Source organism: Notamacropus eugenii, chromosome 1 (genome assembly GCF_028372415.1).
Source record: "Notamacropus eugenii isolate mMacEug1 chromosome 1, mMacEug1.pri_v2, whole genome shotgun sequence".
Classification (NCBI taxonomy): Eukaryota; Metazoa; Chordata; class Mammalia; order Diprotodontia; family Macropodidae; genus Notamacropus; species Notamacropus eugenii.
Window position 1 is genome coordinate 662,264,437 of NC_092872.1, and position 288,358 is coordinate 662,552,794.

At 39.1% G+C, this 288,358-nt stretch overlaps 4 protein-coding genes and 2 long non-coding RNA genes across 17 annotated transcripts; 2 read left to right on the forward strand and 4 right to left on the reverse strand.

Moving 5' to 3' along the window:
- Positions 1-13,322: 13,322 nt before the first annotated feature.
- On the reverse strand, positions 13,323-30,913 carry CRIPT (CXXC repeat containing interactor of PDZ3 domain). Of its 2 annotated transcripts, none has more exons than XM_072635701.1 (5): positions 30,779-30,913; positions 17,696-17,761; positions 16,532-16,586; positions 14,892-14,995; positions 13,323-14,606 (listed from the first exon to the last, which is right to left on the reverse strand). In XM_072635701.1, the coding sequence occupies exons 1-5, from the start codon at positions 30,792-30,794 to the stop codon at positions 14,542-14,544; spliced, it is 306 nt and encodes a 101-aa protein (XP_072491802.1). In that variant the 5' UTR covers positions 30,795-30,913; the 3' UTR covers positions 13,323-14,541. The 2 variants fall into 2 exon arrangements, with proteins under 2 accessions (XP_072491802.1, XP_072491801.1); XM_072635700.1 differs by lacking the exon at positions 30,779-30,913 and adding an exon at positions 29,191-29,289.
- A 57-nt stretch (positions 30,914-30,970) lies between these two features.
- PIGF (phosphatidylinositol glycan anchor biosynthesis class F) lies at positions 30,971-75,391 on the forward strand. Of its 7 annotated transcripts, none has more exons than XM_072635694.1 (6): positions 30,971-31,156; positions 34,195-34,443; positions 36,984-37,075; positions 38,925-39,041; positions 56,768-56,876; positions 74,579-75,391. In XM_072635694.1, exons 2-6 carry the CDS (start codon positions 34,216-34,218, stop codon positions 74,690-74,692), a joined length of 660 nt encoding a protein of 219 aa, XP_072491795.1. In that variant the 5' UTR covers positions 30,971-31,156; positions 34,195-34,215; the 3' UTR covers positions 74,693-75,391. The 7 variants fall into 7 exon arrangements, with proteins under 7 accessions (XP_072491795.1, XP_072491799.1, XP_072491792.1 ...); XM_072635698.1 differs by having other exon boundaries at positions 31,008-31,156; positions 34,192-34,443; XM_072635691.1 differs by having other exon boundaries at positions 31,154-31,425; positions 34,192-34,443.
- On the reverse strand, positions 74,265-119,701 carry RHOQ (ras homolog family member Q). Its single transcript, XM_072635699.1, has 5 exons — positions 119,259-119,701; positions 118,492-118,550; positions 76,868-77,032; positions 75,935-76,030; positions 74,265-75,264 (listed from the first exon to the last, which is right to left on the reverse strand). The coding sequence occupies exons 1-5, from the start codon at positions 119,398-119,400 to the stop codon at positions 75,109-75,111; spliced, it is 618 nt and encodes a 205-aa protein (XP_072491800.1). The 5' UTR covers positions 119,401-119,701; the 3' UTR covers positions 74,265-75,108.
- Positions 119,702-120,510: 809 nt separating this feature from the next.
- Positions 120,511-174,828, reverse strand: LOC140521054 (uncharacterized). 4 transcript variants are annotated; one of them, XR_011972768.1, is made up of 4 exons: positions 174,583-174,808; positions 158,151-158,282; positions 136,207-136,341; positions 120,511-121,125 (listed from the first exon to the last, which is right to left on the reverse strand). It is a non-coding gene; the product is annotated as an uncharacterized lncRNA (long non-coding RNA). The 4 variants fall into 4 exon arrangements; XR_011972766.1 differs by lacking the exon at positions 158,151-158,282; XR_011972767.1 differs by lacking the exons at positions 120,511-121,125; positions 158,151-158,282 and adding an exon at positions 132,224-133,456 and having other exon boundaries at positions 174,583-174,828.
- LOC140521055 (uncharacterized) lies at positions 121,535-206,445 on the forward strand. Its single transcript, XR_011972770.1, has 3 exons — positions 121,535-122,285; positions 191,203-191,285; positions 191,643-206,445. It is a non-coding gene; the product is annotated as an uncharacterized lncRNA (long non-coding RNA).
- Positions 206,446-234,491: 28,046 nt separating this feature from the next.
- TMEM247 (transmembrane protein 247) lies at positions 234,492-243,841 on the reverse strand. Of its 2 annotated transcripts, XM_072635702.1 has the most exons (4): positions 243,713-243,841; positions 243,087-243,203; positions 239,816-240,157; positions 234,492-237,101 (listed from the first exon to the last, which is right to left on the reverse strand). In XM_072635702.1, the coding sequence occupies exons 2-4, from the start codon at positions 243,201-243,203 to the stop codon at positions 236,856-236,858; spliced, it is 705 nt and encodes a 234-aa protein (XP_072491803.1). In that variant the 5' UTR covers positions 243,713-243,841; the 3' UTR covers positions 234,492-236,855. The 2 variants fall into 2 exon arrangements, with proteins under 2 accessions (XP_072491803.1, XP_072491804.1); XM_072635703.1 differs by lacking the exons at positions 243,087-243,203; positions 243,713-243,841 and adding an exon at positions 240,779-240,864.
- Positions 243,842-288,358: the final 44,517 nt, after the last annotated feature.

A 288,358-nucleotide genomic window follows, 5' to 3' on the forward strand; every position in this document is an offset into this window, starting at 1 on the left:
AAAGAGCTTCCTCACTGACCTTTGAAGCTGTCTTTGGAGTTTGTGGGTTGATAAATCTGGGAACCACAGCTGCTACCCATGATTCTGCACCCTGAAGCCTGCTCCAGTCCTGTCTGTGCTATGTGGAGTGGCCAAGGCTAGTCTGTACTCCACTCTGAGCCCAGTGCAATAGACCTTTCCTGTTGGCCTTCCAGAGTATCTTGGGCTGGAACTCTCTTTCACTCTGTAGTTTTGTGGCTTCTGTTGCTCTAGAATTTGTTTAGAGTCATTTTTTACAGGTATTTTATGGACTATGGGGGTAGAGCTGGAGTAGGTCTTTCCTTCTACTCTGCCATCTTGGCTCTGTACTCTACACTGAGTTTTTTAAAAGATTGGTTGAAAAAATTTGGCATACCTCTGGACCTATGCATATCAGAGGAGGTTTCAGCAAGAAAATTCTAGCAACTACTTCCAGAGTTAAGTTCTGGGTATGCTTTGAGGAGCCAGGCCCTTGTACTTGTAACTAAGGGCAATGCTGAGGGGTGAGGAAAGAAAGCATACTATTCTTCCAACTCCTCACTGGGGAGACTGGACCAATAATAAGTAATATATCCAGAAAGGGATCTGAGAGAAGACAAATTAAATACACTGAGAAAGTAACATGATCTCTTTGGGTCAGAGAGAAGTGCTGATTTAGGATGCTAGAGGACTCTCAGGGCAGAGGCTCTCAGGGCCTCATCTCAGAGGAACATCATCAAGATTCCACAAAGGGAAAAAAGAACTTCCACTCAGCCAGAAACAGTGAGTTACCACTTTGCCACATATTCTAAGTTTGAGTGCACTTTCCCCTTGACTGCACATATTCGTGAGTACAAATCCCACTTTAAATACAGACTGTGTGTGTGCATGTGTGTTGGGGAGTGCTTTGAACCAACTATTCTTACTATAGACTCCATTAATAAATAACCCTAACTAAAAGTTCATTAAGTCTGGATGGTTGGTATTCATTGGAATGTACATGGCACGAGGGCTTGTGAGTCATAATCCTAGAAATTCCCCACCGCCTTGTGGGAACCCCTACCACCAGGAAGACACCATGCCACCATCATCAGTGCCTATGCTTTCCACCATGACAAATGAAGTCAAAGACAAATTTTATGAAGACCTAGAGACCCTTATCATCAATGTGCCAAAATAGGACAAGCTTATTATTCTGGGTGACTTTAATGCTAGAGTAGGCTCAGACTACCAGACTTATTAGGGAGTCCTAGGGAGGAATGGAGTTGGAAACAGCAATAGCAATGGTCATTTGCTGCTGAAGACTTGTGTATCACATGACCTTCTCATCACCAACACTGTCTTCTGTTTACCTAAATGCAATAAAACTTCATAGATGCACCCTCACAGCAAACACTGGCATCTAATAGATTATGTGATTGTAAGGAAAAGAGACAGACAAGATGTGAGAGTGACAAAGGCAATGTGTGGTGCAGAGTGCTGGACTGATCATAGACTTATCCTTTCCAAAGTAAATATTTGCATTCATCAAAAGTGCTGCCCCCAAGGCAAAATGACTACAAGAAAAATTAATGTCAACAAATTAGAGCTCTTCTCTGAGTGTGAACAGTTTGCTGCTGACTTGGCGGGAAAGTTGAGCTAACACACAGTTGGCAACATTGGAGCAGAAAAGGAGTGGGCAACTTTCAGGGATTTGATGTACAGCACTGCATTTGCTCATCTGGGTCAGAACACTCACAAACACCAAGACTGGTTTGATGAAAATGATGGGAAAATTCAGAAGCTGCTAAATGAAAAACTAGAACTCCACAGGATTTACCAGTAGGATAGTTCATCAACCTCTAAGAAGGCAGCATTTAATTCCATCAAAAGCAAAGTACAAGCAAAGCTTAGTGAGATGCGGGATTCCTGACTCAGTAAGAAGGCAGATGAAATTCAGTTTTATGTTGATAGTAACAATCCAAAGTGCTTCTATGATTCCCTGAAAGCTATTAATGGACCAAAAACCTATGGTGCATCACAACTACTCAGTGCTGATGGAGCCACATTGAATTGTGATAAGGACATGATCCTAGAGAGATGGGCTGAATACTTCCAGTGTTCTCAACAGACCATCATCAATCAATGCTGAGGCCATTGACCATTTACTTCAAGTTGAAGTCAATCCCTCCTTAGCTGAACTTCCAACTCAAGAAAAGGTTTTGAGGGCCATTAGACTCCTTTCATGTGGCAAAGCACCTGGTACTGATTCTATTCCACCTGAGATTTACCAGGTAGGGGGACCATTGCTCATACAAAAGCTGACTGAAATTTTCCAGGTTATATGGCAAGAAGAGGTCATCCCCCAGGAATTCAAGGATGCCTCCATTGTCCATTTCTATAAGGGTAAAGGGAATAGATTGTCCTGCTACAATCTCAGGGGGATTTCTCTCTTAGTCATTGCTGGCAAAATTCTTGCTAGAGTCCTTCTTAATAGACTGATCCTTTACCTGGAAGATGAGCATATACCTGAGAGCCAGTGTGGCTTCAGAAAGGGCCTAGGAACAGGTGATATGGTGTTTGCTGCCCAACAACTCCAGGAGAAATGCTAGGAGCAGAATAGAGGTCTGTACACAATGTTTATAGATGTGACCAAGGCCTTTGACACTGTTAGTTGTGAGGGCTTATGGAAAATTATGCCAAAATTTGGTTGCCTGGAGAAATTCATCAATATTGTACATCAATTTCATGATGGCATGTTTGCCCAGGTTCTGGATAATGGACAAAGCTCTCATGCCTTCCCAATCACCAGTGGAATGAAACAGGGCTGTATGCTTGCTCTCATGCTTTTTAGCATGATGTTTTCAGCCATGTTGACAAATGCTTTCAATGAGAATGAACATGGCATCAGAGTCAACTACCGTACTGATGGTAAGTTCTTCAATTTGAAAAGGTTACAAGTCAAAATGAAAGTGGAGGGAGTGTTGGTGCATGATTTTCTGTTTGCAGATGATTGTGCACTCAATGCAGCCTCTGAAGCTGAGATGCAACAAAGCATGGATCAATTCTCTGCTGCCTGTGCTAATTTTGGCCTATTAACACCAAAAACACACAGGTGCTCCACCAGCCACCACCACACCATTCATATGTGGAACCATTGGTTACAACAAATGGAGAAGTTCTGAATGCTGTGGATAAGTTCACTTACCTAGGTAGTGTACTTTCCAGGGATGTACACATTGACAATGAGGTTGATGCATGCATTGCCAGAGCTAGCTCAGTATTTGGGAGGCTCTGAAGAAAAGTTTGGGAGAGAAGAGGTTTTAGACTGACTACCAAATTGAAGGTCTACAGAGTCATTGTGCTGACCACATTGTCCATATGAAACATGGACAGTCTACTAGCACCATGCCAGGAAACTGAATCCCTTCCATTTGAACTGTCTTAGGAAGATTCTGAGGATCACCTGGCAGGATAAGGTACCAGACACTAAAGTCCTTGCTCGAGCTGAACTGCCAAGTATTCAAACTATGCTTCAGAGAGTGCAACCCCAATGGGCTGGCCATGTTGTTCGAATGATAAATGTATGCTTGCCAAATAGACTATTTTATGGAGAACTTGCATGGGGCAGGCATTCACATGGTGGCCAGAAGAAATGATACAAGGACACTAATAAGGTCTCTCTCAAGAACTTTGGATTTCACTGTGCAACATGGGAGACACTGGCACAGGACTGCTCAGCATGTTGTGCCCACATCAGAAAGGTGCTGTGCTCTTTGAGCAAAGCAGAATTGAGACAGCACAAAGTAAATGCAGGATACACAAATGTGGGATATCCACCCCAAATATTCAAACAGACTATCTGTGCCCAACCTGGGCAGTATTCTGAGCTTGTATTGGTCTGATCAGCCACAGTTGGACACACTGAAATTTCACTTTACAATGGTGATGTCATTTTAGTCCTCTTCGAAGACGAAGGACAACAACAACCACTAGGAAGAAAGAAGTGGTTAACCATTCTTTGTTGGCCCAGTCTGACAAAGCAGGTAAGAGCTACGCGGTAGATCTGAAGATGGTGCTAGTTTAGAAAACTCTTCTGTTATTTTTTGATTCCTTTTATGGTGCCACATATGATGCAGCCTTGGAAATAGTCCTACCACTTTGTGGTTTGACTCATTAACAGGGATTTGGTAAGCAGAAACTTAGGACAGCTAAATGAGCCTATTTTACCTTTGTCAGAAACACTCTTCCTTTAAGGTAAACCAATTATGAGTTACATGGGTCTAAAGCAGGCCTGCACAACCCGCATCCTCTATATCCTCTACATATTTTAAGGACTGCCCAAAATCCTTTGGCGCAGGTTGTACAGGCCTGGTCTAAAGAGAGGCTAGTACCAGAAGAAATTAGGCAATGGGCAAGAGATCAGTCTTGAAATAATGTAAATGTCTCCAATTCTGGTACTACCCTTCTAAAGGGTCCTGAATTAAACAAGTGCCTCCCCTGCAGAAAACACTGCTAGAAGGCAGGGACTTTCTGTCTGAACCTAGGATTTCACTGGTGTGGAGAATTTCATGTGTGGAGATTTTCTTGTCATGCACATCTGTAACTTAATGGTCTTAAAGAGTTGCATTCAAGTCATACCTCAAATACTCACTAGCAGTGTAATCCTAGGTAAGTCATTTAACCTTTCCTGGCCTTACTTTTCTCTGTATAAAGCTGGACTTGATGATCTCCAAGGTCCTGCCTAGCTCTAAATCTACGGTGGGATAGGGATGGAAACTGGGGAGAGAGAGATAGAAATTATAATACAAGTCACCTGGGAGGATCAATACAAATACAATACAAAGTCTTATGTGTGCTGGCATTTAAAGCTGTTAACCAGCATAGTGCCTGGCATATAGTAGGTACTATATAAATGCTTGGTCTTCTTTAAAAACAAAGGACAAACACAACAACAATATAAATGCTTATTCCTTTCCCCTTCCTTGCCCCTCCCTCCTGGACATTAGGGAGAATGAAAGGAAGTAATGTATAATAAAGGTGGAAAGATGACTTGGAGCCAGTTAAGGTGCCAGGCACTATGCTAAGAGCTTTACAAATATCTCATTTGATCTTCACAACTATCCCTGGTGCTACTATGCTTATTTTACAGTTGAGGAAACTGAGGCAGAGGTTAAGTGGCTTTCCCAGGATCTCACTGTAAGTGTCTGAAGTTGAATTTGAACTCAGGTCTTCCAGCCTCCAGGTCCAGTGTTCTACCCACTGATCCCAACTACTGTTCCTTGAATGTAACATTTCACTTCTCTTCTAGCCTTGGCACAGGCTGTCTCCTATGCCTGAAACAAACTCGCTCTGCTGTTCTACTTCCTAGAATCCTTCAAGGTTCAGCTCAAAGTTAGCTCCAGTATGATGCCTTTCATGATCCCCTACATGCTAGTACTCTTTCCTCTCCCTGAAATTACCTTATTTTGCATAAACTTATGTGTATATATGTTGTCTCCCCCAATAGAGTTTAAGCTTCTTGAGGGCAGGGGACGTTTCATTTTTGTCTCTGTAGCCCTACAGTCTAGCATAGCACCTGGCATGTGACGGCTGCTTATAGATACTTGTTGTTTGATAAGGAAATACAAGAAAATTTGAGAAAGGAGAAGACATTAACAGCAGAGGAGATCAAGGAAAGCCCTTGACATAAAATTACCTTATGTAAGGTTTGCCACAACCCTGTGAGGTAGACATAGTTTACAAAGGAGAAGGCAGGTTTAGAGGTTGACATCCCTATGATCACATAGCTAATAAGCACTGGAGGGCAGATTCGAACTCAGGTCTTGATTCCAAGTCTAGCATTAATTCCCCCAAGTCTTGCTGCCTGAGCAGTCTAATGATGAATTCCAAGAAATGTGGGCCTGGCTGAGTGTGGAGAGGAGACTACTGAGCTACTACTGATAGGCTTTTGGATGCCAGCTGCCAAGCTGAAATAAACTGAACTTTTCTCTGGATGGTGTGAACACTGAAAATCCTGACTGTGGAATCCTGCAGTTTTTAGCCAGATAGTGTATATCAAAACTGGAAATGGAAGGAAGTGGGGTGAGAAGGCGGGCAGCTGTCTTCTAGCTACACCTCTAGTTTCACTCCTTTGACTGGGATGACAGCTGCCATGATCTCCCCAGTCCTAGCTAGCTTCTTCAGCATCCCACACCTAGAACTTTTTTTTTAGAGCACGGTTTCTTCATGTTTTTTGTATCATCGACTCCTTTGGCTATCTAGGGAAGTCAATATTCTTCTCAGGATAATGTTTGCAAATGCATAAAATAAAATGAAATGAGATAGACAGGACTACAAAAAGAAACCAAATATATTGAAATATAGTTATCAAGTTATTTTAAAAGTTCAGTGGACCCCAGAAAAGAGGTAAAAAGAGCTCCCACAACAGAAGTGGGTGGGCTATGGTAGACTGCTTCCTCCTCACTTCTCTGAAACCTCTTGGGGTAAGAGAAGAATTCTGGGAGAGGCTGGAAACAAGAGCCCAGGTGGTAACCTTGGGTAATATCCAACCAGTGCCCTGAGAAAAACTAGAACAAAAAAATAAGCCTCATCAGGGGGAACAAAATGTAAGCTATCCATTCATAAGAGGGTGGTTGAAGGATAGTCTTGTTGGGATTGGAAGTTCAAATCCGTGTGGACGGTCTCAGGCGGGTAAAAGTGGGACTTCTAAATCTTAGAGCTCTCACGAGACCCTCCCAGGAAATGGCAGGGAATAGAGGTGAACCGAGCTATCTCGAGTAATTCTGCCTCTTCGCCGTGAGAAACGTGATGGGAGAGAGATCTCCCCGCCCTCGAGATGGTCCCGGATCTGGGCACACTATTGTTATCTAACAGCACGGTATTGAGATGCAAACTGTGTGGCTGAAGGTTAAGTAGGATTGAGGAAGCCTGAAAGCTCTCTTAGCACGTGAGGAGCCAAGAGGACAGTAGGCTCCGCTTCTTTTCTTTCCTCTCTCCCCTCCCCCTCTCTCCCCGCTTGTACTTCTACTTCCAATCCCTTAAGATCCTAGCCTCCTTAGGAAATCTCCCCCTCTTCCTCCTAAGGAAGACCCCCCTGCACTTGTAACTAGACCCTGAAATAAAGCTCAACCCTTGTTCGACTCTGGAATGTCCTTTCTCTCATATGTGCATCCGGCGTGGCCAGCCGAAGACCTCGGAGGTGAGGTAAGAAAGACTCGGGTAGCCCACACAGGCCTCCAGGCCTGGCATAGTCTGGCTGTGGCTCTGGTGGGTGATCCCTGAGATGAGCTGATCCCCAGCCAGCCTGGAATTTACAGCATTTCCAGTAGCTAGTGATTGCTATAAATTTGAGGGCTGATTTATTAACTTGGATCACTTATCATTAAGTGACTCCACGACTAACCAGGAAGGTCTTCCTTTGCCTGTTTCTCTGTATTCCTATATTCCTTTTTAATCATGAGCACAGTAAAGGAGACCCTAACAATGCAAGAAATACCCCTCACAAATCCCAAGGACCATGACCTGTCTAACCTATGTCTGACTACAAAGTCATATCTAGGATTGCAAAGGGCTATGGATTTTTGACAAAAACCTTCCGAGGCTGTATCAGAGTACTAAGAAGAAAAAAAATCACAGCTAACATGTACATGACATTTTATATTTCACATCTATTACTTCATTTGGTGCTCACAGCAATCCTGTGAGGTACATGCTATTATCATGATGCCCATATTCCAGACAGAGAAACTGAGATAGGATTTGAACTCAGGTCTTCTCGTCTCTTAAAGAGTAGCACTTTAGGTGTCATGCCAACTAGTTGCTTCAAAAAGTAGAGCTTTTACAAATAATATATTTTATCATGGTATGCTTCTTGGGATTAAAGGGGAATGCCTTTACATGGGGGAACTGCTGGCAAAAGGACCACTGACTGTAGACTATTAATGAGTGAATAAAGACAGAGAATAAAAACCCTGAGTAAACACAATGAATAAAATAAGGGCAATTGATTTGAAAACCAACCATTTATGGCATACGCCAGACCTTTTGTGTCTATCATGGGAGCTTCTGGAAGTCTGGTGAGGCTTAAGGACCTCTTCTCAGAATGATATATATTTATTTTTTAGCAAGAAAGATAAGATTTAATTCATAGAGAGGGTAACTGCAAACCTCAGCCCCTAAATGGTTTCTTGGGTCAGTGGTCTGCCTCAGATGTCATCTTCTCATACTGGGGTCTTGGGAACAACTGTCCACCTCAGATGTCAGAAGCTGAGAACCCTGTTCAACCTTTAGGGTTAGGTCACTTGTTGGTTCCACAGCCTATGTGGGTGGTGCTGCCCTTTCAAGGTACGACAGGTGGATCAGGACTATACTCCCCGGAGTATGGATGCAGTGGGGGTGATGAGTAGCACTTCAAAGGGGCTTTCCACCATGGCTCCAAGGAGTGTTTTCAGAGAGAACCATTTCTAGTAGACCTAGTCACCAGGTTGGATCAGGGGCTGAGTCTCCATTGGAATTTGTAAAGTGGAGTCAGAAAGACTTGTTTTCTTGAGTTCCAATGACACCTCAGACTGATTATCATGTTCACCCTGGGCAAGTCATTCAATCTCCTTTGCCATAGTTTTTCATTTGTAAAATCAGATGAAATCCTGAAATGCAAAGGCCATGTTGAGGTTTGGGGTGCTGGGGACCCTGAAATACTGACACGCTGGGTCCTGCTCAAATGAATTCGACATAAGCCTTCTTAAAGTAAAAAAAAAACCAGTCTATTAAAGATTCGCCATACTGGGTTGACTCTTAAGGAGCCTAAGCATTTGTAACGCTCGTATTCACAAGCAGGCTAGATAGAATCTCAGCTAGACAGAGTCTGAGCTGCATGGAATCTGAGCCTCAGAATGATATTTTTAAAATATATATAAAATATATAAGATTACAAAGGTAACTAATTCTATGGAAATAAAGGGATCAGAATATTAAAAAGAACAAGTTTACCAGACTCCAGGTTAAGATCTCTTACTCTAGGCCAGGCTTAGAGAACTAGAAATGTTTTGGTTTCTGGCAGCAAGGTCATCTCTTCTATTTCCAAATTACTCCAGGGCCCTTTATTTCATCTATCCAGTGATAAGAGAATTTAGTTGTAATGAAAATAGCCATCTGGGTTGCACATTAATAGGTAATGTGCAGTCATTAACAGACTAAGAATGTCCAGAATGCTCTGGAGGGACTGTATTAAACACAAGGAGGAAGGGCACATTATCACTCCTCCCTGATTCTTCATCTCTCCCTTGTTCCCATTTTCACCATAACATGAAATCAAAGAAAGGTCCAGTGGCTTCCTTGTACACAATGAATAGTCTGCTTTTCAGCATTTCGATTTGCATACGGATTTGTAATAGATAATGAGGAGTTGGTAATCCATTGCCCAGCTTGCTGTGACCTGCTTTTATATACATAAAATCATCTTGCATGCATATGTGTATCTCTGAAACCATAGCAGTAGATCGACCGATTTGGCATATGTGACAACCGGAAACTGCAGTTCTACTTGAAGAAAGACTGAGGAAAATGGTTAGCTGAAGTAGAAATGCCAACATATATGGCTACTCTAGATCAGGACCATAGTCTATCCCAGGGGTCTCAAAAGTGGGGTAACTGTTTTGATGCCAAACGATATGTGATTAACCATAAGGTGGGAAAAGGGGTCACTCTCTTCCCTTGCTTCAATAGGCAAGTAAGGGGCTTATATATATCCCAGTCACACTTACCCTTATCCTCCCAGCAGTTCCCCACTTCCCTCTCTACCCTTCTGAGTTGGGCATCGCCACCTTCAGGACAATTATAAAACTGTCACATAGAGATTCATAATTGAACTATATGTGCCATTTGGAAAATACCCCTTTCTCCCAGCAAGCCATTCCCATGATCTCTAGATCACCCTGTGGCTGAGACAGGTGCTGCCCGGTAGGCAGATTCTGGGCTCTGAGGCAATGACCCTGAAGACCTCATTACATTATCTTTTCCCCCAAAGCCACCCCTCTTCCAGACTTTCCTATTACTGTCAAAGGCACCAGAATCTTCCCAGTTACCTAGTATCACCTTTGACTCACTTACCCCCAGATTACATACTCAACCTGCTGCCAAATCTTGCCATTTCTACCTCTATAATCGCTCTTGTATCTTTTTCTTTCTCTCTACTCTCTCTTACCCTAGTTCAGGCCTCCATCCCCTTATGCCTAGACTATTGCACAAGTTCTCTGTTTCATCTCTCCCTTCTCTGATCCATTTCCCACACACCACTTGCCCAGGATTTTCCTAATCCTGTCAGTCTGTCAGTCTGACCATGTTACTCTCCAACTTAATAAACTCGAGTGGCCCCTTATTGATTCTAGGGCCAAATATTTCATCTTAATCTAATCCCTTTTGAATTTCAACTTTTGTGTAAATTTCATAATGCACATAATTGTTAGAACAGGACCACATGCATGTAATTTGAAAATAAGTAATTATAAACATATTGGATGGGTCTGTGCTAATTTTTTTTTTTTTACTGATACTACTCAATCAAAAAACCTTGGAGTACTTGTCTATCCACTTTCTCTGATAGTGCTACCAACAATGGTTTATGAGAGTTCATGGTTACTTCTCTGATGTTAACCTCAAGAGAGTAGGATTGTACCACAAACATCCTTTAATAATGCATCATGCATTTATCATTCATGACTTTATACGTTCTTGTCTAAGTACTTTTAGCTTCTACAGCTGCTTGGAGGCAAGACATCCTAGTGCCTTTTCTTTTGCAATAGCCTTTGACACTGCTCTTTCCTTTCTACTCTCACTCCCCTTGTGCTAGGCCAAACCATCATCATCTCATACATGACACTTCTATCTTGCCTCTCCAGCCAATCAGTCCATTCTGTTATGTTGTTGCCAATTTTATTCCCCTAAAACTCTGAATTCATTAAGTCATTCTGCAGCTTAAAAAAAAGAAAAGAAAGAAAAGCTGTAATGGTTCCTCATTGCCTGACTAAAGAGTTTAAACTTCTGACCTGGCACTGAAGATCTTCTATATTTAATATAGCAGGTCTGACCAAGCTGGTTTAGTACCTCAGGTAGGAGACTGGAATGAAATGAAACAACAGAACTGAGAATTAACAAAAGGAGATTTACTTGGCCACAGTAAGGGAAGGACATTCAGAGTAAGGCAAGGTTCTCCACCCAGCATACATTCCTTGGCTAAGTGCTGCCCGTAACAATGCTTCAACCAAGCATAATGGAAGCCATAACTCCTCATGACTTTTTTTTTTAACTCAGGTAACCAGGAATCAATTTCAATTTTTTAGTCTTCTGCGTCAATTAAGTCTCAAGGATGATTTCAATAGCATTTAGGGAAAAGAACTAGTCTAGCATCTGTGTCTGAGGGACTCTGGCAGATACTTGGAACCCACATGACCTATCCCCCATTGCTCCCCAACTTAAATGATCTAGATTCCTCAATGTCATACCCCACTGTCTTTCTACCCTCCTCTTTATCTCTTTTCTCTTATATTTAAGTCAATATGGACTCAGGGTCCTTTGACATCCTGGCTGTCCTCCTGTGGAACCCTCCACTTTATTAATGTCCTAAAACTATGGTGCCCCCAAACTGAACATAGTATTACAGGTGTGATCTGACTAAGTATGAGTATATTTTGAGTATCAAAGGATTGTCCCCTCCTTATTTCTGGAAGCAATGTTTCTTTTAATGCAGCCTTATAAAATCTCATGAGCTTTTTTTGGCTATGGATGCATTGATCTTGCAATTAAAACTAGCAAATTAAAATGCCTTCTCTATCCTGTATTTGTGAAGGTGGTATTTTTGAATGCAAGTGAAAGAATTTAAATTTATGCCTAATGACCCTGGGAAGCTGCTAAGCATCCCCCTCCCCCAACCCCACTTTCAAAACCCAGAGGTTGGTGCCTTTCTCTCTGGTAACCGTGTATGTGGGCAATGGTCAGATAGCTGGATCTGTCTGTTGGTCTGTGATGTATGTATTGCTTATGGTCAGACAGTTGGAAGCCCTGTCTATTGGTCTTTATTTCTCTGTATTTTCTCTTAAGTTCAGGGTGCTGACATTTTCCCTGGAACTAAGTGAATGATATATATGCTTGATTAAAGTAGACTGCTAACCCCTCAACAGTTGCTTTCTTTTTCAAAAAGCGGATCTAAGAATGCATATAGCAGGCCCTCCTGTGTATGTGTGTATGTCGGGGTCCTTGCTGTTACACAAGGTTGGACCAGATGGCTTTTGAGGTCCATTCCAGTGCTAAGTCTATGACCCAAACCTAACTAGAGTTAATGGTATCATTACTCTCCCAAATCACCCACACATAAGTCCTCTTCATCTACATTATGGGCAGTCAATGGCAGTCCTGCCATTCTCAAACTTGGCATTTTATCACACCCACATCCATGCCTTTGGGCAGATGGGCTCCATGCCTGGAGCGCTTTTCTTCCTTACATCATCTTTTAGGCTCCTTTGTTTTTATCTCCTGCTGGAAGCCCTTCCTGAGTCTCTTATTTTTTAGGGCTCTCTCCTTCCTGAAATTATTATTATTTTTTTACAGGCAGATAGGTGGTGTAGTAGATAAAGCATAGGACTCGTAGTCAGGAGATGTGAGTTCAAATGCTGCCCCAGAAACTTACTTGGTTTTGTGACACTGGGCAAGTCATTTAACCTCAGTTTCTTTATCTGTAAAATGTGGATATAATTATAACCCTTAGCTTACTCTGTAAGTTACAAAGATCAAACGAGATAACAGATGTAAAGTATTGTGCAAATCTTAAAATGCTATATAAATACTAATATTATTTTTTAATTTACTTACTTGTATAAATAGTGATAGCATACCAGGAGAACATAAGCTCCTTTAGGGTCAGGTCTGTTTTTCATTTTGTCTTCGTATCTCAAGGACCTAACATGGCATCTTCAGATAGAAGGCACAATTTAAAAAAAAATGTTTGTTGAATTAAATAAGTCAAGTGATATAAATGTAATATTAAATATGACAAGAGCAGCAATAATAGCACTTTAAAGTTTGCAAAATATGAAAAAAAGGATTCTGATTTTTCTTCCTTTCCTTAGAAATAATTTAAGTCTTTATTTGTTGTAATCATGACTTTCAAATTGGTTTTCATTCATTTATTTGTTGTAATCATGACTTTCAAATTGGTTTTCATTATCAACCTGAAGTGATGACCTGGGAGAAATGTGTTTCTGACTTGCCTAACACACAACAAAGTCACCACTGGGAAATATTATAAATATAAATCCTGAAAAGAAAGTTATACAAAAGAAACTAGAGAACAATTAAATGTCAAATACAACTTTAATTACTTTTCATAATCATTTCCAAACTTAAATAAGAATGTAGAGTACTTATACCCCGCATTCTGCCTCCTGTAAGGACTCCATCACTTTCACATATTTCTCATACACCCCAACTTTTTAAAGGAAAAAAGATTTTTACCTTGCTGCGTAACTATCTTCCAATAAGCATCTGCTTTCAACAGCAGAGATCCCAAACCTACGAAGGTACAGCAAGAACATTCTTCCTTGACACCCAATACTGGATTTAGGGAACTTGATGTACAAAATTCTGGTAATGTTTATCCATTCATATCATTTACAGGATTCATGTTATTGCTGTTTTGGGTGGGGGAAGAGGGAGAAGAATTCTCTGCTTCTGGGGCTTTCACAAACAACAGTGATGTTTCCCCACGCTGGTCGATACAGACAAGTGCCACTCTCCTGGCTTTCCTAATACTGGCTGAATTCACAGAAATACTACTGCTTCTGAGCTACTTCTGGGGTTTGTGTGCCTGGGGGCTGGAGGAAACTCAGGCACAGGGAGAGGAGAAGTATTCATTCTATTTTTGCTACTCCCTAGAAGGACTCTTTCCTTTTTCTATGGGAATGAAAATCTTAAGATTAAAACTTTCAAACCCTCTCCAGTACAGTCTAACCAGTAGGTGGGTAAGTAGCATGGCTACTTTAGCGACCATGGTCTCTGATAAAGTCCTATTAAAATTTCAAGGGTTAGCTGCCCTTTTAAATTCTGATTAGCTAAAGGATTCTGGTGCTAAGAGCCATGTATCTTGTCACAGGAGACAAATAATGATCTTTGTTGCCAAGGTTCACTGCTATCAGGGCAGTATTAGCAAACTTCTAACATTTCCATCCCTTTGGCAAAAATAACCTCAGAAAAAAAGGGGGAAATGATTTTACTAAACACAGTAAGCACAAAGTGCATAAAGGATTGGAAAAACCTTCTCACTAAATCTGCCCTATTAAGCCGAGGAAAATGTTTGTAAAAACGTTATCAATTGTAGATATTAATTATGTTTTATACTATTCAGGGTTTCTTGAAAGAAGAGAGGAAGACTCTCAACATTGGTCTAATATTAGTCATTTGTCTGGAAATACTGTTTTAAAACCAGTATGTACAAGTTATACCTTGGAAATCATAGCAGAAAATAAAAATTACATAGAAATATGAAAGTGGAAGCCAGAAAGTCAATCAATGTAACTAAACAGATGTTTGCTTGTAATTCTTGGTATCCAAAACCTTCTTTCCACACATTGAGCAGATGCCTGAAATAAAAGAAAATAAAGCGGGCATCATGTAATCAATCTCTGTTGTAACAGCAGTTGCTTAGTTTCTTTAGGGAAATTCTGAAGATTATGAAGCTTTATTTTATCAGAAAGAATAAGAAAATCGAGAATTTTTGCTATGGTCAAATTCTAAGTTAGATTTTCTTGAAAAAATGAGGTATCAACGTTTATTAAGGGATATGCCCCTTTGTATATTCACCCAATAAGTACTGATTGTAGGATAAAGTTTTCTATAAATGCAAGACAAGAATGAAACAAACTTACCCTTTTTGTAAGCACAGCCTTGGCAGTAATGAGAACCCGGCTGATGCACAGAACTTTTACAAATTCTGCAAGTGGAGAACTTATTCTTGCCATATGGGTCAAATCTGGAAAGGAGAAAAAAAAGAGAAAATTAAGATACATTAAGCTACTGATATGCAAAAGAACTTCATGCTACACTTCCTGTATAATGCTTTGCTCTTGGTTTAAGACTTCTTATGAAAACGCAGAGTGAGAATCCACCATAATGGTTACTGAGAACCAGCACTGTCGGACCAGGTAGAGAAGACGTGGGATCAAATTCTGCTTTGGCCCTTACTAGTAGTGCGACCATGGACAAATCACTTAACATTTCTGAGCCCGTTTCCTTATCCATAAAATGGAGATAATAATTATCTATGGGATATGCCTCACAGGATTCTTGTAAGGCCCAAATAGGTAATGTAAGTGCTTTGCAAACTCTAAAATGATATATGTCAGTTATAAGCTTCTCTAAGTAGAGAGAGCAGAAGATAAGCTGGTAATGAAACTGTAGGCCTTGTTTTGTGAGTGTTTTTCCACAAACAGATGGCTTTACCAACATATAAAATATAAGAAACACACATGATCTTTGCCTTCAACAACCTTGATTTATTCAACTCCTAGGGATATTTTTTTCAGGGCTTATTTTATTTTCCTTGGTACAAACTTGGAAGCATGAATGAAATAACTTAAAACAGATACCATAATATGTTTTGTGTACATAATACATCTTTAAATTACATTTTTTTAAAAAGTGGGATCTCAAAAGAATTTTCCTAGCTTCAGAATATCATAGAATTAAAGATATAGAAAGCTGCACAATGTGGGAGTCAATGGTAATATAAGCAACAGAGGAAAGCAATGACTCAACAAAGATAATGTAGACCAGTAGTGTCAAATTCAAAGGGCTGCATATTGACTCAGAAAATATCAAATTAACAGTACTTATACTGTACTTTTATTTATTTTGTTAAACATTTTCCAGTTGCATTTTAATCTTGTTCAGGTAGCACTCAGCCCCAGCTACAATGTCGCCTTGTTCAGCATCTCTGATGTAAAACTGACATTCTTTGTATATTAAGATGAAGTCAATACAAGGGGTGAAATATAGGTCACACCTCTAAAATAGCAACTATTTGAAAGGAAAGAAAACATACATAGGTTAACACTAATTTTAGGCCTTGTGTATTTTATACAAGATTTTGAGGAAAACTTTGGTTTACATTTGGACCAATACAGTATTTTACAATTTAGTGGTTTGTATCCTAGAACCAAACTCGAAAAAGAATGCAATAATCACATCTTCTAGTAAAGTTACAAAAAGGATGTAGCATTAATTTTTCGTGTTTGGGAAAAGAGAACCCACATATATAGGAGTTGAGCAGGAATACAATGTATAAGTAGGGAGAGCATGTAGGTGATGATAGCTTACCCTTAGTTGGCACCAGTAACGCATGCCAACAAACAAGTAGGATTAAGTACTAGGGTTTTCATATTCCTACCATGGACTTGTATGCTAGAAATACCTTTGTCATAAGTGTTCATGAAATGTGCACTCAATGGCTTAACATTAGGAGTAATGAAAATGTCCCTTCTAACTCTAATACGGCTCTGCTGCTCACCTTGCTTTCTTTGAAGTCAAAGCCTTGTTTTCATTTAATTTCCTTCCACCACTTTCTATGCACAAAGAAAACAGAAATGTACTTCAGTTCGTTATATAACACCACCACAATTAGTTAAAGCGTTTATTCTTTGAAGCTTGCTTTGTATCAAATAACCTTCATGGAAAAACCCTCAAAAACTGATTTAAAAGTCAAATTTTAAGAGCCTACTTGAATGACTTTATTTATGAAGTAATAAAAATTTGTGGAAAAGAGCCAATTGTACCTTCTGGATGTTGGAGAGTACTTCAGGAATGACATCATATTTAACTAAATTAGTTCTGTGAGCACCAGGACAGTTAGCATGGTGCTGGGTACCTTGTGTGCTCCATAAATATATAATAACAATAAAAATTTTTTCATTCATTCAATAAACAACTACTTCAAGTGGTTTTCCAATAAAATCAAATTCCATGTTTTAATTGAGGTTACTTTTTCATTCAAACAATAAAACTGGGAAGCCAAGACTAACTCCAATTTCTATAGTTCTTTAAGTTTTACAAAATGCTTTCTTTGTTACACTCTCATAAATTCGAAAGTCTAAATGCTGCTCCACAACTTTAAGATGAAGAAACATGACGTTTAGAGCTTAAGTAACCTGCAGACAGATAATCATACAACTATGAAGTATCAGAGAGGCTTTCATTTCACTGAACTTTTTCCAATGATACCCACGGCCTCATAGGACGCCACATTCCTCTATTCATAATATCCTTTCCATGCAATAACAACCCATCTCTCTTGTCAGAGGACGCACTACTTTAAGTAAGTGAAACCAAGCCAAAAACCTGAGAGGAAATAAAATTCCTTAATAGCTTCCTGTCCTAACTTTTTACAAATCATTTATACTCTGCATTTCAAAGACATAGGGATAATACATATGAGACACAACATTTGACCTCCTAATAGATTGAATTCTACATTGTGATTTAGATGGCTGAATGAAAAACATCATGGAGTTGTCAAGGGTAACTATATTCAAATATTCAATGAATTTTAAAACAGATATTAATACTTTGCAAGATACTGTCAAAACTGTAAAAATGGAATTAATACATTATTGAAAATAGTTAAATTCATGTCAGCAGAATCAGCATTTAGGTTATTTTCTCAAAGATGAAGTACCTGTAGTGTTCCTTGCTCCATCCTTCCAAGTATCAGGAGTAATAACAGTACCAAGTTTCTTTTCACCTATTATGAAAACAAAGGAAATTGGGGAAGTGTGGGACTGTTATGTAGCATGAATTACTACCTTTGAGAGAATACAGTGAAGTAACAATATTCTTGGGTCTAGGACAGAAATGTTAAACACAGTTTCATGTGGCTCACAACACTCCTGAGGGCTGCCCAAAAGAGATTAAAATGTAATTGGGAAATACTTAACAAAATAAATAAGATACAATAAGACACAGATACTACATTTTTTAAAAGTCGTCATATGGTCCACAGGGATCTTTCTGTATGATCTACTGGCCCCCCCACTTCTACTTAAGTTTGACATCACTGTTCTAGGATTCACAATAATAAAGAATACCATACAGTAAAATGCAAAAGCACTGACTGAGACAGAATAACATGTTAATTATAAATATAGGCCTTCCACAACTCAGTTAGAAATTATTGTGTATAAACCTTGTAAGAGATATTGTTTGGCTTTCAGCATAATAATTTCTAGAAGAGCAAGAGATATTACAAGGAGATTCTCATATTCTATCCTCATTTACCTTCCCTTCCATTGTGCCCTCCAGAACATTGACTTTGTGATAAACTCTAGTACACTGCTTCCTCTCATACTTTATCTATCTTCTAGTGTTCACAGAAACCTTGCTCTCTCTAGAAGAGACTTTCCTAGTGCTCCCCCAAACTGGGAAGGACTACAGTCCCTGCCATATAAGCTAAGTTAGTTTATCCCTAAAAACAGTGAAGCTATCCCCAAGACTTGGTTGGCTGAGGAGACTATAGCTTGAGGATTTGATTCAGCTTCCTGGTGGCATAAGACCTTGCCGCAGTAGTTTGGACTAACTTTTCCCTTCATAGTCTTGATCTCATACTTAACCAGTTCAATAATATATTGCCCTTTGTCCTAGAATTCTTTGCTCCCTTACTTACTGCTATTTATGACCTGCCAAACCCCAATCCTCAGTTACTGTTTTCCCCCTCCCCATCAAATTCTCCTCTTCTGATCATATCCCTAAATTACTGGAAGACATCCCACCACCATGGTGACTAGGTCCATTATGCCTCCATATTACAGAATCTAAGATGGGACCTCACAGCTACAAGATAATCTTTTCCATTTAGCAGACAGTTCCAGTTGGTATCTGGGTCAGTAAGTATACAATGTACCTCAGGCTTGAGCTCTTACCTTCTTAATTCAGTCAATAAATGTTTATTGTCTATTATGTACTAGGCACTGTGGTAAGTGTTGGGGATACAAAAAGAGATAAAAGCCAGTCTCTGCCCTCAAGGAGCTCACAATCTAATGAGGGAGATTACAAACAAAACAAATATATACACACTATATATAGGATAAAAAAGAAATAATTAATAGAGAAATGGCACTAGAATTTGGAGCAGTTAGAAAAGGCTTCCCATAGAGAATGGACTTTTAGCTGGGACTTAAAGGAAGCCAGGAAAGTTAATAAGTAAATTTTTGGAAGATGTCCCATTGACATGTTAACTAAGTCCACTAGGTTTTTATATTATATATCTAAGGTGAGAAGCATTTTAGGTATGGGGGTGAGGGGCAGTTAGAGAAAATGTCCTGAACAGAGAGACAAATTATCTTATTCATGGTATATCAAGGAAGCCAGTGTCACTGGATCAAAGAGTATGTATAGGGGAAAAAGGTTTAGGACGGGCCTAGATTATGAAGGGCTTTGAACACCGGAGGTTTTTGTATTTGATCCCAGAGGCAACAGGGAGCCAGTGAGTTCATGGGGAAAAGAGGGGATGACATGGTCAGACCTTCACTTTAGGAAAATCACTTTAGTGGCTGAATGGCAGATGGATTAAAGAACAGGATTTGAGGCAGGCAGATCCACTAGCAGATTATTGTAACAGAAAAGGCATAAAGTGATGAGAGCCTGTACCAGGATGATAGTAGTGTAAGAAGAAGGGTGGGGGTATGGGTGGAATGTATTCAAGAGATGTTGCAAAAGTAAAATTGACAGACCTTGACAAACAGATTTGATATGGGAGATAAGAGAGAGTGAAAGGTAAAGGATGACTCCAAGGTTGTGAGCCTGGGGAACTACAATGAATAGTGTTGCCCTGTATGGTAAGAGGGAGGTAGGGTTTGGGGGAAAGAGAATGAGTTCCATTTTGGACATGTTTGGTTTAAGATGTCTACCGGACATCCATTTTGAGATGTATGAAAGGTGGTTGGAGATGTAAGATTGGAGGACAGCGGAGAGTTTGGGGAAGGAATGGTAGATTTGAGAATCATCAGCCTAGAGATGGTAATTAAATCCATGGGAGATGGTGAGATCACAAGTGAAGTAGTACAGCATGAGAAGAGAGAAGGAGCCAGGACAGAACCCTGAGAGACACCTATGGTTAGAGGAAGTGATCTGGAAGAGGGTCTTGCAGAGGAGACTGAGGAGTGGTCTGATAGGTAGGAGGAAAACCACGAGAGAGTGCTATCCTAAAAACTTACAGGGAAGAGAATGATCAACTGTGTCAAAGGCTTCTGAAAGGTCAAGGGGAAGGAGGATTGAGAAAAGGCCACTGGATTTGGCAATGGAGAGGTCACTGGTAACTTTGGAGAGAGTAATTTCTGGGGAATGTAAAGGCTGGAATTCAGATTGTAAGGCGTTAAGAAGAGAATGAGAGGACAGAAAGTGCAGGCTACTCTTTCCCCCTTGAAAGATGAAACTGCTGCCTAATTTATTTACTGAAGAAAAAACAAAACACCACAGCCATATGTCACATGGGCCCATGGGCCCAAGTTTTCTCCTACACAAATGTCCATTCACCAAAGCTTTCAGTCCAAAAATAGTTCAAGAGGTTTTAAATGGCCCTTGTTGTCAGCTATTCATTTAGACATTTCCACACCCAGCTTCACCTGACTGCTGAAACCACAGAACTAAAAATAACCAAAAGGGCAACAAAGAGTAGGCCCTTTTCTTAGTGCTATTATTTGGAGGAAGCACCAGAGATAGTCTGGACCATGTCTGGCACAGCCTTATAAAGACCTACTACCTCATGGTCCTGCCCCCTACTTTAGCCTCAGACTCTCTACTTCTCAAAGGCCTTGGAACCAAGCCCAGCCAACCCAAGCAATGACCTTACAGTGCTTCTGGTGCTGGCCCACTCTGCCTCACTACCACTGGTTAAAAGTCTTTATAATGAGCCACCTATCAAGGATGCAGCCTAGAGACAAATCAGTATGGTGTAAGTCCTGAAGAAGGCTGCTTCTAATAACAGTTCAATTAGTACACAATGTAACATCAAAACCAGCAGCACAGACAACAAAGGTTTATTTCTGACTCCACCAAAGACCAGCGGAGCATTCAGGCATTCCGCCTTACTTGTCCTTGTAGTTACAAAGCTGGGGTGATAATCCGTGGACACCGATCCCCATCTACAATGAAAAGTAAATTTTGATGACTATAACATGCCAGCAATAATTCACATATGAACAGTGCTTTAATGTCTGCCAAGGGCTTTCCTTACAAGCATCCTGTGAGGTAGAGAATACCAGCTTTAATGTCAGTTTTAGAGATAGGAAACTGAGGCACAGATTCTTTAAGGCACCTGCTAAGGATCATGCAGTGAGGAAGTATTAAAAACGGAACTTGAATTCAATCTTCTGATTACTTCTTCTACTACAAAACCGTTTCCATGGGTTGGGTTTGTACATAACCCATAAGCATGTACCAGTCATTATGCTAAGTGCTGGAGACAAGGATGTAAAAACTGAAACAATGTCTGTTTTCAAGGCAGAAGACAATAGGGACATATGTACGTAAAAGGTGAGGAAGAACAAAGTAGTTAAATACAAGGTAGTTTGTGAAGACAGGCACTAGCAGCTGGAGGGATCAGGGAAGACTCCATGCAGCCGGAATCAAGCTCTAAAAGGAGAGGTATGTGTCATGACAACTTTGTTCCTGGTGATCCTTAAAGCTCTGGATATGCCTGATCTTACCCTCACCTCTAGAGGCATCTGAACTGAAGCCTAGTAAGACAGTTTCTAGAAGATAAGAATTTTATAGCAAAAAGTCAACACTGCATTAAAATAATTCCAGTCACTGATCAGAAGGGAAGAGTCTAGAATCCTGTCTTATAATATCCAGAGTACCCAAATGTTAGGGAACAACCCCATAAAAAGCAGTGAACCTCAAAGTGGGGAGCATTAGATTTGTCACAGCTGATGCCTCATGGTATTAAAAGATTCATTTGGTACCAAGTGGCTAGTGTGTTTGCAAGTGAGAGAATGGTAGCGTAGAAGTTAGGTCTAACTTAGCTCTATAATTCTGGAAATTGACCTCATCTCCTTAATTCAATTATTACCTAAAATGAGGGATAATTTAGCTCACTCACAATTACAATGAGATTTAACTAAAGATTTTAAAGATAAAATGATTTATTTTAAACAAATTCATAGATAGAAATAATAGTTTAAGACTTCATAAATATTGCACACATATTTCAAAAAAGTTTTCTATTTTGCCTTTTTTTGGCGCCATCAAGTGACAAAACTGTGCAATGCTGGCAAATCAAATGAAAATATAGGTGTAACACTGTAAGTAAATTAATAAATACACTTTGAAAAGTAAAACTAAGACTTAAAGCAATCACATTTTTAAAAAATCATTTTTTTCTTTGGTTGTGTACAATACGTAAGGTGCTAGAGGTTTTATGTAGGAGTTCAATGTCTATTTATACATTTACTTGACCACAAGGAAATGTGAAAGAAAAAAAAATAAAAAAAATTTCTGAAGCATCAGGCTGTAATAAAAAGCAGTCAAAAACAGTTGCTTGCAGCCAAATTGGTAGTAAACGTTCACGGCAACAGCTAAATGCATTTATTCTTCCACTTATCATCCACTTCCTCAGCAAAGACATCTAATAATGCAAAGTGTGTAGGACCAGAATCAAACCACACCAATGGCAGCCCAAACTGACATGCAATACTTTATAGTTTGTAAGGGGCAGGGTGGGGTGGTTTACCTTATTTCTCATGAGATCATTTCACAGCATGTTTGGCTCAGAGTGAGTGTAAATAGCAATTGTTCTTGTTTTGGCCAGAAACCCTGAGGGTCTTCCCCTGCCAGACTAAATTTTTTTTTGCCCAGATAAAAGAGGCCATTTTTTGCCTTATTTCTTATCTAACCTTAATCACTGAATGGGCGTTGCCTCAGACAAACTGAGATCTGGAAAGACTAAAAATGTTAAGGTCTCTCACTGCATCCTGAATCATTTCCAGTGTTCTTGACCTATGTCATGCCACTGGACTCAGAAGATCCTGGAGGAAAAAGTAAGGCTGATGACTTTGCACAGCTCTGCCTCACTTAAATCTGATTCACTTGCAAGTAAAGACATCACCTTCCTGATGTCATTGGTCTTCTTCAAGAATGAAAAACAAACAACTTCCTCATATAATTCCGTTCTCCCTCTTCCCTTACCTGCTGGGCTCTCCTTGTAACAATTTTTAAAGAAAAACCCTTAAGATTTATAAAGCACGTCATTTACATTATTTCATCAGAGTCTCGTTGTTTCAAGCCTGAGAGATACGTTCAACAGCTTTTATTATTCCTCCTCTACAGATAAGAAAACAAAGTTCTGGCTAAAGAGTGAGGAAGTGTTGCTGCTTGAAAAGACCTGGCTCAACACAATCTAGTGGTGTGACCATGGGTCAGTCAGAACATCTCTGAACCTCAATTTCCTCATTTGTAAAATGGGAAAGTATTTGCTGTAACCACTTTAGAGGATTGTTGTGAGCAATGTACCTTCAAGTCATTGTATAAAGGAAAGGTGTTACTTCATGCAAGAAACTGTACTAGATGCAGCAATGTATACATAAAGATGAATGAGGTCAGCAAGGGATTTAAAATCTAGTATTGTAGTTAATCCATCTACATACAGCAGACTGTAGGACATGCCTTTACTCACTTCTTTATGTCCTGTCCTAAAGATGAAAGGCAGCCAATGGAGGGGAGAGCCTCGCTTTCACTTTATCATTATTTCCCTGTGTGCTGAAAAATGGAGGTGTTTAATAAAACCTTGTTAAATTGAACTCCAGTAGTCTCTTCTATTCTGTTACCCTATTATTTTTCTTTTAAAAACATTTTCAGCAATGCGTTTTTGCAGCATTATTATTTCCCTACATAATCTTCTTCACTCTTTTCTTCCTCCCTCAACTCTCTCTGGAATAATTAAAAGTTAAGCAAAAATAACCAATACAATAATTCTGTCTGCCACAGTCAGCATCCATAGTCCTCTAGCCTCTCACTTCAGTACTAGATTTTTGCATTTATTTCAGATTTAGTTGCCTTTCTGCCATGTTTTTATTTACATTATTGTCATCTCTCCTCAATCTGCTCTTTAGCACAGCTGACAAAATGATTTTCCCTAAGCACTGGTCTGACAGGCCATTCTACTCAATAATCTGCTACCCTATTCTGTGCTGATCTCGATCTCACCTACACTCAAACCTCATGCAGTTGTTATACTATAATTCGTATTGCTAATAAATTGATTCATGTGCTTGTCTTACCCAATCTCCCCTACTATGTTATAAACTCTATGAAGACAGAGGCCATGACTGATCTTTGAATATACTCCTGCTCAGCAGACTAGGCACTTAAGGACCAAACAGGCACTTTAAGTGTTTGTTTAATGAAGAAAAATTGATCTCCATTGTTCCTCTAGTCACTCATATTATTGCCTTCTTCTACTTAGAGTAAAATTTCTATAGTTACTGTCATTCCTTTCAGTGTACAGCTTGTACTATATAATGGTTTACAGTTAAAGCACAAGGGTAAGTGGGCACATGAGATAAGTCATATAACTATGATTTAAAGTAAGAAGCAAAAAGTGCAAAGAAAAACCCAAAGTACCATGAAAAATCTGAAGGAAGATTACTTTTACCTGGAGGGAATGGAGAAGAGAAAGGAAAAGCTTTAGGAAGGATCTGGCACCTGAAAGGTTACTTAGACAATAATGTAAAAGATGGACTGGTGTGAGACCATTTGGAAAACTATCACAGTTATCCAAGCAATAGCTGAAGGCCTGACCAGTGATACAGACAGTAAGAGTGGAAAGGAAAGAATGGATGCTAGTGAGAATGTAAAGGTAGAACTGACAGTTTCTGATTAAAAAAACAAAAAGCAGCTGATTAAATAATGGGTGTAAACGAGAAGGAAGAATCAAAGATAATACTGAAGTTTGCAGTTTGGAAAACAAGGAAGATGGTGGCGCCATCAACAAAAAGAGAAGTTAGCAGGAAGGTGGAACTTTTGAGGGGATGAAAATGAGTTGAGTCTTGAGCATGCTGAGTCTGAGGTGTGGGAGTGGAAGAGTTATTCTGTAGCCTTTCAAAAATGTTAAACAGGTTGCAACTTTTTCTCCAGAAGGTTACTGTTAAAATTTTATTTATATTAAATATACTTGGGGGATAGAAGAACACAAATTAGTTTATTGGATTAAGTTACTGTCCATAATAACTTACCCAGCCAACAGTGATCTCTTCCCCTAGCTACCATTTTTAGCACCTTCTATACCATATATACTGGAAACAGTTACATTTACTATAGAACTGTATTACATAAGGCCTTACGCTGTTCTCTGATCTTTTCAATTGTATTAGCACCTGAAATTGGAAGTCCCAGTTCTCTGCCAAGCACTGCATGACCTAGGGCAAATCACTTCACTAAATGTTAGTATTTTCATCTGTAAGAAAGGGTGATTAGACTGTAAGATCTCCAACATTCTGGAAATCAATCTTTGCAACAGGTAATTCAGGGAAAATATCTGATAATTGTTTTATATCTTTTATACCATCTCGTATAGCGTGTTCTAGTACAGCATTAGACATATATTGGTATTTAATAAATACTTGTGGAATTTAGTAAAGTTCTCTAGGGAGAACATAGGTAGACAAGAGGTGACATATCCTAGCAATGGAGGAAGAGAAAAAATGTTTAGATAAGAATGCCTCAAAGGGAGGGAGCATGGTGGGAGAAAGAAAGGAGAGAGAAATGGAGCTGAAGTCACAGACAACAACTGAATTTATCTCACAGTTTTGTTTATGGCAAGCCCCAATTCCATTTTCCTTGTACCTCATTTCTGTGGGAAACAAAATCATACCCTTACATGAAGTTGGATGAAACACAAATACAGTATTAAATCAACAAATGTTTGCTAAGTACCATTCCACTGCACTGAGGCTCCTGCCTTCTTCAGAAAGAAGTGAAAGGCCATTCCATAATGTACCATTCTCCTGCCTTGGCAGAAAACGGAGAAAATGCCATTCTAACCTACTAATTGCCAGGTCTTGGGGCAAAGGGGAGCACACCATTCCTTAAGCTCCCAGCACTTGTCCCCTTACCTTAACTGCTTAAGGCACCCACCTACCCAGGTTTTCACTATGAGTCCAAACCCCTAAAGAAAACTCACCTGAACTCATTCCTCAATTAACAAACTCCCACCAATCATACCCTCCCGTACCCAGTAATTCTGAACTCCACTCTGTAATCATTCCAATGCTATTCTGCATCTGGTACTGATAAATTAGTACTATTCTCCTCCACGAAAAGCCCCCAGTGTCTCACTCTAATGCTACCTACCCCTTCCATTGTGTTGTCTGGAATGCCTGCTCCATAGGTAACAAACCTGCTTTCATCTTAAATCTTTGTCTTTCCCACTTCTTCCATGTTCTGGCTCTTATTGAGAACTGGATCCCTCTGACTACAGCCTACCTTTCCACTTTCACCCATTTCCTCCATTTCCCCCCCTCTTTCCCCCTCCCCACACTGAGATGGGGAAGTTGAATATTCCTTGCTTCAGAGTGCCAATTTCAAGTTTTCCTGCTACCATCACTATGCAGTAGTCTCTCTTCCTTTAACATTCACTGAATCCCTTTCCACCACCCAATAAAAATTCTAGTAGCTGTTATCCTTCTTTTTTTAACTTCAAAAAAATTTTTATTTTTATTTTTCAATATTTACTTCCATAAAATTCTGAGTTTTAAATTTTCTCCCCTTCCCTCCCTCCTCACTCTCCAAGATGGCATGCAATCTTTATATACATTCATATTAAACCTATTTTCATATTAGTGAAAATTTCACATTAGTCATATCGTAAAGAAGAATTAGAACCAATGGGAGAAACACAAGAAAGAAGCCAAACAAAACAACAACAAAAAAGAGCAGACAGTATGTTTCAATCTGCATTTGTACTCCATAGTTCTTTCTTTAGATATGAGCAGCATTTTCCATCATGAGTCTTATGAAGCTGTCTTAGATCCTTGCATTGGTGAGAAGAGCTAAGTCTGTGAAAGCCGCAATGTGGATTCTGAAGTCTGCCTGCTCATCTCTTCTTACAGCACAACAGTATTCCATTACATTCATATACCACAACTTGTTCAGCCATTCCCCAACTGATGGGCATTTCTCTCAGTTTCCAACTCTTTGCCACCATAAAAGGAGCTGCTATAAATATTTTTGTATATGAGGGTCCTTTTCTTATTTTCACGATATCTTTGGAATACAGACCTAGAAGTGGTATTGCTGAATAGCTGTTAACTTTCTGCCTCCAGTACACTCCCCCTCTTTCCTCAATGAGTTCACAATAAGATCACAATTGTTCTCTCCTCCCCAACTCTTTCCCTCATACTAGGACTTCAACATACACACTGATACTCTCTTAAACACCTTAAATTCACAGTTCCTCTATGCCCAAAGGGCTATAAAACTGTGAATACCCTTTGATAAAGCAATTACCACTATGAGATCTATATCCTAAAGAGATCATAAAAAAGGGAAAAGGACTTACATTTACAAAAATATTTATTGCAGCTCTTTTTGTGGTTACAAAGAATTAGAAATTGAGGAGATGTCCATCAATTGGCTGACTATGAATGTAATGGATTGTGCTATAAGAAATGATGAGAAAACAGATTTCACAAAAACCTGGAAAGACTTACATAAACTGATGCTAAGTCAAGTGAGCAGAGCCAGGAGAACATTGCATACAGTAACAGCAACATTGTGTGATGATCAACTATGACTAGCTTAGCTCTTCTCATCAATACAATGATCCAAGACAATTCCAAAAGATTGATGAAGGAAAATGTTATCTATATCCAGAGAAAGAACTATGGAGTCTGAATGCAGATTGAAGCATTTACTATTTTCACTTATTTTTGTTTTTCTTTCTTGCGGTTTTCCCCTTTTGTATGGATTCTTCTTTTACAACATGTCTAATATGGAAATATGTTTAGCATGATTGTACAATGTATAACCCATACCAGATTGTTTACTGTCATGGGGAGAGAGGGGAAAAATCTGGAACTTAAAATCTTATTAAAAAAATGAATGTTGCAAACTATCTTTAAATGGAATTGGAAAAAAATAAAATATTACCTCTCTTACGCACAGATCTGAAAAATAAACCCAACTCATTTAATTTACTCATTTTATATGACCTATTCCACCACCCCACCTCAGCCATACACAAAGAAGCCATAACCTTGCCCTTGCCTTCACCGACAATGTATTACCTCCATGGTAACGACCTCTTGAAATTTCCTTATCTGATCACAATCTACTGTCATTCTCCCTCTCTCTCTATCCTGTTCTTCATCCAAATTGTGACCTCCAATTCCTTAAGCCTTCAGTTCTTTCCCTGGCCACCACTCCTGCACTAGCTGCATTCTCCTTTCTTTCTCATCGTGACCTCTTGGTGAACCAGTTCAACTCTACACTGTCCACTTCAACTGAGTCCCTGGCTCTGATCACGCTGCTGATCATGGCCTGTTAGCTTTGGCCTTGGATCATTCCCATTATCTGCTGCCTTAGTTTCTGCTCAGACGCTGATGAACAAAGCAAATTTGGATTCCATGGAAGGAAAAAATAAAATCCCAAAATTGGAGATAGCCAAAAATGTAATGGGTTGTCTTGGGCTCTGTCCTGGACCCTCTTCTCTTATTCCCCTATCCTATTTTTCACCTGGTGATCTTACTCAATCTCCCGGATACAATTACCGTCATTTCTATGCTAATGATTCTCAGATCTACTTTCCCAGCACTAACTTCTCTCCTGACCTCCAAATGCTTTAGACTTTAGAATCTCCAACTGCTTATTAGACATCTCAAAGCGGATGTCTTATAGATATCTTAAACTGAACATGTCCAAAACTGAATTCATCTTTCCCTCTTTCTAATTTTCCTATTACTATTAAAAAATAATTAATTACATTAATTCCTATTACTATTAATGGCACTTCTCAGTTCCCCAGGCTCACAAACCTAGATGTAGTCCTAAGCTCCTCACTTCCACTCTCCCCCAATACCCAATCTGTTGCCAAGTACAATTGATTTCATCTTTGTAACATTGCTCAAACATATTTTCTTCTTTTCTCTGACACTGCCACCACCCTGACGCAGGTTCTCATACCTGGAGTACTATAATAGCCCACTGGTTTCTTCACACTCCAGTTCATTCTCCATTCAGCTGAAAAATTATCTGTCTAAAAGGCAGGTCTGACCATTTCATCTACCATTCAATAAACCCCAGTAGTTTCTATGACCTCCAGGGTCAAATATAAAATACTTTAGTATTCAAAGCTCTTCACAAAATGGCCCCTTCCTACCTTTTCAGTCTTCTGACTTATTCACCCTCTACTCTGTGATTCAGTGACACTGGCCTCCAGGCACTTCCTCATACAAGACACTCCGTCTCCAGACTGTGCATTTTCAGTGGCTATCCTCCAAGCTCTCCCTCCTCATTTCTGACTTCTGGCTTCTTTCCAAGTCCTGGCTAAAAATCCACCTAAAATTCCAGCCTTTCCTGATCCCTTGAAGGCTGATGAATGCTAGCTGCCTGTTGATTATCTCTTTATCCTGTATATAACTTGTTTATATACAGTTTTACCTGTTGAGCTACTTGAGAGAAAGGATAGTCTTTTGCCCTTCTTTGTATTCCCAACGTTTTAGCAGATTGCCTGACACATAGAAGATGTTTTACAAGTACTTATGGAGAGACTGATTACCTTCCTACAATGGGTATAACGTGGAGGATAAAAAATGAAACCAAGTCCCTCTTCTTAAGGGGTTTGTAATCTCCTTAAAGAAACGATACACACACACATATTAATTACAAAGAGTGATTAAAATCAAATGAGTGTTAGAATCATACTGTTCTTTTGGATATTAGAGATATGTAAAGACCATGGTGGGCCTACATACCTGGGTGGAATTAAACTAGACCTTGAAAGATAGGCAGGATTTGACAGAGAGAATTGGGTGGGTGAAACTTAGTTATGACAAAGGCATATTTTTGGGCTCAGGAACGTTCAAATCTGGACTACAGAGACTGCAAGCTATGATGGAAATAGCACTCACTGAACATGAATGTGGATAGAGGATAGAGGATCCAGTTGATTTTATGCAGTTGGAGAAGGGGAAACCCTTCCCCCCCCTCCGTGAATTTCAAGTCAGAAAACCTTTCTTTAAATCCCTGTTCTATCACTTATCACTTTTCGGGTCTTGCACCAATTAACGATGTGGGCCTCAGTTTTCTTCTCTGCAATATTGGGGATATGACCAAATGTAGGGTCCTACTGATTAACGTGTACATATACATACACACATACACACACGCAGGGCTCACACGGTCCTGCTGCCGTGGGCCCTGGGGAGCAGGCTCGTGACCAAAGATAAGGGCAGCAGGGGGGATTTAGGGAGCAGGGTAGAGACGCGACGCCTGTTGAGACGCGACAATCGGCTCGGGCCTCAAGCGGGGGAACAGGGTGGAAACGGAGGGGAATGGGCGAGAAGCACCGGGAGAGGCTTTGGCGATGTCGGAAAGGAGAGGCAGAGGACTAGCTGAAGGGAGGGCGGTCAGGGCAGGGACCAGACCCCCTGAGGCTGAGAAGCACAGGGAGCCTCGGGAGTTTGGGCCAGGGGTCGCGCATTCATCTTTGTCCCCTCTTTCTCCTCTGCCCCCATCCCCATCCCCCGGAGCGATAGGTACCCTCACTCACATTTCTCGCAAACCATCCTGTTAGAGGGATCAAGTCGGTTTAACTACCTTCCCAAAGGCGCGGGATTCTTCTAAATGTAAACAATCCTCCGGCCGGGAACCTCCTTCCGGGTCATAAGGGATTTCTTTCCGCCTTACTAATTCACCTCCCCCACACCTGGAGCGCTGGTGGAGGAAAGAGGGCGGGGCTTGTCTCCTCTTTCCGGCCTTTCTCCCTCTCCGATTGGCTGCTGGAGCTTCCCAGCCATTGAGTGAGGAAGAACTCACGTGCGCACGTGTGTGTGCGCCTGCGCGTAATGCGAGACAACCAGTCGCACCTGAGAGCCGAGAGGGCGGGAGCTTTACCTCCCACCCACTTCTGCTCAGGCCCGAGGCTCAGGTAAGATCGAACGGAGAAGCCTGGGGGTCACCACGCCCCTCTCCGCTTGGGCCTTGCTCCGGCAGGTCCTGCTTCCCCGCCCCCCCACGTCCCTCCTCGGAGCCCCGGGCTCTGCGGTGGAGTGGCCCCGCTTCCTGCCCTTCTCTCCTCCGGTGTGCCTCTCACTGCTTCCGCTGCCCTCCCACCTCTGGGACGCCGAAGGGGCCCCGAGCCAGAATTCACCTTGGAGGTCACTCCTCCAGCCCTCTTTTACTAGAGGCCCTGGACAGGTAAAGCGACGTGCCCGCCTACCCGGTCCGCGAGGGGCGCGTTTCCTTCGGCAGAATGTTCTCTTTCCGAGGGGAATGAGATTTGTGAGAAACTTTTCCTGGTTTCTCCTGGCTCCTGTGGGATCGTAAGAGATCGTCTCTAGACCAGCCCCTCTGGTCGGTAGACGAGAAGAGCGAGGACCGAAGATGGGAAGTTTTAAGTCTAAGGTCCCTGAGCCGGCCGTCGAAAAGCCCTCTGGCTGCGTGTAGTCAGTCCTCTTCCTGTGACGCTTGGCTCCTCCGTCTGCGCCGTCCCCTTTCAGGTGCTTGGCTTTACCTGGAGCCACGGTAATAGATCGGAGACAGCTAGGTAGCACAGTGTATGGAATGCTATACCTGGAGTCTGAAAGACGTGGATTCACGTTTGGGCTCAACGTTTGTTAGCTGTGTGCACGTCACTAAACCTGGGCCTGTTTTCTCCTCTCTAAAACGGAGATAACTATTTCCCTTCTAGAGTTATTGTGGAGAAGAATAGATAAAATTTGTAAAGCGCTCTGCAAACTATTAATGTTAGCTATTATTATTTTTTAATAATAATAGAGGCTTTTTTTAGCCTCAAACTAAGTATGATTGGCATCTAGGGACAATCTATCTCTCAGTCTTTCTGGCTCTGTGCATGGGCACATAGCTAGAATTCTCTCCCCCCTAAGAGCCTCCTTGGATTCTCTGGCTTCCTTTGAGGCTCGACTAAAGTTCTACTTTCTGCAAGAAGCCTTTGCCTTTCTCTCTTCATGCTGTTGCTTTTTCTTTGAGATTATCTTCAGTTTATCCCGTATAGGTATTTTTTGTGCATAGTTAGGTGTTTGTTGTCTCTCCCTTGGGATTCTTGAAGGCAGAGACAGTTTTTGTCTTTCTTGGTATTCCTAGTGCTTAGCAAAGTGCTTGCCATGTAGGTACTTAATTAATGCTTGTTCGAAGTTGGTGTTCCTTGGTTCAGAATAGTATGATTAATCATTCTAGGTGATACCAGGCTAGTGCTTTGCTATGAAAGTCCGTATAATGTCACTTAGTATTTGACAGGAGGTGTAAATAAGATAGTGTAGTATTGGAGTGTTAGTCGAGGTAAGACATGGTAAAAAAGAAATGGCAGAAATTATATTTTTAAGGGGTTCCACAATGCATAGCTTTGATTCTAGCAGGGGCCAGTGCTACAGGTGGATGAATTTCTTTTTTTTTTAACCTCTTTTTAAAAAAATTTATTTACTAGTTTAAAACATTCAATTCCACAAGCTTTTGAGTTCCCAATTTTCTCCCTCTTTTTCCTCTCCCCTCTCCCTACGATGGCGTGCAGTCTGATATAGGCTGTATATATACATTACATTAAAACATTTTCACACTAGTTATGTTGCAAAGAGGAATTATAAGCCACGAAATGAACCACAAGAAAGAAGCAAAACAAAAAAGAGCAAATACTGTTTCGATCTGCATTCAGTCTCCATACTTCTTTTTATGTGGGTAGCATTTTCCATCTTGAACCTTTTGGAGTTGTCTTAGAACCTTGCATTGCTGAGAAGAGCCAAGTCTTTCAAAGTTAGTCATTGATCAGTGTAGCTGTAACTGTATACAATGTTCTCCTGGTTCTGCTCCCCTCACTCAGAATCAGTTCCTATAAGTCTTTCCAGGTTTTTCTGAAGTCCACCTGTTCATTATTTCTGATAGCACAATAGTATTCCATTACATCTATATACCACAACTTGTTCAGTCATTCCTCAATTGATGGGCATCCTCTCAATTTCCAGTTCATAGCCACCACAAAAAGAGCTGCTGTAAATATTTTTGTACATGTAGGTTCCTTTCCTATTTGTATGATCTCTTTGGGATACAGACCTAGAAGTGGTATTGCTGGGTCAAAGAGTGCACACATTTTTATAGCCCTTTGGGCATAGTTCCAAATTGCTCTCCAAAATGGTTCAATCAGTTCCTTTGCAAGTAAGCACCTTTTGTCTGTGGTACGTGACCAAAATGAAAATGGATGTGCTCAGTGCCTTGCATATAGTAGGCACTTAATAAATATTTACTACTATCACAGGACCTTTTTTGATTTTTCACAAAACAGGTATCAATTCTAGACTTGTAATATAATAAATTTGCCCCTCAATTGAGCATTGATTGAGCACTTAGGTGTGAGACCCTGTCCTTAACATTAAGAATACCAAAAAGAAGCAAAAATAAAAACAGCCTCTCCCCTCAAGGAGCTTACATTCTAATGAGGGAGACAAGTAAATAAAAAACAAGATACAGACAGAATAATTCTAAATTAACCTTAGAAGCCAAAGCCCTAAGAACTGAAGGTAACCTTGAATCCAGGAAGAGCATTCCAGAGATAGGAACAGCCAAAGCAAAGGCATAATAGTAGGCAGTGGCCAAAAGTGATGTCAAACTCAGAAAGGAAAAAGATCCCTGGCTATCATAGAAAATCACAAACTCACATTTTCTATATTGTATTGTATTATGTTAAACATTTCCCTACATTTTAATCTGATTTTAATTCTGAGTTTGACCTCTCTGGTGTCAAGAATAGCTGTAGAGGTGGAATGGAAGGGTGTGGGCAGGAGATGTAATGCTGTTTGAATCTATGATCAAATTTACTGATTATATTTGTGTTAAAAATGTATTTAATGTTGTCAATTTAAGCTCAGGTTCCTTGTTTTAGAATTTAAAATATTTAGGACAAATATGGCATCTTGATATGTGCTAGTCTTTCATAAAATTCAATTTGTTTTTCAGCAGATACACCTTCTAGGAAGCACCATGAAAGATTCTGATATCAAGAGACTGTTTTATGCTCACCTTTTCTGTGTATTTTCCATTATTCTAACTACCTTCATTCCATCTTTATTCTTGGAGGACTTCTCAGTCTTGGAAACACACTTGACATGGTTGTGCATCTGCTCTATATGTGTAACTATTGTCAATGTATTATTATATTTAGTAGTCAAACCAAATACATCTTCTAAGAGAAGCTCAGTTTCACACAAGGTAAGACTTACTTTACAAGAACTGATTTGGGGAAGTGGCTCTTGAGGAGAGATTTGTTGAGATACAGAATCAATACAGAGCTCTTTAGATTCTGTCAACAATGAGTTAGCAGCTCTTCTTAATCAAATTTAATTTTCAATTTAATGGAATTTGACTTGCCAGAGTGGACTCACAAATGTTGTATAAGGGGTTAGTACTTCACGAAGGCTGATGCTCCTTTCAGCGTACTATCCATATTTTTGATTTCATAAAAGCTTGCTCTTAGAGTGAGGAAGGCCTTGCTTCTGATATGTCCTTGCTTAGGGACTGTGGGCAAGTCACTTACCTCATCCATTCTCTAGGCAACTTGAAAACTACAAATTATAGACTGACCAATAACAAAGGAGTTTTCTACACCCAGATGAAATCCCAGGCTCAGATGAAAAAAAAATCTTCCAGAGGAGCTACCCAATGCACTGGAGGACTGTCTTTTTTATATATGTATTTTGTGTGGGGGGGTGCAGTATGAATTGGTTATGGAATTTATAAGCATAACCTTTTTTTAGTTGCTAAAAAGGTGACAAAAAAGTAGCTGGTTTGTAGACATTAAATGTCTTGCTGGAACACTGGTTAAATCACTATAGTATAAGAAATTGAATATTGCTGTAATAAGTTGATATGTCTTCAAATGCAATTTTTTGTACTTTGCCAGCTTAAAGGACATTTTAAATCGCTTTTATTTTAAAACCTAATGCATTTAAAAAATTTTTAAGCTTTATTTGGGCAGGTTTCATCTACCAGGTTGTAGACATGTTGGCCAGTATATGTAGACCAATTTTTGCATATGAAGTTTAACATGTATGTAAGATAAATTCTGTTCTCTTGATTATTTATTTGCCAAATTGCTGTTAGGTGCAGGTTTCTCCAGGTGTTTTGTTATTTTTCTTCTGATTTAGAAATAGTTGCATTTGTCTACTTCTCTAATTATTGGGAGGGAGTGCTGGTGGTCAGTGTGGTGGAGTTAAAAGCCACTTTTGTGAGGTTTTTTTTTTCATTTTCCACTAGTAGGACCTAGGGCAAGTCACTTCATATCTTGGGCCTCAGTTTCTTTGATTAAAAAATATGAGGTTTGGATCAGATCACAGGATTTAGAATTGGAAGGGCCCGTAGAAGCAATCTAATAGCATTTTCACAATTTCTTTTTTATACAAGTGTTTGGAGCCCTTTTCAGAGTGATCACAAATTCCAAAATCATAGAGATATAAATTAATGAATTTTCTCGTAGACTGCAATAAATTCATCTGAGGTTTCTTCCAGTTTCTAATACATAAACTTGAAATCTGTCTCTGATCTATCATCTTAGAATTGGTACCTGGAAGGGAATTTAGAGATAACTTAGTACAGCACCTTATTTTACAAATGAGGAAATCAAGGCTTGGAGAGTTGGAATGACTTGCCCACAGTCCCAGAAGAAGTAAGTAGCTGTGGCAGGATTTGACCCTAGGTCTTCTGACCCCATCATAAACTGGTGCTTTTTCCATGACATCATACTGCTTCCTCATCAAGATTTTATAAAATGGCAAACAGTATGGCATGGTGGATAGAGTGCTAGGCTTGGAATTATGAGTGTAAGCTGTGAAGCTTGCCTCGTACATTTAATAGCTGTGTGACAATGGGCAAATTATTTAACTTTTCTGAATCTTGGCTCCTCTTTTGTTCAAAAAGCTGTAGTTACTGTAAAATCTGCTTCTCAGGGTTGTTGTAGATCAGATGAAACATGTGTAAAGTGCTTTGCAAGCTTTAAACATAATGTAAATTTCAGTTATTATTTTTATCTCCTTTTCCTATTTAAATATAAGCTGCATAGCACTCACTGCATATTTGTTAATTTAAAAAACTTGTGGCTTTTAATATTGCTTTCATATAAACAGTGTTCTGGCACTATATTTACCCTGCAACCTAGGACTCCAGGGTTGGGAAACAAAATTGATGCCTGTTTTACATAGTGTTCTGTAATGTTTTATTGTGTATGGAACAGTGATTTGACCGTGAGTGTAATCTGCAGAAGGTCAAGGTATTTCACAGCTTTTTCCTCCTGTTATTTATTTTTAAGGGAAAGGGAGGAAATAAGCATTTATTAAGTACCAACTACATGCGAGGCACTATGCTAGACTCTTTACAAATATTATCTTATTTGATCCTCACAATAATAATACTAACTAACATTTATTTAGGGTTTACTGTGTGTCAGCCATTGTACTAATAAGTGCTTTACAATTATCTCATTTTTTTTATCCTCACAACAACCCTGGGAGGGTGGTGTTCTTATTATCGTCCCCATTTTACAGTCAAGGAAGCTGAGGCTGATAGGTGAAGTGGCTTGCCCAAGTTCACATACTTAGTACTCATCTGATTCCAGGCCCAGCACTCTATCCATTGCAAGACCTAGCTACCTGAAGTACTAAAGATATTAAGTATAAATAAAATGATGAATTTGACATCCTTGTTGTAATAATGCCTGCTTCAAAGTATTTGTTTTGTTTTGTTTTGTTTTTTTTTAGATATCTAGACTTCTGAAATCTTGTGTCTACTTTTTTATATCTTGCCTACTCTATCATGCAATTATTGTTCTATATGGAGCACCACTAATAGAGTAAGTCTGAATTTACCATCTTATGTCACATGAATATTTTTTGTGAATACTTTTTGGTAACTCATTTACAATCTGAATATTCTGAATTACAGAATACTTAAGGTTAAAGAAGATCTACAAGGATACTAGATATGTGGCATTTGTAGCCTAATAATCGTCTCTATTAATAAATCAAAGATCAGTGTTGTCATTTTACTTTTCTTTAAAGAAGCAGTAAGATAATTATATTCATTTGGTGCTTCTGAGTTCATTTACATGTGAGAATTTTTAAAATCTTGCCTTGTTGAGATACTTAGAGAGTATGCAAAAATAATATCAAATGTCAAAGAATGATTTATACTTAGCACATTGAATTTAAGTATAATAATGTACCTAAAGATACAGTAAACCATTTGTTATTTTAAGCATATCAAATAGACCTCATAAGTTTATTTATATATTCCTTTGGCTTAATGAACACTTTTTTCTTAGTTAAAAAACAGTAACATTGTCATAAACCCTTTTAAGAATAATTCCAATTTCTAAATTAGCAGAATATAAATTAGTGATTTGTTTTGTATTTTATGTTTACTGAAGTTTAGTTTTTGGTGATTTTTGTGATTAAATATGCACTAAACTTGGATAATACTTTGGTTATTTAGTAAATGAATGAATGAAGCATCTATTAAGATGATTTCTTGTGCAAAGAACTATGCCAAGAATCATGGAATAAATAGAAAAGAAAGACAGGCCCTACTCTCAACTGCCAACCAACTGCCCCTCACAGGGCAGGCAGGCCAGCCTAGCTGAAGCAGTAAGGTACCCTCAGGTTGAGACAAGAGGCAGCATGCACCAGACAAGACAAACCACCACCACTAACTACCCTGCCCTCAGAAACTGACAGAGACAGACAGCACAGGACCCAAGTCTCCTAAGAGACTTGGGAACAGCAGTGTCCCACAAACCATCAGCTCTAATTCCAGGCTTCTTCCCCCCTCAGCTGTCATTGAGGAGAAATCATTGAGAGGGGACCCAATTTCCTCCTCACCACCACCAGCAACAATGGCTGACCAACTGCTACCAACAGGCAGATAGGAACAGGAGCTCAGGGAGTAGTAGTGTTCCCTAGACCACCAGTCCTGCCTCCAGTTCAGCTCTCACAGTCATTATCTATTTAGTTATTGAAATTAATTAAATTAATTAATTGATTTAGTTATATGAAATTAATATTCATACTTTTGTTATAAGTAGAGGCCAAAGCATACCAAAGACTGTTTTATGGTGGTCACATATCTACATATTTTTACTCTTAGAAGTATCTCTCCAAAGTATACTTTTGCAATCTGCTGGTAATCTGATTAGAGTAGTAATCGTTTCTGTACACATACATTAGACAGTGTATGGGCATGATATACTAATCTTCTAAACTGCTATGGTAGATTGAATGAATGAATGAAAGGGATAGCTTTTGTTAAGTGCTCACTATATAGTAAACACTCTGAATACTAATAGAAAAAAAATTCCTTTTCTCAAGAAGTTCACACTCTAAATGGGGGAAAGCAGCACATGTAAGAGGTTCAGCTGGAGGGTATAAAGGTCACTAAATTCTAAGGTTTTAGTGTCAGGGTGAATGTCAAGGCCATTGATATATTTTATGTTTAGGGTCCAGTTTGTATGGCAGCATCTGGGGTTCTGGAAGGCTCAATGGAAAGGCTGGGATGGGGAACCAGAGGTGTTTCTTCAATTGCTGAAAAAAAAATTTTATTTTGTAAAGGTGGCCTATTTTAATTATTGCATTATTGCTGTTCTTACATAAAGGACTTAAAACTTCTGGAAATGATTTGTGATGGTTGCTTGATATTTTTTCTAGGTTGATGCTGGAAACATTTTTATTTGCTGTTATTTTATCAACTTTTACCACATTACCTTGCCTGTGTTTATTAGGACCAAATATTAAAGCGTGGCTACGAGTTTTCACTAAAAATGGGTAAGTTGTAATTATTTATTTGATTTATTTTCATTAGTTTTTATTTATATACACATAGTACCACTTGACTTGTATTTGAAGCTATAGCATATGCATCAACTTATAGTTCCTTTATCACAACATTTTATAATCTTAAAGTGGAATGAGTGAAATAAAATGTTTTGTGTAGAATAATGTAACTTCTTGTTTAGTGAAATAACTGGATTTGAATTTAAATCTTGATTCTATTGCTTACTTCTCTTGTGACATAGAGGGACACTTCCAGGGAAGTTGTGATCACCCAGTCTTTAAAATGTGGAGATTAGACCAGGGTATCTTCAAGTTTCCTTCTAATTCTGAATCATAACCTTTCACAGCAGGAGACTACAGTGTAACATTTGTCAGCTTCATATGTGGAAATGTATTCTTTAATCCCTAGTGAGGTTGGGGTAAACTATACAACAGTTTGGCATTGTTCACTTTCTTCAAAAGAAGTCTGCTGGTAAAGTATTCTTAGAAAAGAAAGGGAATATGAAGATTATTCTGTGTCTGCAAGTGTTTTACATCATCAGTCAGCAAACTTATTGAACACTTATGATATGCTCAGCTTGAGGGGGTGCAGGGAACAATTAAACATCCTTACTCACTAGAGGCTTAGAATCCATTTGGAAAGTGAAGATAATACTTGAAAAGATACTAACACACAGCCCCAAGGCTCTTAGTGAAATTTTAAGCTATTAAAATGTCACTGAGTTTAAAGTCTGAATTGCTTAAAACTGCATTCAAACTTTTGGGACACCCTGAATAGTTAATTGAAAGCTAAATTGTGTGATACAAGTTACGATTGGACTAAGTTCAGATAATTAGTAGATCACGGTAGATGATGGAAAACTTGAAGAAGGAAGTTGACCTGGAGCTAGACCTTAGTGTGGTGCAGTGGAAAGAGCACTGAGGTGGAGTTGGAGGACCTAGGTCACATTCTACCTCTGACATTCTGTAACTTTGGGCATGTCTCTTCATCTCCTGAGCCTTAGTTTCCTCATCTGTTATTAGGGTTGTGTCTGAAGCCCTTAGAGGTCCATTCCAGCTCTTAGTCTATGATCCAGAGTGAGGCAGTATTTGGTTTAAAAAGGTGGAAAGGGAAGGATAATTGGACTGAAGGCACATTAACGGGAATGACCCTGTCTTGTTCATGGGACAGTAAGGGGACCAGTCCAAATAGCATGGAGCATTCATGATATGGAGTAATGGGAAGTGTTTGATAAGTTAATTTAATACATTCTTCATATAAAATTAACTTTTCTGTTTATCACTAGTTTGAAAGTTCCTTGTGGGCAACCACTATGACTTCTTTATGTTTCTATCCCCCGGTGAGTCTCATATAGTAGTTGTTTAATGTTTGTTTAATTCATTTTTCCTAGTTTTCATGAATTCTTTAGTAAAATCAAAGTAAATTTCAAATTTTCCATTTCACATTAACTATTAACACAAAATAGCCATCAGTGGGGTTTTTTTTAGATTAAAAGAAATCTGCAACGTTTTTAAACATCTTGAACATAAATATTACGATGGCATCGATTGATTAATGCATCAGAACTCCAGCTTTCTGTTCTTCATATGATATGGTTATCTTCCATGTTAACTGCAGAAGTCTATTCTAGCTTTCCTAGCTTTTAAAATAACTTGCCATTCATGAATATATACAAATCCCTTTTGAAAGTATTACTGTTTTCAACCTGTATCATTTATAGACAAAGTAATGAGTTAGTAGATTACACAAGTTTTACTGCCTACTGTATGATTATCTTGAAATGTTCCTTTTAAACTTGAGAGATTAACTTCTTACTACTTCTGATTTTCTGAAGTTTGATGAACAAATCTGTATTCATTCTTTCCATACCAGCCAATTACTTTATTCACTCTTAGGAATGATAATGCAAGTATATGTCTAAAAACTGCATTCACATGAATACGCGATCTCACTGACTTGTGATTGTCTTCCAGTGATGCAGATCACAGCCCTTTCATGCCTGCTTTTACTGAACAGCATTGATATGTGTTTGCCCAAAAGTTTGCTGCATGGGATGAATGCACTCAGCATGTGGGGGACTCTCCTTGCGGAGGGAGGGTACCAGTAGAGTCTACTTTTCAAGGATCAGCCTAGCTAATCATAAAAAGGCATAGCACTGATAGACTGGGCACTCAGTGATAACATTTTTGGAGTCATGATACCTCATAAAACAAATAAAAAATAAAAATATTAAGCCTCTGTTTTCTAGGGTGTATGCTATTTCTTGATAGGCATGTATAAATTAGGACTGTACTTAGAAATTCTAACTCTTTGAGGCCATGTAAGCTTTAACTTACTGAAAATTACACTAGAAGAATATAGGCATTAATTTGTCTGCTAGAAATGTCTTAACTTTTAATCGTTTAGCAGTTTCCAGGGGTGGAGAACCTGTGGCTTCAAAGCCACAAGTGACCCTCTATGTCCTCAAGTGCTGTCCTTTAACTGAATCCAAATTTCACAGAACAAATCCCCTTAATAAAACTATTTGTTTTATAAAACTCGCACTCAGTCAAAAGGCTGCACCTAAACTTTAGGTGCTGAAGTATTACAGTGAAAGGTATAGCATAATGCAAGACTACATAGTATGTTAGGTTTCAGTGAACTACCCCAAATTTCATACTTGCATGGCTGATTACAGCTCGTCCCTGGTTTTGTTATGCAGGGCATAGACTGCCATTGAGGAAGAAGAAATTGTCTCTAGTACACAGTATTGTATTTTGAACTCTGAAAATGAAGAGTGTAGATGTCACTTTCTATCACTATATCTACTTCTTATCCTTTTAGTTCTACAAATTAAGAAACTTGTGTATTTCAGTAGCTGATAACTATTATTAATATAGTGTTTTAAGATCTGCAGAGCAGTTTGTTTATATTAGAATATTGAAAACAATTGTAGTGTTTCCAAAACAGAGTAAATAATCCATGCAGTTTGCTGTAGTCATTGGGAGGCAAACTTGCTATGTGGAAAAGTGCACAAGCTAGAGTACCCCAAAATGAAGTTAAAAATTTGAGGGTGTTAATGTGGATATTTGAAGTGTAATATATAGATCAGATCATATGACAAGATTGACCTTAGAGACAAACCTTGGTTCATATCCTGTCCTTGGCAAATACTGTGTGAAGACAGGCAAGTCACAGGCTTATATGATTGATCAAAGATACAGAACTAGAAGGGACCTGACAGATCATCCAGCCCCCTTCTTTTACAGATAAGGAAATTGAGACACAGAGATTAAGTGACTTGCTTAAGGTCACACAGCTAGTAAGTAGCAAAGTCAGGGTTCAAACCATGGATCAAGGCTTTGAGTTACAAGTTACAGATCTGCATCTGTGGATGGAGTTTTTATCTTAATTATTCCCCATGCTGATGAAATCATGGATCTGAATTAAAAAAACCTCAACAAAATTATTATAAATGTTATTTGAATATGTGCTAAGGCTAAAGATTGTTAGATTGATTTAGCATCCCTCTAATTTTTTAAATTTTTATTTAAACAAATTGATCTATTAATTTTTATAACTATATCATCTTTTGTCTTCTCAGAATAAGAGTTTAGGGTAGAAATTACATTTCTAAATGATATAAATTTGAAGATTGAAATTCTTAAACATTTCCTAAAAAACTTAAAATTCCTACACTGTTTATCTATTCTATTACTTGATAATTTTAGATTGGACTTGATGGTATGCAAAATATTTTTTAAAATTTCCTCATTGTTGAAATATATTTAGACAGTAAACTTCTTGTAAGTAGAGATTTTCATTCTTTGTATTTGTGTGTCCAGTGCCCAGTACAAAATAAATGTTGATAAATGCTTGTTAATTAATACAGTTAATATGTAATCTCACTGAGTTGAGTGGAGTACAGCTCAATACAGGGAGCCAGCAGCTTCCCTTGGCAGGGAGGGGAGGGAGACTGAATTGGCAGCAACAGCAGCTTCTGGAATTCTTAGCTTACGGGAATTCTTAGGCAACGGGGTTGGATGGCTGGTTAGAAGGGGATTATAGGGGACCTTTGCAGGCACTGGGAGCAAAATGCTGCCACTTTACTCATACATGGTTCTGGGTTGTAGTCCCAGGGTAAGGAAGAGCACCAGTAGAAGCGGGCACCCTGGTCACTTCCATGGCAGAAAAGAGTACTTGTGGTCACTCATAGACCAGGGAAGCAGTAACCACACCTCTCCTTGGATTGTGCCACCTTGGAAGAACCGAAAGCTTACAGATCCTCCAGAAATAGCTCTGAAAACAGTGGCAGTAAAAACCTGAAGTACAGTGCCCCCTTTACCCCAGAAGCAGAGCCCAACTTTCACATCAAGTTAAAAGTCAAGAAATAGGCTGGGAAAATGAACAAATGACAGAAAAAGAATCTGGCCATAGAAAGTTACTATAGTGACAGGGAAGATCAAAACACAAATTCAGAAAACAATGTCAAAGCAACAAGATTTAGCAGTTTTTACATTAGAGGACTGGAGTTCTTGCAATGTGATATTCTGGAGGGCAAAGGAGCCTAGGATTACAACCAAAAATCACCTGCCCAACAAAACTCATTCTAATTTTTCAGGGGGAAAAATGCACATTTAATAAAATAGAGAATTTTCAAGCATTCCTGATGAAAAGGTCAGAGCTGAATTTTTTTAAAAATGATTTTTGAGTTCAGGATTCAAGAGAAGCATTTGTGCAACTCTGCCTCACTTAGATCCAATTCACACACAAGACAGGATATCACCTCTTGATGTCATTGGTCCTCTTAGAAAATGAAGGATGAACAACAATCTGGAAATATGTTTTGCATGACTGCGCATGTATAACCTATAAACTGTGGATTGCTACCCCATATGGGGTCATGAAAAATTTGTCAACCATAAAAGGTTTCTGAATGCACAATGACCAAAAATTAATTAAAAATCAAATGCATAATGATCTTGAGACGTTTCTGGCAGCACTTGCTTGAGTGGCATAGTGCAACTTCACTGCAGTCTGGGCTCTGAACACTAATCATTCGCACTTTGCACTGCGCGTGCCCAATGAAGCAATAAGCCAAAGATTTACAGGTGTATCTTCATTATGAGAACCTTGAAAAGAAATAAAAACTAACATTAAGAATTCATAATAGAATTACAAGTCAATTAACAGAATTTAATTGATTTGAGGAATAAAATCTTCTGAACTTTATAGCAAAAAAGGACTTTTTCTTCACTGTATTTCTTTTACTTTGAGCATTGGTGTGAAGCTTGTAGTTCCTCACTAAATGCTGAGAAGCATAAAACTCTATTTGAAAACTTAGTCTTACAAATAAGAGTATTTTCTTAAAAGGATTTTCCTTTTCCAGTTCATGTTTTCAGTAAAAATAACTTCTGTAGTCTAATTTACTATAAAGCTGATGAAAGAAGTTTTCAGAATTGTGAGTGAAAAATTTTATTCAATTTAGGATGAAGGCTTTTGGTGACTTTACCACCTTCTTTCTTTTTCTTTTTTTTTTTTTTTCCGAAATTATCCTTGAAAATTCTTTTTTTTTTTTAATGTTTAACAATCACTGCCATACAATTGAGATTTTATCCCCCCCACACCTACCCCCCACTACCCCCCTCTCTCCCCCTCTCTCCCCACGACTGCATACAATTCTGTATAGGTTCTACATAAACTTTCCTATTGAGTACATTTTCACTATAGTCATGCTATGTAGTCGGACTAAAATAAATGGAAGAAATCATATAACAAATCAAAACATGATTCACAAAAACATACACATACACAGACATGATCTGCTACATTCTGCAAATGACTTCCATATTTCTTTCTCTGAGTGTGGAAGGCATTTTGCCTTAGAGAACCACCATTGGGATTTTTTAATTTTTTTTATTTTTAAGAAGTTCTTGCATTATTTCGGAATTCCAAGTCTACCAGAAAAAACTCTCGCACACTGCGGTCATTGCTGTGCACGAAGTTCTCCTGGTTCTGCTCCTTTCACTCAGCATCAGGTCATATAAGTCCTTCCAGGCCTCTCTGAAGTCTTCTTGTTCATCATTTCTTATGGCACAATAGTACTCCATTACATTCATATACCATAATTTATTCAGCCATTCCCCAATTGATGGATATCCCCTTGACTTCCAGTTTTTGGCAACTACAAAGAGTGCTGCTATAAATATTTTTGTACATGTGGGACCCTTTCCCATTTTTATGATCTCTTGGGGATATAGTCCTATTAGCGATATTGCTGGGTCAAAGGGTATGCACATTTTTGTAGCCCTTTGGGCATAGTTCCAAATTGCTCTCCAGAATGGTTGGATGCGCTCGCAGCTCCACCAACAATGAATTAGTGTTCCAACTCTCCCACATCCTCTCCAGCATTTATCATTTTCTTGTTCTGTCATGTTTGCCAATCTTATAGGTGTGATGTGGTACCTCAGAGTTGTTTTGATTTGCATCTCTCTAATCAATAGTGATTTAGAGCATTTTTTCATATGATTATAGATAGCTTTAATTTCTTCTTCTGAAAATTGCCTGTTCATATCCTTTGACCATTTATCAATTGGGGAATGACTTGTATGATTATACATTTGAGTCAGTTCTCTATATGTTCTAGAAATGAGGTCTTTATCCCCGAACTAAGCTGTAAAAATTCGTTCCCAATTTACTACCTTCTTTCTTTTTCAGTCTTTAAAAGAGAAACCATTATTAAACAATATTTTTTTCTGTAAGTCTGAGAGGGATTAAGACTATTTTTTCTTTAATGATACTTAGGATCTATTTTTTTTATGGGTTAATTTTAATTTTTCACCATCTAAAAGTGTAATGACATACAGTAAATATGTAATACAGAAAACCCATTTCAGTTTATAATCTATCTTTTTAATAACTTATCAACTTCTTAATAATCCATCAATCTATCACATGTAACCCAGAAAACTCATTTCAGTTTATAATCCATCTTTTCAGTAATCTATTAACATGAACCAGGATGCTCTGTTGTTTAAATAGGAAAAAATTGTAATTGGGAAAAATGATAGTTAGAATTATTACTAACAGTAAATCTCCTGAAGTGGAAATTCTGCAAGGTAATGTAAGGGAAGAATAAGAAATTTCATCACATAATCTTTTAATATATTTAATTTCATATGCCAGTAGAATTTTAGAACTGATAATAGCCCTCAGAGACCAGCTAATTAGACTTGTCACTTCATTTTATAGATGTGGAAATGGAAGTTTAGAAACTTTGTGACTGGTCCAGTCACTTGATGAGTTGGTGGCAGACCTGAGACTAGAACTCTGGCTCAGATTATTTTTTTTCTGTTGCATTGCATAACGTTCTGTTGGAAATGTATAAGGTCTGAAGTAAAATATAGTGTTTTAAATCCTGGCACTTACAGCTGCTGATTTTCTGTAGTTCTGAAAAATTGACTGCCATTGTAAGGGAGAACAGCCACCTAAGTTGCACAGAAACCTTGCTCTTGGGATAGATTTTGTTATTATATTGGCACATGGCATTAACATAGGAGGCAGTGGCAGAGAGGAATCACCTGAAGCAGAGTGGGTATACTGGTACAGTTGAGAAGGTGCTAAATGTGGAGATGGAGGATTTGTGTTCAAATCTTGATTCTGCCCCATGTTAATTTCCTGGGTGACCTTCTCTGGGCTTTGATTCCTCCCCTAGAAAAGGAAAAAATTGAATGAGACAGCGTCTGAAGTGCCTTGTAGATCTAGAGTTCTTTGATCCATTATTCCAGTGGCAGCAGTTAGAGGGGAAGAGGAGCAGTAAATACATGAAAACTGACAAGTATTGTTGAGGATTTTATTTATTTATCATTCTTTAGTCTAAAGAAAACTAGAATTTGTCAGTTTTTGTAGTGAAATATTTGTAGCCTTAAATACCACAAATGAGTTTTATGGTTTTATGTATAGTTACCTCATATTAAATTATTTGTGATCTTGTGATTAAAGGCTATTGTTATTTCTGTTATCAAGCACCCCACTTTAAGGAATTTTATATGAATTTAAGATTAATAAAACAATAAGCAATAAAACCCTAGCAACATGAAGCAAAAAGTCTGGGGGTAAAAATCATACAAACAGTTCAAGAAAGGTAAGTTATTTTGAGTTCATTTGAAAGGTAATAATTTGATTTTTAGTGTGTGTATTATCATGCAACAGTTGAAAATTAGTGTCGTGCTTGTACTGCAGAATAACAAAATTTTGACATAAAAATGCTGAGACTATATACCATTGCTTCTAAATCTCTTCAAAGTATTGCCATTTGCTGTAGTTAAGGTTATTCTTTTGGTAGATTGCAAACATTGATTCTAAGTATAACAATTACTTTTGCAGCCTGCGTTAGCAAAATAGAAAGAAATTAAATCATAGAACCTCAGAGTTGCAAGGAATTTGAGACTCCATCTAATACTTGGATAACAATTTCCTCTCCAGCGTCTTGCATTGGTTGTCATTTAACCTTTGCTTAAAGACCCATAGTAAGAGGGAACTTGAAGCCTTCTGACGCAGCCCATTCCACTTTGGGATAACTGTAATTGTGAATAATTTTCCTTTCAACAATATGTTTGCTTCATTTTTAAAAATGTTTTTGTCTGAAATAAAAACTTTATTTAGAAGTTAGTGAAGTCATCACGCACTTGTTATGAAGAAACTGGGAATGTTTAGTCTGGAAAAGAAATCATTCATGGAGGATATGATAGCTGTCTTTCAGTATTGTAGGGCCATTATATGGAAGAGGGATGAGACTTGTGCTGTTGAGCCCTATAGACGTGAACTAGGAACAGTGAGTGGAAGTTGCAACGTGGCAAGTTTAGACTAGCAGAATGGGAAAACTTCCTAAGAATCTGAGCTAGCTCAAAGTGCAGTGCCTGTATTGGGCTCTGTCCTGGGCTGTCTTCTTTTTTCCTTTTGACTGTTTCTATTGGTGATCTGGTCACCTCCCATGGATTCAATTATCATTTCTCTGTTGATGATTCTCAGACCTACTTATCCAGCCCTGACCCTTCTGCTGACCTTCAGTTTCACATTTCCAATTACCTATTTTATATCTCAAACTAGATGACTTATGAATGGATTTTAAACTCATTATGTCCAATACTAAATTCATTATCTTTCTCCCTAAACCCTTCCCCTTCTTAAATTGCCTATTATTGTCAAGAATGCCACCATCTCTCAGTCACCCAAGCTTGCAACCAAAGTATCATCCTCAACCTCAACCCCCATATCCAATCAAGGCCTGTCAGTTTTACCTTTATTATATTTCTTGCAGAGGCTCCCTTCTCTCCTCTGATACTCCCACCATTCTTATAGAGGACTCTCATCACCACCTGCTGGTTTGTTTCTGCTGTCACAAATTTCTCCCTACTCCAGTCCTACTCAGCTCAAACTACAGGTCTGATCATGCCATCCCTTCTCTACTCAGTAAACTACAGTGGTTTATTATCACCAGGATAAAATATAAAATCTTCTGGTGTTCAAAGCCCTTCGTAACCTGGCCCCTTCTTAACTTTCTAGTCTTTTTATATTTTATTCCCTCCACATACTCTGTGATCCAATGACACTGGCCTATTTCTTGCACAAGATATTTCATTTCTTAACTTTTGAATATTTTCATTGACTGTCTCCCATGCCTGAAATGTTTTGCCTCCTCATCTCTACCTTCTATCCTCCCTGGCTTCCTTTGCACTTTCCTTCAAGTCCCACTTTCTGCAAGCCTTTCTGATTCCTCTTAATAATAGTACCTTCCATGTTGATTATATCCAATTTGCCTTGTACACATGTTTGAATATTGTCTATCTATATTAGCCGGTGGGTTTCATGACAACAGGGACTGTTTGGGGCCTTCCTTTTATCCCCATTGCTTAGCAGAGTGCGTGACACAGTAAGTGCTTAATAAATTTTATTTCCTGATTTTGGAAGTTCTGAATTCTCCTACATTGGAATTTTTAAAGAAAAGGCTAGATGGTCTCTTGTGGAAATTCTTTTTCAGGTACGTATTGATGAAATTAAAATAGCCACTAAGGTTCCATGCAGCTCTGAAACGTGTGGGTTTATTTGCCATAAATATTTTTATTGGAACTTTGGTTACTTATTTAAATAATATTTTTCCTTGCTTTAACTAAATATTTGTATGATCAACCAGTCAACAAGCATTTATTCCCTGTTAGGTTCTGGAGATGAAAGCACCAAGGATAAAACAATCCCTACCTTCAAGGATTATATTCTAATAAGAGAGGCAAATACATAAAATAAGTAAACATCACAGATGTAAAGTAAACAAATACAAATGTCTGCAAAGTAGTTTGAGAGGGAAAGCACTAATAGTGGGGACATCAGAAAAGGCTTCATGTAGAAAATAATACATGAACTGTGTCTTGGACTCGTAAGAGATGGCATTAAGGAGGGTCTTATTTTCAAGCATGAAGTACAGCCAGTGTAAAAGTATAAATGAGTAGACTGTTATTGTAAGGAGAAGAGACAGGATGTGAAAGTGATGACAGAATTGTGTGACACAGACTGCTATACTACTCATTCTCTCTAAGCTCAATATTCACATTCAGCAAAATCAGCGGCCCCAAGGCAAGATGACTACCAGAAGACTTAATGTCAACAGATTAGAGCACTTGTCCTGAAGGGAATGGTTTATTGCTGACTTGGAGGGAAAGCTGAGCCAACACATGGTTGTTGCCAACTGCGGAGCAGAAAAGGAATGGGCAGCTTTCAGAGATTTAGTGTGTAGCGCTGCATTTACTCCTCTGGGTCAGAACAGGCATCAAAGACTGATTTGACAGAAATGATGAGGAAATTCAGAAGCTGCTAAATGAAAAATGAGACCTCCCTAGGATTTACCAGCAGGATAGTTGTCCATCTGTCTATAAGAAGGCAGCATTTAACTTCACCGAAAGTAAAGTACAAGCAAAGATCAGAGACATGTAGGATTCTTGGTTCAATAAGAAGCAGATGAAGTTCAATTTTATACAGATATTAACAATCCAAAGCATTTTATGATGCCTTGAAGGCTATTCGTGGACGAAAGACATAATTATGGTGCATCTCAACTATTCCGTGCTGATGGAGCCACATTGATGAGTGATAAGGACGTGATTCTGGAAAGGTGGGCCAGATACTCCTGTAGTGTTCTCAACAGACCATCGACCAATGCTGAAGTCATTATTTACCTCAGGTTCAAGTCAGGCTCTCTCTAGCCAGATTTCCAACTGAAGAATGCCATTAGGCTCTTTTCCTGTGGCAAAGTACCTGGTGCTGTTTCTATTCCATCTAAGATTTACAAGGTAGGGGTGGGGGGAGGGGCACAGCAGAAGGGAGGAGTTCATTGCTCATACAAAAGCTGGTTGAAATTTTCTAGATTATATGGCAAGAGGAGGATGTTATCCCCCCAGGAATTCAAGAATGCCTGCATTGTCCATCTCTATAATGGCGAAGGAAATAGGTTGTCCAACTGTCCTGTGACAATCACAGGGGAAATCTTTCTCTTAGTTATTGCTGGCAAGATTTTTGCCAGTCTTCCTTAATAGATTGATCCTTCATCTGGAAGATGGTCTTCTACCTGAGAGCCAGTGTGGCTGCAAAAGGGGCCAAGGAATAGTTGATATGGTGTTTACCACCAACAATTCCAGGAGAAATGCGAGGAGCAGAACAGAGGTCTGTACACAACCTTCATTGATCTAAGGCCTTTGATATTGTCAGTTGTGAGGGCTTACAGAAAATTATGTCAAAATTTGGTTACCTGGAGAAGTTCATCAGTATTGTACATCAGTTTCATGGAAGCATGTTTGCCCAGGTTCTGGATAATGCTCTCACAGTTTGCCAGTCACCAATGGAGTGAAGAAAGACTGTGTGCTTGCTCTCATGTTTTTTAGCATGATGTTTTCAGCTATGTTGTCAGATACTTACAAGGATAAACATGCATTTTTCATCATGGGTCCTTTGGTCTTAGATAATTTTATTGAGTAGAACAGCCAAATCTTTCTCTTTTTCTTCTTTTTTCCTCTCATTTCACTTGTTTTTCTAATTACATGTAAAAAAAATTTTAACATTTATTTTAAAAAATTTTAGTTCTAAATTCTCTCCCTCCTTTCTTTCCCTCTCCCCTCCTTGAGAGGGCAAGCAGTTTGATAGATTTGCGTGCAGCCATGAAAAGCATTTCCATATTAGTCATGTTGTGAAAGAAAACACAGACCAAATACCCCCCTCACCACCCCCAAAAAGGTTTAAAAAGTATACTTCAGTCTGCATTCAGACTCTATCACTTCTTTCTCTGAAAGTATCCTCTGGAGGTGGATAGCATTTTTCATCATAAATCCTTCAGAATTATCTTGAATCGTTGTATTAATCAGGACAGCTAAGTCATTCACAGCTGATCATCTTACAATATTGCTGTTACTGTGTACAGTGTTCTCATGGTAGGAGGCAGAGCCAAAGTGGCAGAGTAAAGGCAGGGACTTGCCTGAGTTTTTCCCCAAAGCCCTCCAAATATCTTTTAAAAATGACTCTAAACAAATTCTAGAGCAACAGAACCCACAAAAAGATGGAGTAAGACAAATTTCCAGCCCAAGACAACTTGGAAGGTCCCCAGGAAAAGTCTGTTGCACCAGGGTGAGAAAGGAGTGCAGGCCAACCCAACCAAACTTGGAGCAGGCCTTGGAAGTGACTGAAGCAACAGCAAAAACACCTGCTACTGTTTCCTAAGCTCTTAGCCCACAGACAGTAAAGGGTTCAGCAACTGGTCAGAAGGAGATTACAAGGGCATTTTTGCTAGCATGAAGTAGGACTCTGTTGCTTTGGCCATACTTGGATCTGGGTGACAGTCCCAGGGCAAGGAGGAGCACTACCATAGCAGAGCTTGCAGCCCTAGTGAAGGGGGGGAACCCTCCTCACAGTTCCAGGGCAGAAAAGAGTGCTTGTGGTCACTCATAGACCAGCTCACAGTCCACTCTCCTTAGTTCATACCACCTTAGAAGAACTGAAAACTTACAGGTCCCTAGAAGTATCTCTGAAAACAGCTGTATAAAACCCCTGAAGCCTGGAACAGCATGCCCTCCACCCTGGAAGCAGAACCCTGCTTTAACAGTTAAAAGTCAAGTAATGGACTGGGAAAATGAGCAAACAACAAAAATATCTCTGACTATAGAAAGTTATTATGGAGACAAGGAAGATCAAAAGATAGCACAGAAGAAGATAGCAAAGTCAAAGCTCCTACATCCAAAGCCTCTAAGAAAAATATAAATTGGTCTCAGACCATAAAAGAGCTCAAAAAGGATTTTGAAAATCAAGTAAGAGAGGTAGAGGAAGAATTGAGAAGAAAAATGAGAGTGATGCAAGAAAATCATGAGAAAAAAGTCAGCAGTTTGATAAAGGATACACAAAAGAATGGAGCAAATGGAAACTAATGACTATGAGAAATCAATTAGAAATAAAACAAGACCAAAAAAATGAAAAAATAAAAGACAATATGAAATATCTCATTGGAAAAACAACTGACCTGGGAAATAGATCCAGGAGAGAGAATCTGAAAATCATTGGGCTACTTGAAAGCCATGATCAGAAAAAGAGCCTAGACGTTATTTTTCAAGAAATTATCAAGGAAAACTGTCCTGATATTCTAGAACCAGAGGATAAGATAGAAATTGAAAAGAATCTACCAATCACCTCCTGAAAGAGATCCCATGATGAAAACTCCCAGGAATATTACAGCCAAATTCGAGAGTTCCCAGATCAAGGAGAAAATTTTGCAAGCAGCCAGAAAGAAACAATTCAAATATTGTGGAGCCACAGTTAGGATAACACTAGATTTAGCAATTTCTGCATTAACAGAGGGCTTGGAATATGAAAGGAGGAGCCAGGATTATAGCCAAGAATCACCTACCCAGCAAAGCTGTGTATAATCCCTCAGGGGGAAAATGAACATTCAGCGATGGAGGACTTTCAAGCATTCTTGATGACAAGACCAGAGCTGAATAGAAATTTTGACTTTCAAATACAAGATTCAAGAGAAGCATGAAAAAGTAAACAGGAAAGGGAAATCATAAGGGACTTAATGTGGTCAAACTGTTTATATTACCTGCATGGGAAGATATCTGTAACTCATAAGACCTTTCTCATTATCAGGGTAGTTAGAAGAAGTATATATATGACAGGGCACAGGTGTGAGTTGAATTTGAAGGGATGATATCTAAAAATAAAATTAAGGAGTGAGAGAGGAACATATTGGGAAAGGTAGAATGGGGTAAATCATCTCATAAAAGAGGCAAGAAAAAGCTTTTACAGTGAAGAAGAGGAGGGAGTTAAGGGGGAATGAGTGAACTCTCATCAGAATTGACTTAAAGAGAGAATAACATACACAATTGGGTATAGAAATCTATCTTATCCTACAGAAAAGGAGGAGGGGAAGGGGATTAGAAAAGGGGAGGTGATGGTGATAGAAGAGAGGGCAGATTGGGGGGGAGAGGGTAGTCAGAAGGAAAGTACTTTTGAGGGACAGAGTGAAATGAGAGAATAGAATAAATGGGGGTGACATGAATAGGATGGAGGGAAATACAATTAACAATAGTAACTGTGAAAAGAATTTGAAGCAAGTGTCTGGTAAAGTATCGCCAAGGCAATATTCATGGCACTAGTAGTGACTATGAATAAGCTGGCGTAGTTCTCAATCACAAAGTATAAAACACTCTCCATATTGAAGGCAGAAGAAAAACATTTATTTAAACACCAGAAAGCCAAATCCCTGAACCAGAAAGCAAAATCTGTCATGGTGACAAAGAAGTTAATAAACATGGTCACAGCAGGGGGCAGAGTCATTCTCAAACCTCCCTGCTCCCTCAGCCAGGATCTTCTCAACTGTCAACTGTCACAATGTGTCAGTCTCAAACCTCCCCTCCCCCAGCCAGGATCTTCTCAACTGTCAACTGTCACAATGTGTCAGTCTCAAACCTCCCCTCCCCCAGCCAGGATCTTCTCAACTGTCACAATGTGTCAGTCTCAAACCTCCCCTCCCCCAGCCAGGATCTTCTCAACTGTCACAATGTGTCAGTCTCAAACCTCCCCTCCCTCAGCCAGGATCTTCTCAATTGTCAACTGTCACAATGTGTCAGTTGACTTGTGTTCTTTCCCCTCTGACCTGACCCCACTCACTCATTTCCTCCTGGTTCTGCTCTACCCTTCCTGTTCTGCCTCTTCAGCAAACTCCTCCTACCACATGTGACCGAGGCTTCTAGGCGATTTAAGCAGATTGTTATGGACCTATTAATGAGGAAGATCTTTCTATTTTAAATTACTATTACATAAAAGCCTCATTTCTCAAACATATAGAAAACTGAGTCAAGTTTATAAAAATAAGTGCCATTCCCCAAATGATAAATGATCAAAAGATATAATCAGTTTTCAGATGAAGTAATCAAAGCTACAGCCATCTGAAAAAATATTCTCACTCACTGTTAAACTATTAAACTCACTATTAAAACAATTGTGAGGTACTACCTTCTACCTATTAGATTATTAAATAGGACAGAAAAGGTAAATGAAAAATGGTGAAGGGAATGTGGCAAAAATGAGACATTAATGCACTGTTGGTAGAGCTGTGGACTAATTCAACCATTCTGTAGAGTAAGGAACTACACCCAAAAGGTTATTAAAATCATGCATACCCTTTGACCTAACAATACCATTCATAAGTCTATCTCCCAAAAAGAGACAAAAAAAAAGGAAAAGGACCTATATGTACAAAAATACTTACAGCAGCTCTTTTCTGAGGGCAAAGAATTAGAAATTGAGGGGATGCCCATCAATTGGGAAATGGCTGAACAAATTATGGTATGTGATTGTTATGAAATGCTATTGCACCATAAGAAATGAAGAGCAGAATGCTCTCAGAAAGACCTAGAAAGACTTGCATGGGGCTGATGCAAAGTGAATGTACTGTGTGCAAAGTAACAGCAATATTGTGAGATGATCAGCTGTGAATGACTTAGCAAAACAATGATCCAAGACAACTCTGAAGGATTTATGATGAAAAATGCTATCCATCCTCAGAGAAAAAACTGATGGTGTCTTAATACAGATTGAAGATACTCTTTTTTTACTTTATTTTTGTTGAGGTTTTTTTTTGGCTATGCTTTCTTTCACAACATAACTGTTGTGGATATGCTTTGCATGACTACATGTATAAACTATATCAAATCACTTGCCTTCTCGATGGGGTAGGGACATGGAGAGGGAGGAAAGGAAAGAATCTGGAACTCAAAAGTTTTAAAAACATGTTACAAATTGTTTTTACGTGTAACCTGGGAACAATAAAATAATAAATTTTTAAAAAAATATTCTCATGGTTCTGCTGTCTTCTATACATTAGATCATATAAGTCTTACTTTTTTCTGAAAACATCATGTTCATCATTTCTTATTAAACAGAAGTATTCCATCACAATCATATGCAACAGCTTGTTCAGCCATTCCCTAATTGATGGACATCCCCTCACTTTCCAATTCTTTACCACCACAAAAAAAGAACTATAAATATTTTTGTACATGAAGGTCTTTTTCCTTTTTCTTTGATCTTTTTAGGATATAGATCTAATTAATAGTGGCTGGGTCAAAAGGTATGGCCAGTTTTCTAGTTCTTTGGCCATAAGTTCAAATTACTCTCCAAAATGATTAGTTAGATCAGTTCACAACTCCACCAAAAGTGCATAAATGTCCCAATTTTTCCACATTCTCTGCAACATTTGTCATTTTCCCTTTCTGTCACATTGGCCAATCTGATATGTGAGATGGCACCTCACAGTTGTTTTAATTTGCATTCCTCTAATCAATAGTGATTTAGAGCATTTATTTCATATGACTGTAGATAGGTTTTATTCTGAAATTTGCCTTTTCATATCCTTTGACCAGTTATCAATTGGGGAATGATTTGGATTTTTATATAGGTGACTTAGTCCTCTCTGTATTTGATAAATGAGACCTTCATTAGAGAAACTTGCTGTAAACATTTTTTCGTATTTTCTACTTTCCTCCTAATCTTGGCAGCTTTGGTTTTGTTTGTGCAATATTTTTTCATTTAATATAGTCAAAATTATTCATTTTGTATCCTGTAATGTTCGTAGTAAGTCACAATTGATCATTATTGCTGTTATTGTGTACAATGTTCTTTTTTGCATCAATTTATGTAAGTCTTTCAGAATATATGTATAACATTCCTAACTAGAATTTAACATCTAAAATAGGATGGAACCCATGAATAGATTTTGACAAGATCTTTGACCTTGAATGAGGGAAGAAAATTACATCTTTATTTTCATTGACCTCTAAATGAAATTTAGAATTCCCTTCAATTATTTAAAAATATTATTCATCTGTAGGCTTCACCAGGCTACCAGAGAGATCTGTGACCCTGATCTTTATGGTAAGACAGATTCATTAGTTAGGATGTGTGAATTCTGCTTTCATATTTTGCCCTAATTCTCTGTGGCCATGGATATATAATTTGAGGACTTTTTGCCTTAGCTCTCGTAAATTTATAAATAAAATTATAGATTTTTAACAATGGTAAAGCAGTTTGAGACCTTCATTTTAAAGAAATACTAAAAATAGCATTCATTCATGTTGTTTGCTAACTTGTTTCTCCAGTAGCTTACCTGTTTGCCCTAAATGTTAAATATATTTGTATTTTACAGAGCTTCATCTATTTGGGATAATAGTCTTCAGATCACCACATTGTCCAGTGTGGTAGGAGCATGGCTTGGAGCATTTCCTATTCCATTGGATTGGGAACGGCCGTGGCAGGTCAGTTTTCATTACCAAAATCATTAGATCATGTGACTACAGCATGTAGATAAGATTAAAGAATCAAAATAGTATTTACAAATTTAGATCTCAGCTAATCTTTTTTCTAGGTTGTAATTTATCTTTTTCTTTTTTCTCCCTATTTTTATGGTACTGTTTGTGACAGATACTTTTCTATAGTTAACATCTATAAATTTATAAAAATAATCATGTATCCTGGTTTAGTGGGATAATCTGAGATTTTTTTTTTAACTTATACTACATAGATGGACCTTTCAGTTAGATATTATTTAGTGGTACATAACTATATTTTGTAACTAACATATTTAAGCTAAACTACCATATTGCAGTATGTGTTCACAAAATAAAGTGCTTCAAATTTTACTTTATATTCTGAGCCAGGGTTCCTTTTTTGAATTGTTCCAGAAGAGTCATGAAAGTACTGATTGCCTTCACCTCTTTGCCTTAGTTTCAGCATCTGTGAAATAGGGGATTGAACTAAAATCATCTCAAACGTCCTTTGTAACCAATGTAAGTTTTGTGTGTTCCTTTGACTCCAACTGCCATTTCAAGGACCAGTTGAACTGGGATTCCCCCAGTGCCTATCCCCAATGACAGTGGACATTCAGGACTGCAGCCAAAACCTTGGGTATAACATTACTGTCCTCTGTGCTTTATTATACCCTGGGCATAACTCTACCAGTCACTTTGGTAGCTGTGAAGAAGTATGAGAAACTAGCCTTCTTCGTCGTCTCTTGGTTTTTCTAGTTTTGATTGGGCTCCCACCGTGTTCTCACTCCCTCACCCTCTCTGCTCCAGGTTGTTCAGAAATGTGATGACTTGACAGAAACTACCTAAACAAAACACGTTGGACAAAATTGATAAGGTTTAAAGATGATTGACTCTAGCAGCAAACTTGAAAATTGGAGGAATTGCCTAGCATTGATTCTGATATTAGCTACCATTGTGGGAACTGGATAAATCAGTTGTTTCATCTGCTTAAGTTTTATCATCTTTAAACTAAGTGGAAGAAAATCAGGACTAATATCAATGAAACCCTCAAGAATTAATTACAACTTAAGAACCAAATTTTCTTGGCTTCGTTGCAGACTGTCAACTTGTAAGCTCAGAAAAGCATATGATGAAGTTATTTTATTTTTACAGTGAAATAAATGATGGGGAGAGTATGATGTAGATGTCAGATCTATAGGAATAGCTAGAAAAGATTGTTCTTGTATTGGAAGAAGAAAGGTAGAGTGCTTTTTCCTGATATTTTCTCATTATTTCCTTTGTCAAAATGCATCATTATTGCATTTGAAAAGTTTTCTGATAATAGTTAATTTGTGGTATAAATTTGACCAAAATATATTACTGAGTACCTAAGTGATGTCATAAGATGAATGTGCCTTTTTTGTTGTTTGCTATCATTAGGAAAAGGATAAAATGTAATAAAATGCAGTAATTGAACACTGTGTTTTTATTATTTACTGGTGAAATGATTATTTTCTGAATGTCATCTCAATATGTGACTGTCCTAGACTGATGCCTGGTGATATTGATTTGAATGTCAGATTAACATACTTCCTAGTTAGGTAGGTACCTTAGTAGTAGAAGACCAAGTGGTAAGTGACAGATTCTTAATGTGTCTTAAGTTCTTTCCCTAATTATTTTTAATATTATAATGCTATAATGAAGTTAGATTAAGGAGATGTTTTAAAAGCATTTTTGAATTTGCATTTTTTTGAATTTCTTCATCCTAGCAATAGGTCCAAAAAAGATACTTTGTAACAAAAATGTTACTTTTGAGTGTGTTGGAGGTTTTTCTGTCAGTATTAAAGACTTTCATGTATCACCAAAAATATACATCCCTGCAGAAAAGAACCATAGGAAAGCAAAAGAAAGGTCATGGGCAAGGACGTTTAGACATGCTGTTAATTTTACAGGAGGTTTAATCTCATTTAATAAGGGTTTTGGGGGGTTCTCTTTAAAAAATGAAGCAAAACAGAAAATTGGGGTTACCTAGTAACTTTGTGGGAAAGTGACTGGGCCACTGAACCTCAGTTTCCTCTCTAAAGTGGATGTAACAACTTCATGAAACAGGCACTGTTGTTATGAATAGCCATTGAGAGAATTTTGCAGACCTTAAAGCATTATGTAAAAGTGACATCATAATCTTATGACACACCCTCTTCCAGTCTAAGAAAAGAAAAAGAATCATTTGATGAGCTAATTTTTTAAAGTAAAAGTCAGATTCCATTGTTTGAATAGTTATTTTATTTGACTTTATGCTTGTGTACATTAGATTTGAGTACAGGCAATACTGGTAGTAGTAAAGCATCTGATTTGTATTTGACTCACTACTAAACTGTGCCATGTGTTATTGAGGCCTAACACACTGTAGGGGGAGGGAAAAAAAGCACTGGCAGGCGTCTCAGAGATTGCACTGGACTAGAAACCAAGGTCTGATTCAAACTTAGTTTTACAACTACTGCCAGTCACCTTGGGTAAATCCACCTGAGCCTCATTTTCCTTATCTGTAAAGTGGTGATATTGAATGTATTGACTGATTAAATGGTGTAAAGTACTTTATAACCAAAGCAATATGTATATGTCGGATATTGTTACTTCAGTATTTATAATGATTGGCTCTCCATCTATCAGTGCAAGATTGCGAATCATCAGCTATCAGAAGGGCTGTCATGTGGAGGAAGAATGATTTAGGGGTATTCTGTGTGCCTCCAGAGGGAAGAATCGGGAGCAGTGCATGGAAGTTGCAAAGAGGCTTGACATCGAGAAAACCTTGCTAACATCTAGAGCCTATTCCAAAGTGGAAGGGGCTGCCCTTAGAGGCAGTGGGCTCATCCTCCTGGGAGGTCCCGAGGCACAGACTGGGCAAGTTTGTAATAGCTTGGACTCTTTTTATGTATAGGTCATATCATACTAGATGATCTGTGGAGTCCCTTCCAGCTCTCAAGTTTTAGCATTATTTGATTCACTCATACAGTAGTAAATAATCTCCGTGTCAGACTTTTATCAGAAATGATATATGATAAAGGAAATTTATGTTTGGGGAAAGAAGTGGACTGGTCATAGTAAGAGTAAGAGGCTAACAGATTGGTCAGCTCAAATATTGTACTGGTTCCCATGAAATGTAGGAAGTCTAAGGGGAACCTTTTAATACATTAGGTAGATCTTCCTTGGAAGATCTGTGAGAGAACATGAGCAGGAATTACGTAAATTAAGTATGGCTGGGTTGTGATGTGCATCAAAAGAAGAAGTAACCAGATCAGTGAGATCAGAGACTGGCTGAAAAATGGAAGTGTAAGTATGGTGTAAAATTCTGACCTGTTTATGTGCATGAGAGAGAGAGAGAGAGAGAGAGAGAGAGAGAGTGTGTGTGTGTGTGTGTGTGTGTGTGTCTTTGTGTCTTTCTCTCTCTCTCTTTTTTTTGCCACATTGCTCTCTAGTTTTCCCCAGCAGTTGGAACAGGACACTAACAAAACGACTGTCTTTGCTGTTATCATTTGTAGTCATCTTTGGGACATAGGAATATATTTTAAAATAAAATACTTTGGAACTTGGTGATAATTGTAAAGTGCTACAGTGATTGATATAAGCCTTGGTTCTGTGCTATTTAGCATTTTTATGATTTATGTGATGGCATAAATGACATGCTTGTCAGATTTTAAGATGACATGAGCCTAGGAAAGGTGACTAATAGGACAGATGACAATATCCAAAAGGATATTGATAGACTAGGGCCGGGGTGGGGGAGGGATCCTGTAGCCTTGAGGCCACTTGTGGCCCTCAAGTGTGGCCCTTTGACTGAATCCAAACTTGACAGAACAAATCCCCTTAATAAAAGGTTTAGTTCTGTAAAACTGGGACTCAGTCAAAAGGCCTCATCCAAGGACCTAGAAGGCCACATGTGGCCTTGAGGCTGCAGGTTCCCCACCCCTGGCCTAGAATGATGGGTTGAATTTAACAAGATGAATATTTTTCCTTGGCCTGGATCTATGATATTGTTAGACTAGGGAGTTCCTCATGTGAAATTCTCTTCACTGATGCAGATCAGCAACTTACAGTTTTAGAATTGGCTGGAACCCTAGTACACTTTAAGTGACTCGTCCTTAGTCTTATAACTATCATGTCAGAAGAAGGACTTGAATTTGAATTTCTTGTCTCAAAGACTGACCTCTGTCTACTATGTCATATCACACTGCCTCCCTAAGATCAATGTTTATGACAATTTATAATGTCATGTACTTTGGGTTAAAAAAACAACAACTTAGCTTCATATGTAAAGGATAAATGGCACGTGGCTAAATAACAGTTTGGATGTGAAAAAGATCCAGGGCTCTTAATGAATTGTTAGCTAAAACTGAATCAGTAGTATGACATGGCCCCTTAAATAGCTAATGCTGTGAGGCTGCATTGTGTCCAGAACAAGGGAAGAAATCGTCCTGTTGTGTTTATTCCTTCTCAGACCCCATCTCAAATATTATGCTCATTTTAAAGTAACACATTTTAGAAAGGTCATAGGCAATCTGGAGTATACAGAGGGAAGAGAACTAGGATGGTCGGGAGATTACCGACCATGTCGTAAAAAACTTGAAGGACTGGAGATATTCAATCTAGAAAGAAGACTTTGGGATGAGGGATGAAGGGGCAGGGCGCATGAGGGAGAAGACAACATAGCTGCTCCCATTTGAAGAGCTGTGATCTGGAAGAGGACTTAATTCTGCTTAGACCCAGAAGCCAAAACCATGAGTGGAAGTTATAGAACGGCTTTATGTAAGGAGAAATGTGACAATTTTGGCTATTGAGAACCTGAGTGGGCTACCTTTAGAGGCAATGGATACCCTTTACCACACTTATGATCAGCCGAGTTGATAACCTCAGATGGCCCTCAGTCAGTTGTCAAGTCGTGTCAATTTTACCTCCAGGATGTCTTTCATATTTTTCCCCATCTCTTAATGTTACCCAGCACTCTGGTTTGGTCCTTTCTAATTGTTCCCTGGAGTCCTTTAATAATTTGCTAATCCTGTCCTCCCTGACATGCAGGCTAGTAAACTTAGTCATTTTAAAACTCTTTCCTCTCTCTGCTCCTTATATCCAATCAGTTCCTAAGTCTTTTCAATTTTACCTACATGATATCTCTCATATCTGTGTTTTTTTCTCCATTTCCATGACCACTACCCTAGTTAAGATACTTCACCTCTCATCTCAACTATTGTGATAACTTCCTTATTGGTCTTCCTGCTCCTGAGCTCTGCTCTCCAGTCAGTCCTTCCTCCACAGAGATGCCAAAATAATCTTTGCAAAGCACAGGTTGGGCAATGTTATTCCCCTAATCAAAAAGAATTTCTGGCTCGATTTCTTCCAGCGTAAAATAAAAATTCCTTAGTTTGCCATTTAAAGTGTTCTACACTTGCCTTTTTTGTCCTGTTCATAATTTGTTCCCTTCCCACTCAGTGTTGCAGCTACAGTTCTTTGAATTTGCTATATGCCATCTCCTCCTTGGTAAAAATGTAAAGCCATAATCTTTGGAGGGTATAAATATTTGGAAAATATTGTTTCATTATAGGTGAATAGAATGTGCTCAAATCAGATATTTTTTGGGGCCTACTATAAGTGTGATATTATGTTAGACCTGTATTTTATATATAACTTTTAACATTTAATAGCATTTACTATAGCATTTTAATAACATTTAATATAACTTTTAACATTAAATAGCACATAATAACAACTAAGTTTTTTAAAAGTTTTGTGGAGATGGCATTGTGCCAACTTTAATATGAAAGAATTTTTTTCCTCTTAAATTTGATACTTTTTTTGCAGAATCTTGTGAGACTTTTATCTTTAAAAATTCAAGACTTTTTTTGTAACTTTCAGTTCATGGGCCAGGGCATCATGGATGGTGAAAACTGGATGGAAGGGATGACATTTTAGTTGAAAGAAACTGATCAAGTTTAAAAGATATGAATATTTGTATCTCTAGGTTCCTGGAACCTTCATAAAACTGAAGACATTTGGGATATGTTTAATGATTACATTTTTTGGTGTAAAAGTTGTAAATTCTATTATTTATGTATAGTTCTCTTCTGTGTCACACTTTTGTAGTAATTAAAAAATAGATAATAAGTGTGTCATTTAACTAGAAAAAAAATTGTCTTTCCATATGTAACTAAGTTGTCAACTAGATGGCACAGTGGATAGAGTGCTGGACCTGGAGTCAGGAAGACCTGAATTCAAATCTAGCCTCAGACACTAGCTGGGCAAGTCATTTGACCCTATCTGCCTCAGTTTCCTCATTTTTAAAGTGAGCAGGAGAAGGAAATGGCAAACCACCTCAGTGTTATTGCCAAAAAAAACTCTGTGGGGTCATGAAGAGTCAGACACGACTGAAAAGACTGAATAATTTGTAGCTAAAGAATCCAAATTGTATTTGAGTATAAAACTGTTACAGGAACAACCTCTGAATCTTGGACATTTTAGAAAGGTCTATCAAAAGTTGTTTAAAAAAAATAAAGCATTTGGAGGAGTAAACTTCCACTATTTGGTAGAGAAAAATCCCATGTGAAACAGCACTTCCCCCCAGGTGGGATTACATAAAGTTTTACCTTATTTATTTGAACATTTTATTGAATTGAGGCAGCTGAGTGGCAAGGTCGATAGTGTTGGACTTGAGGTCAGGAAAATTTGGATTCAAATCTGGGCTCAGACATGTATTAGCAGGTGACCCTGGGCCAATCACTTAACTTCTCTCAGCCTCAGTTTCTTCAGATGTAAAATGGGGGTGTTGTTGTGAGAGGTTCAGAGGAGATAACGTGCTAGCAAAATAAATAAAACATTATTGTCCCCATTTTCAGTCATTTTCATTTTTAGGAATTACGCTTTTTTTTCCTGGATAGGACCAGTGATTTCATTGGTTTGGTAAACTCTCAGTGAGGAAGCAACTACCAATATTCATCAGCCCTTGCTCTGTAACCTACAAATCCTACAGTAGCCTGAGGCTATACAAGAGAAGTAACTTGACTGGCTTCACACAGCAATTAATATTTGTTAAGCTTAAATGTTTCCCAAAACTTAGAAAAAGAGCAAAATTTAAGTGCCAGGTAGTATATAAAAATACTTTTATGTAAATCAAAATCAGGGTTATAGCATCTGAACACACTACTAAAAATTTATATTGACTGTAGTCAGGGATTAGTATCAGTTTTATGAACTTGGTTTGATATATTTTTTTAGGTAAAATGTTTTCCTGTACACATACTAAGACTTTTGGGGTACCCTACATGTAACTTAGCTGTTTTTCTGTTTTAAATATACCTTGTACTAAAACAAATCCCATCTTTGATTGGATACATTTAGTAAGAAGTTAAATGGTGTGTGGACGTTAGTGGTGGCTATGACAAGATAGCGATCATGTTGATAAACTAGCAATTTTATGTTGATGTAATTATTTATGCCTGCTAACATTGTCTGGCTTATTACTGCTCCATTTGATTGTGTTGTGTTCATCCTTTGTTTTTGAAGAAGACCATGACATCAGAGAAATGATGACATGACTTTGCACTTGACTTTGATTTGAGTGAGGGAGGGCTGTGTAGGTCATTAGCCTCACTTTCCTCCTGAGCCATCTGGATCCAGCGACCAGATATTCATCAGGATGACTGGAGACAGCCCAGGATGCAATTGGAGACCTTGACCTTTTTCAGCTAAGGCCTGTTCAGGTGCTCAGTCAGAGTGAGGTGACGCCCATTCAGTGAATAGGCCTCTTTAATAAGTAATCAGGGAATGGCCCCTTTAATGAGCAAAAGAAAAAACATATAAATAAATCAAGCCGGGAGGGGAAAGAGCAACAGTTACTATTGATAATCACTGTTAAGCCAGGAGAGTCCAGAAAACAGCCATTGAGTGGAGTTTGGGTAGGGACCTAATTGTTATCCAATCTGTGGGCTTTCGTAGTGCACTGGGTTTAAGGTTTTGGGAAAGACAAAGAAAGGAAAAAAGGAAGACAGAAATTAAAGTCTTATTTAAGGAGGGCAAGGTCTTGGGCTGCATCCCTATATAATTTATTTTATTTTACTCTCTTTCCCATGACTAAGGACTGATTCTTTTACTTCTTACCCCTCAATCAGCATTTCTCATATTTATGCCTTTTCATTACACATTTATTACATGATTTCTATATACACACAAAGTTCCTGAATGTATGAATGTTACTAGAGAAACTCTATCCATGAGAATACGTAGATCATTGTCGTTAGAGCCTAGTGGAGTGCCTAAGATATGTTAGTTGAATAAATGTTTGTAATATTGAATATAGCTCTGCCACAAGAAAAAGATAAGCTTGATCTATAGTTTCGTCTTTTTATACTTTCCCATATTCAGAAATCTGCCAGCTGATGGGCATTTCAGTGAATACTGGAAGGACATTAACATTCGGAACCAGTAGACATGTCATCAGAATTTAAAAGAGGGCCATTTGGAATGCAAATGTAAAGTTACTTGTATTTGTAACTGACACAATCTACATACAGAATAGTGAAACACATTAGAAAGTACATTGTGAGACCTTAAAGCTTCAAGAATTTCCCTTTGATAAGCTGTGATGGTAAGACCCAGTGGATAAATCAAATAGATGACTAGTTCCAACTTTAGGTTCATTTTGCTCATCTGAAGACAGTGGTTTTCAGTACCCACAGTGCTTTAATTTATGTGTCATACACCATTTCCCCCATAACACAACATTAACGAGAGCAATTTGGAAACATCAGTAATTTTCCTTATTGTTTGAATGTGGAAAATATATACTAATTGTAAGAATTAGTTTTACTTAGACTTCCAAATTAAAGTCTAAACTTAGTTTATAACTAAGCATAATATGTATGTTTTCATCTTTAAAGAAGCTAACTCACATGTATTAATTGCTGATTTCAAAAACAGTATTTGTGTTTCTGTCACTTATAACATAGGGATAACCACTAAGAACAAGGAGTTGGAAGTCTGGCTTCACTTCCATGTCTGTCAGTGGCCAATTGTCTAATTCTCCATGCAACATTGCTAAGCTCCTGAGAGTTCTCTCTCTTTGGTTTTTGTTCCCAGGATACATGATGAAGAATAATATTTATTAAATGTGGTTGCATGTAAAGGGCAAAGGGACATCATTTCGGGTGTTTTTTAGGTCATGGGCATGACATCATTTTAAAATCTTGTGTTGGCAGCTACCTATTCATTTTATTCTAATTCTAATCTGTCATAGACATAGACATGTAAATATACTTATGTATTTGTAGGCTGGAGATTGTAACATTTTCATTATAAGTGAATTTAATTTCTTTAATTCTTTAATTTCAAATTAAAATATGCCACATACATATTTCTAAAAAGAATACAGGAAATAGAATGTGAGATATAAGAAATTTGCAAACATACTGGAATATTTTTTAAATTTGAGTGCCAAACGGCATCTTTCCCCTGACCACCTCACCCAGAGGTTATTCATAAGCTGGCATATTTAGCTTAGTGGTGAAATACATGCAAAAAGCAAAAAATGATGACATTTTAAAATAGGTAATTGCAAATTTTAAAAAACTATGAGGCTATGAATAAGAGACCTAGAGGGCATGGCATAATAAAGCCCCTAATGCCCAGTAACTGCCACCTACATTATTTGTATTCTTAGATTGATTTTTAAAATCTTAAAGTACAAAATACATTTTAGTTCAAACATCAATTGTTGGCAAAACTGGGCCAAAAGACTATACAAAATCTTTAGTATTTGTTACATTAACATTATTTTATACATACAGAAACTGCTTTCATTTTCTGGGCCCTTAACTGTTGATTGTGTGTGTGTCCATAGATATGATTTTAATTCTTACCTGAATGCTTACTTGGGATTTTTTTTCTTAATGATTTAGAACTGAAATCAATAAGTGATTTTTTGACATTTAAAAAAAGTTTTTGGCAATCATTTTGATTTATGTTAAAAAAAAAAAAAGGTACCTGCAAAGTTTTATATCTCTTGTGGAACATATGTTTTATGATTACTGTAGTTAGGATTTTGAAATGTTTTTTCTCCTTTACTTTTCCTTCTATAGCTAAATTCTTGAATGCTTTTATGTATGAGAGAAAAATCAGTATTGCATGCTGATATAGACTAGATACTTTGAGAACCAAATTATGTCCTTGTGATGGTTTATTTTAAAGAAAATACAAGTAATTTTTGATTTTAATGAAAAACAATATGGAACTGATCTTTAAAGAAGCAAAATATGGGGAAAGGTTATATGCTTCCTAAGATAAAGTTTTAAAAATTTCATATACTGTAGTTAACTTCTTTTTGTAGTAGTGCCTTTGAATAGTAGTTTTAAAAATTGCTGGATTTTATACCAAAATTTTATTTTATAAATTTTTGCTGGGTTATATACTAAAATCCAATATTAGATTTTAACATTTCTTCCAAAATTCATTAGGGTACTTTGGCCAGTAGCATTATTATGTTTTCCACTTGACTAAAGAGATGTGCCTTTTATTTGGTAATTTTAAAAAATAATTCCTTGGACCAAGTGCCTTCTCCAAATCAATTATTCTAAACTAAAGCATAACTATGTTATTCCAGTAAATTTAGTCTGATCTTTTAAAGATGAAATTGTCTCCCTTCGTTTAACCCAACAAAATTAAATTCTAACTTAACTACTGAATTCTGTTCAATTCATCATTTATTAAACACCTCTGTAAAAGTTGAATATCTGAGATACAACTAGTAAGTTCTTTTAAACCAGGGTATTAGTTATTCTCTAGGTATGAAGTTGCTGAAACTCTCTCTCTTGTTTAAAGGCAGCAAGGTACAGCTGTTGGACCCGGAGTCAGGAAGACCTGACTTTGATTCCAGCCTCAGATACTGACCACCTGTATGACTCTGGAAAGTTCACTTAACCTCTCTTTGCCGCAGTTTCCTCAGCTTCCTCAGTGGAGATGACAATACCTGCCTCGAAGGGTTGTGAGGATACAATTAGATATTTGTGAAGTGTTTAGAACAGTAACAGACACATAGTAGTTGCTATGCAAGTACTTATTCTCTTTGTTACTAATGTAACAAGAGCAACGTGATACATCTGTGAGATCTTTCTGTGAGACAAAGGACACAGAAAGGAAAAAACGCAACAAAGTGAAATAGGAAAAAAATATCAAGGGCGAGTCATTTGGCTAAGGGAAGTGTTCATAGGAACCATGAACACATATAAATACATATTTAAATATGTGCATACAAATATGTATATGTACACAATGGGTTTTTTTTTAAGATTATTTTTAGCAAAAGTTTGGACATGTCTTCATGCAGTGCTTTATTCCACTATGTTGTGAAGAACAACGACTACTTGGCCAGCTTAGGCTGTCATGATAGAGTTGTATCTGATAGACCGTAAATCTCTCGAAAGTAAAGACTTTCATTTTTTTTTGCATTTATGTTATCATGCCTGGACCCCATCATAGTACTTGACAGGTAGTTGTCTCTTAATAAGTGCTTGTTGTTTACTTATATCCTACCTGGGAGTCACGTGCAGCAGGGAAGAGGGAAACTGTTCTTTCTATGAAGGAAATTTTAGTATAGAAAAGGACCCCTTTATCTCACAGGTGGAAACAGTGTGTATTATACAGATAAGAAAGAGCAGAGCTAGGGTTGGAATAATCTAGGTCCTGACTTCAAATTCTCTTTCCACTAAACCACAATGCCCATACAGTATTGTTGTTAGGTGATTTATTTGCCAAAAGGCATACATACAACTTGTGTCTTCCGGCTCCACATCCATCTCTCTTTACATTATACATCATGCCTCTTGAGCGAAAACCATGAAAACTTTTTTTGTGGTACCCTTCCTCTCTCTCACCCCAATACTCAGTATTTATTTTGATCTATCTTGTATATATCTCACTGTGTATATGTTTCTTCTGATCAAATATAAGCTTGCTGAGGGCAGCAGTTTCATTTTGTCTTTGTATCTTTCTGTGCCTAACATATAATAGGCAAATAATGTTTGTGGTTGAATATGTCATGTTAAATCTAGACTCTTTTTAAGACTGATGAAGAAATGGTACCCTTTGCATAAAAATATCATCATTGCTATCAAAACCATGGAAATAAGAGATTAAGTAACATTTGGAGAAAAGGTGGTTTTCATCACATTGGCATTTCTTAGTTTTTAATGGAGAGCAATAATAAAAATCTTGAGTGGGAGGTGGCTAGTAATAGCAACCTTTCACAAAGGCTGGGGCTTATGGAAATGTTGCTTTTGCCATCAATCCCTTCTGCTCCAAAGTCTTACTTGATAAACATATTCCCATACCGTAGTCCTGGCCCATTTATTTCAAACCCTATTTGATTTAATAAAGTCATGATGTAATAGAAGAAAATAACCTGTTAAATTGGAATATGGCCTCTCTCAGGAAGATGAAATAAGACTAAGCAGTCGTAATGTATAATCTTGTCTGGGATGGCTTTAGGATATGCACCAGAAGCTAGGCATTTTCTTTCCTCTATATTAGGGGGTAGTTTTAATTGCTGCTGGTAAGAAGGCAATGATAATTTTTCTAAATCTATGTAAAATACTTTGAAAAGCAGTATTTCAGAATCATAATTTATGGTTCTAACTCAATCATTTAAAAATAGTATTTTGGGTTTTTTTTTTTGTTATTTAACCACAAATTGGAAAAAATTTCAGCTATTTATATATAGATAATTCAATGAATGTTAGACAAATGTCAGCACAGGGGCATAGGCCTGAAATTAGATAGGAATTTACAGAGAGTGGATTCCTTTACCCAAATTGGAATTTGACTGGGCAGCTAAAAGGAAGATCCACCAAGCCTTTGAAAATATTTTTGGATTTTAATAGACTACAAGTGGTCTGAACATGTTGACTACAAATGGTTTGGACTTTTTGACCACATTAGGTAGATAAAAGGAAAAGTAAAAATAAGGGGAAGAAAGAAAACTAGTATAAATTCTCCTTTCTTAATAGAAAAAAGCTGTTGTTTAATTTTAAATACAGGCTGCTACTATACAAGATAAGAAATTTGATGCTTTACACACATGCTAAACTGCATATTCATTTATTTGTCATCTAGGAGTTAATATGGGACCAAAAAAAGCCACTTAGAAAAAAACAATTATTATTTTGTATTTAAGTTTAATAATGGTACTGTACACAGAAGCACTATTTTAAAACAAACGTTACTAAATATTCTATGATAAAGCTTCATTCAGGCACTACTAATCTGGAATTTTTGAAAGCTTAACCTACTCTGGGCTGAGGTTCACTTTGCTGTAAAAGGTAATGCACTAAGCCAAGAATATAAAACAATTTCAGAGAGAGAAAAATATTTTTGACTTCACCACATTTTTGCAAAAAATACTAATTATAAGTTTATTATTCATTAAAACGGACTTATATTAAGCAATAAAAGAACAATTTAAATTATTTCAATTTATTCCTGCATTTGTATAATCAAACTTAATTCTTTTGAAAATGTAATTTCAGACTGGTCTTCCAGGTTAGCTCATGTTACTATAATATGATTTTATTTTATTTCCAAGGAACTGCTTTCATTGCCTTTAAAAAAAAATCCTCAAACCCTGGAATTTTATTGAAAGGCCATTTCCAGTGACCTAATATTAACAAAAAAATAACAACAACAAAAAAAACCAAACCCAAATCTTTGGTTGAGTTAAAGTAGCGTAACTAGGCTTTTTCACAAGAAAATGCTCATTTTAAAAGCTCTGAACAGGGGACAAATCACCCCAAACTCATCAAGGTCAAAGGAGTACAACCTAAGGCACCTCAGAATCACAGATGACATTATCATCTTTGCTAAAGCTCTAAAGACCAATAACGAATGAATAATTTGTCTTTGGAATGTGAAGATGAAAGCTTGATGGTCTAAAAATGCTTATTGCAACCAAGGTAGAATTAGACTCCAGGATTTTAGAGTTGGAAGGAGCTCATTTTACAGGTAAGGAAAATATGCCTTAGAGAGGTGAGGTGACCTGCATAAGGTAATGGCAGAGCAGCAACAAGGTCTCCTGCCTCTCCGGCCAGGAGTGGTTACATATATTGGAATTTGCACTGTACATGTAACATATTGCAGCTGGTTTTAGCCCAGTGGAACTATGCAGTGCAAATTCAAATAATGCAATTACCTCAGGGATTCATTGTTCTAAATCTAACCAATTGAGACCCATCTGCATGGAAATTCTAAGCTTTGAAGTGTATCAGCTAATAAGCGTGGATATTCTAAATAAACTCAACTAGATTTCTGAAGATTCAATTCACACTGTAAAAAATTCTGTCTGTGGTTATGATCTAAAAGCAACTGTCTAGCAAACCTAATTGAAGATAGTAAATGATTACTCTTCTTGTTCTAGATGACAGGTTCATAAGACTTTAGAGCTAGACCACAGAGATTATCTCTTCAATCTCCTTCACTTTACAGGTGAGGAAATTAGTGCCCAGAGAGGCTGAGGGATTTGCCCAAGGTCACCCAGGTAAATATGTGGAAATAGCCAAGATTCAGACTCAGGCCTTCTGACTCCAAAGTCATGATTTCTCCAGTTAATATGAAGAACTTAGTTGATATAAAAATAACTCTTTTACTGGGTAAAATAATCCTGTAAAGTGGTACAGTGAAAAGAACACTGGACTTGGACTTGGACCACCTAGGTTCAAGTCCCAACTCTTATACTTCTTACTTGTGTGAATGTTGAGAGGAGGTAGGATCTTATTTTAGGAATCACTTAACCCATCAGAGCATTGTTTCCCTCATCTGTAAAATGGGAATAATGTGCTTTGCTTCACAGGCTAGTTGTAAGGAAAACACTTTATAAATTGAGAAGCATGATGTAAATATTTATTATTATTCTGCAGAAGCCTTTGTATTTGAAAAAAAACCATTTCCTATAGACTTAACATACAGTGAGCCATTGTATTATTAATTTAATGACTGACAGCACATTTAAGTACTGAAACATTTTTCAAGCAGGAACAGTCTAGTGTTCCATTACCCAGAAATATGCAAATTTAATTGTGGTAACTAATCAGCTTATGCCTACAACCTTATAGAAATCAAACTGAATATAACAAATCATGATTTGGGCTATAAAAACTAGATGTTCTACAGTATTCTTTAGCTACTTGAATCAGATGAGTTATCCTGACTCTGAAATATGGAAAGGTATAGTTAATGTTTTACAGTCAAGTAAAAAAAAATGGTGGTGGGGTAGTCTTAGTGATTAAATTTGTCTGATTATATGTTTATATAAGAGGTGCAGTCAATAAGGTGATTTGAGTACACTATATATTTAGACATAGTAATGACAGTATGTAGTGGTGTATATATTTAATAAATACTTGATAAAAATGAAAATTTGCTTAAATTACTGACTACCCTTTGAATAATTGAGCCTTCTCTGAATGATTACATAAAAGCGTTGTTATTCAGTACTAGATCGGTCTGTCATGACCTTTAGCAAAGAGGTACCTTTACCAAGGGGACTATGCTGTACAGACTAAGTATTACCTTAAAAGTCGTACCATGGTATGCATTTCAAGGACTAGAAGTTCCAGTATACTAAAATACATACAGATGAATACATGTAAAATAAAAAAGAATCCAACCAATCCTTTTCCTCAAGATTGTACAACCTACACAAGAAAATGGAAGAGATACTACAGGATTGGAGAAGGGCATATGTCTTCATTTTTTAAAATTATGAAGAAAATGGTACCTGACAATTATGAGCAGACATCAGTTTCTGGGAAAATTCCAGAAAGTAGTGAACTTATAGAAAAAGAAGCATGGTGATAAAAGATCCATGTGAACAGGACATGCCAGATTTACTGCACTTCATTTTTGGACATGATTGCTACAGCAGTAGATTAGGGCAAATGAGGTCTACTTTACTAAAGTATTTGACGAAATCTCTCATACTATTCTTGTGGGAGGAAATGGAAAAAAAAATATCAGCTAGCTGGTGGTACATTTTGGTGAATTTGAAATGAGTTGAATGATTGGGAGTTCAAAGAGTCATTTTTAATGGTTTGGCGTCAGTTTAGGAAGCCTCCAGTGGAGTGCTCTGGGGATCTGTGCTTGGTCTTGTGCTGTTTGGTGTTTTTATCATGGGTAGAGGCATGGATGGTGTGCTTTTTAAACATGTAGATGACTGGGAGTTGTGAAGAATAGCTGATAAACTGGATGTTAGGATTCAGAAAATCTTAATGGTATAGAATATTGGGCCAAATCCAAGGTGATGAAATTTAATAGGGATAAATGTAAAGACTCACTTGGATTCAAAAAACCATTTTCATAAGTCCAGAGTGGGAAAGTGGTCATAGCAGAAGTTTGTCTAAAAGCAAATTAAACCACATGTGGAATAGAATTAAACTGCATGTGGGTACTACAAATTAGGGCAGAAGCTGAAGAGAAGAAAATTTAGGCTTGATGTAAAGAAAAACTAAAAGGGGGAAATAGATTTTGGAACATAGTTAATTTCCCCCTCTTACTTGAGCTCTTTGAACAAAGCCAGAGGGTTACTTTATAGGGTATATTGAGCAGATGATCCTTTTTCACATATGGTTTGGACTGGTGGACTCTTACATCTCTTCCAACTCTGAAATTCTGTGATCCAATAGGCAAATAAAATCAACACTTCTTACTCCTGTCATTATAAGGCTCAAGAAACTGATTAAAAGATTAGTGTTAAGAGTACAGGAGCTGAAAGTCAAGATGTGGTTTCAAATTCTGTTTCTACCACTTACAGCCTTTGTAATCTTGGGCAAGTTCCTTCACCTCTGAACACCAAGTGTTCCATCCATAAAAATGAGGGAGGGCATTGCTCTAGAACCTATCAGGGGTTCTTAACCTTGTGGCTGCACTTATTTTTAAAAATATTTTAATAACTATTTCAATAATTGATTTTCTTTGTAATCTTTTGTGTTTTATGCATATAAAAACATTCAGAGAAGGGACTATGAAACAAACAAGGCTAAGAATCCCTGATCTAAGTGATCACTAAGTCCATTCTAGCTCTGTATATTTATTATCCTATTACCAATTCTGAAATGAAACCTGTAAAATATGTAATCTCAGCTCTTTTGGTGGGGAAGGGTTCCCCAAAGAACTTCTTTTGTCAAATTTCATGTAACAAGTTTTGATTTCTAGGTCTCTTCCCCTATTTTATATAGTTCAAAGATTTTTGTTTAGTGACCACATATTCCTTCTTATTCATCCAGCGTACACATCCACAGGGCAAGAAATTGCTTGGTTTGTTTTTTTTTATAAAAATGAACTGCTTTGAAGATCTGAATTGAGCCCAAGATATACAGCAAAGTGGGAAGATATTTAATAAATCTGACCCAAAACTTAAGTTTTAGCATGTTTCTCATGCAAGTTTTGGGAACATCAAACTAAATCTACAGTTGACATAAGTCCAGATATATCTTATTTGCACATTAACTAAAAACTGTACAGCATTTAGTGTTCGTGATAAATGCAGATATAATCTTATTACAGTTTTGGCATTCATTAGGAAAAGCATGTTAAGCTTTAAAATAGAAATGTTTAGATTACACAGAACTTGTGCTCAAGTACAAGATAAAACATTTTCCCTCTTGTCTCCCACACTCTCTCCTTAGGTCTGGCCCATCTCCTGTACGCTGGGAGCCACCTTTGGGTACGTGGCTGGTCTTCTCATTTCCCCTGTATGGATTTACAGGAACAGGAAGCAGCTCACATACAAGAGCAGATAAGTGGAGCAAAAAGAGAAGGCGTTTCTTTGTGCAGATTCCATAAAGACTGTGCAGAAATTCATGTGGTCAAAGCAGAAGATTCAAACCTTCTGAAGTATTACTACAGAGCCAAGCAATTCCATTTACAGCATTTTTTATGCAGTTGCAACATGGTGTGGTTGTAGCTTTTTAAACTATGAAACCCCTGAGAGATTGTACCTTCAAGCTGAAATAAAGTCTTTGTAATAGATTGTGGCTTCAGATGCTGTTGGCTGCTTCCTGGCCTGGGGATGGCTATTCTTAATGAACTTGGCAGATTTCTGAAGGCAGTTTACTTTCTTGACCTCAGCTTCTAAACGTTACCTGCAAGAGGTTTATCTGAACCATTTCCTATAGTGGGAGAGAAATCCATAGTATCCAGCCAAGGCAACCCTGCCTCACGTGATCAAACAGCAGTTTAGGCATCTTGATCCTATTCTTTTTTTCACTGTGTGTTTCTTTGGAGTTAAAATGGCTATGATAGCTTCGTCAAACACCGTCTTCAGGCCCTTCTGCGTTAAAGCCGAGCACTCCACGTAGCAGCATGCTCCTATCTGCGGGAGAGAGAAACTGTGTTTGTAAGTTTGCCAAAGGAAATTATTCTGGGTTTTTTGCTCGAAAAAAATGTCCACTAAAATGTTTCGTTCTTGTCCTGTGATAAAGATTTTTTGATATGTGAAAGATGCCTCTTTACATTTAATTTCTAATTAACTATTACAAGGAACAATATAAATTTCACATTAGTACAGAGCCAGAACTCAAATACTCAGTTTTCTCTTAGGTCTAATCTATACGCTACTAAGAATTCTAATAGAAAAGTCCTGTGTGGCCACTATTATTTAACTGATATTTATTGCCATCATGACTAAGTCTATAAGAAGTTGAGAAAAATCATGAATTAAAGTTACTTTTAAACTAAGCTGCAAGGCTGATAATTTTGCTTGAAAAGTTACTGAAGTCCCATAGCTGCTCCTAATCAGATGCATGTACTAAGTTTCTTTCACCTTTAAATGGTTATTTGTCATTTGTCTTAAGTAGTGACTGAAAAAGTCTTTAAGCATTTTAATTTTCTGTGACTTGTCTGCTTATATTTCTGAGTTCTTAAAAGTTTACTTTTTAGGAGAAAGTGTAGGCAGGTATTCATAGGTTCATCTCTGACATTATTTTTATCTTAATAAAAATAGGGTTTACCTGAAAAAGAATAGCTAAGAATGATAAATTTACCTCTTTTGCTAATTTTTGTCCTTGTTCCACACATACAGGTTTTTCTTTCATATCATTTAGTCTTGCTAAAGTTTTGGGGTCATCTCGGAGATCAATCTAAGAAAGATCAGTAACATGCCAAAATTATAAGCCTTTTCAAGATTAAAATAAAATAATTATTCCCACTTATTTCCCACATTCCTAAAGAAAATGGATAAAAAGGAGGTGTTTTTCCTCCCAAACTATTGTAGTTGCTCCTTCTAGTATTATTTTCTCCAAACTGACTATAGAATTTAGTTCTAATCCAAAGGTGAAACAATTTGAATTATTTGCTAAACCTTGAGGCCATCTGAGGCCAGACAGTACCCCCGCCAACTACAGCAGCTACCAGGAATCTTTTTTTCTTGGATAGAAATTAAGTTCAAACATGTTTTCTTGTGTATTAGACACTGAGGGGAAACAAGATAACGAGATGCCTTTCTTTTCCTTAAGTTTACCATTTAGTATGGGGTACAAGATTATTTTCAGTTATATATGACTATATATCATATATATATATATATGTTTGTATATGTTTGAGGGGAGAATGCAACAGCTGCTAAAAGAAAGGTTTCCACCTCCCCCCAAAATAAAAGGCCCCAAAGTTCTGGAAGAGCATAAAGGGAATTGTTTCTGGTAGAGAAATCAAAGACCATGTTTGGGACTTGAATTATCAGGTTGAGGAATTCATCAGGTTGAGGTAAAAAGGTGGCACAGTAGTGTATCAAGGATACTGACTCATCTAATTTGCCTTTGGGCAGTAGGAGATGAGGCTAGATTTTTTTGTAATTGAGGCAATGAGGTATCATTGGTTTCTGAGCAAGCAGCATGATCACACTTCTGTCAGATGATTTATTTAGGGAAAAGGAGACTTAGAAGAGAGCAGAAAGGGAAGAGACCAGTTACCAGACGTACCTGAGTTCCAATTAATAAGAAGGGTACATTTGGTGCATATTCCTTTAACTCTGGTACCCATTCCTCCTTCACGTTTTGAAAGGAGGCTGGGTTTACGACAGAAAAACATATAAGGAAGACGTCAGTCATAGGATAAGATAAAGGTCTCAGGCGATCATAGTCTTCCTGGAAAAAGAGGAAAAAACTCTGTTGCATTTTAAAGTAAAATATTTAGGAACAACAGACAAATTGAACATGTACAAATGGCTACTTAAAATACCTTACTTCCATTTTTCATGTTATTTGATTAAAGCTGTCGTTTAGTCGTTTTCAGTTGTGACCCCTTTGGGGGTTTTCTTGGCAAAGATAGAGAAGTATCATCTCATTAACAACAAACAACCCTGAGAATAATAGTTACTCAATGCCATTACTTATATTCAAGTTCAAAACTTTGGATTTCCTAGGATTTCCAAGATTCTCTTCACATATTAAGCATATTGTGTACTGTGTGGATCAGGCTAAACCTTTTTTAAAAATAGGTGGACAGAATTATCTTTTTTAAAAAAGCCATTTAAAGCATTTTCCAGACCTAGGATTTCATCAGTGCAGGGAGCTCCAGGGCAAGAAACTTTGAAACTTAGTCTTGGAGAACAGCCTGAGGCCCTGGGAGGTTGAGGAGCTGGGCCCAAGGTCACAGAGCCAGGCTGTGTCCGGAGACCAGCTGACTCTGGCAGCTGGCCCTTCAGCCACTCCTCATACCCATCCCACCACCATTCATCTTGTAATACTTCAGTCGATCTGAGGTTAACGTAACAGTAGGAGAATCCCTGTCAATGCCCTCATCTTATACGATTCTTGTCTATATTTTTCAGTACACTTTTCCATTGAGCATCCACTCTCCCATTGGGCTATAGAGGACTGACAGCCTGTTTGCATTTGTACGTGTTTCATGGGTTGCTGTAGCCAAAAAAAGTCAACATGAAGTGGCCAGCCTTCTGAATGAGGCCCTTCACGGCAAGCTAGACTACATCTTGGATGAAGGCAGTTGGTTCACCATGACTCTACTTGAGTTTTTTGCAGTTTGGCAGAACCTGCCAATCAATCGATAATAGCATTTTTAAAGCACCTACTATGTGCTGGGTGCTGGGGATATAAATCCAAAAAATTAAATAATACCTGTTATTTCCACCTTTCCTGTCACCTTCAAAAGAATTTTTTATGTAGTTCTATATTAAAAGTTGTACATGTTGTTCAGTCATCCAATTCTTCATGACCCTGTGGACCATATGGTCCATGGGATTTTTTTGACAGAGATATTGAAGTGGTTTGCCATCTCCTTTTCCAGTGGATGAAGGCAAACAGGGGTTAAGTGACTTGTCTAGGGTCACACCACACAGCTAATAAGCTGGAGGCTGGATTTGAGTGTAGGTCCTTCCTGACTCCAGGCCTAATGTTCTATCGTTGTAGTATTTAGCAATTATAAGTTCTGGTATGGTTTTCTACTTCTGATCATACTACTTTGAATTCACTATACTTAAGATGTGCAATGACAATAACTTGCATGGCAGTTTACAGTTCATAATGTAATTTACTTATATTCTCTCATTTGATCCTCACGATAACTCTTAGTAGTACAGCTGTTATTATATTCATTTCACAGATGGTAATAATAACAATAAATAGCATTTCTATAGAACCTTAAGATTTACAAATCACTTTGTTATCTCACGTGAAGTAGGAGCTGTTATTAATCCCATTTTATAGATGAGGAAAACTGAAGCTGAGAAAGATTAAGTGAGTTTCCCATGGTCATATAGCTAATAAAAGATGAAACAATTAGAACTTGGGTCTTCCTGCCCCGGAGCCAATACTATTTACTACCTTGCTATCTCTAAATAAGTAAATTGGGATTGAGAAAAGCTAAGGGTCATCACCAAGGTTATATATATCCTAGAACCTCAAAGCTGAAAGGGAATTTATTGATCATCTATTCTAACCAATAGCTGAAAAATAATTCTCTGCCACATACCCAACAAATGGCCATCCACCCTTGAATGGAAGATTTTTAGAGGAGAGGAACCTATTTCCTTCCATGATGGCCAGTTCTACTTTTGATTAGCTCTGTCAGGAAGTTTTTCCTTACAAAAGCTGTAAATTAACGCATGTACTGTTGGTCACAATTGCTGGAGAGGAGAGACAAAGAAATTCCTCTGTCTCTTCTTTTATCCTCAAGTTTAAAAATAGAGAGGATTGTAGTCAAATCTGTTGCTTTTGAGCAAAGTGATACACTATTGCTGGAGAAGGACCCAGAAGGAAACTGGAATCACAACAGGTATTAAATGCAAAGGTTGCATAAAACATGTATTTAAGGCAGAAACAACAGACCAGAGTCTGTCGTTACTGCCATTTGGCAAGTCACAACAGAAAGCCACAAATGTGGCTGTTGCGCTAAATCCTCATGGAGTAAATGATGTCATGAATATGAAAACTTAAATAATGGCAAAGTAAAGATAATAGCAGCTAGCCCTTTTAAGGTTTGCAAAGCCCTTTACAAATACCTCATGTGATCCTCCTTTGGAGGCAGGTGCTGTTGTTACCCCCAGCTGACAGAAGAGGAAACTGAAGCAGTGACTTGTTCGAGGACATAACAATTTAGTGTCTAAGGTCGCATCTGAACACAGGTCTTCCTGACTCCAAGTCCAGTGCACAATACATTGAACTACCTAGCTACCTATATGTAAAGGTACTATGTAAAAGTTGATTATTTATTGGCAGTACCATGGACTGAAACTGAAAAAGACTTTTCAGAAGACTTGTTTTAAATCATGCTTTTGCTGAAAGGAATACAGTTGTGTTTATGTTTTGTTTTCTTGGGTCTTTCCTGTTCCTTTTAAACTGTAAATTATTCTAGAAAGCAAAGAAGAGTATGTGATTAAACTCTATCATAACCACTTAATCCAGGAACATTATTCTTCTGCACCCTTAATACTAAAACAGAACAAACCAAAGGCCTGCTGTAATTTGGTTTGTGAAATGGGTGTGAGCTGCATCTGTAGTATTAAAATAATCAACCCTTTTTCCTCAATGCCCTTTTGACTCTAACTTATACAATGTGGACACTGAATGGTGTGGTCCAGAGTGACCGTTTAACCTATCCAGATTATCAATTTTTACAAAATTTGAATCCAGTAAAAAATACATTAACAATATTGAACATAATCTTTAGGTATTTAAGAATTCTATTTTAGTAAAAGGGAAGAAAAGAGAGAAGCTATTTCTCTGACCTAAAACATCAATAGAGTCTGCGTCTAAGATGAAACACTTCAGCCTCTAACCTTAGATCCATTGTTTGACTGCTATCACAAGGACCAGTTTATTACTCTGATTAACTAAAGTATTAATTTCCTTTCATTTTGTTAGCATCATTTTGTTCCTTTATCCATGGTTCATGATATTTTCTGAGATAAAACTGCTTGAACTCTGAACATCTTGAGTGAACTCAGGAAGAAATTCTGTAAAGAGTAAACACAATCTGACTTAACCTCTGTGTACTTTTAGCTTGTCAGCATAAAGGAAGTTTGCATTTGTGGTCACTGCCCTTAATTTGGGAATGGTCAATTATCCAAGTCATTTTTCCTTGTTTGTCCATAGTCAAATCTGAATGCTCTTATTAACTTTTTAAAAATCAATTAAATTTTTTAGTTGTTATGGAGGAAGCTGGCATATATTTTTAGGTACTAATGCATTTGAAGCTGGCAACTAGAACATTATCTCAAGCCCAAGGAAGAACCAAAACATTGAAAATGCTATAAAATAGAAGACTTCTCTAACTTGAAGTTACAGACTTGAGGAGGACACCTTATGCTCTGAAGATTTCTGCTTCATCTTATTTCTGGCCAAAGAAACAGCACTTCTCTTCAGAAATGCATTAAAGTGCTTCTCTTTTCCTAGTGGTGCTCTTTAAAAAAATTTCCATTTGAAATATTCCACTGAAATATGTTTTCAAAGCACGTTAGAAACGACTATCCTATTTTTCGGTCTCTGTCCTTCAGAACGGGGTCCTGCCAATAAGACTGTAAACTGGTCAAGAGAGTCTTTAGCCACTTACTGACTGGCTAAACCCTAATGAGTGAGACCGAGAATCCTAAAAGGAGGGTTTGCTGCTCTCTAAGTCAGTAATGGACCTTAACCAATGACTGATGGAATCCTTAGAAGCATATCTCCTCTGCTATTAGAAATCATCTGACTCTGCTCATTTCCCACCCCCAGCCCGACACGCTTACCTTTCAGGTGATCGCTGTCAATCAGAATCTGGACAGATGACTGACTCTGTCCTCTTCAGATCAAGCAGATGACCATCAGAGTGCCTATTAACTTCTTAAATCCATGTTATACATTTTGGCACTAAAACTGGCAAGTCATGTGCTTGCTGGCTCTGCCTTGAATTGTATGTGCAAAGCACTTTACAAACTTTAAATGTCAGTTATAAAGGTTAGCACCTCCCTCCAGGTTAGTCATTGCTTAATTAGGGATACAGGTCTAGGGATATACACATATCTGAGTAGTTGTATCAATTATAGATTATATAATTCTATATTATACAAGGGGACACACAGTACCTTGCCTAATATTGGCTGATTTAAGTACTAGCTTATGAGTACAATAAATTGGATTTAAAAGTCCTGATGGATCTGTTCTATTAAGGGATCTTTCATTTCAAATTAAAATAAAGGAACATATCTATACACACTCAAATATTTCACGGGCTTATGATTTCATCAGTACGGGAACTCCCCTCCACAAATGCAGATTTTGTCCTCTCTGACTCAGGAAGAGTTAGCCAAACCACTCATTATAATGAGATTAATGCTCCACTATTGAGTTTTTAGGCTTTAAAATCTATTCATCACTCATGCTCCTTAAATACTCTCAAAGATTCTTGATTCATCAAGGTGAATGAAATTCTTTCATAGAAGCAACCCTTCCATACTTCAAGGATCTGTAATTCTATCAGTGTAGGTGTTCACCTCTAAAGATCACAACTCTTGTATACCAAGTAGAGGAAGCTGAAAAAAATTACCTCCCCCTGAAGTCAAGCTTGTGATGGAGCTAGACTAGTTCTCAAGACCAAATATACATCACTGGGCATGAACTGGAACCCCAGCTAGCTAGAATGTACCAAAATATGCATTTCGCTGGCATGATCTTCCAAAAGTCACCTCTATGCCATGATGAGGCATAAAAGCAGTCCATTTACACAAAAACAATAGTCATCTAATAAATCTTTAATGATGGTTTTGCTGATGGCCTAAGTCTGTAAGAACTAAAAAGACATGAGAAAAATATTGGTGGTTTTGTCTAAAAAGGAAAATGAGGAAGCTACACATGTGTTTATATTATTAATGTAGCCATCTTAACTATAATTAAATATTAATGTATGCATGTTAATTACATTGCCTATGTTGATTTAGGAAAGCTTATCTTTCCCATTTTAAATGAAAATACTGTAGCAGATGTGTTTTTATCAGTCCTTTAACTGTTGTTTATTCTACAATAAGGTGCTACTTAGACATCACAAACCAATATTTACTACGAGCCTGTTATGTACAAGGCACATAGTTGCGAGCAATTAATTAAATTCAACATTTACTGAGTAGCTGTATTGTACAAGACTTTGCAGGGGATACAAAAGTGAACTGTAATTATTTTTGTGATGGTCTTTTAGCAAATATTTACTGTTAATACTGCAATACACAATTGTCATATATCCTAGAAAAGAACATTTTTGGTTGCCTCTGGGTATGATAAAATCCGCTCTAGCCTCTCCAAGGAGCGCCTCTGCACTATCCATCCTGTTATTTGCATCTTCCTTCTTCGTGTATAGCAGAAATATCAAGATTGATGGTCCGTCTCTTCCAGTGATATATCCATTCATTGGGCAAGGATCTCCCATTTAGACTACCAACAATCAAATTAAAGTTTGATGGTTCAAAACACTGTGATTCTTAGCAGCCTTTGCCCCCTTTCCAACCATTCTGCCATGGTTTCTGCAGAAGTAGGAGGGCCACAAAAGACTGAGACCAATCTTTTTCTTGGCTTTGTGGATTGCCATCCTCTTTCTTTTGTCCCCCAAATGCATCAAGGGGCTAAGCTGGTCTTTGGAAAACAGATTTATTCCTTCCAAGGACATGCATGTATAAAAATGGAAGGAAGGACTATAAAGAGAAGAAAAAAAGGAAAAGATTTGCAAAAATCATTTCAAGAAATCTTTCTTGATACTTGGTCCCTAATATCACAGTTCTGTGTGTGTTTCAAGAGGTGACAGAGTTGCCACTAAAATGAACAGAAGACAGGAACAAAGCCAGAGTGGCCCAAATGGATACATGCTGGAGGCAATACAATTGTGAGAGCACTGAGGGACTATGCAAGTTATCTGAAAAAAGAGATCAAAGGCACAGGGAAAGAAATTGAGACCTTACTGATAGAAAAGAAAAAGAGGACAGAGCACATCAATAACTACCAACCTAAATGTCCAACAAGCAAAATCTGTGAAAGTTACCCATGTAGCAACAGTGGGCCACATCTTTGCCATTTCACAATAAACTCAAGGTTCTAGAAAACATAAGATCCCACTGGGCTTCTCTTTTGTTGATTGAAAAAAAAACCATTTCATTTGGTAGAACAAAATGCCACCCTGCGTACTCTTTCACAAGCTATTTCTCATGCATGCATCAAAATCACTCAAGATTCTTTGGAGGGTGGGACGATCACCCTGTTCAGTAAAGGCAGACCGTAAAGATCAAGTAAGGCCTGAAAGAGAGAGCTCTAAGCTCTCCTCCACTGTAGGGGAGGAGAGCCAGTTTTGAGTCCAAGAAGGTGGTGATTACATCAAGCCCCAAAGACACTGCAGAGCCTCCTGGAAGAGATCTGTAATCACTCAGAGTCTGACCTGTCCATCCACAGAGGAAAGACAAATGAACATGGGATTGAACTCAAGTTAAAACGAGGGGAAATTAGTGAGATGAACAGCTTTCAGGAATTTGCTAAGCTCTTTTACTGCCACCTAGCTTCCCCCAAAAGCAAAGGTTCATCTTTTCAATACTAAAATTCTGTGAGTGTTACTATAGGTCAATGAGACATGGGCTACTACTGCCTCCAAAAAACTAAAAATTGGTATCACACAGAGGACAATGGAGAGACACATGGTACTTGTGAATATGCTGCAACATGTCACCAATAAGCAACTGAAGAATAGGAGTACAATATATCATCAAGTAACTATATGACAGGGAAAAAAGAAAAGATGAGCTAGTCACTTAGTAACAAGGAGGGATGTCAGGTGAACAGCCAGAGTGCTTAACAGGAAAAAGCAAGGAAAACCTCCAGAATGTTGGGTGATGCCCCAGGGTGAACTTTGGAAACGACAAGCACAGGAGTCACACTGGATGGGCTGCAACCTGAACTGGTGGAGGGAACTACCAAATTGATGAGATCACCCATCCTTCTGAATGCAAAGAGAAGTACATGTACTCTTAGGGATCATATAGTCTAGTTGATGCAACAACACATACAACTTTGGTTAGCTAAAGAAGAGGTACACAAAGAGTAAATACTATACCAGTTTGGAGTAGGGAGAGATCACTGTGGGCAGAAGTAAAAGGGTGTTTTATGGAAGAAGGGGGATAAGCTGGGCCTCAAAAGAAAGAGACTTCAAGTAAGGGCTTCGTAGAAATCATACAACTACAGAACCTGAAAGAGACAATTTTGTCCAAACCTCTCATTTTGCAAATGACCAATTTTAAGGCCAGAGAAGCTGAATGATTTACTAACAGCCACACAACTATGAGGTGTCACAGAAAGGACTGCAGCCTAGTCTCTTCTACAGTTTTCTGCTACTGAGGAGGAAGAACATTCCTGGTTGGAAGTGGGGGAGAAACATATAATACAGAAACATCAGCTATAAACTTGCCAGAAGCTTAAACATTTAAAATTTTAGCACCCTTTAAGGATGTCTCTAAAATTCTCTAAAAATTTTCTTGGTGTAGATGTTTTGGTCACTTCGCCGTATCTTTTACACTTCTGTGTATCTTCTTGGTCTAGCTCAAACAGGCTTTGTATTGTGTAAGACAAAATAGGGAGCCTAAGTGATGGGTGAAGCACCCTACACATAAAATTTTAGAATCTCAGAGTACATTCCCTTTTACCTTAATTGGAAAAATTTTCCTAGGCCTATCATTTAAGAAAGTCTTTTTTAAAACTGAAAATATATTGACTTTCACAAGTTTTACCCCACTAAACAAGGGCTTTTGTTTTTCTCACGTTTCGAAAAAATACTATGTAAAACACAAAAAAGTCAATTTTGGTGAGAACATTATTTTTTAAATCTTCACTAGAGAGAGGTGAAAAGGCCTTTAAAAAGTTCTGGAAAAAAAATTTCTTGTTTTCTTTTTTCTTGGGGTTTATCTCTACCATCACCCAATTTTTTCAGGGGAAAAAAAACAAAAAAAAACATCTCTCCTCTTTTCAAATTTTGCCTAGCTTCCTTCCCCTCCCCCTCTTCTCTATCTCTCTATCAACTGGATAACTTCAGATTTTTTTCTTAAAAAAAAAAAAAAGATCCTGCAAAAAGCTATATTGCTAATACACCCATTATGTATGCTATTTTTGTCCTTTAGACTTGAGTGGAATAGGAATCCCACCCAAAAGAACATAAAAAAATTAGTCAGTTCAGCCTATCAAACATTTACTAAGCCCCTACACTGGGTACAAGGCAACATTTACTAAAAATCCAAAACTAAAATGAAAACATTCATTTGTACTCTTTCAAGGAATTTAGATTCTGCCATTCTGTATATAACATGGACAGATAAATTAAAAGCAAAATTTTGAAGAGGGAGAGAGAACACTAAACTTAGGAGATCAGGAATGCTTTGAGTAGAAAAAGATACCTAAATTGAGACATTAAAGGAAAGAACTCTAACTGATGGAAGCAAAAAAATTGAGCCTACCTAAAGGCATGGAGATGGGAGGAGTCAGCTTGGTTTGAATGCTCACCACATGAAAGGAAGTAATATAAAATAAGTTTTGGAAGGTAGTATGCACCTACATTATAGAATTTTTTAATTGCAAGGATGAGGAACTTCCACTTTATCCTTGAAGAAACAGGGAGTCATTGAAGATTTTTAACTAGGGGAATGCCATAGTCCAATGTCTTTACTTTAGAATATTTTTGAAAGTGTGGAGGACAGATCTGAGGTAGAAGAGACTTTATAAGCATGAAGACCAATTAGGAGGCTGCCTCCAGAGTTCAGGGTATATGAATAATCAATAAACATTTATTAAGCACCTACTAAGGACTAGGCATAATGCTAAGTGCTGGAAATATAAAAAGAGGCAAAAGACAATGCCTGTCCTCAAGGAGATTATAATCTAATAGGTGCTTTCCATTTTCAAAATACTACCATAACAACCTACTCTTCTTACTCATCCACTCAAAATTATAATGAACTTTGAAAAGTATTTAAAGTAAAAATTAGCATCTTGACAGTAAAATTGAAATTAGAATATCCTAGGAAGTATACTCTCATTCATATGATAGTTGACAACGTTGAATCCCCCAAAAGTGTCATTAGATTTTCACAGCCCCCTTGTGAGGCAGATAGTACCAGGTCATCCCTGGTACTATCAGAAGTAGAAGAAAAAATGGGTTAAATGATTTGATTGGCTCAAGGTCATACGCATAGTACTTTGCAGAAATCTCATCTACCCTGTCCTAGTACAGTGAAAAATGAAGTTATCAATGTGAAGATTTTGGGGGGAGGGGTGGGGGTAGAAAGAGATTGAGTTAGGGTATGAGACGTCTAGACTGAACATTTGCTACCTCAAACTAATATGCTAAAGAGAGGTCTGTGTATATTCACAAAAAACTAATAGCATTAATACAAGTAACATGTATTACAGTTATGGTTATATATGTTTTACCTCCTCTCTCCTTCTCAATTGTGAGATCCTTGAGCACGCCCCTCCCAGACCCCCCCCATCTTTACTCACCCAGGGCTTTTTATGTACAGGTAACATGTTACTGTAGTCTAGCAAATAACTAGATTAGTTACAAACTTAAGCATTTGAATTTTCACTAGTGGTCGGACTAGTGGTCCAGAAAGAAGAAAAAAAAAGTTGAATCCACAGGTTAAATAACCCTTTTTTAAAAATGTAAAATGAAATTATAAAGCACTAAATACTTAGGAGTATGGGCAAAACCGTGAAAAGCTGAAGCTCAATAACTTAATTTGTGATTTATGAATGAATATTTATCAGTCTCTTTCAGGGTTAACAGCAGTAATCATGAGAAGGCCCTCAATCCCAAGCATCTGTTACGAGTGATAATCTAAAAATAGATCTCAGGAAAGGCCCTTAATGACGTCCAAGCTACAAAAAGGGTAGTTATTACTGAAACTCTGAGGGCACCATGGAGGGACGCTAACACATGGACTAAAGATGGTTTCAGAAGATTAACATTCTTATCATTAGTCTAAAGTATCCATTTCCGCAAAACCTGGTTAATAATAGTCTATGCATTTTGATTCATTATATCAGTATTTTCCTTTCATCACTTTAGCTCATTTCAAATTTATTTTGGTGGAATAATTAAAACAAGACCACTAAGTGTTTTCTTTTTGGGGAGAAAAATACCCTAGTACAACTGTTCTTTTTGAAAGGGGAGAGGCTGGGATTCTATGAGAGGCAATTTCTTACATTTGAGGAGTATAAGCACAGCCCAATATCATGGTGTGCTAGAATGGAAAGAACACTCATTTGAGCCTGAGGACTCTGGGATTTGGGGGAAACCTCTGAGCTCCCATCTTCTCATCTGCAAAAGGAAGAGACATTTGTGTGCACTGGGAAGCCTACTGGACTTGCAGCCCCAAGGGGCTATGTTTAAATCCCAACTCTAACATATACTACCTGTCAGATCTTGGGCAAGTTACTTCACCTGCCCAGGTCTGTTTGTTTGCTCATCTGTACAATGAGGAAAATGGATAAGACGGCCACGAAGTTTATTTCTAGCTCTACACTGATGATTACCAAATTCCTTTGTTTTAAATCCTGTGATCATTTTATGTTCTTAGTGGTAAACATACTCTATTTTCTAACTGACTACTCTTAGTAGAATGTAAGCCATATAAGACAGTAAGAACTGTCTTACTTTAGTATCTATATTCCCAGGATCTAGTTTCTGGCACTTAAGCTTATTAACTGATTGACCAAAAGAAGAAAGTTTAATTCGCTGCCAGATTTTTTGGGGGAGGAGGGGGGTGTGGAGGGAAGAGGGGAGTCCACCAGACCAGGTAGATTAGGAGTGAGAAGTATTAATTATTTAAATAAATTGAATATTTTTTAAAATAATGAACATCTACTAAGATTTATTATCCACAGCTCTGCTAAGTAGTGCTATTTTTATAGTGTATTTATAGGTCTGAATATCTTCTGAATTAAGGGATTCTCCCACCTGAATATAGCCTTAGGGGCTTTCACCAATTTGGATTTTCAAAAATCTCTGCCAATATTCAGTCCTTGCCAATCTATCCTTTACAGGACAGATACAGATCTGATCATATCGCTTCCATTCTCAAAAACCTCTGATGGTTTGCCATCGCTTAGTGAAAAAAAAAATGATATAAATTTCTGAAAATGGCTCTCCTGATGTAGTAGTACCTGACCTTTCTTCTCCTTCCTTTCCTTTCCTTCCCTCTAAATTCTGGTCAAATTTTATTTACTCGCTCTGGCCCAATCTCATTTTACCTTCTTATTTCCCTGGACAATTCACACAGGCAATAGCTGAGGCCTGTGTGGAAGACTGGAAATTTATGGCTGGAAGAGACTTTAGAATCAAGCCCAACCAACTTGCGCTACCTATGAACGTCCACTGTAAACCCTGAAGTGATAGATAAATTTGAATTATTATTGCTAGGAAGGCAATATGGTGCAATGAAAAGAGTAGCTGTCAGTAGACTTTGTTCTGTCTCGTTTCTTAAGATGACTAAAATCTCAAATTCTAAAATGATCAGATTCTAGAGGAAGGGAATTTGGGGAAAGCCAATGTAAGAGTTTATAAAGTCAGAGGATATAGCAGCTTGCTAACAAATAGTTTTTGCTGATCGATTTAGGGAATAATGAGATAAGAGGTTTAGCAAGATGAGAGGTAGTGGCAGCACAGATCCATATAATACAACAAGTGAGAGTCCTAATGGGGAAAAGGATGAGGGAGAGCAGGAAAGACTTGAAAGACGTGGGACCTGGGCTAAGCACTGAACGAAGAAAACTAAGGATTCCGAGAGCTCAAGATGAGGAAGGGGGCAGGGAAAAAGGAGTGTGGAGAACAGCTTGTAGGTCAGAAAGGCACACTGTCCAGTCCTAGAGAGGGGACAGCTTTGTCACACACTATCCTGGTCAGACCATATCTGGAGTACTGTGATCAGTTTGGGGCACCTCATCTGAAAAAAGAATATCATTAAGCTGGAGAGTGTCCATAGGAGGGCAGGCAGATAGTGAGGGCAAGGCATGCTATATGTGGATTAACTGAACGAACAGGGGAAGTTTAGCCTGTAGAAGAGAAAACTTGGGGGGAGTATGACATCTATCTTTTAGTATTTGAAAGACTGTGGTGTAGAAAAGCAGACTTAATCTGCTCAGCCCCACAGGGCAGAATTAGGAGCAATGGGTGAAAGTTGGAGGAAGGTTTAGGTTGACGGTAAAGAAAAACTTTCTAGCAATTACACCTGTTCCAAAGTGGAATGGATTGTCTTGGGAAGTCCCAGGATTCCCCCTTCACTGGACATCCTCAGACCAAGACTTCGTGACTGCTTGTTCGATATGGGGTAGAGAGGGGATTTATTTTTCAGGTATAGGTTCAACTAGATGACTTCTAGGGTCCTTTCCATCTGAGATTCTGGGAGTCATAGGAACTAAGGCTGCAAAAGTATGGAGCCAGAATGCAAAAATTCTTTAATGCCAGATCAAGAAATTTGTTTTTATCCTAAAAGCAACAGGAGGCAATTGGCAAGTGATGCTAGACTTTATCCACAGTCAAAAGACTTTCTTTCACAGACTAGACCCTTTACACACACACACACACACGCACGCACGCACGCACGCACGTGCCATTTCTTTGACATTTATAGAAGCCCTGCACCCAACTGTGGCACTCCGCAGGAAGTCCCCAGAGCACTGCACATCAACACAGCACAAACTGCATTAGTCAACATCAGAGGTTTCCACACCATTAGACAGATTCTTTGCTCTCTGCTGTGCTTGTTTTATTTCTCTCTTTTCCAGTCTACTTAAAGTTAACATTCTTCATTACTTTCCATCATCTTATCACCTCCAGCCCCAGGCTCCTGTCTTACAAAGGTTCCCAGCATAGCTATTTCACAAAAATTATCTACATAAAGTATCATGTTTCTAGGGAACGGCCCAGAGGATAATCAGACCACCTTGTACTTGTATAGAGCTTACAGCTTTGGCAAGGTTTTTTTTCATGAACTTATTTCACGTGATTCTCCCACCAAGTGTGAGAGATAGGTAGGACAGACAATACTTCACTGTTGAAGAAAGTGAATTAAAGAGAGTTTAAGTATTTGGCTGAGGTCCCCTAGTGATACAAGGGTTAATGTGGAACTAAAAATCCACTGGGTCCCCTGACTTTTAGGATGGTATCCTTTTCATTAATAGTCTTGGGGAAGGGGAATGAATGTGTCAGGATAATCTAAGTTCTAGATAAAAATACAGATAAAAGGTTTAATCTGATTTTAGTAGGTATGCATGGTCAGGTATTCTAGGAAATAAAAATATCCAAAAGATGTCTAAAAGACACTTTGTAAAACATAGAACACTATAAAAATGTAGGCTATCACTGAACTTTCTATAGAAGGGCTAATGGAATCTGGGAAATGTAAATCATCGATGGAAAATACACATCTTTGTTACAGCCATAAAGAATATTGGAAATGCTTAAACAAAGTCTGAAAGAAACCCTGACTTGGACATTTCAAATGATGCCACAAGCAATTTCCTAGGCATACTGGTACATGCTTGGAGCTTTCCTGTAAAGCATAATTTGACACACATTTAAATCATCATCCTTAGTGTTCCAAGGTGACTCAGCTAGTCTCTGGGCCAGACTTCCCACCATAAAGTAACTGGCTAGGGAGACATGTGACATTTGCTGAACCAAATTTAATGCACACTGGAACAAAATCACACAGAAACCTAAGTGACACCGCAGCTAACGAAGAAGAAATTATCAGGAGAAAAGCACTACGTTGACAAGGCCACCTTCTGCAGAGTGCAACTCATGTAAATTCCCCTAAATAAATCCTCCTGAGTCCTCAAGGCAGAGTAAGAGCAAATTGTATTATCTGCATTGATCCCAAACCACATATGCTGTTGCAAAGGTTCTTCTCTCCAACCGCAGTATTCACCTGGTGATCTGAATAGGACTGAATTACAGAACACAATGATTTCATAATTAAAATGACAAACAAGCCAAAGAGCAGTGGAGACATATAGGTGGGAGTGGAAGCAAACTGCTGAATGCTAACATGACAACCTGCATAGCACGGTCAAGAAAAAGACATCACCAGGCACATGTGTGACCAGAAAATGAGGCGGGACATTTGTGGGTCAATGAGAGACAACAAATGGACAACGCGCCCAGTGCCCTGGTACTCTTCAGGTTCCAACAAAAGAATGAAAGGAGGCTCTCAGGGCACTGAGCCCATCTCCCAAAGGGGATTTATATAGAACCACAGGCAAGAGTAGCACAGTAAGTGAAGCCCTGGAGAGGATTTTGTCCATAAAGGTCCAGATCGGCAGAGCCATAACTAGCATGGGACTAGTGGGCCTTTGCCCTGGGGATTTAAGGTGGTGGGAGACAACTGCTCCCTGATGTGAACACTGTAGCCAACAGCAACCACCATTCTTAGAGACAGCTGGGTGGCCCAGTGGAGTCAGGAATATCTGAGTTCAAATGTGGCTTCACACACTTACTTAGCTGTGTGACCCTGGGACAAGTCACTTAACCTGCTTGCCTCTGTTTTCTCATCTGTAGAATGGGGATGATAAAAGCACTTCCCTACCAGGGTTGTTACAAGGATCAAATGAGACAAAAATTATGAAGCACTTAGCGTAGTACCTGGCACATAGTAGGTACTTTTCCTATAAATGGTAGCTATCATCATTATCATCATTATTGCAACCTTCCCATCCTCTGTGGTTAACTCCCATGCTGCTATGCATGTAACTGCCATTCCCCAACCTCCTCAGAGATAACAGGTCGCCCCTTCTGCCAGAGTGGCTACATCCATGGCTTGACTACACCTGCTGTCAATCCCCTTACCAACAGCATGCTTTTATTGCTGGAGTCAGTTCTCTCATATCTGTTTAAAAGCTTTAAAAGCTTCCATCTTGCTTCTCCCTCAATGTCCTCCTGTAATACTTCATTGTGGTGTGCCAGTTACCACAGCAGGAATATCTGTATGGATTTCAGTAGCCATGCATACAACCCAACCCATCCCTGAATAGGAATCCACTCCAACATCACTTAGGTGGTCATCCGGACTTTACTGGAAGACTTCCAGCGAGAAGAGGCTCTTCTAAGACCTTCCCAGATGGTCAATTCCATTCTAGGACAACTCTGATTATTAGGAAAGGACTGCTTACCTCAAGTTTATATGACTTAGACCTAGTTTTATCCTCTGGGGTCAAGCCAAATAAGTCTAATCTTTTCATGTGGTTGTCCTTCACTGTAAGACAGTTATCATCCTGTCTAGCTGTGCGACCCCAAACAAGTTATTTCAATTTTCCTCAGCAATAATAGTACAGTAGAAAACAAAACAAAATAAAACGTGGGTTTTGGAGTCATCAAACTTGGATTCAAATCCCTCTGCTACTTACTAGCCTGAGTAACCTTAGTAAGTCACAACACCTTGTCCTCTTGCTCAACGATTTTTGGCCCAGACAACAATATCTCTAGTTAAGGATCTGTTGATTGGGGGACACTCTCTTAAGAAAAGTCATGGATTGCTCCTACCCTGGGGGCTTTGCTGAAAGGTACAAGCTCATTATATCTAGTTGGCCCCAGCCACCCAACCCCACTATCTTCCTACTGTACTAATAACAAAGATTATAATAATGCCTGATCCTTGTCCTTGAGGAGCTCACAGTCAATCAAATCAAGCACCTAAGTGCTAGGAAAAGATAATCACATCAGACATTATATGCTATGTACTAAATGATGACAGGAAGTGCTAAGATAGCCTATTTCTTTGCTGTGTTGAGTGATCATGTAGTCATGAAACCCATTACAATCTTCATGCACCTAAGCACAACTGGTTGAGTTGTAAGTACCTGTTGTTGTAATACTAAAACTACTTTACCTCAAATTATCTCCAAACCAACAGACTAATTCCAAACAAGGTACACAGACACTACATGCCATAGGAGTACAAAGAAGGCAGATTACTTCTAAATGGGATAGTCAGGCTTCCATAAGAAGAAATAGTATTTGAAATATGGGTTCAGGCAGAGCCAAGATGGTGGAGTAGAAAGACACATATACACATAGCTCCGAACCCACAACCCATAGAACATCAGTAAAAAGGAACTCACGGCGAATTCTGGAGTAGTAGAGGCCACAGCACAGTGGAGCAAAGGAGATTTCTGTTCCACAGGGACCTGCAAACCTCTCGCAAAAGGTCTGTTGCGCTGCGGACGCGGAGCCCAGCCCAGCCCTGCCGCGGCCACGGCACGGAGAGGAGCAGATCTGAGCGGGCTTCAGGGATGGGATATCCAGTGGCCGCGCGGGTCCCTCCACCCACAGGTGACGGGGGTCAGTGAGAGGGTCTTCTTGGCAGGTTGAGAGGGGAGTGGGGTGCCCTCATAACTCAGGCCCCCTCAGGAGGCAGTAGCTGACACAGTGGCAGACCAGGGCTCCCCAAGCAGGCAGGAGCCTGGATCCATTGTTGAAGGTCTCTGCATAAACCCCCTGAGGGAACTGAGCCCGTAAGGCGGCCCTGCCCTGACCTGAGTACCTGAACTTAATCTCACACTGAATAGCAGCCCTGCCCCCGCCAAAAGCCCTGAGGCTGGGAAGCAGCATTTGAATCTCAGACCCCAAGCTCTGGCTGGGAGGATCTGGAGGCGAGGTGGGTGTGAGGAGAATATTCAGAGGTCAAGTCACTGGCTGGGAAAATGCCCAGAAAAGGGAAAAGAAATAAGACTATAGAAGGTTACTTTCTTGGTGAACAGGCATCTCCTCCCTTCCCTTCTGATGAGGAAGAACAATGCTTACCATCAGGCAAAGACATAGAAGTCAAGGCCTCTGTATCCCAAACATCCAGACTAAATATTCTGTGGGCTCAGGCCATGGAAGAGCTCAAAAAGGATTTTGAAAATCAACTTAGAGAGGTGGAGGAAAAGCTGGGAAGAGAAATGAGAGATATGCAGTCAAAGCATGAACAGCAGGTCAGCACCTTGCTAAAGGAGACCCAAAAAAATGCTGAAGAAAATAACACCTTGAAAAACAGTCTAACTCAATTGGCAAAAGAGGTTCAAAAAGCCAATGAGGAGAAGAATGCTTTCAAAAGCAGAATTAGCCAAATGGAAAAGGAGATTCAAAAGCTCACTGAAGAAAATAGTTCTTTCAAAATTAGAATGGAACAGATGGAGGCTAAGGACTTTATGAGAAACCAAGAAATCACAAAACAAAACCAAAAGAATGAAAAAATGGAAGATGATGTGAAATATCTCATTGGAAAAACAACTGACCTGGAAAAATAGATCCAGGAGAGACAATTTAAAAATTATGGGACTACCTGAAAGCCATGATCAAAAAAAGAGCCTAGACATCATCTTTCATGAAATTATCAAGGAAAACTGCCCTGAGATTCTAGAACCAGAGGGCAAAATAAATATTCAAGGAATCCACAGAACACCGCCTGAAAGAGATCCAAAAAGAGAAACTCCTAGGAACATTGTGGCCAAATTCCAGAGTTCCCAAGTCAAGGAGAAAATATTGCAAGCAGCTAGAAAGAAACAATTCAAGTATTATGGAAATACAATCAGGATAACACAAGATCTAGCAGCTTCTACATTAAGGGATCGAAGGGCATGGAATAGGATATTCCAGAAGTCAAAGGAACTAGGACTAAAACTAAGAATCACCTACCCAGCAAAACTGAGTATAGTACTTCAGGGGAAAAAATGGTCTTTCAATGAAATTGAGGACTTTCAAGCATTCTTGATGAAAAGACCAGAGCTGAAAAGAAAATTTGACTTTCAAACACAAGAATGAAGAGAAGCATGAAAAGGTGAAGAGCAAAGAGAAGTCATAAGGGACTTACTAAAGTTGAACTGTTTACATTCCTACATGGAAAGACAATATTTGTAACTCTTGGAACTTTTCAGTATCTGGGTACTGGGTGGGATTACACACGCACACATGCACACACACACACACACATAGTGACAGAGTACACATAGTGAATTGAAGAGGATGGGATCATATCTTAAAAAAATGAAATCAAGCAGTGAGAGAGAAATATATTGGGAGGACAAAGGGAGAAATGGAATGGGGCAAATTATCTCTCATAAAAGAGGCAAGCAAAAGACTTATTAGTGGAGGGATAAAGAGGGGAGGTGAGAGAAAAACATGAAGTTTACTCTCATCACATTCCACTAACGGAAGGAATAAAATGCACACTCATTTTGGTATGAAAACCTATCTTACAATACAGGAAAGTGGGGGATAAGGGGATAAGCAGGGTGGGGGGGATGATGGAAGGGAGGGCATGGGGAGGAGGGAGCAATTTGAGGTCGACACTCATGGGGAGGGACAGGATCAAAAGAGAATAGAAGTAATGGGGGACAGGATAGGATGGAGGGAAATATAGTCAGTCTTATACAACACAACTATTATGGAAGTCATTTGCAAAACTACACAGATTTGGCCTATATTGAATTGCTTGCCTTCCGAAGGGAAGGGGTGGAGAGGGAGGGAGGTAAAGAAGTTGGAACTCAAAGTGTTAGGATCAACTGTCAAGTAATGTTCTTGCCACTAGGAAATAAGAAATACAGGTAAAGGGGTATAGAAAGTTATCTGGCCCTACAGGACAAAAGAGAAGATGGAGACAAGGGCAGAGAGGGATGATAGAAGAGAGAGCAGATTGGTGATAGGGGCAATTAGCATGCTCGGTGTTTGGGGGGGGAGGGGACAAAAGGGGAGAAAATTTGGAACCCAAAAATTTGTTAAAATGAATGTCAAATAAATTTTAAAAAAAAAAAGACATATGGGTTCAGTTTGGATGTGTTGAAGAGGCAGGTAGCTAGGCAACCTAGGGAAGGGAAGAACATCATGAACCAAAGAAAAAGGCCAAGGAATGATGGATTCAGGGAATGAAATGAAGATGCTATCCTCCTCCTTCCATTCCTTAACAACTGCCCTGCCTCCCATGTGCTAGGAGCTAAATAAACAGGTCAGCTAGAACCTTCCTTCCTATATGGGCACCCTCTGAGGTTTCATGAAGCATTTTAGCTATCACTTACTATAATGCATAATAACATGTTCTTTAGTTGCTACTATCTACCACACAGAGAAAGAGGAGCTTAGTGTATATGGTTTCAGACAAGATTCAGATCTTAGTTGTCAATTCCTCATAGTTTGGATTTAGGTAAATTGCTCATCCCCTCATCACTGGAGTGTAAAACTGCTTGCCTTATGTATGGAGATCACACGGAATGCCTAAGCTGGGGTCTCTCATGTGAAACACAAAGAAATTTTCTAGCCATTTAAGAGTTTCAATACTATGTCAGATATCTGGAGCCAAAGCTTTATTCATTTAGACCCAGCAACCTTTCTGCTAAGGTGCTCCTTAAATTACGAAATTAGTTCCATGGAATTTCAGCAAGCCAACGAAAGCAATGTATTAAAATAATTACCTACAATTGGATTTTTTTAAAAAGAGCTTCAATAATATACAGGTAGATTAGAGCTCCTTTAAAAGAAAAGTGGCAAAGAATATCCAAAAGAAAGAAGTACAAGGTCACAATAAACCACCTATCCCTGTGTACGTGCCTTCCTTACTGATACTCTCTAAGTAATGAGCCCATTATGCACCCAGTTACTGCTGGAGAGAGAGATGAACCAAGCCAGGATCCTTGTCCTCCACAAACTTTCAGGTTAAGTGGAGGAAGAAAATTCTCCCAAGAGAAAATTAGAGAATAATGCAAAACAACTGAATCAAATGCTAGATACAGATTACAACTGATGGAGAAATTCAGAGAAAGGAGAGGAAAAAAGGGAAGGGAGAGTCATGGAAATGAAAAAGTCTCTGCATTGGTGTTTAAGTAGAGTGAAGGTGCCATGCTTTCTCTAGATTGAAATCAGACCTGGAGAGCCTAACACTGCCAATGTAAAAGTAGCCAAGACACATGTCTTCAAGGGTATGCCATAGTCAATTTGTACCAGCTCCTGTTCAGTTTTTCAGGAAAGTATTTACACCTTGAGAATCTGAAAATGCCACCAATCTGGGCTTATCTAAGAAAGCCAATGAAACTTAGGTGAATAGCAACTGTAGCACCTGGACCAGGGAGGCCCCCGAGGAAACAGAAGCTTGCAGCAGCATCCAAACAGGAGACAGCTAACCACAGGGTTCTGGCTGAGGCCACTGATACTGATCACACTCGAGTGCAGACTCATCACAGGAGGTGGGACCCTGAATTGGGAACCCAGAAACCTGAGGTCAGAAACAAACACAGAATGGCTACCACATGGAAGAGTTTGAGAAGGGGTACTGCTGGACCCTGACACAAAAACCCAAATCAGAAACTGAGGGTGGAGGTAAGAGTAGGCAGAAGACAACACAGAACACTAAGATACAGAGAGTAATCCAAGAGGTAAACCTAGAGAAAGAGAGTAATTCTAGAACTCTGAATAAACAAGGCTCAGAGGATAAAAAAAATGACAATCATAAAAAACGCTTAGAACAATAGATGGAAAATCTGGCCCAAGCAGACCAAGCAGAGCTCAATAGCTCCAAGAAATTACAAGGAATATTACAAGTCAACAAATATTTATTAAGTGCTTACTATATGTCAGGCAAAGTGCTAAGTACTGAGGATAAAAATACAAGCAAAAAGAAAGTTCTTGTCCTTGAGGAGCTTATATTCCAATGGGAAAGACAACATAGAAAAGAGAATGATGGTGAAGTCCAGAGAATTAAAATGGAGGTTCTAAAAGGATCTCACCCATGGAAGAATGGGGCAGCAGGGGTGAACGAAGAAGGCAGACGAGTAGCAAGTCAAGAGAATAAAAAGTTAAAACTATAAAAAGATAATGTAACACATTCTACTGTTACAAACAACTCACCTAGAAAATGTCAAAGAAAGATAATCTAAGAACTACTGGTCTCCCTAAAAAATACGACTAAAAAAGTTTGGATACTGTATTTCAAGAAATCATTAAAGGAAACTGCCAAGATTTATTAGAAACAGAGGGCAAAATGAAAAAAAAAAACTCCACTAGTCACCTCCTGAGAGAAACCACAAAATGAAAACTTTCTAGGAATATCATAGCCAAAATCTAGGATTTCTAGAGCAATTTATATATGTGTGTGTGTGTACGTGTGTGTGTGTGTGTGTGTGTGTGTGTATACATTTCAAACAGACAAGAAGAAAGGATCCAATCATTAAGTTACCATAGTTAGTATCACCCAAGACTTGGCAGCAATATCTACAACTTAGAGAAAATGTTGGTATACAATATTCCCAAATGCAAAAGATCAAGGTATACTAATGCACTGCTGGTAGAACTATTTGAAACTGTACCCCAAAAGTCACAACATATCCTCTGACCTAGCTGTAACAGCATTAGGCACATATCCTTTTTTTTTTTTATTTAACTTTTAACATTTATTTTCACACAATTTTGGGTTACAAATTTTCTCCCCTTTTCTCCCCTCCCCCCCCAAACCCGAGCTTTCTGATTGCCCCTGTGACCTATCTGCTCTCTCCTCTATCCTCCCTCCCTGCCCTTGTGTCCCTCTTCTCTTTTGTCCTGTAGGACCAGATAGCTTTCTTGACCCCTTAACCTGTATTTCTTGTTACCCAGTGGTAAGAACATTACATTTGGTCCTAACACTTTGAGTTCCAACTTCTTTAGCTCCCTCCCTCTCCACCCCTTCCCCTTGGAAGACAGGCAATTCAATATAGGCCATATCTGTTTAGTTTTGCAAATGATTTCCCCACTAGTTGTGTTGTATAGGACTAACTATATTTCCCTCCATCCTATCCTGTCCCCCTTTACTTCTATTTTCTTATGGTCCTTTCCCTCCCCATGAGTGTCGACCTCATATTGCATTCTCCTCCCCATGCCCTCCCCTCCATCCTCCCCCCCACCCTGCTTGTGCCCCTGTCCCCCACTCTCCTGTATTATGAGATAGGTTTTCCTATCAAAATGAGTGTGCATTATATTCTTTCCTTTAGTGGAATGTGATGAGAGTAGACCTCATGTTTTTCTCTTGCCTCCCCTCTTCATCTCACCACTAATAAGTCTTTTGCTTGCCTCTTTTATGAGAGATAATTTGCCCCACATAACTTCTCCCTTTCTCCTCCCACTATTTCTCTCTCACTGCTTGATTTCATTTTTTTTTATAAGATATGATCCCATCCTCTTCAATTCACTCTGTGCACTGTCTCTATGTATGTGTGCGTGTGTGCATGTGTGTGTGTGTGTACTCCCACCCAGTACCCAGATACTGAAATGTTTCAAGAGTTACAAATATTGTCTTTCTATGTAGGAATGTAAACAGTTCAACTTTAGTAAGTCCCTTATGACTTCTCTTTGCTGTTCACCTTTTCATGGTTCTTCTTCATTCTTGTGTTAGAAAGTCAAATTTTCTTTCCAGCTCTGGTCTTTTCATCAGGAAAATTTGAAAGTCCTCTATTTCATTGAAAGACCATTTTTTCTCCTCAAGTATTATACTCAGTTTTGCTGGGTAGGTCATTCTTGGCTTCAGTCCTAGTTCCTTTGACTTCTGGAATATCCTATTCCATTCCCTTCTATCCCTCAATGTAGAGGGTGCCAGATCTCGTGCTATCCTGATTGTATTTCCACAATACTTGAATTGTTTCTTTCTAGCTGCTTGCAATATTTTCTCTTTCACCTGGGAATTCTGGAATTTGGCCACAATGCTCCTAGGAGTTTCTCTTTTTGGATCTCTTTCATGCGGTGTTCTGTGGATTCCTTGAATATTTATTTTGCCTTCTGGTTCTAGAATCTCAGGGCAGTTTTCCTTGATAATTTCATGGAAGATGATGTCTAGGCTCTTCTTTTGATCATGGTTTTCAGGTAGTCCCAGAATTTTTACATTGTCTCTCCTGATTCTATTTTCCAGGTCAGTTGTTTTTCCAATAAGATATTTCACATTATCTTCCATTTTTTGAATCTGCGCGGTATGTTCTGAGATATCTGTCTTTCTCATAAAGTCCTTAGCGTCCATCCGTACCATTCCAGATTTGAAAGATCTATTTTCTTCAGTGAGCTTTTGAATCTCCTTTTCCATTTGGTTAATTCTGCTTTTGAAAGCATTCTTCTCCTCATTGGCCCCTTGCACCTCCCTTGCCAGCTGAGTTAGGCTAGTTCTCAAGGTGCCAATTTCTTCAAGATTTTTTTGGTTCTCCTTTAGCAGGGAGCTGATCTGCTTTTCATGCTTCTCCCTCATCCCTCTCATTTCCCTTCCCAGTCTTTCCTCCATCTCTCTAACTTGATTTTCAAAATTCCTCTTGAGCTCTTCCATGGCCCAAGCCCATTGGGTGGGCTGGGACACAGAATCCTCGATTTCTGTGTCTTTGCCTGATGGCAAGCATTGTTCCTCCCCATCAGAAAGGAAGGGAGGAAGTTTCTTTTCTCCGATAAAGTACCCTTCAATAGTTTTATTTCTTTTCCCTTTTCTTGGCATTTTCTCCAACCAGTGGCCTGACCTCTGAATGTTCTCCTCACACCCACCTTGCCTCCTGGTCCTCCCAGCCAGCGTTTGGGGACTGAGATTCAAATGCTGCTTCCCGCCTTAGAGTTTTTGGCGGGGGCAGGGCTGCTATTCAGTGTTAAATTAAGTTCAGGTGCTGAGGTCATGGGCACAGCCGCCTCTCTGGCTCCGTTCCCTCAGGGGGTTTATGCTCAGACCTTCCACAATGGATCCAGGCTCCCGCCCGTTTGGGGAGCCCCTGTCTGCAGCCACCTCTCAGCTTCCATCTCCTGGGGGGGCCCGAGCCATGGGAGCACCCCACTCCCCTCTCAACCCGCCAAAGAGACTCTCTCACCTACCCCCATCAGTCACCTGTTGGTGGGGGGGCTTGTGCTGCCGCTGAAGATCCCGTCTCTGGAGCCCTCCCAGATCCGTGTCTCTCGGAGCCGCGGCCGCCGCCACTGCCGCAGGCCGCCACAGGTTCGGGCTGGGCTCCGCGTCTGCAGCGCGACGGACCTTTTGTGAGAGGTTTGCAGGTCCCTCTGTGGGTGGGGTGACCTGCGTGGCCGCTGGAGATCCCGTCCCCATAGCCCTCTCGGATCTCTTCCCCTCAGTGTTGTGGCCGCGGCGGGGCTGCACTCTGTTCCCCGTCCCGGCGCCCAGTCCACGGCGCGAAGGACCCCCCGTGAGAGGTTTGCAGGTCTCTCCGGAGCAGAAATCTCCCTCGCTCCAATACTCCGTGGTCTCTGGGTGCAGAATTCGCCCTGGCTTGGTCCCCTCTAGCCGCTCTGTGGTTTGTGGGCTCGGAGCTATGTGTATGTGCGTCTTTCTACTTCGCCATCTTGGCTCCACCCCTAGGCACATATCCTAAAGGAGGGGTTCTTAACCATGATTCATGGCCAAAAAAGTCCATAAACTTGGATGGCAAAAAAAAATTACTTCTTTATTTTCACTAACCTCTAAATGAAATTTAGCATTTCCTTCAATTATTTAAAAATATTATTCTGGAGTCCACAGGCTTTACCAGAATGGGTAATGGGGTCCATGAAACAGAAAAGGTTAAGAACTCCTTTCCTAAAGAGATCAAAGAGAGAAGGAACTATGTGTACAAAAATATTCACAGCAGCCCTTTTTTGTTATAGCAAAGAACTAGACACTAATCAGTTGGGGAATGGCTGCACAAATTATAGTATATGACTATAGTTTTGTTATTTTATTACTAATTATTTCTTAATTTATTATATGTATATTACTGCATCATAAGGAATGAAGAAAAACTTATGAAGACACAAGTTGATGCAAAGGTAGATGAGAAGAATCAGAAGAACAATTTGTATGACTACAATATTGTAAAGAAAAACAGCTCTGGAAGACTTGAGAACTCTGATCAATGCCACGACCAACCACAAAGCTCCAGAGGGTCAGTGATGAAGCACACTTCCCCACTTGAGAGAAAGGTAAAGGCGAGAGGCACAAAGGGAGACCATATGTGGATTTGTTTTGCTTGACTAAGCTAACTATGCTTCTGACATGCTAACAGAGGTGGTATGGAACAAGGGAGATGCTACTCTCCTTGGAGTCAGGAAGTCCTGGATTCATGTCCTATCTGACACATTTTAGTTGCATGACCCTGGGCAAGTCACTTAACCTCTGAGACAAGAGAAGGTGCTGACCTGCACTGGCTGGCACTCCTCATCTGGGAGCTCTTTTTAGCAATGAAATCACAAGTCTGATCCAAAACCCAATGCTAACTTGTTACAAAGGAAGGTTTTTTTTTTAGGGGGTGGAGGGAAGCTGAGGAGAAACAGTAATAAAGACAGCAAAAATAAAGAAAGAAAAGAGTTTTTATGAAACATTTAAAGAAAATGCACAGATCAGAAAGAAGTCCAGGGGACAATGAACTTATCTCTGGAACTAACATGGTGAACTAAATATATGCCTGTAAAAAACCCAAGCTGTACATATTGAGATTCATGGTTTTATCTATAATCCTTTTTTTCTTGTTCTATTAATGTTAATGTCAGAATAACAAAATAATAAAAAATAATTTAAAAAAAAGTAACCAAAGACTTCATAGCCACCCTTTCAGTCACCCCAATAGTGACCCCCACCTCCATTCCCTCCCCAGGACCAAAGGAAGAACAAGACGATAATTAAGGCCAAGCACTACGCTTGGAGTAGAGGAGAGGCCTTTGAAAATTAAACTGCAGCAAATAGGATTTTAATTGAACTGGACAATCAGAATTAAATGTTCTTTAGAAGCTGTAGCTCTTAGACAGTTGAGCTTTGAGCCAACTTATTTGTAATCACAGACCATTATGTTGTCTCCCAGAAGAAGATTTTCTGCTTGGAAATAAGTCTGACTTTTTTTAAAAAATAGAGTCAGGGGATGTGGGGGTGTTTGAGAAATTAACACAAAAATCTGCCAGGAGTATCCCAACAATTATGGGAAAATGGGGTTTTAGCAGGTCCCTTTCTCACAACCCTAAATAAATCATCACCACCAATTTCTGACTTTGGAAATAATTCTGTGCATCCTTCATAATTCTGCATCACAAGAAGAGGTCCCTAACTCTGTCTATGATGCTAGCCTAGGTTTTGCTATTACAGTGCATGGTCTATAATGGGCCTCAAGTTCAAACAATAAGCATGATGTGTCCAAAAAAAAAAAAAAGTTTTGCAGTTACCATTCATCAAAACACACTGACAGAATTTCTAATTTGTGGGGCATAGCATGAATGAAGCCTTGCTAATGACAGGCTGTAGTAAGTGAAGCTAATGAATCTGAGGATACATATGGGATAAGATCAGAGTGTGTATGTGGAAAATTAATTCTGCCATAGAAGTTTTATTAGCATCCCAGATTCTTCTTCTTCTTCCTCCACAGACCAGTCAAAAGGAATGGATAGTATGAAATGGTATGGACAGTGGGAGAGACCTGATTTGTAAGTAATTGCAACAGGAAAGTACTACTCCTAATAGGTTACTTTCAACTTTACCCAGAAAGGAGAAAGAGAAAGGAGGGCTGGGTTACCAATGGTAGGAGAGACACAGGTTACACAACAATAAGGAAAATGGGAGAAAGAAGGCTCGCCATGATCCAGACCAGTCCACATCTTGCCCCAGGCCTCGGCTCTACTTATTTCTGAAAACACAAAGTTGGTGGTGAGACATGACTGGTAGACAAAGGGAGGGTAGGTATGGAGAAGGGGAAACACAACCTCTTGATGCCCATCATTGGTGCCAATGTCCTCACAAGCCCAAGCGTGTATCCTGCTTTAAGCAAATAGGACACATGAAAATCCACACAAGCAAAGCACATTTTGGGTGTTTCTTCCCATTTCAAAAGGACTTACTCCAGTGTTTCTTTAAGAAACAAGACTTCGAGGTAGCTAGGTGGTGCAGTGGCTAGAGCACCAGCTCTAGAGTCTGGAGGACCTGAGTTCAAATTTGACCTCAGACACTTCTCAGCTGTGTGACCCTAGGCAAGTCACTCAACCCCAACTGCCTCCAAAAAAAAGAAAGAAAGAAAGAAACAAGACATATCCGAACTTATCCATTTAGAATATAATTCAATTTTTTAGAGTTTCATCTACATACACCTCCAGTAATTTGTTCCTTATGGAAAACAGCATGAAGCAAAGAAAAGTGGGACTCACTTGGAATCAGAATACCTGAATTCTATTTCCAATTCTGCTCCTTCCTATCTATATCACCCTTGATTTCTCTGGGTTTCAGTTTCCTTTTTTTTACAAATGGGGAAACTGGATTATATCATCTCTAAGGTCCCTTTATGACCTATTCAAAAGCAAGTAACATATAAATAAGGAATATATAAAATTTAAAAATAACATGTCTTATTAGATATGTGATTTTGAGAACCCCATATTTAAACACTGGCAGTTTGATCATCAACCAGAATTTAATCTAACAAACACAATGTTTGTTCTAACCTCAAATTACAAACCAAGCCTACTTTACATGTTAGGGAGCTGACAGGCCTGAGATTCAGGGCTCCCACCATTCTCTTGATAAAAGGAGGCCTCATTTTAAAAATATGCTTTAAAAAGAGTTAAACATAGCAAACTACACAGAACCAGCACATACCAATACCATCTCATTACTAAGTTATCAGTTACTGGGTGATAATCTTTATAATTTTAGTTTTTAACACTGTAGACATTAACACTGATGTCGAGAATCTAGTGGCTATAAAGACATGTCTAAGTCTCCCACTGTCTTGACCCTCCCTCACCCTTATTCAAATTCAATTCTCCTCTAAAATATTTCAGCCTTCACTTATTTTTCTAACCTTTCTTCTCTCCTGTGTTTGAGCTCTATGTCCCCCAACAAGGTTCAAAAGATACATAAAAGATGATTAAACATTGAGGGAACAGAAGAGAAGCAATGCCATAAGCAGAGATGACTAAATTTTTTTCTCACAGTCAATTGACATTAAGTGACTTGCCCAGGGTCACACACTTAATAAGCGTCTGAGATTGGATTTGAACTCAGGTCCTCCTAACTCCAGGACCAGTGTTCTATCCCCCATGCCACCTAGTTTGCCTCACAGTGAATAACCTTTTCAAAAAATATTTTGATAACTATATTTCAATATAATTGTTTTTCTTGGTAATGCTTTGTGTTTTACATTATATACTGAAAAAAGTAATTCTGAGAAGGGGTGTATAGGCTTTACCAGATTGCCAAAGGGGATCACGAGACAAAAAAATTCCTTCCCATACTAGGCATGGTGCTTCATGATATTCTGGATGGGAAGCCCTGGTAAGAGCAGGTAAGAGCTTTGAGAAAATGACAGAGAATATGAGGCTCAAATCATAGATCCCAAAGACAGCTACCCAGCTGATAATCACAAAACTCTAAGCATAGGCAGAAAAACATGGAGAAAAGTTAGGACAAACATGACCGTTCTTTTCAGGTACTTCCAGGGGAGTTATATGAAATGAGGATTAGACACTAGATCATGGGATCACAGATCTACACCTGCAAGGATCATCAAAGACCATAGTCTAACTCCCTCATTTTACATATAAGAGAACCTGAGGACTTGGGAGATTACATAAACACAAAAGTCCTAGGAGAGGCAGTACCCCTTAGGCACTAGTCCTGCTTCCAGCCCCGCCCCTATAGCCATTGTCAGAGGAAGCATATATGTGCGTTCATCCTTTGTTGCCAAAGAAGACCATGCCATCAGAGAAATAATGATATAACTTGTACCTGACTTTGTTTTGAGTGAGGAAGAACTGTGCAGGTTACCAGCCTCACTTCTCCTCCAGAGCCATCTGAATCCAGTGATTCATCAGGATGACTGAAGATGACCCAGGATGAGGCCATTAGGGTTAAGTGACTTGCCCAAGGTCACACAGCTAGTGAATGTCAAGTGTCTGAGGTGAGATTTGAACTCAGTTCCTCCTGACTCCTGCACTGGTGCTCTATCCACTGCACCACCTAGCTACCCCTAGAGGAAGCAACTCCTGTGAAGAAGGGGCCAGTCATCCTCACTAACTGCTGGTCAAGAATCACTCACAGGTCACACAAGCAAATCCAGTCAAAGCAGTGGCACCCTGTGGGAAAGAAGGGAAGCAGCATGTGCCAGATCACTCAAAACAACTACCATCACTACTCTGACTGCCATCTTGTGTCAGACCCTGATGGAGACAGTGCAGGACTCCGAGCCCAAAAGCCTTGGGAACAGCAATACTTCCAGTCCTGTGCCCACAGACATTATCCAAAGCCTGGCCACCACTCCTGCAACAACTACAATTACAGCTACCAAAGACCCAGAAAGGAAAGTCCTGTCACCAAAGTCTTGAGCACTGTCAACTTGTTCAACAATAGAACTAATTGGATTGTATCAGTGGAAATGGCACTGAAGAGGAGGCATCAGTGTCTGCTTTGCCACTGTACCCTAGGAACCATGAGACTTCTCCATCTGACTTACAGCTGAAACTGCATATGTGTTTTCTGCTTCTTGAGAGCAGGGACTGTCTTTCTTTTCTATTTGTATCACCAGTGTTTAGGATAATGCTTTGCACACAGTTAGTGCTTAATAAATGTTTCGAACATTCATTGTGACTTACCTAGAGTCATACAAGTAGTACACATCTGGGTCATGAGTCAGGAGGACTTGAATACAAATCTAGACTAGCTCTATGAGCCTGGGCAAATCATTTACCTCTCTTTGTCTCAGTTTCCTCATCTGTAAATGAGCCAGAGGAGGAATTGGCAAACCACTAGAGTATCTTTGCCTAGAAAACCCTAAATGGGGTCACAAAGAGTTGGGTACAACTGAAAAAGAACTGAACAACAGCTCTGACTGCAGAAAAGGTGCTAGGATAAAAGCTGCAGAGAGATAAATTTAAGCTTGTTAGCAGGAAAAATGTTCTTAGATCATTTCTAACAGTGAAGTGGGGCTGCAGGTTTCCGCTTGCTGAAAGTCTCTAGGCAGACGTTGAATAATTGAGTCAGTGATGCTGCAGACAGGATTCCTGTCCACATAGGAGCTGGATTAGTTGACCTCTCAGACCCTTCCTAACTCCACCACTTTGCAGAAGTCAGTAGCTGATGTGGTATGATTTGAGTAGATGCCAAAGTTCTGTATCCCAAAACTTTTCCCTTCAGTAAATGCCTGTCCTTCTCTGTTGCAAGTTATTCTTTTGGTTCTTAAAGACTTTTCAGTCTTTCTTCCCTATTAAAATGCAAATACCTCTGGGAAGAGACATAACCTAGAACCTATTTAGTCTTCTTGTTCAGTCATTTTCAGTCTTTGTGACCCCATTTGTTTTTTTCTTGGCAAGGATACTCGAGCAGTTTACCATTTCCTTCTCTAACTCATTTTACAGATAAGGAACTGAGGCAAAGAGGGTGAAGTGACTTGCCCAGGGCCACACAGCTAGAATCTGAGGCCAGTTTTGAAATCAGGTTGTCCTGACTTCAGGGCCATTGTTATATCCATCTTACTACTTCGCTGCCCCTACTTAGCCACCAACCCCTTATCTATCGCTTGGCTCCTAAGCAAGGCTCTCCAGATAGGCAGCTGAGAGCAAAAGTCCATAGATATAAGGTAGGTAGGTAGTAAGGTACCCAAAGGCCTGGCACCTGAAGTAGGAGAAAAGAACACAGTTAATAGAAGTTGAAAGGTGGCCCATATCCCAGTTCTGAGAGCTTCTGCTAAGCACATTCAGATGACCTGAGTCTGTAGTCTCCTTGCAGGAGCTCTCCTAGACAAGGCTGTCTTCCCCTTCCCCCCATGGCTCTCCTGTCTCTTCCATGTTCCAAGCAGAGCCTAAAATGGGAACAATGAAATGCTGAGGGCAAAAAACACTCCTTGCCAGCACAGTTGTGTAAAATGAGCTCGAGACCAGGGGACCAGGAGCTGATAGAAAATTCAACTGCAGGCCAAGAATCGGAATTTATTCAGTTTTCAATTACCTCCTCTCTCCCTGCAGTACCTTAAAGTCATTGGCACCAACTGCCCAGCCATGCATCTTCATCAGGATGTTGAAAACCAAGGGAAGGACTGGGAAAAGATTCACAAGCAGGAAGAGGTTTCTGTTGTGTGTGTGTTTAATAGTGGTAGAACTTACGCCCCACCCTCCACAAACACAAACCCATACACACTCAATTCTCTACTTTGTTGTGGTTGATCAGTCTTTATTCCAAAGTGTCCAGGTCTTCAAGATCTCATTTTGGGTTTATTTGGCAAACACATTGGAGTGATTTGCCATTTCCTTCTCCATCTCATTATACAGATGAGGAAACTGAGGCAACCAGGGTTAAGTGACTTGCCCAGGGTCACACAGCTAGTATCTGAGCCAGATTTGGACACAAGAAGATGAGTCTTCCTCTAGGCCCTGCACTCAATCCACTGCTCCACATCGCTGCCCCATAAACAATTAATCACCCAGTGATAAACCTCATGGTGATTTGTTCAGTTGTGTCCAACTTGTGATCCTACAGATTCATGGGGTTTTCTTGGTACAAATATTTGAATGGTGTGCCATTTCCTACTACAGTAGATTAAGGCAAACAGAGGTTAAGTCACTTTCCCAGAGTCATGGGACTAGTACGTGTCAGAGGACAGATTTTAACTCAGGTCTTCCCTACTCCAGGCGCAGTGCTTTATCCACTGATCCATCTTACTGTCCCTACTAGCCTTGCTCTAAACAAGAGATTTAAAGAATTTGGGACGATTCTGGTCACCAATATTTCAAAAGCTTTCTGATTTCACTGGTTTGGGTAACCCCTCTACTTATGTAGATCATGATCCCTGAAGCACTTGGTAGACGGTCTTCATGAGCTGCTGTAACTGAAAAGAAAAACTGCTTAATACTGAGAGTCTATGGGATATCCAGTTTAACATGTCCAGTAGTCATCTGTAGGTGAGTCTGGAGTTTAAGAGAAAGGTTTGGACTGCATAAGTAGATCTGATAGTAGGCATAGAGATGATAATTGAATCCATGGGAGTTGTTGAGATCCAAATGAAATAGTATTGAAACTAAAACTTTTAGTTTTACTTTTGTCTTTCAGGGACAGTCAGGCAGTCTATCTCCAGGCCCTACTTGAAACCTTCCAAGGTAGGATCAGCCAGAGCTTGTACTGGCCTTTGAGAGCCCTGAATAGCTCAGACAGCGTGATGGGATGCTAGCAGTCATCACCAAACCTCAAGAAAGCCAGGGATGAGCTGAAAAAGTGGAAATGTTGAAATGGGAGCACTCATTTAGATCATATCATATCACATTATATTACATTCCACCCCCATCTTCTCTAGCAGACTGACTTCTCTGTCACTCTATCCTCTACTGTCTCCCTGACTACCAGCTACTTCCCTGAAAGTAACATCCAAGTCTCTCCCCAAATCCTCACTTGACTCATCCATCCCCACTAGCTATCATCCCTTATCTTTCCTCCCTTTTGTGACTAAATTCCTTGAGAAGACTGTCTACAATCAGTGCCTCTACTTTTCCTCTCATTTCCTTTTTAAACCTCTATAGTCTGACTTCTGGCTTCATTATTTGACAAGGATGGCTCTCTCCAAAATTATCAATGACCTCTTTTAATCACTAGATTGAATGGTCTTTTCTCAATCTTCATCCTTCTTGACCTCGACAGCCTCTGACACTGTGGATCACCCTCTTCTCCTCAATAACCTCTTCTCTTATGAGTTCTATGACCCTACTTATCTCCTTGTTCTTCTTGCCAGGTCAGATGGCTCTTTCTCAATGTCCCTTTGGGGATCTTCATTCATTCAGGTCACATCCACTAATGGTGGATATCCCCCTAGTCTCTATTTTGGACCTTCTTCATCCTCCACACTAGTTCTTTGGTGATCTTATCAACTCCCAGGATTCAATGATCATCTATATGCTGAAGATACTCAGATCTACTTAGCCAGTCCCAACCTCTCTCTTAAACTCCAGACTCACATTTACAACAGTTTACAGTACTCCAAACTCTCATCAACAACTACCTACTGGACATCTCAAATTGAATATCTCATAGACATTTTAAGCCCATTAAGTCCCAAACTGAACTCATTTATCTTTCCCTAAAAATCTTTCCCTCTTCCTAATTTACCTATCACTGTTGAGGGCACCATTGGTCCCAGAGTCAGGAAGACCTGGGTTTAAATCCAGCCTCAGATACTTACTAGCTATGTGACCCTGAGCATATCACTTAAACTCTGTTTACCTCAGTTTCCCCATATGTAAAATGAGGAAAATAACAGTATCTACCTCCCAGGGTTGTTGAGAGAATCAAATGAGATAATAATTACCAAGCAGTTACGCAGTGCCTGGCACAAAGGAGATTCCAGATAAGTGTGAGCTATTATCATTACCCTCCCGCTACTCAGACTTGTATCCTACACATCATCCTCACCTCTTCACTTTCTCTCTTCCCCCAATATCCAGTCTGTTGTCAAGTATAATTCATTTTACATTTGCAACTCCTCATATACTCCCGTTTCTCTACTCTGACATTGTCACTATTTTGGCGCAAACCTTCATCACCTTTTACATGGACTGTTGCAATCACCTACTGGTTAGTCGCCCAGCCTCCAGTCTCTGGTTAGTCTCCCAGCCTCCAGTCTCTGGTTAGTCTCCCAGCCTCCAGTGTCTGGTTGGTCTCAGAGCCTCCAGCGTCTGGTTGGTCTCCCAGCCTCCAGTGTCTGGTTGGTCTCCCAGCCTCCAGTCTCTTTCTACTGTAGTCTATTCTCCATTCATTCGGAGGACGTCAAATTGATGTTCCTAAAGTACTGGTTTGATCATTTCACCCCCACACCATTCAATAGATGCCAACAACCTTATATTACCTCCAGAGTTAAATATAAAATCCTGTTTAGTATTCAAAGCCCTTCATCACCTGCCCACTTCCTCTCCTTCCAGTCTGGCTACACCTTATTCACTCCCACACATCCCATATTCAAAGTGACAAGGGTCTTTTTCTTTGGACAAGACACCCTTTCTGTCCTCTCTCCATTTTCACTGGCTGTCCCCTTATTTCCCTCCCTCTTTCCCTCTGTCTCCTGGACCCACTCACTTCCTTCAAGCCCCTGCTAAAATCCTACCTTCTACAAGAAGCCTTTCCCAAAACTCCTTAAAACTCCTTCCCTCTGTTATTTCCAATTTATCTTCTATATATCTTGTTTGTACATAGCTGCTTTCATGTTGTCTGCCTCTTAGACTGTGAGCTCCTTCAGGGGCTGTCTTTTACTTTTCTTCGTATCCCCAGGTCTTAGCACAGTGCCTGGCAGACAGGTGATGGTTAATAAATGCTGGCTGACTGTTATCCTCTTTACGGTCTGATCAAAGGCAGAGATGCAGAATTGTTCATCAGAGAAAGTGACACTAGCATAAGGAGTTTCTCCTCAAAGTTTGGACAGAGGTAGGTTTTGGGGACATATCAAAATTATGATTCACACCTCTACAAGTAAACTTACAGAAATCTCTCAGGGTTCCGATTCTAACCCTGCCATTTAACACCTCTTTGACCTTTGACCCATCACCTTTCCCTCTCTCAGCCTTTGTTGCCTCACCTATAAAATGACAGAGTTAGGCTATATGATCTGTGGCTCCTTCCAGCTATAAATTCTATGATCTTATGATCCCAGAATAAAAATATATAAGTAGCTCCAAAAATAGTCTAGGTAAATTCACAGATGGTCTGTGATGAAAAACTAGATTTTAGGGGAATGTTGTCAACTTCTTAAAAGTTGCTATCAGGGAAACAGATGTGGTCTCTCCCCAGATGCCCCTTCGATGATCTCAAGAGCAGTCCTAAGGACTAGATGAATCAAGGGTCTAATCACAAGAGGATCCTCCTTCACATGTACTTCCCAGGTGCCCCTCCAATTCTGAAATGTCAAGGAGAGAGAATTCTATTAGCCCGCTCACTCCAAGTGAAGGGACTTCTAAAGTCCCTTTCCATTCTAATTCTATAACCCTATGAATAAGCCTTTTAGGTTATATGCTGAAATTCAGAAGGGACATTCCAAGGTTATCTCACACTAGAGGTTTCCTCCTTAGTTAGAGGAAGTAGCTCCCTCAGTGGTAAGGCCTGGGCCATCCTTTGGTTGGTTCTAGCTCCCACAGCTGCTGAGCTATTTTCTGATGGTTAAAACCTCAAATGTCATTTTAAAAGCAACTTCCAATGACATCTGAGAACTCTAAGGGATTGTACATGTGTGTAGGCACACACGTGCAGAGTGACAGACAGGCATGTGATAGTGACTATGTGACTTCACACACAGCTGTACCTGACATACATTTGTGGATATACATGCATATTTCCCAATACATGTACTGAGAGAATGAAAACACAAGATCTGAAACTCCCACAGTCCCCAACTCCACAAAATTAATCCTCATGATTCCATGTACTTATTCTTGGACCAAGGATAAACTGAGCTTCTCTCCCATTTAAGAGCATATCAGATTCCACATCTACTCCAAGGATTAAGTGATTAGAATAGCGTCTTGGCCATGGAGCAGCCTGTGAGCTCCTGATCAGCTCAAGTGGTACGACTAAATAGACACAGAGCAAGGAGGTTGGTAAGGTCAACTTCACTCCTCCCAGGCCTCCCCTGGGTAGTACAAAGTTCCAGCCACAAGGAGGAAGTGGAGCAACTTTGTGTCTTCTCCAAAGTGACCTAGTCTTGTCTAGACAAGTCACACCATGAGTTAATTAAGCAAAAGCCTCCAGTGAAGAATCCTGTCTTATCACATAACCATAATGCTAAATACTTCTACATCTCATAGATAGTTGCAGGTATACCTTAGTCAACACGGGCAGGGGTTCCCTCCACAAGCGTTGGAAAAACAAACAAACACCCAGATAACTGATTACAATGGGTTTGGGCCAACTCTCCATTTTCTGCATTAGTGAGGTACAGTAGTCAAAAAGAAGAGTATTTTTGGTTGGAAATCAAGAGATTTGCGTTTTAGCTCTGACTCTGTACCACTACATCACCACATGACCTTGGATAGTCAGAACTGCTTTGACCTTGTTTTCTAATCTATAAAATGAGATAATAATATCTGTCTTATGGGAGAATCAATTAATAGATGGAAATGACTTAAAATTTTAAGGTAGATTTACATCAGTATTTACATCAGCCATTCCAGTCTCTCTTAATTTCAGTGCCTCCCCAGTGGATTACCTCCAATTTGTCCTCTATATATTTTGGCTGTATATAGCTGTCTACATGTTGTCTCCCTGCCCCATGCCCCCCTTCCTCCCCATTATGAGGGGAGTGAGACACTATCTTTTTGCCTTTCTTTGTATCCCCGGATTTAGCACAGTGCCAGGTATATAGTAGGTATTAAATAAATGCTCATTGAATTGACTTGGAGAGGGCCCACAGCCTCTTCCCACCTAAGTATGTTGTCTTCATGAATTGTTATACCAAAAAAATAAAAAAATCACCTGATGAGCTTCTCCGAACTTGGTCAGTTGGAAGACACACAGAGTCAAGTCACTAGGCCCATATTTGGGGTCTTTCCCACTTGGAAGGTCCTGCCTGAGCACAGCCTTTGAGAGTCCAGGGTCTCTTCCATGCCCCACTGACGAGATATGAGATGGACTTGAATGAAAGAAGTTCTTATTGATGTGTGTGTGTGCCCACACGTGCGTGCATGCATACATTTGCTGAACAACCCTGACTTCTGAGCAATGGTGGTTATCTGCTTCCTCATGTCATATCTTAACAACCTTAAAGTATAACAAACTGACCATCCACATACCCTTGTGATTTGTGATTCTGTAACTGCCTTAACTATTTCCCATTCCCAGAGATGCTGGTGGTCAAAGGATAAGACCAGGGTAGAGAACCTTCGACCTTAAAGCCACATGTGGCCTTTTAAATCCTTAAGTGTAGCCTTTTGACTGAATTCAAATTTTACAGAACAAAAAAAAATTTGTATTTGGATTCAGTCAAAAGTCTCCACTTAAGGATTGTGGCCTTAAGGCTAAAGGTTCTCCACTACTGGGATAAGACTATCTTATGAAGCAGAAGATTTGATGCAAGCCCTATCAACTAGTAAGACGCATTAACTATGTCCAGTAACACTTACTACAATCTGGAATAATCAAGTGACACACCAGATTTTCCTCTCTGAGAAATGCTCAGGTTGACTCATCTCATTTCTGTCATGACCACTGCAAACTACCCAGTCCTCCCACTGCCTGAATCATCCCTGCAATATACCATCCTAATATGAAGTAAATCTCAAGGTTAAGGCATGATAATATTTAAATAAGAATGATTTGTTAATAGATTACTCAAGCATAGGTATCAACCTATAATAGCCCAAGGCCACAGTGTGGTCATTATGGTGACTATTTAGACTAGTAACTTCTACGCTCTTAACATATCTTCCTGCTTCCTTCCTTCATACCTAGAACAGTGCTAGACAGACTGTCAGCCCTCAGGAACTATGTTTGCCATGGAAAGCTAATGATGTCATTAAGAATTAAGTGCTAGTTCCAGACCTTAAATGTGATTGACAGAGGAACACTGTGCCACAAGACAAACCTACCACAGAGATTAAAGTACAAGCCACTAAGAGGCAAAACTGTGACATAGTAATGAAGGAGAAACAGATGCAGGCCAGAAGAGCAGCATTCTAATAAATGCTCCTCCCCACACACCACAATTCATTTCCCATCTCTGTGCCTTTGCATAGGCTGTTCACTTTGCATGCTTTCCTTCTTCAGAGCCACCCCCTGGAAATCCCTAGCTCTCAAGACTGAGCTAAAGGGCCACCTCCTAAAACAGGCTTTCCTGATTCTAGTTATTGGTACCCATCTCCTCCCCTAAAATGTTTTTGTTTTGCATTTATTATGAAAATATTCTTTCTTTATCTGTGTGCATGTCATCTCCTTCCAGTAGAATACAAATCTCTTGAGGTTTTCTTTCTGCCTCTGAACCCCCAGCACCTAGCACAGAATCTGACATAGAGATGCTTAATAAATGCTTATTAAATTGGATTGAATATATTTTATAAAAGGAAGGTGAATCATTGAGATAGTCACGCAAAAGACAGGGAAGGAGGAACACACAATCAAACACAGAGTTTGGAACCCTGACCAAGGAACTCCAAACAATGTGAAGACTTCTAGGCATCAAAACAAGCTTACTAACTCCTCATAGTCCTATGGCTCTCCAAAAGTTTCCAACACATGTTCCTCCTAACAGCCTTGTTAAATGGGATTACTAGTTTTATTATCTTTGTTTCCTGTGAGTTTCTAGAAGAAAGATGACTGGTCTATAGTCGGACAGCAATAGACGCAAATGCGTCTAAGGCCAGATTGAACCCCAGGGCTCCTGACTCCAAGTCCAAAACTCTATCCATGAAAACCATCACATCCCCACACCTGACCTGGCTCACCCTATGTTATCTCCAGGGAAGTATCCTCAGAGGAGCCAGGCCTCTAATACCTCACTGAGGCAACCCAGAAAGTAGTTCTCTGACACCTAAACACAACAGGGATGTCAAGGTATGTTTGGGTACAGGACCAGAATTGCTCAAAATGAGTTTCCACCTGCTTCTCTTCTTTATTGGAAGTGCTTCCTTTTTCAAGACACTGTCTCACCAGACAAAGACTTCAGACCACCATCAGCTCTCCTATCTTATCCTAGAGTTTCCTTTCCCTTATTCTGCCACTGATAATGAACATCTAGATGCTCTAAATGTGCTGATAATCCTTCTCCAGACTCCAATCAAGTTTCTCCCAACCTGACAGGGTCTGTTGGAAAGAGAGAACTACTCAGAAGCTTTGCCTTATTCCCCTCACCAAGACAGGAGAGTGAACATTTCAAGGAATCAGTGTCCAGTCACATTCATCAAGAATAATCTGTTAGCTTATTGATAACCTAATGCTTTGATAACAAAGGTAGTAGAACCTCTGACTCAAAGCAAAATGATCAAATTTCAGTTATGAGTATACAAAGAATTCTAAATAATTAGTTTGATGACTGCTGTTTCCTTCTAACCACAAAGAGTGATATGTCTAAACCAAGATAGCATTTTTTTAAAATCCCTATTATCCCCAAGTGAATTAACAAAAATTGATTACATACACAAATCACAGAATTCTATAAATTTAGAGGCAGAAAGGAAATTAGAGACTATCTTTGTAAACAAGTCCAAATGTTTATTAGCTCCTATAACCAATTTTTTCTTCATCCATGCGATACCATCACATGCACTTTCCAAAATTCCAAAGGGTTGTGCCAATGGCAAAGGAGGATGGTTTAGAAAAGTTAAATCTACAGATGATAGAAAAATGATAAACCTGCCTGGAGACATAGCATGAATAGAAAACAAAAAGCCAACATCAGAGTCAGAATGATCTGGACCAAAGTCCCATCTCTGTCATGTACTTATTGGCTATGTGACCCAGAGCAAGTCATTTTTATAAGTTCCCTGGGGCCCTGCAAGATTAAGACAAAAAGTTGCAAAGCAACTGTTGATTTGATTGGTAGAAAATGTCCTCACTGGGAATTTCCTACACTCTAGGAATTATGGAATTACAGATCCAAACCCATCCAGCCCAAAGTCCCAAACACAAAAAAACCAAATATCATTTAAACACTCATTTCAACGTCATCTCTTCTTAAAGCTTTCTTCCATCAGAATATTCAATATTCATTTAACTTCTTCCTCTCCCATCCTGAACCCCCCCCCCCCCCAATCTCCACCAAGACTACAAATAAATAATGGTCAAAGGTAAGGAAACCAAAAAGGGCCTTAGATAATGCAAGTTGACTAATAAACACACTGACTTATAAATGAAAGTTAAAGTAATGTTGTTTGTTTGGGGGTTTTGCGGGGATGGTAAGTCTCAAAATCACCACTCCTTTTTAACAGTTTCTATATCTGCAGGAACTCAAGCAACTTAGCAACCAGAGGTCAAAATAAACTAGTCTTGTTGCCAAAGTCATCTCTTTTTCAGAACACTGAACTAAGACATCGTTTCTAATTGGGACCCACAACTCTGGATGCAAATCTGTGAGCCATTCTCCCCAACCCACATACTACCCCAAAATTCTCCATGTTATTCACACATCCTTCAAGACTTGGTTCTGTTTGACACTTAGAAGGCCTTTCAGTAACTAATGGCAAACAAACTTCATTTGTGCACAAGTGCAGATTCTGCAAAAATTTATCACATAAAATCATCCTATTCTCTTAGCCAAGAGGTTGCAGGGCAGGTAAGAGTCGGCTTTAAGTCTTAGTCCCATTTCTGGATTCCAAAGCCCAGATATTCTCTGGTGTACAAACACTTGGAAGACGCTGCAGAAGTTGTACGTTTCTTCCTAGGGAAACAGCCTTTTTGAAAAAGAATTCAGCCCAAGTCTCCTGGCCTGCTTACCCAGTCTTTTTCCTAACAGACGTTCCTTCCTGATTCATGCCTAAGTCTTCTCATTTTGCTTGTTTTTTTTTTCTCCTTTGCCTGTCTGTTTTATTGGTTTTCTGCAACATCACAGATTGCATTTTGGGGACTTGAGTCCCAGTGTGCTGTGATGTTGTCATAAACAAGCAGGACCAAATGCCTAACCATAATATTAGATGATGCCATTTCCCACCAATCAGGTCTTGCAGGCAGGGAGACCACTCACCAATGAGGGACAAGGCACTGGAAGGGAGAGAGACCTGGTCATCTGGAACTAAAAATAAGACCGCCTCACAATTGGCCCAGGCTACTTTGCAACAGGAGTTGGGACAGAAACACACACGCACACGCACACACACACACCATGGGCACACAAGTAAAAGCAGTACACAGGCAAAAACTTTCACATATGCAAGGAAGCCCATTTTTATTGCCTTGCTGTTCTGCCCTTTTTTTAAAAAAAATCATTTCTTGCCATTTGCTGACTTGATCAAAAAATAAAATAAAATAAAAAACCTGTACCAGAGATGATCACTTCCCCCCCCCCCCCCTTCTCCTCTTTGAGATAACTACCCCACCCCATCCCCATTTTCAAAAGATTGTGTAAAAAGGTTATTGTAAAAGGTCCAGGACTGGAGATGGACTTTGGGGAAGGAAACCAATCCCCCATTGGAGCTTAAGGTTGTCAGGGTTCTCAGGGTCACTTACCTGACCAGCTGTGTCGTAGAGCCCCAAGAGATACTGCTTCCCACCCACGGTCACGCTGACTGCAAAGGGATAAATGGGGAGGGGGCGGGATTGGGAAAGGGGAAAAGAAGGGAAGGAAGAAATACAAAATGACCTAAGTTGTATCCTTTTCCTTTTCCCAGTAAAGCTTCTCCCAACCTGATCGGGTCTGTTGGAAAGGGAGAACTAACTACTCAGAAGCTACTGCCCTATCCCCTACTCGAAGCATCTGAAAAGTAGGGGGAAACTGAGGCATGCTCTGTCCCCAACTGACCACCAATGACAGCTCGTTCGTTCCTGCCCCCCCAACAAGTAGCACTTCCTTGACCCCTTCTCTTCCATCTGAAGCCAAGGGAACCGGGGGCAGAGTCGGAGGGGGGTGCCTGGCACCAACTCGAAGGTCAAGCTAGTTGGACTGGTTGGGGAAACACTTGAGTGCAGTGGGAGCGGATGTCAAACCGAGTTTGGAGAAGATGGGAGTCCGGGCTAAGATTTAAGGTTTCTGGGGTGCCTGAGTGACTTGGGGACGGGAAGGACTCCGGAGAAAGGACGCAGGTGACAAGAAAGGAGTTAAGAGTTGGAAGCGGGCGTAGGGCAGGGGTGCAGAACACAAGGGGAGATGGAGAGGGGTTGGCCAGCCTGGGAGGGGAGCTTCCAAAGTTGTGCCAAAGTTGTCCCAGCCCAAGAGTGGGCTGCGGGTGGCGGCCCCTTAGTCAGCAGTTCCGGCCACCCGGCCACCAGGCTCTCACCTGCATAGTGGTCAAAGACAGTGGGGACGTACTCCTCGGGGAAGGCGTCGTTGGCGTAGCTCATGAGCAGGCACGTCTTGCCCACCGCCCCGTCGCCGACCACCACGCACTTCAGCATCAGCGCGCCGGGCCCGTGAGCCATGCTGCGCCCGACCGGCCTCCGGGCATGGTCCCCCCGGAGCCCCCGCCCCGGTCCCCGGCTCAGCCCCAGCCCGCCTTGGGGCTCAGCCGCCTCCCCGGCTCAGCACAGCAGGGGGAGCACCCCCGCCCCATGCAGCGGCTTCCCCCCGGGGAGGGGGCGGCGGGCCCGGGGCGCTGCTGCTGCCGCCGCCGCTGCCGCTGCCGCTCGGGTCCCCACCCCCTCCTCCTCCTCCTCCTCTTTCTCCGGCGCTGGCGCTGCCACTGCTGCTGCGCCCCTGCCCCTCAACCTCTCCAGAGGATACAATGTAGCTATCAGAAGACTGTAAGGTCCCCGGGCCAAACAGCAACTTTGGGGAGGGGAGGGGGCGGAGGAGGAGGAGGCCGCTCTCCCCGCCCCCCAACCCCCTGCCCCCACCCCTCTGGGCTCGACCGCGGGAGGGAGGGGGAGTGGTGGGCGGTATAGAGAGGGAGAGGCCCTCCCAATAAGTGCGCTACCACTTTACTTTGGGGCCCTCCTCTCCCTCTTCTGTCAGCCGCCGCCGCCTCTCCCTCTCTCTCTTTCTCTGTCTCTCTCTCTCTCTCTCCCTCCCTCCTCCTCACTCTCTTTCTCTCTTCCTCCCTCCTTTCCTCGCCCCCTCCCGAACCGGAGCTCCAGTCCTGCAAGCTCACCCTAGCTTGGCTCACTGAAAGGGGAGGAGGGAGGGGGGGGGTGAGAAGAAGAGGAGGAGGAGCCGAGGGGGAGGGAGGGGTGGGAGAAGTGGAGGAAGGGAGGATGGGGGGGGAATAGCTGAAGAGCAGCCGAGGGCTCCTCGTGAAAGAGCCCGCTGCTCCAAGAAGCGTCCAAGGGTGTATCATTCCTCCGATGGAAGTCTTTTAGCAACCAGGACTACACAATAATAATTTGGGGGAGCGCGAGATGGGAGGCGGAACCTAATAATTTTTTAAAATCCACTTAGAAGATGGAATCTGTTTTATGCGTCCTAGAACACACTTGAAGATTTGAAAGCAGGAAGAAAAAGAGGTTAGACCAGGAGTTTAAAAGCCTGAGCTGAAAGCCTAGGACTCCGTTCTGTGGTTCCGCCCCTACGCCCCCCCACCTCCACACACATACTTTCACTACACCGGTAGGAATCTTTAATAACGTAATAGGTGACCAAGGGGAGTTACGGAGCAGTCATTTAAGAACAAAAACACAAGCTATAAAAACAAAAAGGAGACCAAGACCCTTATTGGGTCTTAAATAACACAAGTTAATACATGCCTGAAGGCAGGGGAATGGATGAAATAACCTGTCACGGTCCCCTTTTGGCCTCAAGGGTCTAGGAAGTATAACCTTTCGTGAAGAAGGTCTTACATGATGTCACTTCCCTCTTCCACAACGCACTGTTCTTTAACTGAGTCTACATTTTCTGAATCTCTGTTTCCTGCCCATGGCGGGGCTTGATAGCTTGGGTCTTTCTGGCTGGTCATTTCCTCTTTTCTCAGAAGAACATCTTTTAGGAGGAACACATAAGCGTTGTTATGAGCACTGGGCACTGAGGGAGGTGACCATGCCCATCCCTTGCATGGTCCCAGGATCTTTATCTGTTCATTTATTTGCTCACTCATGCATCATGTCCATGATTTCTTCTAGGTTCTGAAGAACTGTTGAGATGTGATGTCTGCTGGGAATGGCGCATCTGCACAATCCATGAATGAACTTTTGGCCAGTGAAGGTGATTGAATCCTGAGATGAAAGAGGGTGAAGGAAGGGGTAAAATCTCAGCTCAACTATTCATTCCCTCATTCAACAAATATTTGTAGAGTTGTACTAGATATAAACCACAATTCTAGATACTGCCCTGAAAGGCAGCTAGGTGGCACAGTGGGTAGAGTGCCAGATCTGAAGTCAGGAACTTCCTGAGTTCAAATCTAACCTCAAATGTTTACTACATTTACTGTGTGACCCTGGGTAAGTCACTTAACCCTATTTACCTCAGTTTCCTCATCTGTAAAATGAGCTGGAGAAGGAAATGGCAAACTGCTCCAGTATCTTTGCAAGAAAACCCCAAATGGGGCCAGGAACAGTCAGACACAAACTAACAACAAGTCCTGGGAAGAAGAGTAAGGTTAAAAGACTTAAGGGTTTGAGTAGGTAGAACATATGGACCTCAAGGTCCTCAAGATGCTGATACTCTAGTTCATCAGCAGCTCCTACAGTTATAGATGTAGACCCGGAAGAAACCTTAGAGATAACAGAGTCCAGCTGCCTCTTTTTACAGATTTGGAAACTGAGGATGAGGAAGGGCTCTTAGCTTGCCTATGGTTACACAGCTGGCAATCATCAGAGATAGAATTTGAAACCTGACTCTGCCAGGTTCAAAATCCCAAGACATACATAAAAAGTGAGTAATACTAGTCAAATAACAATGTAAAATGTCTCCAGAAGAGGTGTCACAAAGAAGTATATGATTAAGTGCCAAATGAGCTGTCTAGACAATAAGTATGAACTCAGAGTGAGGAGAGCTCATTCTGCTTTGCAGGGGGCAGGGCAGGTTCCATGGGGCCTGAAGAGGGCTTAGGAGGAAGGTAGGATTGGAAGAGATTTGATTCAGTAAGGTCAGAAGATAGTTTGTAGGCCTGCCTGGCTACAATATTATCACTTATTTACAGCGTGCCATCACCTTGAAAGACAGGGTTGGTGATTTAGACACAGTCCCTGAATCGTAGAACTTAGAGTCTAATTAGGAGATAGAATGAGGCACACAAAAGGGACACTAGATAGTTGAAATACACAAGACAACATAGAAATTCATTGTCTATAACAAGGCAATAGGCAATTGCCCCGGGAAGGGGTTACTGGTCAGATTGGATGTGAATAAATCTAAGAAGATATAATTAATCCAGGTAGGTTCTCTGGGGAGTTGGACTCTGAGGTGGATATTCAGGGTTGGAATACAGGCACAAAACCGAGGAAAGGGAATATCGAGGGAGAGTGTGGAGGAGAGATAAGAAAGAGGAAAGGCCATGAGGAGGGTCTAAGGAGAAATAAGTGCTGGGAAAAGAGAGAGCAGTCAAGCTCCTTAAAACAGCCAAGCGGATGAAGGAGTTACACAGATAAGGGGATATTGTAGGAAGAACAGACTTGCAACTGTTACCAAATACTAGAGATAGAGACCTGACTAGAGCCAGGAATGGATGAGATCGCTCCTTGAGCTCTCTAAGGGTTCTGTGATCCCATCTCCCAAGCTTAATTTTTTTGCTAAAGAAGAGATATATCCCCTAAATGACACTTTCCTATCAGAAACAAGGGGGTGGGGGAGAAGCGCTGAGAAAGACTTTGGTCTATAGTTCCTTGTTTCCTGAGAAAGAACAGCCTTGAAATTCTGGAATGAAGAATGTCCCCAGGAAAGGTTCTGGTAATGTCAGAGAATTCAAGCAGGAAACTGCTGTCAGATGAATGATGCAGCTGATGATTTCACTGGTAAAGATGACCTCATTGCTTTGGCTCATGGAAATAAATGCCTGGATTGATTGCCAGGAATACATAAGGTTTGGAGATCCAGTTTATACAGTGAGGGGTTAATTTCTTAGCATCTAGAACTCCAAGGCTTACAAAGTTAAATACCACTTTCCTCTGGTAACTTTGCAAATGTAGTAGTAGACAGAACTAACTACACAGAAGCTTGATTTGTCAGTCCCTGTCTCCAGGCTGTCCTATGGAGGATATAGTTCTCAAATATGAGGAAGGAGAAATAACTTTGTTTCTGTGAGGGATAACTTTGTTTCCAATGATCCAGCAGGATTTTCACCAGTCTGCTACTGCCCATCACTCACCCATGCAAGTACTTCACTTTAACAATGTATGAGATAAGACAAAAATGATCTCTTAATTACCAGAATGAATGGCATCCCCCCTACCCCCTCCTGCTGCATGAAAACTAATGACCAATCTCTCCTGGGTACTCTTTCCTCTGGGTTTTCTTGTCACTACTCTCTCTCTCTCTCTCTCTCTCTCCCCTCTTTCTTCCTTCTTTGGTTCAGAGTCTGTTCCTAATGCACATTAGACTTTCCCCCCCCAAGTATGGATGCTCCCCAAAGCACTATCCTAAATCCCCTACTTCTCACTTTATATTCTCTTGATATCCTCATTTGTTTCCATGGGTTTAACGATCATCTCCATGCAGGTGAGAAAGAGAGAGAGAGAGAAAGAGAGAGAGAGAGAGAGAGAGAGAGAGAGGTTTATATATACACATATATAAATACGTATATATACACACATAATAATAGTTAACATTCATATAGTGCCTACTATGTGCTAGGCACTATGCTAAGTGCTTCGTAATTGTTATCTCATTTGATTCTCACAACCCTGGGAGGTTAGTACTATTATTATCCCCATTTTACAGATGAGAAAACTGAGACACACAGGTTAAATGACTTGCCCAGGGTCACACAGCATACACTACACCTAAAGCTTTAAACTGCACTGAGATTTCTGGGATACCCTATACATACCCATATGTAGTACCTACTATGTTCCAGGAACAGTGCCAAGTGCTTCATAGATATCATCTCATTTAATCCTCACAACAATCCTGGGGGTAGGAGAAATTATTATTCCTATTTTACAGATGAGGAAACTGAGGCAGGCAGAGGTGAAGTGACTTGCCCAAGGTCACATAGCCAAGTAAGCATCTGAAGCTGTATTTGAACTCAGGTCTTCCTGACTCTAGGCCCAGTGCTCTACTTCAACACCAAACTACCAAAGTCCTTTTCCGTACAGGTAGATTTGATCCTTACTCAGTAAACTTCTGTGGCTTCCCTATTACCTCTTGAATCCAAGAATCAAGAGGCAGCTAGGTAGTACACTGTATGGAGTGCTGGGTCTGAACAGGATAGACCCAAGTTGAAGTCCAGCCTCAAACATTTATTAGCTGTGTGACCTTGGGCAAGTCACTTTACCTCTGCCTGCTTCAGTTTCCTTCTGTAAAAGAGGGATAATGATAATCTTGCCTCCCAGGGTTGTTGTGAAGATTAAATGACATAATATTTGTAAAGTACTTAGCACAGTGCCTGGCACATGCGAAGCATTTAACAAATGCTTGTTTTCTTCCTCTGACTAGCTTTTAAAGCCCTTCCAACCTGACCTTAATCTATTTTTCCTGGTTGATTATATACTGCTCTTCTACCTAGGGACAGCTAGGTGGTAAAGAGGATAAGGTGCTAGGCCTGGAGTCAGGAAGACTCATCTTCCTGCGTTCAAATCTGGCTTCAGACACTTACCGACCATGTGACCCTGGGCAAGTCACTTAGTTCTGTTTGGCTCAGTTTCTTCATCCATAAAATGAGGTGGAGAAGGAAATGGTGAACTGTTCCAGCGTCTGCCAAGAAAACCCAAAAAAGGTCCTGAAGAGTCAAATACCACTGAAAACAACTCAACAACTACCTACATTCTGCCTTCCAGTCAAATTGACTTCTCACTTTTCTTTACAGTAGCATTCTGTCTCCTACCTGTGACTTTTTGCTGATTGTCCTCCATACCTTGAGGGCACTTGTAAGACCATTGATTCAGAGCTTGAAAGAACCTTAGAGATCTCTGGATCCCTATTTTACAGATGAAGAAACTGACACACAGAGGTCAAATGAATTGCTCAGAGTCCCTAGCTAGTAAAAAACAAATATCTGAGATTGGATCAAACCTAGATTTTCCTTCAAGATGGCAGCTCAAGCAGCACCTTCTACACAAAGTCTTGCCTGGTCCTCTCAACTGCTATGCAGTTCCTACATTTATTCTATACCCATTTAGCCGGTTTCGGGCTGTCTTCCACTTTAGAATATAATCTTCTTTCAAGCAGGGTTTATTTCATTCATCTGCAGCTAGGTGCACTAGTGCAGGAGTCAGGAGGACCTGAGTTCAAATCTCACCTCAGACACTTGACACTCACGAGCTGTGTGACCTTGGGCAAGTCACTTAACCCCAATTGCCTCATCCTAGGTCATGGCATGGTCTTCTTCAGCAAGGAAGGACAAACACACATTTCATTCATCTGGTTTGCATCCTGAGGGCCTAGCACTTATTAGCTGCTTAATGTATACTTGTTGATCTATAGAAGAGGAATTTCTCCTCTTTCCCTCTCTTTCTTATTCTTTCTCCTTCCTTAACTTTTTTCTTCTCATTCATCCTTCTTTTCCTCTTTGCTCTCCCTCATCCTTCTGTTTCCTTTTTCCTTTTTCCCTCTTTTCTCTCTTCCTTTCTCCCTTCCTTTTCTTTCTTCTTTCCTTCTCTCCCTCTTCTCTATCATGCTCACCCTTCTTTCTCATTCCTCCTTTCCCCCTCTTTCTCCTACTTTTCACTCTTATTTCTCTCTCACATTTCCCCCTCCCTACTTTGATTTTTAAGCACCCAATTCAGTGCTTAGTAGAACCACAGAAAGCTTCTGAGGTTTTCCCCTTTTTTTTTTATTTGAAAGGAACTGTGCTCCCTCACAAAGTTACAGAGCTAGAGAATTATCCTCACTATGACAAACTAGGTTGTTGTCTTCCTGGTATCTCAGACCCTATCCTCTCTAACTGCTACTAGCCCAGGCTACCTTGGAAAGGAAAGATTTCAGGAGAGAAATAAACAGTACAGACACTAGGATTGATTTGATTGAAAGGGAGAGAGGGGCAGTGTGCAGAGGGAGGAAATCTAGGTCATAATCCAAACTGAGTTGTTCCCAGACTCATTCAGCAAGTAAATAAGGTCTGGAAGGGGCTTGTGATACATTTAGTTGGGAAAATAAAACTAAACAAAGTAAAACAATAATAATAAAAACCTGTAAGCTTCTTGAGGGTAGGCAAGGACTTGAACTTACAAGTGTTCACCTTTATAGCCTCAGTGCCTAGAATAGTGCCTTGTGCATTGGTAGACACTTAATATATGCTTGCCAAATTAAATTGAATTTGTAGCAGTGACAGCAGTAAGAGACAGATTGTAATCAATCCAAGGCCCAAAGGTTCCACTCCCCACTGTCTGTAGCCCAGAGTCACATTCTAACAACTTGTTTCACCATAGGTGCTTTGAAATCCACTTCCCCATTTCCTTTTTCTGCCTTTCAATTTTTAAAGCCAAACCACACTCAGACTACTAGCTTTAATATATATATCTTTTTTATGTTATATAATATTTTGTTTTCCCCTGTTTACATGTTAAAACAATCTTTTAAAACATTTTTTAAAAAGTTTTGAGTTCCAAATTCTATTCCAAATTCTCCTTCCCTCCCCTACCCTTCCTCATCCCTGAGATAATAAGCAATCCTATATAGTCTGGTATATATCTTTAAATGTCTACTTGGACATTTGTGACAAAATGACCCCTGGCAACTCCCAAACCTGGGGCTCCTCACCATTCTGCCAAATCAAGCCAACAAGTACCAGGCACTGTGCTAGGCACAGGGTACAAAGAAAGGCAAAAACAGTCCCTGTCCATGAGGGGCTCACAGATTAAAGGGGAAGACAACAAGCCAACAACTAGTACGAATGTTATATGTCAAGGCTAAGGTGGAGATCACCAAAAGAGAAGGCTCTGGTACTAAGGGGAGCTAGGAAAAGGTATTATCAAAGGTGGGATTTTAGCAGAGACACGAAGGAAGCCAGGAAAGCCAGGAGGTAGAGATGAGGAAGGAGATCTGGAAGTAGAGATGAGAAAGGAGGTCAAGGAGGTAGAGATGAGGAAGCAGGCCAGGAGGTAGAGATGAGGAAGGAGAGAATTACAACCATAGAGGATGATCAGTGAAAATGTCAAGAACTGGGAGAGGAAGTGTGGGGAGAACAGAAAAAAGGTCCGTGTCACTAGATTGTGAAGGGGAGGAGGGTGTAAGAAGACTGGAAGATAGAACTCTCTCTCTCTCTCTCTCTCTCTCTCTCTCTCTTTCTCTCTCTCTCTCTTTCTCTCTCTCCCCTTCCCTCCCTCCCTCCCTCCCCTTTCCTCCCTTTTTCTCTTTTCTCCTCTCTCTCTCCTTCCCTTCTCCCTCAGGTAACAAGTAAGGTATAAGAAGACTGGAAAAGTAGGAAGGTTATGAAGGGTTTTAAGAAGCAAAGAAAAAGATTTTATAGTTGAAAAAACCTTTGATCCTGGAGAGTGATAAGGAACCACTAGTGTTTATTGAAAGGGGGTGGAATGGGGTGATATGGTCAGACCTGTTCCTTACGAAGTTCAATGATTGTTGAATGGAGGATGGGCTAGAGCAGGGAGAGACTTGAGTTTGGGAGGCAAACCAGCAGGCTATGGCAATCATCCAGGAATGAGATGGTGGTGTCAGGGTCAAAGGAGAGAAGGAAGAGTATAAGATACATTGCAATGGTAAAATGAACAGGGCTTGGTAACAGATTGGATATAGAGGAGCAAGGTGAGAGATAGTGAGGATCATACTGCTACTAGTGTCTCTTCTCCAAAATCTATGCCTCGTCCTGCTCTTTGCTCTCTGTTTTGTATAACTATTATCCAGCACAACACATGTTCAGCCTGCTCTTAGGGTAAAAAAATCTATTTTATTACAGTGTGTAGAGACCTCAGGGTACACAATCTCATTACTTGATTTCATTTGATTTGTTTTAACACAATAAGGAAGCTTTGACCTTTACTTTCAGATCCCCCTCCCAGTTCCCAACCTTAATTTTGCCCCTCAGTCCAAGTTAGAATTCTCTTTCCTCTCTCTCCCTTTTCTTCTCCCTCTCCTTCCCTCTTTCCTTCTCTCATTCTCTCTCTCATTCTCTTTTCCTCTCTTCCTTCTCCTTCCTCTCTCTCTTTGTCTCTCTGTCTCTGTCTCTCTGTCTCTGTCTCTCTATCTCTCTCTGTCTCTCTCTCTGTCTCTCTGTCTCTGTCTCTCTGTCTCTGTCTCTCTGTCTCTGTCTCTGTCTCTCTCTCTCTCTCTCTCTCTCTCTCTCTTTCCTCTCTCTTCTCCCAAGTAATGAAAGAGAAAATTCCTTTCTATCTGGTTTCCCCAGGATTTCAGGGAGGGGTTCAAGCTGGAATGAACTCTAGGTAATACTCTGCTGGTCCTAATAAAGGAAAATCTCCCTGAGCCAGGTTCTCTCTTTTTTTCCTGTATGTTTTCTCTGTAATATCTCTTGGTCCTTGCCCCTACTTTCCCATTCCTATTTGCCATTTCCATGTTCCAGACTATATTTACAATCATAATCTTCTAAACAGTAACCCAGGGTGCATCTCTTCTCCTCTTTAATCCACCTTACACATCACTGCTAGGCTTATTATCTTATGACCCTGCTTTGCTCATGTTACTCCCCTCCTCCAAAATCTTCAGTGGTTTCCTATTATCTATGGGAATCACATCCCCCACTCCACACAATGCCCTCCACAGTCTGGTTCCAAACTGCCTCTCCAAGCTTATCTCTTCCTATTACCCTATACATACCCTCTGCCCCAGTCAAATCAGTCTACTTTCTGGGATCCCTGAAAGATTTTCCATTTTCCCACTTCCACACCTTTGCTTATAACATTCTCCCTCCCCACATGCATATCCCTAGAATACTCTCTTCTCTTTTTCCTCATTAAAATCAAGCATCAACTCATCTCTGACCTTTCCTGTGAAACCTTCCCACCTCACACCACCACTGTGATGAGACAGCCTTTATTTAGTCTTCATTGGACTCACTTAGCACTAGGCCCATGCTGCCCTATAACTTTAGCTGTCTTTCCATAAGTCTACATCTAGTCTTCCCGTTAGACTGGAACATCTTTTAGGACAGGCACTGTTTGTTAAAGTGGCAGCCCTCCATGTTTTTATAGCATTTTAAGGTTTGTGGATTGACATGTACTTTATCTCATATGATCCTTGGAACAGCCTTCTGAGATAGGTGCTGAATTATTCTCAGCTTTGTTTTAAACCTGACAAGGTTGAGACTCAGAAAAGCTAAATGGTTTTCCAAGAGTCACATAGTAAGCATCAGAGATAATATTTGAAGCCATATCTCTCTGATTCCAAATCCAGTTCTATCCACAGACTGCCTTATACTTCTGTGTGACTGTAGCTAGGCAGCACAGTAGATAGAGTCAAAAAGGCTCATCTTCCTGAGTTCAAATCTGGCCTCTCAACTTACTAGCTGTGTCACTCTGGGTAAGTCACTTAACCCTGTTTGCCTCAGTTTCTTCCTCTATGAAATGAGCTGGAGAAGACAGTGGCAAACCACTACAGTATCTTTGCAAAAAAGCAAACAAACCAAACAACCAAAAAACCCAACCCGAATGGAGTCACAAAGAGTCAGACATGAATGAACTAAGTGACTGGCTTCCAATCCCAAGATGTATCCTTTCTGGCTTCCCTGCAATTTCAATCCATTCATCTTCTATACTTTTCTGATCATTCAGTTTCTCAAAACACCTTGAAATTTCATTTCATTCCACCTTTCATGACTTGTATATTCTGGCCTTTGCTTTTGATATTAGCCTGTCGAAGCCCTGAAGTTCCATGTTGTGACTTGTCATGAGTGAAACAAGTGGGAATATAGCTCACAAATAAACGGGGAAAGTAGTGGGGATTGGGGGCAGGGCGGCGCTGGAGAGCGCTGCAATATCTTCTCATCTCTTTAGCTTCTTTCATTGAAAATATCAGATTCAGTAGAAAATGTTACTCTCTTTTCCAGGTTTCACATAGGTGGAACCTGAAGAAGCAGGCCATTGCCCCTCTCCCCTCTGCCCGTTTCCAGGTTAGGGTAAACCTTCTGTGTGCTCATGGCTCTGGGCAGCCACTCTCTCTTCCTTCCCCCAAAGGAGGCAAGATTCAAGCCAGTTAATTGCCCCAAATGAATGTATCTTCCCTTTTGGTGTGGGACCTAGAGGCCCACACTCAGACACCGCTGACCTCAGGCTCGCCTAAAAATACCCAGGGTGAGCTTTGATGAAAGGCTGCCGCTCCTCTGCTGTTGGTACAGCACCAGGAGAGCTAGTACCATTCTGCCAGCAAGCTTTTCCTCCTCCTCATTATGATTATACAGTGTGTTCTGTCTTTCCATGAATCTAACAATTCTTAATTGAGCTCTTGCTATGGGCAAGGTAGAGGTGCTGGGTGTACAAAGTCTGCCCTCAAAATGCTTACAGTTTAGTGGAGGGGGCTGGAGGGAGGACGTGCATATGGGTGTAACACAAGTTAGAATGAGAAAACTATATAGGCAGAAGTTGTCATACTGAGAGTCTGGGGGCTTGAGAACCATTTCTCTGCCTGCCCTTACAGAATTCTCAGCTCCCTCTTCTAATCATCTCTCTTAATCCTGTGTTGCTTCAAATGTTAGTTTTGAGTTCTCTTCTGCTTCCAAGTTCTCAAGTCAGTAAATCAACAACTCTTTATTGAATTCCTACAAGCAGCTAGGTGCTACAGGGGATAGAGCCTTGGACCTGGAGTTAGGAAGACCTGAGTACAAATCCAGCTTCTGATCAGTACTAGCTGTGTGATTCTGGGCAAGTCATTTCACCCTATTAGTCTCAGTTTCCTCATCTGCAAAAATGAGCTGGAGAAGGAAATGGTAAACCACTCCAGTATCTCTGCCAAGAAAACCCCAGTTAGGATTGTTGAGACCCAGACACAAGTGAACAATAACAATATTATCATTTCTAAACAACTAGGTAGCTCAATGGATAGAGCACTGAGCTTGGAACCAGGAATTCAAATCTGGTCTCAGTCATTTACTAGCTATGTGACCCAGGGCAAGTCACTTAACCTCCATTTGCCTTAGTTCCTCATCTGTAAAATGGGGACACACTGGAGAAGGAAACGGCAAACCTACTCTAGTATTTTTGCCAATGGGGAGTCATGACCAAACAACACTAAGTCCTGTTTTAGGATTCAACCACTGTCAAACACTTGTTAAGCTCTTAGTATATGCCACATCTGTGCTAAGCAGAGAGGATATAAAGAAATGCAAAAAAGCATGGTCTCCACCCTCAAGGAGTCCCTAGTCTAATGAGGGAGGTGGATCAAAGTGAAGCAGTGAGCTTCAATCATTCTGGATTGACATCAGAGGTCTTTTCATTTCCACCTTTCCCATGAGCACTACCCAAACACCCCCATCCACATCTACAAATCCACCATCCAATCTGAGGTGATAAGATTGCTCTACACAAAGCTCTTGGTGCCTCAATGTTTATCAGAAAGGTCAACAACAGACAACAAGTACAGCAGCAGCAGGTGGACTGAGAAGGAGTAGAAACGGAGAGCTGTGGAGAAGGCTTGGCATCTCCAGACAGCGAATATAAGCAGGCATCCTGAGCTTCAGACTTACATCATCAGCTGCCTCAGAAAGACCTGAATTCCAATCCAGCTTCACTTAATAGCTGTAGGACCCTGGGGAAATCATTTAACTTCTGTGTACTTCAGTGGATTCACATGTAAAATGGAAATAATAATATCAGTTATCTCCCAGGGCTATTGTTAGGATTAAATTAGATAATATTTATGAACTAGTTCACTTAGACACTAAAAATAGAAATGCTTTCCCCTTCCTCTACCCCATGAACATTTCAGACTCATTGTCCTATAGCTTGATATGTCCAAAACAAAACCCATTGGGTTCTTCTGTCTTGTGGGCAGGTAGGTGGATAGAGCACTGGACCTGGAGTTGGGGAGATATAAGTTCAAATCTACCCTCAGACACTTACTAGCTTCATAACCTTGGGAAAGTCTTGTAACTGGTTTTTGCCTCAGCTTCCTCATCTGAAAAATGGGGATAATAATAGCACCCACCTTTCCAGGGTTATTGTGAGCTTTGAATGACATATTTGTAAAGTGGTTTGCAAGACTTAAAGCACTATATAATGCTAGCTGTTATCATTAAGAGTCAGTCAAGTGGTGTTTTGTTCTGCGAAATCAAATGCTTTTCTGTAATCAACAAACAATAAGCACAATGATATCTTATATTCTCTGCATCTTTCAGTCAATTGTGAGATGGTAAAGATGTGGTCCATTGTGGAATATTGTTTGAGAAAGCCTACTTGTTCCCTCTTAATGCCCTCATTGAGGATGAATGGATCTCATCAAGATTCTGCATAAATGTGAGAGTAGGCATAAAGGTTGCTGGTTATTGATGTTCTCAGTCACCTTTTTTTCATATTAATAAATGTCAAGATTTTTTTCCCCACATCTTTACTGTCCTCCCTTCCTCTGGTTATCTTTTAGTTCAGACCCAAAGGTTTTCACCTTTGTTTTGCCTGCAGTGTGAATCTTCTGAGCCCAATCAGATTTTTTTCTGTCTTTGTTATGTAGCAAGCATCTTTAGGACTGTGATGTTAGGATCCACTATCTTTGCTGGAGAAAAGAGTTTGTTGAAGTGAATTTTGGTAAATCTTTTCCATTTTCTTCAACTTCTAGGTTCCTTCTGTTTTCATCCTTGAATGCCCTTGGGATGACTTTATTTAATGGCATATCTTTCAGCTAAAATAGTTTTACCCTACACTGTTTCTTTTTGTTTTATGAGACAACACTGCTGATAATCATCCATCATTCTTCTTAAGATTTTATAGACGAGTTTATATTCTAAACTGGCATTGCTTTTGGTCCCCAGATCTCTCCATTTCACAAGCAGACCAGATATTTGCTGACTATAGTGCTTTCTGGGCTGTTTTGGTCTTTTTCTTGTAACAATTGATCCACACTAGTTAACTTCTAGATGTCAAGTGGACTAGCATTTATTTATTAAGCACTTCTGTTCCAGGCACTATTGCAAGGGCTAGGGATACAAATACAGGCCATAGAAATATAAGAACTTATATTTTGATGAGGGAAGAGAGCAGAAAAAGTGGTGGGGGTAGGGAAGGGTTGTGAAAGTACGTGGTGACAGGGCATGGTAGACATAGTCCTATGGAGATGAGTCAGCAGTGCAGCATGGAGATAAATAAAGATAAAGTTCGCCCCAGCCAAAATGGAGGGTCTGGGAGAAACCAGCCAATCAGAAGGAGAGGCTGCAGGAGTGGGAGGGTACTTCCACTGTGAGAAATAGTCCAGGAGTGGAGGGAGCTTCCTGGGTGAAGTGGTTTCTTTGAACATTGGTAGAGAAAAGTCCTGTGGAGATGAATCAAGCCATGCAACCTGGAGAAGGATGACAGTGAAATTATTATAGTCACTCCTAAGGTCATTTCTGTTCTCTGTTTCCATTTTTAAAACTTTCACTAACTTGTGTACATAATTCAAGGTTAGATCATTTTAATTGTATTCCTTATCTTCCTCCCCATTATTATTCTTTTTTCTTATTTTGTACAAATTTTGATCTTATCTCTGATGAACTGATAGTTGATAACTGCACACAGACAGCTGATTCAAGGATAATTGCTAGGTCAACAACAAGTCTCTTCCTTTCAGTTACAATGTAGTCAGTTTCATTTTATGGGTGTGCATGTGTGTGGTGGTATTATGTGGTACTCATCATCTCCAGTGCCTACCAATTTTTTTTTTTAAAGAATATATTCATCATATAGAGATGTGAAGATTCTGAAAAATCTATATGTTTTTGCTCTCTTTCATTCCTTTTTCCCCAAAATATAAATCTATTTTCTCCTTACCTTCTTCTCCCTTTTCTCTCTCCACTGTAGACACCATATATCAGAGTGTATGTTCATTTGATTTGAAAGATCTTATCAAGGTTTTCATAAAGCTTCTCTACCAATTTATCCTCAGCAGCTAATGTTGGGATATACACTGTAATTATTTTCAGGCTGGTCTTTTTTTCCTCCAAAATTTTTATCACTAGCATATCTATGGTATAGGATAATCAAATGTCCGAGAGAATAATGTTTCTTGTTGCCTCTGAGTGTGTAATAAAACCCATTCCTCTCTTTGCCTCTCCTGGGAGTCCCCGAGGGTCTATTTCACTATGTAGACCGAGTTCCCAAGGACCAAACTAGCTAATGACAGAAACATCACCAGTAGAGGATGAATTTCTTTTGTTCACAGCACCCCACAAAATAAAGAAAAACAAATTCTTAGTCCTGTGAAGCTGTTTCTGCAATAATGGTGGCAAAGAAATGGGAAAGGGGCCAGAGAGTAATGCTAGGAATCCCATCATTTTGAGACCATCAAAAAATTTTGATTTTTCTGTTGATACTGTAAATGTGAGATCCTCATCCAGTGACTGACTGATAAGTGGACATATTCCTGGAGGAATTTCATTATATCAATCTTGATATTCTTGCTATAAATAAAAGCAGAAGAAATAAGAAAGTTGCTACTAAATGAAGATATAAAATATAAATCAAATACATACAAAGTAATTGAGTGGGGAAGAGGATGGACAAGGGTTATGACAATAGGAATACGATAATAATGTAATTAATAATATTAATGACAGCAATACACTTTAAGTTTGCTAATTATTTTACAAATGTTATCTCATTTGATTCCCACAGCAGCCTGTGAGGTAGGTGCTATTATTATCCACAATTTATAGGTGAGAAAACTGAGCTGAGGGAGGTTAAAAGACTAACTCAGTGTTACACAGCTAAAATTCTGATATTAATAAGTATCAGAAGTTGCATTTGAACTCATGTCTTCTCAACTCCAAATCCAGGACTACAGCCATTATGACATGTTGCATAGAAAAGAGACACATGCCATAGTCATTACAGAAGGCTCACTTGTCTCTGCACTCTCTCAGTGATCTCATCAATTTCCATGTATGCAGATGACCCAGAGCTTTATATCCTGCCCTAGCCCCTCTCCTGACTTTTTAGTTCATATCACCATCTATTGAATATTTCAGACTGAATGTTGAGGAGACATCTCACACTTATCCTGTCCAAAATTCATGATCTTAGTCCCCTAACCAACTTCTTCCGCCTTTCTTTATGCTCAAAACATAACTATTCTTCTAGTCTCCCAGGTTCCATCTTTCTACTACACCAAGCTATCACCTCACATATTTGCATCTCTGATCTGTTGAGGCTTTTGGTTGATCAAAGAGCTGTTTGAAATGGTAGTAGAATGCATATAGCAGACTAATGCATTTCTTGAAGTGCATTGTTGAATCTACAGAGAATGGATGTTTTGTGGACTCAATTATCCTACTGACTACTATGAAATTAGAGTAGTAAGGAAAGAAACAAGCATTTAGCACCTACAGGGTGTCAGGCAATGTGCTTAGTACCTTTTACTAATATTATGACATTTGAGCATCCCTACAACCCCAAGAAGTAGGTACGAATATTATTCTCATTTTACAGGTGAGAAAACCAAGGCAGTGTGTGTTAGTTGGAAAGTTGACATTAGTGGGATCAGGAGAGTATGAATTTAGAATTTTATCTTCCACGTTAACCAGCTTGGTTACCTTGGGTAGGTCACTCAACTTTTCTGAACCTTGGTTTCCTCATCTGTTAAACAGAGAGTAATTGATGCCTAAGTGAGTTACTGTAAGCCTCAAATGAGATAATATACAGTACATAAAGTGTTTTATAAATTTCAAAATGTATTTAATTGTCCATTACAACTGCTATTAGCTGTGTGACCCTGGGCAAGTTCTTTAATTTTTCTAAGCCTCAGTTTTCTCATCTGTCAAATGAAGTGATTAGACTAAATTAGCCTAAAGTTTCTTTCAGGTGTAAATCTATAAACTACAGTTATTTATTGGCCATTGTTTAGAAATTGTTGGGATAATCTAATTTTTGTTAATTTGAATAAAAGTATAACTTATTTGTCAGAATCTTTCTTTTGCTGGTAAGTGTGTTTGTTGGCATGATGCTCTCTAGCCTCAGAGAGGGGGGCGGGCAGAACAAACTGTTATCCGGGTAACACAGAATGAAACCCCGCCATATCACACTCATCTCCACAGCAGCCTCATTAACACTTACTTAGAAGGTGTAAGTAAAACTGTTTGGGAGAATCAGCAGCTGGTGACTCTGCCTGCTTGCTTTGACTGATTTCCTTCTCCTGGAGTGGTCCCCTGGTAGGTCTGAAGACTTGAGGTTGAGTAAATCCTATTTGCCCTGGGGGTGGGGCATGAGGAAGAGAAAGTTAAGCCTGAGCTAGAGCCACACTGAAACTCAATGATCATCAAGACCTTCAAATGATATAAAGAGACCTAACATAGAGAGGGGATTGAGAAAAATCAAGAATGAGGAGAACTGAAACTGCTCTTACTACCCTTTCCTCACTTCCCCAGGGTCATCTGACCTCTGTGAAGCAGGTTGGGCAATTTTGTGCATATGGTGAGCTTCTTAAAAGGAGCTGTGGAAGTGAAAAACTGAGGATACCCTGAGAATTCAAATCCCTTTTGGAATCCAGTCTCCCGGGAATTCCGGACTATTCAATAAATGGGGCAGAGGGATAAAATGCTCCCTATTCTCCACACCCATGTTCATACTTCCTACATAATCCATTTTGGTCTTCTATTTTCTCCTGTCTTTATCCTCTCTTTCCCCTCCCCACCCCCATCTTCATCCTGGGCCAGTCCTGCCAAACTCCTGATGACAAGCCCATCGCTGATGTGGACTTGGAATGAAGGAATCTCAGAGTTAGAAGGAACCTCAGATTTCTAATCTGTACCCAAATAACCTCTATAGCATACCCTGTAATCAACCAGTCAGTCAGTCAGTCAAAACACATTTTATTAAGCATTAGTAAATGCTTAATTAGTAAGTACCATTTTCCTGATACTGAGTTAAAAGCTGGAGATAAAAAGATAGGTAAAAACACGATCCCTATCCTTTTATTCCCCTTTTTAAAATTGATTAATTAATTAATTTTAGTTTGCAACATTCATTTTCACAAGATTTTGAGTTCCCAATTTTCTTCCCATCTCTCCCCTCCACCCACCCCAAGACAGCATGCATTCTGATTACCACTTCCCCCAATCTTCTCTGCCTTCTTTCACACCTCTCCCTCCTCTTATCCCTGTACCCTCTATTTTCTTATAGGGTAAGATAGATTTCTATGCCCCATTGCTTGTATGTCTTATTTCACAGTTGCATGTAAAAACAATTTTTAACTTAGTTTTTAAAACTATGAATTTCAACTTCTCTCCCTTCCTCCCTCCCCACCCATCGCCAGTGAGAAGGCAAGCAATTCAATATGGGTTATACATGCATAGTCATGCACAACACTTTCATAAATCATGTTGTGAAAGGCTAACTATATTTCCATCCTGCCTCCCATCTATTCTGTTCTCTCTTTTGACCCTGTCCCTCCTCAAAAGTGTTTACTTCTAACTCCTCCCTCCTCCCATTTGCCCTCCCGTCTATCTTCCTCCCACCCCCCCTTATCACTTTCCGCCCTACTTTCCTGTGGTGTAAGATAGATTTTCATACCAAATTGAGTGTGCATGTTATTCCCTCCTTAAGCCAAATCCAATGAGAGTAAAGTTCACTCTTTCCCTCTCACCTCCCCACCTGCCCTTCCATTGAAAAAGCTTTTTCTTGCCTCTTTTATGTAAGAGATAATTTACCCTATTCTATTTCTCCCTTTCTCTTTCTCCCAATATATTCCTCTTTCACCACTTAATTTTATTTTTTTACATATCATCCCTTCATATTCAACTTACCCTGTGCCCTCTGTCTATATATATAATCCCTCTAACTACCCAAATACTGAGAAAAGTTTCAAGAGCTACAAATATGATCCTTCCATATAGGAATGTAAACAGTTCTACTTTAGTAAGTCCCTTTTGATTTCTTTTTACTGTTTGCCTTTTTCATGCTCCTCTTGATTCTTGTCTTTGAAAGTCAAATTTTCTATCCAGCTCTGGTCTTTTCATCAAGAATGCTTGAAAGTCCTTTATTTCACTGAATGACTATTTTCCCCCCTGAAGTATTATATTCAATTTTGCTGGGTAGGTGATCCCTGGTTTTAATCCTAGCTCCTTTGACCTCTGGATTATCATATTCCGAGCCTTCTGATCCTTTAATGTAGAAGTTGCTAGATCTTGTGTTATCCTGATTGTGTTTCCACAATACTCAAATTGTTTCTTTCTGTCTGCCTGCAATATTTTCTCGTTTATCTGAGAACTCTGGAATTTGGCTACAATATTCTTAGGAGTTTTCCTTTTAGCATGTCTTTCAGGAGGCAATTGGTGGATTCTTTCACCTCTTGTTCTAGGATAGCAGGGCAGTTTTCCTTGATAATTTCTTGAAAGATGATTTCTAGGCTCTTTTTTTGATCATGACTTTCAGGTAGTTCCATAATTTTTAAATTGTCTCTCCTGGATCTGTTTTCCAGGTTGATGGTTTTTCCAATGAGATATTTTACATTGTCTGCTATTTTTTCATTCCTTTGGTTTTGTTTTATAATTTCTTGATTTTTCATAAAGTCATTAGCTTCCATCTGCTCCATTCTAATCTTTAAGGAATTATTTTCTTCAGTGAGCTTTTGGACCTTCTTTTCCATCTGGCCAATTCTGCTTTTTAAGGTATTCTTCTCATTGGCTTTTTGAATCTCTTTTGTCATTTGGGTTAGTCTATTTTTTAAGGTGTTATTTTGTTCAGCATTTTCCTGGTCCCCTTTAGTAAGTAGTTGACTCGATTTTCATGATTTTTTTGCATCACTCTCATTTCTCTTTCCAATTTTTCCTCTACTTCTCTTACTTGATTTTCAAAATCCTTTTTGAGCTTTTCCATGGCCTAAGACCAATTCATATTTTTCTTGGAGGCTTTGCATGGAGGAGCTTTGACTTTGTTGTCTTCTGTTTGCATGTTTTGGTCTTCCTGGTCACCAAAGTAAGATTCTACAGCCTTAGAGTTTTGGGGTTGTGAAGTCTGGAAACTGCCACAGGTGCCAGAGATTCAGTCCTCCTGAGGCCTGCTCAACCCACCTCTGTTGGTGTAGTCCATACTAGACTGAGTTCTGCTCCCCGCACGGCTTGATAGATGCTTCCCATCAACCTTCCAGGCTGTCTTGGTCCGGAGATTTGCTTCATTCTGTCATTCTGTGGGTTCTGCAGCTCCAGAACCTTTTTAGAGTCATTTTTATAGGTATTTGGTTGGGTTTGAGGAGAGAGCTCTAGCAAATCCCTGCTTTTACTCTGCCATCTTGGCTCTGCCCCCACCCCCCAGTTCCTATTCTTAAGGAACTCACAGTCTAATAGGGAAACAACATATTCATCTACAGATAGGTATGTAAAGGAATTGTTAAGGAGTTTTCCTGTGGCAGCTTTACAAAGTATGAACACTTCTCTGATTGAATCAGAAGTAATAACTTGATTGGCTAAAATTATAAATTAGCCATGCTTGGGGCTTTAAATAACTAAGCCCTACAAAGTGAGAGTCACTGTAGCTTTAGAACATTTATGGAGTGTGAGAGAAGGTGGGGTTCTTTTTCCTCACACTTTTCTTCCTCTTCCCTCTCTCCCAACACTATCAGCCTTGGGATCTAGTAGATTTATTCAAGTGGAAGAGACACAGCATCCCACAATTGGAGAGTCAGTTGAAGGAGCAGACATACATATTTCAGAGAGAAATAGATACAGAGAGGCAGTAACCTGGGGGAGTAAGTAGCTTCAAGGACTATACCCCCTGGCAGCAGAAAAGAGAGCCAGTAATTAATTCTAGAGAGAGCTAGTACTGCAAGTAAGACTGCAGAGAGGATTACATGAGGAAAGGAAAGACTGCCAGGCCTGTGGTTTCAGAGTTGTAAGTTGCCTTTGCACATGTAATTGCACTTCATGTGTGCCTTACTATCTGAAAAAGGTGCATTTAATATTTATGCTTTTCTGCTTTTGCTTACGAGGTTTTCATGCCCTAATACATGGTGAAGTTTTGTAAAGGTGGTCATGTACAGCTAACAAAAAGGTATACTCCTTTCTATTTCCATTCAGTTTTCTCCAGAAGTCTAACATATCTCACTTTTCTAAGATTGTATTGATCAACTTGACTTTTATATTTATTTTATGTTTAGATTTATCTAGCTCAGAGAGAGGAAAGTTGAAACACCCCACTAGTATAGTTTTACTGACTATTTCTTCTTAGAATTCATTTAACTTTTCCTTTAAGAATTTGGATGTTATGTCATTTGATGCATATGTATTTTGTAGTGATATTATTTCATTGTCTATGATTCCTTTTAGCAAGATGTAGTTTCTCTGTTTATCTCTTTTAATTAGGACTATTTTTGTTTTTGCTTTGTCTGAGGTCATTATTACCACCCCTGTTTTTTTATACTTCAGTTGAAGCATAATACATTCTGTGCTATTTTGACTTATTTTATTTTTAGTATCCATTCACATTCACAGTCATTACTAACTGTATATCTTCCTCCATTCTATTAACTTCTGTTTCTCCTCTCTCTCTCTTTCTCTCTCTTCCCTATCCCTCCTCTAAAGTTTGTTTTGCTTCTGACCACTGCCTTATTTTTTCTGCCCTATCTTTTGTCACACACACTAACACACACACACCCTTTACTCTTCCCCCCTTCCTCTCTTTCCTTATTGGGTAAGACAAATTTCTAATACATATATATATATGTACATATATATATACACACATACACACATACACATCTATACACATATCTATGTATACATATATATATTCCTCCCTTTGAACCAATTTAGATGTGCCTAAGGTTCAAGCGTTGCCTACCCCACTCCCATTTCCCCTACACTGTAAAAGTTCTTCCTTGCATACCTCTTTTATGTGGGATAATTTCCCCCATTCTTTCTCTCCCTTCCTTTTTTCTCCCAGGACATCTCCCTTTCTCACCTATCCATTTCCCTTCTATCTATGTAGAATCCTTCTAGCTGCCCTAATAATGATAAAGTTCTTAGGAAATACACATATAATCTTCCCATATAGAAAGGTAAACAATTTAACCCTACTGAGTCCCCTTTGACTTCTTTCATGTTTAGCTGTTTATGTTTCTCTTGAGTCTTGTATTTGAAAGTCAGATTTCCTATTTAGCTCTAGTCTTTTCATTAGGGATGCTTAACAGTCCTCTATTTCATCAAATATCTATTTTTTTGCTTGAAGGATTATACTCAGGTATGCTGAATGGGTTATTCTTGGTTGTAATCCCAGCTCTTTTGTCTTCCAGAATGCTAAATCTTGCATTATCCTGACTGTGGCTCTACTGTAGTTGAATGATTTCCTTCTTGCTGCTTGAAGTATTTTCCCTTTAACTTGAGAACTCTGGAATTTGGCTATAATATTCCTGAGAGTTTTCATTTTGGGATCTCTTTCAGGTGGTGATCAGTGAATTCTTTCAATTTCTATTTTACCCTCTGGTTCTACAAGGCAGTTTTCTGAAATATGATGTCTGGGTTCTTTTTTAGAGTATGGCTTGCAGGTAATCCATAATTCTTAAATTATCTCTCTTTGTTCAATTATCCAGGTCAATTGTTTTTTTGATGAGATATTTCACATTTTGTTCTATTTTTTCCTTCCTTTGACTTTGTTTTATTGTTTCTTGGTATCTCATGGAGTCATTAACTTTCACTTGCACACTTCTAATTTTTAAGGAATTCTTTTTTTCGGTGAATTTTTGTTCTTCTTTTGTCCATTTGGCTAATTCTGCTTTCTAAGGAGTTATTTTCATTAGTGAATCTGTGTATTTCTTTTTCCATTAGACCGCTTCTGTTTTTAATGTATTATTTTCCTCAGCATTATTTTTGTTCCTTTTTAACCAAGTTGTAAATTGGTTTTTTTAAATAATGTTCCTCCTTTGCTTTCATTTCTTTACTTAATCTTTTTCTCTACCACTCATTTCATTTTTAAAATCAATTTTTAACTCTTCCAGAGTTCTTGTTGGACTCATGTCCAATTCACACTTTTTCTTTTCTTGTAGACTTTATTTGTAGCTGTTTTGATTTTCTTGTCTTCCAGTTTTGTATCTTGATCTTTCTTGTCACCATAGTAGATTTTTATGGTCAGATTCTTTTGTTGTTGTTGTTGTTTGCTTATTTTCTCACCCTATTTCTTGATTTGGAATTTTATGTTAATGTTGGGTCTGTTCCCAGCATGGGCAGGTGTGGGGCTCTTTCACAAGCTTCAGACTTTTTCTCACTGCTGTTTTCAGGGTTAGTTTGGAAGTTTTCAGTGCTTCCAAGGTGATGTGATCAGAGGAGAGGTGTAGTCACTGCTCTCTTGGTCTTCATTGTGGTCCTTGCTCAAAAAGGGTCCCTAATACCTTGGAATTGCAATTGGTACTGCTCCTCAGGTTTTCTCTTCCCTTAGGATCAGAAGTATTACTGCTTCTCAGGGTTTCCACTCCCTTTTGACTAAAAGTACTCCTCTCTACCTTGAAGTATGACCCAAAAATGGGTACTTTGGGGATTGCCAAATGGGAATGCCAAATTGCATCTTATCCTGCATCCATTGCTAGCACAGGAGTACCCTGTAATTTCTTTCTGAACAGTTGCCAGGTCTCCTCACTCTGGCTTGAGAGCTCCTGAAGCTGTTGCTACTTCTGTCACCACTACTTAGTCCCACAAGTGTTGTTTCATCCATGTGGACTCTGGGATAGCCTCCTCCCCTGTGTCAACATTTCTCTTTCAGATCTCTTATATTTTCTTGGGCTGGAAGGTTATCTCAGTCTGACCTTTTGTTAGTTCTGCCACCCCAGAATTCAGTTGGAGGTGTTATTTCAAATTTGTTTGGAGGGGAATATTGGGAGAGCTCAGCTGAGTTCTTCTTTATTCTGACATCTTGCCTCTACCCTGGGAAGTCTCCCCACCATACCTCTCTTAATGCAGTCAAATATTACATTCATTCTTTTGACAGCCACAACACACTCTTACATCCATTAAAGTGTCCAGATCATTTTCAGATGAAATGCCTCCAAAACCATGACTCTCCTATTTTATATTTGGAAAATTGATTTTCTTAAACTTAAATTAATCAATAAGCATTTATTAAGTACTGATTCAATTTAATAAACATTTATTAAGTACCTGTTATGTGCCAGGCACGGTGCTAAGTTCAAGTGCTAGGGACAAAGAAGGAAGAAATGTAAATTTTCTTTTAAATTTCCTTTAATAGAGAGGAGTGCATAGTGGATAGAGTGCTATATCCAAGTCAAGGAGACTTGGGTTCAAATATTGTTCTTGAAGTTTATCAGCTACATGATACCAAGCTAGTCACTTAATCTCTCTGCTATTTTATAGAAAACTTCCAGGGCATATGTTAATTTAGTTTATAGGGTACACATTAGTTTAACACATTTGATTGAGTCAAAGGAGATGGTTTCATCTGATCAAGATATCAGAGCTAGTTACTTTAAGTGGGGTAGGACTGATTGCTTAGTTCCCTTATATATTAATGAGGAAACTGAGACCCAGAGATTTGACCAAGATCACATAGGTAGCAAGGAGTAGAGACAGGGTTCAAGCCATGGCTCTCTGACTACATTCAGCAAGTCAAGAAACATTTATTAAGTGTCTATTATATGTCAGCCACTAAATGTTGAGGACACAAAGAAAAGGCAGAAGACACTTCCCGCCCTCAGGGAGCTCACAGTGTAATGGTGAAGACAATGTGAAAACAACTATGTACAAACAAGCTGTATACATGATTAATTGGAAGTAATCAGCAGAGGAGAGACACTAGAATTAAAGGGACTCCAGAAAGGCTTCCTGTAGAAGGTGGGATTTTAGCTCGGATTTGAAGGAGACTAGGAAAGCCAGGAGACAGAGATGAGAGGGAAAGTATGGGGAGTAGCCAGAGAAAATGCCCAGATTCTGGAGATGGAATGTCTTATTAGAGGAATAGCAGGAAGACCCATGTAGTTGGATCACACAGTACCAGATGGGGAGTAAGTTGTAAAGAAACTGAAAATGTAGGGGGAAGAAGGGAGTAGATTATGAAGGGCTTTGAATACCAAACACAGGATTTTATATATGATGTTGGAGGTGATAAGGAGCCACTGGAGTTTATTGAGTTGAGTTGGGACTGGGAGGCAGAGGGTTTTGACATGGTCAGACCTGCACTTAAAGCAGATCCCTGAATGGATGATGGACTGGAGTAGGAAGAGACTAGTAGCAGGCAGAACAAAGGGTAAGCTATTGCAAAAATCCAGGCACAAGGTAATAAGGACTTGCACTAGGGTGGTGGCATTGTTGGAGGACAGAAGGGAGTGAATACAAGAGATGTTATGAAGGCAAATTGACAGGCCTTGGCAACAGATTGGGTGGAGTGGGAGTTGGGGTGACACAGTGAGAAGTCAGGGATGAAATCTATGCTGTGACCATTCCATCATTTGTGCTCTCTTCTCCTTTGGCTTCACACAACATTTTCTTTATGTTATGGGTGATGGGTAATGGTACTTATTACATACCATGTTGTTATTCAAACTACCCTCCTTGGTGACAACCTACTCTGTTTCTCTTGGGATATTGCTTCACAACTCTCACACAAAACTCTTTGTGAATGAATTAGCACAAAGATATATGAAGGAGAAAACATGAAGAAGATCCTAGTTATTTCTTATATCCCTCTTCTACAGATTTTTAATGAGAGGTAGTATGAAATCTCTTTCCTCAAGGACCTGTAATAATTCATTCTAAAATATGTCCTGTATCCGAGCCACCTGGCCTATAGTTTAAAGTCTCCATTCTCTTCCATTTTTTAAAAAAAATTGGGACATTTGCCCTTCTACTGTCCTCTAACACCTTTCCATATTCTTCCAAAGATCAATGGCAGTGACTTAGCAGTCTTAGCTGTCACTTCTCTCAGTACCCTGGGACATAGTTCATTTGGGGCTATTAGCTTGAACTCATCAAGAGCAAGCAGGTGACCAGTGGAGGTATTTGTTTTTCTCACCTACACATATTTGCATATGTTTAAAAGGATTTTATTTTTCTTTTCTAATGAGGGGGAAATAGATTTTTGTTCATGGAAAAAAATTGATTTAAAAAAATGAATCTGAAGCTGGTCAAGATAGACTCTGAAATAATTCTTTGTCCTGCATTTCAATTACTCAGCAACAATTTATTGTGCAACTGCTTTGTGCCAGTTGATAGCCACTTGGAGCTGTCATGGCTATTGGGGTGAAGGGCAGGGAGGAGGGAAGAAAGTCTGTTGCTTAGCAGCAAAGAGACTCCTGTGCTCTCAGGAGAACTGTGGAACTTGTGAACAGCTACCCATGCCCACAGTTGAAGCCATACCTACAGAGGAGCTCTCTCTGTCATTGGAAAAAGTCATGCTGATGTGACTACAACCTCCATTGAAGGGGATTTCCTCTTTCATCGACTCTTAACGTGGCCACTTCCCAGCTCCACTGGGGAGTTATATATATCTGATGTAGAGAATTGTGGAGAGAGTGCCTTTTGTTCTGTGGCTGACTCTGCCTTTCTTCTGTGTTATGAGCATGTGTTTTTTTTCTTAGTATTGGTTCAGTACTTGGGTACTGGTCCAGGGGAGATGTATCTAGTCCTTTGTAATCCCTGGAACAACGTGAGATCTCTGGTGTGCATCCATGGGAGGCGGGAAGGATCTGGGAATAGCTCCAGTGCATTGAGGCTGCTAGCAGCAGCTACAGAGAATTTTGTGTGGCTATGAGCATAGTTTTCAAGTTGCTTCTACATCTATTAATAGGGACAATTGCATAGGACAATGACAACAAAAGGTTATTTTCTGTCACACGCTCCAGTAGGTGAAACCATGAATTTTGGGGGTACTGATTGCAAATATGGATTTAGATTTTGTTCATCATCCATTATTTTTAGGGAAACAGTTTTATATTTTTTACTAAATGAAATAGTGATTGTTTAACTCAACTAAATTGACTTTCCATTGTATTTCACCTGTGCAGTATCCCTCTTCAGCATTCAATAGCTGTTAGCTAGCATGCTTGAACTCCAGTTGCCCTAATATAGTTTTTCCATTGTGGGGATTTCTGGATTGAAGTATTCCTTGTGCTTGTCATGGATAGCATCTCAATTTTGCAGAAATAAGTCCAAATATGAGCCCAAGAAATAGATTCTGAGTGGCCCATTACATTTCAAATTTCTTTGTAAATTTTGACGTTATTGACATTTTTGTGTTAATTTCCTGTCTTGTAGTATTGCCCAAAGTTTTTGGTGCCTTAAAAATATGATTTCCATGCAGCTCCTTTAACTTCATCCAACCATTCTTCAAAATATTCGTCTTTCATCACTTCTATGATTTGAGGACCCACAATATCTCCTCTTTAGTTTTAGCCTCAACTATTTATGAAAAATCTATTTGTAGGTAAAGAAAACTCATGTCATTCCAAACCATTGCCTTCACAAAATTTTCATTAAACCAAATTTACTTATATGACTGTAGTAAGATCAATCAATCAATCAGTCAATACACATTTATCAAGGGCCCACTATGTGTCAGTTTGTTTTTTTAAAGAACTAAGCAGTGGGTGACTTATATTTTTCATCCCTGGATTTTCATTCCTTCTTTTGAAGCTAGTGTTTTTTGATGTGTTGGGTTTTTTTCTTCTTTCTGTATCTGCTGGGCCATTCACAAAAAAACCAGTAGTATTTCATACACTCAAGTTATAATCCTGGTAAAAGAGAAATTCACTTTCACATTCTCAAAGTGCTTTTATCTTGAATGTTTTTCAACCAGGGTTTCATATTTTGAACATATTTTGATGCCTTCTTCTAAGAAATTCTGTTATTTCAGTCTAAAAACTAAAAGTCCAGCTTGATTTTTGGATGTTAACATTAGAAACATGCAACAAGCTTAGAAGTAGTTAGTTAAAATCTGGTTTTAGACACGTATTAGCTGTTTGGCCATGGACAAGTCACTTAACTTTCGTCTGCCTCAGTCTTCCTCTTTATAAAATGGAGATAATAAAACATCTTTCTCTCAGCGTTGTTAGGATCAAAGGAGACAATATCAAGCACTTTGCAAACCCTAGGGTATTATATTAATGGTGCCTATTAAACATATGCCAGGCACCGTGCTAAGTGCTAGAGAGACAAACAAAGCAAAAACATTCTAACGGGAGAGGCAACATAGATGCATCAGAACATGCAAGTTAAATACAGAATCAGGGGAAGGTAACCTTCTAGGCTTGTTTAAAATAGTGTATTCACCACGTGGCTGCCTTTCTACCTCATCAAAATAAGACATAGTTACAATCAGAATCACATGTTCATCTTCATCCAAATTCTGAGCTTCCAATGTTTTCTGATAGTCAACAGGCATTTTTTTCTGATTTTTAAAAATGTTTTTATTTAAAGTTTAGGATTCCAAATTCTATCCTTCCCTTCCGTTCTCCCTCCCTAAAATGATAAGCAATTAGATATAGTTTATACATGTACAATTAGGTAAAACCTTTCCATATTAGTCATTTTGCACAAGAAGGCTAGCATAAAAGAAAAAATGAATATTCGAAAGAAAGTGAAAAATAGCTTGCTTCGAGTCTGTATTCATTCAATATCAATTCTTTTCTGGGGGTACATAGTATGCTTCATCATGAGTCCTTTGTGATTGTCTGGGACCCATGTGTTGCTGAGAATAGCTAAGTCATTCACAGTTCATCGAACAATACTGCTGTTACTATGTACAACATTCTCCTGGTTCTGCTTGTTTCATTATGCATCAGTTCACGTAAGTCTTTTCAATAGGTATTTATTAAGTGCGTACAATGTGCTGGGTATTGTAGAGGTATTTCTCTATATAAAAGAGGTTGCACAGTTGATGGTAGGTTTAGATATTGTACAGTATATTTAGACTTGAAGATGATCCCTGATAGAGTTGTTAAACATAAATAGCAATCTGCTGTACGGCTGTTTTATAATGGTTTTTCTCTTTTTCCAAATCACAGGAACCACAAGCACCATGTGATGAGATTCACATATCCTGTCAGTACTGTTAGTACTGTCAGTTACTGTAATCTAAGACAAGTAATGCATCACAAGTGTGGGGACCAAGTTTTTCCTGATTATTTACTTTTATGACCAAAATTGAATGTATATGCTTTCTTAACGTTTCATCTGTGTGATTGAAAAGAGGTTCAAAGAATCAGACACACTTACAAGGCATCATGGGAATTTAAATAAAACACAACATTTATAAAACGCAAAATACTTGAGAAAGTCAAATGAGAAATGATAGTGATGTTTACCAAATAATGCCCAACATACAATTGGTAGAAATGTCCGCTATACAGGAGGACCCTATGTATTGTAGTTTGTATGATCTGAACAAGCATTAATATTGGCCTCTCCTGCCCTGCCACACATCACATGAGCTGGGGCCTCACGCAGCACAGAAGAAGGAACCTTCTCGTGACTTCTCACTATCCTCCTCTATCCTTCCCTCCATTCATCAGAGAAGCAGCCCCTCCCTTGGTGTATAATCATGAGCTTTCATACCAACTGGATCTTTTTCTTCTTCCTTCCCTTCAAGGTTCCCTCTTTTCTTTTTCCTTTTTATATTCTTCTAGAGTATAGTAAGGGGAGAAGAGGAAAGGAGGAGATTTCTCCTCCCCTCTCCCCTTCTCCATGCCTGTGCTGCTCAATTACTTTATTACCATCTCACATTGCAAAATTTATATGAAAATTCACTTATTACTCAGCAATGGTGGGCGATAGAAAAATTCCATTTGCATTTTTAACTCAGTATTAAGAATTCATATAAAATACCATGAAATTTCCATGTGACAAATTGTGTGGACAGTGTTATCTGATCATTCCTTACTCCTAGAATAAAGCCACTTTTGTGCAATGGGGAGAGCTGAGAGTATGCCCTTACAGATCTCTTATGTTGGGGAGGAAAATGTGGAAGAAGATTGAGGATGTCAGGGCTTAAACTTCAAGGTAGTGTCACTTGCCACCCCCACCCCAGGAAGCTCTAAATCCTTGAGTACTTGAAGCAGATACAACAAAGAAAGCAGGTGTTTCAGAACATGGTCAGGGACACAGACAAAAGAAGATGCAGTAGATAATTCTCCCAGCACCTGCTACTGGGGGGAGTAATGGAAGAAAAAGGCCAAGAGTGGGAATTTTCTTCCTTTACCATGCAAGGAAGAAAAAATTGAGCTTTATGGAGGGAGAGGGCGGCTCTGCTGACATTTCTCTTGAAAATCAGAACAAATTCCACTGGTAAGAAACATGCCTTTTAGGTTAGGAGGAGATTGTTTGGTCTAAGCCCAGAGTACATTTCACACAAAAATTCCCTGAGCAAATGGAAAAATCATGGATAAGTCTCTATTTTATTCACTTATTTTAAGGAAGACTTCAGCCACGGTCCTAAGGAAAAGTCCTAAACCTCTACAATTGAGGTATAATTCAGCACATTTCACCTTCTACTCCCCACCCTCTTCTAACTGGAGAGCTTTATTCCCCATCATAGTATATATTGAAATCAGAGTGTCCTTATGTCAGGCAGGCCAAGCATTTTAGGAAGACAGAATAGACAGAGACTTACATGTTCTACTTTTAAAAATGGATTTTTATTACCATATTTTGTTATGATTCCCTCTCAGTCCCTGTATTCTTGACTTTCTTTGTATCTCCAGTGCTTTGCACAGGGCCTGGCACATAGTAATAGATTAATACATTCTTGTTGACTGACTGATTCTCCCAGAGTGCTATCCCTTATAACAAAGATTTCAAAAAAAGAAAAGAGGAAGTTAAAAAAAGATTTAGCAAAACTAATCAATACATGGGAAAAAATCCAACATTATCAGCAATATCCCACAGTTATGGACCACTTCTCACACTTCTGCACGGGACTAGGGTAGTTGTCTTATGTCTCTTCTTGAAGGCCAAGCTTGTTCATAATTTCTCAATTTATTTCATGGTTATTGCTTGTTTATTGTTGTAGTTATTGGGTATGTAGTTTTCCTGGTTCTCCTTACTTCACTCTGTATCAGTTCATGTAAGTCTTCCCATGCTTCTCTGTATTCATCATATTTGTCATTTCTCACGGTATAGTTTTAGTCTATTACTTTTGTGTGCACCATTTGTTTAACCATTCCCCAATCAATAAGCATCTACTTGGTTTCCAATTCTTTGTTACACTTAGCATGTTTTGAGGATCACTGAGAACATTCACTTACTTAATACCCTGCCTAAAATCCTGAAATTAGAGATTAAGTCCTTTGGTTCTTAAGGACATCTCAACTGGTTATTAACAATCAGGGATGCTGATATTGGTCAATTTTGAGAAATAGATGAGAGTAAGTTCTTTAAAACTGAGGCTTTGATATATTTCAAGGATTCATAGGGGTATCAAGAAATGAGAAGAGGTCTAGGAAGGGAAACAAGGGGATGCTAGAGACAAACAGTTATGACTTCACAATTCTGTTGAGGATTATACCTGCCCTCATTCTAGATGTCAATTAACTCTCTTTCTCCCTCTTCTTAAATCCAGTAGGTAATATTTGCAACAAATACCTTAAAATTCAAAGAAGGGAAAGGTCATTGTGATCTAGGAACAAGTGGGACTTTAGCTTGACCCTGAGTAATGAAAAGAAAGTATATTGACATAAATGCCTGAGTTTGAACCCAAGTCTCCCTGAGTTCAAATTTTCTACCTCGGAGATGCCTCAAGAAGTTATAGATGACCATTCTGAAAAGCAATTTGGAACTATACCTAAAGGGCTATCAACCTGTGCATACTCTGATCTAGCAATATCACTACTAGGTCTGTATCCCAAAGAGAAAAAAAAAGGCAGGGGGAAGAATCTATTCATACAAAAATATTTATAGCAGTTCTTTTTGTGGTGACTAAGAATTGGAAATTGAGGGGATGTCCATCAATTGGGGAATTCCAAGCGACAGATGATTATAATGGAATATTACTGTGCTATAAGAAAAAAGGCAATCAGGATGATTTCAGAAAGACCTGAAAAGACTTACATGAACTGATGCAAAGTGAAGTGAGCAGAACCAGGAGAGCATTGTACATAGTAACAACAGTATTGTACAATGAACAACTTTGAATGACTTAGCTATTCTCAGCAATACAGTGATCCAAGACAATCCCAAAGGACTCATGATGAAAAACGTTACATGCCTCCAGAGAAACAATTGATGTCATCCAAATACAGACTGAAGCACACTATTTTTCCCTCTTTCGTTCTCTCTCTCCATGTTTCTTTCCTTCTCTCTCTTGTTTTCTTTCTAGTTTTCTTGCACAAAATGACTAATATGGAAGTGTTTTACATGATCACACATGTGAGATCCATATCAGATTTCTTATCAGCTCAGGAAGGGGAGGGAGAGATAGAATTTGGAACTCAAAACTTAAGAAAAAAATTTAAAAAATGAATGTTACAAATTGTTTTTATATTTGGGAAGAAAATAAAATATTTTTAAATAAAATAAAATATTTTTTTAAATATTTTTTAAAAAGGAGTTATGGATGATTTACTTTACAGAAGTAATAATGAAGGGTTCCTTTAAGTAGTGAGCTCCCTCTGGTATATTTAAGTTTTTGTTTCTATAACCTATGGCCCCGATCATCCCCTAAGACTCAGGGTTCACATAAACTAGATCTGATCTGGGGTCTGATCCCAAGAGGGTCATTATCTCTCTTTGGCTCATTGCCCTCACCTGAAGTTCTAGGGAAATCTCCTTATATTCTCAGGGTGTGTAGCTTATGCCTAGTTTTCCCCAAGCTATGTATGATTCAAGGTATCAAAGACGTATGATGTATGAAGAGGCCTTTATTTCACAATCGCTTGCCACAGAGGATAGAAAGGAGGAAGAAAACCCTTCTTCCTCTGCCCTACCCCCACTTTGCAGCATTTCAGAAGAAGGTATGTGGGAAAAGGGAAAGAGGGAAGCACACAGAAAAAGGTCAAGTTGATGTCACATCTCACTCATATATCAAAGGAGGGACAACTTCTCCAACGAAGTTTACTCTCCCAGGACCCCAATCAACCAATCATCTTGCATACCTTGTGTCTTGACAACAAAGTGCCAGTAGAACTGCCCACATTCCAGGAGGTGTCCCTTAGATGCCTCAAAGAGCCACATCCCATAATCTCACCACTTTGATTTGGAGCGATGCATCAGATTGATTTGTAACTCCTCTGACCAGTGACATCCCTTACGTTTATGTATATCACTACTGACAAAATGATCTCCATACAGTAAGAGCCTAAAAACTAATATATTCAGTTGTATTACAATCAACTTAAATTGAATGGAGACTTAGACTAGAGTAAACTAAAAAAAAGTTACCTTGTTAATTTTTTTTAAAAAGGGGGCAGTAGACCAAATAAGTTTGGGAATCTCTGGACTATTTCTTAGAGTCTCTCCTAGCTCTAACTTCTAGTCTCAGCTATTACTATCTGTGTGATCTTTGGCTTGTTTATTTGACCTCTGCTTGCCTCAGTTTCCTTATCTGTAAAATAGAGATAATAATAGTACCTACCTAACCTTACCTTGTTGTAAGAATAAAATAAGATAATATTTGTAATATTCCTTATAAATCTTATCATGCTATATCTAGCTATTATCATCATCATTATTATTTAAAAAACTAGGCATCAACTATGTACCAAATGATGGACAAAAGCAGCATGATATGGTGGAAAGGGCATTAATGGCATTAACTCTGGAGTCAAAGGATGTAGGCTCACATCCCACCTGGGATATCTGCTGCCTGTGTAACCTTGGGCAATTAGTTCATTTTTCTGAGCCTCAGTTGTCTCAAATGAGAGAGTTCAAGTAGACGGCCTCTGAGGTCTCTTCTGGCTCTGGATTGATTATCCCTGCTCTCAAGGAGTTTGTAATCTAGTGAGTTTTCAATTGGCCCCCTGCTTCTCTCTTTCGCTACTGACTGTGGGCCTCCCCTGACTTCCTGCTTCTCTTCCAGGCTGTTCTTCTGAACCACTGTCAAACTTTGATATAAACACTGGTGTCTTCTGGCTCTTCTCACTTGCCCTAACTACCCACACTGTGACTTCACAGGATCGTGCCGTTTTAGAGACAGAAGAGACTTCAGATCATTTAGTTTTCCTCAACTCCCTCATTTTATAGATGAGGAAACCGAGATGATGTGATATATCCCTGATCACATAACGAGTTAGCACTTCTCTTTTCCTAAATAGATTGTGAACTTTTAAAAACTGAGATATTCTCTTCTTGTAACTCCCATAACAACTAAAATATAATCAGTGGTTTTTGTTTTGCAAGGAAATTGGGGTTGTGACTTGCCCAAGGTACACAGCTAGTAAGTAGCAAATGTCTGAGGCCCCATTTGAATTCAGGTTCTCCTGATTCCAGGGCCGGTGCTCTACCCACTGCACCATCTAGCTGCCCCAACATAGTCAGTCTTTAGCAAATACTTGTTGATTCAAATGACTTTGGTGCCCGTATTGGAGACGGTTTGAAGTAGAAGCATTAGAGAATGCTGTGCCTCTGAGAAGAAGATGAAGTATAGATGAACCAGCTATAGACAGAGCAAGAAGGGACCTAAGATCATCCAGCCAGTGACTCTAGAGATGATCTGATCCAATCTCATCATTTTCTAGAGGAGAAATAAGTCTAGACTTCTCCAAGGTCATGCAGCTGGTAAACAATGTCTGGATGAAAGCCTGGCTGTTGCCTCACCACAGCACGGCTGCCTCCAATCCTCCTTGCTCTGTGTGCATGCAGACAAGAAGCTGCCACATCAGCTCTGGGAGCCTCCTTCTCTCTCATCATTTGACCACAGCTAGTAGAGGCTGAGCCAGGACATTCAGTCCCTGTGCCCCACCCTTGTAATACCCCTTCACCCCAGGTACTGTCTGAGACAGAGACAAAATCAGTCAAAGGATAAAAGCAGACACTGTACTATTTCCTCTGGCAGCAAGATTAGCCAGCTGAAAACATCCAGCTGTTTAAAGAATATGCCCTTCTGTTGTTAGTTGGTAAAGTATTTAGAGTAAGTAGAGGAGGAAATGGCAACAACTATTACTAATCCTGAGAGGCAGCCAGGTGGCCCAGTGGATAAAGCACTGGGCTTGAAGTCAGGAATACCTGAGTTGAAATCTGGCCATGGTAGCTGTGTGACCTTGGGCAAGTCACTTAACTTCTGTTTGGCTTAATCCACTGGAGAAGGAAATGGCAAAATACTTCAGTAGTAAAAAAAAAAAACCCTGGACAGTATTATCAGGCTATGGTCCATGGGGTCACAAAGAGTCAGACATGGCTGAAGAGCCTGTGGAGGGGAGAGAGAGGAAAGAAAGGGGAATGAGAACCTCCTTAGAATAGGACAGACTCTTCCCCCAAGAGCCTGGATTGACAAAGAGACTAGATTATCCAATGGCTTACGTCATTGCTGCTCCTTCTCTGGAGAAGGGACAAGAGGGCATCTGGCAGTTCTTTAAAAAAAGGCCAAACTTAGAGCCTCCTGCATTGTGGCACTAATATATTTTTTGAATGTGTTACAGACAGGGGTATGATTGTGAATGTTTAACAACCAGCTCCCTGTAAAGGGAAGCCACATTTTTAAGTGCTATTTGTATTTTTGGTGTTCATCCTTTACTCTCAAAGAGAGCCAATGACATCATAAAGAGGTCTTGACTTGCTCATAAATTGGATTTAAGTGAAGCAAAGCTGTTCAAAATCATTAGCTTTACTATCTCCTCCAGAATCATCAAAGTCCAGTGGCAAGACAAAAGTCAAGATGACTATAGATGGTCCAGGGTGCATTGAAATCTGCATTATTAACCTTTTAGTCATCACTTTCTTAAGTCTAGACAATCAACAAAATAATAAATCAAGCCCTAAGTTATAGATTTTTTTGGAGGGAGGCAATAATTATTGTTTACACTGAAAACTTAACAATGAGCTCTCATTAGCTAATGAGTTGGTTTCAGCACACCTTTGGTATGTGTAATATGTACATATAGGTAAGACTTCATAGGATCATACATCTAGAACCAGAAGGACCCTCAGACGTCATCTAGTCCAACTCTTTCACTTTTTAGATTAGGAAACTGAGATCCAGAAATATCACATGACTTGCTCAAGGTCCCAAAAGGAGTAAATAACAGATTCAAATCCCAGTTCGCTGCTTTGAATGGTTTAGTGGTAAGAGCCTTGAGCCAGGAGGAGTCATGAATGTGGGATCAGGTCCTGACTCTGTGACTAACTCATTTTGTGTTTTGAAGTAATTGGTAATTTTGACATTCAAGGCAAGAAATATAAAATATGATCCAGGGCAATCAGAAGGAAACAATTACTCCAGACAACTTTGTGATTCATCATGTGACTGACCTGTCATTTATTTATTGAGGAGGCAAATGGAGTCAGGTGACTTACCCAGGGTCACACAGCTAGTAAGTGTGTGAAGCTGGATTTAAACTTCAGGTTGTGACATCAGGGTCAGTGTTCTTTCCATTGCACCACCTAGCTGCCCCTGACCTGTGACTTCAACAGGCCAGGGTACTCTATAATATCTAGTATTTATATATCACCTTAAGATTTGCAAAACACTTTGCAGATATTCATACAAAAGTACAGCTACATTTTGTATTTAATCCTGGGAGATAGGTCCTGAGCAGGAAATAATTTTGTAAATCAACTTTATAGTTCATAATGTAAAAATATATTTGGTCCTGACTGATCTGTAATTTCAACAATACAGGGTACACCTCATATAACAATAATAGTTAGACAGCATTTATATAGTTCTCTAAGGTTTTCAAAGAGCATTACATATATTTTCTCATTTTTATATTTAACCCAGGAGGTAGGACCTATTTATTATCCGTGAGGATAAATGAGGCAAGCAGAAGTCAAGTAATTTGCCTAGGATCACACAACTACTAAGTGTCTAAGGCTGGATTTGAATACAGGTCTTCCTAATTCCAGGTTACCCTTCAACAGGAAGTCTTTTCCAATTTCTCTTAATTCTAATGTCTTCACCTTGGTGATTTCCCACCCCCCAATTTATCCTATAACTTGTTTGCACACAGTTACTTGCATATTGTCTCCCCTGTTTGACTGTGAACTTCTCCAGAACAGGGACTTTTACCTTTCTTTGTTTCCCTAGCATTTGGCATAGTGCCTCATACATAGCAGGTGCTTCATAAATGTTTATTGACTGAGTGGCAACTCACTAACTCAGGAAGCTGCCTCTGTGGAAACTCCCTAGTCAACAGGATTTCCCAAGGCAATGAGGGGTTGTTACTTGCTATTATGTGTAAGGAGTAGAACTTGAACCCAGGTCTCCCTTACTCCAAGACTGTCATTTTATCCACTCTACCACATTTGCTTTCTTGAAAATATTAAGAACTATTAAGCCAAGTTCAGCCAAAGAGAAGAGGAACTAGAAATTGCTACAGTGGTTTCTCCGTTGCTGGAACAATGCACGTGTTCAGTTTTTGCACACTCTTAAGTTCTGGTACCCTGGCACAAAGCTCCAATCACTCTTTCCTGGTTACTGGTAAGACCAATTAAGCAAGCTGCTTTATCTCTCTCTGACTTGGTTTTCTGATCTGTATAATGGGGATGAGAATTCTTGCCCTGAACGGGTGTTATAAAAATGAAATGAGTTCATTGCTATGAAAGGATTTTGAAGGGGAAAAAAAAGAAGAGGAAGAAGAAATAAGAAGTTATCTCTTCAAATGCAAAACAGGACCCATATGTTCTGGGTTAACTTTGGCAGAGACAGAGCTTATGGTCAAAGGAACTTGGTGGAAATGATTTTAAATGACAGAGTCCGTGCATGTGATGTTAACTTCATGCAGTGCAAAGCATAACCTGGATTAAAAAAAAATTATTCCTTTCTTTTTTGTGCTCTAATTCTCCCATAACGTTGTGTACTTGGAGACGTACCATAGCAAAGTCCTGGGACTTTTGAGACGGTCCCTAGGTGTGCAAGGGGGCCAGTGTACTGGAGGCGGAGAGAGCAGGTTTGAATGTCATAAACGCACCATTCTGTCTTAGTAATTGTATCACAGTTGACAGATGCTGCAGCGGTCACGTGACCAGACCATGACCTCATAGCTCCCTAGCCTCCTTCCCTCGCTCCCTCGCTGTCTCCCCTCCTCCCTCCGCGGAGAGTAGGCGTGGAAGGCATTTCCACTGTACAAGTTGGCAAGTTATTTAAAGGAGATGTGGGAATTTGGAAACTCACAGATGCTCCCTGAGAGGAGAGACAGGCAAAGACATCCATAAATCACTGCTTAACTGCCATTTTTTTTTTGGCCTAGGCAGGGGCGGGGGTAGGTAGAGATGCTTCTGTCCCACTCCAAAGTGGGACATTCAACAAGCCTTCACGGACCACCTTCAGCGGATTTCTTTTGGGAATCTGATCCCTCCGTGCAGCGGTGTAGAGCCTAATTGGGGAGATAAGACTCAGCTATGAAAAAACGTCAAAAGTACAGGACAGGCAGCAATTAGGGGTTTAATTTGTGATTCAGACACTAAGGGTTCTTTTCTGAGCCCCAGATTTGAGCAAGGATGCTGCTAATCTCACCAGAGTGAGGTGACCAGGATGGTGAAAGGCCTGAAGATCATTCATCTGTCAATCGATATTTATTGAGGGGAGCAGCTAGGTGGTGCAGTGGATAGAGCACCAGTGCAGGACTCAGGAGGACCTGGGTTCAACTCTCACCTCAGACACTTGATACTCACTAGCTGTGTGACTTTGGGCAAGTCACTTAACCCCAATTGCCTCATCCTGGGTCACTTCCAGTCATCCTGATGAATATCTGGTCACTGGATTCAGATGGCTCTGGAGAAGTGAGGCTGGTGACCTGCACAGCCCTTCCTCACTCAAAACAATGTCAAGTACAAGTCATGTCATTATTTCTCTGATGGCATGGTCTTCTTCGACAACAAAGGGCAAACACACATTTATTGAGGACTTACCACATGCTTTCCACTGTGCTGGAAATACAAAGACAGAATTGAAATAGTCCCTGCTTTCAAAGAACTTACCTTTTGAGGGAACTAGGAGAAAGGACAAGATGTACATATAAATAGCTACACAAGGAGATGGAGATCCCACAAAAGGTGGGATGTTGGGGAGGTCCAGAAAAGACTTCTTGTAGAAGGTGATGCTTGAGCTGTCTGGAAGAAAATCAGAGTTTCCAAGAAGTGGGAATGAGGAAAGAATGTTCCAGTCATGGAAGACAGTCCATGTCCATGGAGGACAGTCTACAAAGAAGAGAGATGGAGTATTTTGGCTGAGACTGAGGGCAGGAAGGCCATTATAAGGTTGTGGAGGGGCAGAATGTGTAATAAGCCTGGAAAGGCACTGTAGGATAGGCTCAGGTTGTAAAGAGCTTGAAATGGCAAATCATTTATATTTTATCCTAGACATAAGCCATTGGAGTTTATGGAGTGGACAGGGTAATTGTAGTGACAGATAACCTCCATCCAATTGCTTGTCATAGTCTGGAAGTTAGAATACTTCCTCTGCTTGGTGTATTGGTTCTTGCTTAATCCCTGATGACACTCACTGGAGTGAAGGCAGGATGGGGTGGTCATAAGTGACATGGTCAGATTTATGCTTTAAGACATTTCTTTGGTGGCTGTGTGAAGGACAGATTGAAATGAGGAGAGACTTGTGGCAGGGACACCCATTAGAAGATACTGCAGGAAGTAGGGGTTCCCCCTCACTGTAGTCTTTATGTTATAGATTAGATAACCACTCATCAGATGTTACAGAAGAGATTGTTTTCCAGTATAGGTTACATTCAATGATCTTTATATGCACACACATATACATACATATACACATACATATGTATGTATATATAATTTGCTTATTTATATATCCATATATACATGTGTATATATGTATATGTATGTACACACATATATACACATGTATATGTATACTTGTATACATATACATGTATATATATCTATATATACTTGCAACATCTCAGTTTCAATATATCATGGATTAGCATAAGAAATTAAATGGGAATCTTCTGGGAGTTTTGCAGAAGTCACTGATGAAACATAAAGACCAGGAGACAGAAAAAGGTTGGAAATGTTTAAAATATAAGTATAGTATTGTATGATGTCAACATATTTTATCATTTAATACCATAATAATTCAGATTTCTTCTCTGGTATGAAGGGAGGGCCAACAAATTTTACAAAGATTTTCCAGATGAGAGGGCACCAGGCCCCTAGCCCACAAGATATGGAGGAGGTAACTGTAGTGACAGATAAGCTCCATCCAATTGCTTATCGTAGCCTGGACAGTTAGTATACTTCATCTGCTTGGTGTATTGGTTCTTAATCCCTGACTTGACTTTCACTGGCCAACCTTGAAAAGCTGATAAATAGCTCTATAGGAATGAATGAATGGATGGATGGATGGATGAATGAGTATTCTTTAAGCACCTACTATGTGCCAAGTATTGTGTTAGTCCCTAGGGACAGAGATACAAAAGTGGGAATCTCTCTGTGGAAGGAGTTTGTGCATACACTTTAAAAAGTTTATTGATATATTTTGTTTTTATATAACCTACATTTCCCAGTGTATCCTTCCATCCCACGAGTCCTCTCTTAAAGAATAAAAAGAGACAAAAAATAAAAACACAGTTAAACCAATTTGTGAACCAAAGCTGACATTTATATGCAATGTTCTACACCCAAAGTTCCCTACCTCTGCAAAGAAGGGAGGAGCTGCATTCAAATATTTCTTCCTTGGTGTCAAGCTTATTATTATACTTTTGCAACAGTTTCCATTGTTTTGTTAGTTTTCTTTCCATTTCCATTATTGTAGTCATTGTGCATATTGTTTTCCAGGTTCTGATGACTTTGCTTTATCTCCCATACATCTCTATTCATCATATTCATAATTTCTTAATACCATTCCATTAGGTGATGAAGATGTTAAAGTGCCAAGCTTGGAGTCAGGAAGATTTGAGTTCAAATTTAGCCTCAGGCACTTACTGACTTTGTGACCTTCTGCAAGTCACTTAACCACTGTTTGCCTCAGTTTCCTAGAATAATAATAATAGTAGCACCTTCCTCTTAGTATTGCTGTGAGGATGAAATGAGATAATATTTGTAAAGTGTTTAGCATAGTGCCCAGCACATAGTAGGTGCTTGATAAATGCTTATTTTCTTCCTTCCATCCTTCAGGTGTATGCCTAGAAGTGTGATCTCTGTATTAAAGGCTATCGTCATTTTAGTCACTTTCTTTGCATACATAAGTCCTAATCAACTCCTAGAAGGGTTGGACAATTCATAGAGCAATTTACATTCTAATATGGGGAAATTACACATGGAAGAGTGGAGGAAAGATAGTTCTGGTTTCCAGAGTTACAGGGATGGTAAACAGAATTTTCCAAAAGTAAGGGTAATAATATTGGTCTGAGTATAGTCCTCAGAGCAAAAGGTGGAAAACACTGTGGGAGTGGTTGATGCACACATGGTAACAGGACTGGAGAGGAGATATAGACATAGCTACCAACGATGGTGGCAACCCTCTACATTTGGCCAGCCTGATACAATACCTTATTTATTGGTAGCTACTTATAGCTGTGCTTCTATCTATTTCTCCCTAATTTTGTCCTTATAAAGTGGACTTTCTGAACCTAAATGTAAGTCTTTATGTTTATCTCCATTAACTTTCATTTTATTAGACTCATCCCAATCATTCCATGGAGAAGTTTTTGCATCATGACAGCTATCCCATCAATGTGTCAACTCTTACTCTGAGATGTGTGTAATCTGCCAAATGAGAAGTATCCTATCTATGCTATTATTCAAATCCTTGATGAAAATGTCAAAGAACTCAGGGTCAAAGATAGATCTTTGGAGTACTCCACTAGATACTTCTTTCCAAAGAGATACCTAGTCATTAATGACTACTTAGAAGATCCCAGATTTACAGCTGGGAAAGATGTCAGAGACCTTTCAGTCAAATCCTTCATTTTACAGGTGAGGATGTCAAATCTCAGAGAGGCTAAATGATTTGCCCAAGATCACATAGAGAATAAACATCAGAAGTGACATTTGAACTCATTGCCCTCTGACTGCAGAGCTCTAGCATCTTTCCACACATGATATTGCTTTTCCCCCCCTGCCTAATCTTTCAATGAGTGCTGAATTTACCTAACTGTACTATAATTTAGCTCAGTTCTCTCCATGATGTTCATGCCAAGGATAGAATGAGAGACTTCATCAAATGCTTTTCTAAAATCTGGGCAAACTATATCTATGGCATTCCCCTGACTGATCCATCTGGTAACACTGCCCAACAGAGGAGCTGAAACCTCACTTATGACTTGACCTATTCTGGAGGAAGCTATTAAAGCTCTTAATGATGAACACCTGTTTTGCTTCATAAATCATGTAGTTAATAATGTATTCTAGAACTGCATCAAATACTTAAGGCAAACTTACTGGCCTTTAGTGAGCTTCTAACAACCAATCCATGCCTCTTCCTTTCTTATTTCTTCCTCTCTTACTGTGTTCCCTTTATTTTGGGATGATTTAGGTGAAATCCTACCTGAGGTTTCACCCAACTCAGAGATGCTAAGATTTTGTAAAGATCTCTTGCCCCATTGACCACAGAATATTGTGCAGGGCAAGGATTAATGACAGAGACAATGGGTAAAGGTTATATACTCTTTTTGTAGCTTCCACAACTCCTCTTTATAATAGATGACATGCTCTTGGATAGAGGTCACTTCTTCTTGAGAACAACTATGGATAATCTGGGGGTCTGCCCATTTGACTTTTTTTTTCTAGGAGGGAGGGCTCCATGGAGACCTAAGCCCGTGCACACATATCACCGTGTCCTGGTGTCCTGGAAGGCTGTCTAGACAAGGTGGCCCAATCTAGTCCTGAAAATTTTTCTTCAGGGTCCATTTTCTCTCTTGGATTCTTCCTGCTTTGATAAGAACTTTATTCCCTGTCTCATTTTCCTTCCTAGATTTACAAACATTTAGAGTAGACTAAGTAGTCAAAAGATGGCCATACTAAAAGTGGAGATATCTTAGTTCCCTATCAACATGACCAGCCTCTAAATGTAGTGGCAGTTTCCTCATCATCCCTGAAACAGGGATATCCTGCCTCCATGACTTTACTCACACAGATCCTTCTATATTCTCCTCCCCTTTTTGATCCATCCTTCAAGGCCTATCTTAAACTTTTCCTAATTATCCAGCTACATAGGGATTTCTCTCTCCTGGCTTCCTACTACACCTGCTTCTTGCACCACCCATTAGCTCTCATGCACTATTCTGTGTTGTTAATTATTTTATGTGCTCCTCAAACAGTCTGTAGACTCTGTACTTGTACTTGGCAAAGAATCAAAGACTCTCAAAGTTGGGAGAAACTTCAAAGAATCTCCAGCCCAAGATATGTCTCAAGAATTCCCTCAACAGAGATAGACCTACATATACAAAAAATATTTATTGCAGCTCTTTTTGTGGTGGCAAAGAGTTGGAAATTGGTGGGATGACCATCAGTTGGAGAATGGCTGAGCAAATTGTGGCATATGAATGTAATGGAATACTATTGTGCTATAAGAAATGATGATGAGGTAGATTTCAGAAAACATGGAAAGACTTGCAGGAACTAATGCAAAGTGAAATGAGTAGAACTAGGAGAACATTATACACAGTAACAGCAACATTGTGCAGTGATCAACTATGAATGACTTAGCTCTTTTCAGGAATGCAATGATCCATGACAATTCCAAAAGACCTATGATGGAAAATGCTATCCACATTGGAGAAAGAACTGATAGAGTCTGAATGCAGATTGAAGAATACTATTTTCACTTGATTTTTTCATAGGTTTTTTCCTTTTGTTGTGTTTTTTCTTTTACAATATGACTAATATGGAAATATGTTTTACATGATTACATGTATATACACATATATAACCTACATCAAGTTGCTTGCCATCTTAGGGAGAAGAGGGGGAGGGATGGAGAAAATTTGCAAGTCAAAATTTTATTTAAAAAAAGAATGTTAAAAATTGTTTTTTACATGTAATTAGAAAAAAATAAAATATTATTTAAAAGAGGAAAAAAGGAATCCCCTTAACATTCTCAATAAATCATCGCTGATATTTGCTTGAAATCCTACAGTGAGAGGGAAACCACTATTGGGGGACTAGGACAATCCATTTATCATTTAACCAATTAACATCTCCTCTCTATATATTAACCCATTAACACCAATTAGCTCTTCCAAAGGGGGATTGTTTTTTAATGTTATATTAACATGTTTCCTAGCTTTAAAGGAAGACAGAGAGTACAGTGGTAACTCCTAAGGCATTCGTGTAGAGTCATATTTAAATATAAATGATGTTTTTTGCCCTCTGAATTATAATGTATAATGACAAAATTATCACATTCCCTAGAGTTCAGTGGAGAATAGCTATTGAGATCAATATGAAATCTAGGGTTAGGAGGGGCCAAGGTTATTTTATTTGTCTTCAATGTTCTACAATCACTTCCATGTATCTTAGATTTTTTCCCCTCCCAGCTCCACAAAGGGGAATATTTACCTCAAAAGTATAGAAAAGACCAAAGTGTAACAATGACCTCCCAGAGTGGGACACTCTCTCTCTCATTTATGCACTCACCCCACCAGGGGAAAGTATCATGAAAGTAATTGCTTCAAAGTAGCACTCCCTACACCCAGAATGGCAAATAGCCCCTTGCCTGCCTGGGGCCCGCAACAATCCCTAGTGTATGTGAAACAGATAAAATGTAATTGGAAATATTTAACAAAATAAATAAAAATGGAATAAAACAAATAATATTAATAGGCATTTTTCTAAGATAACGTGAAGTGCAGGTTCTATTTAGTGACCTTCTCTGAGTTTAATACTACTGCCCTCCCCCCACTACTTTGTGACCTTGGGGGGATTTTTCTCCCTTTGCAGAGTCACTATCAAATTCAGTTCGAGGTGTGGCATATCCCTGTATAGCCCGTGGATGAGTCTTTTCCTCATTAAGTTACCCTGGCTCTTTGCTGAGTTGGGTGCTTCTAAAGGTTGCTGCAGCTCCAAGCAGATTCTTCTCCCAATGACAATTGCTGGATCCCTAATGGTCTTTCTAACCCTTCAAAGCTTATAAGGTCACAACCAAGTCAGTTCTCTCTAAGATCAGGAAAGAAACAGAGATGCCTTGTATCCTTAGCCACATGGTTGCCAGCCAACTAGCCTTACAGGCTCATAGCAATTCTTGCCTCACTGGCTACTGGGGAAGAACTCAAGAGTTCCTTTACTCAAACTTTTTGCATTCATGCTCAGATGCTGCGCAAATTCCAATGAAAAGGCTTTTTGTCATAACAAAATAATCAGGAAATAAGACAGAAACAGTCAGAGGATACCTGTGGGAGTTCTGAAGTGGGGGAAAGGTCCTCCACTACACACACTTAGAAACAGGCTCACCATGCATCAACGTGGGTTGGTGTCAGGCAGGGTGTGTTGTGCATGCTCTAAAAAGTGAGCACTCATTGGCCATTCCCCCCATTACATAGACAATTCATTAAAATCTGGAGGCTGTTGGCAATAGCTTGGAAAGTGCAAGTATAGTCATAAGCTATGGCTCCTCCATGACCCAACAGAGGTTGGTCAGTCCTGTGAATGTCCCCATCAAGGACTTCACTGGAGAACGAGGCTCTGATAGAGTCCTGTCTTAAATCTGGCACATCAAAGAATAGCTCTTGCCTACTAACGCCTGGTCCTCCTCCAGATTTTACAGGAAACCTCCAGGGCTCAGCCATCAGGCATATAGGGTCGATTCTTAGTAAAACTGTGATGTCTTTGGATTCAACACTAGACTAGACTTTAGAAATGAAGCTTCATGGTGCAGTAGAATGTAGACTTAGAGGGTTGGCTTGGGGTTCAAATTCTTGCTTTGCTACTTCTTTCCTCTGTAAGTAAACTAGTCTCTCATATGTGTATAGGAGAACTTATGATAATACCTAGCATTTACATAGTACTTCATATGTGTTAATCTCATATGTTCCTCATAACAATCCTGAGAGGTAGGTGCTATTATTATCCCCATTTTACAGATGAAGAAACTGAGGCAGAGAGAGGGAAAGTGACTTGCCCAGAGTCACACAGATTGTGAAGGTCTAAAGAAGAATTGGAACTCAAGTCTTCCCCTCTTAGGAACCTAAGCCCTCTTTTTAAAAATATTTATTATTATTTAATTATTTAATGATTAATGCATTAATTAATGTTATTAATAAATAATAATTAATAAATTTAATAATTTAAATATTGTTATTAGTCTAAGGGATATGGTATTCAGGTTGAAGCTAACTTCTGACCACTGTTTCATTAATGGGGGAAATAGCCTGACTCCTTCTCTACCAAATACCAGTTCCACAATGAATACCCATATACTAAACAGCAAAGAAACCTATTTATACAAGATGGTAGCCAATAGAAATCAAAGAAAACACACACAGACACAGAAACACACATGTATGTATATGTGCTATATGTATATAGCTTTCCCTTTGGTCAAATTTTTGTAACTGAATCACAGAGGTGATTTTTTTTTTAACCCCTTCCCTTTTTTAAAAGAAATGCACTCTAAAGGTTTCCTATCTAGAGGACTCTTGAAGTCCAAATAATTCTGTAGTAATGGGCGTTATCACCTCCTAGTCAATCTGCTTCTTATTACATCTAGTCTAATAGATTTGAGTAAAGAGGGCATATGTGTGTATGTATATTTTTTTATTTGTTTGTTTGTATCACAATACAGAGTAAAGGAGCTCTCCCATGGGTAGCAAGGACTTCAGCTCAAGAAGGAGAAAGTGTCCTGGAGCTTACCCTAGGGGAAGTTCCCCGAAGTTTTTAGTATAGAGCTGGGGATAGAGACATGATGTAGATTCCCAACTCCTCCTATGTTAGCTTCCTCTGTGTCTTTTCTTTCAGAAACCTGAAGTGAGGTTGGAATCATCATCCATCCTCTCTAGAATCTGGAAGGTAGATCTCTCTCTCTCTCTGAATCTGTCTCTGTCTCTGTCTCTCTCTCTCTGACTCTTTCCCTGTCTTTCTGTCTCTGTCTTTCTCTTTGTCTCTGTCTCACTGTCTCTCTCATAATAAATAGATAGGTATCTATCTATCTATCATCTGTCTACCTATCTATCTATCTATCTATCTATCTATCTATCTATCTATCTATCTAATCTATCTCCTTGTCTATCTAACTATCTTGACAGCTAGACAGTGCGCTGGATACCATGCTGGGCTTGGAAGTAGAAAGACTCATCTTCATTCGTTCAGATCTGGCCTCAGATACTTACTAGTGGTGAGACCCTGAGCAAGGAACTTAACCCTGTTTGCCTCAGTTTTCTCATCTTTAAAATGAGCCAGAGAAGGAAACAGGAAATCATTCCAGTATATTTGCCAAGAAAACCCCAAATGAGGTCATGAGTTGGATAGGACTGAAATGACTGAACAACAACAAAATCTATCTAGATTCCAGATCTTTCATCCTTTTCACCCCACTCCACCTGTACAAATTTATTGAATCTCAGCCTCATGCCTTCAGGGCCTTGCTGGGTGGCTGCTTTGCTGATTTATGGTAAGATAATTCAAGGCAAGGTGTTAATGGTTGATAATTAAAGTCTTACTCTTCCCTTTAGGTGGATTTATGTTTTAACGGGGAACAAAGCCTTAATAGTGGAACTTGAGGAGGTGGCAGGCTGGGGGAAGAGCTGGTTGAGGCTCCTGGGCACCTTCACATAACAACATACGGGCACCAGCCTGCTCTGCTCAAATATGAGGTCTATCCTGCTTGTATTAAATACACCTGACTTGTTTAACTCCTCAGTAATTCATTGATTCTAAAGGAAGAAGTCATTCATTTAGGAAATATGTATTAAATGGCTACTTGGTATAAGGAGAAGGTACGTTGCTACTATTAGGCCTATGGGAAATTGCATGGTAGAATCTGTGCACATATATTGGGGATGGAAAGGTAAAGGGTGAAGGCTGATGTCCTGGAGGTATCCAAGAGCCAGGAAGCCACAGCAATTATTGCAGTGCATCTGGACATTTGAAGATGTTACAGATTTGAGGAGAAAGGGCCTATTCCGGGGTCTCTAGTAACACAGGACAGCTAGATAAAATAATAATAATAAGAGCTAACATTTATAGAGCACTATCTATCTATCTATATCCACATATATATGTATATATATACATATGTGTGTGTGTGTTTTCATCCTTCATTGTTGAAGAAGACCACGCCATCAGAGAAATAGTGACATGACTTGCACTTGACTTTGTTTTTGAGAGAGGGAGGGCTGTGCAAGTCACCAGTCTCACTTCTCCTCCAGAGCCATCTGAATCCAGTGACCAGATATTCATCAGGAAGACTAGAAGTGACCCAGGATGAGGCAATTGGGGTTAAGTGACTTGCCCAAGGTCACACAGCTAGTGAGTGTCAAGTGTTTGAGTTGAGATTTGAATTCAGATCCTCCTGACTCCTGCATTGGTTCTCTATGCACTGCACCACCTAGCTGCCCCTATATATGTATATGTATATGTACATGTATGTATATGTATATGTATGTATGTATAGCAGGCACTGTGCTAAGCACTTTTACAATTATCTCATCTGATCCTCATAACAACCCTAAGAGGTAAGTTTTAGTATTATCTCCATTTTACAGATCAGGAAACTGAAGCAAACAGAAGTTAAGTGACTTGCCCAAAGTCACACAGCTAATAAGTGTCTGAGGCTGGAAATGAACTCAGGTCTCCCTGACTCCAGGCCTACATTGTCACCTAGCTACCCCAAGATCTTCCAGCCCTAATTCAACCACTATGTGGTTTCTTCTCCTTTCTTCTTACTATGACAGTCACTGCTGCTCTCTTCCTCATTCCCTATTTAACTTTATGGACTCCTTGCTCCCATTGCCCTATATGTTTTCCTTCTCTCCCAGACATTATTAAATCTTGGCCCTAGAAGCTAGAGCCATTTTCCCTCTAAAGTCCATTTAACCTTGTCAGTTCCCTACACTCTCTCTGACCTTTAAATGACAGGCTTCTCTTGGGTGAATGAATTCTCCCCTGCTTCTAAGTGATCCTGAAAAGTCACATTTAATTAGATTCCTATAAACCTCAACTGATCCTAAATTCCCTAAAAGTCCTTTTCATAGTAACCTACAATGAATCCTTTTGTAAACTGGAGAAATTATCTCTTAATATATCTTTCCCTTTGGTCAAATTTTTGTAACTGAATCATGGAGGTGGTTTTTTTTTAACCCCTTCCCTTTTTTTTAAAAAAGAAATGCACTCTAAAGGTTTCCTATTTAGAGGACTCTTGAAGTCCAAATAATTCTGTAGTAATGGGTATAATCACCTCCTAGTCAATCTGTTTCTTATTACATCTAGTCTAATAGATTTAAGTAAAGAAGGCATATTCAAATTAATCCTGATACCTCCCTTGATCTGGGATTTACCCTTCATTTGAGTGAGATTTAGAGAATCCAGGACAAAGGTCTGAAAGAGGGAAGGAAATGTATGTTCTATTGAGGCCTTTTCCTTCTCCTAAGACACACACTCCTGACCAGGCACAGGTAACCCACCACTGGGGACTGGGAGAGAGGGAAGCAGGGATGAACCCATCCAAGCATGGGAAGAAGTCACTAAACACCTATTAATTTCAGATTTGCTTGTATGCATGGAGGAAGCAGAGTTGCTTGGATTAGTTTGAGGTGTGGAACATTTAAAGATTTTACTTCTTTATTGTCTCATGGCTCAGAAAGAAGCAACATGTGTCTCCAAGAGGTTGTTCCTTTGGAATCCTCCTGTTAGAAATAATAAACTGTAGCAGTCCTTGGATCTATGCACAGCTTGACTGCTATGGGTATTCCCTTCACCAGTAAAGATCATATCCTCAACCACGCCTTCTCATTCCATGTAATGCTTAGTTTTTTCTTTCCACCTTCTTTCCTTTAGAGAACCTTCCTCTGGTTCTTTTCATATTTCAGGTGCATCAATGTAACAATGGAGCTGGCCATTTGTTATCCCTCATTTTTGCTATCTGACTGGCCCACCTTCTTTTCCAGACATGTGTGTCCTCAGCAAAAGACCCTCAAGGATTTTTCCATTGCTCTTTGGGTGGTTTGTAAATCTGACGCTAATATGATCGTGTTTCATGATTTTCAACCAGATAGTGCTAACTCATGAATAAAAAGATGGCATTTAGTATTATAGAAAAGCTTAGAATCACTCTAAGCACTATGTGTTTCCCTCAGTTCAATCCACCTTCATCTTCTCACCTGATTAATGATTTCCTTTAATAAGCCATTTTCTAAAGAAATAAAGAGTAAAGTTCTCCAGATTGCACGGTACATGGGAATAGGATGCAACACATGGCCAATAAAGAATCATATAAGAGAAATGGGACACAAAATGTCATCAGCTATGTGATAGGAAAGTGGAGAAAGTGAGGGATACAAAAGACAGACTGCATGCTCCATTGGTATCCATTCAATGGATGGCTATATCTAGAGGAAGATTCTGAGTACACTGGGTAGATCCCTCTGTGAAGAATTCTGGGGGGACATAAACCACAGCCACACATGGTGTATGTGTTGTGATCTGCATAGCTGGAGGGAGTACGTCTGTTGAAAATGGACTTTTAGGAAAAGTGTCAAAGTATCTTCATAATCATACATCTGACTGAAAGATATAGAGAATATGAGTTCATTGTGCTTTTACTTTTTAGAAAACATTTGACTAAATAGAACAAAATATTGTTTTAAAGCCTCTTGAGATGGAGTCATAGGATGTAACCAACTTGCTCCTTCTACAAGCAAGAAAACATCCTCTGAGAGCAAAGGTCTTGGGATTTAGAGCTAGATTTAGAGAATGTGCCCATTTCTCCCCTTCTGGAGAAGAGGCTAGAGAGCAGCAGAGGTACAAGTATTCGTGATTCCTTCAGGAGGGAGAGTGGCAGAAAGTTTGTGTTTGTGCATAGCACGCCACCAATCCTGTCCCCAAACAGAAGATATGGGAGTTTCACGTGCTTCTGCCCACACTCTCCTAGGGAATTCCTGGATCTCAAGTTCTGGAATCCAGCCTGAGAGAGAGAGAGAGAGAGAGAGAGAGAGAGAGAGAGAGAGAGACAGAGAGAGAGAGAGACAGAGAGAGAGAGAGAGAGAGAGAGAGAGAGAGAGAGAGAGAGACAGAGAGAGAGAGAGAAATTCCTGAGCAATACCAGTCTTTGGGTTGTTAACTGGCTGTTCTAAGTTCAAGAGTTCAGGGAATCTAGCATTCCAGAGAAAGAATTGGCATTTCCTGGGTGGCATCAGACTTAGAATTACTTCTTTAGCAATCTCAAGTTTGGGAGTTCATGGATCCAGCCTTCTAGAGAGAGGAGAAACTCATGCCATTCTCTTAGCTGAAGAGAATCACATACATGGTCATCACATCTGGAGGAAGGACAATGGACTGAAGCTATGACATAGGGGAACAAAAGTCATGGATTTTGCTCTCCACTGTTTAGGATTCATGGGAAGGGAGCTTTCTCTTTAGCAATTTCCATTTCATTTCCCCTTCTGGGGAAGTCTAAGATCTCATAGTAGTCCCATAAGGGTAGATTTCTGTATAGGTCCATAAGTCATGGGGGTTCCTCTTTAGCAATCCCAAGTTCATTTCTCTTCTGAATATTACCCAAACCATAGAATGGTTATGTGTCTGAAGAACTATACTGGTCCTGAGTAGAAGGTTAGACTCAGTGAAGAGGGAAGAGGAGTTGTATTTTTGGTCTGCTGTGAGCCCATTATATGTTTTCTACAATTTCTGTTTGGTGGAATAAAGGTTATCTTGTATCAGATATACATTGTTACCTTGAGTGCTTGCATAGGACCTGCTTGCTCTTTCCCTAACATCTATGGAGACTGGACACAAGCTTTGTTTTGATATTTCCATGAGCCAAAGAGACTTTTTTTCTTTTGCCCATGAGATTGAATCTAATCCATATAAATCCAGAGTTTGGCCACAGGTTACATATTTAACTGCAAATGTCAGCTTTTTGAGTGTAGCTCCCCCTTTGTGTTGTCTTGGTAGCCTTACAAGCTAGCACAGTGACTTGCATGTAACTGATGCTTGATATATGTCTATTAATTCAACTGAATTATCCTCTAATTGTTTTAGTGATAGGAGCTGTCTCCCCAGTTAGATGATGAACTCCTTGAGGTTAGAAAACTCATCCTTTGGTTCTTTGTATCCCCTATAGGCACTAGAATTGGGCTCAGTATATAACTGATATTTAGGAAATGCTGGCTAATTTGCAGATTGCTTGAGCTTTCAATATGGCAGATTTTGATGGAGGGACTGGCTCTCTGTGCTCCCAGCAGTATCTAACCATACTTATATTGGCTTGCTCAGCACTTTCCAGAAAAAAACAAAAAACATTTCTAGGCTGCAAGCTTCCAGTGTTTGCTTTCTGCCCCAAGAACATCACAAAGGGTCCTTTGATGGAAAGTTTGAAGCAAAGTGGTTGAGTCATTTGGCATTAGCAAAGCAGGGGGGAAGCCATCCAGCTAGATTCTCCATTTTGTTGATTGAATAGGTTCATAGCTCAAATTCCAGAGAAAAGGCATTTTAGTCAAATCCCCGCCTACCTCTGTGGGGAAGAGAATGCTGGAAAGTCAACTTAGAGAACATTAGTTTTGTGTTAATCATGTGACGAAGAGCTGAAAGGTAGATATGTGAGCAGCAGACTAAGAAATGTCTTTACTGGCCAGTTCAGCTTCTGTCTCCAGCCTACACCTTCTCTCTAAGGGTTTGGCAGTCCTCTGGAACATAGAGCTGTGACCTGACAGCAGAACTCCACAGTCCCCCAGTCTCTGGAGTCTAATTATGAGGCGGGAACTGCTTAAGGGATGTAAACGTTTTCCAATGAGGTTGGGCATCAAATTGTAACTAGACAGAGTAGAAAACTTTGAACAGGTCATCTGAGTACCTGTGTGTGAGTCCTTACTCCTTGAACCTGTCACTGAAATTCTCTGAACCTCATTTTTCTTATCTATAAAATGGGGAGCCTAGAATTTAGACCTAGAAAGTATCTCAGAGATAATGTCAGTCTACTCTATTGTTTTTACAAATGAAACCACTGAAGCATAGAGAGATAAGATGATTTGTCTAAAGTCACTTGGGTAGTAATAGAAATAAATGACATTTGTTTAATTCTTGAAGGTGGCAATCTTCTCTCTTGATCCCCACAACCAGCCAGTAAGGCAAGTACCTCAAGGATTATAGTCCCTAGTTTACAGATGAGAAAACTGAGGCTTAAGAGAGATCAAATGGCTTGTCCATCCATGGTCATCCAAATTTCAAGTTCAGAAGGAAGAATTTGAACCCAAGATTTCCTGACTCCAAGTCTAGCACTGTATGCGTAACAGGGGGTGCAATCTGAACCCTAGTTTTCTGATTCCAAATCCAATGTTCTTTAATTTTTTTTTTTTTTTACTGCACTACTAAAGCTCACCTTTCCTCTCTCCTAGCTCTGGGCTGTGAAGAGCAATGAAAGTACTTTGAGGAGATTAGAGTTAATAGTAAGGAATTAGACTTTAATGAAAGTTTCTTGAGATCCAAGGTGGGACTTCTGCAATAACCTGGATGGTGGACAATGTCCTGCCTTCTCTGAGGGTGCTGGACAAATTCTGACTGAAAAACTTGCAGCTGCTGCCTCTGTGGCTAATTGAACCCAAGTCAATCCCAGACTTCATAAGTGATCACTGAGGCGTGGCCAAAATGACTTTGAAATGCTGGAGACATTGTTTCTCTGCTGTGCCTCATGGAAAAACACCATCTTTTAATTATGTTTAACCTTCCTGCAGGAATGGTGGCAACTTTTAAATAATAAATGAAAGTATATTAGCAAGCTTCCCCCTCACTTCCTCTCCCCCAAGCTAAACTCACTGGCGCCTGATCAAAAGGGATTTGAAAGAAGACAGAGACAGCTCTGGGATATTCCCAAAGTCGAGGATCGCTTGGGCAAGCTCTGGGTGAAGTCATTCAGTTCCTCTAAGGCACAGAGCAAGTAAGAGCTGGGCAGTGAGTTCAGCTGAAAGGAACAGATGTGGTTTCCCCTAACACCTCAGCACAGAGGATGTTGTCAGTGGCTTACTTCCCTTGGCTCACACAGACTGAGCCATTGTCCTTTCCACACAGTCCTGTGGATAGTAAATCAAGAGATGGAAGATTCAAATAAGACAGGTCAGCTGGGTGGCTCAGTAGATAGAGAGCCAGAACTGGAGTCTGGAAGACCTAAATTCAAATCTAACCTCAGATACTTACTAGCTGTATGATCCTGGGCAAGTCACTTAGCCCTGTTTGCTTCAATTTCCTTATCTGTAAAATGGGGATAACAATAGCCTCCAAGGTGTTTGTTAGGATCAAATGAGATAATATGCATAAAGCACTTAGCATAGTACCTAGCACATGGTAAGTGCTATATAAATGTTACTTACGTGAGGTATTACTGTAGTTAGAGTACCAGGCCTGGAGTAAGGAAGACTCATCGTTCTGAGTTCAAATTTGGCCTTAGATACTTCCTTGCTATGTGACCCTGGGCAAGTCACTTAAGCCAGTTTGCCTCAGTTTCCTCACTTGTAAAATGAACAGGAGAAGGAATGGTAAACCACTCTAGTATCTTTGCAAGAAAACCTCCCCAAAAGGATCACAGAGATGGACATGAATAAAAAAGCAACAATTATTATAATTATTTAAATTTTGTATGTTTTATGTTTTTCCAATTACATGTAAAAACAATTTTTAACATTCACTTAAAAAATTTTGAGCTTCAAATTCTCTCTCCCATCTTTCTCTCCCTTCCTCGAGAAGGCAAGCAATTTGATATAGATTATACATGTACAGTCATGCAAAACATATTTCCATACCTATTATTGTTAAAGGAGGTTGTTATCTAGAGTAAGGAAGATAAGACATGTAAATATATACCAAATAACTTTGAAACAAGTAAAAACAGATAGGCATTACAAGACTGCCCCAGAGAAGTTACTATGGATAGAAAAGGGAAAGGGAAAGATCACTTGGGACCAGAGGGAAGGAATCATAGGGAAGGTGCCATTTGGTTTGGGACTTTAAGCAGAGACTTAACTAGGAATTCTGGAACCTGGTACACATTTAGTTAAGTGGGATTGGGAGGGGTGGGTGTTGTAATCTAAGGTAAGGGACAAATGTGTTGTTGGCACATAGTCTACAACACTCCCTAGTGAGCCCAAGCAGATTAAAATGTAATTGGGAGATATTTAACAAAATAAAAATACAATAAAACATAGATAATATTACATTAGTCAATATGTAACCTACAGGCATACTTATGTGCAGATTTGTGGCCCACAGTTTTACTTGAGTTTGACATCACTGACCACACCTGTATGTGGTTGAGGTAGATTGGAGACTGAGGCCGTGGAAGCTGGGAAGTTTGAAGTGTTCTCAAAGAGAGTCAATCGAGAGCAAGACTGTGGCCCAGGCCATAGTGCTGAACTTACGGGGAACAGAGGGAGAATAACCTTAGAAGGATCTAGAAGATAGCAATGAGTAACTCAAGTCATTGGAGTGGTGAGGAGTGATGTTTAACGGAGCAGTTGTTATCCATCCTTCTTTTTTGAAGCTCATTGACATCACAAGATCAATGACATCACAATTGACTTCCTTATGAATTGGATTTAAGGGAGGCAGTTGTGCAAAGTGGTTAGCCTTACCCTTTTCTGGAGTTATCTGAGCCCAGTGGCTAGATAAAAATCAAAACCACTGACTGGTGATGGCCTGGGATGCAGTGCATGAACTTGAGCTTTCTAAATCAAGGTTATTTAGAGGAAGGGGTCTGAAAATAGTGGGAAGCAGAGTATCTCAACCCATCCTCCTGGCCCTATGTGTCAGAAAAGGAGCAGTAACTTTGGAGAAGTTGCCAAAAGACATGTAGTCTTCAGTAAAAGAGTTGGGCATAGAGACAAGATGCAGACTCCCAGCACCTGTTATATTGGCTTCCTCTGTCTTTTCAGCAACCTGAAATGTGGTTGGCATCATCCATTCTCTCTCTCTGTCTCTCTCTCTGTCTCTTTCTCTCTGTCTGTCTGTCTCTCTCTCTGTCTCTCTCTATCTGCAGCTAGGTGTCTGAGGCCAGATTGGAACTCCCATTTTACTGACTCCAGCTCCAGGGCTATATCCAATGCATCCCCTAACTGGGCCTACAGATGAGGATACTCAAGTCCATAGAAGTATAATGACTCTTACAAGTTCATTCATGTACTAAATGGCAGGATCAGGAGTCACACTCAGGTTCTCTAACCTAAGTTAAGCAATTTTTCATCTGTGCCACAGTAGAATGGTTCTCAAAGGATACAGGGAAGTGCAGCCGGCAGAACAGGGGACAATAATGACTGGAGGAAATCTAGGGCCAAGTTTTCAAGAGGTAGTGAGTTCAGAGTTATCTTTCATATTCCCCATGGTTGACCTTGAATATCCCAAGTCCCCCCATTGGGGCAGCTAACATACGTGCATGTGATGAATATGATACATAAAATCAATAGATTATATGACAACCTGATACATATTTGTAAGGATGTAACCTTTTAGACTCAGCAAAGTTCAAAATCAAAAGGGATGTTAAAATGTATAGGGAAAGCCCTTTCCTATGTTAAAAGAAGCATAGCATGCCTTAGAAAGAGCCTGACGATTGAATAACTTAATTGTTTATGAAAAGGCCAGCCAGATGCCTCAGGGCACAGGCTGCTTCAATATCTTTCTCTGACTGCTCTTTTCAATTAGACCCCCATAGGAATCTTGGTACTATAGCTGATTGATCATTCTAGAGTTCTCTCTCTTAGGGAAGCCAATTCTGAAGCAAGAAGAATTTTTTAATAAGATAGGTCTTCTATTCATGCAAATGACAAGTCTTAAGGCCAAGGCCCAGAGAGAGCCAAAGAGAAAAGGATTCTGTCAAACCTAGGTTAAGGGTTGTTAACCTTGCTGAAGGAACACATTAGTATTCTAGCTTAATAGACCAGGTAATGTTCCTGCTGAACAGAGTGCAGCTCAACCAGAGACTGAAAGTGGTCAGTCAGTCCATAAATGTGAATTAGGCACCCACTATGATGAGCCAGGCACTGTGCTAAGGAAGGCAAAACACAAGCTCTTCGTTCAAGGAATTCACATCACAGACTATTGGAGGAGACAACACCCAAACAACTATGCGCAAATAAGCTACACTGTTAACAAGATAGATGGGAAGTGCAAAATAATCAACAGAGGGAAGGCATTAGCTTTACAGGAGATTGGGAAAGACTTCCTGAGCTTAGGGGTTCCAATGGATCAACCCATCCAGTGATGCTGGATTCTTGATAGCAAAAGAATGAAGCATTCTTATAGAGTGAGTTAGGGGTGGGGTAGCGGGGCAGTGAAGGAGGGAGATGACAAGAATCCCTTTTCCATGACTCACAATGGCCAATCATCATCTGCTCAGCCTGCTCACCATTCATAGTTGCTTACACATTTTCTGCTCCATTAGATGGTGAACACATTAAGAGTTGGGACTGTCTTTTGCCTTTTTCTTAGCACAGTGACTGGCATATAGCAAACACTTAATAAAGGATTGTTTGATTGACTGACTAGGGACAAATTAAGAGTTCTCTGTGTCATTGAAGCAATGATTTCCTTTATATTGATATATACTGCCGCCTCCAGTAAGCCCTTCTTTGTAACAATGAAAAACAGTTAAGCAAAACAAGCTGACAAAGCAAGCTCATTTGTCAGCATATATAACATTTAGTGCTTGAAGTCCTTTCTCTGTCTGCTAAGAGGAGGAAAATGAGTTTCATCATTTTCTAGGACCAAAATTTGGGATTATTTTATCTAAGTTCAGCTAACTTCTCATGTTTTTTTCATTAAATTATTTCAGTCATGACATACACCATTCTGACTGGGCTCTCTTCTCTTTGTATCAGTTGATACAAGTCTTCCCATGCTTCTCTGAATTCCTCAAATTTCTTTTATGCAATAATATTTAATTACATTCATATAATGTAATTTGTTTAGTTATTTCTCAATTCTTAGATCCTATTTTTTTTTCTTTTTCTTTTCTTTTTGGTGGCTAACACAAAAGGTAAACATGCCAGGAAGTAAATACTCAAGTTCTACTCTCAGCTCTGTCATGAAGAGGCCATGTGACTTCAGATAAATCACAACTCCTCTGGTCCCCAATTTCCTCATCTGTAAAATGACATAGTTGAATTGTAAGGCCTTGCCTACCTCTAAAAAGACTGATTCTATTCCATCCCTACTGTATGTCCAGTCCCCCACTGGTTGCTGTGTAAAAAAAATGAAGATATTTTGGCACATGCCTTTGGTGTGTCTTTATGTCTTTGGCTTTCTTGAGGTAAATGCCTTGTAATAGAATAGTTTGGAGGTCCTTGAATGTCAGGCTAAGGAATTTGAACTTTGGTTCAAAGGCACTGAACCACTTAACATTTTTTTGGTGGGGGAAGGGGCTACTCAAAATTTTATTATTTTCTTCCTTGCCTAAGCTCTTTGAGTGATTAGAGTCTGCATAAGTAATTCAGCCCTTGACTATATACTTTGATCTCATTTTTTGAATGTTCCATGTGTGGATCTTCTCTTTCCCATTGAATTAGAAATTCTTATAGAGCAGGCAATTTGTTTTCTCTTTCTTTTCTTTTTTTTTCAGCAAGCAGAGTGGGACAGGACATACAGTAGGTATCCAGGAATGGAAAAGAATCAGAATGTTTTTAGAGCTAGGCAAGGCCTTTGAGTCCAACTATGTCATTTTACAGATGAGGAAATTGGGGACCAGAGGAGTTGTGACTTCTCTGAGGTCATGTGGCCTGTTCATGACAGAGCTGAGAATTTATTCATCTGGGTACTTACTTCTTGGCCAGTGTTTGTCAGAGTAAAGGGAACTTGAACTTGCCACTCATATATGATGAAATTTTTGCACCAGATTCCTCTGTTTGCTCCAGTTTGGTCTCAGAGTGACATACCCCAGATCTTGAAATCATGAATTGGGACTGTGGCTGAGGGTATGTGATGGTTATTCAGGAATACTCCCTGGTGGGGCAGGGCAGGGTGGGGGAGCAAAGAACATTGTGGATATTCTTGAAAACAGAAAAAAGTAATAATGACTCACATTAACAAAATACTTTATGTTTTATAAAGCACTGTATTCATGGAAAGCATCTATCACTGCTTAACACAGGGCTTAATAACTGCTTAATAAATCTTATCTCAATCGTTATTCATTCAAAGAAGATAGCACAAATTATTACTTTCTCCATTTTACTAAAGTTCAGAGACTTCAGGCAAAGATGTTGCAGTGGTTTCCTTTCCCAGTCGTTTTACAGCTTATGAAACTGAGGCAAACAGGGTAACTTACTTGCCCAGGGTCATGCAGGTAGTAAATGTCTGAGGTTAGATTAGAACTCATAAAAATGAGTTTCTGAGTCCAAGTTCAGTGCTCTATCTATTACACCACCTTACTGTCCATTCTGGAACAGAATGGGGAACACTATATAGAAGAGATAAGTCAGACCTTTAAGAATGGTCTTATACCCAGGGAGCTCAGGTCCAACAGTAACTGCAGATACAGATCCCTTGAAAAACATAACTCTCTTCCTGCCTGAGTTTTGCTCCAGAGCCTATGCACCAGAACATCTGGGAGCATCTCAATGCTGGAGGTCTTCAAGTGGAGACTAGATGACTATTTGCCAGAAATGTTGTAGAGAGGATGCTTGTTCTAGTCCACATTGGACTAGATGGTCTCTGGGGTCGCTTCCAACAATGCAGTATCTGTCATCCTACAACATGCTGTGGTTTCAAAGAACAGGAGTTCTCTTTTGCTTTGAATAGAGAAATATTTCTTTTACCAGCCAGTCTCAGGACCTGAAATCTCACTATTAGAGATTCATTCCCCAGGGTGAATATGCAAATTGAAAAATTAACATATAAACAATCCTTGGCAGAAGAACACAGTGTGTTCCAAAAGTCTTGGTGCAGTTTTAAGTTATTAAAGCTTAATATTAAGCTTTGTATCAAATCCAAAAACATCTCAGTATGAATGAGCTTCTCAAATATTTTTCTCCTGGACAGGAGAGATGAGAGTAGCATGAAGTAACTGTGAATTGTGTTTGGGATTAGAGGGGGAACAAAAAAAAAAACATGAAATGGACTATGAGTTGGTCCTCCCCTCAGGCATCTGTCCACTGCTCCCATGGCACAGAATGGTTTTGCCTCTTGTATCTGACCTTTTAATCTCCTCTCCCTTCGCCACCTACAAATCACACCCCATATTTGTGGTCTTCTTTTCTGGACAGAGAGACCTTGAGGTGAACACTATTGCCTTCTAATTTGCTCAGAAGGAAAGATCCACTGGAATACTTAGGCAGTCATAGGGAGAAATTAAGGCTATCCAGGAAGGCAGTTTTGCTCTAGCTTTGTGAATATTTCTGTATGTTTATGTATATTTGAACATTTTTGTGAGTTGTGTATATATGTGTATGAAGGGAGAAAAAAATTACCTTCTGGTATGGTTTGTTTAAAAGTACCTTAAGGCAAAAAGTAGCCAAGAGCCATTTAGACTCCTGTCTGAAGTAATCTAACCAGCATGGTAATGTGCCTTTAGAAAACAGAAAGATAGCTGACCTAGGGTCAGGGGTGGGAAGTTGAGGGCCTCCAAAAAGAAGGAAACAGAAAAGGGAGAAAGAAGATCTGTGTGTATAAGAGCAAGAGTCTAAAGGGAAAGGAGGGATCCCAGAAGGAAAGCCTTGGTGCTTTATCATTAAATACTTGTGACCTAGCTCTCTCCAAAGTCTCTTGGCTCAAATAGCCAACCTGATGGCTGATAGATGCCCCTACAGAGATTATTACAGGAAAACCAAATAAAATCATGGTATATCTTGTGTTTAGGTTTCCTCAAATGCGGGTAATAGAATCTCCTACTACCACACAGGCACACAAGGTATTAAATGCACATTAGGTATGGGACAGCTTTTATTTCATTCTACAGAAAATGCATCAGATACAAAATATTCACAGGAGCTCATGGAGAGATACAAAAATGACAGAGTAGATGAGAGGGGGGCGGTGCCAAGATGGTGGAGTGAGAGCAACTACTCACCTAAGCTGTAATGCAAACTCTTTCAGATTCCTCTAGAAAGAGAATCTGAAAGGATTTTGGAGTGGCAGAATCCAATAGGAGACAGACTGTGGCAGATTTCCAGCCCAGGACAAACTAGAAGGTCGACAGGAAGAATATGTTGCACAGAACTGGAGGAATGCACAGCACACAGGTTGTACCAGTGCATCCTGCTGTAGCAGTGCTGAGCAGGAAGCCCCAGGTGGTCTGAGGCAGTGGCTTCTCTGTGGAATCTCAGGCATATCAGCCCAGAATGGGAATCCAGTGGAAGTGAGTGAGAGAGAGCTATGGAGCCCCAAGTAACTGCAGCAGCTGCTTCTGAGACTATCAGTCTGCAGATTAAATGTCTGTAAGTCACCTACTTGAACTTCCAGGAGCCAAGATGGTGGAGTGATTGGTAAATACTCTACCCCTCCCCTTGTTGACCTTGAAAAACCTATAGAATATTTCCCTAGGAAAAGTCCTGGAACAGTGGGATCAGTCAAAGGGATAAACAGCCTCTTGGTCTATGAGGCTAAGAAAATTGCAAAGCAGGGGGCATCCCTCTTGCTGTGGCTGAAGTGGACCAGTGTAGGGCTGAAGTTGTCCCAGACAGCCCCACATCAGTGAACCTGGCAGAGATCCTGAGCCCCAGGGGGGGTTGGAGCCCCACAATCATCAACACCAGGACCCTAGGTGCCCCTCAGCACAGCCAGGGGAACAGGGAAGACACTAATGCTGACAGACTTCACCAATTGCTGACCTTGCCTATGCTCTACATCAGGAGATTAGACCTTCTGTGGCCTGACCACCTCTCCCCAACACTTAACACAGCTAGCTCCAGGGTAACTCCGGGGAATCTCAGAAAGACTTCACCTGGTCTCTGCTTTGGCACATCAGCCAACTCAGCACCAGGTAAGCTACAGCATTCTACCTTCTAGCTGAAAGAACCAGAGGCCACAGTATGCAAAGTCTCAGGTTCTAAGTACAAGAACAGTGGAACAGAGCCCCCTGTGCCCCAGAAGAAGATATCCACTTTAAAATCCAGGAAAGGGGCTATCATCATGAGCAGGAAGCAAACCAGAAAAGATAAGACCATAGAATCTTTCTATGGGGATAAGGACCAAAACACGATACCAAAGAGGGCAACACTGAGACTGTACTCCTATCTGAAAGGTTAGAAGGGAATATGAACTGGTCTCAAGCTCGAAGAGCATTCTTGGAAGAGCTCAAGAAGAATTTTAAAAGTCAAATTAGGAAAATAGAGAAAAAAACTGGCCAATGATTTTAAAAATATGAAAAAAGAAATCACAGAAGAACTTAAAAGGAAAATTGGACTAATGGAAAAGGAAGTACAAAAACTAACTGGAGAAAATAAATTGTCCTTAAAAAGAACAATTGGACAGATACAAAAGTTAACTGAAGAAAACAATTTGATAAAAATTAGTATCGGGCAAGTAGAAACTAATGACTCTGTGAGACATCAAGAATCAGTCAAACAGAATCTAAAGAGTGAAAAGATAGGAGAAAATGTAAAATGTCTAATTGGAAAAACAACTGACCTGGAAAATAGATCCAGGAGAGAAAATCTAAGAATTATTGGTGTAACAGAAAGTCATGATGAAAAAAAGTCTGGACAATATCTTCCAAGAAATCATCAAGGAAAACTGCCTAGAAATCCTAGATCCAGAGGACAAAATAGTCATTGAAAGAATTCACCATTTACCTCCTGAAAAGGATCCCAAATTAAAAGCACTAAGGAATATTGTTGCCAAATTCCAGAACTATCAAGTGAAAGAGAAAATACGGCAGGCAGCCAGAAAGAAGCAATTCAAATATTGAGGAGCTACAGTCAGGATCACACAGGACCTTGCAGCTTCTACATTAAAAGATCAAAGGGATTGGAATAAGATACTTCATAAGGCAAAGGAGCTGGGACTACAATCAAGGATCAATCACCTAGTAAAATTGAGTACATTTTAAGCAAGGAGATGAACATTCAATGAAATAAGGGATTTCCAGACCTTCCTGATGAAAAGGCCAGAGCTCAATAGAAAATTTGATCTTCAAACACAAATCTTAAGAGAAGCATAAAAAGGTAAACAGGAGAAAAAGAAACTTGCTATTCAGTATGGACAAACTATTTACATCCCTATAAGGGAAGATGATACTTGTTAATCTTGAGAATTGTATATTTATTGTGATATATAAAAGAGATATACATAGATAGAGGGAGTGGGTATAAAATAAATGATGTGATAATAAAAATGTGATTTAAAGGTATGAGGAGATGTGAAAAGGAGGAAGCAGAAAAAGGTAAATTATATCACAAGAAGAGGCACGAAAATATATTGCAGTAGAGGGAAAGAGGGGAGGGAAATGAGCAATGTTTGAGATTTACTCTCATCAAGGAGGGAACAACAAACTCAGTTAAGTATAGAAATCTAACTATTTCTATAGGCAGTAGGAGGGGAAGGGGGAAATACAAAGGAGGAGAGGCTAAAAGGGAAGGAAGAAGCAGTAAGGGAAAAGGGAAATAAAAGGGAGGGGGGCTGAAAGAAGGGAAGGAATACTGAAGGAGGTGGTGGTCAAAAATTAAAACTCTATTGTGGAGGGGAGGGGGGAAGGGAGAACTAAAAGCATAAATGGGGGGAAAGTGGATGGAGGGAGAAACCAGATAGTAATCATAACTGTGAATATGAATAGAATGAACTCTCCCATAAAATGGAGGCAGATAGTGGAATGGATTAAAAACCATAATGCAACAATATGTTGTTTACAAGAAACACATTTGAAACAGGGGAATACACACAGGGTAAAGGTAAAAGGTTGGAGCAGAATATATTGTGCTTCAGCTGATGTAAAAAAAGGAGGGGTAGCAATCCTAATTTCAGACAAAGCAAAACCAGAAATAGATCTAATTAAAAGAGATAAGGAAGAAAACTGCATCCTGCTAAAAGACACCATAGACAATGAAGCAATATCATTACTAAACCTATATACTCCAAGTGGAATAGCATCCCGATTGTTAGAGGAGAAGTTAAGGGAGTTACAGATAGACAGCAAAATTATACTAGTGGAGGACCTCAACCTCCCCCTCTCTGAACTTGATAAATCTAACCTCAAAATAAACAAGAAAGAAGTTAAGGAGGTGAATAAAACTCTGGATAAGGTAGATATGACAGATCTCTGGAGATATTTGAATGGGGATAGAAAGGAATGTACCCTTTTCTCAGCAGTACAAGGCACATATACAAAAACTGATCACATAATAGGGCATAAAAACCTCACAATCTAGTGCAGATAGGCAGAGATAGTCAATGCATCCTTCTCAGATCATAATGCAATAAAAATTATATGTAATAAAAGGCCATGGAAAGATAAACCAAAAATTAATTGGAAACTAAATAATCTAATCCTAAAGAATAAGTGGGTTAAACATCAAATCATAGAAACAATCAACAACTTCATTCAAGAGAATGACAATAATAAGTAAATCTACCAAATCTTATGGGATATTGCAAAAGCAGTTCTTAGGGGAAGTTTTATATCTTTGAATGCCTACATGAATAAAATGGAGATCGAGGAGATCAATGAATTGGACATGAAGCTGAAAAAGCTAGAAAAAGAACAAATTGAAAATCCCCAAGTAAATACCAAATTAGAAATATTAAAAACCAAAGGAGAGACTAATAGAAGTGAAATTAAGAAAACTATTGAACTGATAAATAAAACCAAGAGTTGGTTTTTATGAAAAACCAAAAAAATTGATAAATCTTTGGTCAATTTGATTAAAAAAAAGGAAAGAAGAAAACCAAATTACTAATGCCAAAAATGAGAAGAGTGAACTCACCTCCAATGAGAGGAAATTAAAGCAATAACTAGAAATACTTTGTCCAACTGTATGCCCATAAATTTGACAATCTAAATGAGATGGAGGAATATTTCAAAATATATAAATTGCCCAGATTAACAGAAGAGGAAGGTGAACACTTAAATAACCCCATATCAGAAAAAGAAATTGAACAAGTTATCAGAGAACTCCCTAGGAAAAAAAATCTCCAGGGTCAGATGGATTTACAAGTGAAGTCTATCAAACATTTAAAGAACAGTTAATTCCAATATTATATAGACTATTTGGGAAAACTGGGGAAGAAGGAGTCCTCCCAAATTCTTTTTATAATACAAATATAGTTCTGATACCTAAACCAGGAAAAGCCAAAACAGAGAAAGAAAATTATAGACCAATTTCTCTAATGAATATAGATGCAAAAATTTTAAATAAGGTATTAACATAAAGCATCTTATCATGAAAATAATAAATTATGATCAGTTAGAATTTATACCAGGAATGCAGGGCTGGTTCAATATTAGGAAAACCATTAGCATTATTGATCATATCAACAACAAAACTAACAGAAATCACATGATTATCTCAATAGATGCAGAAAAAGCTTTTGACAAAATACAGTACCCACTCCTGTTGAAAACACTGGAGAGCATAGGAATAAATGGAACTTTCCATAAAATAATAAGCAGTATCTACCTAAAACCATCAGCAAGCATTATATGCAATGGGAATAAGCTAGATGCATTTCCAATAAGATCGTGGGCAAAACAAGGATGTCCATTATCAACACTGATATTCAGTATGGTATTAGAAATGTTAGCTGTAGAAACAAGAGAAGAAAAAGAAATTGAAGGAATTAGAATAGATGAAGAAGAAACGAAGTTAATGCTCTTTGCAAATGATATGATGATATACTTAGAGAATCCCAGAGAATCAAGTGAAAAACTACTTGAAATAATAAACAATTCTGGCAAAGTTGCAGGTTACAAAATAAATCCACATAAATCATCTTCATTTCTATATATTACTAACAAAACCCAACAGCAAGAGATAGAAAGAGAAATCCCATTTAAAGCCACAGTAAATACTATAAAATATCTGGGAGTCTACCTGCCAAAACAAACCCAGGGACTATATGAATACAATTACAAAACACACACAAATAAAGTCAGATCTGAGATCTAAGTAAGTGGGAAAATAGTTGCTCGTGGGTAGGCCGAGTGAATATAATCAAAATGACAATTCTACCTAAATTAATTTGCTTATTTAGTGCCATACCAATCAAACTACCAGATAATTATTTTCTAGAGCTAGAAAAAATAATATCAAAATTCATCTGGAAGACAAAAGGTCCAGAATATCAAGGCAACTAATGAAAAGAAATGCTAGGTCAATGCTAGGTAGGGCCTAACCCTACCATATCTGTAATTGTATCATAAAGCAGAAATCAAAACCACTTGGTACCATCTAAGAAATAGAGGGGTAGACCAGTGTTTGGTACTCAAGACACAGTAGTTAATGAATATAGCAATCTACTCTTTGATAAACCCAAAGACCCCAGTTCCTGGGATAAGAACTCACTGTTGGACAAAAATTGCTGGGAAAACTGGATAACAGTGAAGTGGAAACTGGGCATAGACCAATGTCTGACACTGTACACAAGAATAAAGTCCAAATGGATATGTGATCTAGGTATAAAGATTGATACTAGAAACAAATTAGGGGAGCAAGGAATAGTGTTATTTGTCAGATTTATGGAAAATGGAGAAATTTTTGACCAAACAAGAGACAGAGAACATTATGAAGTACAAAATGGGTAATTTTGATCACATAGAATTGAAAAGTTTTTGCACAAACAAACCCAGTGCAACAAGATTAGGAGGGAAGCAGAAAACTGCGAAAGAATTTTTGTAACTAGTATCTGTGATAAAGGCCTCATTTCCAAAATATATAGAGAACTGAGTCAAATGTGCAAGAATACAAGTCATTCCCCAATTGATGCATGGTCAAAAGATGTGAACAGGCAGTTTTCAGAGGAAGAAATTAAAGCTATCTACAGTCATATGAAAAAATGCTCTAAATCACTATTGACTAGAGAGATACAAATAAAAACAACTCTGAGGTACCACATCATGCCTATCAAATTGGCTAACATGACAAAACAGGAAGATGACAAATGTGGGAGAAGATGTGGGAGAGTTGGAACACTAATTAATTGTTGATGGAGCTATGAGCTGATCCAATCATTTCGGAGAGCAATTTGGAACTATGCCCAAAGGGATACAAAAATGTGCATACCCTTTGACCTAGCAATATTGCTTCTGGGACTGTATCACAAAGAAATCATAAAAATGCAAAAGGGTCCTACATGTGCAAAAATATTTATAGTAGCTCTCTTTGTGGAGGAAAAGAACTGGAAATTGAGGAGATGCCCATCACTTGGGGAATGGCTGAACAAGTTGTGGTATATGAATGTAATGGAATACTATTGTGCTATAAGAAACGATGAACAGGAAAACTTCAGAGAGGCTTGGAAAGACTTATATGAACTGATGCTGAGTGAAAGGAGCAGAACCAGGAGAACTTTGTACACAGCAACAACCATAGCATGTGAGGAATTTTTTGGTAGGCAGTCCTTTACAACATTGCAAGGACCTAAAAATTTTCCAATGAACTCTTGAGGCAAAATACCTCCCACATCCTGAGAAATAGCTCTGGAACTGGATCTCAGAATAACGCAGACTATTTTCTTTTGTATTGTTTTTTTTTTTTTTATGGTTTCTCCTATTCACTTTAATTCTTCTATTCAACATGACTAAGGGGAAAATGAATTTAATAGGAATGTATATAAGACTGCATGCTCTCTCAGGAAGGGAAGGGGAGGGAGGGGAAAAAATCTAAGACATATAGAAGTGATTGTAAAACACTGAAAACAAATAAAATAATTTTTAAAAAATGACAGAGTTCTCCAATAGCTTATTAGACATCTCTTGGAAGGTAAACACCTTTAGGGGCTTCAGAATGAGCAATCCCTTTCTCATCATACCAATTATAATGAATATCCCTCTTCATTCCAGCCCCTTTCTCAGAGGCATGCAGTCCTCCATATTCCCTTTCTTCCCTTAGAAGTACTTTATTGAGGAAATTTCCATCTAGAAGGCCAGTGCCCTAACTCTTGAATTTGGGGACTCTCAAACTTGAGATTAGCTATAATGCCACTGGGGATAAATCAAAGAAATTTTCTGTGTTTTCTCTGCAAGCACTTATGCCTCCCCTCCATGGGAAGGTACCATATTGATGGCAGTAAATAAAGAGCCACACCTTTAATTTTGTCAAATTCATTGTTGAACACATCCAATTGATAGCAGACTCTCTTGCTTTACTCCCCCTCCCCCTTTATCACTGTATCTTTCCCTACTCAGAAACTTTTGGGCATTTCTCCTTGCATCAGGATACAGTATATACTCAGTCTGGCATTCAAGACCCTTTAAAATCTGGGTCCAAACTACTTTTCTTCAATCTTATTTTCTAATTTTCCCTAACATCTATGATTCCTGAACACAGGTTTCCTGACTCAAAGCCAATTATCCCTCTCTACCATGCCAGGCAATTTCTCAAGATACTAAGAAAGGTGACAAAGACAAACTGGTGCCTCTGTGGAAAACTATGGCCTGTTCTGTTTGACTTAATGCCCTTTATGACCTGGGCCTCCAACCTATCTTTCCAACTTAATTATTTATTACTCCCCTTCCTATACTCTTCAGTCTAATCCAACTAGTCTTCTTTTAGTTCTTCACACAAGGCATTCTATCTCCCTCAGGGCAGTTAGGTGGCGCAGTGGATGGAGAGCCAGGCCTAGAGTCAGAAAGACCTGAGTTCAAATCTGGCCTCAGATACTTCCCAGCTGTTTGAGTCACTTAACCTTTGCTTACCTCAGTTTCCTCATCTGTAAAATAGGGGTCATAATAGCACCTACCTCCCAGAATTGTTGTGAAGTTCAAATGAAACCAAATTTGGTTCAAATTTGTAAAGCGCTTAGCAGAGTGTCTGGCACAAGGAAAGTACTATATAGATGTGCTATTATGATGATTATTATATACCTGTATGTGTATATATACATATACATATATTTTTCATTGTTTGTTGTTGTTCAGTCATTCAGTTATATCTGACTCTACATGACCTCATGGACTTCTGTCTATAGGACTTTCTTGGCAAAGATACTGGAGGGGTTTGCCATTTCCTTCTCCAGTGTGCCCCATTTTATGGATGAGGAACTGAGGCAAAGAAGGGTTAAATGACTTGCCCAAGGTCACATAGCTAGTAAGTATCTAAGGCTGGATTTGAATTCAGATCTTCCTGACTTCAAGCCCAGTGTGCTATTCACTGAACCATCATACATGTGTATTTGTATGTATGTGTGCATGTATATACCCATATATATATATACACACATATACGTACATATTAATACATAATACATTAATACATAATACATTAATGCATACGCTTTTATTGAAACTGGTCTACATCTCTTGTCCAGGCTTAAAGTGTAGTATGGCCACTAACTGGTCCAGTCCCACTAGTGATTATCATGGAAGTTTTGATCTGGTCCATTTCCAACCTGGGACAGTTTGGCCCACCTTAAGCAGCCTGTAGACCCCCAGCTAAGGGAGTTAGACTTAGGGCAGACACCTGATTGACTCTAATCCTATGGAAACTTAGAACTCCTGAGCTTAAGTGATCCACTAGCCTCCTCTCAACCTCCCTAGTAGCAAAGATTAAAGGTGTTTGTCACCATGCCTTACTCCTTACACAAAAGTGGGTATATGCTACAGTGAAATGTAAATGGCCATTGAGGAATTAAGTGAATTAAATTAATAACAAAAATTAGAACTCACAATATTGACATCATATAATAAGGAATTATCATAAACCCTGAAATTCTAAGTTTTTCCAGACATTTGTTAAAAAAATTCATGGGCATCAAGGTTGGGATTATGTGCATCTTCTCCTATTGCTGCCACTCTTAATGCCTGGTCTAGGGCTGGAGAAGAGGGATTTATGAGCTAAGCTCAAATTAGTGACATGATGTGATGCTGTCCAGAATGTGGAATCTCCTTCTCTGTACTGTGTACAGTTGTCCAATATACTGCCCCCCACTCCAATATATACTATAATGGTATATGTGTATATACATATATATGTAGACTTAGACATATATAGATATGTGTATATCCATACATGTCTATATACCATATGTAGTATGTATATATGTGTGTATGTGTATATATGGTATGTGTGCCTGGGTATGTTTGTTGGTGTGTGTTGCAGCAGGACAAGAATAGATATCTCTAGAGTGTCTTCTTCCACCCTTCTTCCAGGAAGACTGATTCCTGCCAGAAGAGTAAGGGGTAGAGGCAGAGGCTGACTACTCTGCCTTCCTCAGAGAGATAGGATAATGAGCTAGAACCTGTTCACTCAAGTCTTGTTACTCTGGGGGAAGTAATTTTTAGGTTCAAAATACTTTCATAATAGCTATTCCTTAATGGGAAAGGAAAGCTCCAAGCTATGTATTGTTGACCTGAAAGTTTGATTGTGTGTGTGTGTTTGTCCTTCGTTGCCAAAGAAGACCATGCCATCAGAAAAATAATGACATGACTTGCACATGACTTCGTTTTTGAGTGAAGGAGGGCTGTGCAGGTCACCAGCCTCACTTCTCCTCCAGAGTCATCTGAATCCAGTGACCAGATATTCATCAGGATGACTGGAAGTGACCCAGGATGAGACAATTGGGGTTAAGTGACTTGCCCAAGGTCACACAGCTAGTGAGTATCAAGTGTCTGAGATCTGAACTCAAGTCCTGACTCCTGCACTGGTGTTCTATCGACTGCACCACCTAGCTGCCCCAGCAAGTTTGGTTAAAGAAATGACAACACGCTACATGCATACATTTTTATTATTCATTCCCCCTAAAGTAATGGTTACATAGTACTATGGAGCCAGATATTATCTGACTGCTGATACAAAAATTGACCAGGCTTAAATCTTGTTTTAGGACAAAGAAGGTGTTCTGTGTCTTTCAGATTTACAGTCTCCATGAGTGATTAACTAGACCATTAGAAAGGAATTTCTTAATTGCATATGCTGTTAATACAATAAGGTAACAGAGTTTGACAAAGTTTCAATTGAAATTCCCACCCAAGATGTCTATGTTTTCTTTACCATTAACATGCCATAACATAGTATATGTCCACAAAGTATTAAGATATGGGAAATATCCCATTATTCAGAAAAATTGTTTTAGTTTAAAAGTCTCTTAAGGAATGTTAAGTCAGCCCTATCTGGCTTTTGTTGACATAGGAAGAGGCATTTTCTGAGTTTGTTTCAGAGAGAACAAAGAGATTATTCCAAAATTTATATTAAATATTATCAGTATGCAAGGCTTGACTCCCTTTCCAGCAAATACCAGTTCCACAATGAACACATATATGGCAAATAGCAAATAAATGCATTTATCCAAATTGGTAGCAAAACAGGAATCAAAGGAAGTGTACATAGGAGAATATATACCAATTACAGAGTGAAGGAGTTCTGTTGCGAGTAACTCAGCTCAAGTGAGAGAGAGGGAGAGAGAGAGAGAGAGAGAGAGAGAGAGAGGAGAGAGAGAGAGAGAGAGAGAGAGAGAGAGAGAGAGAGAGAGAGAGTCCTAGATCTCACTCAAGGGGAAATTCTCCTTCTTGCCTAGTATAGAAAACTAGGAATAGGGACAAAATCAAAGTGCCAGATACTCCACATATTGGCTTCTTTCCAGCCTTCTCTTTCATAGATCTGAAGAAAGTCTTGAATGGTGAATCTTCTCTCTTGATGCTGGAAGCCAGAAGAGCAGAATCCTATTAGATTATGAGCTCCTTAGGGGAAGGAACTATCTTTGTCTTTATATTCTCAGTGCCTGACACCTAATAGGTACTTAAAAAATGTTAATTGATTGATTGATTGATCTGTCCTCTCTCCAGCTCCCCTCATTCAGGCATGGAGTAGCAAGCAATCAGTCTCCACCAGTGAGGATGGTTCCTTGCAACTGGCCCTTTGATCCAAGGTTTGTATACACAGACACACATATTTATACTGTATAGATACGTATTTATGCATTTGTACATATGTAAGTACTATCTCTCTGTCTAATCTCAGAATCTGCTTAACTACTGTCCTATTTGTAGGGCATTTGGATTGTTTCCAGCTCCACTCCCCCCCTCCCCCTTTGTTTATTGCTACTCTTATTTTGATCACTTCTGGTTAATTTTTCTCCTCCCTGATAACTTCCTCCTAATGCCTCTTCTCAATTCTTTAGGTAAAGATTGAATGTATTATATTTCCTTTTTTCTGTTTTTAAAAAATTTTTTCTTTCTATTTTTTTCTCTTTTCTATCTCCCCACCCTCCATTGGACATGTACAGCTGACATGTCAGTCAATCCTGCTGGAATTCTGGGGGCTGGCTTCTGGCCATGTATGACTTATTGCCAAGAATCCCCTGATTGTTTGCTGATCTGGAAGAGCTAATGCCACATCTGGTAGAAGAAGAGGTAGTTTCCAGCTAGTGACTCCTCTTGGATGGAAGCTTCCAAGTGACTAGATGTGATCTCAAGGAGGGGTGAAAGACAGTTCTCTATCCCAATATAATGGCGATTTGGGCCACAATTCCCCATATGGAGCAAATACTCCACTATTTGGGCTTATCCTGGGACGCCTGCTTGCTTTTGCTTCTTTTGTATGTTTTCTTCTTCTAGAATTGTCCTCATGAACACTGAAAGCTCTGCATCTTCTACCAGCAAGCTGGTGACAGTGGCAAATCCCCCACCCCCACTAAAGCAGCAGTGGCTGATGGCACTGGAGGAAAGATTTACATTTGGATGGTTCAATCAATACAGAAAGGCCACCAAAAAGAAAATTAAGATGAGCAGTGTGATTGGACAATGTCCAATGCAGAGGTGAATGTGAAAAGACTAATTAGCAGAATTGCCAAATCCTGTTATTTCTTAATGAGGTCTAACTAACAGCCTTCCATTAGATCACAGTGGTAGTTATAAGTTACTAAATTCTATTCTAAACATTCTGTAATGCTTACTATGATTCTTTTATGCTTTGCATTCCTTTTTCTGTGCGTGTGTATGTATTGGATAAATGAACTTTTATATACCTAATTCATGTTTGTATATTGCGTATTTTCCGTACTTTCCTCCTTGCTAAGCAGTGCCATAGTCTTCCAGTTCTATTCACATAATCAACAACTTTCCCCAGGATTCTGGGGAAGGGGGACAGTGTGTGAATACGCAAATGAATTTTGAGAATGGGGAGCCTAATTTATCTATTAAGAAATCTGGCTTCTTCATACCTGAATCTGGGCAAACGACGATGGCTAGGTAAAGGCCAGGTATTGGTGCCTCTAGCATCTATGCTAGATTTACATTCAAAGCAATAAAGTTCATTCTAGGTGCTCTTTGCTATGCAACTTGACAGGATGTCATTTTTGTATTTTCACTGCTGAAAAGAAATTCTCCTGTGTTCTGACCTATGTCTCTGACCTAGGAGTTACTTATGACAATGCTTTTTGAAACTTACGTGTTTGGAGATGTTGCTTACTTCTAATTATATTGTACTGTGCCCTGAGACCGTGACGTGTGTATATACATACATATATCTGTATCTTCAGCCTTTTTGTGTCGATCAAATATATTTTCATGTCCCAAGAGATGTTTTTTCTTCCCCCTAATTGATCAATATGTAATTGAATACAACATGTCTTCTTGTCCTCCCATTAGGTTTTGTGGTATGTCAGTTAATTCTCCACTTTTATATTTTTAGCTCTATTTTTTTCTTCATTAATTCTGCTATAGCTATATGATCTTGGTCAAATTACTTTTCCTCCCTGGGACTTAGTTGCCTCATCTGCAAAATGAGGGGATTGGAAAGGATAATATCCACATTCCCTTCCGGCTCTAAATCCTATGATACTTTGTCTATTTGACCTATCACTGACAGTAGTGTGGAGATTTCTAGTTATATAATATTATATAATGTTCCTGGCTTATTTTTTCTTGCATTCCTGCCAGCTTTTCTCTAATATATTGCTATGATGGGATTCAGGACATAAAAATTCAACATTATTAAGTTTTTATTGGTCAATGAATCTTTTGCCATAATAAATAGTAAAGGACTATATAAATGGGACATAATCATTGGAACACTAATGTACAGTGACCTTGTTTCTCTCATTCCATGATTTCTGCTACAAAAATCTACCTTATCTTTTTATCCATTCTTTAAAGGTCAACTTCAGTGGCATCTTAAATTGGCCAGAGATTGTATTCCTGACTCTCATTGTTATCTCCTGTTTTACATTGCTTAGATTTTCCCCTGTGTCACCTCCCAGCAAGCCATCCCTTATAATAAGGAATTTAAAAAAAATAAGAGTAGAAAAAAGTTAGTAAAGGTATTATACTCCTGATAGCATCATTTCCACTGGCTTTTGTAGATTTTTGTCTCAAGCCCTTGTTTTTTTTTTCAATGTCTGGGGACTGATCCAAAGCCATCCAAAATCTAAAATCTGAAATTATTATTCCCCCCCGATTTTTTTTTTGCCAACTTATAAAATACTTTGTTTTTAAAGTGGAAAAACCTGATAAGTAGGTATCTTGAGGGTTAGTTTTGAGGCCTGCTTGGAGATGAGACTACATGACCTTTAGGTATTTTTCCTGAGACTATTCTTTCACTTGAGAAAATTGTTTTTCCTATTATTTACTTGTATATTGTTACCTCATTGTTGACCAATCCTCATTTTTCCTGAAGTCCCTATTACAGAGTAGATTTTCTTGGTTTATTTTTTGGATTCCTTATTTTCTCTTGCTTATGATGATATGTAACCCACAGCCAAGCATTCCAAGCTCTGGGCATATATGGACTTGGTCCAATCTTGCGGGTGGCCCTTAAAAGATCATTCTTTCTCTGACTCATTTTATTCCAGTTTCCTCTAGGAAAATCACTAAATATAGTTTGTGTCTGTCTATAGTTTGTCCCAAAGCTATAGGAAACAGGGTCCTCATAACCTGTACAAGCACTCTAGGTAACAAATGCATTTATTTAGTATAGCAGTCTTTATTTCACTTGTAGAGGAATCTTTTAAAAGTACAAAGACTCATAGGAGCCCATGAAAAAATACAGAAAATACATAAATGTATTCATAGTAGCCCATAAAACTCAGTAAAATTGTCTTCTCTCTCTCTCTAGTGAGTGCTACTTTTCTACAGGGTCCTGAAAAATTCTCCAGACACTACCATACTGTATGTTGGACTGAACTTATGGTCTCTGATGGGGGCAATTCTCCGACATTCTACTGAATCTTTCTCTCTCATGCTATGAGAATACCTCAAGGGCTTGGACTCTCTCAGAAATGAAACACATGTGAGACTTCTAAACGGGCAGCCCCTTTTCCACTGGACCTACGCTATCCAATATCTCATGGTAATAGTAGAGAGCAATGTCCAAATCTGTAATTCTTCCGTCTTGGGGCTTTGGGTTCTTTGCCAGTATTCTGTCCAGCACTGGAAGTCAAGCGTTTTATCCTTTTTGCTTTCCTAGAGTCATGGTGCTCAGGATATTCCTCTTCTCTGAATAGAAGGTCAGATCCCCTTTTTCTAGATCTTGGGGTTATTTTTGAGGTAACTCTCAAGACTGGCATTGCCCCCCCCCCAAACCTCCTTTCTCTGGATAGCAGACTGAGATTCCGTGATCACATTGACTAGGAAATCGCTCTTCTCTAGCTAAAAATCCAAATTTTAAGACTCTTTAAAATGTGCCCAAGAGCTCTCTTTCATTTAAGTAGGAGGCTAGAATTAAGGCTTTCACTTTCAGGTCATGTGAGTAGGCACATGTTCTACCCTGGACCATGTGTCTCTTCAAAGGTACCACTGAAAGTCTCTCCAAGAAATCTTTATGTTAGAGTTAACCTGTTCATTTTGACTCTGTCTTCTACCTTTTTAACCCTTGGTCTCTTTTCCTACTGTTGCTCTTCTCTTTTCAAACTCCAACCCTAGATCACTCTTGTCATGTCTTCCTTGAGCTAGTGCAAAAGCCTTGTACTCCATCTCCCTGCCTTGGCTCTCCTCTCTCCAGTCTATCCTCCTCATGACGCCAAACTGATTTTCCTAAAATGTGAGTCTGAGTCATTATTTTCTTGCTCACAAGCTTTAGTGATTCCATGTTGCCTTTAGGATTAAATACAAACTTTTCTTTTTGGCACTGGAAGTGCTTCCCAGTCTGGCTCCAAACCCTCTTTCCACAGCTACATTTTGCACTGTTCCTTAGGTACTCTGTTCAAACGAGACTGGATTACTCGCTGTTTCCCAAATATGACATTCCATCTCCTGACTCCATGTCTTTGCACAAGCTGTCTCCTATTGACAGAATGCTTTTCCTCCTCACCTTCATCTCATGGGATCCCTACACAGCTATGTGATGCAGTGGATAGAGCACTCAGCCTGGAATTAAAAATTAAAAATTCAAATCTGACCTTAGATACTTACTAGCTATGTGACCTTGGGCAAGTCACTTAAGATCTATCTGCTTCATTTACTCAAAAGTAAAATGGAGATCATAATAGCGCCCACCTCCTGGGGCTGTTGTGAGGATCAACCGAGATAATTTTTGTAAGATGACTGGCACGTAGTAGTTGTTTAATAAATGTGTTTCCTGGTTTTCTTCCCCTTCAGCTCAAGTTCTACCTTCTACATGAATCTTTCCTTGATCCCCTCAATTATTTTCTCTTTCCTCCAAAATTACTCGGGTTTTAACTTGCCTATTTGGGGCATTTTCTTATCTATAAGCATATTGTTTCCCCTAATAGAAAGAAACATTTTTCAGAAAAGATGATGTTTCTTTTTTTTTTTTGCCTGTATACCCCCAGTGCCCAGCAAAATGCCTGGCACATAGTAGGTACTTAATGTATGCATAAACAGAAATCTCAATCCAGTATATCATTGTGGTGTGGTGATTGGTTTCTGAAGACCACATAAGGAAAACTCAAGCCTTAGAAGTTTCCAATAAACTGGAGAGGCTTTGATTATGGACCTTCTAGTGGACTGTATGCCTGCTTTCTGAGCACTAGCCTGGCTAATTCCAGGTATGCTCAGTGCCAGGTTGAATGCAGCATGATGAACTATCTAGCCAGACCCACAACTTCTAGAGGTCCCTTGTGAAGTTGAAAAGGGGCTTGGAAGCTGCACATTGTTGAAGGAGCTACCAGTACCAGCTAAATTAAAGAGCCTTGGAGTATAGAAATTATAATGTCTGCCTCTGGGAGTGCATGTATATTTGGAAATTTTCTTTTATGTGTTTTCCTGTGTGTTTATGTATACATGCTTTTCTGTTGGTATATGTCTTGTTTCTGTCACTGAAGTCTTACTTCAATGAGTCCCTGTATTGGAGGGCTGATTCTGCAGGGGGCTCTCAATGGTTATACCATTGGAATACAAGCTCTGACAGGTCCATCCAAGCTGGAGCAGCTTCAAGTATGGGCTTGGCAAAAGACTGCCTATCTGTTGTCTGATGGGTTGTTTCATTCCTCTTCTCTTAAGTCCTTCAATGGTACTTCCATAATCTGATGGACTAATGCTCTCACCAATACTGCTACTCCCTCTAGTGATACAGATCACAAACTACCCTGCGTGATTCTTGTTGGAGGCCTCTTGGAAATCTCACATCATGTATACGCACGCATGTAGGCACATGTGCACACACATGTGCACACAGCAACACATATTTGTAAGTATAAATATACATACGCATGTGTGTATGTGCATATGCACATACACACAATGTATGCATGCATGCATGGGGATGCCTGCTCAATGTGCCTGGTGCCTTCTACTTCCATTTCACATTCCAGGTCTGCTATTACATGATTACCACAGAACATGTAGACAGTCTACTAGTTATTCTGTGCTCTTTGCCTCAGGACTCACCCACTCACTTTCCATTTTAATTCATCTCTGATAATTTACTTTGCTCTTGTTCTCTTGCATAATTCTTAGAATTTAGTGTGTTGAAACTCACTTATGTCCACCATTTACTGCTAGATTGCCTTTTAGGTGAATCTTAAATTCACGTAAAATTCATTTAAGGTTTGCTTTCCATGGTGTGTAGACACATAGAATCATTACAGGAGTATCGTTGCTTAAAAAAGACCTTTGTATTCCAAAGAATTCAAAGAAAGAAGAGGATTCATATGTACAAAAATATTTACAGCAGTTGTTTTTATAGTATCAAAGAACTAGAAACTATGGATTTACTTATTTATAGAAGAGTGGCTATATGAAATATGGTATATGCAAGCAATGGAACATGATTGCAACTTAAGAAATGAAAAAATAAATGGGTTCATGAAAAACTGAGAATTATATGAATTAATGGAGAATGAAATGAAAAGAACTTGAAAAAGAAGTTATACAATAACAAAACCATATAAAGAAAAAGAACTAGGGAAAACTTGGAGAACTTTGAACATTGTAATGACCAAGTGTGATTCCAGAGGAAGGATGATGAAGTATGCTGCCCACATCTTGACAGAGATTCAAGATGTAGAATAAGATATACATTTTTGAGCACAGTCAAAGTGGGAATTTGTTTGCTTGACTGCGCATATTTGTTATAGGTCTTTGTTTTTCTTTTTCCAGTTAGAGGTAGTTTGCTGAAAAGCTAGGAGGGATAAGGATAGGATAGCAAAAAAAAAAAAAAAAAAGAAAAAACAAAACAAAAATAAAATTAAGAGAGTTCCCACCCCATAGGAATGAGACATAACATAAGATAACACACACACACACAAACACACACATCAGTGTAACTTCTGTTCTAGTGTAACAGAGGACTAGTCAATAAGAATTGTATCTTCAGAGTAGGCATAGTATGCTCTACCTATTGCCAAACTAACTAGGGAGGCTTGGTTGACCTCTTCTGGAAATGTTTCCCACATTAGAACCTATATATGCATTGTTTTTGCTCTGCAAACCATGTGAAGAAGATTCTTTCAGCCAGAACTAAGAATGATTACCAAACATCATTAACTGAATGATTCAATCCCTCTTTCTTGAATGGCTGGTTCAAGTGAGGAAGATATTCTGTAAGAGAGAAAGGTGGGAAGAAGGGCCTTGGATCTTCATATTCCCACCCAGGCTGACATGTGGCCTCTGAATAGGTGCCTCTGTTCTTTGCTTCTTTGTATGTGTTCTTTCCTACTCTTAGGAGAAGGTATATTGGATTAGACTTTGACCTTGTGAACTTCAAAAGGTCAGGAGAGCCACTAGAGGTCTGGGGACTAGAGTTGATACCGGTTTTGTGGACATCTGAGCTGGGTGGATCAAAGACATGTAGCAAAGAGTCAACTAAATGGTGCAGTGGATAAAACATTGGGACTGCAGTCAGGAAGATCTGTGACCCTAGACTAGTCATTTAAACTTCAATTTGCCTCAGTTCCTTATCTATAAAATGGGAACACACTGGAGAAGGAATGGCAGACCATTCCAATATCTTTGCCAAGATGTCCATGGGGTCATGACTGAATGACAACAACAAGCAGAGTATGCAACAGTGACTCATTCTTCAGTTATGTTCCATTGAAAAATGAAGGTGGTGGCCAGATGTTTGAGCCCGCTGTCCTCGGGACCAAGGAGATATAGGGGAAAGTGTCCTCTTACATGCTGAAGAGAGGATGGTTTGTATTTCTGTTCCTGCCATACCTTTCTCAAAAGTATCTCTTTTAAAAGGCTAATTGATAATAATTAGATAAATTATACTGGAACAGTAATCACTTGTATTTAACCTTAGAGAGAACAGATCTGAATGGGGGCCTGAGCCAATAATATTAAAAATAAGTGATCTAAATCTCTCAGGATACCCCTAGAACTTCAAAGGCTGAGGTAGCAGTGATACTCTGGGGACCAGAGTCATTAGTGTAGGTAGAAGTCGGGATAAGGATCCTCAGATCATATGAAGGCTACACTAAGAACAGTCAAGTTAACTAGTGTTTAAGTGTTTACTATGTGTTGGGCACTGTACTAAGCCCTGGGATAAAAATAAAGGCAAAAACAGTTCCTGTCCTCAAGGAGCTCATATTGTAATGGGTAAGATAAGCTGTAAAAAATTAGGCACATACAAAATATGTAGAGAGTACTTAGAAGGCAGCCTGAGAGGAGAAAGCATTAACATGGGAAGCAGGGGCTGGAAAAGGAGGTGGGATTTGAGTTGAGTCTTGAAAAAGCCAAAGAAATTAAAAGGTAGAAAGAAGGGGAACAGAGTATTCCAAACACCAGGGACAGACAGTGCAAAGGCAGGGGGATGAGAGATAGAGGATCCTGTCTGAACAACTGAAAATAGGCCAGAATTGCTGGGTCATAGAGTACATGGAGGGGAGTAAAATGTAAGAAAATTGGAATGGTAAGAAGGGACCAGTTTATGAAGAGCTCTGAATATGTAGAGCAGAGGGATTTATGTGTGGTTCTAGGGGTAACAGGGAACCACTGGAACTTAGTGAACAATTGGAATGACATATTTAGACCTACACTTTAGAAAAATCACTTTGACAATTAAGTGGAGTGTGGATTAGTGTGAGGAAAGACTTGAGGCAGGGAGATCACTTAGAAAGATCTTCTAGTAGTCTAAGTGAGACATGATGAAGGTTTAAACTAGGCATATTCCTCTTTCTCCCTGGAATCCATGAGTCCCTCAAATATCTATTAGGTTTTCATTCTTAAATGTTTCCTTGGTTTCTGTTTTGAAAGATATTGTGAAGCTAGAAACAACAAGAGTTGACAACAAATTGCTAATGAGGGGTGAGTAAGGGTGAGGAGTTGAGAATGACACTGAGGTGTCTGGAAAAATGGTGGAATCCTCAACAGTAATAGAGAAGTTCAGAATGGAAGAGTTTTTTTTTTAAGGGAAAGATAGTGAGTTCTGATTTGCACATGTTGAGTTTGAGATGCTTATAAATCATCCAATTTGAGATATTCAAAAGTTAGTTGGTGATATATGACTAGTTCAGATGAGGGACTAGGCTTGGACATATAGATCTGGGAATCATCTGCCTAGAAATTATAACTGAATACCAGGAAAGCTGATGAGATCTCTAAATGAAATAGTAAAGAATGAAAAAAGAAGAAGGCCCAGGACAAAGCCTTTGGGGATATCCACTGTCAGAGTTATGATGTAGACAAAAAACCTGCATAGAGGATGAATTGACTCATAAAATGGAAATGAATAGCAGAGTGGATTAAAATTCAGAATTCTACATTATGTTGTTTACAAGAAACACACTTGAAACAGAGAGCAAACAGAATAAAAATAAGGGGCTGAAGCAGAATCTATTATGTTTCAGCTGAAATAAAAAAGCAGGGGTAGCAATGATGATCTCAGACAAAGTAAAAGCAAAAATATCCCTAATTAAAGGAAATAAATAGGGAAACTTTATTATGCTAAAAATGTACTATAAACCAGGGCTTCTTAAACTTTTTCTACTTACAACCCCTTTTCATATGAGAAATTTTTACATGACTCCAATTACATAGGTATATAAAATAGGTATACAAATATAACACCAATGTGATATTCACAATGCCTGTGGTGGCCACGAATATCCCAGCACAGTTCTGAATCACAAAATAAAACAGACTCTCCACATGGAAGACAAAACCAAAACATTTATTCAGACACCAGGAAACCAAGTCCATCATAGCAACAAAAATCTATACGCAATAACAATGTAGAGAACACCATCCCCAAGCCTTCTCCCTGTTAGGCTTCCCACAAACCACAAGCAGGCTCTCTCTTGAACAAAATCACAAACAGGCTTCCCTTAAACAAAATGCCCTTCTCACACTCACAGCCAGCTGTGGGATTACCTGGGTCCTTTAGTTTTGACTACTGTCATGACTAACACTCTCTGCTCTGCTCTAGCTCCGCCTCTTCCTGTTACACCCATTCAGCAAACTCCTCCCACTACATGCTCAGACTTTTATGTGAATGAGGCAGGTTACATGGGCCTATTAATGAATGAGAAAGGTCTCCCCATTTAAATTACCATTACAACAAATCAAGCATTTACTGATAACAAATCATAAAGAAATTTATTTTAAACACGATTCTTTGATATACATATAATTTTACTATTTATTAAAGATGAAAGCAAATTTGCATACTAAAGAGATGGATGCGCTAGTTTATTTTTACATAAAGAATTAAATCTTAGCAGAATGGTGGATACTGCAGGACATAGAGCATATTCAACGTTTTTCAGAGTTGACAGATATTTTGATTGTATAATCATCAATGCTGTGTTCAGAACCAAGGCTACAGTGAAGTCACATGATGCAACATGGGCAAGCACTGCCAGAAACACCTCAGATGCATTAAGCATTTGATTTTGAATTAATTTTTGGTTGCTGCACATTCAGAAACCTTTTCCTGGTGCCAAATTTTTTGTGACCCCTACATTAAGTTACATGACCACACATGGAGTCTCAACTCACTTTAAGAAGTGCTACTATAGCCAATGAAGTATTATCAATACTAAATATATGTATCAGATGATATAGCTTCCACATTCTTAAAGGAAAAGTTAAATGAGTTACAGGAGGAAATGGGCAATGACACTATACTAGTGGGGGACCTCAACTTTTCCTTCTCAGAACTAGTTAAATCTAACAAAAAAACTAACAAAAAAGAAGTTAAGGAGGTGAATAGAAAATTTAATGGGAGTAAAAAAGAATATGCCTTTTTCTCAGTGGTGCATGGCACCTACACAAAAACTGACCATGTATTAGGGCATTAAAAACCTTGCAACCAAATGTAGAGAAGCAGAAATATGAAATCCTTTTCAGATGCCACAAAATTACACTCAATAAGGGGTCATAGAAACATAAATTTAAAATTAATTAATTAATTTTAAGGAATGACCACTCATTCTTGTTAAAGAACAAATCATAGAAGCAATCAATACTTCAACTGAAGAAAATGATAACAATGAAACAACATACCAAAATTTATGGGATGCAGCCAAAGCAGTACTTAGAGGAAAAATTTTCGAGAAAGAGGTGGTCAAAGAATTGGGCATGCAATTTAAAAAACTAGAAAAACAACAAATTAAATCTCCGATTAAACACCAAATTTAGGAACCCTGATAATCAAAGGAGGAATTAATAAAATTGAAAGTAAAAAAAAAACCAAACAACCCACCATTGAACTAATAAATAAAACCAGCAACTAGATTTATGAAAAAATCCCACAAAATAAAACAGAAAAATCATTGGTTAATTATTTTAAAAAAAGAAAGAAGAAAACCAAATTACCAGTGTTAAAAATGAGAAGGGTGAATTCACCAACAATGAAGACAAAATTAAAGCAATCATTAGGAGCTATTTTGCCCAGTTATATGCCTATGAATATAGCAATCAAAATGTAAGGAATGAATATTTACAAAAATATAAATTACCTAGATTAAGAACAGAGGAAATGGAAAATTTAGACAATCCTGTCTTAGAAAAAGAAATTGAACATCAATGAGCTCTCTAAGAAAAAATCCCCAGGACCAGATACATTCACAAATGAATTCTACCAACTATTTAAAAACTGATTAATTCCAAAACTCTTTGAAAAAATAGGCAAAGAAGGAGTCCTACTATATTTTTTAATAAGGCAAATATGGTGCTCATACCTAGACCAGGAGGGGCAAAAATAGAGAAAGAAAACTATAAACTAGCTTCTCTAATGAATATTATGCAAAAAGTAAATAAAGTATTAGGAAGGAGATTACAGTAATATATCACAATGATAATGCACTATGACCAGGTGGGATTTATATCAGAAATTCAAGGCTGGCTCAATATTAAGAAAACTATCAGCATAATTGACCATATTAGTAACAAAACTAACAGAAATCATATGATTATAGCAATAGATGCAGAAAAAACTTTTGACAAAATACAGCACTCATTCCTTCAAAAAACTGAAAACACCAGAAAACATAGGAATAAATAGGGCTTTCTTTAAAATGATAAGGAGTAGCTTTCTAAAACCACCACCACCAATTATCTGTGATGGGGATAAATCAGAAGCCTTCCCAATAAGATCAGCGGTGAAACAAGGATGCCCATTGTCATCGTCATTATTCAATATTATACTAAAGATTCTGGTTATAGCAATAAGAGAAGAAAAAGGAATGGAAGGAATTCGAAGAGGCAACGAGGAAACAAAACCATCACTCTTTGCCGAACATGTGATGGGGTACTTGGAAAATCCTAGAGAATTAAGTAAAAAATTAATTGAAATAATTAACCACTTTAGCAAGTTGTAGGATATAAAATAAACCCACATAAATTGTTAGCATTTCTACATATTACCAACAAATTTCAGTAGGAAGAGAGAGAGAAATGTCATTTAAAATAATTGTAGACAATATAAAGTACTTGGGAATCTAGTTGTTAAGACAAACCCAGGAACTATATGAACACAAATATAAAATGCTTTTCACACAAATTTAAAAAATATTAATTGCTCATGGGTAGTCTGAGCCAATATAATAAAAATGACAGTTCTGCCTAAATTAATTTATTTGTTCAGTGACATTCCAAGAAAAGTTCCAAAAACTATTTTCCAAAGCTAGAAAAAATAATAATAAAATTTATCTGGAAGAACTAAAGGTCAAGGATATCAAGGGAATCAATTAAAAAAATGAAGAAAGGTGGCTTAGCCATACCATATTTCCAACTATTTTACAAAGTAGTAATCATCCAGTCTGGGTACTGGCTAAGAAAGACAGTGTTGAATCAGTGGAATAGATTACATGCACAATACATAGTAGTAATGACTATAGGAATCCAGAGTTTGACAAACCCAAAGTTCCAAGTAGAAGGTAAGCTTCCTTGAGGGCAGGGAATGTTTCCTTTTTCTTGCCTTTTTATTCTTAGGGCCTGCTAAGTACCTTACAAATATAATTTTTTTATTGTTCAGTTATTTTAGTTTTAGTTGTATCTGAGTCTTTGTGTCCCCTTTTGGGGTCTTCTTGGCAGATACTGGAATGTTTTGACATTTCCTTCCCCAACTCATTTTACTGATGAGGAAACCGAGGCAAACAGAGTCAAGTGACTTGTCTAGGATCACACAGCTAGTAGGTATCTGAGGTCAAATTTGGGCTCAGGTCTTCCTGACTCTAGAACCAGCATAGACCACCTAGCTGCCCTGTTATATATATTACAGTAAGCACTTAATACTTGAATGAAAGTGATTGCCCCACTTGGAGTAAAGGAATAGTGTGGAAAGGAAAGTGGAATTAGTATCAAATACAAGCATTGATGAGTATTACCTATGTCCCAAATTCAATGAAGAATATCAGGGGGATGTTTTGAAATGAGTACAGAATCTGGAGTCAAAAGACCTGGGTTCAAATCCTGGTTTTGTTCTCTGTGACCTTAGGCAAGTCACTTAACTTGTATGGGCTTCAACTTTTCCTCAACTCAAGCAAGGGGCTCCAACTAGATTTGAGTTCTCCAAAATCTGGGAGGCATGTCATGAAGTGATGACCAAAATTACTGGGTATTTTCTGCTATGTGACCATAGCTGCCAAGGAAGTGATGACCAGAAATCCTGATGAGGTGGGCACTGAGACCAGGGCCACAAAGTCTTAAGTGACAGCTGAACCAATGGACCAAATCAATGAATCACTGGGCTTGTCATGGAGGAATTAGGGCAGAGAGGTGCCTAGCACTAGGGGCAGCTAGGTGATATAAGGGGTCCCTTTTTCAACTCTCAAATTGTGTTATTCTGTGTTCTTGCCTCTTTCATTTACTGTGATATTGAGTAAGAACACAGTTCACTTCTATAATATTATTGCTTCCAAAGAACTCTGAATGATGTTTAAGCTAAAAGAGGCAATTTTGATTTTTTAAAGTTTTCCCCCAAATTTATTAATTTATTTGTTATCAGTTTTTAACAATCACTTCCATAAGTTCCAAATTTTCTCCTCCTCCCTCCCCAAGACAGTAGGCAATCTTATATGGGTTCTACATATGTATTCCTATTAAACACATTTTCACATTAGTCATGTTGCATAGAAAAACTGAAACAAATGGGAGAAACCATGAGAGAAAAAAGAAACATAATAAAGGAGAAAACAGTCTGCTTCATTCTGTGTCCTAACTGCATAATTCTTTCTCTGGATATGGATGGAATTTTGCATCATGAGTTCTTAGGAATTATTTTAGGTTCCTGCATTGCTTGTGAAGGGCTAAGTCTATCAAAAGCAGTCCTCGAACACTCTGGCTATTACTGTGTATAATGTTGTCCTGGCTCTGTTCACTTCTCTCAGCATCAGTTCATATAAGTCTTCCAGGTTTTTCTGAAGTCCACCTGTTCATTTCTTTTTTTTGTTTGTTTTTTGAAATTGATTTGTTTTCAGTTTTCTACAATCACTTTCATAACTCTTAGATTTTAAATCCACCTTCTTTCCTCCTCCCTCCCCCTCCCTCCCCAAGATGGCATAGAATCTTATATAGGTTCTACACATGCACTCTTTTTTTTTAAATATTAATTTTATTTTTTCAATGTTATACAATCACTACCATATAACTTAGATTATTTTCCCCCCCTCCCTTCTCGAGATATAGATTCTATATATACATTCCTATTAAATGCATTTTCACTATAGTCATATTGCTACACATACATTCTTAGTAACCACATTTTCACATTAGTCATGTTGCATAGAAGAATCAAAAGGGTGGGCAGAGTCAAGATGGCAGAGTAGAATGATGAACCTGCTCTAGCTCTCCCTCTCATAGCCCATAAAATACCTGTAAAAAAATGACTCTAAACAAATTCTAGAGCAGGAGAAGCCACAAAATGACAGAGTGAAAGAGATTTCCAGCCCAAGAAAGCCTGGAAGGCTGACAGGAAAGTCTATTGCACCAGGCTCCAAGCTGAGTGCAGCCCAGCCTCAGCCCTGTGGTGCAACATGAACAGGACTGGAGCATGCTTCAGGGCGTGAAATCGTAGGCAGGAGCTGCAGTTCCCAGATTTCCCACCCCACAAATGCAAAGACAGCTTCAAAGTTCAGTGAGAAAGCTCTTTCACCTGGATGAGAAGGGCATGCAATCAGCACTGGCATCAGGGCAGTGGCCCTTGCTGAGGCAGCAGTGTCCATTTTAGGAGCCTTCAACCAAAAGACCCTGGGGGAATCCAGCTGCTGATCTGGATCTCAGCCCTGAATGGAGATCCAGGGGTGAGGAGGAGCCTGGTGGAAGGGGTGGAGCTGGTGGAGGCTCCTGAAAGGGAATTCTACTCACAGATCCTGAGGAGAAAAGCTTGTGGTTGCTCCCAGACCAGAGCACAGGACAGGAAAGGAGTAAACTCCTCTCTCTTGATTGTGCCACTTTGGAGAAACTGAGAACTTACAGGTCCCAAGAGTATACCCTCCACTTGACAAAGGACTCAAGTAACTGGCTGGGAAAATGCCCAAAAAAGGGGAAAATAAGATTATAGAAGGTTACTTTCTTGATGAACAGGTATTTTCTTCCATCCTTTCAGATGAGGAAGAACAAAGCATACCATCAGAGGAAGACATAAAAGTCAAGGCTTCTACATCCAAAACCTCCAAAATAAATATGCAATGGTCTCAGGCCATGGAGGAGCTCCAAAAGGATTTTGAAAATCAAGTAAGAGAGGTGGAGGAAAAATTGGGAAGAGAAATGAGAGTGATGAAAGAAAATCATGAAAAGTGAGTCAACAGCTTGCTAAAGGAGACCCCCCCCCCAAAACGCTGAAGAAAATAGCACCTTTAAAAACAGACTAACTCAAATGGCAAAAGATGTTCAATGAGGAGAAGAATACTTTAAAAAGCAGAATTAGCCAAATGGAAAAGGAGGTTTAAAAGCTCACTGAAGAAAATAGATTTTTAAATATTTTTAAAATTTTAAAATTTAAAATTTAAAAAATTTTTAAAAATCTAATTTTAAAAACTAGAATGGAACAGATGGAAGCTAATGACTTTATGAGAAACCAAGAAATTATAAAACAAAACCAAAAGAATGAAAAAATAAAAGACAATGTGAAATACCTTGTTGGAAAAACAACTGACCTGGAAAATAGATCCAGGAGAGATGATTTAAAAGTTATGGGACTACCTGAAAGTCATGATCAAAAAAAGAGCCCAGACATCATCTTTCATGAAATTATCAGGAAAACTGCCCTGATATTCTAGAACCAGAGGGTAAAATAAATATTGAAAGAATCTACCAATCACCTCCTGAAAGAGATCTGAAAAGAAAAACTCCTAGTAATACTGTAGCCAAATTCCAGAGTTCCCAGGTCAAGGAGAAAATATTGTAAGCATCCAGAAAGAAATAATTTAAGTATTATGAAAATACAATCAGGATAATACAAGATCTTACAGCTTCTACATTAAGGGATAGAAGAACTTGGAATATGATATTCCAGAAGCTAAAGGAACTAGGATTAAAATCAAGAATGACTTACCCAGCAAAACTGAATATAATACTTCAGGGGAAAAAAATGATCATTCAATAAAATAGAGGACTTTTAAGCATTCTTGATGAAAAGACCAGAGATGAATAGAAAATCTGACTTTCAAAGACAAGAATCAAGAGAAGCATGAAAAGGTAAACAGGAAAGAAGAATCATAAGGGACTTACCAAAGTTGAACTGCTTATATTCCTACATGGAAAAACAATAATTGTAACTCTTGAAATTTTTCTCAGTATTTGGGTAGTTGGAGGGATTATACACATATTATCTAGACAGAGTGCATAGGGTGAGTTGACTAGGACAGGATGATATCTAAAAAATAAAATTAAGGGGTGAGAAAGGAATATATTGGGAGGAGAAAGGGAAAAATGGAATGGGACAAATTATCTCTCATAAAAGAGGCAAGAAAAAGCTTTTTCAATGGAGGGGAAAAGGAAAGGGTTGAGAGGGAAAAAGTGAAGCTTACTCTCATCATATTTGACTTAAAGAGAGGATAATATGCACACTCAGTTTGGTATGAAAATCTATCTTCCACTACAGAAAAGTAGTGGAGAAGGGGATAAGTGGGTGTAGGGGGGATGATAGAAGGAAGGGAAAATAGAAGGAGGGAGTAATTAGAAGTAAACACTTTTGGGGAGGGACAAGGTCAAAAGAGAGAATAGAATAAATGGGGGGGGGCAGGACAGAATGGAGGGAAATATAGTTAGTCTTTTACAACATGACTATTATGGAAGTCTTTTGCATAACTACACATGTATGGCTTATATTGAATTGCTTACCTTCTCAGTGGGGATGTGTGGGGAGGAAGGAAGGGGGAGAAGTTGGAACTCAAATTTTTAGGAACAAATGTTGAGAATTGTTTTTGCATGCAATTGGGAAATAAGAAATACAGATAATGGGGTATAGAAATCTATCTAACTCTACAAGAGAAGAGAGAAGATTGGGATAAGGGAAGGAAGGGGTGTGATAGAAGGGAGGGCAGATTGAGGGAAAGGGTAATTAGAATGCATGGTGTCTTGGGGGTAGGGGAGAGATGGGGAGAAAATTTGGAACTCAAAATCTTGTGGGAATGAATGTTTTCAAAACAAAAAATAAATAAATAACACATGCATTTATTCTTCCCAGTAGAACAGAAGGTAGCTGAGGGAAAAGATTCAAAAGTAAGAGAGAAGAGAAATATACATAAAAAAGAAGAATCAAAATGAATGGGAGAAACAATGAGGAAAAAAAAGCAAAACAAAACATAACACAAAAGAAAATATTCTGCTTCATTTTGAGTTCCAATTCCATAATTCTTTCTCTGAATTTGGGTGTCATTTTGCCTCTAGTCTTTTGGGAATGTTTTAGGTCCTTGCATTGCTGTGAAGTGCTAGTTCTACCAGAAACAGTCCTCACACACAGTGGCTGATACTGTATACAATGCTCTCCTAATTCTGTTCATTTCACTCAGCATCATTTCATATAAGTCCTTCCAGGCCTCTCTGAAGTCCTCCTTTTCATCATTTCTTATAGCACATTTCTTATAGTATTCCATTACAAATATATATCACTTGTTCAGCCATTCCGCAATTGATGGGCATCACCTCAATTTCCAGTGCTTTTCCACCACAAAGAGAGCTGCTATAAATATTTTTGTACATGTCGGACCTTTTCCCATTTTTATGGTCCCTTTGGGATGCAGTCCTAGAAGTGCTATTGCTGGATCAAAGGATATGCAATTTTTGGAGTCCTTTGGGCATAGTTCCAAATTGCTTTCCAGAATGGTTGGATCAACTCACAGCTCCACCAACAGTGAATTAGTGTTCCAACTCTCCTACATCTTCTCCAACATTTATCATTTTCCTGTTTTGTCATGTTAGCCAATCTGATAGGCGTGATGTGGTATCTCAGAGTTGTTTAGGTTTTTCATTTCTCTAATCAATAGTGATTCAGAGCATTTTTTCATATGACTAGAGATAGCTTTAATTTCTTCTTCTGAAAACTGAAAAATATGAAAAGGTCATATCCTTTGACCATTTATCAATTGGGGAATGACTTGTAGTCTTGTAAATTTGACTGAGTTCTCTCTACAGTTTAGAAATGAGATCTTTATCACAGAAACTAGTTACAAAAATTTTTTCCCAGTTTTCTGCTTCCTTCCTAATCTTTGGTGCATTGTGTTTGTTTGTGCAAAAACCTTTCACTTTAATGTAATCAAAATTATCCATTTTGCCTTCATAATATTCTCTATCTTTTATTTGGTCATAAGCTTCTCCATTCTCTAAAAATCTGACAAAAACACCCCTCCTTGGGCTCTATTTTTTCTTACTTATAAGGCAAATGAAGTAAATTCACTTCATATAAAAATTTCTTCTTGCCACTTTCATGGATATTTGGTGGATTTCTTTTCTTTTTCTTTTTTACAATTTTTTAATTCATTTTGAACTGAAATATTTGTGGACAAAGAAAGAACATTTCCATGTATGTAGCACAACATAAAAAGAAGATTCCATTTAAAACCATGAATTTTCATTTCATACTGTATAACTGTTTTTGAAAAACAGTGTAATAAGTACTACACATCATTTTCAATGTTACCCTGCTTTTATGTGCTTCCTTCTAAGTTTTCTTTTATTTTCTGCTGTGCATTTAAAACTTTTTTCTCCCTCCCTCTTCACCCTACCTTAGAGAATGGCATGCCACCATTGGACACAAATATGTGTGTGTGTGTATATATATATATATATATATATATATATATATATATATATATATATATATATATATATATATATATATATACACACACACACATATGTAAAATCATAGTATATATGTACTTTTATTTATCACTTCTTTCTCTGGAGGTAAATGGCGTCTTCCTTCATAGATCCTTTGTAGTTGATTTAAGTATTTATAACATGCAAAATTACTTAGTCATCCAAAATTGTTCTAAGAACAACATTACTGTTACTACGTATAATGTTCTCTTGATTCTGTTCATTTCACTCTTCATTATTTAATGCAAGTTTTTTTTTTCATAAATTCAACCAGCTCATCATTTCTTAAAGCACAGTTTCCATCACAATACATACCACAATATATTCAGTCATTCCCCAGTTAATGGGCATCTCCTCAATTTCCAGTTCTTTGCCACCACAAAGAGAAATGCTATAAATATTTTAGAATATATAAATTCTTTTCCTTTTTCCCTACCATCTTGGGAAATAGACATAATAGTGGTATTGCTGGGTCAAAGGTCATAGTTTTATATCTCCTTGGGCATAATTCCAGATTTTTCTTTAAAATGGATCAGTTTACAGTTCCTCCAACAGTGAATTAGTGTCACAATTTTTTTTGCATTCCCTCCCACATTTGTCACTTCATCCTTCTATCACTTTAGGCAATCTGATAGGTGTAAAAGATACCTTGCAGTTGTTTTAATTTTCATTTCTCTAATCAATAATGATTTGGATATAGTTTTGATTTCTTCATCAAAATACTAGTTGTTCATATCCTTTGGTCATTTATTAATTAGGGGAAATACCAATTTTTCTCCTTTCCTTCTGATCTAGGTTACATTAGTCTTATTTATACCTTTTTTTTTTTTACTTAATATAATTGAAATTATTCATTTTATATCTCACAATGCTGTCTATCTCTTATTTATTCATAAACTGTGCTCCTATTCATAGGTCTGGTATGTAAGATGTTTCATGTTTTGTTAACTTTCTTGTGATATTCCCCTTTATATCCATGTCATGTATCCATTTTGGCAAGTGGTGTGAAGTTTTGGTCTCAATTTCTGCCAGACTGCTTTCCAGCTTTACCAACAATTTTTACCAAATAATGAGTTCTTGTCCCCAAAGCTTAAATCTTTACATTTGTCAAACACAAGGTTACTATTATCATTTGCTATGGTGTATTGTATGTCTACTCTGTTTCACTGATCTACCTTTCTATTTCTTAGCCAGTACCAGATAGTTTAATAATTGCTGCCTTATAATATAGTTTAAGATATAGTACTGCTAAACCTCCTTCCTTTATATTTTTTCACTAATTCCTTTGATATTCTTGACCTTTTGTTCTTCCAAACAAATTTTGTTTTTTTTCTTTAAAAAATTTAATTGGGATAGCACTGAATAAATAACTTAGTCAAAATTATCATTTTTATTATATTAGTTCTGCCTACCCATGAATTAATATTTCTTCAATTATTTAAATCTGACTTTATTTGTATAAAACATGTTTTATAATTATGCTCATGTAGTTTCTGGGTTTGTTTCAGCAAGTATACTCCCAGATATTTTATATTGTCTAAAGTCATTTTAAATAGAGTCTCTTTTACTATCTCTTCTTAGAGAGTTTTGTTGGTAATATATAAAAATGCTGATGATTTATGTGATTTTATTTTATATCTTGCTACTTTGCTAACATTATTGTTTCAATTTTTAGTTGAACCTTTTGAATTTTCCAATAACATCAGAATGCATCTGCAAAAAAAGTTTCATCTTCTCAATCAGCATTCTTTCTTCAATTTCTTTTTCTTCTCTTATTGCTAAGATTTCCAATACAATATTGAATAATTGTAGTGACAGTTGTGTTGTCAGTTGGCATCCTTGTTTCCCTCCTGATCTTATTGGGAAGGCTTCTAGCTTATTCCCATTATAAATAATACTTGCTGATGGTTTTAGTTAGATACTCTTATAATTTTAAGGAAAAAATCCATTTATACCTATGCTTTCAAGTGTTTTTAATATGCATGTGTATTGTATTATATTAAAGATGCATATTAAAGATGTGCATTTATTGCTATAATCAATTGTAAATAGTGTTCCTTATGTTAAACCATCCCTGCATTCCTGGTATCAATTCCACTTAGTCACAATGAAAAAAAATGCAATATATTATTGTAGTGTCCTAGTTAGTACTTTATTTGGAATTTTTGCATTCATATTCATTAACTAAATTGGTCTATAATTTTCTTTCTCTGTTTTTGCTCTTCCTAGTTTAAATATCAGTACAATAACTGTTTTATTAAAGGACTTTGGTAGGACTGGGTTTTTTTGCCTCTTATCTTAAATAATTTATTTAGTATTAGAATTAGTTGATCTTTAAATGATTGGTAGAATTCACTTGTAAATCCATCTGGTCTTGTTGATTTTTTCTTAGGAAGTTCATGTATAGCCTGTTGAATTTCTTTTTCTAAAATAGGTTTATTTAAGAATTCTATTTCTTCTTCTGTTGATCTAGGCAGTTTATACTTTTGTAAATATTCTTCCATTTTACTAAATTGTTAGATTTATTGACATATAATTGGGCAAAATAATTCTTTATAATTGCTTTGATCTCCTCGTTAGTGATATAGTCACTCTTTTCATTTTTAATACTAGTGATCTGGTTTTCTTCTTTCTCTTTTTTAGACATCTTAACCAATGGTTTATCTGTTTTATTGTCTTCTTTTCATCAAATCAAATCCTAGTTGTACTTATTAATTCAATAGTTTTCTTATACTGAATTTCATAAATCTCACCTTTAATTTTTAGAACTTACAATTTAGTATTTAATTGATGATTTTTAATTTGTTCTTTTTCTAGTTTTTTAAAATTATATACCCAGTTCATCAGTCTATTCTTCCTATATTTTATTGATATAAGTATTTATGGATATACATTTTTCCACTGATTGTTGCTTTTGCTATATCCCACAGGTTTTGGTATGTCATCTCATTATCATTCTCTTTAAAGAAATTATTGATTATTGCTATAATTTATTATTTGACCTACTCATTCTTTAAGATTAGGTTGTTTGGTCTCCAATTAGTTTTACTATGTTTCTATGGTCTCTTATTGAATATAATTTTTATTACATTGTAATCTGAAAAGAATGCATTTAATTATAAAATTTGTATGCCATAATATAGGGTCAGTTTCTGTAAAGGTACTATGTACTGCTGAGAAAAAAGTATATTCCTTTCTATTTTCATTCAATTGTCTCTGGATGTCTACCATATCTAACTTATCTAAAATTCTCTTCACCTCCTTTATGTCTTTATTTTTTAGTTAGATCTATCTAATTTTGAGAGAGGAAGGTTAAAGTACTCCACTATTATAGTTCTACTATCAATTTTCCACATTTAATTCATTTAACTTTTCCTTTAAAAATTTAGATGCTATAGTATTTGGTACATGTAAGTCTAGTATTGGTATTGCTTTACTGTCTATGGTGTCTTTTTAATCATAATATAATTTTCCTATTTTATTTCTTTTAACTTAATCTATTTTAGTTTTAACTTTGTCTGAGACCATAATTACAACCCCTGCTTTTTTTTAATATCAGCTGAAGTATAATAAATTCTACTCTAGCCTTTTATTTTAATTGTGTGTATCTCTTATTTTTAAATGTGTTTCTTGTAAACAACATACTGTTGGATTCTGATCTTTAATCCTTTTTATGGGTGAATTTGTCCCATTCACATTCAAAGTTATAACTACTATTTGTATATTTCTTTTCATCCTATTTTTCCTCATTATTATCCTTCTCACTCTTTTACCTTTTCCCTCCTCACATGTCTATTTCACTTCTAACTACTGCCTCCCTAATCCATACCCTTTTAAAGAATCCCTCCTTTATCCTCTCCCATTACCCTCCTTTTCCTTAATCAACTCACTCCTTTAAGAATTACTCCCCTGTTCTAACTCTTTGCTCTCTTATTTCTTTACAAATTTAGAAGACTTTTGTGCCCTTCTAGATGTACATATCTTTAACCCAATTCCAATGAGAATAAGATTCCAGCATTACTCGCTCTTCATCTCCACACCCACCCACCACCCACTCACCTTCTTCTGTACAGTTCTTCCTTTGATGCTTCAGTTTGTATGAGGTGATTACTTCATTTGATCTCTCCATAACCAATTTTATTTTTAGAATCATCTCATCACACTCAAATCAAAGTTCTATGTATGCTCTTTCAAACTACCCAAGTAAGGATAACATTCTTAAGAGCAGAGATAATATTTTCCCACATAAGAAATAAACAATCTGACTTTATTGGTTTTTAATGTTTACCTTATGCTTCTCCTGGCTCTCATATGTCAAATTTTCCATTGAGTTCTGGTCATATTTGCCACAAACGCCTGAAAATCTGTCAATTCACTAAATGCCGCCACCCCCTTTTTTCATTAAGGATTATGCTCAACTTTGCTAGAAAAGTTATTCTTGGCTGCAAACACAGCTGCTTTGCTCTTCTAAATATAATAGTTCAAGCCCTTCAGTCTTTTAATATAGAAGCTGCTAGATCTTGTGTTATCCTGACTGTGGCTCCACAGTATTAAAAATTTTCTTATTGTTTGTAGTATTTTCCCTTTAATCTAGATGCTTTGAAACTTGGCCATACTGTTCCTGTGTGTTTTTGTCTTGAGGTCTCTTTCAGGTGATGATCAATGGATTTTTTTCTATTTCTATTTTACTATTTCATTCTAGAATTTCAGATCCATTTTCCTTAATAATTTTTTGTAATATTGTATTTGGAGTCTTTGTTTTGATTATAACTTTCAGGTAGTCCAACAATTCTTATATTGTCTCTCTTTGATCTGTTCTCCCATTGTTTTTCTAATGAGATGCTCCACATTGTCATCTATTTTTTCATTCTTTTGATTTTTTTTAAATTTCTTGGTGTCTAATAGTGTCATTAGTTTCTCCCTGCCCAATTCTAGCTTTTAAAGAGTTATTTTCTTCCTTCAGTATTTAGGTTTCTATTTCCAATTGATTGATTTTCTTTTCATAATTTTCCTGATTTTCTTAGATTGCTCTTATTTTTTCCCTTAATTTTTCCTCAATCTCTCTTATTTGATTTTTAAAGTCCTTTTTAAGCTCTTCCAAGAACTTTTTTGGCTTGTGACCATTTGACATTTTTCTTTCATATAGGAGTGGCTTTTTAAAGCTTCAGTATCTTCTGAGTATGAACCCACATCTTCTCTATCCCCATAGCAGATATCTATGATTGGGTTCTTTCTCCTTTGCTTACTGTTCTTTTTTTTTTTTTTTTTTTTAGCAGCTTATTATTATAGTCAGGTTCTCCTCAGGAGCTGCCTAGGAGGCCAACCTCTGCCACTCCTCTCCACCCCTGAGCTACAGCTAGCACCCCCCAGCCACAGTGTTACCACAAACACTCGTGTTTCCTGTGGTTCCTCCTGAGGCTGCAAACTTCAGCTCACCCTTCTGTCCTGGAAATGAAACCAGGGACTCCAGTCTACTGAAAGTGCCCATAACTGGCAGTGTCCTCACCTTTCTGCTACCGTATTTACTGGAAGTGTTCTCATACATCCTCTCGCATAGCCACAGCCTGAAACCATGTTTGGTCAGTACAACTGTCCCTGGCATCCCAAGACAGCAGAGGGTCAGTCCTTTAATCTTCCCCCACTAGGCTGTCTGACCCTTACATTGTCCAGGAAGTAAAAATTCCTGAAGCAAAGGATGCCACTCCATCAGGGCTTGATGTTTGTTGATTCAGCAGTCTGCCTTGAGGTGCTTGCACTTCATTTCTGCAAATATTTCTGCCTCTGGAGTTCAGGTGTTTCCTGAGGTCCTCCCAAGCTGTCTTACAAGGACAACTACTTTACCCAGACTTTTAATTATTTGTGGCACTTAAAGTCCACTTTGAGGTGATGTTTTGTCTTGTTTGTGGGAGAAATTTGGAGAGTCTAGTATTTCCTGTCTTATTCCATTGTTTTACCAGAATCATCCATATTTGATGGATTATTTTATTAAAAGCTGAGCCCTCTAAAGTGGCAGCTAGGTGAAGTGAATGGAGTGCCAGGCCTGGAGTCAGGAAAATTTATCTTCCTGAGTTCAGATCTGGTCTCAGACACTAACTTTATGGCTCTGGACAAGTCACTTAACCCTGTTTGCATTAATTCTTCATCCATAAAATGAGATGGAGAAGGAAGTGGTAAACTACTCCAGTATCTTTGGCAAGAAAACTCCAAATGGGATCATTAAGAATCAGATACAATGAAATGACCAAACAACAAAACACTCTAAATTGTCCTGATTTTTTTTAAAAAAATATTACCATTCACTTCTCTTCTGCTGAATTATCCTCTATTTTAGTACTTTTGTGTTCCAAATTTGTCATTTTCTCTCACATAGCTTCTATTTCTTTGGAGAAATTCTCCCTATATTCAAGTTTTCCTATTCTGATAATTGTTTTGAAATCCTACATTCAATATGAGCTGTAATTTCTTCCTTAAATTCACTACGAGTATCTTTTATGAATTTTCTCCTTTGAACCATTCCAAGGTATCTGTGTTTTCATAATCTCTGCGAAAGTAATAACATTCTTTCAACAGGCATTATTAGTTCATTTGCCTTGTTATGTTTTCTTAATATGCTTCTGTTTCTCTGGGATTTTACTCATCCATTTTAAAAGTTTTTCTGTTCTTTATCTTCTTGTATACTATGACTGAGTCAAGCTGCTTCCATTGCCATCTTTTTAGCTCACCTGATTCTTCCTTCCTCTTGCATATCATAGAATCATAAGATAATAGATTTAGAGTTGGAGGGGAACCTTAGAGGCATTTGAGTACAACTTCCTCATTTTAGAGATGAGGAAAATGAGACCAAGAGAAGTTAAGTGACTTACCCAAGGTCATTCTTTTTGATAGGGGTAGCATGTTTGGTCAGCTACACTGTAGCCATGGGAGTTTTATCCTTTACCTTATGGCCAGGTACCCAGTCAAAAGCCTGAACATTTGAGTTTGCTGTGGTAGGGGTGGGGAAAAGGCAGTAAATGGGAGTTCTATACATTAGGGTTCTCTGCCATTAATTTATGGGGTGTTAATCTTGTGTATGTATTTAAGAAGGATTGTTCTGCCATTTAATTTTATGGAATCAGTGGTAATTTCTCTGGATCTGATTCATGATTCCTTTCTTTTTGAGACTGTGGGGTTGAAAAAGTCTTTAGGAAGCGATTACTCTTCCATCTTGCTGTTCACCAGGTCCAAAATATCTAGAAGCTCCAAATAAATTAATTAAAGGTCCTCAAATCATACTGATTCAGAAAGAAAAAAAGTAGCTACACATTTATGGAAAAAGAGCTATGAATAATACACTTATAAATTTAAAAAATATTTCCTAATTTTTAAAATACTTGGAAGAAAATTAAGATTTGCTTCTTAGTCAATTGACTAATCCATAGAAAGAATTCTGATTTGACTTTAAAGATCTAGATGGTAAGAATGAATAAAGAATACTTTTACTATGGACAAACGTAACACACAATTTTTATTTGTACATAGAACTATCACTTATACAGTGCTTTAAGGTATTCAAAGTGCTTTACATATGCTGACTCATTTATCTTTGCAATGATCATGTGAAGTCAGTGCTATTATTACCCCTTTCTACTGATGAAGAAACAGACATGCAGAGGGTGAGAAACTTGCCCAGGGACACACAACTCTTAAGTGTCTAAGGAAAGATTTGAACTCAGGTCGTCCTTATTTCAAGTGCTGTTGGTTTGAATGAGAATTTGAACCTGAAAAGTATTATTAGGTTTTGGCTATATGTAAAGAGTTCTTAGGATTGTCCAGCTAAATGGTACAAATTTCACTACCACTCATAATGTCTTATTTGTATGAAAGTTTCCTGCTGCATATAAAATACAATAAAATACATGTTATAAAAACAAAATAGGTCTTAAATTGTGACTGAAAAATAATTAAGAGTAGCAATGTGGGAAAAAAGGAAGGAGTTCTGTTTCCATGGGTTAAAACTCCCAGCTTTAAGTGATCAGAGCTGTGACCTAGCATGGTCAGGTTTAAAAGGTCAGATACTTGTGCGCAGGCTTGAGGCTGGATGAGCTGTCTTAGGGGAAGCCTATCAGAGAGAAGACCATGAAGTCATGTGTCTAATGGATGGTGTGGCAGGAAGTCCAAAATTCAGTATAAAGGGCTTAGATGGTCTGAACAAACTGTAGTCTTCCTATAACCTTCCTTGGGAGCTACCTGTTCATTTAGAGGGAATGAACATAAAGGTTAATAAAAGTTTTCCTGATTTCACAGCAAGTACTGTTCTTTGTGTAAGGTGAGCATGTTTCTCACCGTCAGGGGCTTGTTGGTTGGGGTCATTTCTCACAATTTGGGGACTTGACCAGGATCTTTAGCATCAGAAAGGAAGCTTGCTTGCAGGGTTGGAAAGAGCATTGGTTTTCCATGGGCCAAACACACACCTGCAAGTTTTCTCTCTTCTGACTGCTAACTTCTCTGGGACTGTTTGGAATCACTGTGAACCCAGGACCACAGGTAAAACACTAGATGGAAGGACTGAAGACAGCATAAATCAGGGACCTGAGCAACTGCAGGAAAACATCGGTGGCAAAGAACTGCTTTGTCTGTCTCGGGATCCTAGGCTGATAAGTGAGATTTGCGGAGGGTTAGAAGTGAGTGCTCTTAGGATAATGGTGCCAGGAAGGGGATAAAGAATCCTCGGAGTATTCCTTCAGAAGCCCGTTTAAGGAATGCTGGCTACATTCCTTCCCTGTCTGCTCCCAAAAAAGAGCAGAGAGGAGGAAGGGGGAGTAAGGAATCTATATTCTGGGAGGGATCCTTTCAAAAGTGGCTAGAAACCAGTCAGAGTAAATTACCACTCTGAGTTTTTGACCAGTCTGAATTGGAATTCAAAATTGATATGCACTCTATAATGCTTTGTTAAAATGTCCTATCTGTGTGTTTGGGAAGTGTTTCATGTTTTGTGGTGAGAAATTTCCAGGGTCTGTAAATAGAGAAAGAGAATTTTCGGAAAGAACTCCCACCTTAGGCTTCCAATGGGAGACTCAGATTCTTTCCTTTGTGTTCCCATACTGGCCAGGAGGGAGTACCAGACTGAAAGGTACATAATAAGCAGGCAGCAGCTTTTTAGAACTGATACAGAATCAGGACCCAAGCAGCCCAGAGGAAGCAGGGGCTGAGAGGGGAAATAAGGCAGGGAGGAACTCTGCTGGAAACTGGTAAAAATGAACGAGGTCTTTGCAGAGGCTGGGAGGAAGAAGGTGGAACTTACAGGTTTTTTTTTAAAGGAACCAAGAAGCTGGAAGGAATTGGTATTTAGTTTATTTGAAATGTAAAGAAAGAAAGATAAGGGTGGGAAAGCAGCATGTTCATGTGCTAGGACCTTGGGCTTTTAACTATTCCCTCCCCTGCACTCCATCCCACTTCAGAAAATATTTAGCCTTATTGGGAAACCAATAGACAAAGTTATGGAAGGTTACCAGATTTAAAAAGTTTAAAATGGGTGCCTACTGTGGTAAAGATAGAAATTACTCTAAGTCTTAATTATTACTATTGGTTACTAAGCTCCCCAGTCCATTCTTGGAAGCCATGCCTTGTCCACTTTGATTTAAATTCCTTAGGCCTTTTGGATGGCCTGGGCTCTTTAGTTAATTCTATTCAAAACTTTATTTTTCATAGGAACTGAGAAAATCTTTTTTTCTCTCAGATAGGGGAGAGGCAGGTCAGTCTGGTATTTGTTCTGTAATGGAAATTATCAAGCAAAAGAAAAACCTCAGGCAGGCAGACAGTCTGGAGTGAAAAGTTGATTTTTGATTTACTGAGATCTCAAAGCTAAAATCTGTACTTTACATTCAAATTAAGTCAATAACTCTGATACAGACAATGTGTTTAAAACTGCAAAAAAAATTAATAAGGGTTTTTCTGTCTTTTAAGATACTTCACTCAGGGCTTTTCTATTATAGCCTTAAATGTGATTCACTTTAGAATTTCAGAGATTTCTTCTAGATGCATGTTAAGCATTAACTCTCTCCAGATTCTGAAAGATGAAAACAAGAAGGGTGAGTACTTAGGCAGTCAATTATCTAATCTTTTGAAACTATGGATGCTTCTGCCTGGGGAGACTGGCAATGCCTTGTCAGCATAGAATTAATTCCTTAGGTTTCTGCCTGAATCAAAGCCTAGTCTTAGAATACTGAAGTATTTTAAGCTAACCTAAGGAGAACAGGTGTGATTTCAGACTCTTTCCCAATATAAAGCCTGAAATTCCCAAGGGGGATGGAATGGGAAGCTGAAATGGGATTAGGAAAGCTCTTTATATGATAAGCCTCAGAAAGGAGACAGGATTTCATTTCATTAAAGGAGTAGAGAAAAAAAGCTATTCAGAGCTGAAAATTGTCACCATGTGTTCCTTCAAGAGAATATGTAAAGTTATGGATAATGTTTTCTTTTAAGTACTAAGAGTAATTGACTTAAAATAAAACAAAAGGGGGGAGGGGTTTAAATGTTTATCATTAGTGATCGTAAATCTAAATCTGATATGATTCAAGTCAAAATCTGTCCTGAAGGAATAGAAAACAACATTTGAGAGTGCTCTTCCTATCAGGATTAAGCAGAAAAAGATATTGTTAATTGGCATTTGTGATTGTAAAGTGATTGGCACAAGGATGGGCATAAGTTAGATACAACATTAATCTAATGTAATTGTTTACAATTTTAAAATTTGGATTTTGTTATATACAGATTTGGGTTTTAAAAGGATGTGATAGAAATGTGATAAATGAAACTTTTATTTGGTTATACATAAGCAGTGATAATGCTGATGTTTGCTTTATGATTGTAGATTTCCCATTTGAAATCTTAGCTATTATGAAAATGTGGATGCAGTAGTTTGGGTGATAGTGTGTGTACGGGTAGTGGTAAGGAGATGAATTTCTGTGCAAGGTGATGTGGAAATGAATTCACCTGAATGGATAATGGGTGCTTTAAGTTTTAAATATGTAATAAGGTATATTGTTGAAAAAGTAATTTATCTAAATGTTGTTATATTAGGAATTCCATTGTTAAATAAATGAATTGTTTAAAAAGCTGTTATGAATTCTGTTGTAGAATTCCTATTGAGAAAATGAGAATCCTTAAATATACATACATACATATATATATACATTTATGTGTGTGTGATTTTCAAGCTTGTTTCATCTAAGGATGTATTAAGTATGTTAAAAAGTTTATTTCTGTTATTAAGAAGGAAGTTTTAGCTAAAATTGTTTTTGCTATAAATCAAGTGTTTACAAAAGTATGTTTGTGAAAGGAGACTTGGTAATTATGCAAAGGTCTTCGTTTTAGATTTTTTTCTTGTAATTTTTGTCAGTTAGGTTCAAGAGGGTTTTGTGATAAATTGTAAACTATTTTTAAGAAGGAAAACATTTGTTGTGTGAAGAAATGTTTTCTAAAATCTTGTGTATGATTTTTGGAAGGCCTACCAAATTTATATCTGTAAGTTAATTTGTTATGTAGAGGTTTTATGGGGGTTGGAAGATAAGGGAAAAAATAAGGGAGACCAGGAATTTTATGGCTTCAGGAAGCTCTGTGATATTTTAAGACAAATAGCCTCCTGACCCCATCCCATCCCCGCTTCCTTTTAAAGACCAGTGATTATTACAGAAGGACTTCTAAATATCTAATCTGAACTCAGAACTGGGGAAAGTCTGGGGAAAGAAAAAAAAGATGCTCTTTCCTATTGTTGAAGGAAAGGAAGGATGCCAGTCCCACCTTGGGCCCCTAAGACTCGAAAAGCCTGAAAGCATCACCCAAATGGCTGTAGCTCCTGAGACTAGAAAGCAGTGGTGCCTCAGACTTGGGTAAACTTGCTCTGTTAAAGTTTTAGTCTCTATATAAACTGTATTAGATTGGTAAACTTTGTATATGGAGTTCCTTAACAAGGAACTTGTTTTGGTGATGAATGACCTCCAGGGATTGCCTTTTAGGACAAATTTAAGATTTAAGATGTAAGTCCTGGTAAAATTTTTGATTACTGAAACTTGCCATCTGATGTAAAAGCCTTTGGGACCATACTCAGAGAAGAATGTGACTGTTACAGGCTTGCCCCAGGACAATCCTGTCCTCAGCCTGGGATGGGAGCCTTCTGGCTCAGTTTCCCCATTGTGCTCCTCTGAAAATGAATGTTTTCCCACCTGACTATTTCTGGCTCTGGCTATAAGGTGGAGGTGATATTTAATTAGGCTCCTGCTTTTCATCTTTATGGCAAGTTTCTCAAAGCAGACAGGTTAAGATGTGAACGCAATGCAAGCAGTGGAATCTCACTATTTCAATTACTTGGGTAACTTGGAAAGATAAAATCCCTGAAATAGGGTGGTCTTTCTAAATGTTATGGGAACAATTAGATAAAGGAAAGGAAACAAAAGTATGAATGCGATGTTGAATCATTATTCCATAGAACAAGACTGGGATTTAAAGTTAACTGTAATTGTATGGAATTGTTGAGGAGGAGCCAAGATGGCAGAGTAGAAAGATACACAGACACTTAGCTCTTACTGCACAGCCCATAAAACACCTGTAAAGAAGAACTCTCAACACATTCTGGAGCAGCAGAAACCACAGAACAATGGAGTGGAGGAGATTTCTGTTCCAGAGAGACCTGAAAAACCAACACCAAAGGTCCATCGTGTGCTGGACCAGAGCTGAGCCCAGCCCTGCCTTGGCCATGTGGCACCGAGGGGAGCAGATCCAAACAGGCTTCAGGAACAGAATCTCCAGTGGCAGCGCAGGTCCCTCAACCTACAGGCGCCAAAGGTCAGTAAGAGGGTCTTTTCGGCTGGCTGAGAGGGGAGCAGGGTGTCCCCATAACTCAGGTCTTCTTGGGAGGCAGCAGTAGAGGCAGCAGCAGACAAGGGCTCCCAAAGCAGACAGGAGCCTGGATCCATTATTGAAGGTCTCAGCATAAACTCACGGAGGGAACTTAACCTGATGTGGTGGCCCTGCCCCTACCTGAGTAGCTGATCTTAAGCTCACACTGAATAGCAGCCCTGCCCCCGCCTAAAGCCCTGAGGCTTAGGAGCCCCATTTGAATCTCAGCCCCCAAGCACTGGCTGGGCAGAACTGGAGGCGAGGTGGTTGTGGAGAGGAAACTCAGAAGTCAAGTAACTGGCTGGGAAAATGCCCAGAAAAGGGGAAAAAAATAATAAGACCATAGAAGGCTACTTTCTAGGAGAACAGGTGTCTCCCCCCATCCTTTCTCATGAGGAAGAACAAGGCATACTGTCAGAGGAAGTCAAAGCCCCTGCCTCCAAAGGGGACTGAAACTTGGCAATAGAAGACCTTAAAAAACAAGTTAGCAGCTTACTAAAGGAAAACCAAAAAAATGCTGAGGAAAATAACAGCTTTAAAAAGAGGCTAACTCAATTGGAAAAAGAGGTCCAAAAAGCCAATGAGGAGAAGGAGGGTTTTAAAAAGCAGAATTAGCCAAATGGAGAAGGTTCAAAAGCTTACTGAACAAAATAATTCATTGAAAGAGAGAATTGAGTCCGGGGAAATGAATGACTATGAGTTAAACCAAGAAGTTAGTAAACAAAACCAAAAATTTGAAAAAATAGAAGATAAGGTGAAACAACTCATTGGAAAAACAATTGACCTGGAAAATAGATCCAGGAGAAATAATGTATGGAATTGTTGAGGTTAGGGGTTGCTTGGGACCCCAAAATAACTACATGCTGGGTTCTACTCAAATGAATTCACCCCAAGCCTTCTTTTAGCCAAAGAAGGTCAAAGTTGGTTAAAGCTTCTCAATATTGGGCAGGTTCTTAAGGAATCTCAGCATTCGTATTGCTAATGCCAGAGGCCAGATTGAACTTTGAGCCTTTATAATACTAATGTAAGCAGACTGGATAAAATTTGAACATTTTCATGAATCTTGTCTACACAGGGACTGAGGAAGGAGTTCAGGGGTGGCCTGATATGTACTGTGTTAAAAAAATTACTAATTGTATTTATGTATGCACTGGATCCTGTTATTAATTCCTTAGTGTAATCTCATCCTCCTGATGGGGGAATGAATAGTGAATTAATATAAAATGTAAAAGTTGGGTTCTAATGTGAATTTCTTAAACATGACAATTGGCCAAAGTTCCAATTTTGATTTTGTAAGAATGATAAGGGTATAAGACTTAAGAATGGTAATCTAAAATTGCATCAAGATCAGTTTTGTAGGAGAATGGACATCTGGATTTCTACAGGAAGATAAAGGGAAGAAGATACTGAAATTCTATGCTGAACAAGCATCCAGATCAGAAAACTGTATTAGATGATGTTCCTCCCCAGACTGCTGTATGAGATGGAACTTTTTTTTCCATGTGGTTCAAACCATACCTAAGCAGGAATTCTTTTATTTATTTGTTTGTTCATTTGTTCGTTCATTTGTTCATTCATTCATTTGCTTATTTATTTTTAGTTTTCAACATTCATTTCCACAAGATTTTGAGTTCCAAATTTTCTCTCCATCTCTGTCCTCCCCCCTTCCCAGAACACTGTGCATTCTGATTACCCCTTTCCCCAATCTGCCCTCCCTTCTAACACCCCTCCCTTACCTTATCCTAATCTTCTCTCTTGTCTTGTAGGGCAAGATAGATTTCTATAACCCATTACCTGTATTTCTTATTTCTCAGTTGCATGCAAAAACAGTTCTCAACATTCATTCCTAAAACTTTGAGTTACAACTTCTCTCCCTTCATCCCTCCCCACCCATCCCCACTGAGAAGGCAGGCAACTCAGTATAGGTTATACATGTGTAGTTTTGCAAAAGACTTCCATAATAGTCATGTTGTATAAGACTAACTATATTTTCCTCCAACCTATCCTGCCCCTATTTGTTCTATTCTCTCTTTTGACCTTTCCCTCCCCTAAAGAGTTTTCTTCTAATTACTTCCTCCCTCCCTTTGCCCTGCCCCCTTCTATCATCTCCCTACCCCACTTACCTCCCTGTCCCCTGCTTTTCTGTAGGGTAAGATAGATTTTCATACCAAATTGAGTGTGCATGTTATTCCCTCCTTAAGCCAAATGTGATGAGAGTAAGTTTTCTTTTTCCCTTTCACCTCCCCTCCATTGAAAAAGCTTTTTCTTGCCTCTTATATGAGAGATAATTTTCCCCATTCCATTTTTCCCTTTCTCCTCCCAATATATTCCTCTCACCCTTTAATTTTATTTTTTAGATACCATCCCTTTATATTCAACTCACCCTGTGCCCTCTGTCTAGATATATGTGTATAATCCCTCCAACTACCCAAATACAGAGAAAAGTTTCAAGAGTTACAAATATTATCTTTCCATGTAGGAATATAAACAGTTCAACTTTAGTAAGTCCCTTATGATTTCTCTTTCCTGTTTACCTTTTCATGCTTCTCTTGACTCTTGTGTTTGAAAGTCAAATTCTCTATTCAGCTCTGGTCTTTTCATCAAGAATGCTTGAAAGTCCTCTATTTCATTGAATGACCATTTCCCCCCCTGAAATATTATACTCTGTTTTGCTGGGTAGGTGATTCTTGGTTTTAATCCTACCTCTTTTGCCTTCTGGAATATCATATTCCAAGTCTTTCTATTCCTTAATGTAGAGGCTGCAAGATCTTGTGTTATTCTGATTGTATTTCCACAATTATCAAATTATTTCTTTCTGACTGCTTACAATATTTTCTCCTTGACCTGGGAACTCTGGAATTTGGCTACTATATTCCTAGGAGTTTTTCTTTTCAGATTTCTTTCAGGAGGTGATTGGTAAATTCTTTTAATATTTATTTTACCCTCTGGTTCTAGAATATCAGGGCAGTTTTCCTTGATAATTTCATGAAAGGTGACATCTAGGCTCTTTTTTTGATCACAGCTTTCAAGTAGTCCCATAATTTTCAAATTGCCCCTCCTGAATCTATTTCCCAGATCATTTGTTTTTCCAATGAGATATTTCTCATTGTCTTCTATTTTTTCATTCTTTCGGTTTTGTTTTGTAATTTCTTGGTTTCTCATAAAGTCATTAGCTTCCATCTGCTTCATTCTAATTTTTAAAGAACTATTTTCTTCAGTGAGCTTTTGAACCTTCTTTTCCATTTGGCTAATTCTGCATTTTAAAGCATTCTTCTCCTCATTGAACCTCTTTTGCCATTTGGGTTAGTCTACTTTTAAAGGTGTTATTTTCTTCAGCATTTTTTGGGGTCTCCTTTAGCAATTGTTGACTCACTTTTCATGATTTTCTTTCATCACTCTCATTTCTCTTCCCAATTTTTCCTCCACCTCTCTTACTTGATTTTCAAAATCCTTTTGGAGCTCCTCCATGGCCTAAGATCATTGCATATTTATTTTGGAGGTTTTGGATGCAGAAGCCTTGACTTTTATGTCTTCCTCTGATGGTATGCTTTATTCTTCCTCATCTGAAAGGATGGAAGAAAATACCTGTTCACCAAGAAAGTAACCTTCTATAATCTTATTTTTTCCCCCTTTTTTGGCATTTTCCCAGCCAGTTACTTGACTTTTGATTCCCTTGTCAAGTGGAGAGTATACTCTGGGGACCTGTAAATTCTAATTTCCTCCAAGATGGCACAATCAAGGGAGAGAAGTTTACTCCTCTCCTATCCTATGATCTGGTCTGGGAGCAACTACAAACTTTTCTCCCCAGGATCTGTAAGTAGAATTCCCTCTCAGGATCCTCCACCAGGTCAGTGCTCCTCCTCACCCCAGGAGCCCTACTCAGGGCTGAGACCCAGATCAGCAGCTCAATTGCCCCAGGATCTTTAAGGGGAAGCCTCCAAAAATGGATGCTGCTGCTGCCTGGGGCCAGGACCAGACAGTGTTCCCTTTTCATCCAGGTGAAAGAGTTTTCTCACTGACCTTTGAAACTGTCTTTGCTGTTTGTGCAGTGAGAAATCTCAGAACTGCTGCTGCCGCCCAGGATTCCACCTGCTCCAGTCCTGTCCCTGCCAGCACCGAGTGGCCAAGGCTGGACTCTGCTCTGCTCTGAGTGTGGTGTGATAGACCTTTTCTGTTAGCCTTCCAGGCTGTCTTGGGCTGGAAATCTCTTTCACTCTGCTGGTTTGTGGCTTCTGCTGCTCTGGAATTTGTTTATAGAGTCATTTTTTACAGGTATTTTATGGGCTGTGGAGGTAGAGCTTCTACAGGTCCATCCTTCTACTCTGCCCTCTTGGCTCCACCCCCCTGAGATGACACTTCTAAAAAGACAATTCATTGATTTACCTTCTTTGAGTCTCTGTTATCTGTACTTATGAAAGAGGATTGCCCCCTTGTAATCTGTCAATGTGTTGGTCAACTTTGCTCCCTTCCCATATTCATATAAAGGGGAGATAGATGAAGGTAAGAATTCATAGCAGAAAGAAAGTGAGGAGGTATTGATTGGATTTAGGTGTGGAAACAGAAAAAGGGGGAAGAGTTTGTGGGGAACAAGGAAGGAGTTCTCTTTCCATGGGTTAAAACTCCCAGCTTTAAGTGATCAGAACTGTGACCTATCATGGTTAGGTTTAAAAGCTCAGAAAATTGTGCACAGGCTTGACCAGCTGTTTTAGGGGAAGCCTATCAGAGAGGAGAACATGACATCACATGGCCAATGGATGGTGTGGTGGGTAGTCCAAAATTTGGAACAGTATAAGGGGTTTGGATTGGTCTGAACAAATTGTAGTCTTCCTGTAGCCTTACTTGGGAGCTATCCATTCAGGGGGAATGAATGGAAAGATTAATAAAAGCTTTCCTGATTTCATAACAAGCATTATTCTTTGTTTAAGGTGAGCATGGTTCTCACAGTTGGGAGGGGGAGGTTTGTTAGTTAGGCTCATTTCTCACAATTTGAGGGCTCATCCGGGATCACCAAGCAGACACTAGATTTTGAGAAATTGCACCATAAAGGTAAACCTACCCATCATATTAGTAATACAGTTTTCCTTTTCACATCATGACTCTTCCCATCATTGTTTCCATATATTGTGGGTCAGCAGAAGAAATGAAATGGGAATCTTGGGAAAGTTTTGTGGAAGCCCTGCATGACACACAAAGGCCAGCAAATGATACAGAGCCTATGACTAAATACTCCAAATTTTAAAGCCCGTAAAAGTAAAAGAAAAAATTCAGACCTTCTCTGGTACTAAGAGGGGGCCAGAATTTTTTACTTGAGTTTTCTAGATTGGGGTGCTGGACCCTTATGCCCTGCTGTGTGGAAGGGATAATTGTATGCTATTATTAGACTAGATTTGTGATTAAATTGGTTTAAGGAACTCCCATGGAGAATACACTTTCTACAATGCAAATGTACACCTGCAACTTCTAGATGGTTGCCTGGGGCACAGAGAAATTAAGAGACCTGGCCAGGGTCACATAACCCCTGTGTCATGCCTGGGACTTGAACTCAAGTCTTCTTAACCTTGAAACCTCCTTCTCTATTATGCCACATTACTATAGTATTATTGCTGTGGCCATTTTTTATAATTGAAAAAACTGTGAAGAATTTAATCCATCAATAAATTCCTGTGTATGTTGTTCTATTTTATTTTATTATATATTTAAATTTTTTGTGCCATAAACATTTACTAAATTCTTTTTTTATTTTTATTTTTTAATGTTTAACAATCACTGCCATACAATTGAGATTTTATCCCCCCCCACCTACCCCCCACTACCCCCCTCCCTCCCCACGACTGCATACAATTCTGTATAGATTCTACATATACTTTCCTATTGAGTATATTTTCACTATAGTCATGCTATGTAGTCAGACTAAGATAAATGAAAGAAATCGTACAACAAATCAGAACATGATACACAAACACATACACATACACAAACATGATCTGCTACATTATGTGAGTGACTTCCATATTTCTCTCTCTGAGTGTGGAAGGCATTTTGCCTTGAGATCCACCATTGGGATTTTTTTTTTTTTTGTAAGAAGTTCTTGTGTTATTACAAAAATCTAAGTCTACCAGAAAAAACTCTCACACACTGTGGTCGTTGCTGTGCATAAAGTTCTCCTGGTTCTGCTCCTTTCACTCAGCATCAGGTCATATAAGTCCTTCCAGGCCTCTCTGAAGTCTTCTTGTTCATCATTTCTTATGGCACAATAGTACTCCATTACATTCATATACCATAATTTATTCAGCCATTCCCCAATTGATGGACATCCCCTTGACTTCCAGTTTTTGGCAACTACATAGAGTGCTGCTATAAATATTTTTGTACATGTGGGACCCTTTCCCATTTTTATGATCTCTTGGGGATATAGTCCTAGTAGCAATATTGCTGGGTCAATGGGTATGCACATTTTTGTAGCCCTTTGGGCATAGTTCCAAATTGCTCTCCAGAATGGTTGGATGCGCTCACAGCTCCACCAACAATGAATTAGTGTTCCAACTCTCCCACATCCTCTCCAGCATTTATCATTTTCTTGTTCTGTCATGTTTGCCAATCTTATAGGTGTGATGTGGTACCTCAGAGTTGTTTTCATTTGCATCTCTCTAACCAATAGTGATTTAGAGCATTTTTTCATATGATTATAGATAGTTTTAATTTCTTCCTCTGAAAATTGCCTGTTCATATCCTTTGACCATTTATCAATTGGGGAATGACTTGTATGATTATACATTTGGGTCAGTTCTCTATATATTCTAGAAATGAGGCCTTTATCCCTGAGCTTAGCTGTAAAAATTCTTTCCCAATTTACTATATCCCTCCGGATTTTGGTTGCATTAGGTTTGGTTGTGCAAAAACTTCTCAGTTTAATGTAATCAAAGTTATCCATTTTGCATTTCATAATGCTTTCTATCTCTCCTTTAGTAAAGAATTCTTCCCTTCTCCATAGATCTGATAAATACACTATTCCTTGCTTCTCCAGTTTATTCATGGTATCAATCTTTATACCTAAATCATGTACCCATTTGGACTTTATTCTTGTGTACAGTGTCAGGTATGGGTCTATGCCTAATTTCCGCCACACTGTTATCCAGTTTTCCCAGCAATTTTTGTCAAACAATGAGTTCTTATCCCAGAAGCTGGGGTCCTTGGGTTTATCAAACAGAAGGTTGCTATATTCCTTGCCTACTGCATCTTGAGTGCCAAGTCTATTCCACTTGTCTACCTCTCTGTTTCTTAGCCAATACCAAGTGGTTTTGATAATTGCTGCTTTATAGTAGAGTTTTAGGTCTGGCAGCGCTAGGTTTCTTTTCATTAGTCCCTTTGATATTCTGGACCTTTTGTTTTTCCAAATGAATTTTGATATTATTTTATCCAGCTCTAGAAAGTAATTGTCTGATAGTTTAATTGGTATGGCACTAAATAAGTATATTAATTTGGGTAGAATTGTCATTTTTATTATATTAGCACGGCTTACCCATGAGCAACTAATGTTTTTCCACTTACTTAAATCTGACTTTATTGGTGCAAAAAGTGTCTTGTAATTGTGTTCATATAATCCCTGGGTTTGTTTTGGCAGGTAGACTCCTAAGTATTTTATACTGTCTACCCTAGCTTTAAATGGGATTTCTCTTTCTATCTCTTGCTGTTGGACTTTGTTGCTAATATATAGGAACGCAGAAGATTTGTGTGGGTTTATTTTGTAACCTGCAACTTTGCCAAAGTTGTTTATTAATTCAAGTAATTTTTTACTTGAATCTCTGGGATTCTCTAGGTAAATCATCATATCATCTGCAAAGAGTGATAACTTAGTTTCTTCTTTGGCTATTCTTATTCCTTGAATATCTTTATCTTGTCTAATTGCTACAGCTAACATTTCTAGTACCATATTGAATAATAGTGGTGATAATGGACAACCTTGTTTCACCCCTGATCTTATTGGGAATGCATCTAGCTTATCCCCATTGCATATAATGCTTGCTGAAGGTTTTAGATAGATACTGCTTATTATTTTATGGAAAGTTCCCTTTATTCCTACGTTCTCCAATGTTTTTAGTAGGAATGGATGTTGTATTTTGTCAAAAGCTTTTCCTGCATCTATTGAGATAATCATGTGGTTTTTGTTAGCTTTGTTGTTGATGTGATTGATAATGCTAATAGTTTTCCTAATATTGAACCCCAGCCCTGTAGTCCTGGTATGAATCCTACCTGATCATAATGTATTAATCTCGTGATAAGATGCTGTATTCGTTTTGCTAAAATCTTATTTAAAATTTTTGCATCTATATTCATTAGGGAAATTGGTCTATAATTTTCTTTCTCTGTTTTGTCTCTTCCTGGTTTGGGTATCAAAACCATATTTGTATCATAGAAAGAATTTGGGAGGACTCCTTCTTCCCCAATTTTCAAGAATAGTGTATGTAGTATTGGAATTAACTGTTCTTTAAATGTTTGATAGAATTCACTTGTGAATCCATCTGGCCCTGGAGATTTTTTCCTAGGGAGTTCATTGATGGCTTGTTCAATTTCTTTTTCTGAGATGGGGTTGTTTAAGTATTCAACTTCCTCTTCTGTTAATCTGGGCAATTTGTATTTTTTAAAATATTCATCCATCTCGTTTAGATTATCGAATTTGTGGGCATAAAGTTGGGCAAAGTAGTTTCTAATTATTGTTTTAATTTCCTCCTCATTGGAGGTGAGTTCACCCCTTTCATTTTTAATATTAGTAATTTGGTTTTCTTCTTTCTTTTTTTAAATCAGATTGACCAAAGGTTTATCAATTTTATTAGTTTTTTCATAAAACCAACTATTGGTTTTATTTATTAATTCAATAGTTTTCTTAATTTCAATTTTATTAATCTCTCCTTTGGTTTTCAGTATTTCTAATTTGGTATTTACTTGGGGATTTTCAATTTGTTCTTTTTCTAGCTTTTTCAACTGCAAGCCTAAGTCATTGATCTCCTCTTTCTCTATTTTATTTATGTAAGCATTCAAAGATATAAAACTTCCTCTAATAACTGCTTTTGCAGTATCCCATAAGTTTTGGTATGTTGTCTCACTATTGTCATTCTCTTGAATGAAATTGTTGATTGTTTCTATGATTTCTTCTTTAACCCAACCCTTCTTTAGAATTAGATTATTTAGTTTCCAATTGATTTTTGGTTTCTCTTTCCATGGCCTTTTATTACATGTAATTTTTAATGCATTATGATCTGAAAAGGATGCATTGATTATCTCTACCTTTCTTCACTGGATTGTGAGATTTTTATGTCCTAGTGCATGGTCAATTTTTGTAAATGTTCCATGTACCGCTGAGAAAAAGGTATATTCCTTTCTATTCCCATTTAATTTTCTCCAAAGATCTATCATATCTACCTTATCCAGAGTTTTATTTACCTCCTTAACCTCTTTCTTGTTTATTTTGAGGTTGGATTTATCGAGTTCAGAGAGGGGGAGGTTGAGGTCCCCCACTAGTATAGTTTTGCTATCAATTTCTTCCTTCAACTCCCCCAACCTCTCCTCTAAGAATCTGGATGCTATACCACTTGGAGCATACATGTTTAGTAATGATATTGCTTCATTGTCTATGGTGCCTTTTAGCAGGATATAGTTTCCATCCTTATCCCTTTTGATTAGATCTATTTCTGCTTTCGCTTTGTCTGAGATTAGGATTGCTACTCCTGCCTTTCTTACATGAGCTGAAGCACAATATATTCTGCTCCATCCTTTGACCTTTATCCTATGTGTATCCCCCCGTTTCAAATGTGTTTCTTGAAAGCAGCATATTGTTGGATTATGGCTTTTAATCCATTCTGCTATCTGTCTCCGTTTTATGGGAGAGTTCATTCCATTCACATTCACAGTTATGATTACAATCTGTGTATTTCCCTCCAACCTCTTTCCCACCATTTGTGCTTTTAGCTCTCCCGTCTCCCTTCCCCTCCTTAATAGTATTCACTTTTCTCCCCCTCCTCTTGCAGCCTTCCCCTCCTTCTTTTAGCCCCCCTCCCTTTTACTACCCTTTACTCTTATTGCTTCTTTCCTCCCTTTTAGCCACCCTCCCCTTTCTTCCCCCTTCCCCTCCTACTACCTATAGAGCTAGTTAGGATTATCTACTTAAGATTATTGTTCCCTCCTTTGAACAAATCAGATGAGAGTACCTCTCAAACAATGCTCATCTCCCTCCCCTCCTTCCCTCTACTATGGTTTTGTACTTCTTCCTGTGATATACTTTGCCATTTTCTGCTTCCCCCTTTCCACACCTCCTATTACATTCCCTTCTCATACTTAAATCATATTTTTGACATGACATCATTTACTTTATGCCCGTTCCCTCTACATATATCCCTTTTATCATAATAGCTGCACAGTTCTCAAGATTAACAGGTATCATCTTCCCTTATAGGGAGGTAAACAGTTTGCCCTAATTGAGTAGCAAGTTTTTGTTTTTGTTTTTCCCCTCTGTTTACCTTTTTATGATTCTCTGGAGACCTGCATTTGAAGATCAAATTGTCTATTGAGTTCTGGTGTTTTGGTCAGGAAGCTCTGGAAATCCCTTATTTCGTTGAATGACTTTCTCCTTGCCTGAAATGTTATGCTGAACTTTGCTGGGTAGTTGATCCTTGGTTGAAGTCCCAACTCCTTTGCCTTACGGAATATTGGGTTCCAATTCTTTCGATCTTTTAATGTAGAAGCTGCAAGGTCCTGTGTGATCCTGACTGTGTGTCCTTGATATTTGAATTGTTTCTTTCTGGCTGCTTGTAGTATTTTTCTCCTTCACTTGATAGCTCTGGAATTTGGCAACGATATTTCTTGGGGTTTTGAGTTTGGGATCCCTTTCGGGAGGGGAACGGTGGATTCTTTCGATGACTATTTTGCCCTCTGAGTCTAGTACTTCTGGGCAGTTTTCCTTGATGATTTCCTGGAAGATATTGTCCAGACTCTTTTCTTCATCATGGGTTTCTGGCAGGCCAATAATTCTTAAATTTTCTCTCCTGGGTCTATTTTCCAGGTCAGTTGTTTTTCCAATTAAATATTTTACATTTTCTTCTATCTTTTCATTCTTTAGATTTTGTTTGACTGATTCTTGTTGCCTCATTGAGTCATTAGTTTCTACTTGCCCAATTCTAATCTTCATCGTATTGTTTTCTTCAGTTAGCTTTTGCATCTCCTTTTCCATCTGACCAATTTTTCCCTTTAAGGAGCTATTTTCTCCATTTAATTTTTGTACTTCTTTTTCCATTCGACCAATTTTCCAAGTTAGGTTTTGGGTTTCCTTTTCCATCTGATCAATTTTCCCAATTAGGTTTTGGGTTTCCTTTTCCATTTGATTAACTCTTCCTTTTAGGGAATTATTCTCTCCAGTTAATTTTTGAACTTCCTTTTCCATTTCTTCAATTTTCTTTTTCAGAGTGATGTTCTCATCAGTGAATTCTTTTTTTATAATTTTAAAATCATTGGCCAGTTTTTCTTTTATATCCTTCTTCAGATGTTCCAGGTAATCTAGTTGTGCTTGGGAGAAATTCATAGTCCCATCTGAGGTTTCAGATGGAAGTACAGTCTCAGCTCTGACCTCTTTGGTGTTTGTGTTTTGGTCCTTATCCCCATAGAAAGATTCTATGGTTTTTTCACTTTTCGTCTGCTTTTTCCGATTCATGATGTTGGCTGAGTGTTGTAGCTTTTGGTTCTTTCAGTCAGGAGATACAGATCTTTTAAGTTGAGTTGATGTGTGTCTAGGCTAAAAGCAGGCTTTTTTTTTGTTGTTGTTGTTTCCCAGATCAACCCTGGGGTTAGCTTGTTAGGTGTGTGGGAGGGGTGGTCTGGTCTCAGGAGATCTCCTCAGCTGACTTGAGGCAAAGGCAAGGTCAGGGGATGGTGATCCCAGCTTCCCTATTGTCTTCCCTTTTCCCCTGGAGGGCTGGGGCGCGCCTAGAAGCTAATGCATGTTTCCGTCCCTCCTGGGGCTCGTCTCCTGGCGCTGAGGCTTGCCTGGGTCTCAGTGCGAATTTTCTCTGCCCTGGGTCATCTGTCCCTCCAGATCACCTCCGCCACAGTAGGAAGAATCCCCCCTTGCCACTTTTCCAGCCTCTGGTGTTATGAGACCACCCGCCCCCTTCTGCTGTTCCCGCTGATCCAGGATTAATCTGGGGAAGAATTTTATGGTTCTCTCACGGTCATCAGGGGGGAGGAGAGAGCACCTACTGATCACTCCGCCATCCCAGCTCCTGGAAGTTCAAGTAGTTGACCCACCGAAGTCCAGTCTTCAGGCTGAAGGTTTCAAGGGCTGCTGCGCTGATATCTGGTGCTCAGCGGCTCTCATTGGCTCGGCCTGGCTTATTTCCTGCTCCGCTGGTCTTGCCCGCCACTCTCGGGCCCCTCAGGTCCCCTCCGCCCTGCCGCGCCGACCACGCTGCACCCTCGGAACAGATCCCTCCCGTGGACCCTCCAGTCCATCCTGGGCTCCAAATCCGTCAAAGTCCGTCACCCACTGGATTCTACACCTCCAAAGTCTGGTCAGACTCTCCCCCCAGAGATATCCAGAGGAGTTTTTCCAGGAGCTTAGGTGAGTCGTTGCTTTCACTCCGCCATCTTCTAATTAAGTTCTCTAAATTCTTAACTTTATTTGAATAAAATACAAGCTAAGAAAATCATTAGAGTAGTTCATTTTAAGAAAAGTATGAAAAAGGAGGGGGATTGCTACATAAAGTTTACAAACCATAGGCTTAGATGCTTAGTCCTCTCTCCCTTCTAGCTCAGAATCTGTGAGCACTAACTAGCTCACCTGGGACAAGATGGCTTCTAAGATCTTTCACAGGTCTATATTTTATGATTGGTTGTCCATTTATCACATTCTTGTCAATCTGGCTGCCATGGTCAATGACTGACATTGTTTTTATACTAGGTGTCACTCAGGGTTCTAGGTTAACAGGATCTTTGAGAGAAGCTTTCTGATAATAAATAATGTATCTACTTCTAGGCAATAGTCAAAAAGAATCTTGTATATTCTGACTTTACAAATCTCATAGAAAAGCTGGTTAGGTTAGTGGTCATGGAGTGGGTCACAAATCATTTCCCATCTCCCCACTTGGAGTTGACTGATCTCAGGAGGCCTCCTCTTCTCCAAAATGACTGATACTGTTCTTGGAGGTGATATTGATTTTTGAAAGGTCCCCTCCCCTCCAAAACAGTTTTCCCACCCGTTAGTTCATGTATGAAATTCCTTTATCAAGGAACAAAATGTGTTCTCTTTCAAAATGAGAGGAACCTGAAAAAAGCATGTGAGAGGGAGCACAGTAACAAAGGTTTATCCCTTTCTTCATAACATGAGCTTGGGAGTGGTGGAATTGTCTAATGTCTGAGAATGAGAGAGAATACCAGAGAGGGAGGAATCAAGATAGGAAAAGGGAGGACAACTTTGCCTACTTGAAAGTTAAGTTTCCATGGTGGACCATCAGATGGGTAGAGCAGGGGGGCACAGGGACATAAGACCACAAGGTTTTAATCAAACAGAGAAGAATGGCAGCAATGCAGAAGAGGTAATGCTTGGTGAAGAGGAAGAAAATCATCTCCTTGGTGATGTAGATGACATGAATAAAGATGAAGCAATACAGGAACATGGCAAATTGATTCTGGGGGAGCAGGAGGTCTTGGAATCCTCCTGGGAACTGTAGGGGGAAAAAAAGAGAATGAAACACAACCCAGTCTCAGGTCATTGGGAAGGATTCTTACCTGCTCTAGAGACAGGACTTCTGTGGCTATGGCTCCAACAACCACCCTACTCTGCCTTCATCTTGAATCTGGGAGAGTAAAGGCACTTATTCTCCACCAACCTTTCTCAGACCCAGCCACCTATCTCTCTGTGCTACCTTCAGGCATCTGTGTCACTAATGTCTAATGATCTGGTTCTAATCTTCCAGAAAGTAGAGATCAAAATCAATTGCATAAGAACAGAATGGAGAACCCTAGTTTGGCATTGGTTCAGAAGACCACTAACTCAATATGAACCAGGAATGGATACTGAAAAAAAAAAAACCTAATGGAATTGGAGCTCTTTGTATGATGATCTATTTGCTACCATACCCAAACTTATACTTAACCAACTTTTGAGAGAATTGTAGGACAAGATTGAGCATGGTCTATTTTGTGGTTGGGAGCCTTATGTTTCTGACTTTTTTTTCTCCTGTAAAGACCTGTAAATGTCCTATGCAAGTCCCATGTTTCCTGGAAGCCCAGAAATCTGTCACTGATAGCAGCGCTGAGGAATGACTTGGGAAAAAATTAAACCATGCCCAAATAGTGTCATTAATAAATCCATATCACGCTGGAGGATGTTCTTTAAATAGTATGCTATGGAACTCTGAACTCATCCTGCCTTATTCAACTTTTGTATGAATAACTAGAAAGCACAAAAAAGGCATATTTATCAAATATATGGATGACACCAAACTGGGATTATATTTCATGTAACTAATAGAATCAGAATATAAAAGGTTTTGATGAGCTGCAACAATTGGCCGAAATTGATAATAATAATAAGTGGCAGTAGTAGTAAACCTCAGTATTTTCAAAGATCTACAAATTCCTTGGTACGGATACTCCAACAACCACTACAGATCACAACTGCTCCTATACCTTAGTAGATGGTCTTTGTGGGTTGTTATAGTTGGAAAAAACAATAACAGCTCCTTAATTGGTGACCAACTTGGCACTGAACCTCCTTAGTAGCAAGACTGATCTTCAATGTGACCCTTGCTTGAAATATTTTCAACATGGTAGGCCTTGCCAGAACTTGTGAAACCCAGGCATTAGCTTTCTAGAACTTAGGGCCACCTCCAAGATGAGGGAGAGTAACAGAATTTTGATGGATTAACAAGGTCAATACAGCCTCAAAAACAGAGTTAATACAACCTCAATGTCTCTATCAGCAGAACCTAAAGACTGGCAGGTATCACCACCAAAGTGAATAAGTCTTTGAGTATGGGCCAGGTGAAAGACTGTCTGTTGTCCAAGGTGAGTCTAACCTAGTTTGGAGAGATTTATTTAGCCACAGCAATTCTCAAACTCCGTCTACTAAATTGTAGAGGGGTTGTGATTCTTATACGTGGAAGGAGTATCTGCATTGTTGAAATCATAGCTCTTTGAAAAATAGGACAGAAAATCTGGTATTTTATATCACAAAATCAATTGCCTAAGAAAAGAAAGCAGGAGACATCACATGACAGCAATTCAAAAGACTCCCAATTCAATGTGAGCCAACAATATGATTTGCTATTGAACAAGCTAATATGATTATAGGTTCTCTTGAAAGTGATATAGTGTTCCAGATCCAAGGAGGAGGGAGGGGTGTCAGATATTCCATTGGCCTGAACGCTATTAAAGAATTATTTACAGCTTTGGACATCAAATTTTATGAAGCATATTATTAAAAATACTTAAATTACATCGATAAACTAGAGTATGTCTAGACAAAAGTAACAATTGAGGGGATTTGGGTTTTTTAACTTGAAGAGGATTGGGAAGCATGATATTTAAAAGATTGTGACATGGGAATTTCATCAATTAACATATTCTTTATCTCTAAAAGTTAGAATTAGGACTAATTAGAGACAAGTTTTCCCCTAATAAAATAAAAGAACTTTATAACAGAACTGTCCAACAATGGGCAGCACCCAGAAGTGATGAACTTGCCATGACTGGAAAAGTTTAAACAAAAACCGAATGACCATTTATCAAGCAATGATTTATAGAGAAAATTGCTGCATTGAATAGGAGGAATGACATCCAAGGTCCCAGCAACCTTTATGACTCTATGATGCTAACAAAACTCCATGTGAGTTAAGTGAACCTAGAATAAATATGTCTTTCACAAGTATGGAAACCAAGGCCAGGTGAGGGGAGTGACTTGTCTAAGGTCACACTGGAAAGAATTCTGATAATACCTTCCATTTGCACTGTATGTATCTTGCATGTCAAGTTATTTATGTGTTGTCTCCCTATTCAAATGCCTATAAGCTCCGTGAGGGTAGGAACCATGTTTATGCCTGTCTTTGTACACCCAGCGCTAAAGGGCCAGCATAAGGACAGCGAAAGAAATGCTTGTTGAGTTGCTGTCCCTAGATTAAGGGTAAGAGGATGCAGGTTCAGATTCTGGATCTATCACTGACCTGTGTGATTTTAGGACTTAGCTTTCTGGACCTCAGTTTATTTCTCTGTAAAATAAGGGATCCTGAATAAGACGACCTCAGAGGCTCCTTTTCCAGGGCAAATCCTATGATCACTGCACCTGTGATCTATGGGAAACGTTAAGCCCGACATTTGAGCCCCACGGGAGGGCGATGGATTCTCCCACAGGCCCCTGGGATCCCTGTCAGGCACCTACCAGCCGAGATGGTGGCTGCTGGTGCAGCTGCTCCATCGTCTCCTCATGTTGCCGCTGACGCTCGTTCTCCTCGTGCAAGTACTTCAGCCTGGTCAGTTCAAACTCCATTCGCACCTTCTCCAGCTCCAACTCGGCGATGCGCTGGGACGCTGCCTCCCGGAGCTCTGTGGAAGGCTCAGGCTCGTCGCCAGAGGGCCCCTTGCCTGGAGGGGGCTTCGAGGAGAGAGACTCCATGGCCTGGACCTTCGTCTGCTTCATTTCCTCTTGAGGGCTGCTCTCCGCATTGGCCCCACTCTCCTCTAGGAAGTCATAGGAGGAGTCTTGGGTCACATATGGCACGTCCTGCAAGAGCAGAGAGAAAGCGAGAGCAAGGGAGAGAGAGAGGGAGGGAGAGAAGGAAGAAGGGAAGGAGAGAGAGAGAGAGAGAGAGAGAGAGAGAGAGAGAGAGAGAGAGAGAGAGAGAGAGAGAGAGAGAGAGATGAAGTGGGCACAGTTTTAAAGAAACACCCTAGGGCCTCCTTCACACCTAACCTCTCCCTCCATAACTTCACACCCATCTCTCTGGAAGGAAAAATCTCTAATCAACTCACTGACACCAAAAGTGTTGTCCTCAGGGAGATTTGTGATTTTTAAAAAGTGGGCAGGCTAAGGAGCAAAGTTCCCAGTGTTGGATTTTCAGACCTGGAAACAGACCAATGTGGGGGTGGGAGTGGGATGGGGGGGCAATGATGACTGGGAGGTTGGGTTTTCTTCATGTCCCTTAAACTATAAGCACTGGAGCAGGGGAGTAAGGAGTAGTCCCTCCCATCTCTGTCACTACATGACCTTAGAGAAGTCACTCTTACTTCTCTGATTTCCTCATCTATAAAATGAGAGAGATGGCCTAAAATGATCTCTAAGGCCTCTTTCCAGCTCTAAAATTCTGCAATTCTATGACCTCTATTAACATGAGGTCAGCCCTACACTGTGTGCCATGGGGGGTACAGAAGATGGAAGAGACATGACCCCTCCATGAGGGATCTTCTGATGTGAGGAGGCAGGTACAAGGTCCTCACCCTCCTAGTTAGGAGGAGACCAACCTATGGTCCCCACCCTTCTTTTATGAGGGGACAGCCATGGTCCCACCCACCTGTTGTGAGGAGGGAAGACCTATGACCCCCACCCTGCCATTGTGAGGTGACACACATGAGTCCCTCCCATCTTTTCAGCAGGTACTTTCACTCCACTGATGGGAAAGAACACCCTGGATTTGGAGGCAAAGGCTTCTTTTCAAATCCTGGCCATTATGACTACCTGCATGGTCCCTCTTTGAGCCTCTGGTTTTGTTTTTGTTCTTTTTATTTTAATTTGTAAAGTGAGGGGGCTGTTCTAAATCAGGAGTTCTTTACCTTTCTGGTGCCATGGACCCTTTTGGTAATCCAGTGAAGCCTTTGCACCCCTTTTCAGGATTAGAAAGAAAACCTATTATATTGAAATAGTCACAATGCACATGTATACATGTATGAACACACAATAAACACAATGCATGTATGTACATACACATACACACATGTATGTGTATATATACATATATGCACACCATGACTTTCCCCATCACAGTTTCAACATATTGCAGGTTGGCATAAGAAATTAAATGGAAATTTTTGGAGAGTTTTGTGAAAGCAGCAGACAACTCACAAAGGCCGACAGATGACACAGAAAAAGTTTAGAAACTCAGAAATGTATAAATATGTGTATAGTATCATATAATATCAATATATTTTACCTTTTAATACAATATTTCAGGGTTCTTCTCCAGTGTGAAAGGAGGGCCAAAAAATTTTACATGAATTTTCTAGAGGGTGGGGATGCTGAGCCACTCACTCCCATGATGTGAAAGGAATAACTGTACACATATACATACACATATACACACATATACCTACATGATATACATGTATACACAGATAATACATATACATGTATGTTTGCATGTATATATGTGCATATGCATACATATCTGTGTTTATAAAATCAAGTTCATGGACCTCAGATTAATCACCCCTTTTCTAGTTGATCTTTCAAGTCCTTTTGAGTTCTGAATCCAATTGGTCACCTGGTAGGAGTAGTGAGCAGAAGGGGTGAAAGGGAGGTGAAACCCATGGAGGGGGAAAATGACCATGGAAAAGTGGGGCAGTAGGTATTGTGGAACAACTTTGCTGGTTTCACTACGTTTTCTTTTGTTTTTGAGAGCTGACCCTGAGCCCAGGAGACTGTGAAAAATGCCAGACTCCCAATAAGTCAGTCAACAAGCATTTATTTGTTGGGTGCCTACTGTGTGCTAGTCACTGCTGAGCACTGGAGATATGAAAATAAGGCAAAGAAAAAACAACCCCTGCTCTCAAGGAGCTCATAGTCTAAAGGGGGAGACCACATGCAAATACCTTCATACAAATAGGATACGTACAGTGGTATGGTGGAGGTAATCTCAGGGGGAAGGAACTAAAATTGAGGCCTGGGAGAAAGCCTCTTGTTGAAGATGGAGCTTTAGCTGAGACTGGAATAATCCAGGGGAGCTGAGGAGCCAGAGATAAGACTCCAAGGGAAATGATGAGATCACCAAGGCAAATTGTGTAGAGAGAGGAGAGATCAGGGATGGAGTCTCTGGGGACCCTCATGGTTAATGGGTATGAAGTGAATGAAGATCCAGCAGAGACTGAGGATAGGTCAGATAGGCAGGAAGAAAACCAGGAGAGAGCAGTGTCACCAAAATCTAGAAAGGTGACAAAGCTGCAAAGAGATCAGTAAGGTATGTTGTTCCACTGGTATTTTCAGCCAATTCTGACTCCTCATGACCCCATTTGATGTTCTCTTGATAAGAATACTGGAGCAGTTTGCCCTTTCCTTCTCTAGATCATTTTGCACACGAGGAAACTGAAGTAAACAGAGTCAAGTGACTTGCCCAAGGTCACACAGCTAGTAAGTGTCTGAGGCTGGATTTGAACTCAAGAAGATGAATCTTCCTGACTCCAGGCAGAGCACTCTATCCCGTGCACCACCTAGTTGCCCAATAAGGTAGATATAATGAGGTATATAGAGAGTAGCAAGGGATATTTGAGTGACAAATTTTCCTTCTGCGTGAAGAGTATGCCATCTTATCCAGCATCTTTGGTGTCTTTCAGGAGATCAAATATATTTGGATAATCCCAGTCCCCTGATTGCCACTATTTAATGATACCCCATGAGAATAACTAGGGGAGGGGTAGTCAAGTTCCAGGGGTCTTACTCTTACCGTGGAAACCCCTTGTTCTTCCAAGACTGGAGAGTCGATAGCACACAATGGCTCAGCCAGGCAACCCTCGCTCTCATCATATCTAGGCTTCAGAATCTCTCTGACCTCTGCAGTCATCTGAACAACCAAAATGGATCTGATTTAAGCCAAAGAAGCACTTCCAGAGCACTGGCTTGGCTTCACCAGATTCTATCCTCAGTCACCATCACAATCCCCTGCCCTCATAATATCCTACATTCCACTGGTTGCTAGGGGCCTGGACTACAGATTTCTTTACTCAGAAACAGAGAAGGTAGTTGCTGACTTGGTCTAGTGTGTGTCACTAGAAAGGCTTCCTAGCTCCAAAGTCTCTCTCTTTCTCCCATTGACTTGCCAGAGAACTTAGAATTCTACTGTTAGAACTCCATTCTTTTGGGTTAAGTATTGCCTTTCCCAAATTCCTTTTTGAAAATACAAATCCTCCCAGACAGTGTATACATTCAGCTCCTGTCTGGCTCAGTATGGATGAATTTGTCAATCTGCCCTTAGAAAGGGAACATAAAGGTTATATGTATGGTGATACTGGTTAGGAGAAGGGGGACATTAAGATAAATGTGCCAGTTTTAACGATTTTTGCCAAGTACCACCTCCTGTCCCAATGAACTGTCCAAATCTCATTGTCCTTGAAGGCCCACACCAAATCCTTCATTTCTTTATGAAACTTTCTATAATTATTCTACCCCTCTTGCATATCCCTCCAAATACTAAGAGTCTGGGCTATCCAACTTGTCCCTTATTATTCTGGATAATGCCATCTAGTTGGTTCATGTCTGGGTAGCCAAAGGCTCCAAGTTCATTTGCATAAGACCATCCTCATTGGTGGAGATTGATTACTCAATGCTGCAACCTGAGGGGGAAGCTGGTAAGAGTTGAGAGCTTAGGAAAAGAGGGAGCCTGATTTTTTTGGTTTTGAGGGAGAAGGTCTTTTTCTTGGAGAGACTCCTGAAGGGAGAGAAAGGAAGAGGATATGATGCAGACAGGCCTTTTCCCAGAGTCTTTCTTTCCTTTCAGGGAATTTTCCCTGAAGTGAATCTGGGACAATGGGACCTCTCTCTCAAATCTGGAAGTCAAAAAAACTAGAAGAATCTCTCTTCTCTCCAACTCTTCTCAACTTCACCTGCCATTAGGCATAAAGAACTGAGTAATCAATCACCACCAAGGAGAAGAATCATATGCAAATAGGATTATATTTGTTAACCCTCTAATCCTTGAGGATGTTGCTTTATTTCTGTCTCTTTCTTAGTATCTAGCCTAGAGCTGAGCGTACCTGCTGACTAAGTGAGAGACAGAAAAGTCTGGCATTTCATTGTGTAATGAAAGGGAGCATTGGACTAGGAGTTAGGAGACATCTTTGAGAGTGAAGGAGAAATAGCAGCAGCCACGGTCACCTCCAAATCATGATCAGGTAGGTAGTGGCGGAGAACTTTAGAGGAGGTCTCTACCCATAACACATCTATCAAAGCGGGTTGTGGCTTCATTCTGCTAATGACCTTTTCATTGTAGAATAATGGAGACCAAATGAATCGAACATCTAAGATTTAGACTTGGAAGAGACCTTTGTGTTGTCATTCAGTCATATCTGATTCTTCATGACCACAGCATGCCAATAGTTTCCATGGGTTTTTCTTGGCAAAGATACTGGAGTATTTTGCCATTTCCTTCTCTGATGATTTAGGGGCAATCAGAGGTTAAAAGAATTGCCCAGAGTCACACAGCTAGTAAGTGATTGAGGATGAATTTGAGCTCAGGTCTTTCTGACTCCAGGGCCACTGCTCTCCACTGAGTCATCTAGCTGCCTCCTGGAAGAGACCCTAGAGAATATCTAAACCATCCCCTTCAAATGAACAAACATTTTATTAGATACTTTATCATTCATTGTGGCTTTTTAAAAAATTCTTTTAAAACATATCCTGTTCTTGGGATAGGTATTTTTTTCTTCTCTAGGGAGGAATTGAGTAGCCTAAGAGACTAGCATGTAGTATCTTGTGTTGGCTAAGGGCACCCCCTTGTGGTCATGTCTCATCTCTTCAATGTCTGTGTTGGCTAGAGGGCAGAGGAGGAAGAGTAAGGATCAGAAGGTATTTGGGATGGGTGAAGATGGCCACCACTCCCTACCCCAGCACCTTGTGGAGAGGGAAGAAACATCAATGGAATGGTGTCCCTCTGTTAGGTGGAGAACTATCCCTGGACACACAGGAGGCAGTTTCTACTTCTAGAACAGAGTCTATTCTTAGAGTTCCGTGCCCCAGGTAAAGGACTGAGGTCAGGATTCATATCTGAGCCCTCTGGGCAACAAAATGGACCCTGGGTCAGATTGGCAGGTCTTGGGAAGAGAGCCAAGTCTAGAGTTCAGACATGTAGGTAGCCAAAATCAAGCAGGAACAGCAATAGGTTAGTTAGGATCTAGATTATACCAGATTATAAGATCTGAGGCTCAGCCGTTAAGCCTTGGAAGCCTGGGACACAAGATAAGACCCTGAGCTTGGAGAAATATCAAGTTATCAGTTAGGGAACCACAGTTGAGACTCAGGCATGGAGGGACTGTGGGTGGGAATGAACCAAGGACACAGACCTAGGCAATCAGATGGTATAGTGGATAAACAGTGTGCTGGGCCTCCAGTCAGGAACACCTGAGTTCAGATCCAGTCTCACTGGTTGGTTGATTGCTGCCCTTCATGATCAAAGAAAACCAAAATGACATCACTTGTTGGGGTCAAAGTACAGTGTGTCTACCTGTGGCTAATCAAACCAGTATAAGCTCAGAAGGTGCTACAAAGACTCCATATGAATATTTGGAATGGAGATATCTCTAAAATTGTGTATCTCACATTTCTTTTGAGCTATTGCAAATCTGCTTTGCTCATTTGTAGCATGATGACTTCTTTTGTGGGCACACTATGTTGGGCGGTCCTGTGCCAGTGTCTCTCATGTCTCACAATCAATTCCAAAGTTCTTCAGAGAGACCTTTAAAGTGTCTTAGTATCGCTTTTTCTAACCATGTGAACATTTGCCTGCTGTGATCTCCATAAAACAGTCTTTTAGGCAAATGTACATTTTGTATTTAAACAACATGGCTAGTCCTTCAGAATTGCACTCTCTTCAGTAGAGTTTGAATGCTTGGCAGTTTAATTTGAGAAAGGACCTCAGGGTCTGGTACCTTGTCCTGCCAGGTGATCTTCAGGATCTTCCTAATATAATTCAAATGGAAAGCATTCAGTTCTCTGGCATGGCGCTGGTAGACTGTCCGTGTTTCACAGGCATACAACTGGGAGGTCAGCACAATGGGTCTGTAGATCATCAGCTTGGTAGGCAGCCCAATACCTCTTCTCTCCCACAGTTTGCTTTGGAGTCTCCCAAACACTGAACTAGTTCTGGCAATTCATGCATCAACCTCATCATCTATGTGTACAACTTTGAACAGTAAATCTTTATCCACAGCATTCAAAATATCTCCATTTGCTATAACCAATGGCTTCTCATGGATGATGGAGAACCTGAGTTTTCTTGGTGTTGTCAAGCCATGAGCAGCTAGGTGGCACAGGGGAGCCAGGAAAATTCATCTTGATAGAATTTAAATCTGGCCTCAGATACTCAATGACCTCAGGCAAGTCACTTAGCCCTGTTTGCCTCAGTTTCCTCGTCTGTAAGATGAGCTGGAGAAGGAAATGGTAAACCACTCCAGTATCTTTGCCAAGAAAACACCAAATGCAGTCAAGAAGAATAGGACATGGCTGAAAAGTGACTGAACAATAACAATTGTCAGGCCAAAATGAACACAAGCAGCAGAGAATCCATCCATGCTAGGTTGCGTCTCAGTCTCAAAGGCTGCATTAAGAGCTCAGTCTGGGAACAAAAAGTTGTGCACCAACTCTCCCTCCATTTTAGCCTTGACTTGTAGGCTTTTCAAATTAAAAATTTCAAATTCAAATTAAAACCTTTTATCTCTCTTGAAGGAGTCCAACAACATCACTGAAAACATCCTGCTAAAAAGCACGGGAGCAAGCACACAGCTCTGCCTCATTTCACTGATGACTGGGAAAGTGAGAGTATTGTCCATCCTCCAACACCCATGCAGACATGCCTTTCATGAAGCTGGCTTGCCATACTGAGAACTTCTGTGGGCAACCACATTTTGCTATGATCTTTCCCAAACCCTTATTACTGACAGTATCAAAGGTCTTGGTCAGATTGATGAATGCTGGGCATAAACCTCTGTTCTGCGCCTGTCCTTTCTCCTGGAATTGTCAGGCAGCAAACACATATCAACTGTTCCTTGACCCTTTCTGAAACCACATTGGCTCTTGAGTAGATGACCATCTTCCAGGTGAAGGATCAGACTATTAAGGAGGTCTCTGGCAAGAATCCTGCCCACAGTGACACGCGCACACACACACACAGAAAGACAGAGAGGGGGAGTGAGAGAGGGAGAGAGAGAGAGAGTCTGACCCTCTCCTCCACCTTGTCACAGAACAACTTATTTCCCATTCCTTTACAGAGATGGACAATGGAGGCATCCTTGATGGGATATAACCTCCTCTAGCTGTATAACCCAGAAGATTTCAGCTTTTGTATGAGCAGTGGACCCTTTCCTGGAATAGAGTCAGCACCAGGTACTTTGTCACATGAGAGGAGCCTAATGGCATTCAAAACTTCTTCAGTTGGAAGTTTGGCTAACCTCATATACACACTCTTTATATGACCCTTGGCAAGTCACTTAAATTCTGTTTACCTCAGTTTCCCCATCTGTAAAATGAGGATCATTATAGCACCTATCTCCCAGGGTTGTTATGAGGATCAATGAGTGTCTGGCACATAGTAAGTGCTATGAATGTTGCTATTATTATTAGCTGTGAAATGGGGATTTGGTGACATGGGTAAGACATGAGTTGAGCCACATCACTGGACCCACATCAGAGTGGAAAGAGCAGCTACCCTGAATGAATGCAGAGCCAGTGAGGGTCCCTAAAACTCCCCCTGGCTACTACCAGGGTTGGTCAGATAGTCTGAAGAAGGACTGAAACTATACGTGAGGGCTGAATGAAGGTAGCTTTTGATGGATAGAGGAGCAAAGGGGCAAGGAGCCAATCAGTTGCCAAGTTTTGCTTCAAGATTTTCAAAGAGCTTTTTTGCATATGTTAACTTTTCTGATTCTCACAACAACACTGTGAGGCAGGTGCTATTATAATCTCATTTTACAGTAGAGGAAATTCAGATAGAGTTTAAGCCCAGAGGTTAAGCCTTGCCTAGAGTCACAAGGCTAGTAAGTGTCTGAGGCAGGATTTGATCTCAGGTCTTTCTGATTCCAAGTCCTTCATTCTATATACACTGTGCATCTTAGCTATGTATATGTTTAGCTGTTGTATGTACATATGTGTGTGTGTGTGTGTGCGTGAAATCTGTGAATTTTTTTGATGTTGGGAAGTTCTCATAACCAGAAAGGTTTAGGAACCATTGGAGTAGTAGAAAGAACACTGGCTTTAGAGCCAGGATGCTCAGATCCTAGCTCTGACACTTGACTAACTACCTGTGTGATCTTGATCAAGTCTCTCCACTTTTCTGAAACATGGTTTGCTTCTCTGTACAAGGAGTTGGACTAGATCATCCCTATGGTCCTTTTTGGCTCTATATGTTGAGATTTTTCTTCATTAATGGGGAGAGGTTGTAATGAACCATCCATAGGGCTCTGCTTTGTTCACTCATCTTGTTCTTCGTTTGCTTCTGTGACCATCAGGGACGTTTGTGATTGCCAAAAACTCACCCTTTGTGGTCGAGAGATGCCTGACTGAGGTCATCAGTGTAGTCTCTGGCTGGGGAAGTCATGTCAGTTGCAGCTAGCCTTTTTCAGATGAGAAAACCTTCACATTGGTGAAGTGATTGGCTCGAGATCAAAATGCTGTGACCACCGAGCAAATTAATCCAGATCTACTGCACAGAGAGTCAAATAGCCTTACGATTCTAAACCGAATCTTGAAAAGAAAAATGGCCTCCCACATGGACCTGTGCCCTAGCATCAGTGTTACTGATGGCCATGAACTTGAAATGACTATATATTATTAACGAAAGCATTTTCCAACTTAGTATGTTACTTCAGTTCAATACATTTTTGTACTGAGTGCCTAATATGCTCATAGAAAACAGCCTCTGATCCCAAGTTGTTTACAGTATCAGTAGGAGAACCAAGATACAATTAGAATCATTGGATTGAAAGTCAGAAATGACCTTTAAGACCTTCTGTTCCAGTCCTTCCATTTTATAGATGGGGAAACTGAGACTCTGAAAGGTAGGTGTCAGAAATTGGATCTGACACTAGATTTTCTGCCCTGGAAAACATCAGTGTTTTTCCTTTCTTCTTTTTTAAAAAAAATAATTAAATTTAATTTTTTGTTACATTTTAAGTTCTGAACTATCTCGCTCCCTTCCCACCCTGAACTAGAGAAGGCAACCATTTAACACAGATATAACTGCATCTATTTCTATGTATGTAAAACCATGCTATACATACGCCTACTCATCAGTTTTTTCCTCTGGAGGTGGGTAGCATCTTCCTTCATAGGTTCTTTGTAGCTGATTTGAATATTTACAGTACTCAGAATAGCTTCGATGTTCACAGTTATTCTTCCAGCACTCCTGCTATTCTGTTGTCCTGCGCATTTTGCTTTTATTATTTAATGTAAGTCTTTCCATGTTTTTCTAAAATCAGCCTGCTCACCATTGCTTACAGCACAGCAGTATTCCATCACCCCAATCATATACCACAACTTGTTCGGCCATTCCCTTAACGACAGGCATCCCTGCAGTTTCTCTGCTGCCACAAAGAAACATACTATACATATCTTAGAACGTACAGATTCTTTTCATTTTTGATCATTTTTCCTTTGTCATTTTCCACCTCTCTCATTATAGCTTTAGTTGTACTCTCCCTACTTGCCATCACCCCTTTATTCCTTTATCCCCAACCACTAGTGGAAACTTCTGTTAGTTTCTAACGCTGTACTAAAAGTGGAAGTCAGAGCAGGCTGTGGAGCTTAGTAAAGAAACTATTTCCCAACCCAGATGTTCCTTTTTCCTCCAGGAGATGGCAGTTTCTACTAAGAGAAAGTATTTTCATTTTTGTCTAGCACCTAGTTTACTTTTAGATTCCCGCAGCTTACATATATTTTTTTCCTCTTTAAAAGATAAAGGAAAACATGAAAACTGGGTGTCAGACAAATATTTGTTATTTCTATAAGTGTGTGTAGACTTTAGGCTATGACCTTGGAGTCAAAACTTCAGTTGATTCTACCCCATAATAGCTTAGAAAGGGAACTCCTTTGGAAAACTTGTTTAAACAGAAGAAATTAGAGCAGATGCTGAAGAAATTGTCTTTTCTGCTCAAACTTCATATTCTCTTTGTAGCATCTCCTCAAATAGTTGGGAAAGGAGGAGCGAAAACACATCAGCGTCATCATCCTCGCTATCATTCATGTAGAGGTTTGAGGTTTGTAAAGCACTTTAGATGAGCATATTTGATCTTCGTGAGGGAGGTGCTAGTATCATCCCCATTTTATAGATGAGGGAAATTGACACTGAGGGATTAAGTGCCTTCCCCAGCTATGCAGCTATCAAGCATTTGATGTAGCATTTGAATTCAGCTTTTCCTGACTTCCAAGACTGTCCACTGTATCCATCTAGCTTCCTTACAAATCAGACACAGGAAAAACCTCCCTCACTCTCCACCTAGGACCCTTTCTGTTTAACTGTTTGTATTCCTCTGTATGGGTTGGGGGAGCTAGGTGGTACAGTGAACAGAGTGCTGGGCCTAGAATCAGGAAGATCTGAGTTCAAATACAACCTCAGATACTTACTAGCTGTGTGACCCTGGGCAAGTCACTTAATCCTCCATTTGCTTATCTGTAAAGTGAGCTAGAGAAGGAAATGGCAAATCACTCCAGTATCTTGGCCAGTATCTTGGGATTTGACTGAAACAACTGAACAATAACATTTCCCCTGTGTGATTGAATATCTTTTTTTTTTTTTTTTGGAGGGGGGAAGGCAAGGCAATTGGGGTTAAGTGACTTGCCCAGGTCACACAGCTAGTAAGTGTCAAGTGTCTGAGGCTGGATTTGAACACAGGTCATCCTGACTCCAGGGCCAGTGCTCTATTCACTGCAACATCTAGCTGCCCCTATGACTGAAGATCTTCAAGAGTGGACTTTGGAAATTGTTCTCTGTTTCTCGTTTGTATTTTTCTCTGTAGCTGGACTGGAAGCTTCTGAGAGATAGTAATAATGTATGCAGGAACAATCCTTCAATCCTTTTATGGGATTATTGATTTCAAGACAGAGGGGAGAACACAGAACACCCCTACCTCCTCATTTTACAGTTAAGGAAACCAAAGCTCATCCAAGCTTTGTGATTTCCATATGGTTGCCCCCCTCCTCTAGGTCCTCCATGCCTTAGTAGACAACCTTCCTCAGCTTAAATAAAACAAATTCTCTCATGACTGACCTTCTCCAATAAAATAACCCAGCTAGGTTGATCTTCACATGACTGACAGTTGGCAGCTTCTGGTTTGGTGGCAAATCCTAGAATTTGGGGGGTTTTCATAAACCAAAAGTCACCTTCATACATAGAAGGACCAGAGTCACACAACAATGGGGAAGAACTGTCAAATGTTTTTCCATCACAGTTTTGATTTCAAGAAAAGAAAGTGTACTTTGAATAAGACTTTACATAAGGAAAATCCTGCAGACCGCATATGATGTTTCTTCAGAAAATGTGTGGTTGAACTGCTTGGTCCTCTTTGTACTTGCCATGAGGCCTAACAAAGGGCAGGATACACCAGGGTAAGTGTTAGTAAAGACAAAGACTTGTGGACTAAAAAGAAATGAAATGATGTGGATGTTTTTGGAGAGCCCCTAGGAATTTACCCAAGAGATTTCCAATAGGGTGCCAGAATGATGCAGTGGAAAGAACACTGATCTTAGATTCATAGAACCTAAGTTCATAATTCCAGCTCTGCCCTATACTATCAGTGTGACTTTGGGAAAGTCATTTACTATCTCAGGGATTTAGTTTCTTCATTTGTTAAATGTTGGGATTGGACTAGATGGGATGTGGGATCCCTTCCAGCTCCGAATCTACGATCCCATGACTATGACTAACTTTTTCAAAGCTTATTTTTCTTGTTTTTAATTTTTTTTCTTATTCTTTCTTCTTTTTTTTCACATTGCCTTTATTTTTCTGCCCTTGACTTCCTGGTGAACCACCTCTTATAACAAAGATTTAAAAAGAAAGGGGAAAGAAACAGCTTAGCAACATCAATCGGCACACCAACCCTATCTGTAGTGAATGCAATGCTCTATCCTCATAATTGTTCACTGTTTCAAAAAGGAGAGGAAAGAGCATTTTCTCAACTCTCATCAGAGATGACAATTACCTCTAAGGCTGGTCTTTTTCTCTTGAGTTAGAGGTGTGTTGGTTAGGATAAGAAAAGCTGACTCAAAGATACTACCCAAGTCTTACACCCAAAGTGTCTTTTTTCTCTCAATCTAAATCTTGCCTTAGAGATAAAGCTGGGCTTCCAGCCAGTGGCAGCTAGTTCACAAGGAGGCCCTGCTTCAGAGGCCGAGCTACTGGGTTTTCTTGTATCAGCTGACAAAGGATTAAACTTCTCCTGAGTAAACATGGTGATATAAAAAATACAGTTACAGCAACATTTCCTGGAGTACCATCTTCTAAGAAATCAGAGACATTTCTTCCCCAATATTTTTTACTACACAGCAGTAGAAATTTTAAAAAAATTGTACCTCTTTTTCCTTAACTGTGAGTTAAAGCAATATATGGGGCAACTAGGTGGTACAGTGGATAGAGGGAGGGACCTGGAGTAAGAAAATCTCATCTTCCTGAGTTCAAATTTGGCCTCAAACCCTTACTAGCTGTGTGAGTCTGGGCAGGTCATTTAACCCTGTTTGCCTCAGTTTTCTCATCTGTAAAATGAGCTGGAGAAGGAAATAGTAAAATACTCTGGTATCTGTGCCAAGAAAACTTCAAATGGGGTCATGAAGAGTTGGACACAACTGAAAAGTGACTGAATAAATCTCTTTATTACATATAGTCTGAAAATGAAATTGGGGAAAAAATAAAATATTAATTTTTTTTTTAAGTTGAGGCTTGGCCTAGTTCCCTTAGCTGTTTGGGAAGCAAACCTTTACCGAGGGTCTCTTCTTAAGGATCATCAGGTCTACAGTGATGCCCTATTCCTTTCCACCAGAACTGATGCTCTGCTACTTACTATATGTACGATCTTGGGCAAATAGCTTAATTTCTCTAGTCCTCAGTTTCCTAATCTGAAAAATGAAAGGGTTGGACTAAATAACATCTAAAGGTCTTTCCAGCCCTAACATTCTGTCATACCATGACAAAGGCAACTATTTCACTTTCCCCTCTCCACTCCTGATTTTTTCCCTCATTCTTGACCTACATGCAGAAGGAAGGGCACTGGACTTCGAAGTCAGGGGAGCTGGGTCTTGATCCTGGCACCATTACTTTGGTATTTAGGAATGGGCAAAAGGATAAAAGCACATTGGGTTGATTGAAAGAACTGGATCCCTGATTACTATTTGTATGTCCTTGGTCAAGTTTCCTAACTTCTCTGGGTTTCAGAATTCTCATCTTTAAAATAGGAAGGTTGTGTGGTATGACCTCTGGAATCCCTTCCAGATCAGAATCTTTGTAATGTAGTTTCTCTCTGTCTTGGTTTTCTCATCCATAAAATGAAGACAATGATATTTGACCCATCTTCCTCATGACAAAGTCCCCATTGATTCCTCTTTTTGAACATCACTATCATTTTCCAATGACTTTGGCATCTCAATGGGACTTGCCCTTGTGATCAAGAAAAACAAGCCAACTTATTGGCCACATCTGGTAGAATATGTCTTATTCTGACCTATGGTCCATTGTCTTTCTCCTGAGAGGGGTAGAGACCTGTTTCACAGTTCGCCATTTGAAGTCAAAATTGGTCAGTGCATTGATCTGAATTCTAATCACAGTATTACTGTGAGGTTCAAATGACACAGTGCATAGTCATGTCCTACCTAACATTGTGTTGAACTAGTATCATGTAATAACAATAATGGCTCACATTCATATAGCAATTTGAAGCTTTTGCCAAGCATTTTTACTTATATTATCTCACTTGATCCTTACCTCCTTCCTGGGAAGCAAGAGCTATCATTATTCTCATTTTACAGATAAGGAAACTGAGGCTGAGAGAGGTTAGGTGACTTGTCTAGGATCACATAGCTAGTGTCTGAAGCAAGAATAGGTTTTAGGTCTTCCCATAGTCCAGGGGTGGGGACCCTGCAGCCTTGAGGTCACATGTGGTCACCAAACAAATCCCCTTAATAAAAGGATTTGTTCTGTAAAACTTGGACTCAGTCAAAGGGCCACACTTGAGGACTCAGTCTATCCATCACACCACCATGAAAATGGGACATTCAGTAAAAAGGCCTTACAGGTAGTGGTAGTGGAGAGAAGAGGATGGTCAGTTTGAGGAAGACAATATTTTAAGTGCAGTAAATGCGAATTGGCCAAATGATGTTACAGTATGGTTTCCTGACCTCATGGTTTGATTTAGTTAGAGTGAGTTAATAATGTTCTTGTCAAGCAATGTTGATCTGAGCAGCCTTTTCTGGGGCACGGTGATATGGGAACATACTTGGAAAAGTAGAAAACTCTATCTCAATTGTTATCATCACAGACATTTACAGAATTCAACACACTTTACTGAGGATTAAAAAAATTCAAATACAAGCTCTTTGAGGGTAGAGACTGGTTTTTATTTTTGATTTTTGATCTCAGGTTCTAGCGTGATGCCTTTGTGCACAGTACATGCTGGATGAAAGCCTGTTGGACTGAATGGAATATGACCAGTTACGAGACTGGGAGACAGGACATGCAAAAAATTATTATTACCAATACCTGATCACGTTTACTAAATGCCAGTAGAGTCAGTGAGGGTTGTAGCTTCTCAGAGGAGAGCTGCAGAACTCACTGAGGAGGGGCTGGAGTGGATGAAGGCTTCAGGATGCAAGAAGATCTTGAGCTGGACCGGGAAGGATGGTATGATTTAAATAGATAATAAAAAGGGAGAAGAACATTATAGGATGAGAGAAAAGGTTCAGAGAATACATATATACATTCATACATATATGTATATATATGCATGTATGTAGCCTATGTATGTGTAGTAAGAAAAAGCTATACAAAAATACTTTCAAGGTCTCTCTTAAGAACTTTGGAACTGATTTGTGACATGGGAGGCACAGGACAACTCAGCATGGCATGCCCTTATCAGAGAAAGTGTTGTGCTCTCTGAGCAAAGCAGAATTGAAGTAGCTCAAAAGAAATGGGAGGTGCTTAAATTTAGAGAATCCATCCCCAATGTCCACATGGACTATTTGTGCTTGACTTGTGGTAGAGCCTTCCGAGCCTGTATTGGTCTAATCAGCCACAGCTGGATGCATTACAATTTGACTCTAGCATAGTGATGTCATTTTGGTACTCTTTGAGAATGAAGGACAACAACCAAGCAGCCTATGTATGTGTGTGTATAGATGTGTGTATGTGTGTATATATATGTGTGTATGTATGTATGTATGTGTATATGTTTATGGGCTTATGTATGTGTGTATATGTGTGTATATATGTGTGTCTATGTATGTATGCATATACATATATGTGTGTATGTGTGTGCTTATGTATGTGTATATACATTATATGTGTATTGTGTATGGACTTGTGTTTGTGTGTGGGCATGTGTTTCTGTGTGTGCATATATGTGTATATGTGTGCATATGTGTATGAGTACATGTAGGCATATGCATATATGTGTATGAGTGTATGTGTACATATTTAGTACATATTATATATATTTATAAACCCATATACACCTCTATACACGTGTATGTATGCAAGTGTCTATAGTGTTTATCAGATAAAGTGACCAGGCTGTCTGGAGCACAAGACTCATGTAAAGAAATATTAAAAGACATGCTACAAAGGTGATTCAGAGACAGGTGTGGAGGGCTTGGACCAGGTTTGGACCAATTGTGTAGCAATGGGAAATTATGGAAAGTTTATGAGCATGGAAATCATGTGTGCAAAGTGTGGTAGGAGGATTGGAGAAGGGAAGAGGGGAGACAGGACATCAATAAAGAAGGGACCAGGGAAGTGCTTGATAGAAGTCCAGACTGATGAACCTCTATTTCTTCATCTTTAAAATGGGTAGTGGGGCTAAATCATCCCAAAGGTCATTTCTAGTTCTAAAACTGTTCTTTTATGTGAAGGGATAGAGTCTGAACTGAGATGATGACAACAAGACAGACAGTTGCTAGAGTTAAAGGGATCCAGAAGACTTGAAGCTTTTAAGCCTGTGTGCCTGGGAAAGCTATGGCACCACCGACAAGAACAGGGAAGTCTCAAAAGTTGGTGAATTTGATCTTAGATATGTTGAATTTCCAGGGGACAATGAGATAACTCTAGTGATGCTGACATCTAGAGAAAGGCAAGTTCATCCAGTTAATAAGCAGCATTTATGTAGTATTTTAAGGTTTGTAAAGTGCTTTGTAGATATTATCTCATGTTATCCTCACAACAGCCCTAGGAGGGGTCATTTTACAGATAAGGAAACTGAGGCATTCAGGGTCACATAGTTTGTAAGTGTCAGAGGCCAGACTTGAGCGCAACTCTTCCTTATTCTAGACCCAGTACGCTATGTGCTGCACGATCTTCCTGCATCCGAGAGAAGATTTGAACTCAGGTCTTCCTGACTCTAAGTCCAGTGCTCTATCCATTATGCCACATAGCTAGTATTTTTCTGCTGCCCTGTCTAGGTGTCTGTTTGGAACTTCACACCTCTAATATCTATGCACATCCCTTTCTCTCACACAGTGGTTCATGGCTCACTATAAAATTTCTCTTCTCAGCTAAAGAAATGTGGTCCTGGATTCCAGGCTTCAATCTAGTTCATTGTAAGGACTTGAACTTGGTCTGGCCCTGGACTGAAGGCAGTGCTCCTAATTCTCTAGAGCAACCCTCTAGGGTGACCTACTTGGTACTGAATGATAGGATTTAATAGGGATAACTAACATTTGTTTGAGGAAACTGAGTCTCACAGAGCTTAACTTCTATGTATGTAAGTGTCAGAGACAGGTCCCTCTTGACTTAAAGTTAGAGCTCATCTCACCAGATCGTGATACAAGTTACCTTAAAGAACTATGTAGCATGGACTGTAATTAGAGATGCAGATAAAACTTATAAAATATACAAACAACAAGTCTACAAAGATACAAGGGTGAACAGGATAAAATGTCCAAACATTTAATGGATATCTGCTATGTACCTATTCTGTACTAGATGGTAAGGATATCAAAAGACCACGTGACTTCCTCCCCCAGGAAGATTACATTCTGGCTAGGGACACCACACCAACTCATGAGAACATTTAGCAACATAAAGCAGTCACATGAGTGGTTTGGACAGTGATTGCTCTGAGTTCAAAGAAAGAAGAGTGTTCAATACAATGGAACATTTTCTAATATAATTTTTTCCAAATTTGCATAAGAATCAAAATATTGTATTAATGGGAAATAACAACCCTAAGCACAGATATCTACATGTCTTTGAGGGGCTACAAAAAATGTCTCCATGCCAGTGACATAACAGAGCTGGGTCATACTGGCTCAGGAGAATCATATGTTAAATTTTCAGTGTGAGCATTCATACCCTACTGATTACAACAAATCAAGGCTTGGTTTGTTTTATTGATTGTCTGGATTTAAGAAAGGGAAGAGGAAAAAGTGAATAATGTAGACTAAACTTCCCAAATGTGTTTGGGTATACTTTATTTTTCTTTCCAAATAGCCAGTTGTTAAATATTTATCAGCTTAACCTTGCTCTACTCCCAAAGTGAATTCCCCACTGACCTGCTACACATGAAATTTTACACACTGTCCCCACCTCATTTCAACAGCTATCTCTTATTTGGGTTGGGGTATTGTGTCTATAGAATGACATGGTTAAAAGTCCTATGGGCAATACATTAGCATAATTTAATTTCAGATTTACTAATCATACACTGTAGACTGGAGATAAGACAGCTACCTTGAGAGATAGAAGCCCTAGGTGAAGAGAAAAGGTCTAGGGGGTGTTACAGAAGCCGGGGAGGGTTTACCTGGCTGGGGATTCTGCACTTGGGCTTCTGGGGTAGCATGAAGGTACCTGGGTAAATGCAGCTGGGAACAGGAAGAAGGGTACCGGTGGGGGAGAACTAGAACAGTGGAAAAAGTACTGGACAGAATGGGGCAAGAGGAAACAGAACAATTTGTACAATTACTACAACATTATAAGGGAAAACAACTGTGAAAGACTGAAGAACTCTAATCATTATAATGACTAATCCCAACTCCAAAAGACAGCGCACCATGCTTCTTCTGTCTTGGTGAATAGAAGATGGCGCAGAAGGGTAGCATGAGGCAGACATTTCTAGACAGAACCAATATTGGAATTTGTTTTGTACAGTTATAATTGTTTGTTACAAGGCAGAAACTTTATTTTTCTTCTTCTGGAGGGCAGGCATCTAGGTGGCACAATGAATAGAGCCTTAGAATCAGGAAGACTCATCTTCTTGAGTCCAAGTTTGGCTTCAGATACTTCCTAGCTGTGACACCCTGGGCAAGTCACTTAACCCTGTTTGCTTTAGTTTCCTCATCTGTAAAATGAGCTAGAGAAGGAAATATCAAAAACCACCCCAGTATCTTTGCCAAGAAAACCCCAAATGGGGTCATGAAGAGTCTGACATGACTGAACAATAACAATTACAGAAAAGTGGGGAGAGTAGTGGGACTAGTAATGGATGTACCAACAAAAAAGGAAGAAAAAAAAGCATCAATGAATCGTTAAAAAAATAACAAAAAAAGAAGAGAGAAGAATGAAGTCCAGAAGCAGATACAATCAGAGAACTGTTAGAACTATCATATTAAATTTGAATTAAATTGGAAAAAAACCAATCTAAGATGTATAGAATAGAAAAAAATACATAACATAAGTTGACAGTTTCATATTCAATCTCCTTTTTTGTTCTCTTTGTAAATTGAAATCTTAATGTTTATTCATGTTTATTAAATTCATAGCAAAAAAAAAAAAATAAAGTCCTAGCCTAGGAATCAGAAGATCTGAGTTCATGTTCTGTCTGTGTGATCTTGGACAAGTTAATTCACTTCTGTGAACCTCAATCCTCTCACCATGAAATGGGACTAAATAATAGTTCTGATTTTACTTCACAGGCATGTTGTGAATAGGGAAATAATTTTGGTAAATGAAAAGCCTGACCGCACGAAGTGTGAAAGGCATCTTTCACCTGCTTTACACGTTTTATCTTGTGTTAGTTCTTTCAATGGGTTTCTATGATACTTACAAAATGTGTAGACTTTGATCCTCTGAGATTTATTAGGTTGTGCTTTCTAGTTGGTTTTCCTTTATGACAAAGAGGTTAAATCTGTTTTTCCCCTGCTTCAATCCCATTGAATCTTCAGTGGGAGATTCCTCAGGCCCCCATCCTGATAGTGTGAATGATGCCTTTTTTTTCTGGGTCTTTAAATTTGGATCTTCTGTAGGTTCGGTGACTAGGAAGGTCGACTCTGTGTTCTTAAATATATTTGACCAAGGGAGCCCAGGATCTTAGTGTCCAGGAAGCCTGAGTCTGCTTACATTCCCAGTGACTACCATCGTTCTAGAGCCAAGAAAACAAACAGACACAATACCCATTCCTCACTAACCCAGACCTATTCCATTGAAAGCCTAAGATCCAAATGGAAGATCAATAGTACAACATAACAGCCAACTCCTTGCAAGCACAAATATTTAATTTGAGGAGAGGCCCTATTTTCCATGTGTCGTAGTAGCATAGACCTTGAATCAAAGTCTCTGCCTCTAATGACAAATTAATTACATTAAATTATAATTATAAGGGTAATTATAAACCACTCAAAGACTCCAAGGAAACTATTCAATTTCCAAGTGTCCTTTGTAAACAGTGGATTTTTTTCCTGTATTGGGAAATAGGAAGCAGAAGAATAGGTTGGGTAAGGGGATTCAGGTGTGTGTGGGCTATAATTAGATTGAAGAAATTGAATTACTAACTTTCCTGTCAACTGTGTGTAATTGGGTTTGCTCAGACAGTGGCACAATGAATACCTGGTTTCTCTTTGATGGCCTGAGTAGATTAAAGAAAGGATATCAACGTTTTAGCATCTGATGACTTCCAGGAAGGACCAGAGTCCTGTCTGTGAAATGTTCTTCAGGGCTTGTAAACAAATTGAAGGAACCACTTAGACTCCAAAGTATAGAAGAAATCTTAATGCTGGGGAGAGACATCATAGTGCTGATTTGTTCGGTGATCACCCTTGTATTGATGGAGGAGACAACTGAAAGAGGTTTGATCTTGCAAGATTATCAATAATAAATACATCTGTGCTACAGTGACAAGAATGTTGGATTTGGAGTCAGAAAATCTGGGTTTGATCCCAACTTGGTTACTTCCTACCTGTATGACCTTAGTAAGTTCCTTAGCTTCCCTATGCCTCAGTTTCCTCATCTGCAAAATAAGTAGGCCTGACTAAGTGGACTCAAACCCTATCTGCTTTTAAATCTGCAACCTGTGTCTTGGTCACACCTGAAGAATTTTTCTGTCATTCTTCAGTCTTCTGAATTTGGCTCATTTCTTGGGCTTGTTCAAATGTTCTCAGGTCTTTTGCAAGTACCAAGCTGATGAGGTCTAAAATAAAGAAGAATTGTATGATAGAGAGCAAAGTATATAGAAAAGACTCATCCCTGAGCTTACAGACAGCAAGGAACACTTTGCCCTCTGGTGTGCTCCATCTTCCTCAGGGACCCATTTTGTTACTTGGACTTAAAGCAACACTCTAGAGTTTGAGGCTCCCCATGTAGGAAAAGTACTTGGGTTTCCTAAAGAGCCTAGCAACTTACCTCCCTAGTGAGCCACACCTTCTTAGGGACTTAGATGATTGCCTCAGATTTATGGCATGACTCTGGACTTGAGGCCCCTTGAATGGGGACAGATTCTAAGTTGTTATGGGAAGTCTACACAACACATATGACTTGAGGTGCCAGGGGAAGTTGAGGTCTACACTTGGGTCCAGAAATTCCTCCACCATTCAAGGGACTTCATTAGTTTGCTGCCACAAGCTTGTGTGCCTGACCTGTCCTGATTTATGAGTCCGTGTACCTTGCCTAGAGATGGCCACTAACTCTGTGGATCACAAGATCTTTTGTTTGTTGATGTGTTTCATTCATTTCAGTTGTGTCTGGATTTTCACAACTCCATTTGGGGTTTTCTTGGAAGAGGTACTGGAGTGGTTTGACATTTCCTATTCTAGCTCATTTTACAGATGAGGAAACTGAGGCAAACAGGGTTAAGTGACTTGCCAGGTGTCACACAGCTAGGGTTAGATTTGAACTCATGTCTTCCTGACTCCAGGCCTGACGTTTTATCTTCTGCGCCACCTAGATGCCCCAGATCTACTGTAACTGCTGCCTTTTTTCTTCTATTGCTGCCCTCACCACGGTAGCGTCTCAGTCAAAGTGTTATGGTTCTTTTAGAATGAGACTTCCTTGACTCATTCCTTGGGACAAGTCAACATATTTCTGACCCTATTGTTAGTCTAGTATATGACCCTACCCAGTGGGGATACAAAAGATCCATCTCAACCAGAGAGCTCTAGTTTTCAGCATTCTTAGGCAGTAAGTTACATGGCACAGAGGATAGAGCACTGGGCCTAAAGTAAGGAAGACTTGAGTTCAAATTTGGCCTCAAATACTTACTAGCTGTCTGACCCTAGGCAAGTCAGTTTCCTCATCTGTAGAATGGGGAGGATGACAGCCTGTACCTTGAAGGGTTACTGTGAGGATCAAATGAAATAATATTTATAAAGTACCTGGCACATAGTAGGTGCCTAATAAATTTTTGCTCCCTCCCCCTCCTCCCCAATTCCCCTTATCACAGTCAGCATTTCCCGTTGAATCTTTTTGGAGCTGTAGAAAAACACTCATACTTCTTTCCATTGTCCACTTACACCTGGGCTTAAAGTACCTTCAAGGACAGCCTACGAATGTTGAAGGAAGAGTATCTTCCCATATCCAAGCCTTGTTCTCCATCCCCTATGCCATGTTGCCTTTCAAAACAGTCAAACCGTTTATAATGTGAATTTAACTATTTCCTTTCCAGATCATTTTGGATGCAATGTCCTTTTATCACAAAGCCAAATTTTAATGCCCAACAAAAACTCTTTTGAACTCCAGCAGCACTTATGTTAATTACCAAGGAGTTTCATAAAAAAGGAATTGAGGAAATTAAAACAGCAAGTGGTAGTGGGAATTTGGATGAACCACACTGACTCTATCTTGTGACTCAATTCTGGAGCTAGCTCAGTTCCTTTTCCATTCAATTGTAAGTCTAGGACAATTTTTGTCTTTTGAGAGTACTTTACTCAGTTGTGGGAATTATGAGAAAACTTCATTGCATTGTTTGAACCTAGCCCCAGGTGACTGGGAAGCTGGACCAACCCTACCTGCTGCTTAGAGATCCTTAACTAAAGGCCTAGATTATGCTGACAGGAAACACAGTCAGATAGGAAGATTGATGCAAGGAGTTTTTTCCCCCCTATAACTGTATATCTCAAGCAACCTGAATGTCTTATCTGAAAACTCACCTGTCAATCGGTTATTGTTTCCATGTTCTTTTGATTATTTACAGACACTTAGGGGGCTGGGACTCCTCTTTTCTGAATTTGGGGAATTGTACCTTTTTGCTCTCCCCCTCCCAACTTGGAAAGTCCCTAATCTTCCTTCCAGTTAGAAATCAGATTATTTAATTTTGTATCTGGGTTAATTATTTTCTTTTAATTAATTAGTCTTATTTGATGAATTGTTTTTAATGCATAAAAATCTGCCTCTCCCTGTAATCTGGGTTCAGTGCCAAAATTGAGGGAAAATCTGGTACTGATTTGTCAGGCAATTTGCATTGCTTAATAAATCAATATGCTTGGATGCTTGAACCTTTGTTTCCTCAGTCATTTTATCTTTCACCTGCTACTTAATTGTTCTCTAATAAGTTTCATGTATTACTAGGAAAGATAATGTAGTATAGTGGGAAAAGCACAGAGGACATGAGTTCAAATCCCATTTTTATACTACCTGTTTGACCTTAATTTCCTTAGGCCTCAGTTTCCTCATTTGTAAAGTGAGAGGTTGGCCTCGTGTCTTCTGAGGTTCCTTCTACTTCTAGATCTATGAACCTCTGATCCTACTTTTTTGTCCTTCCAATTGTACTGTAAGTTCCCAAAAGACAGGGACCTATCTTCTTTATACCTAGCCCTAGTCTTTCTCCTGAGATGTAGTTTCTATAATGCCAATTGCCTACTGGACATTTCAAAGTAGATGTCATACAGGCATCAACATTTCTAAAATAGAATTTGTCCTCTTTCTCTCTAAATCCACTTTGCTTCCTAACATCTTTGTTTTTGTTTAAGGTGGCAATAAATCAGTCAATCAATAAACATTTATTAAGTACCTACTACGTGCCAGGTACTGTGCTAGGTGCTAAAGATGCAAAAGGAGGCAAAAGTGCCCTCCCTCAAGGATTGCCATCTAATGGGGAAGAGAGCTTACAAACAAAATATACAAAGCAAACTATATGCAGAATTAATAGGAAGTAATTAACAAAGAGAAACAGCTGAAATTAAGAGGGTTGGGGAAAGCTTCCAGTAAAAGAAGGGATTTTAGTTGGGCCTTCAAGGAAGCTAGGAAGGTCAGTAGGCAGGAGCAGGGGAAGAAGAACATTCCAGGAATGAGGGACAGCCCAAGAACATGCCAAGAGGTGGAGTGTCTTGTTCCTGAGCAGCCAGGAAGCCACTTTGGATCAAAGATTATGTATCAGGGTACAGAGTGTAAGGAGACTGAAAAGTCAGAGGGGACTATGTTATGAAGGGCATTGAATGCCAAACAGAGGATTTAGTATTTGATCCTTCCTTTACCTCAGATCTATCCTCCCACTCCTCACTCTGTGTCACCCCATCTAGCCAATTCTTATTGATTTTACTTGCCCAACACCTCTTGTATCCATCCCCTTAGCTGTCCTCATATGGCCACAATCTTATTTCAGACCTTCCACACCTCTTCTCTGAACTGTTGCAATAGCCTCCTAATTGGTCTTCTTGTCTCAAACCCTTCTCCTCTCCAGTTTCCATAGCTGCCCAAATGATTTTCTTAAAGTACAGGTCTTGCCAATTTCACTGTCCTACTCAATATATTCTAGTGGCTATCCATTACCTCTAGAATTTCATACAAATACCTCTGATGTTTAAAGACCTTCACAACTTGGTTACAACCTACCTTTCCAGCTTTATCATATATTGCTCCTTTCCCCATGTTTGATGATTTAGCCAGACTAGCTTTCTTGATGTCCCTTACACTTACCTTTGGGTTTTTGGGTTTTTTTTGCACTCTCTGACCTCCATGTCTGTAATACACATCTCTAGAATGTAGTACAACGCTTGGCACCTAGAAAATACATGCTTATTGATTGATTGATTGATTCTCCTACTTTTGTTTGCCATAATGCCATAAACAGGACTGGACACATGATAGGCAATCCCTCCACTGAACACCACAGCCACTCTACATATTAGTGGGTAGTTGTTCATTTGTCAGAGACAAAATAAGTTGGTATCTGTTGACCACTCTTCTGGTAAGAAGCCCTCCCAAAATTGTTAGGATGGTCTTCAGACAACGCCCAACTTGTTGGGCACTGGAACTCATGAGAAAAGTCTTTTCTGCTTGATAGGATGAGCTCATCCTCAACCAGCATAGCTTTTGAGAACGCAAGTCCAAGTCCAAGTCAGAAAAACCTGAGTCACTAGATTAGCTCTTTAGTGGAGGAGGAAGACAACATTAAACAAATATTTGAGAATCTCTTATCACAAATCACCTCTTTTATCTGATCACTAAGGCAGGTTCTAGAAGAACTTGCAGTTACAAACCTTATTAGCTTATTTGATGCTAACAGCAATCTGGTGAGGTTGCTATTACTGGCTTTATCAACCCCATATGAGATAAGGAAACTGAGTCTCTGAGAAGTGAAGTGATTTGCCAGTGTGCACACAGCTGGTGACAGAGAAAGATTGAAACCAAGATTTTTCAGTTCATGCTCCATAGGCCACAACCTCTCAATTCCTCAGCGATGCCTAATTAATGTTTATTCTGACACATGGACTCGATGTATAATATAATCATATTAAAATACTTACTTTAAAATATTAAAGAATATTTTTATGATTCACTTGTCCCTAATTCAGACCAATCGGATACCTCATTAATCCAAATGTGTGAACTTTCACATTCTTTCTGTGTATATACTATCAACTTTTTCTTCTAGCCAAGAAATACTGGACTGGTTTTCTAAATAAACTTCCGGCCTGAGAATGCAAACGACTCCACAGATGTCTAAGGGGAAAGATCTGTCCTTGGGAGTTGCAAAGCAAACAGTCAGCAGGTTGGCTCCCAGTTCTTGCAGGTCAGGCCACCGCATCTGATCTTTGGTCTATTTTTGCAGAGATCTCAAAGCTCCACATACCAGTTTCCCTTTCCTGTTAGCTCCTCTGACATTCCGATGGTATAAGGACAATAGCTGCGGCCAGCCCCCACTGTTCTGGAATCACAAAGTGATTAACCCATCAAAGGCAAGCTGGAGAAGGCTTAATTGTGTCTGGTGAACAGCTCTGAATTGTCTTCCTCAGGGACTACTGGACTGCTGCTGAACCTTGTTTATTTCTCTGGAGAATACTGCCTCCATGAGAAAGTAAGCCTCCTGAGGGCAGGGACAGCTTTTTGACCTTTTAAAAAAAATGCCTAGTACTTAGCATAATGAACATCTAGTAAATGCTTGTTGACTGACTATTGGGAAAGGACTCTCAAAAAAGAAAAGGAAATAGAAGACACAAAGAAATCACTAAAAATGAGACAGAAATCTGTCTTTCTGTGTCTGTCTGCTTGCCTTTCCAGTCTCCTCATTCTTTTCTTTTCTTTTCTCTTTCCTTCCTGTTCCCATGTGCTCACTTATCAACTGCCTACTGGGCATCCCCCTGATTATTTGACTGGCAACTCAAAGCAAGAATGACCCAAGATTGAATTCATTTTTCCCATTTAACCCTTCTCTCCTAACACTTCCCTATTCATATTAAGAGCACCCTGTCCTCTCAGTCACTTGGGCTCAAAACCTCATCATCTTTGACCTTTTCCTCTTCCTCATCCTCATATCTGATCAGTTATAGAACTCTGTCCATGCTATCTCGGTAATATCTCTCATCATTATCTCTTTTCCAGCCTATTGTAAAAAGCCTCCTAACTGGTCTCCTTGCCTTGTCTCTTCCCCCTCCCTTTCCTTCTTCTTTTAGCTACAGAAACAATTCTTTTAATACAAAAGTCTGATCACTTATCTCCCCTGTTCAGAATCTTGCTGTGGCTCCCTATTGCCTCCAGAACAAAACATAAACCCATGGCTGCCCTGAAGATCTTTTATCAGATTCAACCAACCTATCCAACCTCCCACTCTAGGCTCCAGTCAAACTGGACTACAGGAACTTCTGAGAAATAAACATCCTATCTCCTGCCTCTATACATTGGCATAAACCTGAAATAGGGAAGTTAGGTGGTGAGGTAACTAGAGCACTGACCTTGGAGTCAGGCACATTCATCTTCCTGAGTTCAAATCCAGCTCAGATACTTACTAGCTATGTGACCCTGGGCAAGTCACTTAACCTTGTTTGCTTCAGTTTCCTAATCTATAAAAATGAACTGAAGAAGGAAATGGCAAACCACTACAGTATCTTTGCCAAGAAAACCTCAGATGAAGTCCCAAAGAGTTAGACATAATTGAAAAACAACTAAATACAACATACCTGAAGTGACCTCCTTTTTCATCTTAGCTTTTCAGAATTCCCCTCTACTCTCAAGAATCAGTTCAACCATTTCCTCCACAAAGATTTCCCTTACCTGACCTCCACCCCAACTGAAAATGTTTTCTTCCTTGGATTTTCCTTTTGCACTTTTAAGAGAAAGAGCTTTGTGAACCTAAAAGATATACATTCATACATATGTAATGAATGGGACTAATGTCATCCCTCACGTGGGAGGGCAGGGGTAATGATTCTGGAAGAGCGTGATACATAATGGAAGTGCCCTGATCTTTGATTTGTAGCATTCACCAATGTTCTATAGCTGGAAATGAGCGGCTGATTGGCTGCACGGCTAATGTCATAGCCCAGGTGCAATCAGAAGATGAGTCTTTGGGCTCTGGCTTTTTGTGGATGGGTTGGCATTGGATGCTCTGGGTCTCTTGATGGGGGAGAGCCCTGGGGGCGTGGTTCTGTAGGTATTTCTTCCTCAGTTGTGTCTCACCTTTTCTGCTTTTGGTGAAGGAGATGGCACTGATTGTGGGCTTTGAAAGGTCTGGGGAGCAAGAAGGCTCTATGCCTGTTTTTGTAGCTGGCCAGTCAGCCCAATGTGGGATCCAGACAACATTGTGGCCTCTAAGAGGAGGACTCATCCAGTCATTGTGCCACATGTAGAATTGAACCAGGTCAGGGAGAATGTTATGGAGAAACTACATTAAATTTGAGCTTACCCTTCCTAGGGACCAAGGTGGTATAGGGGAGAGTGTCCCCCTGAGTTGGAGGGAATATTTCTTCTTATTACAACTTTGCAGTAAATATCCCTTTGTAAAATCTAATTGCTATTAATTGATTAAGTGGTTAACTTAATTCATGTGTAAATTAATTACTGTTGGCTAACAGGAGGCACATAAGAATGGGGGCTCAAGTCAAAAGCTTCAGAGAGGGAAATACCCCAAACCTTCATCGGTTTTATTATAATAAATAATTATTATAACAAATAATTATGATCATCATACTTTTGAAAGGGTGCTGTAGACAGACTTGTTCTGGGAGAGTAAGGTAAGATCCTCATCATATGCAGATACATGTATTAGATTTAAAATATTGATTAAAATGAATATCTCACAGCAATAGAGAGTTTCAGAGTGTAAGCAGTCTGCAATTTACAACCAAGGAAGAGCTCTGAAAATTAATAGGAGAGAAAGATGTCATCAAGAAATTATAATGGTAGGAAGAAAAGATGAGCTGGTCACATAGTGAGGGCAAGGGGGCAGCAGGTGAACAGTCAGAGGTCTCCAATGAGAAGTGGAGACCTTGAGTTGTCAGGACAAATCCAGAAAGGTTTTCAGGATGTTTGGTAGGCTCCCAATGGTCACCTTAAGGGAGGACATAAGCAAGAGTCACATCAGATGGGAAGGCATAAATGGTTTGAGATCTGTTTATTTGGGTGGAACTCCTGAAAAGATGAGATCACCAAGCCATTTTAGCATTTGGTTATTTGTTATATTATGTTACATTATACTATATTATCTTATCTTATATATAATTATTGCTAATATTATCTTTTACTAATCTACCAGGCTGACTACCTTAGTTTTACCCAACAATTACATTAGCATTTAAAGAAAAGACATGCTCAAATACATTTACCAACAACAGTTTAATAGAAAGGGATTGCAATTTGGAAAAATAAAAGAATGCATTAATAACAGATGCAAAAAAAATAAATAAATGGACTACCTACAAAACCCCAAATGAGCAAGGAAAAAAATTTGAGTCATAACACGAAGCCAACATTTTCTTCTTATTTTCGTTGTGGTTTCCAGACAAATCACACTTCCACCCCCTGCGTGTAGCTCAACAAACTAGAGAAGAGAACCCAGGGCATCTTAAGCATCTGCTTACCTACTATGGGCATGACGCTGTACAGAATTACAAGATCTGGGTCCTGTCCTTGAGAAGCTTCTAGACTACTTGGGGAGATAAAGTTTGCACACATAAGTGTGTTCTGGATTGAATGGAAAGCTTTAAGCAAACAAGACTGCAGAATTCAGCAACTGGTAAATGGGTGATGCATACAGTAAAACATGAGAAAATTTAGTAGAGCTAGGAGGGACTTCAGGGACCAACTGATGGAGCCCCTTCACTTTTCAGGGGAGGGAACTGAGACCAAGGGGGAAGGGAATTGCTTAATGTCAGCAAGCTACCAAGTGACAAAACTGGGATTCCAACTCAGGTCCTCTGACTCCAGATCTATTACACTTGTCATAGTGCTATGTTGTCAGTTGGAGTGGAGATTTCTCAAGAAAGAGATATCAATAGTTGGGAGAATAAAAACTCCTATTTACGTAGGATTTTTAGGTCTGTAAAGCACTTTAAATCACTCCCTTCTTGTTTGAACCACACAACAACTTGGTGAGGTATATGTTACAGGAATTACTATTCCTGTATATTGGTTAAGTAATAGTAATAAAAGAATTACCCAAATAATGATAGTTAGTATTTATATGTTGTTGTTCAGTCTTTCTAGTCGTGTCTGACACTGTGACCATATTTGGGGTTTTCCTTAGTAAAGATACTGGAGTGGTTTGCCATTTCCTTCTCCAGCTCACATTTTACAGATGTGGAAACTGAGGCAAAGAAGGTTAAGTGACTTGCCCAGAGTCACAGCTAGTAAGTGTCTGAGGCTGGGATTTGAGTTCAGATTTGACTGACTCTAGGTCCAGCACTCTACCCCCTGCACCACTTTGCTGCCCCAACATTTTATGGTGCCTGCTCTATGCCAGGATTGAGCTAAGCACTTTACAAATGTTATTTCATTTGATCTTCACAACCCTGGGAAATGGGCGCTATTATTATCCCCATTTTGCAGAGGAAGAAACTGAGGTAAATGACTTGCCCAAGGTCACATGGCTAGTCAGTGTCTGAGGCGAGATGCTAATTCACATCTGTCCTCTCTCTAAGCCCAGCACTTTATCCACTGTACCACCTAACTGCCTAGGTGAAATGTCTTGTCTGTGGTCATAGAGCTGGTGTATAATAATGTCAGGATTCAAACCTAGGTCTCAAGACTAGCCCTAATATCATTACACCATACTGTCCCTCACTGTTGAGGGGAAGGGTAAGAAGAAAAGATCCATAGAGAAGGCAGAGACTGAGTTAGGCCTAGAAGGACAGGTAGGGCTAGGAAAGGTAGAGGAAAGAACTAGGAAAATCCAGGAATGGGGAACAACATCAGCCAAAATGCTAAAAAAGACACACATACACACACGCGCACACACACACACGCATACACATGCACACACACAGTTTCCATGGACAAAAAGGACAGAGTTTAAACACAAATAGATTCCTTGAATTTGAAGAATTTGAAAAAATGTATATCATTCTCCGTTTGTTTCTATATGAATACTGGAGTATTTTCTAGTGATTGATGTTTTTTATTCTTCTAGCCCAAAAGAAGGGGCATATTTCTAATGAGCTCATCTCCCATGATTTAGCACCCTGGTAGTATGCTATCTCTCTAACCTATCTGTGACCTCTGCATTTGTGTTAATAGGTTTCCTGTAGCCACAGGGTGATAAGAAGCCTCTTGCACCTGCTGACATATTTAGACACATACTTTATCTCAACAGCCACTGTTCTCTCCAAATAACCACCACTTGATCAAAATTGTTACAGTCAGCTTCCTACACAAACCACAGTACAGAAAGTTCTCATGGGAAGAAAAAAACTTTTTTATTTCTTCTGTTTTTATATTTAAAATGCATTTTGAAGTAAACAGCTAATAGAGTGAGAAATTAATGTGACTGTAGGAGAGCGTCTAGGACGAGGATGGAATTGGGAAGGAAGGAGGGTGGGATGTTCCTCTCATTCTGCAGTCATCATTGCCCTTCCAGAGTTTTGTGTCTTTAAGCTAGATTTCCCAGCAGGACCCTTTCCCCAGAAGTATACCTGATTTACACTTAAAATCTTTAGATCAGAAAGGTCTTCATTTCTTAAATGTTCTTTGGACATGGCCAGCTGCCCTGTGTTTCTCTCTTCTCAAGTCAGTATTGAATTGCTGATAAGATACTGTTACACACATATTTTCATTCATTCATTAGTTTGTTCCCTAGTTCATTCATTTATTCAACAATAATAAGTTATTCAATTTATTAAGTGTCTACTACATACAGGACATTATGCTAGGTGCTAAATGACCATCACTTGTCAAATGGTAACTTCAAACCAACATCTTCCAGTTGACACAACACTCGCACTCATCTTTTCTCATATTCTTCCAACATGTCACACTCACTTCTCTCTTTAGGTACCTTTGCTTGTAATCCTCTCACCAATAGAACCAGCTCTACATAGTCAGGAAACTCTGCTTGCTATTCTGTCATCAGCTGTTAGCTCCATGAGTCTGTGTCCTTCACATGCTGGCTGCTTAGTCTGGCACTATCCATCTTCACATTGCCTTTCTTCCTTTGACCATTGGTCTCTGTCATAGTCTTTCCACATGAAATATACAACCCTAAAGCTTTTCATTCTCATGTCGAAAGGTATTGAGGAAATGGAGCAAAGGTTCATGCATATTCTCTGTTATCATCAAATGCTCCAATGCTATGACCTCAAGATTCTATTTTCAGGGCAAATATGAAATAGAATGTGGGTTTCCTGAAGCTTTCCATTAGTTTCCTCTATTTTTTTTTTTTTTATAAAATAGTCCCTTTCTATAATTATAGTATTTTAGAGAGGCATTTCCTATCAAGCACTCATATGGTTCCTCCCCAGAGATTTCCTGAGAACAATGTTAACTTAACATATGAATTCCCTATTCTTGCACTTGCAGGCTGTTCTTAACCTCCAGTCATTGATAAAGGTGATTCAAATCTTTTATCACTAAATTCTAAGGATATCCCTAACATTAGCATTACTCAATGGGGATCCATTCCCATTGGTATATTTCAACCTTCCAATGATTGACTTGCCATGGTATTATTTTATTGAAATTATAATTTCAACAAACAACACTGTAACAATACACCCACACCTTGGCACACAACAATATAATAGAATAAAACAGTTGGTCTAAAATCATAACAGAAACCTTGCCATCAAATCAAAGCCTAGCAAAGAAAATAATTGAAAGAAGACGAAAAAAATCTTCCAGATGTCTATAATGCTAAGATATCTTTTAAAAAATAGAGATCCTGAATAAGCCCCAAAGTGCAACAACTAGGTAACGTGTCACAGATACTCCCCCCAAACTACCCCAGCTTCAAAGCCATCTATGGGTCACTATTCAAAATTATAATTTGATCAGACAGAAAATGCATTTATTAAGTTCTTATTATATTCCATGTACTGTGTTCAGTGCCGGGGATACAAATACAAGTTAATAAGATAGTAACTGCTGTGAAAGATTAAATTCTAATGGGTAAAGATAACTCAAGGAGAGCTAAAAAGAGGGTGTGAAATGCATCCATTAGTGGCACAGTGTGCAGATGGCTCGAAAGCTGCATGGAGTCTTCCATCTTGGAAAGAGGATAAAGGCACAAATTCATCTATCAGAGCCCACAAATATGTGTTCTTTTACCACTTCAACAAAATGGCACATTAGTTCAAAGCAAAAGATATTTGATCAAATAGCATGGCAAATTACGAGGCAAGAAAAGATCACCCCAAGCACACATAGGGTTCACTCCCCCATAGATTTCCATATAACCAGTGAGAGCAAAGGAGCATCTTTACAAGGCAGAGAATGCTTGTGGCCAATAAACACGCATCAAGGAATACATCAAGGAATATAAGGTATGTGTGGCCAAGGTGCAAATGCATCTGAGGAAACTTACCCCTCTGAGGCTACAAGACTGCCCATGTTTTCTGCTGATGTTATCACAGAGCTTTCTGCTGCTTTCTAATGAATCACCTTTATTATCTCTTTTGGGTATCATAGCTCTCCTTTCTGTGCAGGTATTATGAGTGTCTATTTGCTTTTTACCACCATCTTCTGGTCTTTTACCTCTTCAAGGCCATTTACTGCTCCTTGCTATTTTTGCTAGAATGTACTAGCTAGGAAACCTCTACTTAGCAAAGGGTAACTGATGATCTTTAAATATATTGCTGAGGACTATGAGCAGCCACATATAGCCAGGAATACAAGAAGAGCCAATAAAAGAATGTATTGGATAAAGATTGTCTATTCCATCCATCACTTTTCTCCCAGTGCCAAATCAAAATCCCTGATCAAAGATTACTATCTAACTTAGGATTTGAATATTCCTTTCCATTTCTGTTAAATCCCTGATTCTCATTTCATTCTGTGTCCCCAAAGGCCATTTCAGAAGTGATATTGGAGCAAAGGAGGAGAAAACAGGGGAAGATCCAAAGAGGAGATTGGAGGTGTGAAAAATGGGAGATTAGGGGACTCCATGTCAGATGTCTTTAATTTTCCCAGGAGAATAGGAAGCATTGCCACCCACCTAGGGACAGGTTAAGGAGGGACACTGTATGGGAGTGTGATATGGAGCCTTTCTGAATTGAATAAAAGGATTCTTGGGTAGCGGTAAGGGATCACTTGAGGTGAATTGATATGAATTTGTAGTGTATCCAGCCAACATGATTTCATGACCTCCCCAAGTGTGAAAAGTAGAATGAGTGGCTAATTTAAGGTTGGAGTTTTTAGGGAATGACCAGGAGAAGGAAAAAGAGAAAAAGGTAAAGGATGGTTCATAATTGAACTGGTTAACTCTAGACTTAAGACTGCAAAGACAGGAAAGTTAAACTAGAACAAGACTGGTAGATTAGAAAACATGAAGAGAGTAAAGGACCAGAGGTCATGGTGAGGTCAAAGAGCAAACTGAGGAGTAGCTAGACAGTGGAAAAGAGATTATGCTCAGAGTCCATTATCTCGGAGGTATAGCATCATCGTTCATATCAGTGGATATAACATCATTCATCATCACATCAGATTATAACAGTGAATATTTACCAAGGCTGTATCTCGGGCTTCCTTCTCTTTTCTTCACACTCTGTCTTGATGACCTTATCAATTCATGGGTTTAATTGAAATATCTATGCAGATGACTGCCAGATCTATATATAGTATATAGCTGTAGTGCTGTTTCAATTCTGCTTTGCTCATAGAGCACAGCACCCTTTCTGATGCAGGCGCACCATGCTGAGCAGTCCTGTGCCAGTGTCTCCCATGTCACACAATCAAATTCAAAGTTCTTGAGAGAGATCTTGAGGTCCCTGTATCGCTTCTTCTGACCACCATGTGATCGCCTGCCCCATGTGAGTTCTTCATACATTTTGCATTCGAACAACATGACCAGTACATCAGAGTTGCACTCTCTGAAGCATAATTTGAATACTTGGCAGTTCAGTTCAAGCAAGGATCTCAGTGTCTGGTACCTTATTCTGCCAGGTGATCTTCAGAGTCTTCCTAAAACAGTTCAAATGGAAGCAATTCAGTTTCCTGGCAGGGCACTGGTAGAGTGTCCATGTTTCACAGGCATACAACAATGAGGTCAACACAATTGCTCTCTAGACTTTTAAGTTGGTAGTCAGTCTAATACTTCTTCTCTCCCAAACTTTTCTTCAGAGCCTCCCAAACACTGAGCTAGCTCTGGCAATGTGTGCATCAACCTCATTGTCAATGTGTACATCCCTGGGAAGTACATTACCAAAGTAAGTGAACTTATCCGCAGCATTCAAAACTTCTCCATTTGTTGTAACCCAAGGTTCCATGTATGGATGCTGTGGTGGTGGCTGATGAAGCACCTGTGTTTTCTTGGTGTTAACTATTAGGCCAAAATTAGCACAAGCAGCAGAGAATTGATCCATATTTTGTTGCATCTCAGCTTCAGAGGCTGCATTGAGTGCACAATCATCTACAAAAAGAAAATCATGCATTAACCCTCCCTCTACTTTGCTCTTGGCTTGTGGCCTTTTCAAATTGAAGAACTTACCATCAGTACGGTAGTTGACCTTGATGCCGTGTTCATCCTCAATGAAAACATTTGACAACATGGCTGAAAACATCATGCTAAAAAGCAAGCACACAGCCTTTTTTCACTCCATTGGTGACTGGGAAGGCACAAGAGCTTTGTCCATTATCCAGAACCCTGGCAAACATACCATCATGAAATTGACATACAATATCGATGAACTTCTTTGGGCAACCAAATTTTGACATAATTCTCCATAAACCCTCACGACTAGCAGTGTAAAAGGCCTTGGTCAGATCCACAAACATGTACAGACCTCTGTTCTGCTCCTGGCATTTCTTCTGGAGTTGTTGGGCAGCAAACACCATATCAACTGTTTCTCAGCCCATTCTGAAGCCACACTGGATCTCAGGTAGATGACCATCTTCCAGGTGAAGGATCAGTCTATTAAACAGTACTCTAGGAAGAATCTTGACAGCAAAGACTAAGAGAGAGACCACCTCCTGTGATTGTCGTAAGACAATCTATTCCCTTTACCTTTACAGAGATGGACAATGGAGGTATCCTTGAACTCCTGGGGGATGACCTCCTCTTGCCACATAACCTGGAAAATTTCAGTCAGCATTTGTATGAGTAATGGTTCCTCTACCTTGTAAATCTCAGCTGGAATAGAATCAGCACCAGGTGCTTTGCCACATGAGAGGAGCCTAATGGCACACCAAACCTCCTTTTCAGTTGGAAGTTCAGCTAAGGAGGGATTGACTTCAACCTGAGGTAAATGGTCAGTGGCCTCTGCATTGATTGATGATGGTCTGTTGAGAACACTATTTTTCTAGGATCATGTCCTTATCACTAAACAATGTGGCTCTATCAGCACTGAGTAGTTGTGATGAACCAAAAGTTTTTGGTCCATAAATAGCTTTCAGGGAATCATAAAAGTGCTTTAGAATGTTTATATTTATTATATACTCTGTATACACACACACACACACATACATACACTATATTATATATTATATTATATATTGCATTTATATAGTACCTACTATGTGCCAGGGGGTGTAGGGTGTGTTCAGGGAGGACCAATACCTTTGGTGTGATGGCTGCCAAGCCCTCTGCAGGGCTCTTTCCACCTTTAGTTTCCACCTGTTCCACCTAACTCTCACCTGTGGCTCCAAGAAGCTGCAGCATGCGCAGTGGCCACTCCCCAGTAAACCATTTCGGCAGACGGACCAAACCAGGTTGAGGGTAACCAAGGGGTCTCATACCTATTGGTGAGCTAGCAGGGTGTCTACCCCAAGCATGTGAAAACTTCCTCTGGTGGAATGGGTGGATGAAAATAATTTGGTCCAGCGGCCTTGAAGGCAGATGAAGCAGGCTATGTGGAGTGCTTAGAGCTTGGTTAGATACCGAAGACCTCAAGGTCATCCACTGTATACTGAGCCATCACCAGCCATCTTGACTTTGTCCTGTCATTGGACTATGATGACTCTGGAGGAGAGAGTGAGGCTGACGACTTAGTGAAACTCTGCCTCACTTAAATCCAATTTAAGCACGAATCAAAAGACATCACTCATATAATTTCACTATTATGCCTCAAAATCCTGTGGCAACAGGCAAGTGATGAAGCAGAAGTGCAGATACACTGGGAGCTGTAGTCACAACCCTGCCCACAGGCGACCCTGGCACATAGTAGGTCCTATATAAATGTTAGCTATTATTACTCACTACTTTGTACTTTATGCTTTATAGTTCTATGTGTTTATGTCTTGTTTCCTCTGTTAGGTTATAGGTAGAGATCATATCTTACCGCTGTATCTGCTGTAGTAGCAAGAACGCAGCTGTGATTAAGAAATGTTTTTCATTTGGAATATAGCAACTCATACTTATAGATTTCTCAGAATCTGTGTCCTTTGGTTCTTTACTGTTTGTAATTTCATCATGGAGGAGAGTTGACCCTTCTGTCCGAAGGCTATGCCAATGGAGGTCAGGATCTGGCAGGTCCTACTAAAGTAGAAAAACATTCATTTTGAGTCTGGTGATGGATTGTAATCCTGTTGTCTGGAAAAACCAGTCTACATTTGGAAAAGATTGTCCAAACAAGGTGATAAAATTTTTTAGCCACAGCAACCTACAATATAGAAGAATTCATAGGTTCATAGATCTGGGAATAAAACAACCATTTATTAAGTACCTACTATGTCCAGTTTACAAGTATTATCTCATTGATCATCACAACAATCTTGGGAGGTAGGTGCTATTATTTTCCCCACATTACAGCTAAGGGAACTGAGGTAAACAGAATTAAGTGATTTGCCCAGGATTACTCAACTAGTAAGTATTGTCTGAGGCTAGATTTGAACTTAGGTCTCTCTGACTCCAAGCACAGTGCTCTATCCACTTCACCACCAGCTGTCTAGAACTGGAAAGATCATCTAGCCCAACCCTTAAATTTTAAAAAAGAAGACCTGAGATTTGAAGAGAGTAAGTGACTTCCCATAAGTTCATAGGTTCCTAAATTTAGATCTGCATAATAAATCAGAGGTGATCTAGTCCAACCCTCTCATTTTATAGAGGAAGAAACTGAGGCCCCCAGGGTTCAATGGCTTGTCCATGGTCACACAGGTAATAATTTGTAGAACCAGGATTTGACTTTGTTGAAGAAGGAAGTATCTGTACCAATAAAGTCACAGGTTCTTGAGAAGTATTTCAGGAAGCATTTAACACAAGAAATCTACCAACCAGCAAATGCATAGTGAGAATCTACTATGTGCCCAGGTCTGTTCTATAGAGGGTCCATAGTACAGTATATAGACTATCATGGAATCCATAATAAATATAGTTAATTTTATCTTTGGCATAAATTCCTGAATTATTTCCTATTGGTTGAAAGAAATCTAATCTCCTAGAGCTACAGTCTGTCTTCTCTTTACAGACTGATAGTAGGATGGGGCCAGGAAGGCTAGTTAGGTCTCCAGGAGGAAGACGCTTCTGTTGATGTCCCAGTCCAGCTCACAGTCTTTTGGGAGCAAGGATATGTCAAGGTCACTATAATCAAATTTGATGTCAGCCTGAGATTTATAGAGAAAGGGGAAAATGAGAGAGAACCATGCATAGTTGCTGGGGGGCAGAGAAAAATGCAGACCCATTAGTGCCTTCTGAGAACTTTCTTTTTTCACTTATCAGAAAAAAAAAAATTGAAGGCATAGGAGAAATGTTTCCTTCAAAGATAATGGTTCTCAGATATTTCAAAAGATTTGTGGGTTTAAAAAAAAGTTAGTCTGTATTTTACCCTTCTTTCTCAGGTCAGAGCTGTGTTTTATGATTTGGAGATGTTGTTGAACTCATTCTGGTTAAACCACAAGATATCTCCTTGCAGGAGCCTGTCCATGTGTTAAAATCTGGTGAAAATGAAAGTCAAACAAAGTACCAGTGGTGATCAGAAAGAGTTCATGTAGGTCTCCCTGGAAAGAGGTTGGGAGGAGGGGGTGTTGAGGTGGTGAAAGTACTGAAGTCGGAGTCATTGGACCTGAGGTCAAATCCTGACTGCAGACCTTGGTTTCCTTATCTATAAAATGAGGGGGTTAGAGGGCATGATCCTCCAGATGACTAGGTTTCTTCAGGCTCTGAATGTATGATGCCATAAACTAATTGCCAGGAGTCTATAGAATAGAATATTCATTCAAAGTCCCCTTGAGTCAGACTTACCATCCTGTTACCCCAGAATTCCATCTTTGATAAGAGCAACTAAGAAGGGCTTAGAGGACAGCATAGTTGTCTCTCCCTCTACCTCAAATCAAATTAACACCAAAAGCTGACTTGGGCCTATAGATAGAAATAGTTGGACACAGTGGAAAGATGAAGGGCTTGGGATCAGAGAACCTGGGTCAGTATCCTGCCTCTAAGCCTTATTACCTTTGAGAAACTGGACAAATCACTTAAATTCTACATGTCTTATTTTCCTCATCTATAAAATGAAGGAGTTAGAAAACTAGGTGGTTCACCTCCAGAGCAAAGATCATTGTGGATTAGGTTGCAAGGGCCCTGAACTCTGATTCTGCAGAATCACAGAGAGTGCCTGGGCGATCTTTACCCCATGGAGTGAGACAGAGTCAGCTAGTCTGGCATTCTGCTGGCTCTTACTCTCTCTGTATTTCTACCCTCAATCCCCCTTTTACATGATCCTTGGGCAGAATAGATACCCAAGGTGAATTAGCTCTCAATTAGCTCTCAAGGTCACTGATTGCATGGTTGAGTTTTGTAGGGTTAGAGACTCTAGTTGAAGCAGATGTTTTCTCCCTACTTCTTTTCAGTATTCTTGACTGGGTCTTCATCTAAGTCATGGCCACCAACTGTGGTATCCTCCACAGTCCTGTCCTGACCCTCCCTTCCCTTCTACCTCTACACCAATAGTGTCATTAGATGATAAAACTGACAGACAACTTTAAAGCATCGCTGTGGCTTGTATATTGACTTTGAAAACTATGTATTAAGATGATCAATGTCCTATTATATATTTTTTTTATTTTGTTAACTATTTCCAGTTATATTTTGATCTGGTTCAGGGAGCAACTGTGTCCGAAACCTCTGCTTTACGTGACCTCCTTTGGTGGTCTCATTAGCTCCTCTGGATTCAGTCTTGTTTATAAGGATGACTTTCAGATCTGCTTATCCACTTCATTTCTTCCCAGTCTCACATCTCCAACTGCCTATGGAACACCTTGAGCACAATGACTCAGGAAGCATCTTAAACTCAATAATCCCAAAACTGAACTCACTATTATCTCCCTCAGCACCTCCTCTCTTCCAGAGACCACCATGTTCCCTGTCAACCTGAACTTGCAACGTAGGTACCATCCTTGACTTTTCACCCTCTCTCATTCTCATATCCACTTGTAGTATTTCTCACATACTCTCACTGTCTGGCTTCCCCAATTCTTAGCTCAAATCCTATATTTTTAGAAAGGCCTTTCCAGGTCCCCATTAATTCTGGCATCTTTTCTCTGAGATGGCCTATAATACGCTGTTGACTCTCACATTAGAATTTAAGTTCCTTGAGGGTAAGGACTATTTAGGCCTTTCTCATATCTTTGGTGCTTAGCACAATGCCTGGCATGCTGTAAGCACTTAATAAATCTTTGCTGGCTTGACTTGAAATATAGACCTGGACAAAGGTTCTGAGATTAGGCCCTTAACCTATCTTTCTGACCTCTTATGTACTTCTTACAAGGAAAAGTCAGGATTGTAGAGTAGAGAAAAAGTGATTTCTTAAATTAAAAAGGAGGCTTTAAATTTGCTTCCACATTATGTATTGACTCCTTTTTATGCTTAGAAACCCAGGCAGTTTTCAGTTAGACCTTAGGGATAAATATTTAATCTCACAGTTTTCAGATATGTTTTAATCCTTCTTGTTGAGACACCATAAGTGGTAACAGAATAAGGATAAGATTGGGGGGCTTTAATTAATATGGATTTATTTTAATTAGTTTTTCTAATTGTATTTTTCACTATAAGCTTTAAAGCCAACTCTCTTTAGATTGAGAACACAAAAGAAACAGAGGAATAGTTTCAAATATATAAAATACCCCATCAGAAAACTTTTCAGAGTTGACCTCTGAAATGTCAGATGACTCAAAGAACAATACAGAGACCAATCATTGGTGTAGATAGGCTCCATAGGAATATATTGCTAGGTAGCTCAATGGTGCAATGCCTAGAGTACTGGGTCTGGAATCAGGAAGAACTGAATTCAAATATGACCTCAGACACTTACTAGCTGTGTGACCTTGGACAAGTTACTTTACCTCTGTTTGCCTCAGTTTCCTCATCTGCAAAATGTTGATATTAAGTTGTGAAGCACAAATGACACTATATTTGTAAAAGTACTCAGACAATGAATAGTAAATGCTTGTTCCCTTCTTTTACTGCCAATGATGACGTTCAAAGTGATATAAAAATACATTATCAAGGATATGTTAGACCAGAGGAACCTTCTGACACAACAGAGTAAATTATCATGTCTAAGCTCAATTCTACATCAGCATCTCAGATGGGAAAGAAAGAGTAAAACTAAAAATAAAAGAATAACAACCAAAATAAGGGAGAAGAAAGAAATCCATATAAAGAATACTTCATGGAGACTAAAGAAATGAGTAAATAAAAAGAGGCCCTGAAACAATGAATCGGTAATTAATTAATATATAGTTGCCTAATAATATGTAATTATTAGATATAACTAGGTAAAACTACAGCATTATCCCTTTCTTCCAGTATTTTCTCCTCACTCCCTTTTATTAGTAGAATGATTCATTGTTTCAGGGCCTCTTTTTAATATTTTGGAAGTACCGTCATTTTTATCATATTGGCACAGACTAACCATGTGCACTGAATCTTCCTTTAGCCATTCAAATTATTTTTAAAATTTCTTTAAGGAATACTCTGCAATTAAATCTATACAAGTCTTTTGTCTATGTTTGTAGGCTGAATCCAGAAATGATAAGAATTTTGTAGTTATTTGGAATGGAATGTCCTTTGTTATTGTTGCTTCTTAGATTTTGAGATGATGATATAGAAATACTATTTATTTTTGAGTATTTATTTGTAGCCTGAAGCTTTCCTGGAGTTATTATTTGTCTCAATGAGTATATTTGCTCATTCTTTAGAATTTTCCAAGTACGTCATTGTGTCATCAGCAAATAGGTATAATTTTATCTCCTCTTCACCTGTCTTTATGCCTTGAATTTCTTTCTTTTATTTTATTGTTCTTGATAGTATTACTAGAACTATAGCAAATAAAAGTGGGGACAATGGACATTCTTGCTTTATCCCTGTATTTACTAGAAGAGGCTCTAGCGTATTACCATTGACTAAGATGTTTGCTTTTGGTTTTAGATAGATGCTTTTTATGATATTATAAGGGTCACTCTATGCTTAAACTTTGGAGGGTTTGGGGGGTATAAATGAGCTCTCAACTTTATCAAAGCATTTTTTGCATCTGTTGAGATAATTATGGGATTTTGGATGTTTTGTTTTTTACTTTAATTAATTATGTTAATTGATTTTCTTAATGTTAAACCATCCTTACTCTAATGTAAATCCCACTTGATCATAATGAATCATTTCTTAGATAAATCTTTATGTACTGGTTGACAGGATTTGACTAAAATGTTTGAGTTAATATTCATTAAGGATATTGGCTTATAATTTGCCTTCTGTGTTTTATGTTTAGGTATTAGGTTTAGGCATTAAAGCTATATCTGTTTTATAAAAAAATTCTGGTGAGTTGTCTTCTTTCTCAATTTTTGAAAATAATTTATAAAATACAGATACTAAATTTTTTTTTTTTAAAGTTTGATAGAATTCTCCAGTAATTGCATCAGGACCAGAAGTTTCTTTTCTTTGTGAGTTTCTTTTAAGCTAGATATTTTTACTTTTCTTAGATCAGGTAATTTAAGATTTCCATCTGGTTTTCTGATTGGGTATTTTATATATTTGAAACTATTCCTCTGTTTCTTTTGTGTTCTCAATCTTGCTAACATATAACTGTGCATAATATATTTTGATTATTCTTTTAATTTCTTCTGGTTTTATTGGGATTTCACCTTTGTCATTTGCTGTCTTATAGATTTGATTTTCTGCCCTCTTTGTTTTAATCAGATTAACTAAAAGGGTTGTAAATTTTATTAGTCTTCTCAAAGAACCAGCTTTTAGTTTTATTTGTCATTTCTATGTATTTTTTGTTTACAATTTATTTCTCCTCCAATTTTTAATATCTCCTCCCTTATGCTTATTTTTAGGTTTGCTTATTTGTTGTCTTTCTATTTTTTTAAAACGTGCATTCAGTTTCATTAATTCTCTTTTTCCAGTTTGTTATTGTGTTTGTAAGATTATGATTTTCCCCGAGGATGGAATTAGTTGCATCCCAGAAATTTTGGTATGTTGCTTTATCATTATCACTTTATTTCCTCTATTTGTGAATTGTTTCCATGATATTTTTCTTTGATCTACATATTATTTTGGACAGCTAAGTGACACAGTGCCAGGCTTGGAGTCAAGAGGACCTGACTGCAAATCCAGCCTTAAACACTTACTAGCTGTGTAAGCCTAGGCAAGTCATTTAACCCTATTTTCCTCAGTTTCTATATCTGTAAAAGTGATCTGAAGAAGGAAATAGCAAGCACCTTCAGTATCTTTGCCAAGAAAACCCCAAAAGGGGTCATGTAGCATCAGATATGAATGAAAATCACTAAACAACAACAAAACTCATTATTTAGAATTTTATTGTTAAGTTTCCATTGGGTCTGTGTCTTTTATGATTTCTGAAACAATTTGTATTTTTTTGTGTCATGATCTATAAAATAGGAGTTTATTATTTCTTCCTTTTTAAATGCGTTTGAAATATCTCTGTGCCCTAAAATATGGTCATTTTTTTGTCAAAGTTTCACATGATGAGGAGAAATATGGTTATTGGAGCAACTAGATGGTACAATGGGTAGAGTGTTGGGACTAGAGTAAAGAAGATCTGAGTTCAAGTTCTATTTTAGACGCTTATTTGCTATGCGACTCTGGACAACTCATTTAATTTCTGTTTGACTCAGTTTTCTCATTTGTAAAATGGGGATAATAATAGAACCTACCCCTCCCAGTATTCTTGTGAGGATCAAATGAGATAATAATTGTAAAGCACTTAACACAGTGTAAGCACTTAACTTAACTGGTATGTACTAAGCAGTATATAAATGTTTCTTCTTTTTCTTCTTCCTCTCCTTTTCCTCCTTCTTCCCCATTTCAAAGACTTCATAAGTCTTTTAGCTCTGGTTACTTGAGCAATTTGTTCAGTTCCATATTTTTCCTTCTTTTTATCTTTCGGTTAGATTTATCCAAAACTGAGAAAGAAATATTGAAGTCTCCAGCCACCGTCAGGTTACTATCTATGTCTTCTTGTCGCTCAGACAATTTTTCCTTTATGAATTTGATGCTAAGGCATTTGGAGCATATGTTTATTGTTTATATTGGTTTGTGTCTGTAGTTCCTTTAAGCATAACGTAGTTTCCTTGTTCATCCCTTTTTATTTTCTGAATGTTTGCTTTTACTTTTTCCGTTAGAATGATGGCACCTTCTATATTTTTGGATTCCCTTGAAGCATAGTAAATTATTTTTCCCCCCACTTCAGTTTTATTTTGTACATGTCTTTGTTTTTTTAAATATGTATCTTGTAAGCAACAGACTGTAAGATTTTGTTTTCTTATTCAATCTGTCACTCTTTTTCATTTTATTAGATTATTTAAGCTATTCACACTTAAAGTTATGAAAGTTAGTTTTAGATTTTCCTCCTTTTGTCTCTAATATTGGAGTTTTTTAACTTATGATGTTTTTCTCTTGTTTTGTTGCAAGCATAGTACTATGTCTCTTCATTTGCTTTGGCTTAATTTTTTTTAAAGGTGATCCTATTGGTCCACTTTCTCTTCACAGGTTCTATTCCACTCACCCCAGATCACCCTTCTAGTCCACCCCTTTTCCTTTTGAGTTTTGTTTGCTAATTCATTTTTCTTTCCTGCTTATAATTGGTTGTTTAATTCTCCTCTTTTTTCTTCTCAGTGAGCCAAGTAGATCTTCCTTTTTCTTCTTCAACTAGTCCTATTCATTAGTTTTTTTTTTTAAATATTTCACTTTTTTTGTCCCTTTCCAGAAAGGATTTCTTTCCCTTTCTTCATTATTCATCCTGTTTTTCTCTCTATTCTAAACTCATTCATGATCATGATCCATATATTATCTAATCCCTCTCTCTTTTCTGTATTCCTCATGGAATCAAAGCCTCTGAGGTATCCATTCTGGGCTCTCCTCTCTAGGGAGTTTTTGCCACTTTCTTTTAGAGCTTGTCCTGAAGATTCCCCTTTTCCCTTGTGCCTCACTTCTAGAATAATGCCAATTCCTGCAGGTGTCAGAGAGGACATTACTCCATAGTAGGATGGGTTTCCTTACTCCATATTCCCGATTATGCATCCCACCACTAATTTACACCCTTTCGCCTGGTTATCTTCTTTCTCCACTTACCTAAAATGTCCTCTCTAGTCCATGACTTACCATTTTCCCAATTGCCAGTTGTCTCTAGGAGTTCCAACTCTCCCTCCCCCTGCAAGGGGGTGAAGATGGTGTGGGAGGAAGAGAATTCAGAATTGAAAAAGAAATGAAATTGAATTAAAAATGAAAGATGAACATTGGACTAGTCAGCCTCTGGGTCTCTTCAGTCTCTGAGAATCTGTGATTTCTTCCTCCCTATATCATTTCTGTCTCCCCAGGGTTTTAAGATATCTCTAAATATTGAAATGTTTGGCATTAAATAAATAAAACATTTGGATGATTTTAAAAAATGGATTTTCAGGCAGCCTAAATTGTTTAGTTTTAAAACACCTTGTCTTTTTATTTCTTGTTGAGAACTCACTACAAAATGCACCTGGACCCTTAAACCCTACTAAGATATTCAGATAGTGTTTTGGAATTCTGGCAACCACTGGAGTCAGATAGCTCTGGGAAATTAGAATAAATGTTGCTGTGGACATATTGAGAAAGACAGGAGTGCCATGAAGCTGTGTGGTAACAGAGACACCTTTGGGCTGAAGGTGAACATAAACCCATCCCTGGCAACTGGAATCTTACAGGAAGAGACATCTATCAGCAAGGCTTGCTGCTCTTGGCTTCCAGAGTCCAGAAGGCCCAGGAGTGAATGGAAAAAAAATACCTCATGGAGATTTTTCACAGTGATTCATCCAGGATAGGCAAGCTGAATGAGCTACAGACAATCTCATTTGGGGCTTTGGTGTGTCTGCTTTGCCAAATCAGAGTTTGGTGACAACCTCCAGTTTTTCAGGATATAGGGCAATCATAGGGTATCATCTTATCTTAAAGCAAAAAGGTCTGATATGTTCTACTGAAAGATCAAAAACATCACTGAGGTTTGAGATGGACATAGTGTGAGCATCAGCAATGATAATAATAACACTGCCTTTCTTCATTCATATTTATTCTTTTCCCCTCTAGATAGATGCCTCCCAAGGGTTTATTCTCAGCCCTCTTCTTTTTTTCTCTACACCCTTAATCCTGATGATTTATGACTTCATTGTTTATCTCTAGATGAAGCGAGTCTTCTGGATTCAGTCTTCAGTCACTGACTCTTCTCTCTCCTTCACTTTCTGATTTCCCATCACTTTCTAAGTCCTGCCAATGTTTCTTACATCTGTTCCCTCATTTCCATTCCAGCTGAAAATGTCCTCATTGTCCATCACCTCTGTAATGATTTCAAAAGCCTCCTACCTGGTCTTCCTGCCTCCAGACTCTCCCCTCTTGAATTTATCCTTATAAAGCTGTTGAAAGAATCTTCTTAATGTAGAAATGTGACCATATCACTCAACTGCTCAAAAAAATCTTCAATAGCTCCCCAATTGCCTACCACATTAAATATAAAACCCTAATTTTATAGTCAAAACTCTCCACAGTTGGGTTCCATCCTACTTTTCCAAACTTATTTCATCGTTTTGCCTTACATGAACTTTACAATCAAATCATACTAGACTGTTTATTTTCCCTGATTTTATTCTGTATTCCTTCACCTCTCTGAATGGATACAGGCTGTTCTCCTGGCCTAAAATCAGTGATGTGCTGGTAAACATTAAACAACTAGATCTCCAAAAGAAAAAATGTATATGCAACACCCTTCTAAAGGCATTTTAACATTTTCTTCAGCATTTTCTTAATTCTAGACAATCAATAAAAATAATATACCAAGTCCTGATTTGCAGTGTTTGCCAAATTCCAAGGTATAAAACTCATGATACAAATTTAATAATACAAAATTAAAATTAATAATAAATTAATTATTATTAATAAACAATATATTTAATAATCAGTTTTCATGAGCTGGTTTAAGCACTCCCCTTCCTAGAATATACTTACTCAACACCTTTACCTGGTAAAATCCTTTCCTTCCCCCAAGGTCCAACCTAGGTATCATCTCCTCTATGATTCACTCCCAGGTAGAGGTGATTCTTCCTCCCCAATTTCAAATACCTTTCTATTTCCTATCCTATTCATTCATCTCATTGTAACTTATAGTTATTTTTACACTGTTCACCACTCCCTCCCCTACCATCTCTCAAGATTGTAAGTGCTTTGAGTTCCAAATTCCCTTTCTCTTTCACTTCCCCTCTCCTTGAGAAGGTAAATGTTTTTTTCTTTTTTTCTTTTTTTAAATTTATTTATTTAACTTTTAACATTCATTTTCACAAAATTTTGGATTCCAAATTTTCTCCCCATTTGTCCCCTCCCCCCACCCCAAAACACCAAGCATTCTGATTGCCCCCATCACCAATCTGCTCTCTCTTCTATCATCCCTCCCTTCCCTTGTCCCCATCTTCTCTTGTGTCCTGTAGGGCCAGATAACTTTCTGTACCCCATTACCTGTATTTCTTATTTCCTAGTAGCAAGAACAGTTTTTGACAGTTGTTCCTAAAACTTTGAGTTCCAACTTCTCTTCATCCCTCCCTCCCCACCCATTCCCTTGGGAAGGCAAGCAATTCAATATAGGCCATATCTGTGTAGTTTTGCAAATGACTTCCATAATAGTCATGTTGTATAAGACTAACTGTATTTCCCTCCATCCTATCCTGCATCCCATTGCTTCTGTTCTCTCTTTTGATCCTGTCCCTCCCCAAGAGTGTTGACTTCAAATTGCTCCCTCTTCCCATTGCCCTCCCTTCCATCATCCCCCCCAGCCTGCTTATCGCCTTCTCCCCCACTTTCCTGTATTGTAAGATAGGTTTTCATACCAAAATGAGTGTGCATTTTATTCCTTCCTTTAGTTGAATGTGATGAGAGTAAACTTCATGTTGTTCTCTCACCTCCCCTCTTTTTCCCTCCACTAAAAAGTCTTTTGCTTGCCTCTTTTATGAGAGATAATTTGCCCCATTCCATTTCTCCCTTTCTCTTCCCAATATATATCTCTCTCACCCCTTAATTTCATTTTTTTAAGATATGATCCCATCCTATTCAATTCACTCTGTGCTCTCTGTCTCTGTGTGTGTGTGCTTGTGTGTGTGTAATCCCACCCACTACCCAGATACTGAAAAGTTCCAAGAGTTACAAATATTGTCTTTCCATGTAGGAATGTAAACAGTTCAACCTTAGTAAGTCCCTTATGACTTCTCTTTGCTGTTTACCTTTTCATACTTCTCCTCATTCTTGTGTTTGAAAGTCATATTTTCTTTTCAGCTCTGGTCTTTTCATCAAG

Bases quoted from the DNA above. Each gene is read 5' to 3' on its own strand.
- CRIPT (XM_072635700.1), bottom strand. From the start codon at position 29,236: ATGAACTGGAGTGTGAAGAAACCAGTGGGCTATTATAGTACTCCAG. The intron at 17,762-29,190 runs GTATGAGAACCT...TTTTCATAATAG, and splicing joins GGGCTATTATAGTACTCCAG to GTGAAAAGAAACTTGGTACT. The intron at 14,607-14,891 runs GTAAGTTTGTTT...CTTTTATTTCAG, and splicing joins AGGCTGTGCTTACAAAAAGG to GCATCTGCTCAATGTGTGGA.
- RHOQ (XM_072635699.1), bottom strand. From the start codon at position 119,400: ATGGCTCACGGGCCCGGCGCGCTGATGCTGAAGTGCGTGGTGGTCGGC. The intron at 76,031-76,867 runs GTACGTCTGGTA...GATCTTTCTTAG, and splicing joins TCTTATTAATTGGAACTCAG to ATTGATCTCCGAGATGACCC. The intron at 75,265-75,934 runs GTAAATTTATCA...TCTCTCCCGCAG, and splicing joins GACAAAAATTAGCAAAAGAG to ATAGGAGCATGCTGCTACGT.
- TMEM247 (XM_072635702.1), bottom strand. From the start codon at position 243,203: ATGACTGCAGAGGTCAGAGAGATTCTGAAGCCTAGATATGATGAGAGC. The intron at 240,158-243,086 runs GTAAGAGTAAGA...CTGCTCTTGCAG, and splicing joins AAGAACAAGGGGTTTCCACG to GACGTGCCATATGTGACCCA. The intron at 237,102-239,815 runs GTAGGTGCCTGA...TTCCCCCTACAG, and splicing joins AGCAGCCACCATCTCGGCTG to TTCCCAGGAGGATTCCAAGA.
- PIGF (XM_072635694.1), top strand. From the start codon at position 34,216: ATGAAAGATTCTGATATCAAGAGACTGTTTTATGCTCACCTTTTCTGT. The intron at 37,076-38,924 runs GTAAGTCTGAAT...TATTTTTTCTAG, and splicing joins TATGGAGCACCACTAATAGA to GTTGATGCTGGAAACATTTT. The intron at 56,877-74,578 runs GTCAGTTTTCAT...CTCTCTCCTTAG, and splicing joins ATTGGGAACGGCCGTGGCAG to GTCTGGCCCATCTCCTGTAC.